Here is a 228,371-nt window from a genome sequence, read left to right as displayed (position 1 = left end):
AAACTAACAATAAAACTTTGATAAGTTCATTTTAATTACCCAAACCCAACATTAATGAAGAAGTATGGAGACATTTATTCTAAAAACTTTTAAAAAAAATGCTATGCTGATGAAAGCCAAGTATCATGGTCTACTCCCATGTGGATGCTCACAGAGATAATCCCAGGCTCCTGGCTGCTCTATTAAGAGATTTGGGGCCCCAAAGAGGAGGAATCACCTGCATTTCCAAATGTTGTCCAGGGTCTTCCATTGGAACAAAATACTTTCAATTCTATTTAGAAAGTTGAGCAACTATGGAGGATTACTTCCTGCTATGGTCTAAATATTTGTGCCTTCCCCAAGTTCACACGTTCCATCCTCCCAAAGCTGATGATATTAGGACCTGGGGCCTTTTGGGGTTAATTAGGTCATGAGAATAGGGTGGGGCCCTCATGAAGGGAATGGCTATTCTTACAAGAGACCTCAAAGAGATCCCTTACTCCTTCTACCGTGTGAGGATATTGAGAAATCACTGACCTTACCAGGAAGAGGGTCTCAGTAGAACTCAACCATGCTGGCAGCCTGATCTTGAACTTACCCACCTTCAGAACTGTGAGAGACATGCTTCTGTGGTTTATCAGCCACCCATTCTATGGTATTCTGTGATATAGCCTGAACAGACTTAGACCCTTCCTTTTTTGTCCACGTTGAAATCTTGAAAAGACATGCCTTTTCATGAGGACATACTCTATCTAAAGGGTCACACTGAAGTTTCACCAGGTGACTTCCTAATTTCAGTTTTAATGGCCCCTCCTTTCCCATTTCCTGCTTTAATTACAAGTTTCCAGTGGCACTACCATTTAGTTCTACCATTCCGTCAGTAAATGCATGAACTCTTCTCTGTTTCAGGCTGCTAAGTAAAAACGAAGTTATAAGCCCTTTGCAGGGACATGAAAAAGGAGGGTTAATATTAATTATCACATGAGCCTGAATGGCTACCTCCACAAGGATGTTCTGCATATAGATGATCTCACATTTCTATTAAAACGTGATCAAAACTACATTCAGAATCCCATGCTCCAGCCACTCCTCACATGCCCTTGAACATGGTCCCCTCATCTCTCATGGCTTGTCCTTTGAAATAGGGGCAGGGACACCTACCTTAATAACATAACTCGATTGTGGCATATTCTTTCTGATCCCTTATTTTTGCTGCCTGGGAACACGTCTCAAATGAACTCTCTGCACTGCATACAAATCTGTCTTAGGCTCCACTTTGTGGAAAACTCAAGTTAACACATATGAATATATACTTTATGTGTATGTATATATATATGAATATACCTTCGATTAATATGTGTTGTGTGTGCTGGGCTCAGTCACATCTGACTCTTTGTGACCGCTTGGTCTGTAGCCCACCAGGCTCCTCTGTCCATGGAATTTTCCAGGCAAGAATAGTGGAGTAGCTTACCATTTTCTCCTCCAGGGGATCTTCTCGACCCAGGTATTGAACCCATGTCTCCTGCATCTCCTGCATTGGCAGACAGATTCTTTACTATTGAGCCATGTGGGAAACCCTATATAAAATCTCAGGCTAGGGAAATAAAAAGAAATAGGATCCTCTATGACACACCTCCCAGAGTAATGGAAACAAAAACAAAAATAAACAAATGGGACCTAATTAAACTTAAAAGCTTTTGCATGACGAAGGAAACTATAAGCAAGGTGAAAAGACAGCCCTCATGATGGGAGAAAATAATAGCAAACAAAGCAAATGACAAAGAGTTAATCTCAAAAATATACAAGCAGCTCATGCAGAAAAATAAACGACCCAATCAAAAAATGGACCAAGGAACTAAACAGACATTTCTCGAAAGAAGACATACAGATGGCTAACAAACACATGAAATGATGCTCAACATCACTCATTATCAGAGAAATGCAAATCAAAACCACAATGAGGTACCATCTCATGCCAGTCAGAATGGCTAATATCAAAAAGTCTACAAAAAATAAATGCTGGAGAGGGTGGGGAGAAAAGGGAACCTTCTTACACTGTTGGTGGGAATGCAAACTAGTACAGCCACTATGGAGAACAGTGTGGAGATTCCTTAAAAAACTGGAAACAGAATGCCCATATGACCCAGCAATCCTACCGCTGGGCATATACACCAAGGAAATCAGAATTAGAGACACGTGTACCCCAGTGTTCATCATAGCACTGTTTACAATAGCTTGGACATGGAAGCAACCTGTATGTCCATCGGCAGGTGAATCGATAAGAAAGCTGTGGTACACATACACAATGGAATATTACTCAGCTATTAAAAAGAATGCATTTGAATCAGTTCTAATGAGGTGGGTGAAACTTCAGCCTAATATACAGAGTGAAGTAAGTCAGAAAGAAAAACACCAATACAGTATAACAATGCATATATATGGAATTTAGAAAGATGGTAACGATGAACCTATATGCGAGACAGCAAAAGAGACACAGAGAAAAAGAACAGACTTTTGGACTCTGTGGGAGAAGGCAAGGGTGGGATGATTGGAGAGAATAGCATTGAAACATGTATATTATCATATGCGAAACTGATTGCCAGTCCAGGTTCGACGCATGAGACTGGGTGCTCAGGGCTGGTGCACTGGGATGACCCTAAGGGATGGGATGAGGAGGGAGGTGGGAGTGGAGTTCAGGATGGAACACATGTATACCCATGGCTGATTCATGTCAATGTATGGCAAAAGCCACTACAATATTGTAAATTAATTAACCTCCAATTAAAATAATTTACAAAAAAAAGAAAAGAAATAGGGACCTCTTACTGGTATATTCCTCTTACTGTTCTTGATTTCAAAGGTTATAGATCTCCCACATCTGTACAGTTTTTTTTTTTTTAAGTGCATAAACTTGCCAGCTAACTTCAACCTTACCAAGCAATAATAAGGAGATAAACACTAGCCCCAAATGTCTGCAGATTTAGCTCAAGTGTCTATTATTTGCAAATACCATGTTTGGCTGTGGGCCCCAGCTGTCTAGAAGAGGACATGCCTTCCCTGGAAGCACACCTGCCATATTTAGAAGAACTGCCAGGTAGTGGTCCGCAGTTCTCAGCCCTCCTGTGGATTTTCAACTGCCTTCTTCATTCGCTTCAGTCCTCAGACGCCCAGCCTGCTAAGCTAAGCAGCAAGCTGCTAGCTAAGCTTCAAAATCACTGTATTAGTCCTGAAGAGTTAATGCATTCCAAAGTACTTAATTTTCTCCTAGCAAGTCATCTGCCCATTGGTGGGAGACAGATGAGTAAGCAATCGTTTTCAACCCCACGGGATAATTCTAGCACAGGGGAGCAAGTAATCCAGAGGCCACATGCATTGCAAAGCTTATTTATTGTGAAACCAAGGAGGCAGACGGCATTTTATTGACTCTTAGAGGACAAATCACACTGTGATTGGGGTCATATATTTCCCCTGAACAGGATAGGATTTCTTTTTTGGGTTTCATAGTAAATATTTCAGGCAAAAGTCTTAAGTAGTAGATTGAAATGTTATTTGACTTGACACGTCACTTAGAGCTTCTATGAATTAGGAAAAATATTATCTCTTCAACTACAATTATAAACACCTTGAATCAAAAGGGTGCTTTCATCTTAATTAAAATATAAATGAATAAATCAGTCAACATACATGTATTGAATATACCCTATAGAGAAGTGCTGTCCTAGGCAGAGTAGAGGATAGAAATGAGTGTCAGACATGATCCCTGACTTCACAGGTCTTAGAAAGTGATCGTTTTCTTCATATATTTAGCATTAGGCATGTTTCATAAATAACTAAATTAATAGTGGTTAAAGAATTCCAATTGCTAGTTAAGAATCATATTAAGAAAAATAGCAACTTTCCAGAAATCATTATTTAATACTCTTTCAAGTCTGAGACTATTAGCCTTTTTCAAAATAGAAGTTAAAGTATGTTGTCTTCACAGTGAATTTAATGTATGAAAAATTTCATTCAAATGACATTATTTCTATTTAAAGTTTTGATATAATAATGCAGGGTTCCCCAATCATGAATCAGTATTGGGCCCTGGCCTGTTAGGAACCAGTCCACACAGCAGGAGGTGAGTGGTGGGAGAAACTGAAAACTCCGCCTCCCCCACTGATCCGTGGAAAAATTGTCTTCCATGAAACAGGTGTCTGGTGTGAAAGAGGTTGGGGACTGCTGCAGTAATGTATGAAACCAATGCCAACTTCTGAAGAATACCTCTTTTTGGATCACTGAAACATTTTACCCTGTATTGGGGCCTCGATATCAGTGAGAGTGATGTCTGATTCTTCGTCTACACTTAAAATACCAAATACACATGCCACCCGGACATTGTCTTGAACTAAATACTAAAATAAAATTAAGTGACGTGTTCTTGTCAAATTCAGGTCTAGGTGCCACCAGGCTACTGGATGGGGGGGCAGTCATTCCTCCAGATGGCCCTGGCCCTCCAGCAGACATCATTTTCTTTGTTTAAACTGAATCCGGCATCGTCCTTCTGGCTGCTGGACACCCACCAAGTGGAGAGAACTCTAAAAGCAGAAATGCAGAAAGAGGATAGAAGTTAAGGGACGTAAGCCACCAGTGTGGACCTAAGGTTTAGTCAGTGTGATTGTTCCCGAAAGGCAGAGTTTAGGTTTGGAAGGCTGGACGGTTTTCCTTGATGAGTTCTCCATGGTGAGCATCAATTTTAGCCTTCTATTCAAGGGATGGATCTTTCCTGTAGCTCAGACAGTAAAGAATCTTCCTGCAATGTGGGAGACCCAGGTTCGATCCCTGGGTTGGGAAGATCCTCTAGAGTGGCGATGGAAATCCACACCAGTATTCTTACCTGGAGAATCCCATGGACAGAGGAGCCTGGCAGGCCACGGTCCATGGGGTCGCAAAGCCGGGCACAACTGAGCGATTAATACTACTATTCAAGGGACAGAAAAGGAGGCAATCCCTTACTCTTTTTTGGAAATTTATTTATTTTTAATTGGAGGATAATTGCTTTGCCATATCGTGTTGGTTTCTGCCATACATCAACATGAATTGGCCAGAGGTATACATATGTCCTCTCCCTCTTGAGCCTCTTTCACACCTCCAACCCCATCCCTCCCCTCTAGGCTGTCACAGAGCACCAGTCTGAGCTCCCTGGGTCATACAGCAAATTTCCATTGGCTGTCTATTTTACATATGGTAATGTACATGTTTCCATGCTACTCTCTCAATTTGTCCCACTCTCTCTTTTCCCCCGCTGTGTCCGCAAGTCTGATCTCTATGTCTGCATCTCCTTTGCTGCCCTGCAAATAGGTTCATCAGTACCAATCCCTTATTCTAATAGCAGCTTCTTCACAGCTTCACATATCCCAAGGCTATGAGCCTAGGACTCACCCTTCACTTTAGCTGGGTGAAGAGGATACCACAAATAAAGCTCTTTCAATACATTTCTGGCCCCCAATATCTGACACCTCATTTAAAATTGCTGAGTGAGACTTCTATGACACATGTTACTGATGTTCTTAAGACAACATGGTGTTAATGGTGCAAACCACTATTATAGTGAACCTAAGATCAAAACTGTCCAAAAGGATATTCTGTGGGTACCAAATGTTCTCATAGGTTCTGTTACATCTTAGTTATGAACAAGGGGTGAACAGATGTGGGGGTGATGGGAGGTCAGTTCATTGCAAATAAAGCAAAGAGATTGCTGAAGCTTAGGAGCTTGGATGAGACAACCAACCTGTTCTGTCAACTTTGAGTGTTGGAGGAAGAGGAGGGTCAAGGAAGGAGGAGGGTGATCCAACTTGGATGATGATTTTTTTTGTCATGAGTCTGAAAGCAATGGGGCAGTTTCTCAGCAAGCGGATTCTTAGGTCAGTTGATAGACTGAGTTGCAGAACTTGCACGGACTCTCTGAAATTGCATCTGTCCCATCATTTTGTGTGTATGAAGATGTGTGTACTTTTCTAGTAGGGGGATCCATAGATCTTGTGAGATTTTCTAAGAATCCATTCCCCTACTCCCAAAAACACAGCAGAAGAAAACCAGGCAGCCAGATAAAAACCTCACTGCGTTAGCAAAAAATGTGCTTGCTTTTGGGAAAGAACCGAAGTGGGTCTTCTTGTGAGTGCTTAAAATGAAATAGTTCCCATTGCCAGCGTTTGGACGCAACTGACCAATCACAGATCCTGGAAAGCTTTGCAGTTTCCTTATGGTTTGGTTCTTATTGGGAAAGAATTAAGATTAAATTATTTTCTTTAGAGTGAGGTAAAATAAAACTCTTACAAAAGTAAAATTGGAGATGGTAGCATTTGATTTGGGGTACCGTGGCAAGAAAATTCCTTTGGGGGAGCTGGTTTCCAAGCCCCATGATCTTCCTGCACTTGATGACTAAGGGTCTGGAGCATGCCCCGGTGACTCCCCCTTCCCCGCTGCAGCTCATCTGAGCCTGGTAATTGGAAGGTCACTGCCTCTAGTTTTTGATCACCTCCTTTCACAACTTAGTAAAATAAGTTCAACTATTAAATAATATTAATTGATCTTTCTAAAACAAGAACTGTGAAATGAAATGCCCTTTGAGACAAGGATTCTCTCAGACTTATACTTTTTACAAACTGAGGTCACATCTCTTTGAAAAATGTTCTTAGTAGGGTCAAAATAGAAATAGGATGTATTTTAAAACAAGCCAAAAAAAGGTATAAAAATACTAGAATTCTTAGCGGGGAAGAAAGTGCTGGAAAACACCCTGCCTAAGGATCTGGTCAAAATGACTGATCTCCAGTTTTATCTGTCACATGGCTTGACACCCTTCTGATGTGAAAAGGCATTCCTGTGTCTTCTGACTGGTGGGAAAATAGATGCTGAGTCAGTCCTGGGCAATATCGCAACATTTAACTTGGAAGATCAGAAACTAGTATTTGGTGCCTGTAAATCCTGGCCTGGATCTTCATTTTGCCAACAAAACTACTCAGCTGAAAACCTTTGTGAAGGGTGTTTTGATTTCCCTTTCATCATTGGATTTTGAGAGCTCTTTATCACTGTTGCTTGTACTCAAAATAGAAGTGCAAAAGAAATCAAGGCAAAGTGCTGAAATGTGCATATTTGTGAGCAATATAATATTTTCAGTGTCATTTATGCACTTACAGAATTTCTGTTGAAATGTCACCCAGGAGTTTTATTTATCTCTCCATATATTAGCCCTTAGTATGTCAAGAGTAAATCATAGCACAAAATGCTATGTGAATAGCCCTGAGATTGCAATTGTTAATTTCTGAGCTTCAGCCTCAGTTTAAATTAAATAGCACCTTTTATCCAGAGTTTTCAAAGGGACATCCAAACACCTGGAATTAAATTGGACTTCCCCCTGTTTTCTCGGACAGTGGTCCTCAAAGTGTGGCGGCAGCAGCACCCAGAACTTATCAGAAATACAAATTCTCAAGCCCTTTGCCAGATCTACTCATCAGGAGCTCTAGGGCTAGGACCAAGGATTCTGTGTTCTAACAAGCCCCCTCCATCTCAGCTAATTCTGATGCTCACACCAGTTTGAGGGCCATTGGTCCAAGAGAAGAGAACCACAGAAACACAAAGTTAAATGGTTGAGAGAGCCAAAGGTCAGAGGTGGGGAAAGGTCATGGTCTTCACATGGCGGTTCACTGTTTCTATTGTTGGGTTAATTTCCTTCTATGTCATTGCTACCAAGTGGACTAAGGGCTATGACTCGTGGCTCATGGGTCACTTTTGGACACATAGACATGCCTTTCTAGGGAAACAAGCCTGACATCAAGGCCATGTTTATTATACCCAGATAAAAGGGTTAAAATGGATAATTCATTGGGGATCTCCTAACACTAAGTGGTGAAAACACTATCATTAGATCCCAGTCTTGTGATAATGGGGAACACAGAACTGACTTAGAATTAAGGGAATGTTTCTCAGTCTGCAGAGACGAAGTGTTAAGATGAGCCTAAGTGAGGAGATCAGTTAGCTCATGTCCAGTAATTAAAATGAAGACTTTATCTCAGATTTGAAAGTCATGCTATTCAAAATTCTGAAGATTTACCTGTTTGGGCAATGGGTCCAGAAGACTACAGTCATAATAATAAAATATTAAAATAATACATATTTGAATCTCCAACAGAGCCAGCCACCTGAAAGAAAAAGAAAAGAAAATTAGTGCTTGGAAGATGCATACATATCTTCCAGTAAGGAGTATGGGCTTCCCTGATGGCTCAAATGGTAAAGAATCTGCCTGCAATGGAGAAGACCAGGATTTGATCCCTGGGTTGGGAAGATCCCCTGGAGGAGGGCATGGCAACCCACTCCAGAGAATCCCATGGACAGAAGAGCCTGACGGGCTACAGTCTATGGGGTCACAAAGAGTCAGACTCGACTGAGTGACTAACACTGAAGAATATCTATAACTACACATATTTCAGAGCAAATGTGCTCTTCCTTGCAATATAAACCTTCACTATTAAGAGGACAGAGTAAAGAAAAACTCAACTCTTTTCTTTTATAATACTGTCTACTCCATAAGGGAGTTGGGGTGATTACAGTGTTTTAAAATGTGTATAAAATGCTTAGCCAGTGGAAGCATTTAATGAATGAGATTCCAGGTCTCTCCTCTAAGTTTTAGATTTGTCCTTTCCAATATGGTAGCCATTAGCTACATGTGGCTATTTAAATAAATTTAAATTTATCAAAATTAAAAAGTTCAGCTCCTTAGTGGCATGAACCACATTTCAAGTGCTTAATGGCCATAAGTAGATACTGGCCACCATACTGAACAACACATATTTAGAACTTTTCTATGATCACAGAAAGTTCCATAGGACAGTCCTGTAGGAATTTCTGCCTAGATGTTCTGGACGCACTTTAAATTTCCCCTACCTGCCAATTTTTTTCTCTACTATAATCCTGCACTCAGGCTTCAAGTTTTTTGATCGTACATCTCTGATAAGAAAATACTATGCATACCCTATAATATATGAAGACTCATTTATTTATAAACTATAGGCACTTCCCCGGTGGTCCAGTGGCTAAGACTCTGCGTTCCCCATGCAGGTGGCCCAGGTTCGAATCCTGGTCAGGGAACTGGATCCCACATGCTACAACTAAGACCTAACACAGCCAAACAAATATTTTTTAAAGATTGTATATATATACCATTGTACTAGTTTACTGTCAACTCTGTATACACACACATATATATACACAGAAATTTAAAAACTGAGAAAAGTGTAAATGAAATTCTGCCACTTTTCCTGGCATTCCCACTGGGCTGTTTTGAGCTCTCCTTAGGGGAGGCAGACCATTTTAGAGGGAATGGCCTCTAATAAGTATGGTTAGTCCAACATCAGAAAACTGGATGCCATCGTAGAAACAACACTCTCCGTTACCCTCCCTGCACAGCAGGGCACCGAGGTTTCTGCTTTATCTTCCCAATGCTTCCCCAGTCCCTCTCCTTACCCGCTTCACTCTGGGCCCTGCACTGCCCCCCACTTAGGTCTTCACCATTTACTGATGTCCTGGATTCCTGAATCACCTGAGCTTTCAGAGTGGCTTCTCTGCTTTCAGTATCCCTTCTCTCCACTCTGTCCTTTGCCCTACTGCTGAAGAGAACTTTCTAAAACAGAAATGTATTGCCATTTCCTCATTTTACACATGTGTACTTAGTCACTCAGTCATGTCCGACTATCTGCAAGGCCATGGACTGTAGCCTGCCAGGCTCCTGTGTCCATGGGGATTCTCCAGGCAAGAACACTAGAATGGGTTGCCAAGCCCTTCTCCAGGAGATCTTCCCAACCCAGGGATTGAACCCAGGTCTCCCACACTGCAGGCAGATTCTTTGCCATCTGAGCCACCAGGGATGCCCAAGAATACTGGAGTGGATAGCCTATCCCTTCTCCAGGGAACCTTCCTGACCCAGGAATTGAACCGGGGTCTCTTGCATTGCAGGCAGATTCTTTACCAGCTGAGCTACCAGGGAAGCCCATTCCATTTGTCAATGCTTCTTATTTCCTTCTAAATGCCGCAGGAAACACTGCCAGCCATTGAAGACCTGTCTCCTACGTATTTCTCCAGCCTCCTTTCCCCCAGAGCTCCTCCTTAAAATCCATGCTCTTGCCACACTGTATACTTGAGGTTCTCTGAATGGCAATGCCATCTTTTGCAACCCTTCTCTTCCCTGAGGCTCAGTTTCCTCTGGAAGCATTCCCTGCCGGCTTGCTCCTGGGCTGAGGTGTCCTTCCTGCCCATTCCATGGCTCCCTGGGCACACTTTAGCCACTGCATCTACTGAACTGAATTGTGATTGTTTATTAGCTATCTCTCTCCTGGGATTATATTGCTGGGCCTTAGCACAGGGCATAGAGCTCTGCTAGTATCTAGCGTTGACTGATAAAATGAACAATGATGGAAGGAGATGCCTTCACAAAGCAGATTCAATTTCCTTATCTTTCCATCTTTTTCTATGTTTCTGTGGCACTTTTAACATCCCTCAATTAACACTATTATCCTACAATCCCACCCTATTACACTTAATCTTCTTCATGTCTGTCTCCCCTTAAAGACTACAACCTTCACAAAAATAGGAAGCAGGTCTTATCACTGAATCCTCAATGTTTGTTGACTGCATGAGTGGATGAATGAATATGAACAATCTGCTATTTGTATCAGATAATTAGATTTATTTCCCACTGGTATTCTTGAAACATCTTGCCTATATTTCTATTTCAAATGAAATCTGGAGTGCTCCAGGTATTGTTAGAACCTACCTGGATACATCAGTTCTTCACAAATATTTGTGTTGTAAATTTAATTCTACCTATGAGCCTGGTGTGCTACAGTCCATGGGGTTGCAAAGAGTCAGACACGACTTAGAGACTGAACAACAACAACTTAGAAATGCTAAAGATAATTCATTTCAATGGAATGTCAATGCCTATGAAACAGAACAATTCAATCTTTACTGATTTGGATCAAATTAAGCAGCAATTCCAAGAAAAAGCAATTTTGCTAATTTGCAGGTTCAGAATTCCTCACAATTAACTTTTTGTCAAGCTTCTAACAAATTAGATTGTCCATTTCTGGCTATGATGTTTGTCCTTGGGACATGAGCAGCCCATGATGGGCACACCATATCTTCTTAAGATATATCCATAATGTATAACTCTGAAATGCAGATAGCATAAATCATAAACACTGGGAACTGCAGCGGTGTTTAATTGTTGTTGATTATTACTGTATGTAACTATCAATAATAAATACTTTGCATTATGCTTTTTTTAGAAAGAGATATATCCAAATGTTTATTCTTCAGATTCTCTGCAGAATGACTGATTATCATCTTAAGTTTGTGGGCATGCTAAATACTTCATTTCTGTGAGACAAAAAGCCATTAGACAGTTTTGAACAAATGTGACTTACATTTTTAAAAAATTATTCTGGCTGCTACTTTGAGAATAAAATATAAGGTGATGGAAGAAGACTGATTTGGAAACAATTATAATCTTTCAGGCAACGGAAAAACTTGGACCTGAATGGGCCAGGATGATGGAAATAGTCATGAGTCATGGTTAGTATCTGGATATACTTTGCAGGATAGGCTGATGATTTGCATGACAGACGGGAAAGACTTAATAAAGGAGTCAAGGGGGATTCCAAGTTTTTGGCCTGAGGAAACACAAGGGTACAGCAATGGGGAAAGCTGAAGGAGGAGCAGGTTGAGGAGTTATCATTCAGAGTTCACTTTTGGACCTGTTCATTGCAGCTTGCTATTGACCAGTGCCTTGGAGACATCCAGTGGAGATGTTGAGTGATGACTAGGGACGAGCCTGGTGTTTGGGGGGAGTCAGGGATGGAGGTACAAGAGATATAAATAGAGTCATCACTATTTGGACAATTATATAAAGCCAAGCATCATCAAAAAAGCAAGAGTTCCAGAAAAACATCTATTTCTGCTTTATTGACCATGCCAAAGCCTTTGACTGTGTGGATCACAATAAACTGTGGAAAATTCCGAAAGAGATGGGAATACCAGACCACCTGACCTGCCTCTTAAGAAAGGCATATGCAGGTCAGGAAGCAACAGTTAGAACTGGACATGGAACAACAGACTGGTTCCAAATAGGAAAAGAAGTACGTCAAGGCTGTATATTGTCACCCTGCTTATTTAACTTCTATGCAGAGTACATCATGAGAAACGCTGAGCTGGAAGAAGCATAAGCTGGAATCAGGATTGCTGGGAGAAACATCTATAACCTCAGATATGCAGATGACACCACCCTTATGGCAGAAAGTGAAGAGGAGCTAAAAAGCCTCTTGATGAAAGTGAAAGAGGAGAGTGAAAAAGTTGGCTTAAAGCTCAACATTCAGAAAACGAATATCATGGCATCTGGTCCCATCACTTCATGGGAAATAGATGGGGAAACAGTGGAAACAGTGTCAGACTTTATTTTTCTGGGCTCCAAAATCACTGCAGATGGTGATTGCAGCCATGAAATTAAAACATGCTTACTCCTTGGAAGGAAAGTTATGACCAACCTAGATAGCATATTCAAAAGCAGAGACATTACTTTGCCAACAAAGGTCCATCTAGTCAAGGCTATGGTTTTCCAGTAGTCATGTATGGATGTGAGAGTTGGATTGTGAAGAAAGATGAGCGCCGAAGAATTGATGCTTTTGAACTGTGGTGTTGGAGAAGACTCTTGAGAGTCCCTTGGACTGCAAGGAGATCCAACCAGTCCATTCTGAAGGAGATCAACCCTGGGATTTCTTTGGAAGGAATGATGCTAAAGCTGAAACTCCAGTACTTTGGCCACCTCATGCGCAGAGTTGACTCATTGGAAAAGACTCTGATGCTGGGAGGGACTGGGGGCAGGAGGAGAAGGGGATGACCAAGGATAAGATGGCTGGATGGCATCACTGACTCGATGGACGTGAATCTGAATGAACTCCAGGAGTTGGTGATGGACAGGGAGGCCTGGCATGCTGTGATTCATGGGGTCGCAAAGAGTCAGACACGACTGAGCGACTGAGCTGAACTGAAGGGATAGGATGAAGTCACGTAGGGGATAGGTTAAACAGAAAAAAATAAGAAATCTGAGGAGACAGCTCTGGGGCAGTCCAAAATTTAGAGGTTAGAAAGGTAAGGATGACCAGCAAAGGAATCTAAGAAGTAGCCAGAGGAGTAGAATAGTGAAAAGAGTGATTATCTTCAAAGTCCAGGGAAGAAAGCATGTCATGGTGGCCTGAGCTCCTTCAGATCTAGTGGGAAAGGCTGACAATGAGCGCTGGCATGCGTGCTCACTTGCTCAGTCATATCAAACTCTTTGTGACTCCATGCACTTTAGCCTGCGAGGCTCCTCTGTCCATGGAATTTTCCAGGCAAGGATACTGGAGTGGAGCTGCCATTTCCTCCCCTGGGGGATCTTCCGGACCCAGGGATTGAACCCGTATCTCCAGTAGCTCCTGCATTGGCAAGTGGATTCTCTACCACTAAGCCACCTAGGAAGCCCATGGCAATGAGTACCCACGTGTGAAAAGAAATATTAAAGTTCCTGCTCACATAAAACAGCCAATTCTTCTCAGGCCTCAGCTCCCTCTCTAGAAGTGACTTAGATAACGATCACTACACTGTCATTTTGCGTTCAGTAGAATAAGCAGTGACTCCTCGATCTTTAGCAGCTGCCCAGCAGCACTAGAAAAAAATGCTCGTTAATTCTGCATTTGTGAATTATAAAAGTTTTATAGGTTCTCCTTTATCCAAACAAATCCCATTTTCTTAGAAGTCTGTTTTTAGCCCCTTTCTAAGTGTAGCTTGCTGGGACCAAAGCACTTCTCTGAATTCAGCCCCGTGGGGATAGAGTGCCTGGGACCCCTCCTCTCCAGTCCCTGGAGGAGAGGCACTGTGACAATCAAGACTGTGGACTATCTGATGGGGAGGTGGGGCTGTTGCAGGGAAGAAGGCCCTCAAGCTCCCTGCAGAAGGTGTGGTGATGAGCGACAGAGCTGGAAAAGCAGCAGGAACTGAGGAACAGGCTGCCGAGGGGCTGGAATGAGTCACGTGCCTGTGCTGGGTACTTTGACCCTGAAACTATAATAGACGTTGTGAAGAAACTGTACTGAGAAGTGATACTTCTATGTGGAAATGAAGGCTCTTTAAATATTATCACACGTAAGAGGCCTTCCACGAATACTTCCTCTATTATGCAAATATGTAAACAAGAAATAGTTCATATGCTATTTAAGAGAACAAATTGGACTATTTTAGAAACACTATGTATATTTTGATTAGAAATAGAACGAATGTTTATTAGTTCATTAAGATAGTTTTCCCCTGGAACCTGTAAGCATTTCCTGAACTAATTTTAGTCTCTGTGATGTTCTTAAAAATCATAAAACTGAATTTCCTTAGGGTAAAACTATAATTTAGGTTTTTGACCAACTGATACTGTGTGCATTACAAAGGCTTCAAAATTTTTCTTCTTTTGTTATTGAGGGGTAAGCTAGTTCAGTTATTAAATTAGTATTAGGTATTGAAATAGTATAAATATTAATATCATATTTGCCATCATTTCTAAACATTCTGGTATTCTAAAGAAAAAGATGAGTTAATAAAACAGGTAATAAGATAATATGTGCTAAAACTCTTATTTTCTCCAAATATTTGGATATTCTAGCAGAATTACTACCTCAGTTATTCACTAAAATGAAGTTAATGTTTTTTGAAATGGCAAAAAGCAATTTGTGTTTACAAGCCTTTACCCTGAATTTTGTTTTGATGTCTAAAATACTAGGGACTAACACACACATATCTGTGACATTAAAAGTTTTTGCTCCAAAGAAAGAGAGCTTCATAAATCCATATTTTTACAAAAGCTCTTCAGAAGCAAGTTGAGCTATGCTCATGCTAGGAATGTTTTCTTAATACTTCTAATGTCAAAACAGTGAAAGTAATGAGGCATATTATTTATAACAGATTTATTTTTTACACTTGCAAGAACAACATTACACATCTACAAATAAAGCTCATTAAAATATAAACATGTTGAAAATTCCTTGAATACCGAGTACTTGCATGTTTTCCCCATTTGTAAATAAATGCTCAAGGAGACCTACACCAACACTGAGCACACAAAGCTCTACAAAACCCAGACTCAACGATCACATTGCTAGTAATGCACGCAGAGAGATGGGAAAGGTGACAATGTGAGATAAAGGTGGAGACAAAAGGGCTATGGAGATCTGGAGGCTGGAACGAGCACCGTGGCCTGGAGTGATCAACTCCATGTGGAGGTGATGCATGAGCTAGTCCTGGAGAGAAGGACAGGCTTTGATAAGTACACATGTTGAGTGGGGCATTCCAGTCCCAGGAGAGAGCAAGAATCAGAGGAGGAACGGGCATGGTCAACAGGGGACAACTGGTAGACTGTCTAGGGTGGGCGTTCCTAGATGTTCAGAAAGATGTATTTGTGTCAGATTCTGAAGAGTCTGGAGTTCTAGGCTGATGGGTTTGGCCAGCAGGCAGTGATGCCCAGTTTCAAAAAGAAAGTAACAACTTAGAGATGATTATTTAAGGAAAATTCATCTGTATGTGGTGAGTAAGACAGATTGAAAGAAGAGATAATGGGGAGGAGGAGAAGAAAACCATGACATCTCCTGGGGCAAGATGACCTAGGATAGGAGGTGGGAGTGGACGCGTCAGACTGAAAAGAGAGAGGGGAGAAGGGTGACTCTAGGAGCTGAGCGTCTAGGAAATCAGTGATACACAGAAGAGGAACAAGGAGCACAGGAGGAAAGCCAGGGTCAGCAGTAAGTCATGATTTTCATTTTGGATGCCTTGATTTTGAGACTGAATCCCTCTCTTCCTTTTTAAAAGAAAATCTCTCTTTTTGTCCTACTAGAAGTCATTGTGGGCAGTGCCAGCATGGGCTGGAAAACTGCCACTGTTGCCAGGAGCAGGGGCTCTGAAGTATATTCCAAGTTGCTACCAGCTGCAGCTTATGAAAATAGAATGATCTTGCCCTGGAATTCAGAGAAGGCAGCATACAGACATACTTTCACAGGCATCCTTCATTGAAGCAGGGCTGGTCAAGTTAAAGGGGAAGTACTTTTCCCACACCCTCATTCCCTTTAAGAAATCTTATAGGAAAATGAAAACCATCTGGTGATAGGAGGAAAAATTATCTAGACCAGGGTTTCTCACACTTCAGCATGCATCGGAATCACATGGAAGGCTGTTCAAATCCACGTCACTGGACCCATCCCCCCATGTTTCTGACTTAGTATATCTGGGGATGGGTCACCCAATTTGTACTTTTTATAAGTTTCCACATAATGTTGCTACTAGTGGTATGGGGAACATATTCTAGAATCATTATCAGAGGAACATGATCAAGCAGAAAGGGGAAAATATGTTGAAAGCTGTAGTTTACCCTGGGGGATGGGATGGGAAGGGAGATAGGAGGGGGGTTCTGGATGGGCAACACATGTGCACCCGTGGCTGATTCATGTTGATGTCTGGCAAAAACCACTACAATATTGTAAAGTAATTAGCCTCTAATTAAAATTAATTAATTTTTTAAAAAGCTGTAGTCTATCAAATCTTTTAGTTTTAGCACATAAAATTAAAATGACCAAGCATACCTCAGCTACACAGAAAACATTATGCCTGTGGTACCAAACTTTTGATTGGGAATGATGGCGTGGGCAAAATCTGGAAGAGTGAGCAGACAGATGGTGATATTAAATAAGGCAAAATAAATCCAGAATAAAATGAGAAGAATCAGATTAGGGTAACCTGGAAGAGAAGGAAAAGAAGAAAACATGTGAAAAACAGAAGAGAAGGGAATGGGCCATATTTAAATGGGGGAAAGGAGGAGAGAAAGCAGAGGATCTCAGAGCTTCTTGACTTGAGACACTGTTTCATTGGGGAGATGAGAATCAGATCCTAGTGGGAGTACAGTCTCTGAGGCCACTGGTTTTCAGAGCTGCAGCCAGGATTATTTTAACAGTGATCTTCCTAGAAGAAAAACTCTTATATGTAGGAGCTGTGAGCTAGACATTTGATACCGCTTTCTAAATGTTCTTATTCAACAAAAGGGCAAAAGAATACTACTGACTTCATTAAGATGAACTATTCACCAAATAGAAATGATCTTGTGCTATAGCTTAAATTCCAGACCCTCCAGGAAAAAGTTAAGAAGTGACATTTGTTTTTATTTTCTTTAGTGATATACCCACCTTAAATGAAACTCAATCCTCTAAGAAGGCCAAGCTATTTAGAAAGCTACTAACTCATGTGGCTAGTATATGTTAATGATATGCCATGGAGTTAAATAGATCTTGAAAGAAAGCTTTTGCTCTTAAGGAAATTATACATTACTTAGAATGCTTTTAGAGCTTCTCTTGTGGCTGCAATGTGGGAGAATCTGCCTACAATGTGGGAGACCTGGGTTCAATCCCTGGGTTGGAAAGGCTACCCAATCCAGCATTCTGGCCTGGAGAATTCCACGGACTGTATGACAGTATGGTCCATGGGGTCGCAAAGAGTCAGACATGACCGAGTGACTTTCACTCACAGGATGCTTTTGGTTACAAGTGACAGAATAATCCACAACAGGCTGGTTTCTGTATGGAAGGGATTGTATCACTTTATGCACCTAAAAAATCTAGAGCTGGTGCTGGCCTCGGGCAGAGATCACTCTAACAGTTCAATGACGTAACCATGGCTCCAGTTCGCCTCTGCTGCCCTGCTCTATGGTACCAACTTCATCCTGCTTCTGCAGTTTCAAAATAGCTGCTGTCAGTTTCTGGGGCCAAGCGCTTCTTTATTCACATCCTACAGGGAATGATTATTTCTGACCCAGAAGTCTAATAGAAACTTTCACTTGGTAGCTAACTGTATCACTTAAAACACAAGGCAAGACTAAAATCAATCACTATGGGAGGGGAGGCAGGGCAAAGGGAAGGAATGTGAGGGTCGGTTTAGGGAACAGTGCTTCATTAGTACGGAACTGGGGGTGGAAAAAGCACCCCAGCATCCCATGAATCTAGGATGCTGGAAAATCTAGGAAAACTAGGGCAATTAGCAAGCGAGAAGGAGATAGTCAATGATGGGGAGATAAAGAATGGATATAAGTATAACTGAACCATTGTGCTGAAGCCTGAAATTAACACAACATCGTAAATCAAGCATACATCAATATAAAGTAAAAGTCAAATTAAAAAAAACCTCATGGGCAATATTGTGATATAGCATAGCTTTAATTCCAGTCCTCTTTTCCTAGGAATTAAAACTTCTTTCTGAACAAGAGAGTGACCAAACTTACTAAAGAGCAGCAGTTCAGTTTAATGAGGGGAGAAAGCCCACGGGGTAAAAAAAGTGATGGGGAGATATCCAGCCCCAGTGGCCTTTCATTCTTTCCAACAGATACAAATCCTATGCAGGTGTTCTGTGCACCACGGAGGGGCCAGCAATCTATTTGGTAAACAAAAGTAAAAGAGGTCCTTGCTGGCATTTTTGGAGCAGAAATGAACACATGAGCATGTTTTATTTTGGAAGCACTTTGGCTTAAGTATCAAAAATCACTCTGGCGTTTGCTGCTTCTGTTCTTGAGAGACTTAAATCTTAGCCGCATAGAACTGTCAGAATGAAACGGTTGGGGAAGTAATGACTGCAACTTTGCCAATGGTTTCTGTGTCCCTTCGAGTGAGTCAGTGCTCTTTAGTAAAGCAGGAAGGAGAGAGAGAGGCATGGCTGGAAGTTAATAAGGGACCTGGCTGCCTCGCTCAGTCTTGCAGGTAACCACATCTGCTCTTCCCACTCCCGGCCCTTTTCCCATCTCCTCCAGGACACATGCACAGACATAGTGAAAATGGAAACAAGCATGAAGTGAATCCAGCTCATTCAGTTCCATTTACCAGCTGGAGTGGAGAGGATGCATTTGTTTATGTAACAAATTCCCCAGAATGAGTTGAATTTGCAACTTCTTATGAAATCCAGAGCGACTGGGGTTCCCCACTCCTCAAAAGCAACTGGCTATCCTCTAAGAAGTCAAGAAGCAAGAGTTAGAACCAGATATGGAACAACGGACTGGTTCCAAATAGGGGAAGGAGTATATCAGCATCAAGGCTGTAGATTGTCACCCTGCTTATTTAACTTATATGCAGAGTACATCGTGAGAAACGCTGGGCTGGAAGAAGCACAAGCTGGAATCGAGATTGCCGGGAGAAATATCAATAACCTCAGATATGCAGATGACACCACCCCTATGCCAGAAAGCAAAGAGCAACTAAAGAGCCTCTTGATGGAAGTGAAAGAGGAGAGTGAAAAAGTTGGCTTAAAACTCAACATTCAGAAAACAAAGATCATGGCATCCGGTCCCATCACTTCATAGCAAATAGATGGGGAAACAATGAAAACAGTGACAGACTTTATTTTCTTGGGCTCCAAAATCACTGCAGATGGTGATTGCAGCCATGAAATTAAAAGACGCTTGCTCTTTGGAAGAAAAGTTATGACCAACCTAGACAGCATATTAAAAAGAGAGACATTACTGTGTCAACAAAGTCCATCTAGTCAAAGCTATGGTTTTCCAGCAGTCATGTATGGATGTGAGAGTTAGACTATAAAGAAAGCTAAGCACCAAAAAATTGATGTTTTTGAACTGGTGTTGGAGAATACTTTTGAGAGTCCCCTGGACTGCAAAGAGATCAAACCAGTCCATCCTACAGGAAATCAGTCCTGAATAGTCACTGAAAGCACTGATGCTGAAGCTGAAGCTCCAATATTTTGGCTACCTGATGTGAAGAGCTGACTCAATGAAAAAGACCCTGATGCTGGGTCTTTCTTTCACTTTCTGATGCTGGGAAAGATTAAAGGCAGAAGGGGATGACAGAGAACAAGATGGTTAGAAAGTGAAAGTGAAGTCACTCAGTCATGTCCGACTCTTTGAGACCCCATGGACAGTAGCCTACCAGGCTCCTCCTGTCCATGGGATTTTCCAGGCAAGAGTACTGGAGTGGGTTGTCATTTCCTTCTCCAGGGGATCTTCCCGACCCAGGGATAGAACCCCAGTCTCCCACATTGCAGGCAGACGCTTTACCCTCTAAGCCACCAGGGAAGTCCGAAATGGTTAGACAGCATCACCAATTCAATGGACATGAGTTTGAGCAAGCTCCAGGAGATGGTGAAGAACAGGGAAGCCTGGCCTGCTGCAATTCATGGGGCTGCAAAGAGTCGGACACGACTGAGTGATCGAACAAAAAAGGCATCCTCTAAGCATGAAAATTTGGAAAACTCAGCAGTGGCCACAGGACTGGAAAAGGTCAGTTTTCATTCCAATCCCAAAGAAAGGCAATGCCAAAGAATGCTGAAACTATTGCACAGTTGCACTCATCTCACATGCTAGTAAAGTAATGCTCAAAATTCTCCAAGCCAGGCTTCAGCAATATGTGAACCGTGAACTTCCAGATGTTCAAGCTGGTTTTAGAAAAGGCAGAGGAAACAGAGATCAAATTGCCAACATCCGCTGGATCATCGAAAAGTCAAGAGAGTTCCAGAAAAACATCTATTTCTGCTTTATTGACTATGCCAAAGCCTTTGACTGTGTGGATCACAATAAACTGTGGAAAATTCTGAGAGAGATGGGAATACCAGACCACCTGACCTGCCTCTTGAGAAATCTGTATGCAGGTCAGGAAGCAACAGTTAGAACTGGACATGGAACAACGGACTGGTTCCAAATAGGAAAAGAACTGCGTCAAGGCTGTATATTGTCACCCTGCTTATTTAACTTATATGCAGAGTACATCATGAGAAACGCTGGGCTGGAAGAAACACAAGCTGGAATCAAGATTGCCGGGAGAAATATCAATCACCTCACATATGCAGATGACACCACCCTTATGGCAGAAAGTGAAGAGGAACTAAAAAGCCTCTTGATGAAAGTGAAAGAGGAGAGTGAAAAAGTTAGCTTAAAGCTCAACATTCAGAAAACGAAGATCATGGCATCCTGTCCCATCACTTCATGGGAAATAGATGGGGAAACAGTGTCAGACTTTATTTTTTGCGCTTCAAAATCACTGCAGATGGTGACTGCAGCCATGAAATTAAAAGACACTTACTCCTTGGAAGAAAAGTTATGACCAACCTAGATAGCATATTCAAAAGCAGAGACATTACTTTGCTGACTAAGGTCCGTCTAGTCGAGGCTATGGTTTTTCCAGTGATCGTGTATGGATGTGAGAGTTGGACTGTGAAGAAGGCTGAGTTCTGAAGAATTGATGCTTTTGAACTGTGGTGTTGGAGAAGACTCTTGAGAGTCCCTTGGACTGCAAGGAGATCCAACCAGTCCATTCTGAAGGAGATCAGCCCTGGGATTTCTTTGGAAGGAATGATGCTAAAGCTGAAATTCCAGTACTTTGGCCACCTCATGCGCAGAGTTGACTCATTGGAAAAGACTCTGATGCTGGGAGGGATTGGGGGCAGGAGGAGAAGGGGATGACAGAGGATGAGATGGCTGGACAGCATCACTGACTTGATGGACGTGAGTCTGAGTGAACTCCAGGAGCTGGTGATGGACAGGGAGGCCTGGCGTGCTGCGATTCACGGGGTTGCAAAGAGCTGGACATGACTGAGCGAATGAACTGAACGGAACTGAACCATGAAAAGGGGGAAAGCTACTTATAGTGCTTCTCAAATGCAAGATTGCCCAAAGATATTTTACTGAATGAGGCAAAATTATTAAAATTACATTAAAGTGAAAGTCGCTTAGTCATATTGCAACCGCATGGACTATACTGTCCATGAAATTCTCCAGGCCAGAATACTAGAGTGGGTAGCCTTTCCCTTCTCCAGGGATTTTCCCAACCCAGGGATGGAACCCAGGTCTTCCACATCGCAGCTGGATTCTTTACCAACTGAGCTATCAGGGAAGTCCCCCACCACACACAAAAATTACATTATCATTAATATAATAAACACATAGAAACAACTGTACTCAGAGCTTCACAAACCACAAATAGAGAGCTGCCTTGCTACCACTAACTTGTAGGCACATTACATTCCTACAAGCGCTTAGCTTTTTTTTCCCCTCAGCATTTGATACCACTCCCTTTCAGGCAGGCATGCTTTCTTTTGTGCATTTTATTGATTATTCTCATCTAGTCCACAAAGCCTTTTTCAATGCTCCTTCCTCTGAACTCCTATGGCATTTAGGATATAGATGAATCACCTGGCATTTCTCTAATGCCATCTTATGCTGTTAAGTAAGTTTTCATGTTGCTATGGCTCATCTCTCCAACTGCATTATAAGCAATTTAGGAATGCTGTGTATCTTTGAATCTCTCTAGTGTCTTGAGGTGTCTTGAGTTAGACTATAAACTCCTTGAGAAAAGGGCCTTTGTCCATTATTTTGTTTTCCAAGGTAACTCCTGGAACTCTACCCAGACATATAGCATACAACTGATGACTATTTATTGAATGAAGGATAATCATATGAATACTAGGTGCCCAAGAGATAACAGCAATGTGCTCAGTCACTCAGTTGTGTCTGACTCTTTGCAATCCCATGAACTGTAGCCCCAGGCTCCTCTGTCCATGGGAATTCTCCAGGTAAGAATACTGGAGAGGGTTGCCATGCCCTCCTCCAGGGGATCTTCCCAACCCAGGGATCGAATCCAGGTCTCCTGCATTGCAGGTGGATTCTTTACTGTCTGAGCCACCAGGGAAGCCCAAGAATACTGAAGTGGGTTGCCTATCCCTTCTCCAGGGGAACGTCCCGACCCAGGAATCGAATCTACTATCAGCTGGACCTATGTTTGAATTAATTTTCCAATATTGATGAGATTTTCATTAGTAATTCAAGATAAATCCATGACTTTGTGACCTAGGACTGCCTGCCCTAGGATACATGAAAAACCCAAATACACACAAAAAGTAGAAATCACAATTTCTCTTCCTGAGAAGTCCATGCTTCATTTCCATGTCTCAAGTACTGCAGCCTTCCTCTTATTACACCCTTTCCTTATCCAAGCATGCCTTTGTAAGGGGGGGAGGGTATTCTTGCCAAAGATCAGAGCTAGTGTTTTACACTGGAATTTAACCCATATCAATTAGCACAATGACACAGCCCACTGGGATCCTCTTGCAGGGATGGGCACCAAGGGCAAACAGGACTGTTGGCTTTGATGTGCATTCCAAGGGGTGGGTATGGCAGGCACATCCCTTTCTGCTAAGATCATCGACTCTCAGAGACACCCACTTGACAGTGGAAATCCCCCATCCTACTCCTCCATCAAAATTCACAGTTCACTAGGAAAATGTCCATTCTTCATTTTGTAGGCTACTATGGCTGGTACAGTCCAGTAGTTCACGTGTTTCCTCCTGTTTGTGTTTCTGCAAAATCACTAGACTTCTCCAGCAGGAGATTTATTTGGGAAGAATTCCCTTCCGCTGCAGAAACGTGTCTCGCCAGGGGTTCATCCTCTAAATGTATTTTCTGAACTCCTGTCTTTCAAGGAGGAACTCTAGTTCTTCCATTCTGCTTTTTGGCTGGTGGCTGATGGCAGCATCAAGTTCTTACTCAGTGTTCACTTCGGAGAGGGGCTCTTCTGGCTTGGTGGCCTAAACACCAAGGGGTGACAGCTGCAAGCCCGCAGTGTTTCTTGACAAACTTTGATCATCAGCTGGTTCACAGGCAAATTTCTCTGACTCACTGAGTATTTGGTACATGAGAAAATAAACTGGCTCGAGGCATACAAACTAAGAATAGGTGCATTTTCTAGGGATTATACTAAGGTTTTGTGGGATTACATTTCTAGTGCAAAGATCTTTCTTAGCACACGCTGTCCAAATGAAGTCATTTGCCTTCATGAACAATTTTCTGGTTTTTGTTTGCCTTTTTTTTTTTTTAATGTTTTATGGGTTGGCTGTTTAAAATAAGTAACAGAAAAATTATGGCTATTAAAAATAGAAACTTAATAGAAAGCTAAATAAACTAAGTTGGTTTTTAAAAATTAAGTCATATTTATTCAACATTCATATTCAGCCTACAGATTTCAGTTATACGATACATAAGTTGCCACACTTTGCACTCAAAAGTTTTTGAAGGAAAACCTAATATCTTGTCCTCCAAACTGCTCCTGTTCCTAATTTCTCTACTTCTACCATCTCTTCCAGCCACATAGATTCAAAGCCACCATCCTCCTCAAATCCTCCCTCTCAGCTGATCACCATTTCTAATCATTTTCCAAATCTGATAGATTCCACCGCTTCACGTCTCTGAGATGGAATGTTAGCATGACCTTATAACATAAGGCATGCCCCACACGAGTCTGCTCTACCCAAATCTTTGTAATACATCATTGGACCAATGTTCTTTTTCAATCTGTCTTCTAGTCACTACTAGTCACTTCTAGTCACTACTGGCCCCAGTAACAGTAAAACCATAACCCCTAAGCCACATACCCTTGACCAAATGACCCTTCGCTTACTGCTTCTTCTGTCCAGAAGTTCATCTAACTCTTCAAAGGCTTTTCTCCCCAGAAAACTGTCTAAGATCACCCTGATCAGATACACCCTCCCTTGAATCTTCAGAGCGTGACGCTTGGCCATCTCTCATCCTGTGTTCCTTGAAGTTATTTGTGAACGTGAAATGATATTCTCCTCACCTTCTCCAGATGTCATCTCCTGAGGACTGAGAATATGTCTTACTCTTGCCCAAAGCTTCTGCAGTACCCACTGCAGAACATACAGTATGAGCTCAGTGCATTGAAAAACGTATATTTTCTGAATAAAAAATACAGTATTGATTGAGCTGAAATGTGATGGCCCCACTATTGGACCTATTGCTATCAAACTCAAGCAAACGTCTGCCAGCTTCAAAAGATATCACAGTAAGATTGTAATAGCCTCTCTTAGAAACCACAGTCATCAGTTAATCCTTGATCATCGGCCCACACTATAAGCTGCATGCAAAACATTTCAGTCCTTGGTTTAAACGACTTGTTGTTCAATTAAAGATGCTTATGATAAAATCTTTAGGCACAACTAGGAATATATATATATATGGGAGAAGGCAATGGCAACCCACTCCAGTACTCTTGCTTGGAAAATCCCACGGACAGAGGAGCCTGGTAGGCTGCAGTCCATGGGTTCTCAAAAAGTCAGACATGACTGAGCGACTTCACTTTCACTTTTCACTTTCATGCATTGGAGAAGGAAATGGCAACCCACTCCAGTGTTCTTGCCTGGAGAATCCCAGGGATGGGGGGAGCCTGGTGGGCTGCCGTCTATGGGGTTGGACACGACTGAAGCAACTTAGCAGCAGCAGCAGCAGGAATATATATAAAGAGACTGAAAAAAGCATTAGCCAATGTTTTTAAAAGACTTACTCTTACAACATTGATATTAGTAGACGACAAAAATAATAAATATGTTATTGGTTTAAGAACTGCTTTTCTAAAGTAAAACTAATATTAGAGGAAAGATGAGCTTCATGGAGGTATGTAGTTATTATTGTTTTTGTTTGTTATACTATCCCTTTACAGTATCTGACACTCAATTATAATGTTCAACTTTGGAGTTTCTTTGGTGGGCATGTGGGCATGCTTTCAGGTCTAACCAATGAAACCTCCAACTCAAACTGCCTTAAAAAACAGTGAACATTTATCACATATATATTACATGTAATATATATTATTTATAAAGATAAAAATATTTATTATCTATCACAACAGCAAGTAGAGTAGCTCCTCAATACCGATGATTCAGTGACACATGACATCTCACAGACCAGGCTTTTCCCATAATTCTCCTCTGTGTCCACACACTCCACACCATCCTAAAGCTTATTTCTCTTGAACTTGCTCTTATCAACAACTGGAGCTACCTGCTTGCTTGTTCACTTCTAGTGGGAGAGGACAGAGGGGGCCTCTCTCCTATGCATAGAAGAAAATCGTCTCTCCCTTCAGTCTGATTGACCAATTTAGGTTAAGGATGAACAGTTGTCTCCAGGGAAACACCAGGCACCAATCTACTTACCTACCCCTCAGCTTCTAGAACAATTTCTAGGAAGGAAGACAGAATTTCCATGGTTGGCCAAGGCTAATTATAACCATTTTGGTGGTGGTGGTGATGGTTTAGTTGCTAAGTTGTATCCAACTCTTGTGACCCATGGATTCTAGCCTGCCAGGCTCATCTGTCCATGAGATTCTCCAGGCACGAATACTGGAGTGGGTTGCCATTCCCTTCTCCAGGGAATCTTCCCTACCCAGGAATCAAACCCAGGTCTCCTGCATTGCAGGCAGATTCTTTACTGACTGAACTACAACAAAAAGCAAGTTGGTATTATAAAACATATAACAAAGGAGGAGTTGAATGGATCTGTTGAGCAAGTCATAATCACAAATACGGATTGGTTTAATTATGTTCAAACAATGAAGATGAGTGTCTTAAGTTAAAACTACAATATTTCGAATATAGAATTTTTAAAGGATTTGTATGTTCACTGAGTGAGATTTTGTTCTAAACAGGTATCTACATTTCTCCAATAGAACCATCTCCAATGAGGAAATGGTATGTATTCGATGTAGGCTGTATGTTTTCAAAGGTCAGGGACCATGTCTATCTTTCTTCATGCTCTATTCTTAACACTTAGCACAGGGCCTGCTACAGGTGAGATGTTCAAAAAGGCTTCTACTTAAATAAACAGTAAGTAACTTGCAGTAGAACAGGGCATCACATTGAACAGTCAGCCTGGGTACCATATTAATTTAACTCTAAAAGACATCGAAGGCAGGTTATTATAGAACCAAACTAAATCAATAAACAAAAACCACCTAATAAGTTGCTGTGATGCTCCAAGTTACAGATGCCCTCTAACCCCAGCAAATGTCCATCATAACACTATTATGGACATACCAAGAAATACTGATACTTCTATCATTATCTTTGGCTTCCCAGGTGGCTCAGTCATAAAGAATCTGCCTGCCAGTACAGAAGATGGGGGAGACTCGGTTCAATCCCTGGGGCAGGAAGATCCCCTGGAGAAGGAAATGCAACCTACTCTGGTATTCTTGCCTGGAAAAATTCATGGACAGAGGAACCCAGTGGGCTACAGTCCATGGGTCGCAAAGGGTTGGACACGACCGAGCACACACGCACACTATCTTTATCTTTAAAAAAGAAGTCAAAGCACTTCAAATCATCCTTATAGGAAAGCTGAGCATTTGAAACACAAACCCAGCTTTCATCTGGCAGCTGCAACTGTAATATTTAATTCTCATGAGGTCTCCTATCAGAAACCACTGAAGACATTCCCAGAAAGACATCACATAATACGATGGGCCAACCAAAGAGAATGTGGTCTCCTAGATTTCCTTTAGTTTCGATAATGAAGAAAAGAGGGAGTAAGCCAAAGCTTTCCCTCTCTGAGGCCTCATCTTTCTGCAGACTTTCTGGATAAATGTGACCCAGCTGTCACACTGACCTTCCAGGACACTGGTACTTCCCACTCCCAAATGCCATGAAGCAGTCCAAGAAAGCATGCTTCTCTAAATTTGCCTCTTTCCAGCGTTCCTGTGGGAAGAGAGCATTTTTTTTTCCAAATCAGTCTTATATAAATAAGCTTAACTTTATTTCTCTAGGCTAAAAATGATCTTGTACAGCTAATCCTTGCATATAAAGTTGCAGGGTTGTTGGTCATTTTTTCCAACCTGTTATTAATATCAGCCACCATTAAGTTTTTGGAACATGAACTAATAAATAAAAAGGCTTAAAAAAGAAATTTTGTTAAGTGGCAAATGTAAATAATAACGTAAATCAACCACAGAATTGACCTCAGAAGAGGAAGAATATTTATAATAAGGCCTCAGGCTCCATCATAAAATTGCCCTTGGTAATAAATTTAACAAGGAGACACTGACAGCCCTCCCAGTTGGAGAAAGCTTGGTGTGTAGAATGAATACATCTGGATGCCATTTTTGACAATTTCACCTGAAGGCAGAGAGTGGACTAAATGACCTCTTAAAATTCTATTTTGCACTGTAATTCCTCAATTCTAAGAAACAGCAGAACACAGTTTTAATTTGCTTCATTTTTATTTTTTGTACTCCATGGAAACCAATAACAGAAGCAATTGCCTGAAGAACATGAAATAAGGCTTCTATCAGAATCAAGCATATTTACTTTGCCATGTCCTGCTTGTTTCAGATAAAAATTTATTTTAAAGTGGGTGAAGCTTATTCCAAAAATTTCTCTGATTCGTAAATGTTATACCACGTATATTACAAATCTAATCTGTGCTTCATAGCTTTCGTTACTAGAGAGAAATATGATTTCCTAATGCTAATAGCCCTAATTAATTTATGAATTCATATTCTTAGCATAAAGGGGAACTCTAAGGACAATGTACATGGAAAGAGACAACTTACAGGCTTGAACAGGTCGGGTTCAGGAAAATACTTTGGATTTCGATGTAGCCAAAATGGAGACAACATCAATAAGTCACCAGAAGGAACAGTGTAATTCTACAACAGAAAAATCAGTTCCAAGTCATGTTTTGAAGTTTGCTTTAATGAGATCGTGAGTCATTAAAATTCATCCTACAACGATATTCGAGAGAAGACATATCCATGGTATAACTGATGGTGAGACAATCTCTTTCCTGGATGGCTCACTTCTATTTTCTAATGTAGGCAATTACTGATGTCTAATTCTGATGATTAGTTAACATACATATATCTTTGGTTACATGGGGGAAGATAGTAGATAAATGTGAAATTTTTAGTATTATATTTATTAGTTTAAGGCTGCTCTAATGTGAGATCTTCCTGGTGGCTCAGATGGTAAAGAATCCAGCTGCAGTGCAGGAGACCCAGGTTTGATTTCTGGGTCAGGAAGATCCCCTGGAGAAGGAAATGGCAACCCACTCCATTACACTTGCCTGGAGAGTCCCATGGACAGAGGAGCCTCGTGGGCTACAGTCCTTAGGGTTGCAAAGAGTCGGGCACAACTGAGCAACTAAGACACACTCTAATGCAGCTTTTGATGTTTGATATTGGGCTTCCCAGGTGGAGTTGGTGGTAAAGAATCTGCCTCACAATGCAGGAAACGTGGGTTTGATCCTTGGGTCAATACCCTGGAGGAGGGCATAGCAACCCACTCCAGTGTTCTTGCCTGGAGAATCTCATGGACAGGGGATCCGTGTGGGTTGCAGTCCATAGGGTTGCAAAGAGTCAGACACGAATGCAGTGACTTAGAATTCACGCACACCTTGGGGTTTGCAGCATGTGGCCTTGATGATGGACATCACAGTGGATTCTGAGGTTCTGGAGCAGAAAAGACTAACTCTGAGACAGGACATTGGCCATATTAACACTGAGAACACAGGGGCAGCGGGTGTCCTGTCATTGGGAGTGCTGATGACAGTGTCAGGGAAGGGGCAGAGAATTCTCTGTTTGTTTGACTCTAGCAGCAGCAGCAGTTGTTAGGGCAGAAAGAAGTCGAAGACAACCGATTAGGAAGACACAGGACAAAGAAAGTGCTGTGTGCTTATTGGGTTTGTTTCACGTTTGAGGTGGTTGTGAAACTGATGATAAATATTATGTTTCCCAAAGCAGCAGAGTGCATTATCCTTCTCCATTCACCTTATTATAATAGGTTTTCTTGATATATAACATGTGCACGCTTAGTTACTCAGTCATGGCTGACTCTTTGCAACTCTTTGGACTGTAGCCTGAGAACTAAAAACTGTTTCACAAAATCATCTTTATACGACTTCCCTGGTGGTCCAGTGATAAAGAATCTGCCTGCCAATGCAGGAGACACAGGTTTGATCCCTGACCCAAGATCCCATGTGCTGTGGGACAACTAAGCTCATGTACCACAACTACTCATCTGTGCTCCACGACAAGAGACGCTACCACAATGAGAAGCCAGTGCACGCAACTAGAGAAAGCCTGCACACAGCAATGAAGACCCCGCACAGCCAGAAATAATAAATAATAAAATAAAATGATAAAAATAATCATCTTTATATCACCTTGCTTAGGAGCCAGAGGACAAAGAGCTCCCACACAGTGTGAGATGGCTAGAGAGCCATCACCTCTACTGAGGTGAAGATATTTTATTAGTAACTCCCTGTGCCAAGTGGCAGAAGCTGCACCTGTTTAATCCTGCAGAGTTTTGAAGTCTTCTCAAGGTATTTGCAAAACACTTACTTGAAATCTACGTATTTAGAATAGTAGCATCTTACAATTGAAAACATCTCTTTTTATGGAAGCAGGGAGTGGAGAGGGGAGGGGAGGGGGCTGTCACTGTTTAACCCAAGAGACCCCTGTTGGTTCTCATGGGAGTTGAGTAGTACTTGACTCTGGTGATTTCGGTACCAGGATTGCTAGAGAGTTAGATCAAAATGAGGAGAGATGGAGGCATTTGCTTCTGTCCTCTTACCATCTTTAAAGTGGAAAGAGACCTGTGAGATCCCAGTCCCGTGTGTTCATTCTACTTCTGTTGGAACGGAGGATAGAAGCATCACAACTGGTTCTGAAGTCAGCAGGAGAGGGCCCTGATATGTTTAGGGGCCGCCCTGGGCCAGGTGTCCAGTCAGGGCAGCTGCCACCTTCCCCTCCGCACCCTCATAGCTCCCTCCAGTGGCTGCTGACCCAGCATCATGACATGTAGACGCTGACTGATGCAGCCCACAAAGCAGGCCGGCAGAGGAAGACTTCAGAAGGGGCCGCAGAAACAGCAGTCATTCTAGCAACAGGGAGGAGACTAGAAAGAAGTTCCTGTTGCAGCAGCAAATGCTAGGCGGACGAGGGAGTGAGGAGGAGGTGAGAAATGGGTGCATCAAAGGAACCGTCTGAGCAAATGGACATCACCATGTCCGGTCCAAACGGTCCTGTCCTTGCAACGTGGCAGATGAAGAAAAAGATCAAGAGAGAGACAAAACAGTCAGAGGACTGGGCACAGATCACGAGGAAGTGGAAGTCACAACTTCTCTGTGTTGCAATAATTGCACCTGTCAGGTAAACCGAAGTGATCTTGACCAGCCCACCCCATAGGGATGCCGTGAGGTCAGATGAACTTCATCTGCTAGTCCGGAGATGAGCTTTCTTGATGAGCAAAGAGAAGGAGTCTCTGCTGTAAATCAAGAAGGATGTCAACACCTAAAGTGGTGCAAGGAATGCAGACTCTACTTCAAGAAAAGAGGAGTCCTGTAAAGGCAAAGCATCCATCAGAGGAGCCCGACCCCAGAAAGCACACTCTTTCTCTCTAGCTCTTGGCCAGGAGCTTGGCTGGTGAGAGCTGCTTAAAAAAAAAGAAAAAGAAAAGGTACAAAAAAGTATTTTACAAAAGTGTATTCTTCTGTATAATAAAAAACTGCTCTCTAGAAACTTGGGAAAATTCAGGAAAATAGAAAAAATAGAAAGCAACCAGAGTTGTGGCAACGGAAGACAGCTATCAACTGGCTAGACTTCCCTCCAGTACTTTTAGCTAATAACAGCAGCTTAGGTTTTTGTTGTTTTTAAATATAGTTTATTGTTTATATATGTGTATGTGCTTAGTCGCTCAGTTGTGTCTGACTCTCTGTGGCCTCATGGTCTGTAGCCTGCCAGGCTCCTCTGTCCACAGAATTTTCTAGGCAAGAATACTGGAGCGGGTTGCCATTTCCTACCCCAGGGGATCTTTCCAATCCAGGGATGGAATACGCATTTCCTGTATTGGCAGACACATTCTTTAGCACTAGGGCCACCTGGGAAGTCCATTGTTTGTATATACTGATATGTATCATTTACAAATGCATAAATGAACCCAGCATACACATATTATTGTTTTTGTCCCTATTGAATAAATTTTGACTCTTACTTTGTTCACTGGATATTACAGTATATTATTTTTATATTATATATTCATATAAAATAATTTTCTTTCCAATGGATGCTTAACCATTTTCTACTATTATTTCTATAACAAATAATGCTATCACAAGTATCTTCTTTCACAAAGCACTGTTCATATAAAATCTTTTAACAAAGATGTTCAGAAGACATGAGAATATACATGTTCTATGTCTTCTGAATATCTAAGGTTATTCATACATATCGCTCAACTGTTCCCTCAAATTTTGTAGCAAGATATGTTTCTAACTGTAATGTATGAGAGTATCAATTTCACTGCCCTCTTATCTGCTAGCCTGACATTTTAAATAGGTTCTTTTTGATTGCTGTTCAAGAATTTATGTCTTTGCTGAGTATTTTTCATTTTAAGTTATTTTCTTCCATAAAATTTGTGTCATGTCCTACCCTCAGTAATCTATGTAATATTAGTGCTTTACTTATCGATCTGTGGTTCCTTAAATACTAAAATCATTTACACTTGCATTGTGCTTATACTGATATTTATTCTTAATTTTTTGGCTTACATTTAATTTATTTTCTACTTAATAGGACATGTTAAATTTTGATATGGTACAGTCTGTTCATCTGCATTGTGTTTCCACTGATTAATCCTAAACCTAAGAAGCCCTCTTCTCTCCAAAATGATATTCATGTGAAGTGAAGTGAAAGTCACTCGGTTGTGTCCAAGTCTTTGTAAGCCCATGGACTATACAGTCCATGGAATTCTCCAGGCCAGAATACTGGAGTGGGTAGCCTTTCCCTTCTCCAGGGGATCTTCTCAACCCAGGAATAGAACCAGGGTCTCCCACATAGCAGGCAGATTCTTCACCAGCTGAGCCACCAGGGAAGCCCAAGAAAACTGGAGTGGGTAGCCTATCCCTTCTCCAGTGAATCTTCCCAAGCCAGGAATCGAACTGGGGTCTCCTGAATTGCAGGCAGGTTCTTTACCAACTGAGCTATCAGGGAAGCCCTCTCTTCACAATCAGTTCAGTTCAGTTCAGTCACTCAGTCGTGTCCGACTCTTTGCGACCCCATGAATCGCAGCATGCCAGGCCTCCCTGTCCATCACCAACTCCTGGAGTTCACTCAGACTCACTTCCATCGAGTCCATGATGCCATCCAGCGATCTCATCCTCTCTAGTCCCCTTCTCCTCCTGCCCCCAATCCCTCCCAGCATCAGAGTCTTTTCCAATGAGTCAACTCTTCACATGAGGTGGCCAAAGTACTGGAGTTTCAGCTTTAGCATCATTCCTTCCAAAGAAATCCCAGGGTTGATCTCCTTCAGAATGGACTGGCTGGATCTCCTTGCAGTCCAAGGGACTCTCAAGAGTCTTCTCCAACACCACAGTTCAAAAGCATCAATTCTTCGGTGCTCAGCTTTCTTCACAGTCCAACTCTCACATCCATAAGTGACCATTGGAAAAACCATAGCCTTGACTAGATGGACCTTTGTTGGCAAAGTAATATCTCTGCTTTTGAATATGCTATCTAGGTTGGTCATAACTTTTCTTCCAAGGAGTAAGCATCTTTTAATTTCATGACTGCAGTCACCATCTGCAGTGATGGAGCCCCCCCCAAATAAAGTCTGACACTGTTTCCCCATCTATTTCCCATCTCTTCACAATAGTGGCTTTCAAAGGTGGGGTAGGTCTTCTGGGAGTCCCGAGACCTTTGCAGAGAATCAGCTAGATCAAAAATCATTCCTGAATAAAAGACTTATTCAAAGTATAGGATGGTGGAGGTGGTTCAGTCACTAAGTGGTGTCCAACTCTTACGACCCCATGGACTCCAGGCTTCTCTGTCCATGGAATTTTCCAAGCAAGAATACTAGAGTGGGTTTCTAGTTCCTTCTTCAGGGGATCTTACCGACTCAGGTACTGAACTCGGGTCTCCTGCCTTGCAATCAGTCTCCTGCATTGCAGATGGAATCTTTACTGAGGGAGCTACCAGGGAAGCATGACAGGCCAATGTATTTTAATGTAACTAAGTACAAAGAAAAAATTCATTGATAAAATTTCAGATTGCAACAAACTTAAAAAAGTATCTCTGTTGAGTTTTAGTGTAGAATCAAAGAATAGCCACAAAGATATCTGAAAAAGGCTAATAAAATACTCCTTCCTTTTTTGGTTACATGCCTGTGGGAAGCTGAATTTTTTTCATTTCCATCAGTAGAAAACAATATATCACAACAAACTGACAGCAGACACATATATGGGAATTCAGATATCTTTGCAACACTTGAAATGATGTTCTATTTTTTATGTGTTTTGAAAAACAGAGTCATGTTTCATAAAACCACATTATTATTTTAACATGTATTAGGTTTCTTATTTTTAAAATGAATTACTTGGTGACTGAACAACAACAACTAAATAAACTTTTAAATAATTTCTCAGCTTTATTTTCCAACATAGCAAATATTGATAGATATAACTCATATACACAAAAGCTCTTTGAGGATCTTAATAATTTTGTAAAGTAGAAAGGGGCCATAAGGTCAAAAAGTTTGAGAACTGTTATTCTAGAAGCTAAAAAAAAAAAAAAAAATTGTTAACGAATCATCCCAAACCATATATTAATGTCATTCTTCTTCAGGGATCTAAAAAGATTTATCTATCCAATATTACATATTCTGCATGGCTTGTGTCTTTGTTACTTATCTAGTCTGTTATATTGACCTATCAGGTCTGACACCAGTATCATGCCATTTTAATTACTGTAGCTTTGCTACATGTTTTAATACTTTGAGACTATAACTAATATTCCTTAATTATTCATATTTTCCAACACTTTTTTTGGTTAGTTTTTTCCTAGGTGGGGCTTCCCTGGTGGCTCAGAAGGTAAAGCGTCTTCTGCCTGCAATGCAGGAGACCTGGGTTCGATCCCTGGGTCGGGAAGATCGCCTGGAGAAGGAAATGGCAACCCACTCCAGTACTCTTGCCTGGAAATTTTGATGGACGGAGGAGCCTGGTAGGCTACAGTCCGTGGGGTCACAAAGAGTCGGACATGACTGAGCGACTTCACTTTCTTTTCTTTCACTTTGTTTCCTAGGTATTCTTGCAGATTAACCTGGTACTAAATATGAAACCTTGAATAGAGAGCACAAGTAGAGGCTTAAGAATTTTGGAAAGGTGGAATAATAAAGAGAACGAAGGAACAGAGCAAACCAAAGAAAGCAGATACAGTTTGTCCATCCTCACTTATTCATATATATATAAATATATAAAGAAGTAATTACGAGAGCAAAAATATATATCCCACTCAGACTCCATTAGGAAAGAGCAATGGAGAATACTTCTAGAATTCATAGCAAGGAAACTTGACCAGTTGTCCAACGGGTCAAGACATAGGTGATCCCATCTATGAATGTTTTTATGGTCCAAACTCCTGGGAACATGTTAATGTATTGAGCAAAGATATTCTACTTTGTTTCAGAGAATATTTGATGTTTAAAAGAACCAAGTTGTATTCATTTATACTAAGAAGATAATCAGTAATGTGAACAAATATTTAGCTATAGGAATGTTCACCTTTACATTGTTTATAATAGTGAGAGAATGGAAGCCACATACATATTCAAGAACAGAGAATTGAGTTAAAAATTTATCTGGTGTCCATATATTCAATATTAGATTATGCTGTAATTCAAAATGATATAAATGTCTTTTGTTGATTAAAAAAACTATTTTGGATCTATTATTAAATAAAATAAAAATAAGTTGTAAGAAAATTAGCTTGGTGTGACCTCAATTTATTTTTTAATGAACATACTACAGGACAAAATTCTAAAATTACAATAATATCAAAATGTTCACAGTGGTTATCTCTGACTTGTGAGATTCTAAGCAATTTGTAATTTCCTCTTTCAGCTTCTCTTTACGGTCTTTTTCTCCTCTAAACTCTGAAATAGCAGAAAAACTCAGGTATAGATCTAACAGAATTTGTATAGGATCGGTAGGCTTAAAATAACAATAAAAACAAACATCCACTTGTCTTTGTCAGACAATTAACTATTTTGCAATTCAGCTACTTATCTACTGGCCAGGATATAAATAAGGCTTAATAAAAATTCAATAACAATTATACTGAATAGTAATATTCAGAGTGATAAACACATTGTTCTACTTAACTGCATGAAGTTGTTTGACTATTTCCAATCAATATGTATATTTTTATTAATAAATAAATTTATATACATTTATTATACAAATTATATATATATATATTTAGATTTATAAATATTTATACAGGATGTTTCGGGCTGGTGCACTGGGATGAGCTGGAGGGAGGTGGGAGGGGGGTTCAGGATGGGGAACATGTGTACACCCATGGCGGATTCATGTTGATGTTTGGCAAAACCAATAAAATATTGTAAAGTACTTAGTCTCCAATTAAAATAAATTTAAATTTTAATATATATATAAATATTTAAATATATATTCATTTATATCCATAGTCTAATATAATTAATACTTTGATTATTTAAAAGCAAAAACTGTTAAAAATCCCTTTAAAACCAAATGCTGCAATTTGCATAAGATCAGTTAAATACACTACATTTCCTTTGTATTTAGCAAGTAGCAACTTGTATAAAATTTGGATTTTCTGTCTCTTTTGTGTTCTACTACCCCAAAATTTTCTTCATTTAAACCAGGCACTCTCAAGCTGTGTATAAACAAAGCTAATATAAATGGAGGGCTGACTAAATACAACCTATCTGGATAATTCAGGCCCCAAGTCAATCATCTAAAAAAGATTATTTTGTTCTGCCTGTATATGGAACTAAGCATCAGCCGTATGTACATACCTTTTCTGGTGCACTTGAGAAAATTCTCCCACTTGGCCCATAGAAAGGACCTCACTCTCTTTTTAATTCCTAACATCAGTTGCAGCTACCCGTGGCATTCCTGCTCTGTGTACCTGTAACTGTGATCTGGGGCCTGACTATCTTCTGGTTATCCCAAAGGACCTTCCTCATGCCCTCAACTCCCCAACCTATTCCAGCTGAGGAATAGGTTGGTCCAACAGAGAAGAGATTATTCAAATTGCTTGCTTGACTGAAATAGGATTATATTAATTCTGATACAGAACCACATAGCCAAATTGATTACAAAAGGGTTGTGTTTTAGCTGAAATATTTGCCAACAGATAAATACCTATATTAACAAAATGTTGCTGCACCATTTTTACTAGTAACCTGTTTCTGTGTCACTCAGTATTTAATGGGAATTAAGAAAGTATCTAACAAACAAATGGATAAAGTATCTACTTTTTTTCTAGAAGGTTCATTATTTTAAAACAAAATCAAAGCTCACCAAAATTTTAACTGGCTTCAGCACTTTTCGAGTGATGACACCAGGGGCTCTTAAACGAATGGTTTCCAAAATACACCATTTAATTAGAGGGAGTTTCTTCAAGTCATCCTCAGACACTTTAATCTTATCTTTACCTGCAAAGAGAATTGAAAAAAAAAAAAAGGACTTAAAGAGGCCAGAAAGTGATTTTATGCAAGCTCATCAGCATAGTTTAAGAACTGCCTCTGATATCAAGTGTCAATATTACTATTACCTTCGCATACCAAGTTTAGTCACTTATCTCTTTTTATCATTTTCCTCTTACCAAGATAAAATGGATGGCATGAAAAACTAAACCAGTGTTGACTACTGTAGTGTAATGGATTGGTATCCAACCTTGGTTCTTACAAGTCCTATGGCTACCAAATGTCTAAGATCGTTCCTGCCAGAAAAGAGTTCAAGTTTATTCATTTCATTATTTCTTGTCCAAATTCTCATTTCACTTAAGGAAAGAGCAATAAAAGACAGGTATCAAAAGTACAACGTAAGGGTCTTACTTCCCTAGTGGCACAATGGCTAAGGCTCTGCACTCCCACTGCAGGGGACCAGCCTTGATCCTTGGACAGGGATCTAGACCCCACAGGCCAGAACTAAAGAGCTTGCATGCCGTAACTAAGATTCCATATGCCACAACTAAAGACTCTGCAAGCAACAATGAAAGATCTCATGGGCTACAACTAAGGCCAGACACAGCCAAACAAATAAAATTTTTAAGAAAGTACAAAGTAAGAGATATGAGACGCCACCTGACTTTCTTCTCCTATCTCTTCCCTGCTGAACTGTTTTCGTTTTTGCTTTTGTTTTTTAATCATTTAATCATACATTTCAGAGGGTGCAAAGAGAATACTAAGAAAGGGGTGATGGCACATGTGTGTTTCATCTGGAATTATGAGCTTCCCAAACATAGCTGCATCAAACATTCCTACTGTAAGTTGTATAGCTGAACTAACATTTAGGTTGAAGGCACCTGAGTTGGTCTTTTTATGGACCAACATATGGCCAGGGTCTTTGATCAAATGAGGCAATTTAACTAATGGTCTTTTAAGTAAAATGCTTACACTTTGAAAATTACTTGAAACAACTCAGCTTTCCATTTTGACAGTGTATGCTGAATAAATTCAACAACATGGTAAGTTTGAATAAGTCAACTTTCACATCTGCCTCCCAACTGTACTGGGACCAGTGCCTGGGAGTGGAATGCGGGTCTCCAGACGCATCTGTCTGACTCTAGATAAGGCTTGTTCTCTAGTCAGCCCATCCTGCAGGAGAGGGCTGGGTGAGTGCTGCCTGGGAAACCTTTTCAGTCAGTACATGCAAAATTCCCACGGAGTCAGAAGCAAATGTTTTTGCTTAGCAGAGTCTGGGAACCAGGGTTTTTGTCTGAGCCCTGATTCTATTAATCCCCATAGGGGCCTCTATACACTCCACTAAACTTGACAGATTTTTGAGCACTGAGCAAGCCCCAGGAGTCGAGTCGGGCTCCACCAGGGTTACAGCCATGAAGGTATTCCTGCCATACACTCAGTCCAGGCCGTAAGAGAGGAGCACGGATAATTGGTTTCCATGCAGACAAGGAAACCATTTTGTGAGATGTAAGATGTTCGAAGGTAGTTAAAAGCAGGGAGGGTATTGAAATGCAGGATAACACACTTGAGAATATCGACGTAAAAATGTATGAGGGGATCTGAGATTCTTTCAGAATGTGCACATGTGCGCGCTCAGTTGCTTCAGTCCTGTCTGACTCTTTGTGACACTAAGGACCGCAGCCCGCCAGCCTCTTTGGGTTCAGAAAGAAAAAAAGAAAGAGAAGGGAAAAGAAAAGCACTGGCTAATGGCCTATATTAGAAGACTGACGTAGTCATCTGATAAATAGGAAACACAAGACGAAGGGAGTATCGGTGACTGTGCCAAAGAAGCCCAAGGGAACTGGGGCTGCTGGGGTCTCGAGAGAGTGAGACAGGGCTGGAGGGGCTTGGAGACAAGAGGGGACCCAGCTACCTGGCAGGTGACCGGCAACCTAGTAGAAGGCTAAGGAATGCTCTAGAGACACAGGTTCGATCCCTAGGTCAGGAAGATTCCCCTGGAGTAGGAAGTGGCAACGCGCTCCAGTATTCTTGCCTGGGAAATCCCATGGACAGAGTTGCCTGGTGGGCTACAGTCCATGAGGTTGCAAAGGGTCGGACACAACTGAGTGAGCATAAGCGCAAGCACTAGGAGAAAACTCACCATGGGAGAAATGCCGGATGAAACTTTCAAGAACAGAAAAGTCAACTTTATGTCATACACTCGCTTTTAAGCTGCTTCTGACTACTGTGCAATTATCCCTTTCCTTGTCCCATGTTTTTAATATTTTAATAAAGTCAGATAACACATACCATAAGTTAACACTTGGGGAAATAAAGACCTGGGTGTGTCCAGGAGGCAGTGGGATTCAGAAAAGAGGCAGAACATCCAGAAAGGAAAAGACAGTGGGAGGGGAGAAATTAGGAAGTGAGAGACTGAAAATCAAGAGAAGCTCTGAGAGGCACAGGCCTCCACTTTCAGCCACCTCCCCCACTTCTCCTTCCAGAGATTCCTAGAATTCTTGCAGGGGATTTAGAACAATTTCACCTTTATTTTGGAAACCAAGATGACCCCAGCAAGAAGGGTCCTTGACAAATGGACATTACAAATAGATCAGTGATAATCTACAATTCAGATTCTAAATTTTACTTAAAATATGACATTTCTCTTTAAGAATCTATTTAGAACCTGCCTGCCAATGCAGGAGACATATGAGATGCAGGTTTGATCCCTAGGTTGGGAAGATCCCCTGGAAGAGGGCAACCCACTCCAGTGATTTGGCCTGGAGAATTCCCATAGACAAAGGAGCCTGGCAGGCTACAGTCCACAGGGTCACAGAGTCAGACAAGACTGAAGCGACTTAGCACGCAATCTGCAATTCAGATTCTAAATCTTACTTAAAATAAGAGTTTTCTCTTGAAAAAATGTATCTAGAGCATCTACATTAGATAAATTCACTAAACAATCCCGCTAGTATTTTCTGTGTTTTATGTTACTGCAGCTATAGGATATAGAAAATGAAGATTTCTCTACTTAATCAAGAATAAATGACTGCCAAGGGTCAGAATTTGTGTTTGAAATCAGATCTGCGTGACTCCGAAGTGACTTACCTACTTTGAGACAGGTATAATTCTGGTCTTGAAAAAGTTTGGACTCCAGTAATAGTGAAGTTTCTGACTTTCTTTTGGAGAAAAGTTTTGTTTTCTTTTTTTCTTCTGAAGTATTCTTAGGGAGACTAATTGAATTATAAAGTGCAAAAAAATGTTTTGTATTATACAATAAACAAAAGCTTGCTCTGAATTGAAAATAATATTTAGGATCTATTATGACCTGCCATTGTAGGAGAGATGCAGACTACACTTGGAAAATAAATGTTTTAATAAGACATTTTTAGTTTCTCAAATCCCAGTGTGAGGTAGGAAAAATAAGGTAGGATTCTTAGACTAGACAAAGAAAAAGAAAGGGAGAGATGCTGTTTCCAAACAACACCTTTAGGTTAAAGATCTTTCTTATTATAACTCTTAGAAATAGCTCTGTACCCATACTGTGCATATTTCAATGCACATCTGTGGTTTGTTCTCCCAGTGTTTTGGCTCTAAAATTAGAAGGCTCCACTTGGAAGAAAGCCAAGGTAATCATCAGGAGGGCTAGTGCCTAATGGAGACCGGGACCAGTATAAAAGACTGCCAGGGAAGAAGCTATGGGTGATTTGGGGTAAAACGTAGAAGACATCTGTTTTGTTCTCGGCACAAATGCAATAGAAGTCAAACCAATAATAGGATACTGGAAACCAAATAAAAGAAAGGATAATTCTTGAGTTCAGAAATAGCGAAGAATGCTTCCAAACTGTTATGTATAGTTTTAGAATTACGCACACATGATGATAAGCATGTTAGAAGGCAGTAACTGTAATGTATATTTGTTAAGGATGTAGAATAGATCAAAATTCTATTACTTCAACCATTTATTCACTCAGTATAAATTTGCTTTGTATCTGTTACTTCCTCGCCCAAACACAGGTGCTGTAAGAGACAGGAAGAAATCATAGTAATTTTTGACTATCTAAGGTCACCAACATGCTGGACAGCTTCATTTATTCCTCATCACGATCTGCCATCTATGAAGTGATCGTGTGTTCAAGGAGAAGCTTGAAAGTGACAGGGCAGCCTTCAAACCTATGTCTGTCTACACTGAAAGCCCTTATACTTGTTCACTGTGTCCCATCACCTCCCTGAGACGAGAAACGAATGAGAAAGACACCGTCACTGTATTAAACGAGTTTGGACACAAAATAATATCTGGTTACAAATAACTACAACATAAGTTTCTTAAGAGTAAATTCGAGTGTCAGTGGCATTCATCCCTTCTTGCCTAGGGCTAAAGTTTCAGCTAGGCGTGGAAGGATGAGTAGCATGCAGCCAGGCAGAGAGAAAGGAAATTAAACTCCAAAATTAATTATAAAATATATGACTTCTTAGACTTAAAAAAGGAACACGAATCAAATGGAATCACTAAAGCAGGTCCTTCTCTGAGAGATGACTCCTCTGTCTCCTTTATATTTCAGGCTCATTCCCCCTTACACACACACATACATGCACACTCTCTCTCAATAAATAAATACATAAAATACAAAAATTCTGTTCCTATAGTCCTGAAGGACCATCACATCAAGATTTAACTAATCATTTGGGGAAAATAATACATGTTTTGAGAAAAAGGGAGAATGACAGGCATTTGCTGAGTCATTCAGATCTTTTGAGACATAATTCTGAGGCGACTGAATCAGAAGGTGGGATTGAACACCAACTGAGGGGGCTCTGTGCTTCCCCACAAATGAAAGGCACACAGAAAGATGAAGAGAGGCAAAGCATAAGGGATGTCCACTGAGGGATTTCCCTGGTGGTCCAGAGGTTAAGACTTTGCGTTTCCACTGCAGGGGGCCTGGGTTTGATGATCCCTGGTATAGGAACTAAGATCCGGAATGCCAAGCAGCTAAAACAACACAAAACAAAACTCCACTGAAATTTAAAGAGTGCATCCCTGCACATTCTACCACCTCTTTACTTTTGAAAGCAAGGATTCTCAGTTCTGACTGCTGTTCTATTTTGTGAGGTTGTTTTCCTTCACAGAGGTTGTCTTTCAACAGCTTGTTTAAAGTTAAAGTGTGTACAAAAGTTCATAGAACACATAAAGGAGGGTGAACTAGGATTAAAAAAAAATACATGAGATAAAGGTTGAAGAAAGTAAAGAATCTGATGTGATAACCTTAAGCGATGATGCCTACCAAATTTGGTCATGAAATGTGCTTCCCAAATTTTATAATAATTTCTTTAAAAAGCAATATCAAATAATAAAAATTATTGTTTTCTTTATACTGTTATTTGGGGAAACAATGTAACACCTTTGGAAAAAACCAGCATTTCTCTGACTTGTCTTAAAAAGTAATGAAGCAATGATATCAATTGGTGGCAGAGGTAGAAAACTAGTTTCCTAGCATATTTCTCAGCTCCTGAAAAAAATCCGGTTTTAGAGAAGAGACAAAGCTAAACAGTAAATAAAGAATTTACAGTATTCCAGAGTGGCACCCCACTCCAGTACTCTTGCCTGGAAAATCCCACGGATGGAGGAGCCTGGTAGGTTGCAGTCCATGGGGTCGCTGAGGGTCGGACACGACTGAGTGACTTCATTTTCACTTTTCACTCTCATGCATTGGAGAAGGAAATGGCAACCCACTCCAGTGTTCTTGCCTGGAGAATCCCAGGGACGGGGGAGCCTGGTGGGCTGCCATCTATGGGGTCGCACAGAGTCGGACATGACTGAAGTGACCTAGCAGCAGCAGCAGCAGCAGAGTAATACAAAGCAAGTATCTTATGCCCTATCCTTCATTTCAGGAATTTAAAAAAAAATGCAATATGATACATAATGTTCAAATATTGAATTTTAACAATTATACTTCTGTTCCAGGAATATTTTTCATAAATTTATAAAATTACTGTTTCCCTCGCAGAAGAAATCTGCATCCACTGGAAAAGGTTAGAACATCTCAGAAAGAGTAAGAAAGGATAAAATGTCCTGAAGTAGGTAACAGCATTTACAATAGGTTTTATACACCCAATGACCCTATAACATTGGTTATTTATAGGCAGTGAGAACATACTGGTTATAGATTTCTGGAAAATTTTAGTGAGATGAAGACTTTATTTGGTGACTTGTCTCCTAGAAAGTGAAAGTGAAGTTGCTCAGTGTGTCCTGCTCTTTGCAACCCGTGGACTGTAGCCCACCAAGCTCCTCCATCCATGGGATTCTCCAGGCAAGAATACTGGAGTGGGTTGCCATTTCCTTCTCCAGGGGATCTTCCTGACCCAGGGATTGAACCCAGGTCTCCCACATTGCAGGCAGACACTTTAACCTCTGCACCATCAGGGAAGCCCCAGAAGGGGATAGCAATAAACACTTTTCTGCACTTATTCTTATAAATGTAAAAAGAAATACTGCAAAACTTTTAAGACTCTCTCTGTTTTTAACTTTTGACATTTAATTATAATGTGTCTTGGTGTGGGTGTCTTTGATTCACCTTGTTTGGAACTCTGTGCGCTTCCTGGACTTGTCTGTTTCATTCGGCAGGATAGGGAAGTTTTCAGCCATTATTTCGTCAAATAGGTTTTCTATCCCTTTGTCTCTTCTCCTCTGGGACCTCTCTAATGTAAATGTTAGTATGCTTGTAGTTGTCCAAGCGAGTCTTAATCCTCATTGGTTTTTATTCATTTTTTCTTTTTGCTGTTCTCATGGGGTGATTTCCACTAACCTGTTTTCCAGATTGCTGATCCGTTCTTCTACAACCACTAATCTGCTGCTGATTTCCTCTACTGTGTTTTCTATTTCAGTTATTGAGTTCTTCAGTTCTGATTGGGTCTTTTTTTAATATATTCTGTCTTTGCAAGTTCTCACTGAGTCCATCCCTTCCTCCCCTAACTGTGGTGACCATTCTGATGACTATCATTTTGAACACTTTATCAGGTAAGTTTCTATCATGTCATTTAGTTCTTTTTCTGACATTTTTATCTTTTGCTTTGGTTTGTAAGAATTCCTTCCTCTTTTCATTTTGCCTGTGTGTCTGTCTGTATGCATTAGGTAGATCAGCTCCAGCTCCTGTTCTTGAAAGAGTAGGCTTATGTAGAAGGTGTCCTGTGGGGCAATTCCTCTTGGTCACCAGAGCCAGGTGCTCTGGGGTGTCCCATGTGTGTGCTGTACACATCCTCCTGCTGTGTTTGGACAACAACTGTGCCCTGGCTGGGGCTGCATGGCTCTACTTTGGCCGCTGTGGGCTCATGGTATGCAGGCAATGGCTCCCCAGAGGTGAAGCCACTTTGTACAGTTGCCCGTTCCAGCTAGGTCACATGTGAGGTGGGGCAGGGGCCACTTTGAAGGGGCTAACTAAGGGGGTAGTTGAGCAGGGTGGGTCCTCAGGGGAATGCTGGGGTGGAGCACATGGTGTTAGCTAGTTGATGGAGAGTGACAGAAATGTTGCTTACCAGTCCTGGGCCAGCTAGGTGAAGGAGAGGTTAAAAATAATGGCACCTGCCAATGCCTTCATCCCTGGAGAAAGTGTCCCAGCTCCCTACCCCTCCAGCACCACTCCCAAAATGACCAGTGAGCCTCCTTCAGGGTATGACCCAGGCGCCCTTCACATTCTCCTGCATCTGTGCTTGTACTCAGAGCAAGTGAGTCTACATGTGAACCTTTCAAAAACAGAGTCTCAGTTTACCACAGCCCTCCAGCTCTTCAAGTGCAAACCCCACTGGTCTTCAATGGCAAACGTTATGGGGCTCATCTTCCTTGTGCAGGTACCAAGGGGATCCCCAGGTGGGACTTGGACCCCTCACTCCATAAGGGGCACCTCCACAGTTGTGATATCTCTCCCGCTAGTGGGTCACGCACTCTGGGTATGGGTTCTGTCTAGACTGCATCTTTGACCCTCCTGCCCACCTTGACACGGCATTCTGTTTACATTCCAAGCTGCAGAAAATCTGCTGTGCTAGTCTTCAGGTCATTCCCAGAGATAATCATTGCACGTGTAGTTGTAGTCTTGGTGTGTCCACAGGAGGAGCTGAGCTCAGGATCTTCCTACTCTGCCTTCTTGATCTGGAACCACTAAATATTTGTTCAGTAGAGGAAAAAAGAGGTACTCTTTGGGTTTTATTCTTTATAAAATACTAGTTTCCTTCCTTTACTATTGTGCATGTTCGTTACCATACATGCCCATTATTATACATGTTCTGTGAGACAAAATCCTGTGAGAAAGATACAAGTTAAATTTATCTTTAAAAATCAAGAGAAAAACAGATGAGAGTAGATGAAAGATTACAAAAGTCTAGGCTAGGCTGTAGAGTTATATGCTTTTTAGTTCACTGCTCTTCCCTATAAACTGACTATAAATATAGTCTCTCTAATGACTGCAGGTCTGTAGAATATTAACTCATTGTAAATGCTGATAGTTTAAAAACTTTGACCTCAAGAATGTAAAACAATATAGAAAAATGACTTTTTTCTAATCATTTTTTTTAGTTTTGGAAGAAAAGAATCTGAATTTGCTTTTTATTGAGGCAAAAGGTTAGCAAACAAGGGCTACGATGACCAATTATTTGCCCTGTGGCAGTTGTATACTCTTCTTATAGCAGCTTTCTAATAAGTTTTAAAATCTGGTTGGGAAAATATGGCCTTACTAATTCATGCTAATAGTCTTTCTAATCATATTTCTTCTTCAAAAAATATTTAAGTCATTTCATTAATTTCCTCCCCCTCCAAACCACTGCAATTCTTTTTATAATTAATTAAATATAGATTATTTTGAAAAGTGTTGGCATTTTCATGATATTAAACCTTCCAATATAGGAACATAATATGTGTTTTTCTTTATTTAAATTGTTTTGTAAATATACATATATATGTATTTTTAATGTTATTAATAGTTTCCTCTCTAAGGGTCCTACCCTAAACCAAGAGCTTTATATAAGAAAAATACCAGTTAAATTAATAGGAACAACAGATGTAAAGTGGAAAGGGAGGCTTAAAAACAGCTTAAGCTGTTTGTGGTGGATATAGACTGGAAAAAGCAAACACAAAGCCTAGAGATTGCCCACGGATGATGAAAATGGGCATTAGGGCTTTAGGGATTGTAGCCAGAGCCTGGCAAGTCACAGCTCCTTCCATTCTCCCCCTCCAGCTACCACCTTCTTCCAGACACCTCGGTCATTCCTGAACTCCCAGGTCTGGTTCTTCTGACTTTTCCAGTGGGTGTGATTTTCGGCATTTGAAGGATTTAGGATAAATTCTTGTTATCAAAGACACAGATTCCTATTGCTGGGAAAGGTGGTCTCACGCTCAGTCTTTCAACCCCAACACAAAGGTGGGCCTTAAGCCTGGAACTGTTCTTCAACGAGACAGAAAGAGCCCACACAGCCTGTGCCAGGCTCATCACCTTGTGTGGGAATACCTTTCCTTGTTTCAGGGGCAGCAAACACTCTTTTGTGTCTGCTTAATCCAAGCGCAGAATGAGGCACCTGTCCAACCCCCCGTTACATCTGCCCCAAGAGGGACGAGGACAGGGCTCCTTTCACTGCGGTGTGAGAGGGGTTTGCAGAGGCCAACTCCTCTTCATTAGCTCCAGGGAGAGACACGCTGGCCACAGGGGACCCACACCCACTGCTGAAGCTGATCTCACTCTCTTTCTGCTCTATGTGAGTTTAGCATTGCTGCGGCCAGCGCCTGATAGCACTGTATGATCCTCGACAACTCTGATACCAGGATGCAGTGGGCAGAAGGGTTTAGAGTCCTCCCCTGGGGTTGCTAACTGGTGCACAGCACTCTGCTTGACACCCACTGAAAAATTATAAGCAATAACCTTTCAGAGGTAGATGCTAATCAGCAGCTTCAGTTGGATGTTCATAACTACAGACCAGGAATGAACGAAGCAGCGATAACAATGAACTGAGAAAGATGCCAAGGACAGCAGTGGTGCTTAGAACAGTTATTGAGACAGATGGAAGATAGAGTCAAGAATCAAAAGATTGATCCCGTCACTTCTTCCATTTATACACACACATATAAAAATATACCAAATCATTTAAAGAAAAGATTAATGCAACTATACCAAGACGACCACATAAGATTCTCTTCTGAAAAAAATAATATCCTATTTATCTTCAGAAATATTTCTTTCATATATTAAAAAGAGGTTATCAATTTCTCTATTTACTGGAATATACAATGAAGACTGCTTCATAATTATGACAGTCTTTTTCAAAGAATAAAGGACATGACCTAATTTATAATAAGTAAAAGGTAGAGGTTTTGACAAAACAAGACAACAATGGATAGATAATAAAAGATAAAAATCAATTTTGATCTAGGAATACCTTTCTTTATAAATCCTGCATAATTCTAAATTTCTGGATTGTGTTCTCTGGAGAGATGTTGACCTGGCTTGAATACCTTTATCTCATTTTCTAAAGAGGAAAAAAGGTTATCCAAATGCCTGAATAATTCTCTAAAGGAACACTCAGAGAAAAGAACTGTGTCCGAATGAAAAATGTAGAGGATAAACAAAGCAGATTTAACTGTGCTACACTGGAGTGAGATAGTGAAAGACCTAATAAAATGAGAAGGGCCAGAGTAGGACCTATCTCCAAGCCTGTAAATAATCTGCAGCCATCAGAGGTATCTCTTTCCGCCTACTGAGGCTAAGCAATAAATGAGGACAGAATGACTTCACACAAAATCTCCTGAGTTAGTGTCACAAGACACACTTCAGGCATTCAAAGCAGAAAATAGTGGAGGAAATCTAGCCTCCTGGGAAATCTCTCATGGGTCAGATATTATATGTGAAATTTCACCCTGGTCTTTGGACCTGAATGAGTGGATTGATAAGTAATGAGTTCTGAGCTCCAAAAATGATACCGTCTTAGTCTTTAAGTCCAAGGAGAAAAGAAGATAACAAGAAAAGAAGATAACAAAATTAAACATTTAGAGCAGGTTTCCAATGAAATCTCCTGCATTAATAAACATTTTCTTAGGTAATCTACATATGTTCTCTAAGATTGATGGATGAGAAGTAGTTTGTGAGCAGCTCTGTCATAATTTAATGTTTTCTGAGTTTATTCTAGGATTTTTAAAAGCTGGGCTAGCAAACGAAAAGGTGACTATGTAAAAAAATTCCTGTGTGATATGCTAGAGCTTCCAAAATGTCCATATCAGATTCATGTTGTCTGGCTAGCAGTTCTTGCCTGCAAAATCCCACAGACAGAGGAGCCTGGCGGGCTCCTGGGGTCACAAAGAGTTGGACATGACTGAGCAACTAACACTTTTTTTGTAAAGCTGTCATTGAAAACAAGAAACCTGTACTCACATCACAATGTAACCTTGAGAGGAGCCTGTTATTTTTACAAGGCAGGAGTAGGTGAAGCTGTTGAATTAAACTTAGTAATCATGTAAAAGATAAATGAATAAAATAACCTTTCTCCATTCATAACTCCACTGGAGTGGCCTTAACTTCTGCTACATGATCTCTTTCTTCAATATTTTGGTCGACGTGTGGCATAAAGGCCAAGACTATCATAGACACAGTCTTGGCTATCAGCCATTGAGTCCTGGCAGGCTGCAGAGCGGTGATGAGAATAAGCTTCTTCAGTTAGCTGGAGGGGCTCAGGTCTTTGATATACCATGATGGAATCCTCCAAGAATGTTGTTCTAGATTAGACAAGAAGACACTGGGACACATCCAGGCAGATGAAAATTGCACACATGTTATAGTGTGGGAAAGAGGTGACTGCAGAGAAGACCTCAAGAATAAATGTAAGTGTTTCAATGCTATGAGGTAAAATTGATGAATTAATTAAAATGATGTAAATGATATCAAATTTGCCCAGAACATCACCATCAGACCTGAGCCTCATTTATCCCTCTGCTAGTTTTTGTGCTTGTTTATAAATAGGAGAGAAAATCCTTTCTAACTAGTCCATGATGAGTGTGGCCACTGAGTCACTATCACCAGGTAATAGCATCTGGTCACTTAATAGCATTGGTCTGTTCCCAGGCAGAACTGCTGCTAAATCAGGACTCAGTGGTATCAAGAAATGTTATTGATTGGCTCTGAGTAACTTTTCTCTTTTATCCAAAGTCACATAATTACTAAGTGACAGGGTAGAAAGGCATGAATCAAATTTTCAGGCAAAAATTATAATCCAATGAAAATTTTGTAGTGTGTCTTCTATGATCCACAAATCATGATTTTTATGTAAGACAAAAAAACCAGTTCCTGATGTTTTATGGAATTATTTCTATGCAGATGCATTTCTATTAATTAACCTGATTTCTTTTAAATTAACAGAAAAAAGTTTACTATTTTTTCCCCTCAACTAAATGTGCATTGCAACTGAATGGCCACCAAGAACCAAAAACAAAGCACACAGGCCAAAAAAGAGTCACAAAAAACAAACCAGCGTGCAGTGTATGCTACCCTAAATCAAAACAAGTAGGTGAAAAGGGTCAAATGCAACCAGGTAGCAATTTAAATGCATTGTTATTTGTTACTGTTTGTTTTTAAGATGGAGTGACCTTCTGCTCCCTGGCAGACACTCACAGTGGGAATCCTAAATTAGAAAAGAAAACTGCTTGAAAACACAGTCTAATCAGGACCCAAAGTGAATGTCTGCAAGAATTTTGTGAGAATGCATTGAGGCCGCACCTGCAATATTTAACTCTAACAGGCTTCTCTTCCAGATATGTGCTAACTCCTAACCATTTTTAAGTCCTTGCTCAGATCTCACCTTTCCAGAAAGGTCAGCTCTGATCCAACTATGTAATGCTACCACCTCCTTCTGGGCTTCCCTGATAGTTCATTTGGTAAAGAATCTGCCTGCAATCTAGGAGACCCGGGGTTCCATTCCCGGGTTGGGAAGATCCACTGGAGAAGGGATAGGCTACCCACTCCAATATTCTTGGACTTTCCTTGTGGCTCAGCTGGTAAAGAATCTGCCTGCAATGCAGGAGACCTGGGTTAGATCCCTGGGTAAGGAAGATCCCCTGGAGAAGGGAAAGGCTGCCCACTCTAGTATTCTGGCCTGGAGAATTCCATGGACTGTATAGTCCATGGGGTCTCAAAGAGTCAGACAAACTGAGCCACTTTCACTTTTCTCCAGTTCTGGCACTCCTGATTGTCCCTAATCTGCTGTTTCCTTTTTCACATAGCATTTAACAACATCAAATATTTTTGGAGTTTACTTCTGTAAACAAACAAGGAAAAATAACAAGTGGCAATAAAAAAAAAGACTCTGAGCAGAGAGGAGAATCTGATTTCCAGGGTTACCACAGTATACTATTTAAAATGCCCAGTTTTCAACAAAAAATTGCAAGACACATGACAAAAATATGAAATGTGATATGTAACAAGAATATATAGACCATACAGGGAAAAAGCAATCAATCAGCAGAAACTGTTCCTGAAGAAACTCAAATATTGGACTTACTAAGGAAAGATATTAAATCTGATACTTTAAATATATTCAAAGAATTAAAGAAATCATGTCTAAAGAACTAAACAAAGAATATCAGTAAGGAGAGACAAAAGGTTAAATAACAAAGATTGAGATAGAAATAATGAAATAGAGAATAGAAAATCAATAGCAAAAATAAGATCAAATGAACAAAACCATCAGTTAGCTCTCTGAAAAAAAAAAAAATTGATGACCTTTTAGCTACATTGACCATGAAAAAAGAAAGAGGGCACAAATTACTAAAACCATGGATGAGGGAGATGTTTTCCTAGAGAACTTACAAATATAAAGAAGATTATGGGGAAAACCATGACCTATTGTATGCCAACAAGTTAAATAACCTACATGAAATAGACAAACTCCTAAGAAGACACAAACTCCAAGAAGAATTATACAGTTCTCACTTCAGCAACACATATACTAAAATTGAAAAGATACAGAGAAGATTAACATGGCTCCTGTCTAAGGACGACACTAAAATTTGCAAAGTACCACATATTGTTCTGTTGATGTAATGTACAGCATGGTAACTATAGTCAACAATACTGTATTATATATTTGATACTTACTTAAATTGGTCTTTAAAAGTTCTCATCATAAGAACATACATGTGGTCATGGAATTAACTAAATTTATTGTGCTAACCAATTCACTATATATATATATATATATATATATATATATATATATATATATATATATATATGGCTTCCCTTGTAGCTCAGTTGGTAAAGAATCTGCCTGCAGTGCAGGAGACCCGGTACAATCCCTGGGTCAGGGAGATCCCCTGGAGAGGGAAACGGTAACCTACTCCAGTATCCGTGGACAGAGGAGGCAGGTGGGCTGCAGTCCATGGGGTCACAAAGAGTTGGGCATGACTGAGCAACTGACTGAGTTAGGCATGACTGAGCAGTATGAAAAGGGAAAATGATAGGATACTGAAAGAGGAACTCCCCAGGTCAGTAGGTGCCCAATATGCTACTGGAGATCAGTAGGGAAATAACTCCAGAAAGAATGAAGGGATGGAGCCAAAGCAAAAACAATACCCAGCTGTGGATGTGACTGGTGATAGAAGCAAGGTCTGATGAAGTAAAGAGCTCTTTACTTACATTACAGGAAACTGGAATGTCAGGTCCATGAATCAAGGCAAATTGGAAGTGGTCAAATAGGAGATGGCAAGAGTAAAAATTGACATTCTAGGAATCAGCAAACTAAAATGGACTGGAATGGGTGAATTTAACTCAGATGACCATTATATCTACTACTGCAGGCAGGAATCCCTTAGAAGAAATGGAGTAGCCATGATGGTCAACAAAAGACTCCGAAATGCAGTACTTGGATACAATCTCAAAAATGACAGAATGATCTCTGTTGTTTCCAAGGCAAACCAATCAACATCACGGTAATCCAAGCCTATGTCCCAACCAGTAATGCTGAAGAGGCTGAAGTTGAACGGTTCTATGAAGACCTACAAGACCTTCTAGAAATAACGTCCAAAAAAGATGTCCTTTTCATTATAGGGGACTGGAATGCAAAAGTAGGAAGTCAAGAAACACCTGGGGTAACAGGCAAATTTGGCCTTGGAGCACGGAATGAAGCAGGGCAAAGGCTAATAGAGTTTTGCCAAGAGAACACACTGGTCATAGCAAACACCCTCTTCCAACAACACAAGAGAAGACTCTACAAATGGACATCACCAGATGGTCAACACCGAAATCAGATTGATTATATTCTTTGCAGCCAAAGATGGAGAAGCTCTATACAGTCAGCAAAAACAAGACCAGGAGCTGACTGTGGCTCAGATCATAAACTCCTTATTGGCAAATTCAGACTTAAATTGAAGAAAGTAGGGAAAACCACTAGACCATCCAGGTATGACCTAAATCAAATCCCTTATGATTATATAGTGGAAGTGAGAAATAGATTTAAGGGACTAGATCTGATAGACAGAGTGCCTGATGAACTATGGAATGAGGTTCATGTCATTGTACAGGAGACAGAGATCAAGACCATCCCCATGGAAAAGAAATGCAAAAAGCAAAATGGCTATCTGAGGAGGCCTTACAAATAGCTGTGAAAAGAAGAGAAGTGAAAAGCAAAGCAGAAAAGGAAAGATATAAGCATCTGAATGCAGAGTTCCAAAGAATAGCAAGACGAGATAAGAAAGCCTTCCTTAGCAATCAATGCAAAGAAATAGAGGAAAACAACAGAATGGGAAAGACTAGAGATCTCTTCCAGAAAATTAGAGATACCAAGGGAACATTTCATGCAAAGATGGGCTCGATAAAGGACAGAAATGGTCTGGACCTAACAGAAGCAGAAGATATTAAGAAGAGGTGGCAAGAATACACAGAAGAACTGTACAAAAAAGAACTTCATGACCCAGATAATCACGATGGTGTGATCACTCACCTAGAGCCAGACATCCTGGAATGTGAAGTCAAGTGGGCCTTAGAAAGCATCACTACGAACAAAGCTAGTGGAGGTGATGGAATTCCAGTTGAGCTATTTCAAATCCTGAAAGATGATGCTGTGAAAGTGCTGCATTCAATATGCCAGCAAATTTGGAAAACTCAGCAGTGGGCACAGGACTGGAAAAGGTCAGTTTTCATTCCAATCCCAAAGAAAGGCAATGCCAAAGAATCTCAAACTACTGCACAATTGCACTCATCTCACACGCTGGTAAAGTAATGCTCAAAATTCTCCAAGTCAGGCTTCAGCAGTACATGAACCATGAATTTCTAGATGTTCAAGCTGGTTTTAGAAAAGGCAGAGGAAACAGAGATCAAATTGCCTACATCCTCTGGATCATCGAAAAAGCAAGAGTTCCAGAAAAACATTGATTTCTGCTTTATAGACTATGCCAAAGCCTTTGACTGTGTAGATCACAAAAAACTGTGAAAAATTCTGAAAGAGATGGGAATACCAGACCACCTAACCTGCCTCTTGAGAAACCTATATGCAGGTCAGGAAGCAACAGTTAGAACTGGACATGGAACAACAGAGTGATTCCAAATAGGAAAAGGAGTACATCAAGGCTGTATATTGTCACCCTGCTTATTTAATTTATATGCAGAGTACATCATGAGAAATGCTGGACTGGAAGAAGCACAAGCTGGAACCAAGATTGCTGGGAGAAATATCAATAACCTCAGATATGCAGATGACACCACCCTTATGGCACAAAGTGAAGAGGAACTAAAAAGCCTCTTGATGAAAGTGAAAGAAGAGAGTGAAAAAGTTAGCTTAAAGCTCAACATTCAGAAAATGAAGATCATGGCATCTGGTCCCATCACTTCATGGTAAGTAGATGGGGAAACAATGGAAACAGTGTCAGACTTTATTTTCTTGGGCTCCAAAATCACTGCAGACGGTGATTGCTGCCATGAAATTAAAAGACACTTACTCCTTGGAAGAAAAGCTATGACAAAACTAGACAGCATATTAAAAAGCAGAGACATTACTTTGCCAACAAAGGTCCATCTAGTCAAGGCTCTGGTTTTTCCTGTAGTCATGTATGGATGTGAGAATTGGACTATAAAAAAAGCTGAGTGCCGAAGAATTGATGCTTTTGAACTGTGGTGTTGGAGAAGACTCTTGAGAGTCCCTTGGATTGCAAGGAGATCCAACCAGTCCATCCTAAAGGAAATCTTTCCTGAATATTCATTGGAAGGACTAATGCCTAAGCTGAAACTCCAATATTTTGGCCACCCAATGCGAACAACTGACTCACTGGAAAAGACCCTGATGCTGGGAAAGACTGAAGGCGGGAGGAGAAGGGGACGACACAGGATGAGATGGTTGGATGGCATCACCAACTTGATGGACGTGAGTTCGAGTAAGCTCCGGGAGTTGGTGATGGACAGGGAAGCCTGGCGTGCTGCAGTCCATTGGGTTGCAAAGAGTCAGACATAACTGAGTGACTTAACTGAACTGATTCTGATAGCAAACTAGACAAAGATATCACAAAAAAGAAAACTATAAATCAGTATATGTTATTAATAAAAGATGCAAAATTCCTCAACAAAATACTAACAGACTGAATCCAGCAACATATATAAAAATCATATGTTTTAACTGAATTATCTCAGTTAAAAGATGTATCTCAGGAATATAAGGGGGTTGAAACATGAAAATCAGCTAATCTAAAACATCATCATACAAAACATAACATTATATCAAATGAAAGAAGCCAGACATAAAGGACCAAGTATTTAATAGCAGCTTTACCCTAAGACTTATTGTATGAGAAAATTGGGGAAAATGTCTGAGATGGGCTCTAGTGGTGAGACTAGTGAGATTCTGAGGTGGAAATTCACTAAAGACATCTTCAAAGAAGGAAGAGGCAATCTTCTAATAGAAAAAAGCATAAAAATGGGAGAAATGGCATGCTGTGTCAGGTTACTTCATCCCTTTTAACATTCTTCCTTTGACAGGATCCTTTGTTTGGGCATATGGGTATCTCCCCTGATAGCAACTTCCAAAGATCTGTGGCTTCCTCTCCCATTATCTAAATTCTTGAACTGCTATATCATATTCATGAATTGACATGAACTGATTCTGTATAAGCATGGCAAAAAATGTTTGATACATTATAGACTAATTTTAATTCTACAAGAGTCTTTGTAAGACTCTTGAAGACTCTTTATCAACTTTTAGTTTATAACTGAAAGCACTGACACAATATAGCTAGCACACTGGTACCTATTTGAAGTTTTTTTTTTTTTTTTTCTGTTAGAGGGGGATGTGTTCATGCTAAGTTGCTTCAGTCTTGTCTGATTCTGTGTGACCGTATGGACTGTAGCCCACCAGGCTCAGCTGTCCATGGGTATTCTCCAGGCAAGAATACTGGAGTGGATTGCCATGCCCTGTTCCAGGGGATCTTCCCAACACAGGGATCAAACCTGCATCTCTTACATCTCCTACCCTGGCAGGAGGGTTCTTTACCACCAGCACCCCCTGGGAAGCCTGCTGCTGCTGCTAAGTCGCTTCAGTCGTGTCCGACTCGGTGCGACCCCATGGATGGTAGCCCACCAGGCTCCTCCGTCCCTGGGATTCTCCAGGCAAGAACACTGGAGTGGGTTGCCATGTCCTTCTCTAATGCATAAAAGTGAAGAGAGAAAGTGAAGTCGCTCAGTCGTGTTCGACTTTTAGCGACCCCATGGACTGCAGGAGAATAAAGTGAAGTGAAAGTGAAGTCGCTCAGTCATGTCCGACTCTTTGCAACCCCGTGGACTGTAGCCCACCAGGCTCCTCCGTCCATGGGATTCTCCAGGCAAGAATACTGGAGTGGCTTGCCATTTCCTTCTCCAGGGGATCTTCCCAACCCAGGGATCGAACCCAGGTCTCCCGCATCGCAGGCAGATGCTTTAACCTCTGAGCCACCAGGGAAGCACAGTCTCTAAAACAGGAATATAGAAAAAGACAAAAGATTTTGTCTTTCTCCTTTAGAATTGCGTTTTAGAGTTCAAGATTCAAACACAGTAAAAATTTTGATTAGTATTATGCTTCTATTGTAGGCTTTGGGTCAGGTAGGCTTCTTATATTATCCCAACCACCACCCTTACTACCTTTCTATTTCTGAAAGACCAGGAATTTGGAGAACACTGTGTCAGGAGAAGACTCTGGTAAGACAAAGGAGAGTATGTGATGATCAAGGATGCATTCCCTTTGTCATCTATAGACACGCAAGCACGCACATTTCCGTTAGACTTGCAGATACAAGCTCCATAAACACAAGTCATCTTGTCTTACATCCACCACTCTAATATCTCCAGAATCTAACTTGTTAGTGTTGGCGGGACTCAATGATTCTAATGCTCATCACTTCCATGAAATATGACCTAGCAGTGGCCGATTCACACTCAAATCTCAGAGGCAATACGGCTTCTATATCCATGTTGGCCAAGCCAATTTGATTTTTGGCTTAACTTGAAAGGAAGTAGTCAAAATAAGTTTAAAAATCCAAATAAAATATTTTCAGCAATAACAAAGGGGAGAAGGGAATAACTTAATTGTCATCACACCACTTTGCCCTGTTATTATTTTGTGTTCTTCCAAGAGTATCATGTCATTTATTGTTTCTTTTTCACATCAGAATATATAATTTGACATATTAAGGGTTTTTTTTTTTGTAAATCCACTCTCAAACAGGTAAAATAATGCTGAATAAACAAGGACTGGAATTTTCTCCATTCAAGCTTCTGTTTTTTTTTTTAAACAGATGACAAGTGAGGAGCTCAAATCTGATCTAAAATGGCAAAGTAGAAATCTCTACCTGCAGTTCAAAGCCACAAAACCTTTTAAAATTATAACATTTTAAAAGTTCCTTTGGAACTAACATCCATATCCCATTAGTACAGCTAAGTAGCATAAGGAATATGTACCATATTACTTTTATAAAATCTGGAAAATCCTGAATTCCAAAACTATGGACTTGGGGTTCAGTTGAGGCAATGGGCCAGGAGATTAGAAGAAAAGCCCTGTGTACTACACTTGTGTTTAAACAGGAAAGTTGGGCAAATTATAATCTCTCTGTTTCATTATTTGGAAACAAGGGAGTTGGTCCAGATGAATTCTAAAATCCTTGACAGTAATTAAATTCTAAGATTCTACCTGATCAACTTATTTTCGAAACATATAAATAATGTTCAATTTGGATTATTTTGAAATTCTATTAAATTATGGGCATTTAACTTTGCCCAGAATATGTGACAAGCATACATTATTAGATGTAACTGCAATTATGCAATTTAATTCAGTGTTAGTACCTGCTGTGCCAAATACAGACGATATGCCTTCCATAATGGTCCTGTGGATATTGGGATGAGAAAGGACAAATGCAAATGTCCAAAATGCAACCTTGAAAAGAAAAACACGTGTCAAAAAATATAACCTTCTTTGAATGTGAACAAAAGAATACATAGGATTAGCCACAAACAGTTAAAATATTGAAGTTAAACTTAAAAACATGTTAGTAAAGAGTATCTTTGAAAACAACTGGATGTTATGAACAAAGAGATGTTATATATCTCTGAGGGGTTAACTTTACAATTTTATTCTGCCACTTTACTATATTGTTTATACAGAGTAAACTATCTTCACTACAAAAATAATGGGAAAATCAGGATTTTTTATTTTACTTATATACAGTATAAAATATTACACCAGCACATATTAGAATTTTAGAAACAACAAGTTATGACACTTAAGCAAGTTAGTCCAAAACAAAGACATTTTTAAAGATTCAATCTCTTTGAAACACAAATAAATTAGCAAATCATATACTCTGCAAATGAAACACAGTAATTTTAAATAAGCCTCAGAAACTATATGTAAAACCTCATAAACTCAATACCAAAAATTAGGGTTCTTTCACACCCTATTGAGCAAGGATGCTTGCAAGTTTATAGAGTATTACTGAACACAGTATGTTTGCAAGTTCTCGCTCTAGGCCAAACAAAATTATTTCACATCTTTCCTCATTGTGGTATTATAAAATAGCACAACCAAGAAAATACTACCAACCAATAAAATTATACTGCTAAACATCAAAGACATACAGATGGCTAACAAGCACATGAACAAGAGGCTCAACATTACTAATTACTAGAGAAATGTAAATCAAAACTATAATGAAACATCCCCTCACACTGGTCAGAATGACTGTCATCAAAAAGTCTACAAATAGCAAATGCTGGAGAGGACGTGGAGGAAATGGAACCCTCGTACACTGCTGCTGCGAATGTAAACTGGTGCGGCCACTATGGAGAACAGTATGGAGGTTGCTTATAAAAATAAAACTAGAACTATCATAGGAGCCCAAAATTCCATTCCTGGGTATAGATCCAGAAAATATGAAAACACTAATTCAAAAAAACACATGTACCCCAATGTTGATAGCAGCATCATTTACTATAGCCAAGACATGGAAGCAACCCAGTCACCCATTAACAGATGATTGGATTAAGAAGATGTAGTACATATATAAAATAGAATATTACTCAGCCAAAAAAAAGAATGAAATACTACCATTTGCAGCAACATGGTCAGACCTAGAGAATATTGTGCTTAGTGAAATAAGACAGACAGGTATGATATCACCTGTATGTAGAATCTAAAAACAAAACAAAACAAAAAACAAATGAATGTACAGGAAAAACAAACATAGACATAGAAAGCAAAGAGAGAAGGCAGAGGATAACATACAAATTACTAAGATAGATAAACAACAGGATGTACTGGACAGCACATGAAATTATACCCATTATCTTGCAATAACACATCATGAAGTATATGCTGAAAAAATACTGAATCACTATGCTGTACACCTAAAACTATAACAATATAGTAAATAAACTACTGGAGTGGGTTGCCAAGACCTCCTCCAGGGGATCTTCCCGACCAGGGATTGAACCCACATTGCACTGCAGGCAATTTTCATCTATTGAAGGACCTGGGAAGCCCCAAATAGACTACAATTCAATTGAAAAACAAAAAAATTTTCCCTTAGCTCAGGTAGATGCTTTTGCTTCTATTTTAGATTACACATTAAAGAAAAAATATCAAATCATTAAAAGAAGCTTGCATTTCCCTTTCATCCTTTTTTTTTTTTTTTTTTGTAAACACAGATTGTGAAAGAATTTATCTAGGAAAACCAATCCTGAAAAGACTCGGATGTCTAACACTTTATGTCATTCAAGTTTTTTTGTCCATCCTGAGAATGCTAAGCATCTTTAAATGATCCCAGTGCTCCCCTCTGTGGTCAGAAGAGGAAGAGCAGCAACTGAAAGGAAGTGCTTGTGTTTAGTCACTCAGTCGCATCCAACTCTTTTCGAGCCCATGGACTGCAGCCTGCCAGGCTCCTCTGTCCATGAGGATTCTCCAGGCAAGAATACTGGAGTGGGTTGCCACGCCCTCCTCCAGAGGATCTTCCCAACCCAGGGATAGAACTTAGGCCTCCTGCATTGCAGGTGGATTCTTTACTGACTGAGCCACCAGGGCAGTGCTTGCTAACTGCTAAGTCGCTTCAGTCGTGTCCAACTCTGTGCGACCCCAGAGATGGCAGCCCACCAGGCTCCCCCGTCCCTGGGATTCTCCAGACAAGAACACTGGAGTGGGTTGCCATTCCCTTCTCCAATGCATGCAAGTGAAAAGTGAAAGGGAAGTCGCTCAGTCGTGTCTGACTCTTAGCGACCCCATGGACTGCAGCCTACCAGGCTCCTCTACCCAAGGGATTTTCCAGGCAAGAGTACTGGCGTGGGGGTGCCATTGGAAGTGCTTCAGTTCAGTTCAGTCGCTCAGTCGTGTTCGACTCTTTGCGATCCCACGAATCGCAGCACGCCAGGCCTCCCTGTCCATCACCAACTCCCAGAGTTCACTCAGACTCACGTCCATCAAGTCAGTGACGCCATCCAGCCATCTCATCCTCTGTCGTCCCTTTCTCCTCCTGCCCCCAATCCCTCCCAGCAGCAGAGTCTTTTCCAATCAGTCACCTATTCGCATGAGGTGGCCAAAGTACTGGAGTTTCAGCTTTACCATCATTCCCTCCAAAGAAATCCCAGGGCTGATCTCCTTCAGAATGGACTGGTTGGATCTCCTTGCAGTCCAAGGGACTCTCAAGAGTCTTCTCCAACACCACAGTTCAAAAGCATCAATTCTTCGGCACTCAGCCTTCTTCACAATACAAAACCAAATTCCATCCTACTCATTGCTGTCCCCTTTGTGACAGTAAACTGATACTGTGGGGATAAACACGGCACTGTTCACATAAGCAAAGTGAACGGAGAATTGAGGCCTCTACAAGCCCAAGACCCACTCACTTTGTGTGGTGTATTCGGATTAGGACACACTTACCCAAGATATCAACTAGTTCATTTTCAGAGGAAACATGCTCAGTGAGCTCTCATCACCTTCTCCCGACATGGGCCCTTTCTACATTATCTATAGGGGAAGTGCTGAATTACTGGAATTACTGGATTTAATTAATAGACACTCCATACTTAATCCATCTTTTTAAAAAATTTATTGTATTGAAGTAAAATCGATTTATAATGTTGAATTAATTTCTGCTGTACAGCAAAGTGATTTAGTTATATATATTTGTGTATATATATGTATACATGAGGGTGCGTGCATGGTCAGTTGCTGCAGTTGTGTCCGGCTCTTTGTGACTGCATGGACTGTAGCCCACCAGGCTCCTCTGTTCCTGGGATTCTCCAGGCAAGAATACTGGGGTGGGTTGCCATTTCCTCCTCCAGGGGATCTTCCCAACCCAGGGATTGAACCTGTGTCTCTTGTGTCTCCTGCTTGGCAGGTGAATTCTTTAACATTGATCAACGTGGGAAGCATGTATACATGTGTATGCAACTAAGCCACTTTGCTGCACAGCAGAAATTAATACAATATTACATATATTTTAATATTTCTTCCATTAAGGTTTATATAAGATATTGAATATAGTTCCCTATGCTATACAGCAGGACTTGTTAATTAAAGACTCAGAGTTCAAGTGGGGGAAAAATACATCTTAGTAATACTGCATAGATTTTCAGTTATACAAAAGAGGGGTTTAAAGTTTTATGTGGTTAATTACAGTTTTAGAGATTGACTAAAATTGGCTATTACTCATTTTTAAAGCAAACTCAAGGAATTCAGTTAAACTATAAATGGTTGTACAGTGGTGTTAGTTACTGTCTTTGATGCCTCTTTTCTTAACAGATTTTCTTCTAAAAATCTATACTATAGTCTGCATAAAATCTTTTAAATTTAAAAAATCACTCTTTTAAACAGAAAGGCACAGAGAAGAGCAACGGTGTATAACAAGTTTATACACACGACTGAGTTAACAAGAATATGTGACCCTGGGATTGTCATGCACCACATTTGGCAAAAGAGTTCAACACTTCTCCCAAAAGTACCAGGTCACGTTTTGTCAGAGGGGTCACATCCATGGTAAGGGCTGGGGAAAAAGAAGGACCACTGGACTCGCTGAGCTTCAGAAGCAGCCACCAAAATGCCTTTCCATCATCTTGAAAAGGTAAGAACATAGGAAAGAAGAGATGGGGAGGAAAGCTCTGCCTGTTGAGTCAGGGACAAGATGGACTGAGCGTGTTTTTCAGCCTCCTTTGTTCTTCCATTCAGAACTAGATTTACTAGGGGGCGTCCCCGCTTATCCAGTGGCTACGACTCTGAGCTCCCGAGGCAGCAGGCCCAGGTTGGATCCCTGGTCTGGGCATTAGCTCTCATATGCCACAGCTAAGAGTTCGCATGCTGCAACTAAGGATTCCACATGGCATGACCAAGAACGAAGATCCCACGTGCACAGCTAAGACCCAGCACAGCCAAATTAAAACAAACCAACCAACAGAGGAAACACTTAACAAATATTGGTGGAATCTCTACAACCGGCCAGATAGTCTTCCACCAACCACGGTAAACACAAAACTTACAGAAGGCATACTTCCTGCCCAAAGGACTTTCACGTCTGTTGAAAGTATGAGAGAGAAACACGAGAAAAAAATGAGCTAAGTATACAGGCAGCAGATAGTACAGACAATAAATGCTGTGGGAACTGAGTGGGGGATGGGGAGGGGTGGAGGATCGTCACCACTGAAAGTGTTTAGAAAGAGCTTCAGAGAAGCAGATTGAAAAGGTAAAACGCCAACTTTGAGACTGGTTTGGAACAACATTCCTGAAAAGTTTATTGGGTAGTCAGGAATTTCTTGGACTTTGGAATTGGGTTTCCTATGGAAATAATTTCATAAATTGTGGTTAATATCTTGGACCAGTCCACCAAAGTTCACCAAGACCTTGGTCTCATAAAAGAGCCTCCTGGTGCCCCGTACCAAGCCCATCTGATGCCTGAGCTCTGAGTTCCATGGACCTTGAGACACAGCAGAGAGTAGAATATGATCTAGGCACCAGGGAAGCACAGGCCCCATAATCCACACCTCTGGCAGGGCTTTTGGAGGCTCTCCAGGCCACTGCTGGGAACAGCAGTAGTTACTCCCACCCTAGGGCATCTGAGAGGTCAAGTTTTGGACGCCAAGGCAGTTCATTATTAGTGGGCCACTGAACAAAATGACTGATTGAAACAATGGTGTTGCTTTTTATAAGAAAAGAAAGTGAATGCTTTTCGAGCCAGTGACTATAAGGCACTTTCCACTCCTTAAAAACATAATGCTCACAATATCCTATGAGGCAGATAACATTCATCCTATCTTATAGATATGGACACTACGGCTCGCAGTTAAACAATTGGCCCACTGTCATATGGCGCTGGGATTTGGCATTGGTCTTGACTCGAAAGCCAGTTCAGGGTCTCTGCCTGCACGCCAGCTGCCTCTTGGAAGTGCCAACAAGAACCAGTAAAGACGGAACTTTCACTGATCGTCAGACACTTGCTTTCTGAAATTATTGATTTAAATTCTTTCACACCAGTGCCAGGAACAGATTCCAAAAAAACTGACTTCCCCTGGGTCAGATCAATGGGGCTTTGTGTCCCTTTCTTCCAGGGGGTCCTTTCTAATGAGATCTTGAAAATTAATCCTGTGACAGGAGTGACTGTTTTGTTGCTGCTTGGGGAGTTGCTTTTGATATCTGCCTTTTAGTTTTGCTATAGCTTAATCAGTTTCCAAAAGAACTGCGTAAGGAAAAGTCAGAGAATATTATTAGAGGTACGTAAAGAAAGGGAAAGGGTAGACTATTTTTACTTTCTCCTACCCTAGATGAAATATATACTTTAGTGACTGACACACACTTGAACAGAGAAGCCAGAATTTCTATTTCTGCTCTTTACAGAATCCACCTGCAATGCAGGAGACCCCAGCTTGATTCCTGGGTTGGGAAGATCCACTGGAGAAGGGATAGGCTACCCACTCCAGTATTCTTGGGCTTCCCTTGTGGTTCAGCTGGTAAAGAATCCACCTGCAATGTGGCAGACCCCAGCTTGATTCCTGGGTTGGGAAGATCTCCTGGAGAAGGGAACAGCTACCCACTTCAGTATTCTGGCCTAGAGAATCCATGGACTATATAGTCCATGGGCTTGCAAAGAATTGGACATGACTGAGCAACTTTCACTTTCTTTATAATGGGTTACAGGAAACCAAAATATTGATACTTAGAAAGCCTTCCACAACTTTTGCCTGAGGAAGGAGAAACAAATAATACTTAACACTTCTTATTTCTATTTGTTAGAAGAAAAAAAAAGAATACATTTAACATTATACATGGGTTAAAAGTTCCTGTTTAGTAGAAAACAAACACATAAAAAGTTTAACCTTTAAACTCTCAAATTATATAAGTGCAGCTTAAGCTAACATAAAATCCTCCTGACACAGGAAATGGTTGTGCATCAATCATCAAGTGTCAGACAAGTCTTGTAGCTTTATTCTAATTCATAACAGTTTTAAAAGGAAACAGTTCAAAAATCTCTGCTCTCATCCCCATCACCCGAACTTCTAAGAGGGGCTCAGTGCAACTACATTTTTGTGCAAACAACGAGGCTTATAGGGAATACCTGCTTTCCTTCTGAGAGTCTGGAATGTTGATGATGCTAGGCAGAGGGTGCTTTTGTGATCAACGCCCCCAAGAAAATCTTGGACACTGAGTCTCTAATGAGCTTCCCTGGTTCATAACACTTCCCAAAGTTTGTCACAACTTAATTGCTGGAGGAATGATATGTGTCTTGCATGACTCTGCGGGGAGAAGACTCTTGGAAGCCTGCACCTGGTTCTCTCTGGACTCCATCCCCCCCAACTCCCTTTTTTCCTTTGCTGATTTTGCTTTGTATCCTTCTGCTATAACAAATCTTATCTGTGACTGCAAAAGGAAAAAAAAAAACAAACACAACTCCTCTTTCTTTAGAAGTATGGTGAGTTCTAATGTCACCAGCTCCACTCATGACAAGCTTCAGGTCTACATCATCCCAACAGAAATGATACACGGAAGGAGAATGGGTTCAAGGGAAGACAAAGAACTCATGATCCCTGGGTAGCAGGTGGTTTATCTCCCTGAATCCTCACAATAATCTTGTAGAAAAATGAGAGTTACGGATTATTAAAAGGCTCAAATCTAGGACCATACTAGGAGTTTTACTATCCCTTTTTACCAATAAGAGAATGGAGGATCAGAGAGTCTGTTACCTCCATAAGATCCTATGCTGTGGCTAGGATACCTGGATTCAGCTCAATTTTAACTGAACTACCCATTTATCTACTCTCTCCCCAATAAAAGGTAGGGGTCAAGACTTACTCATCTTTGCAGCACTGATTTTTAAGCATGTTGCCCAACATGGGAAATACAGAAAGTGCTCCACACACAAGTGCTATCACATCTGACCCCGAAGTGCAAATTCTTCCCTTAGCCTCTTACATGCTGCCTTACAAAGAACAGAGTACACTTCAGGTCTCCCCTGTGCCTCCTCTGTGATCTTAACAGATTTCCTTAGGCACTTAGTTTTGTTTTCCTATCTCACAACCAAATCCATTACAGTCATTTTCCGCCCCATAACATGTGAAAAAAAATTTTTTTTTTAAATTTTAAATTCCCTAGTAAAGAATCTACCTGCCAATGCAGGGAGACACAGGTACCATCCCTGGTCCAGGAAGATCCCACAGGCCGTGGAGCAACGAAGCCCGTGCACCACAGCTCCTGAGCGAGTGCTCTAGAGTCTGGGAGCTGCTGAAGCCCATGCACCACAGCTCCTGAGCGAGTGCTCGAGTCTGGGAGCTGCTTAAGCCCTGCACCACAGCTCTTGAGCCGAGTGCTCGAGTCTGGGAGCTGCTGAAGCCTGCACACTAGAGTCTGTGTTCTGCAGCAGGAGAAGCCACCGCAATGAGAAGCCCACGCACAGCAACGAGAGAGTAGCTCCCGCTCTCTGCAACCAGAGAAAAGTCCGCACAGCGGCAAAGACCCGACACAGCCAAAAATACAGGGATAAATAAATAAATGATAAAAAAGGAAGAAAAATGAAGGGAAAAACTGAAAGCACAGTAGACAGAAATGCATGCCTGCCTTTACTAGTATACTTACAGGGACAGTATTGGACAGAGAAGCCCAAAGTAGTAAGAGCCCATAATTAGGACTCTTCTGTTCATTTGCTTCCATCTCTAGGAGGTCCAGTACAGCCTGCATTACTGTCTGTTTAAAAAGAAAAATATTGTCAAACCAGAGCTATGTGACCAAGACTGATATTAATAAAGATCATCTTCCTTTAATCTGAAAGATACGATTTTTGCTATTCTTAGGTTTGCGATTTCAGGCATGCTAAGGGATTTACATACTTACTGGTAGAATAGTAATTGGAAGTAGGGACTCCGGGGTTCAATACTTTTACCACATTGGTTCAAATCCTGGCTTAATTTTTTAAACACTTTATTTTTTAGAGGAGTTACAGGTTTACAATAAAATTGAGAGGAGAGTACAGAAATTTCTCATATAACCCTTACCCCCACATCTGCGTAGCTTCTCCACTGTTGTCAGCATCACTTACCAGAACTGTACTTTTTTTTTGTTTTACCAAAGATGAAACTAAATGGATATATGATAATCATCTAAAGTGTATAGCTTACCTTAGGATTCATTCTTGGTGTTGTAAACTCTATGGCTTTGGACAAATACATAATGACATCTATTATCATTACAGTATCACACAGAGTAGTTTCATGTCCCTAAAACATCCTCTAGGCTCTGTCTACTCATCTCTGCCCAGTCTCTAACAACCACTGATCTTTCTACTTTCTTCATAGTTTTGCCTTTTCCAAAATGTCACATAACTGGAATCAGACAGTACATAGCCTTCTCATATTAGCTTCTTTCACTTAGTAATATGCATTTATGGTCCCTCCATGTCTTTTCATGGCTTGATAGCTCATTTCTTTTTAGCATTAATATTCTATTCTCTGTAGGTAGCTTTATCCATTTATCCACTTACCCATTGAAGGCATCTTGGTTGTGTCTAAATCAGCATATTATAAATACTGCAATACTCTAGAACTATGCAGAGAACTGACATTTGACATGGACGGTGCCAGGTCAGATCAGGGCTACATCCAAGGCCACCTACTGTGGCTGTTCTCAGGTCATCACACAAATTCCATGAAAGCATTTCCTTCATTGGAAGGTTTCCCAGATTTGCCTCTGCCAGTGGTCATCTCCATCACCATGAAGAAACTCAGACATTGTAACATTGCCAGTAGACTTACTTGTGCACTGTGAATCTTAAATAGGCAATAGAAATAATAGTAGTCACTGCTTTGGAAGGCAAGTACTGTTTTAAGGGCTTCACAGGGATCAAAGTATTCAATGCTCACCCCAGCTCCAAGGAGTAGATCTGTTCTTTTCACTGTTTTACATTTGAGGAAATGAAGGTACAATTAAGTTGGGGAACTTTGTTAGAGACATACAGATTGTCACTGGTTGAGCTGGGATTGAATCCTGGGAGTCTGGCCCCTGGCTCCAGTGCCCATAATCTTAGCTACTAGGCTATCTGCCCTTTGAAAGTGAAAGTTGCTTAGTCATGTCTGACTCTTTGTGAGACTCCATGGACTATAGCCTGCCAGGCTCCTCTGTCCATGGAATTCTCCAGGCAAGAATACTGGAGTGGGTGTAGCCATTCCCTTCTCCAGGGGATCTTTCCAACCCAGGGATCAAACTCAGGTTTCCTGCATTGCAGGCAGATTCTTTTCTGTACTATCTGAGCCACCTTTAGGGACAATCTTAGCCACTAGGCCTATGCTGCCCCTTGGAGACTCAATCCTTAACTCATGGATTAGGGATTTGGAGAAGTGCACTACGCTAGAATGCAGTGGTTTTTCTTCAGATTCTATAATATGGAAAACACCAATTACATCACCATCAAAGTAAACACATGACTAGAGGCTGTTCCTATTACTTACAAAGAATGTAAAAGTGATTTCAAAAGTGATTTCAAAAGTGATTAACCCTGGCTTTCTGGTTTTAACAATCCCCTGTTTTCCAGGTATTGAAGTTGTTGTGAAAAATAAATGAGTAATGAATTTGTGAAATGTGTAATACTATGGCTGGGACACAGTAAGCACCTCATAAATGTCAGTGATGTCTTATTGTTTTTGTAACAATGGATTAGCAGGTTTGAAAATAATTTACATATAAATTTCATTTACTCCCGATTTCTATCAGATTTACAATGCAAGTTGTTATGGTACAAAGTTAATATTTCACTGAAAAATCCTGCAGATATATTTCATTCTCTTCATAGGCTATTCTGTGGCACAGTCTTTTTAAATAAAAACATTAGTTTAATATATATCTAGAATAACATGGGAGAAGTCATTCAAGTTAAAATATGATAAAATTATGATGTGATAAGAGTATGTATAATATTTAAAAAAAAATCTTCTTCTAGTCTTTTGCTTAACTAGGCCATTGAGGGACTTCCTCAGTGGTCCAGTGGCTAAGACTCTGTGCTCCCAATGCAGAGGCCCTGGGTTCAATACCTGGTCAAGGAACTGGAGCCCACATGCTGCCGCTAAGACTCAGTGCAGTAAAAAAAAAATTAAAAAAAAACCTAGGTCATTGAATCCACTTATACAGTAAAAGACAACAAAATCTTTTATTTCCTTCTTAGCCCATGTTTTTAAAAAAATTGTTGGTATAAAGACATAAACTCTGTGTGAACACTGCTGGAGGGAAACAGAAACAATTTTTTTTTTTTTTTGAAAAGTTAAAAATTCCCTAATTTTTTATTCCTGGTACCACTACCACAATTTACAGGGCAATATACCTGATGTAACAAAAAGAAAAAGACAAAGCTACAACAGATAAAAGATCTCAGGAATGTAACATCTAATTGACATTACACTGCATTTATCAATAGCTGCACTTTTTGCAAACTGTGGGTATAACAGTCCGGAACAGAAGGGTTTCCTGTTTAAGCTGCAGTAACTTTTCTGACTATGGATCATCGTTCCTTCTGTGGCAGATTTTTACAGTTTCTCTAACGCATTTGGGACGACTGTCTCAAAGTAACCCGCAGCTCTCCTGATAACTTCTCGCTCTCTCTCCTACTAAGAACTGTAGCCCTTTTCTTCTGAGTTTTTACAATTTTCTGCTACCATATCCACCACTTCCACCACCAGATCCATAACCGCCACCATAGGGACTGCCTGAGCTTCTTCCACCAAAACTGCCCCCTTTCATGGGTCCATAATTTGATTGCTGTTGTCCATTATAATTTCCAAAATCATTATAGTTTCCACCACCACCATAGTTACCTCCAAAATGTCCTCCTTCATCGTAACCATCATATCCTCCACCACGACCACCATATCCACCACCTTGGTTTCCATATCCTGGTCCACCACCGCCATAGCCTCCTCTACTACCATAAGCAGGACCACCGCCACAGGTGCCACCATCACCTCCAAATCCATTATATCCACCATCACCTCCTCCATAATTCCCTCTGCTGCCACCGCCTCCATCACCATAGCCTCCTTTTCCACCTAAGTTTCCACCACAGCCAAAGTTACGTCCACCACCTCCAAAGTTTCCTCCATGCCCCATAAAGTTGCCAGATCCACCTCCATAACCTCTTTGTCATCCAGCAGATTGCATCTCTTGTTTAGAAAGGGCCTTTTTAAAAAAATGAAGTCACACAGCTCATGAGTGTTCAAACTGAATTCGGTCCCATAAACACTGAATAAGCTTCACCAAAGTTCAAAATTTGTCTTTATTCAAAGGGGAAGCTCAAGTACTTATGATTAAAGTACTTCATTTCTTCAGAGTAAGAAAAATAAATGCTATTCTAGAATTACTGTCAGTGGGGAGTTTTAAGTGAAGTGAACTGAAAGTCATTCAGTCATGTCTGACTCTTTGAGAGCCCATGGACTATATGAAGTGAAGTGAAGTGAAAGTCACTCAGTCCTGTTCGACTCTTTGCTACCCCATGGACTATACAGTCCATGGAATTCTCCAGGCCAGAATACTGGAATGCATAGCCTTTCCTGTCTCCAGGAGATCTTCCCAATCCAGGGATCAAACCCAGGTCTCCCATATAGCAGGTGGATTATTTGCCAGCTGAGCCACAAGAGAATCCCGGGAAGTTTTAACTGGGGGATTAAAACCCCTGTTTTATAGGCTCCTACATTACAGATTTACTTGGGTCCAGCTTTTATACACATATGGTCTTGCCTCTAAATCCTGGAAAATAAGGCAAAGAAAAATGTGTCTAGATCTGTTTATAAAATAGAATTCTTAGCTGAGACAAAGTTTTTCAGTGAAGGGCATCCCAGTCTAACTTCCTTTCCTTTTGGCTGTTGACTGTTTAATTCTGAATAATGTGTATATGGTGATTATATATTTTTTGTACTTTACTGTATTATTATTTTTTTAATTTAAGAAATAAAAGGGGATGTGATTTCCCCCCTTTTCTGTCTTTTCAGAAATGCCTTGCAGAATATAATGACAGCTTATGATATACAGCAAAGATTGTTTGCATTAAATAATTTAATTCTCCAGCTGTCCTGGTACCCAATCTAACTTTCTATCCCATCTATTCAAGAGGGAGATCCCCAAACATTCACACATTCCCTTTTTTTTCCCTAAAGTGAACTTCCCCTCCAATTTAAGCAGAGTTGTTTAAAATAACACTTGCTATTGTTAACTAAAAGCAAATGAACAAAAATATTTGATATCATCTTTAAGTGCTAAAAGATAAGTGATTTCTTCAGTGATGATAACAATGATAAATTCTTTCATAGTGTTTACTCTCTTCCAAGTGCTTTCCAAATATTAACTCACTGGATCCCACAACTCTGTGAAGTAGGTGACAAAACTTGAGACCAAGAGGTTAGGCACCACATCCAAGGTCACAGAGCAGTGACTGGATTTGAGTCCAGGCAGTCCAGGCCAAAAGGAAGCCTAGCCTCCGAGGGTGAGTCTGGAGAATCGGGTAGTTTTCCAAAGCTTTCAAGGATTCTAATGAGCGGTCAGGACTGAGAACCATGCATTAGCAAGCATCAGAACCATCTGGAAGGTGCATTATACCACAGATGGCTTAGCTCCCAGGGTTTCTGCCTGAGTGGTTCCCAGGTGATGTTGGTACCATCGGTCTAGGGACCACACGCAGAGAATAGATGCAGGTCACTCAGAAGGGTGACTCCTGGCGCCTTGCTCTTTAAGTTTTATATCATACTACCTGGTTGCATTTGAGGAGAGAAACAATGAGTGGTGGTGAGCTCAGGGAAAAAAGTCAAGTCTGTCAAGCTTTATTATCTTTGCCTAACTGGCTGTAACTCCCACCGGAGACTGTTGACACAAACAGCTCTATAATCAATGGGTGTATGCTAAATCACTTCAATCATGTCCGACTCTTTGTGACCCTATGGACTGTAGCCTGCAAGCACCTCTGTCCATGGGATTCTCCAGGTAAGAATACCGGAGTGGGTTGCCATGCCCTCTTACAGGGGATCTTCCCAACCCAGAGACTGAACCGGCGTCTCTTACGTCTCCCTCATTGGCGGGCGGGTTCCTTACCACTGTGCCATCATAAATCAATTCAAAAAGAAACTCAGACTATTGCATTGTCTTGTTATCTGTAGTCTCAGTTTTTCCTTTACGGAAAATAGGGTTAAGTCCTCCCTCCCTGTTGTGAGGATGTAATAATAAAATAACGTATGTAAACATCCAACACAGTGGATGGCAAAATGGTATCTAACACATTTCATGATTTTTAGCAACAACAACAACCACAAAAAAAAGCTAAGGAATACTTACCAGGGAATTATCTTTTGCAGATTTGTATGTTTTTATATCTGGAATGTTTTTCTCAAAAAGCGCTAGAAGCCACTTTTTGGATTTTGACCAGTTTCTAGGTGAGAAAGAATACGTGTATAAATTAACTGAAAAGTACTCTAGGAGTAATAGATCACAGCAGAAAGGGACACTGTCTATGGAATCTTAATTCTCCAAATGTCTTCTTTTTCAGCAGAAACTTCATGAGAGGTCTTCCTTCAGATTTATCAGTACCCAAGGAAAACTGAGGGGGCAAGACAGCCACATTTTAGTGTCTTTTGCAAAGAAATGCTTGCATTCCTAGGGGACTGGAGCTGAATGAGAAAACAGGGCCTATGACCTGCTTAGCCTAAGTTTACTCTGGCTGTTGCCAGTCTCAGGAGGATGAAAAACTAGCGCAGCGACCTGTGATTAGGTTAAATGAGGTAAAGCAAACCGACCAAGAGCAAAATTTTTAATCTTTTCTGACCAGTCATCAGTGTAGACGAACTGCCAAGAAACTAAAAAAAAAAAAAAAAAAAAATCACATTACTTTCTAATCAAACCGTTTCATCAACTTTTATCTGAGCCAGTCGTGAGAAATACAGTTGACCACAACTACTGCTGCCTCAGGGGAGAATATGGACAAAGTCTGATTCTGACCCAAGTCACACATGATATTGCAGGAATGACTGGCAAGAGTAAGCTGGAAATGGCATAGCAGGGAAACGACACAGACAGTCTCAAAACAGACGCTTCATTTCGTTCTCATGTTCTCCCCTTACCCTCTTGTTTCTGTTCCCCAAAATGAGACTAAAGAAATGATCCATCACTCTTCTTCCGTTTCTCCCTCAATTCACACACACACACACCCCTAACTGGTCGTAAGAATTAGCTTCTGTCTCTTCCACGTAAACTGCTATCATATCCACTTAGAACAAAGAAAGGAGTGACAAATATTGATGGCTGAGGGGAACCTGGAAAGGGAATTAATACAGGAAACAGCTGTCTACCTCAGGAGGCATTCTGGCAACTGGGACCCATATTCGAAACCTTCATCGTAAGCTTGAAAGTGCTGATGAAACTCCCTGATTTTCCTCTCGTCTGTGGGAAACAGACCTTTTTTAAAGAGTATGTTCACTGTCACTGGGTAAAGCAGGTGCCTGCAAAGATAGAAACAGATAAAATGTCAGAGCCAATGACCAAAGGAGAAAGGCACGGGATACAAGAAGCTATTACTGAACAGCTATATACTAGGGGTAGACAGTCGAATGTGGAGCTGCCAAGGCTACAGTGGTAAAGAACCTGCCTACCAATGCAGGAGGCATCAGAGACGCCAATCCGATCCCTGGGTTGGGAAGATCCCCTAGAAGAGGAAACGGCAACCCACTCCAGTACTCTTGCCTAGAGAATTCCATGGACAGAGAAGCCTGGCGGGCTACAGTCCATGGGGTCGCAAAGAGTCGGATACGACTCAAAAGACTTAGCATACATGCATGCACGCAATCATATGTGATAAATTTAGTGGAGGGAAGTCACTCTCAAGAGCTTTTAATATTTGGTTACCGTGCTCAAGATAACTTGGGGGTAAAAGTGTGGTCTTATTTTTCTAAAGATTTTCAAATGCTTTCTAAGCAAGTATTGTTCGATCCTGATAAATGTGAGCTTAAAACTCTTAGGTGGTGTTTCAGGGGGGCTCTGAAGAGCTCTGGTACCATAATTCCTTACATTTCAGCACAGAAAGAATTCAGCGAGAGGCAGAGTGATAGATAAGGAGTGATTTATTAGGATAGGATGCTTGCGAGGCTTATGAGTAGCGGCTCAGAGGAGGCTACAACCCAAGAACTTACTGGGCTACAGTTTTACAATCAAAGGAAAAGTGGGGAAGCGGAGAAGACTTTCCGTTTTTTGAGCAGATGTCATGCTTCCATCATCAGTTCCTCCCGCTGGTTGGGCAGGGGAGTTTTCTTGTCCCTACATGGTCAAGCTACGTCCATAGATTATTGTTTTTCATGTGTACAGAGAGCATGTCCTAGCTTACTGAGCTCACTGAGCTGGGTGAGGGTCTCATGCTACTATTGTTATATTGTTTTGGGGCATGTCTTGTGCCTCTGCGCATGGGTTAGTTGCTAAGCAAGCCCGCCTGGTTTCATGGTTAAGTAAATCTGTTTTCTTGAGTAATCATTAACTTATAGGGGCCTCCCATGTTTTTTTCTACTTGCAATCCCCTAGTGGGATTAACTATTTAATTTTGTCCCTATACTCTGTCCTCATCAAGCTGATCCCCAGAAAAATTCAACACAATTTCAACAAGCATTTATTTTTAGCAAATAACAACAATAACCGAGATACTGCTCTTACCTTTAGATAGCAGCAAAACAAACAAACAAACAAAAAAACAAACAAACAAAGAATCAAGGGCAATATTAGTCACCAAATTCCTAATATCTCCCAGGAGCTTATGATTGAACCATACTGAAAATTCAAATGAAGTAGTGAGAAATGGAATATTTCCTGCCATATCAGTAAACAAAGGATGTCATAGTCATCAGCAACTATAGCCACCACTGATGGTGAGCTGGTGAGCCCGGAGGAAACTCAGGAAGGAAGAGAACACCTGCCATCTGGCAGCCCTCAGACTGTAGCCACTCCCTGCGGTGAGCCCCAGGAGCCTCGAGATGTGAAAACATGGGATATTAGCCCCAGAGAGCTGAGGTGCCTATCAAATGAACGATCTCAGTGAGCCCAGACTCTTGCATATTCCCAAACATAGAAACGTGCTAAATTCCTGAGATACGTGGTTTTCTTTGATTAATAAAAATCTTCTGATTGATGTTCAGACTACCTGTCCTTTGTTGCAAAACTTCTATATGACCCGGCTCCTGGTCTCACCTTTTCAGAGCAGTTCTCTCAGGGTAACTCGAGATGCTAAAGTTGAAGTTTTAGGGCTTGAAATCCTAAAAATTCCCACCAAACAAAACATAACTCTCAGCTTTTAGGTTGTGAATATTTCTGAAGTCTATGGTATCGGTCATCAGTAAAATTTCCCTCAAGTGAATAAAATTACTGTGGAATACTTATGCAAAAGAATATCAAAGATTATGTTCTAGGTTAGTAACACTAAGTGCTGTTTCTTCCATTTTTGTTTGCCATCTCTCCTTTACAGAAAATTCTCAGGATCTCCTTCTGTCACCATTAATTTGTTTTGTTTTGTTGTATATATTAGACATGTCAAAAGTTTGGTTGGTTGGTTGTTTTCATTCTTATTTTTTCTGTCTCTATTTCTAGACTTCTAACAAAATAGTAAATGTTGTTGTGCTTTCTGAGCCCGAACAGTTGAATCCTGCCTCCAGTATCAGGGCATCCCCCTGAGATGGAAAAGTGCCTCACTGGTAACTTCAATTTACCAAACCTCCCTGCACGTGGTGGGGATTTTTCACATGGCTCCCATGCTCAGCCCTGACATTTGTCAAAAAGCTCCGGAACAGAACTGAGCACTACTTGGCTCCCCATACTGTCCTTTCCTGTCTCACTGTCTCAGCATCTCTGCTCTCAGAGGACTCTGGGCTCAGTCCTGAGGCCCATGGTGGCTTTGTCTCAGCCACTTTGTGAAGTCTCACAAACATCTCCTGGAACCTTGCCCTCTACTTTGCAATTCTCTCCTCTCCCCTCTCCTCTCAATGTCCTCTTGTTCTAGTAATTACAAATTGCAGTGAATGCTTTATCAAAATTCTGATGGATACATGACAATTATATGAAGGAAACCCATGTAGAGCATATAAAATTGTAAGGAATGACTAAGAAGAAATTATTGTATATGTGCTAAAATGATTTTATTGGTTTGTTTTTACGTGCCTGCTAAGTTGCTTCAGTTGTGTCTGACTCTTTGTGACCCCATGGACTGTAACCTGCCAGGCTCCTCTGTCCATGGGATTCTCCAGGCAAGAATACTGGAGTGGGTTGCGATGCCCCCCTCCAGGGGGTCTTCCCAACCCAGGGATTGAACCCATCTCTTACATCTCCTGCACTGGCAGGAGGGTTCTTTACCACCAGCGCCGCCTGGGATCTATTGGTTTGTTTGCTTAACTTCAAATTGAAGTACTAAATGAAAACCGCCCATTAATTAGAATTTAAAAAATCAACAGAATTTTTTAATTGCTTAGTAAGGTAGATTTCATAATCCACCACATTGTATTTCAGGTCCAACATATAGGCTTCAAACTTTCTTATTCCAAAAACGGAAAACAAAACAAAAATAACAAGGCATCGATTTACCTCATAAACTTGTTCAGGTCTGTGGTCCCGTGAGTACCTAAATTCTGCAACTGTTCCTGTAATTCTTCAGTCAATTGTCCAGTGAATTTGTATAGGTTGAGAATCCCCATTTTCCCTTTCACCGTGATATAAAGTTTCTCGTGCAGTTTTAAAAAGATATTCTTTGCGATGGATGCTATAAACAGAGAAAACACTTTTCAAAAGAAGGAACCACTTCTTGAAGTAAACAGTCAACATGTCTTGATCAGCAGGAACTAGAGCCAAAGGTGAAGAGTCAACACAGACTGTGAGATGGCAAAAGCCTTAAAGTCTGCAAGGTCTTCTCCCCTCTTTGCAGCTCTCCAGTGGTATTTCCAGTGTCTTCGCCCTCCAAATATACATTCCAGGTAAAACACACTCTTTTTTACATCTCACCATCTTTATGAACTGTTCTATCTGCTCAGAAGGTTATCTATTTTTGACAACCAACCCTCACTTCCCTTGCACACCTATAAGATATACATTTCTCCTTCTGACTTTTCTGCTTTAAGTGTCTTAAATGTTGTCTTTACCAGCAGGATCTTCCTAACTCCATGAATAGCTTTGGCCCCACTGTTTCCTCCCCCTTTTTTGTTTTGGACTTTTTTTAAAAATGTGGATCATTTTTAGTCTCTATTGAATTTATGACAATATTGTTTTTGTTTCATGTTTTGGTTTTTTGGCCATGAGGCATGTGGGATATTAGCACCCAGACCAGGAATCGAACCTGCATCCCTCGGCTTGGAAGGTGAACACTTAACCACTGGACCCCAGGGAAGTCCCCACACTGTTCCATTGTTCCCTTTATCTTAGTGTTCATGCTCCTTTCATGACACATCTGGTCTGGTCTGGGTGTTAAACAGTATGAATTTTTGAACTCATTATTCCTTTATATTTTTCTTTAACCCTCTTTAATTATCTTTGAAGTAAGTTTTTTTTAAACTAATTTTTAATTTTATATTTCATCATCCTATTACATGTAGGTTACATTTCACATAAGTTAATGAAAAATAATTTGTAAATTTCTTGAATACGTATCATCTCTGTGGTAGAGGTATATTTAAAAGGAATGGGAAGCTGGCTCATGAGTAAATATGATGATATTTTATCTGTTAAATAGAAATATTTAAACATGAAAGTCCTCCAGGCAGGGCAGAGCTGAAAAAAAAAAAAAGTGATCATTTCAATATACCTCTGATAGGTAAGTTGGTATATTTTTCTGAAGGAATATGCAAATTTACAGATCAAGAATCTTCCAAGTATTTATATTTCTTTCATCTGGAATGCCAGAGTCTAAATATCAAGAAGCATTAAAGAGTCAAAAAATGAAATCAACATGTTGTGATTTTTCATGCAAGCAACAAAAAATAATAATCATGTTATTGATCACTAACAGCCTTGAACACAAACTTTCATGTCTTAATGGCAAGAAATGCATAAAAGCTATAGGAAAATGAACCTAAGAAAGAAGCAAAAAACGGAAGCCAAGAGAAAGAAAGATGTTAGAAGCAAGCACAGGCATTATGAAAGCAGAGGAAAGAATCAGGTGCAAAATCAACCAGCTCTGTGTCCCTGGGAAGACAAATGGCCTTAGCATGCATGTTCACCTCCTGGGGAGAAATAAAGGCAGACAGTCACACTGAAAGTATACTGGTTGAGTCCAGCAGTCTCTGAGGATGAAGAAAGAAAGGGCACCAATTATATGAAGCCAAGCCCCACTCACCTTGATAACCCTGTGGACTATGTCAGGAAATGCCATAGTAAAGAGCTTACTGGGGCTTCCTTGGTGGATCAGGGGTTAAGAATCTGCCTTCCAATGCACGGGATGTGGGTTTGATCCCTGGTCAGGGAACTAAGATCCCTCATACTGCGGTGTAACTAAAGGCACACACTGCAACTAGGGAGCCGATGCCACAAACAGAAGCTCTCCTGCACTGCGAAAAAGACGGAGCACAGCCAAAACAAAGGAGCGGGGCTCACTAAGTGGCGCAACACGAGATCAGACAAAGAGCGACAGCCTGTAAAACACATGCACAGCAGCATAACAGAGTCAGTGACATCTTGGGGGCTGTTAATAGGATATAAATTCCAGTAGGTGACCTTATCTTTTACACATGCCTTGTGGAGATCCTAATGAATGACACTGCCAACAATTCATTTTTAGGGCTTGGTTCAGATGGTAAAGAATCTACCTGCAATGCAGGAGACCTGCCTTTGACTCCTGGGGTGGGAAGATTCCCCTGGAGAAGGGAATGGCTACCACCTCAATATTCTTGCCTGGAAAAACCCATGAACAGAGGAGCCCGGCAGGCTACAGTCCATGGGGCCACAAAGAGTTGTCACAACTGAGCGACTAAGCACACAATTTGTTTTTCAAAGGCCAAACTCATCACAAACTCTCTTCTATCCCTACTCTAGAATAAAATAATGGGTCTGCCTCACTTTTGACAGAGGAGTGAAGAGGTGCTTGTTACCTAAAACTGCTCTTGGGATTCCACGTTGTATTTCAAACGGACTATCTGAAAATACTGTTTACCTGTATGATAGATGGGATTTTGCACTGCTAGTTCAAAATTTACTTCTTTGGATTTTAGAAACACATTAATTCCCTCTTCTTCAGTAACAAAGGTCATGCGGGTGCCCATAACAATGACTGTAAATACTGGTCCATACTGAAAGAAAACACATAAGTAGAGATCAGATTAGTAAGCATTTCTAATAGACAAGTTACTGGATATGGGTTATTCTTAAGACAGAGTTCCTCAAGAACCCCAACACTGAAATTACAGTCAAAATAAAAACTATTAAGATTACGTATAATGTATGTGTGTTCAGTTGCATCTGACTCTTTGCGACCCCATGGACTATAACCTGCCAGGCTCCTCTGTCCACGGAATTTTCCAGGCAAGAATAGTGGAGTGGCTTTCCATTTCCTAGTAATTAGTTATAAATTTTGATTGATGGAGTGAAATTTAATTGTATAAATCCTAATTTATTCTGTCATAATATTTAACCTTCCTTTTGATTGTATTTTTATTTGTTTGTACCTTCCATTCTGGTAGTAGGAAATAATACTTAGAAATAATTGTTAGCAATTAGGTTAAACACTGTGATACCCCAACACTATTTTCAAAAAATACCTGGAGGGTTATAAGCAACCTATGGCTGAACTTTGTTCACGAAAAAGATAAACGGCTGACTGATTTCACCGTCAATCCTTGGTCACTCAACAATGTCTACAATAGAAAGTTCTGTAGGGTTCATTTTCTCCCTTTCCAAAATGACTCACCCGTTCCCCCTGCCCAACCCTCTCCACTCTGAGTGTTCCTGCTTTGTAACTCACTGGGCAAAAATGAGCACTCTCAGCTTCTCACCACCAGGGCAAGGGATTGTACCCATTCGTACCCATTCTCCATGCTTCCCCGCCAGTTAACAGATGGAGGGTCCTGCCCCTGGGAAATGCCTACCCTCCTTCACTTGTGATACGGATTCCATAGTCTCTCTTTGTTCTTCATGGATACCTTCTCTCATACACCTTCAGCTGTGCCTTTTCTATCAGGTCACTCCTGCTGCTGCTGCTGCTGTTAAGCTGCTTCAGTGTGTCCGACTCTGTGCGACCCCATAGACGGCAGCCCACCAGGCTCCCCCATCCCTGGGATTCTCCACGCAAGAACACTGGAGTGGGCTGCCATTTCCTTCTCCAGTGGATGAAAGTGAAAAGTGAAAGTGAAGTCGCTCAGTCATGTCTGACTCTTCGTGACCCCATGGACTGCAGCCCACCAGGCTCCTCCATCCATGGAATTTTCCAGGCAAGAGTACTGGAGTGGGGTGCCATCGCCTTCTCCACAGATCACTCCTAGGAGCCTACAAACATCCTCTAGTGCAGAGTTTGGCTTCAGGGAGTCCACAACTTTACTGGGAGAAAAAGATATCATTATTTTCACTGGCCTCTAATTATAATTTAACATTTTCTTCAATTACGAATGGAGGCAATAAACTACAATCTTCCCCACAACTCTAACCTCAAAACAGCTTAACTGTTCCTATCGTACTTTTTTAGATTTGGTGTCTATTTGCCATCCATTCATCACAGGGTCAATTACATTAGCTACATTTTCTTTTTTCTTTTTCTATTCAAATGACGACTCTTAAATTCTCTTGAATGTTCTCTAGAATACATTTAAATAACCAGAGGTAAAATACAAAGGGTTGACTAAGATGTATTTTTATTTTCTTAGAATACTCAAAATGAACACATTTAAACACAAACCAATCTCATATTTCAAAAGAAAAGGACAGGCAGCACAAATGGAGAAGAGGAACCGTTACATTTAGAATATTTTAATTGTTTTTAAGCCATACAAGTCTTTCGATTTCCACTAACAAAAAAGCATTTTGTAGCTTCTACCCAAAATTTACAGAAGTCCCAAACTTATATGATTCTTTTGTCTTCCTGAGCTATGTTTTCTTATTCATGATGTTTAGCTTTGGAGGCCTCACATTGTTGTTGTTGAGTTGCTAAGTCAAGTCCAACTCTTTTGCAACCTCATGGACTGTATGTAGCCTGCCAGGCTCCTCTGTCCATGGGACTCTCCAGGCAAGAATACTGTAGTGGGTAGCCATTTCTTTCTCCAGGGGATCTTCCCGACCCAGGGATCGAACTGGCTTCTCCTGCATTGGCAGGCAGATTCCTTACCACTGAAACACCAGGGAAGCCCAGTGGCCTCACTACTGGGTAGAAATGGCCCTGTCAGAGCTAGCTGATAATTAGAGAGAGCAAAGGATTCAGCCAACTAGGAACATGCCTTTCATATGGAAGTCAACCCATCTTGAGTCTATATCACCAACCCCTGACACACCAAGCCAATATGATCCCTGCCCTAAATCATCCCAGAAAAAGTCACCAGGCATCTGGAGACCAACCCTAGAGCTCAAAGCCCCAAGAAACTCTTCAGGGTCGTCAGTCCTAAATTGTCTACCCTACCTTGCCTTGCTTTCCCGCGGAAATTCCAACAAATGCTGTGCATGGGGCTTTTTCTTGTTCCATCTTCTGCATCTTGACTGACAGAGTTTTTTCCGCTGTGGCCCTGCAGAGCACACAGTGACCCTGGCCTTGGACCCACGAGTATTATAACCTTCTTCCTTCAAAGCCTCATTCTCATTTCCTCCTGTGGCCACACTGACTTTCCCGCACCACATTCAACATGTCTATTTTTGGAACCACCACCCATACTTTTATATCCCATTATAGTAAATTGATGCTTTCAAATTGTGGTGCTGGATTAGACTCTTAAGAGTCCCTTGGACAGAAAGGAGGTCAAGCCAGTCAATACTTAAGGAAATCAACCCTGAATAGTCATTGGAAGGACTGAATCTGAAGCTGAAGCATCAATACTTTGGCCATCTGATGGGAAGAGACGACTCTTTGAAAAAGACCCTGATGCTGGGAAAGATGGGGTGGGAGAAGAAGGGGGCGACAGAGGATGAGATGGTTGGCTGGCACCACTGACTCAATGGACACGAGTGTGAGCAAACTCCGGGAGATAGTGAAGGACAGGGAAGCCTGGCATGCTGCAATTCATGAGGTGGCAAAATGTTGGACAAGACTTGGTGACTGAACAACAACAGTTACTATGAATATCTCAAAGTGCCATCAGGCTCATCAGCACTTCAATATGAGTCATTTCCAGATCTGCATGAAATGGTCTGTGATCATTCCTGAAACATACTGTTGGATGCTATTAGGCAACTATGGGCTAATAGCTGATACCCCAAAATAGTGAAGTCTCATATTTTTCCATTAGTGATGCAGACATCTACGTTGTTTCCCACGTTCCCTACCTTCAACGGTTTATTACTGAATACTTAGAAGAAGATGAATCATTTTCATTGTTGAAGGTTTGCTCAAGTGAGAATTCTTAAGTTTCCATCAGGAAAGTGGCCTTTGGCAACATGTACAGGCACTCTGGCCACATTAGAGGTAATACTGTCCATCTCACTTGATAGGAAGTCCAAGTTCTAGTTTCTCAAGCCCAACTTTTTAGAGTCACCTCCAACCCTTTTCATTCTTTCACACAGCACATTCCATTCACCAAGAAATCCTGCTGCTTCTACTTTAAGAGAGATCCAGTCACTTCTCAAACTCCCAACTGCTATCACCATGGTACGAGCCACCAGGGTCTCAAGCTTGAATTCTTGCCAAAACCTTCAGATTATCTTTTTTCTTCTAATTCTATGTTTTTATTTTTAACAGAGTGCCCAAAGTGACCGTTTAAAATTAAATCAGATCACATTACTCCTCGCTCAAAACACAGTTTCCCACTTCACTCTAAGTTACAACATTCTCTTAATAATCTGTAATGACCTATATGGGAAAAGAATTTGAAGAAGAATGAATATATGTATATGTATAACTGAATAACTCTGCTGTAACCTAAAACTAACACAACATCAGCTATACCCTAACGCATGCATGCGTGCTTCATTGCTTCAGTCTTGTTCAACTCTTTGCGACCCTACAGACCATAGCCCACCAGACTCCTCTGTCCATGGGATTCCCCAGGTAAGAATACTGGAGTGGGTTGCCATGTCCTCCTCCAGGGGATCTTCCTCACCCAGGGATCAAACCCTAGTGTCTTAAGTCTCCTGCACTGGGAGGTAGGTCCTTTCTTAACCACTAGCGTCACCTGGGAAACCCCATAATCTAATCTAAAATAAAAATTAAATTTAAAAAATACACTGACATTTTGAATCTGATCATTTACTCCACAGATATAATGGCACACATAGAAATGACATTTGTTGCTACATTATTTATAATAGTGAAATATGGAAAACAAACCATGTCAATCATTAGGTGACTATCTAAGTGAACTATGACTCAGGGAATATTCTGCAGCTTTTAAAACAAATTTAGATGCTTTTGTGTCTGTGTAGGATAAAAGAAAAGAGGGGTTGATTATAAAAATCATATTTTTAAAGGTATCAGTTGGGGAGAGTTGGGGAAACAATAAGATCTAAATGGACTAAGCTCAACAAGTGGGCCTTAGAAAGCATCACTACAAACAGCTAGAGGAGGTGATGGAACTCCACTTGAGCTATTTCAAATCCTGAAAGATGATGTTGTGAAAGTGCTGCATTCAATATGCCAGCAAATTTGGAAAACTCAGCAGTGGCCACAGGACTGGAAAAGGTCAGTTTTCATTCCAATTCCAAAGAAAGGCAATGCTAAAGAATGCTCAAACTACCGCACAATTGCACTCATCTCACACGCTAGTAAAGTAATGCTCAAATTTCTCCAAGCCAGGCTTCAGCAATACGTGAACCGTGAACTTCCTGATGTTCAAGCTGGTTTTAGAAAAGGCAGAGTGCTGGGGGCCAGCGTGAGGAACTCCGCCCATGGCAAAGGTCATGAGGAAGGAGGCTTGGCATACGCAAAGGCGTGATCAAGCCTCAGGAAACCCCCTGTTCCCGAGCATCTACCCCAAAACCAGAATCTGTTTTATGCTCTCACCTACACCTCGGACTTTACGGGGGGCTCTCCCCCATAACCATTTCTCTCGGAGGAGTTAACTTGCAGCTCCAAGTCAATAAAAATTCCTGGGCGTGACAAGAGTGTTTCAGCTTACGGACTCCTCTGAAGGTTATCTAGCCCACCTTTATAGGTTCTTCCGGCCACATGTGATTGTTTACAGCCTCCCAACCTGAGAGGCACGAGATGTTTTAGACTTCAGTTCAGTCGCTCAGTCGTGTCCGACTCTTTGCGACCCCATGAATCGCAGCATGCCAGGCCTCCCTGTCCATCACCATCTCCCGGAGTTCACTCAGACTCATGTCCATCGAGTTCGTGATGACATCTAGCCATCTCATCCTCAGTCGTCCCTTTCTCCTCCTGCCCCCAATCCCTCCCAGCATCAGAGTCTTTTCCAATCAGTCAACTCGTCTCATGAGGTGACCAAAGTACTGGAGTTTCAGCTTCAGCATCATTCCTTCCAAAGAAATCCCAGGGTTGATCTCCTTCAGAGTGCACTGGTTGGATCTCCTTGCAGTCCAAGGGACCCTCAAGAGTCTTCTCCAACACCACAGTTCAAAAGCATCAATTCTTCGGCACTCAGCCTTCTTCACAGTCCAACTCTTACATCCATACATGACCACAGGAAAAACCATAGCCTTGACTAGACGGACCTGTCGGCAAAGGAAAGTCTCTGCTTTTGAATATGCTATCTAGGTTGCTCATAACTTTTCTTCCAAGGAGTAAGCATCTTTTAATTTCATGGCTGCAGTCACCATCTGCAGTGATTTTGGAGCCCCCCATAATAAAGTCTGACACTGTTTCCACTGTTTCCCCGTCTATACTAAAGGCAAATTCTTTTGGAAATTATTAGTATAGTGGGTTGGTTAGGAATTATATTGGTGAAGGGTTTTTCATTTGTTGTGCCAATAATTGCTGCTAATTCCCTGCCCTGGGTGTGACAAGGGTGTCTCAGGTCAAACCTCTCTGCTGACAGACTAGCTTGTGTGACAGGATTATCCATACTCCTGCCACCACGCACATGATTGTTTACTACCTCTCAACCATAAACAGCACAGAGAGTTTTGGAGTATTTTGAAAGTCTTAATTAGCATAGGGCTTTTCTCATTGTTGAGTCAATGATTGCCGCCAGGCCTCCATATCCTTAGGCACCTGGGAATATATTAATCAATGTATTTGGAATATAGAAAAGGAAATATAGTAGTTTTTAAGGTTAGCAATACTAGACTTTTTGAGTTAACGAATTTTCTCTTTTGTAATAGATCACTGTACTTTGTTATAAATCACTGTATCCTTGCTATGTAAAAATGTAACTTTATCACTATCTTAAGACTAAACAGATCTTAAGGGGAGCATTGGTGAAAGGATTTTCATTTGTTGGGCTGATGTTTGCTGCTAAATCTCCATGTTCCCTGCCCTTATAATGAATATAACTAGCATATAGGAGAAATAAGCATTAACCTTTAAGATTAATCATGTTAACCTTGGGTTAAATAAATTCCTTTCTTGATTATAACTCACTACACCCTCATCCTATAGGAGTGCAACTTTATTTGGAGGGTGGTGCCTGGTTTAAGAAAAAACACCCTTGGAAAAAATAAGTTTTTGGTTATCAGAAAGAAAGGATCATAAAATGTCAGCAGGTCTCATGGCCAGATGATGATGTAAAGTCCCTAAGACCTTTTTATGTGAAGCACCTGATTTTGATAAAGGTCAGGATTGCTGACCCCCGCGTGACTCTGTATTCATCCCTATGTGTAACAAAAGGTATATAAGCAAACCCAAAAAATAAAGAAATGGATCAGTTTCCGGAAAGACTGATATCCCCATGTCGTTCTTTCTTGCTCCCCGTTTTTCTGGCTGAATTCCCATCTGGAGCATGGATGCTATTCCACGTAAACCAAGTTATTTAGCCTCTTTTTCTCAACTAATTTTCCTACTACACTATCCATTTCTAATCTCTCTATATATCTATAATTAAATATGTATTTTTCCAAGGATGCCAACTCCATCCCCACCTTCGAATCACCCTGGATCCACCAGGGCTGGACCCCGGCAGCAGAGGAACCAGAGATCAAATTGCCAACATCCACTGGATCATGGAAAAAGCAAGAGAGTTCCAGAAAAACATCTATTTCTGCTTTATTGACTATGCCAAAGCCTTTGACTGTGTGGATCACAACACACTGTGGAAAATTCTGAAAGAGATGGGAATACCAAACCACCTGACCTGTCTCTTGAGAAATCTGTATGCAGGTCAGGAAGCAACAGTTAGAACTGGACATGGAACAACAGACTGGTTCCAAATAGGAAAAGGAGTATGTCAAGGCTGTATATTGTCACCCTGCTTATTTAACTTATATGCAGAGTACATCATGAGAAACACTGGCCTGGAAGAAACACAAGCTGGAATGAAGATTGCCGGGAGAAATATCAATAACCTCAGCTATGCAGATGACACCACCCTTATGGCAGAAAGTGAAGAGGAGCTAAAAAGCCTCTTGATGAAAGTGAAAGTGGAGAGTGAAAAAGTTGGCTTAAAGCTCAACATTCAGAAAATGAAGATCATGGCATCCGGTCCCATCACTTCATGGCAAATAGATGCGGAAACAGTGGAAACAGACTTTATTTTTTGGGGCTCCCAAATCACTGCAGATGGTGACTGCAGCCATGAAATTAAAAGATGCTTACTCCTTGGAAGAAAAGTTATGAGCAACCTAGATAGCATATTCAAAAGCAGAGACATTACTTTGCCGACAAAGGTCTGTCTAGTCAAAGCTATGGTTTTTCCAGTAGTCAAGTACAGATGTGAGAGTTGGACCATAAAGAAAGCTGAGCACCCAAGAATTGATGCCTTTGAACTGTGGTGTTGGGGAGACTCTTGAGAGTCCCTTGGATTGCAAGGAGATCCAACCAGTCAATCCTACAGGAAATCAATCCTGAATATTGATGCTGAAGCTGAAACTCCAATACTTTGGCCACCTGTTGTAAGGAACTGACTCATCGGAAAAGACCCTGATGCTGGGAAAGATTAAAGGCAGGAAGAGAAGGGGACCACAGAGCATGAGATGGTTGGATAGCATCACCGACTCCATGGACATGAGTTTGAGCAAGCTCCGGGAGTCAGTCATGGACAGGGCAGCCTGGCACACTGCAGTCCATGGGGTCGCAAAGAATCGGACACCACTGAGCAACTGAACTGAACTGAACTGAATCTTGAATGCCACATCAAATGCCAAAATATTCAAAGAATTTTCACTACCTGTTTTAAAGATTTACTATAACTGTATTAGTTTTTATTTATTTACTGTATTTATTTACTGTATTAGTGTTAACAAAGGAGTGGGCATTTAATCAATGGAATAGGATAGAAAGGCTAGACATAGATCCACACATACACGTCAATTAATCTTCGAAATGCTGCAAAAGGCAATTCAGTGAGGAAAGAAAAGTCCTTCAAGAAATGATACTGAAACAACTGGACACAGAGATGGGAAAAAAGTAAAACTCATCCCTTCTGTACACGTTACAAAAAAATTAACTCTAAGTGGCTCTCGGACCTAAATGTAAAATAGAAAGCTATAAACCTTTTAGAAGAAAACAGAATAAACTTTGTGACCTTGCTTGAGCTTCTAAGACAAGCTTTCAGAAACATTCATAAGGATTTATTAAGATCATATATCTAAGGAAGGCTACAGAAGACCAAGATGTTTTTCTTTAAAAGGTAGTATTTTTCATCTATCAAACTGGCAAGAATTATGGTACCTAGGGTGGGCCAGGATATGAGAGTCAGGAAATCTCCTACACTCAAAGGAAAAGAAAAAGGATTCTTACATAATTCTTTAATCCTTACATAATCCTTAGGTGCAACACAATAATATAAACAATTTAATGTCCTTTAGGTAGTCTTACATTTAGGTGTTTATTCTGATGAGCTGTCTTGGTGGCTCAGAGGTTAAAGCGTCTGCCTGCAATGTGGGAGATCTGGATTCGATCCCTGGGTCGGGAAGATCCCCTGGAGAAGGAAATGGCAACCCACTCCAGTATTCTTGCCTGGAGCATCCCATGGACAGAGGAGCCTGGTAGGCTACAGTCCACGGGGTGCAAAGAGTCCGGCCGACTCTTTGAGCTACTTCACTTTCACTTTCTGATGAAACAATCAGGCAAGTGCAAAACAATCAGTAAGTGCAAAAACTACAAACAGTGCAAACACACGGGAACATACACACGAGACTGTTAATAAAGAAAAAAGTTAGCAGCAACCTATATACTCTTTTTCAAAGACATATTTAAAAGCGATTTTAAAGACAAAAACACGTACCACAATGATTACTAATATCCTTAGTGTGCAGTGAAAATGGACCTCACCATAATCAAATAACACCAGCAGAAAATACAGTGCCCACTGTATTTGTAAAGACCAAGTTTGCAAGCCATTTTTACAACTGCCTGGTGTTAATCTTGATTTGGATACTAATTTATTAAGTGTTTTCATAAGTCGAAATTAATTATATTACACTTCTGTCTTCCCAATCACTGAATTTAGTTAATATATATACACTTTAGATTTTTAATCTATGATGAAGTAACGAGCACTTTTAAATTAATTTCTACTTCCCAAAAGGCACTGACAAGCTGTCTTGTATTTCACAACTCATAAAAACCTATTTCTTTAGAAAAATCTTGCATAAGACAGTTGATTGTTAATTAACTTACTCATAAATGGCTAGATCGTTTAACTGCGGGCAGTAGGTAGGTTCCCCACGTTCTAACATTGCATTTGAGATGTAACGAAAGAAAATAAAAAAGAATACATTCTCTCTTCCGGAAACCCCATGTGCTCAGGCCACATACCTTGATTCTTGCTTTCTCTATAAATTCTAGAGGGGTTTTTCCAAACTCAAATCCAGCTCCAATCCAAGGAATCCAGCCCCTTATGCACGGGGGTCTACGCAAGTTCTTCCACTGAAGAAATAACAAAACAGCAACACAACCTAAGATTATAATCACTGTTGGGGAAATGAATTCCATGTTTTTGTCTAGCACCTTCCTGAGTCAGAGAAGGGAAAAGACTTGCTTCTTCGCCCTGGAACAGGGCACTCACTCGATCTCCCAACTTTTCCGTTGTGACTTTTGCAGCTTGTTCGACTTCTTAACTGTAGCCTCTTTTCCCCGCCCCAATTTTTAGGTAACTTTTGCAACATCTCTTCCTCCCACGTACACGAATTTTTAAAGTCCTGGCTATCCGGGACAGAATGCAGGGGTTGGTTCCAGCTGGGGCGAGTGCAGAGGGTGGAGAAGGGAGCCCTGTTACCATGGAGACCGGGGGAGTGGTTCAGGGGCAGCTGGCTTGCGACCAATCAGAAAACTCGGCCGAAGGGGGCGGAGCCACGCGGACTACATTTCCCAGAAGCCTCGGAGGCTTCGAGCTGTTTTCCGCTCCCCATACCCTGGGCTATTCCAGCCTGGGGCTGCCAGGGAGGCTGCGGGTTCGTTGGGCCCGCCTTGCCGAGCCAAGCTAGAGAAATGATCCCCGCCTCGCAGCGTGTCGTTTGAGAAGGGGCAGCCCTGGCTGGGTGGCAGGCCAGCCGCGGCGCGGGACGCGGGCCAGAAGGGGCGTATCGTCGTCCCTTGCTGCTGCTGAATGTCGACTCCAGACGATGCGGAGAGGCTCTCGCCGCTCGCCCAGAGATGGCCCCGCGCGAGCAAGTTCCTCCTGTCGGGCTGCGCGGCCACCGTGGCCGAGCTAGGTACCCGGCCGTCCAGCCTGGGCCTCCCCCGCTCGACCTCCAGGGGCCGCCCGAGGGTGGGGGGCCGGGCGGGTGGCTTCGTTTCCGAGTGGATGCAACCCTGTCGGTCCACACCTGTCCTCCTAGCAGGTGTGGCGGGGTGGGGGCCAGGCCAGTCTTGGGAGGAGGAGGAGGGAGTGGAGGTCACGAAGGTTTCTTCCTTCCAGTTTTGTCTCCGTCGGATGTGCTGTTGCACCTGAATGTGTCCTTTTAGAAGCTTCCTGAGCTGTTACTCTCCTATAGGCATCATTTTCCCTTTTGTGAGGATGCACCTTTTAAAAACACAATCCACTTTCCGTCTTTATTGAGGACATCTCTGTTTATATTTTTACCCAGCCTCACTATATCGTTGTGTTTTGGGTCCAAGTTGTGGACTCAACTTGTGGGACTTAAGTTCTTAACCCATTCCTTACCGAGCATCCATCCACTCAGCATCTGCCTGTTGACCTCTTTGAGCTGAGCTCAGCTACACTGTGTATACCTTGCGAGAGTCTGAGAGGTTAATATATAAACGCTAAATCCAAGGCAAGGCATCGATTGATCACGACATTATTATAATGACCACAGTGCAGGAGTCTGTGGAGATACGGTTAAAAAGACCTTCTTACAGGTTGGTGGGGAGACATGCAGAGACAGTTACATTATGCTACTTATTGTAATGGAGGTGTTATCATAAGGGCAGAGAGGATGAACAGTTACATCTGCGTGAGCAAGTCAGAGGGGCTACTTAGAGCGGAGTTATGATGCTCTTGGAAGAACAGGAGGTGCTTCTTGCAGGAATTTTATGAGCATAGTGCCCGTGTTTCACCTGTGAAGCCTTCCCTGTGCATTTTAACATGACGCTTTCATCTTCTTGCCCATTAAAAAAAAAAAAAAAAGAAAAAGCAGTAGCTCCAATGTGTTTTCATTTGTAAGTGTTAGTTTGCCCTGTTCTAAAACAAGTTTACTTTGTATTTCCAGCAGCGCCAAAACATGATTTTTTTTGCTCCTAGTGCTCATCCATTCTTTCTCTTTGAACCCTCCTTATATTTTTCTCTCTGTTCCCCTAAAGCTGAAGAATTATTATCCATTGTTTTCACTGAAATACAATTCATCAACTTAAAAAAATTTTAAAGCAGATTTCTAAATGATTAGCTATAGTCCCAGTTTCTTTTTTTTTTTTTTTTAACCCAATGTTTCACCTGTGACCAATGGCTTTTGTAAAGGAAACTTCCTCCTGTTAAAAACTTGTAGAAAATTGTGTCGGGGCGAGGAGTGAGAACCAGGGGAATCAAAATATGAGATAGTTTTGAGTATAAAACAATTTAGGATCAGAACCTGAAGCATTATTTAAGTAACCAGCAAGAAAGTCAAAATTATTTGAAGAGGCATAATTATGCTAATATAGAAGTGGCTATATCTTAAGATTTTGCAGGCTTCATATGTCAGTAAAGCACTGCTTAAATTCTCTGTATGCACACAACTTGTGTTTTAGGAAAACAATCAGCAAGATAATTAACTTTTCCAAAGACCAGTGGTACAGATTGACTATTCTCTTGGAAAAGGCACAGCTATAGTTTTGTATCAGATGGTGATCACTGGAAAGACATGCAGTGTCACTAATGTTTATGAACTTATCTGAATCGTTGTGTATATAAAGTTAAGAGCTTGATCTTCCTTATGTGAGCCAGTTAGCATCACTTGGCAAAAGGTCTACCTCTAATTCAAGATGTAATCATTAGGAAAAAAATTTCAAGTATAGTTAGTATTTTGTTAAGGAGGTTATGCAGAAAACTCTTCAGTGCTGGGGAAAAAAACAGTCAACACTACCTTTCTTGAAAGAATATTGAGCCTGCAACCCTTGGGTAGAAAAGAAATGATAAACTCTATGATGCATCTTCTATTTTTCAGATAGTCAGGCCAGTGATTCATCTACATGGGAGCATTAGCCACGAAATGACAGAATTCAGCTTCATCTGGCATTTATTAAGAACCTGCCATAATAGTACAGTATTCTAAAAGTCACGTTGGCTCTTAATCACGGTTGCAGACCCGGGCACATCTTAGACTATAGATACCTGAAATTATTCCCACTGGAAAGCAAAAATTGAGGACAAAAGTAGGTTTTAGATGAACATTTATGACTGAAAAGAACCCAAGGCTTGTCACTTTTTGTTTTCTTTCTGGTGCTCTGGGACAGTGATTCTCAAGTTTGGGAGTGTGTCAGAATCCACTGATGTCTTAACCCCATCTGCCTATTGAAATTCTATAGGCGTGGGGCTAGGAAATAATGTAATTTTTAACAATCTCCCTAGTTGATTCTAATGTATTCTGAAATTTGAGAATCACCCATCTTGTGGTGACTAAAATCTGGGTCCTGTGATTTTTCTAAAGAAAATTTTGTTCGCTTTTCTGAATGTTATGGGTTTCCCCCTCGTTTTGTTTTTTCTTGTCGTTGTTGTTCTCAGCAACCTTTCCCCTCGACCTCACAAAAACTCGACTTCAAATACAAGGAGAAGCCGCCCTTGCTCGGTTGGGAGATGGTGCAGCAGAGTCTGCTCCATACAGGGGCATGGTACGCACCGCCCTAGGGATTGTCCAGGAGGAAGGCTTTCTAAAGCTCTGGCAAGGAGTGACACCCGCCATTTACAGACACATAGGTATTTATCTTGATTCTAGTTTGTCATGATTTCTGTGTTTGTCTCCTCTGCTTTCCTGTTGAGTTGTGTTGAAAAGCCAGCTAGTTTCCTTTTACTAATGTGATAAATGAATATATAATCTCTTAACCACCAATGCTTATTAAGGAATTATAGCCTCAGGGCTTTGTAAATTCATACAAAAGTATTTAGGGATGAACTGTCATGATGTCATGCTATTTTCTAATGCACTCTGAAATGATTGAGGAAAAGAAAAAGCAAGTAAGGTGAAAATGATAGTAACTGATAAATCTCCATGATAGACATAGAGTATTATTTTTCTCTACTTTGCTGTATGCTTGAAAGGATTCCTAATGAAAAGGTTTTTTAATTTTAAGAAAGAAGAAGATGAATCACTGCGATTTTTATCAGCTTGAGGAACTTCTAAACACAAAATTTATTTATTTTTTTTACAGTCTTTGAAATTGAAAATATATTTGAATGCAGTGCCAGATCTTACCAGTCTCTATCCCTTGTGTCCAAGGCCAGGTTGATCTCAAATAGAGCAAGGGTGACTATCTAATCCAACCTTGGCAACAGAATAAAAGCAACACAGGTGATTTTTGCCTCAATTCCCAGGCTAAATATGTGGGCCTTTAGTCACTCTGAAAGGAAAACAGTTGAAATTATAATACTGCCAGTGAGAAACTTTTCTGCTCTGCTTCCAGTGGGGCACCAACAATAATAGAAGTTATTGAGTTTCTAGCTTGTGGATAGAACATAAACTTGCCTTCAAAAGGAGAAGGGATGGGTATGGCATTTTCCTTCTCTCTATATATTCTTAATTATTCCTCAAGTATGTAGGGACCTTTGATCAGAAAAGTGCCCAGTACCAATATTTACCAGCTTTGTATTTTTAAAGCTTCAGTTTTCCAGATGAGCACATTACAGTATATTAACTAGGAACTGTCCAGAAATATGATTGTTTTGGTACTTTGTATGATTTTGATATGTTTTATCCTAAAATCCTGCATCAAACTTCCTGAAATATCAAGAAAAGCTCTCTCTCTGAATACCGTGTATTGATTTTCATGATTTTTCTTTCTTATTCTTTTCTTTAATAGCTTCTTCTTGCTTCCCATTATCATTTTGAGTTTCACTTCTTTTCATTTGTATTTTGTTGACCACCATATGTGGTTTTATAGTTAAGATTCATTTCATATGTTTGAGATTGATTACCTTAACATAGTAAATTATCCAGTGAAGTTGCATGTGTTTATTGAATGAAAATGCCTGCTGTGTCCTAAGCTCTGTACTAGGGTGTATAGTGTAATGAAAACACACAAAATCTGCCTTGAAAGGCTCATGGTCTGCTGGAAAGATGAACAAGTAAACCAAGTCAGTTTCTAAGTGCAGTATTAGACACACACCTGGGGAGTTCTGGGGGATCACAGAAGTATGACAGGTGTGATGACGGCCTAGAACACTGGAGGCCAGGTCAGAGGGCACTTTCTGGAAAACATGTTCTTTGAGTGGAGTCTTGAGAGAGTAGGAGGAGTTAGCAATGATAATCCATTATTATAGATCCATTATTATAGAAGGGATAATCCATTCAAGATCAGGCAACATAAAAGGCCTGAGGCTTTACAAGACATGCACATTTGGAGAACCACTAAGGCCAGGTGTCAGAAGCCTAGGTTATATGAGAGAAAGACACGGCTAGGGAGATCAGCTAGGCTACATCAAAGCATCCTCTTACTTTATTAAAGGTAGGGCTGAATTCATCCTTTCAATGCTCTGTTTTGCACAGTGTATTCTGGAGGTCGAATGGTCACTTATGAACATCTCCGTGAAGTTGTATTTGGCAAAAGTGAAGATAAGCATTATCCCCTTTGGTAAGTTTTGCTTTGAAAATAATACACGGTATTATAGAGCCTAACCTTTACAAATTGTAAATCACTATATTGTACACCTACAATTTATTTAATATCATACATCCACTATATTTCAGTTTTTATAAAAAGAAAGGAGAAAGAGTCCAGGGGCAGAGTCTCTTCAAAGAGAGGAACGTTTTCAAAACCCTTTCATTTCGTAAAACTACAAAAACAGTAACCTATAAAATGTGGCTTACCAGCCTTTGTTAGACTGACTACATCAATGCTGTTTTTATTCCCCTGTGGTCAGAATTAAACTGCAGTTAAATTATATCTTTGAAGCAACTGTCCCTCCTTTGAATTTCAGGCCATTAAAGGGGCCTGAAACTTCAGATTTGAATTTTGACTCCTGGTCCCTGAGCCCTCCCATCAGTAGACAAACCATCTACTCTCCTCTGTGATTTGTGTGGGTTTGTTTTTTTTTTTCGCTTCACTTTGTCTTAAATCTCTTATGCAGGGGCTGTACCAGCATGGTATTGTTTCCTACAAAATGTGTGAAATTGATAACAACCTTTAGAAAAATGTATTTCCTTTTATAATTAGGAAATCAGTGATTGGAGGGATGATGGCTGGTGTTGTTGGCCAATTTTTAGCCAACCCCACTGACCTAGTGAAGGTTCAAATGCAAATGGAAGGAAAAAGGAAACTTGAAGGAAAACCACTGCGGTAGGTCCTCCACTAACAGGTACCTTTCCTTTCCCCTTTGACCTCTGCATTTTTGGGCCCCAACTTTCAGTAAAGGCATTCATTGTGACTCCTAGTTTGGAAGTGATACTCACTAAGAGGAGACCAGAGGGGGGCCTTCTCTTTAGCAGGTATGCTGTAGCTGTTCTCTACCAGACAGACTGCACGTCCATCACTCTGCTACTTTTCCAGCCAAGGCAGCTAGACTCGTCCCCTACTGCTGCTTGATAGAATCTGATCATTAACAGTTGCCCTGGCGTGAATTCCAATTCTGCCTTCGTAGCTTGGCCTTGAGGAAGTCCCTTAACATTTCTAGCCCCTGTTTCTTCCTCTTTTAGAGACACTATCTGAGATGGTTTCCATAACAGAAGGTCTGGCTCATCAGGTGCCAGAAAACCTGTTTTCTTTCCCTTTCTCCCTGCAGGAAGGGAAATAGCAAGGTAAACCTTATGAATTGTTCTACTTCCCTGTCTAATTTCTCTCTGCCTCTTTTCCCAAGTTTAAGGAAGTTTTTTTTTTTTTTAACTTCAATATTACTATACTGTTGTGATATAAAATCTTCTTATTGCACTATGCTGTATTGTCAAAATCTGCCTTTTTTCACACGGCCTCTCATTCAAGTTTATTCAGATACCACTTAGGCAGTTTCTTCTGGAAAAGAGGCAAATCTTGCACACAGACAGATAAGCCTCTGCCAGGAAATAGAGAAAATGTAGGCTGTCCCGAGCTGAGCACGCAGGGGTCTGCTCCTCTGAACACTATGGGTGTTTGGCTGAGCCAGAGGTAGAGGAGAGTTTGGGGTCTCCTTTGGTGGATTGCCACGACCACTGCCCTCTGCCCTGCTGCCCCTCCAGCTGCTGCTGCTAAGTCGCTTCAGTCGTGTCCGACCCTGTGCAACCCCATAGACAGCAGCCCACCAGGCTCCCCCGTCCCTGGGATTCTCCAGGCAAGAACACTGGAGTGGGTTGCCATTTTCTTCTCCAATGCATGAAAGTGAAAAGTTAAAGTGAAGTCACTCAGTCATGTCTGACTCTTTGCAACCCCATGGACTGCAGCCTACCAGGCTCCTCCATCCATGGGATTTTCCAGGCAAGAGTACTGGAGTGGGGTGCCATTGCCTTCTCCAGCCCCTCCAGCTGACTCAGTGCAAAGTGAGGGTGGGCTGTGGCAATCCAGACCCCCTTCCCAACAGGGACCTAAGTAACGTGGACCAGGGAGGAGAAAAGGGTACCACTCTGACTTAACCATATAGTTTATAGCATCCCAGGACCCATTTTGTCATCTTGTAACAACTTCTGATTATTATTAAAAAAAAATGTAAATGAAGTGAGTCATGTCCGACTCTTTGTGACCCCATGGACTGTAGCCTACCAGGCTCCTCTGTCCATGGGATTTTCCAGGCAGTAGTACTGGAATGGATTGCCATTTCCTTCTCCAGCAGATCTTCCCGACTCAGGGATCGAACCCGGGTCTCCCACATTGTAAACAGACGCTTCACCGTCTGAGCCACCAGGGAAGTCTGATTACTATGGAGCAGAGCAAAGTGATATCGCCTTGGTTGGCTACGTGTAGAAAAGGAACTGTTGGGGTCTAGAAATGTCTGCGTTTTCACTGATCAACTCAATATTTTTCCTTCTCTTTGTCTCTGATGTTAGACATTTTGGTTTTAATATAATAGTTTTAAAAAATTGCTGTAAAGAATATGAACCTTGGGATCAAGCAACCTGGGATTCAAATCCAGCCTTTACCACATTTTAGCTGTATAACCCTAGTCAAGTTCTTAACTTCCCTAAGCCTCTTTGTTCAGATGAGAATTGGAATAATAATAACATATTCCATAGAGTTTTTAGGAATGAAATGTATCATATATATATATATAAAATAAGCCTGGTGCTTAGTAAGTACATTAATAAGTAAATTCTATTAATAAATAAATTCTAGCTATGGTGACCATTATTCATGAGCATACTTCTTATGCAGCAGAATAGCAATTATGAATGCCCAGTAAACAGATCATATTATCTTTTTGGTGAGACTCAGAGAGTTTAATGCCTAAGTAAAGCCACACAGCTAGTAAGTGATAAGGTGGTATTTGACACCAGGTACTTCTGGCTATATACAACCTAGGTTTTTATTTTATATCAGAGGTCTTCCACTTTGGTTTACCAGCATCATTTTCATCTGTGTATAGAAAAATGTGCAAAATAAGGAAAAGATAAATTTTCATAAAGCTAAAAGTATTCAGTTTTAAGAACTCTCCTGAAATTCTTCATCCTAACTTTTGGTCTAAAATATCATTTCTTTCATGAAGTGATATGAGGATTAATCTTTTAATGTTGTCATTTGATAAAATTACAAAATTTGAAGGTCTCAAGTAATATGAGGAAAATGAACTTAGAGGTCTGATAGACACTGTTCCCTCCTATAATTAATATGTGCACAGATGATGTAAAATGTCAAGAAAGGAGTTTTAATCTATTTAATAATCTGAGAAGAGGATGGATGTTACAGTTTATGAAGATTTCCATAAAAATGTTTAAATAAAAAATTGGCCTTTTTTTCTAAAAAACTGTTAAGTTTATCTGGGAATTAGACGTACATGGGTTGCTTTACTTGTTAACAATTCTAGATAGTTAAGATATTATTGTACTCCAAATCATTAACAGTTACAGATGAAGCTTATGCAGTTGCATCCCATACACAGGAATGCATAGAGTTTTCACATTTTTTATTATTTCCCTTTAGATTTCGTGGTGTGCATCATGCCTTTGCAAAAATCTTAGCTGAAGGAGGAATTCGTGGGCTTTGGGCAGGCTGGGTACCCAATATACAAAGAGCAGCGCTGGTGAATATGGGAGGTAACGGAAACTTTATTGAGTTCTGAGAAGTCCTGATCACCTTAATTATTTTAACTATAAGCACTTACAATGAGGAAAATGAGAATTTTTATGTTATTATTTTTAATAATATGTACTGGCAACAGTCTTATTTTATGTTGTAATGTTGTAATTGAATATTTTCCCTAGAGTGGTTTCACTTTATTCTACAATGATGTATGAAAAGGATTTCCTAAAACTAGCAACTTGTGACAGTAAGGAGATAACACCAAACCATTACTAAGGGTTCTTCCCCACCCCATACCTTCCTCTAAGATTCAAACTGGCATATGTACCATATGTGATGGTCATTATGTCTAGACTACAGATCTTTCCCCCCAGTAATCCTGCTCCTCTTGCTATATAATCCATCTTGTACAGCTGGACACCTCAGGCTGGAAACCTCAATGTTTCCTTCACTCATTCCCATCTCTCACTTCCCATAGTCAGTCACTGATTTCTTCTGTCTTCTAAATATTTCTTAAAAGTGCCCCCCTCCAGCCTTATGCTAAGTGAAATAAGTCAGTCAGAGAAAGACAAGTACCAGATGATCTCACTTAAGGTAGGATCTAAAAAACAAAACAAAATGAAAACAGACTCATGGATACAGAGAACAAATGAGTGGTTGCTCAAGGGGAGAGGAGTAGGGAACCAAAGTAATTTTAAGGGATTAAGAGGTATGAACTTCCAGTTACAAAAATGAGCCACGGGGATGTTGTAATGTACAGCATAAGGAAGTATTCCAGTATATTGCGTACCTTTCTATGAGGACCAGTGATTACTAGGCTTGTTGTCATGGTGACCTTTTTATAATGCACGCACCTGTCAAATCACTGTGTAGTACACCTACATAATATTGAATGTCAACTATATTTCATTGAAAAAGGTTCCCCCATCCAGTAACTACTACCTTTGTATCCTTACAATGACCATTTTTACAGTGGTAACCATCAAAACACAACTAGACCCCTGCTACGGCATCTACCGATCTCTTCCACTGCCCTCAAATTTGGACCCGATATCCAGAGAGCTTTATCGAAAATACAGATCTCAACATGTTACTGGTATCCCTACAACCCCTAACTGGCTTCTCATCACTCACAGAACAAAGTGGAAATTTCATAACACAGAAGGTCTGCATAAATCAACCTGTGCCTTCTGGGTTTGAGCAGTTCATTGATTCTGGAGCACATAGTGAAGCAGAGCCATAAGTGAAAAGCTTCCACTGCCTACACACACCAAACTGCCTCAACGTCTGTACTGTGTGTCCTCTTCCCTCTTCTCTATTTAGTTACTTCTGCAGATTTTTTAATATGTTGCTAAGGTGTCTTCTCCATCATGCGCTTCACCTGAACCTCCCACAACCAGCCCTCTGAGGCCATGGTGTGCCGGATGCCCCTGTGTGTATTTCCGTAGTTGTCTGTGCTTAGCTCTGTTGCTGTTCTTACCTCATTTCATTGCTTTCTTCTATGCGTCTATTTCCTCCCCCTGGATTCTGAGCCCCCTGATGGCACGGACTGTATTTTATTCATTTATTTTCCCAGTCCCTCTTACCTTTCCCAGCCCCTCTGACATAATCAACAAATGTTTAATGGACTCCTTTCTAAGACCAAAATTATATGATTCTAAGAAACTGATAAATAGCAGTTTTGAGAGTTATGGTAACATACCACTTAACACCAAAGGAAGTAAGTCTGTTTTATTTTTGCTGTTTCAGTCCCTTGATGTCTCCTGCATCATATTAGTAGATATTCTGGTTTTCAGAAAACCTTTCAGATTATCATTCCTCAACTGATTGCTTCAATGTCTTTGCAGCCCAGGGTTCTCTTCCGAGCTCTAGCTGTCTACTCAGCATCTTCATTTGGTGTCTCAAATGTATATTACTTTGAATGTGTCCAAACCAAATCATTTACTGAATCACTTCCTTCTCTGTTCTTCCCAATCTCAAAATATGATATCATTGTATTTTTATGATGGCTTTTTAGTTGAACGACCCAGAAACCTAGGCATGATTTTGACCTCTTTGCTTTCACTTACTGCTTTCAGCCAACCAGTCACCAAATCCAGCCAGTTCTGTCTCCCAGAGAGGTCTCAAGTTCTTCCACTTCTCTTTACCCCTAGAGCTATGCCCTGGTCCAAAGTCCTATTAATCTCCTCCTCCTGGACCACTACAAATATATCCTAACTGGTCCCCCCACGCACATACACACATACATCCCACAGCCATTCTGCCCCACTATGCCTCTGAAATTGTTCTCATCAGGATCACCGGTGCCTGTCATTTTAAAACATTTAAATCAGTCCATTCTCATTTTCACATCGCTGTAAATGGCAGCTCTGTCCTTCCAGTTGTTCAAGGTCAAAGCCTTGTAGTCATCTTTGCTTCCTTTCTTTCCCTCCATATTTAGTCTGCTGGCTGATCTGTTGATTCTATCTTCAAAATACTCAGAATCTGACCAGTGCTCCACACCCCAGTATCCAAGCCACCACTCTCTCTTACCAGAAGAACCGTAGTTCTAATCTAATTAGTGGTCGTATCTAATGTGCCTTGTCTCCCGATAGTCTGAGTAGGCTATCGCAGTGATCTTGTAAATACTAGCCCAGGTCAGCCACTCCTCTGCCCCAGTCCCCTTCTCCGACTCTTGCCTCCTCTGTCCTGTTAAACCAGTGTTCTTGCCGTTCCTCTAACATACAAAGCTGACTTGCTGACTTTTTGCCTTTTGACCTACTGTGGTTCTGCCTACGACACTTTCTCATAAATATCTCCAAGTTTATTTCCTCAAACTTCCTGAAGGTCTCCACTCAAATATTATTTTGAGGTCATCTCCAGCTGTTCTATTTAAAATTCACACAAACCATCCTTCTCCACCCTTACACCCCCGCTGTCCCCTTTTCCTGCCTGATTTGTCTTCAGAGCAGTTACTGCCATCCGAAATGCCACGTGGCTTACTTACTTGTTTATTGTCTCCTCCTTCAACAGAGAATGGCGATTCTGTTCATTTTTGTCCATGGCTCTTTCCCCAGTGCGTAGAATAATGCCCACCACATGGTACGCTCTCAGATGTCCGGTGAATGATCAAATATATCTACCCATTCTTAGCTCTTTACAGTTCACTCCCCTATTCTTTGGTGTAGGTAATCTTTATAAAATTCCATGATTGTGATCTAGCCCTCCCTTGTTTAAAACCTTTCAACAGCTCTTCATTGTCATTAGAAAAAAAGTACAAAAAGCTTAATGTAGAATAATGGCCAGGATCTTTTGTTTAAAGTGATAGAATCTCAATTCAGCCTAGCTTAGGCTAAAAAAGGAATTCGTGAGCTCCAGCACTGAAGAGTGCAGGGGTTGAGCTGACTCTGAGCAAAGCTGGATTCAGATGTGCAGATGATATAATTGAGTGTCTGTCTCTCTTCCTTTTTTCCTCCCCCTCCCTCTGTCGCTCTGCTTTTCTCTGCTTGAGAACAAGAATGGGATCTTTCATCTTTGTATACATTCTTGTCCCACGCTTAGCACTTTCTTGACACAGAAGACATTCATTGTTGAGTGAATGACATTTAAACCTTCTTTCTCTGTGTATTGCCAGATTTAACCACTTATGACACAGTAAAACACTACTTGGTATTGAACACTCCACTTGAGGACAACATCGTGACTCACGGCTTATCAAGGTAAGTCTGTTTTAATTTGTCTCTTTCTATTTTTTCCTGTCTCACTCTTTCTTCCATATTTGGCATAAATTCTAACTTTCATCTCTTCTGATTGGGAACCTAGTGATAACACCCTTAAAGAAAGGCGATAGTACCTTTATAAAGAGCAGTTTTCTTAAAGTGCGTTGCAGTTAAAATGTGGAAGAGAGGGGCAGGATATTTCAGGTTAAATTTCCCCAAATATTTGCACTTTGGTAGGGCTATCCCAGGGTCAGATTCTGACAATTGATTATCCAACTCAATTCAGTGGGTACGGTTGAGCATTGTTTGCATTAACGACACTGTGCAAGGCCTGCAGTAGATACAAAAGGTAAACCACACTGCTTCCCAGGGAGTTTACCACGGGGAAAACCAAAACAAGTATAAAAACACTGCACAGTACGTGCTAAAAGAAAGGGACTAGTTACCATAGAGTTGGGCAGTGGGGAGGGAAGGGAGAAAAAAAGAACCACTTAGAAGGGCCTATAAAGGAGATAGGATTAGATAAGTGTTTTGAAGGGCTGTGGCTCTTGATTGATAGAGACATGATAAAGAAGTGCTTCCTAGGAAGGAGAAACAGCTTAAATTCTTTGCAACACAAGTTCAGATTCTCCATTAAGATGAGTTACTTTATAGATGTTGAGTGGCCTTATGATTCTGTTTAGCTTCTGATCTTATTTCCAAATTCTAGAACCCTTAATGCTATTTAGACAACCCCAAAACTGTATGAGAGGGCTTCCTAGGTAGCACAGCGGTAAAGAATCTGTCTCCCAATGCAGGAGACTTAAGAGACATGGGTTTGATCCCTGGGTTGGGAAGATCCCCTAGAGTAGGAAATGGCAACCCACTCCAGTATTTTTCCTGGGAAAATTCCCTGGACAGAGGAGCTTGGTGGGTTACAGTCCATGGGGTCGCAAGTAGTCAGACAGAACTGAGCGACTCAGCATGCACGCACGCAAAACTGTATAAGTAGTGCCAAGTCAGTGATATTTAGAGGTATAGCTCTAGATAGAAATGATTCTTAATTTTAGGTTCACTTTAACTTTATATTCTTAGTATAGTTTTTCTTCATTTGTCCTCTTAAAATAAGTGTTATCTTTCATGCTGCTAGGGCAATCATTCTGTCTGTCTGCTCACCTTTCATATTCCAAAATCTCATCCAGGTGTGTTCACAAGCAATAACGTATTTTCTGTAGCCAATAGCCCAACCGCCTCCTTCAAAGCAAACAGGATTTGGGGCCTCCATCCTATAAACATATGTATCATATCTGTACCCAACGTGACCTTCCCTTCACTGTCTCCGTTCATGCTGTTCTCTCTGCTCGTGAGACTTTCTTCCCCTGTTCTTCCTTGTCAAGTCATCCTGTGAAATAGTCTCAACTCTCAAGGGACTTTGCTGTTCCAGTGTTGCCATCTATTCTGGGAGCAGGATATTCAGTTCTGACAGCTCCACAGTGATGTTACCTTTGTTTCTTTTTCATTGTCTTTACCCAAATGATCTTTGAAATACCACCTCTAACCTGAGATTCAGGGATTTCCCAACAGATATAAATCTGCCTAATAGACACAGCCCCACTTAATGGATCTGCCTGTTTTGGAAAGACATAAGATTTCCCGTGACTATATTCAGCCCTAACTGAAATAAGTTTATCCTATGTTCTCTAATTCAGGTTTTGCAAATGATTGAGATCATTGGGTGCTGAGATGATTGGTACTTGGTTCTTTCTTAGCCCTACCCACTGGATCAGGTTTTTAAATGGGGTCAGGGGGAGTGTGTGTGGTCCGTGAGGCAGCTCAAAAGTTGCTGTCCATGAACTCACAAGCTGGGTAGGTAAACAGTGCTGTGTGATCCAGAAGTCCTAGACGCTGCATCACAGGGTAGAATGAGTGCTCACCGAGGTCTAAAGAGGGTTGCAGCTGTGCAATCGAGAGATTTATAGGAGCTATCAGCATCCGAGGGAAGGGAGTTTTATATGAAGAAGAGGAGTGAAAATAGTGCAGTCACGGAACTGGGTGCTTCAGAATGGTTAAGGGTAAACTGTATGTTATATGTATTTTACCGTAATTAAAAACAATGGTGTCTGTGCTCACTTGAGCAACACATCTAAAAGCAATGGTGTAGGTACGCTGAAGTTCTAGGGCAGGGAAGGAGCAGTAGAAGACGTGTGGCTAGGATTTTAGGGAGATGGTGAGGCAGGTGGCAAGGTATGTTAATATAGGAGGAAGTAGAAAGGAAATTACTCAGAACGGGAAAACCAGAGGAGTCCCCCTTTCCCTCTTTTTAAATCATGAGGCTGTTGAGAGGCGAAACTGGGCAAAAGATTAGCTTACACTGTATGAAGATCATATATGAGCATGGTGATTTAGTTGATGCGGAAGAGGATTGTTTATCCTGAAACCGTGCTTGTGGACTAATACAGACTAGCCTTGCACAGAGCCATCTGGTCTCCTGGAGAGAACAGAGGACGTACCCAATCATTCTCTGTCTATCATCACTTAAGAACATTCTGGGCTTCACTTGGCGGGTATTACTGGCAAGGAGTGATAAAGGTCAATAGCAAAAAGTAGCCATGTTCCTGTCAAGTATCTAAGCAAAATTGATGTAACTTTTACAGCTCTGTCTTATTTTGACTCTAGATACGACCTTACCTGAGGCCTCCTTAATGCAGTATTTGCTCTCTTAATATTTAAAGGAGCCTAGCCAGATCACACTACCCTCTGCAAACAATTTGATAAGACGAGGATGAGGCAGGCCACTGGCAGCTGACCCCCAAGGTGTCTGTGTGCTGAACAGGCCCACAGTTGCCAAAGGGGATCCTTGATGTGGTTATTATATAGGTTAAAAAAATCCTTTAATAAGTACATTAATTAATGACTACTAATGAATGAGGGCTGCCTATCTTTTAAAAGTAGAATTTATTAATAATATTAACAGTCTGGTAGAAGTAATCTCCACTCTTGAAACATACGTATAGCTGAGCCGGCACCCAGCCTCTCTGAAGCAAGTGAACCAGTGAAAACGTAGTGTTTCTTTCCAGTCTTTTGAGTCAAAAAGGGGAAATTGTGTATATTTTTCTGTCTTCTTTGTTTTTCTCATCTCTTGACTGGTCTTGCATGCTGTTTCTAGTAGACTCAAGTTTTAGAATGTAGGTGAATTTTGTAGTTGGTTGCCTGTTTCTATGTAAAAATAATGAAGGTATATTAAAATGAGGGCTTCCCTCATAGCTCAGTTGGTAAATAATTTGCCTGCAATGCAGGAGACCCTGGTTTGATTCCTGGGCTGGGAAGATCCACTGGAGAAGGGGTAGGCTACCCACTCCAGTATTCTTGGGCTTCCCTTGTGGCTCAGCTGGTAAAGAATCTGCCTGCAATATGGGAGACCTGGGTTCAGTCCCTGGGTTGGGAAGATCCCCTGGAGAAGGGAAAGGCTACCTACTCCAGTATTCTGGCCTGGGGAATTGTGATATTAAATCTTGACTTTCAGAGGATCTGAACAAATAGAAAAGAATTTTAAAAGAATGTTAAAAATGTTAAAAGAAAGAATGTTAAATATATCCCTCCCGGGATATACATGGTGAAACAGTAAGTTCTTTGCACATAGGCCTGTCGTGTGAACAGAGACCCAAGAAGAGTTATATACACAGTCGGGTCACTTGCTGGAAAATGTAAATGGGTTATATGGGTTCTTTCTCTTGAATTCAGGTATTCCTGAAGTATGTTTCTCCTTTGAGTGATCAATCCTGATCTGAAAGAGTCATAAAAGAACTTGGGTGCTTGCTGCTCCAGCAGTTCAAAGTAAGAGAGTGTGAAGATTCCTAATGCAATTTCAACCTCCCCACTACACAGCCTTCAGAAACTTCAAAGGCCTTGCTTCACCCGGAAGTCAGCGGTCCTTATCTCTGGGAGACACTTGATGTTCTGGGAAGAGATAAAAGTTGTCCACAGTCTTCGTTTCTAGCTTTCCATTAGCCCAAGATAAGACAATCTTCCCACCCCCCTGATTCCCGTCTCTGGACCCAGCTGCCAACTTCTGGGTCTCAGGCCTTCATTTCTCTTGATTCAGGATGACCACCCATCTTCTCGTCATCTGTTTCTCCTGGAAAAGTTTACAGCAGTTAATGGCTTCTCGGGTTATGGGATGTCAGTCATATTCCTGTATTGCCTTTCTCATGCCCATAATACATAATGAGCTGCTGGTGGCCTCTGAACTGTTGAGTCACTCATTTAAAAGAATCTTGATTTAGTCTGCAGTGGGTTGGCTGCATCCATTTTGTCTGTCTTGAATAACTGACCAGAAGCCTTTTTCAAAAAGGAGTGATTATGTGATTTCTGCCCCCCCACTTTAAGATCCTTTCCCTTTGCATTGAAAATAAAATCTCAGCCTTCTCGGCCTGCATCTTTAGTCTCTGATCTGGCTGGTGAGAAGGAACCATCTATGTCAAGACCTGCTCTCACCCAAGAGCCTTTTCATGACTGCCTCTCACTTGGTTAATCCCTATCACGTGATCTCATTTAATTTTTTTTTCCATAGCACTAAGCGTACCTGAAATTATTCATTTCTCCTCTGCCTCTCCCCAGTTAAGTACCTTGAGGACAGGATCTTATTTGTCTTGTTCACTGCCTAGAAAAGTGCCTGCCTCCAGCAGATGTTCAGTGTATATCTGTTGACTAGATATTGTTTTAATTTTTTTTAGCTCTTTAATGAATGAATTGATCATTGATTTTAAGCTAAAAGAGCATCAGTACGAAGAATATTATTGGACTAGGTTTAGTATTTCATTCTTTCCAAATATCAAATCCCCCTTCTTTAAAATTTGAAAGCTGCTACATACCACCTTTCAATTTCATTTATTTGTATCTACAGTTTATGCTCTGGACTGGTAGCTTCTATTCTGGGAACACCTGCTGATGTCATCAAAAGCCGAATAATGAATCAACCACGAGATAAACAAGGAAGGTAGATAGAAAGTCTTAGTCTGCGTGTATCTGAATGTCTATAATAACAATGTTCTTTAAAGACTCTTCCTCATATTTATTCTTGCTGGAAATGTATTTTTGTGTTTACATGTGTTCAACCAGGAAATTGTTTTTATGCAATTACCCACTTTGTGTCTGATGGAAAAGTACTGTGCATTTGGGGAAATAAGCTAATTTAACCATCATATTGTTTAGACACAAGGTGTTTATTGTGACTTTGTTGATTTCATAGAGTTTTTGAAAATATACTTTGTTAAGAATTTGTAGGGCATTTTTGCAGAAGCTCATGACTTATGAGTAACATGGGTAATTTGATTGGCTATAAAACAGTATGTTCTCTCTGAAGAGACTAGATGGAGTGAATTCTAAGTTATCAGACCAAGGGTGGGGTGAATCCCAAGAACCAACCTTGAAAAATATCTTTAAACTCAAAAGAGGTGTCCTATGTATACAGAAGCACAAATATTATTTGTTCTAAACTAGCAGAAGATAGTTAAATAAGTTTTCCTAGACTATTTTTTAAAATTTTATTTATACATCTATTTACATGTAGGAAATTTAACAAAATTGTCTTCTTTCCTTTTTAGGGGCCTTCTGTATAAATCATCTACTGACTGCTTGATTCAAGCTGTTCAAGGAGAAGGATTCCTGAGTCTCTATAAAGGATTTTTACCATCTTGGCTTCGAATGGTAAAGTTAGGTTTTCCTTGCCTTTGTTTTTGTGTTTATTGTACTTAAATTACTTTTCATCTATCAATATTTTCCCTTTTCACTTCTGGCTTCTGGCATGGTTCTGCCGCCAAATCATGGTTCTTTCTTTCTTTTCTCTTTTTGTTTTCTTTTACCTCCAACCCCTTTGGTAGATTAAGGTAAAATAATTCAGTTACATCAGAAATGAATAGGTTGATAGTCTGATGTTACAAAGCCAGTGGATAGATTGTTCTGAAATGTAAAGACTTTTGCTATTTAGCCAAAATATTGCAGTTTGAGACAGTATACAGATTTCATACTAGAGACCGTTGTTATGAAAATGTCACTATGTCAAACAAAATTAGTTACTTTGATGATAAATATTGGATTATCCACTGTGGCTCAGCAGTAAAGAATTCGCCTGCAATGCAGATCACCTGCAATATAGGAGACACGGGTTCAATCCCTGGGTCAGGAAGATCCCCTGGAGAAGGAAATGGCAACCTACTCCAGTATTCTTGCCTGGAGAATCCCATGGACAGAGGAGCCTGGCAGGCTGCAGTCCATGGGGTAGCAAGTCAGACATGACATAGCGACTAAACCACCACTACCACCCAATAATACCTGTCACCACAAAGCTCTGCTTAGGAAGAAGACATCATATCATTTTCACTTGGTTTGGATACTGTGTTTTTACTAAAGTGAATTAACATGTAGAGTTAGATAGACTTATCTAAATAACATAACAAATACAATAAAAACAAGGCACTCGAGTATTTTGTGAGTTAGAACATATTTGAAAAAATAGGAGTTACAGGTTTAGAAATTCAATCAATGCTTTACACAGTATAGAATAATCATATGAATTGAGCACCTGTTCCATACAAAGCCCTGTACTCAGTCCCTGACTTTAGGAGGAACCTCAGAGCTTCAGTCCCTACTCCAGTGCTAGAGCTTCCAGTCTAGGGCAAGACAATCCCTGAGTGAAGAGTTGGGAGGGGGCAAGGTGGAGGGTCATGGTGCCTTCAGAATAAGCAGCAAGTAAGGACCGCCTAAGCTAGGAGGTTAAGTAAACCTCATTGGAGAATGGATTTCTCACTGAGATTTGAAGAATGACTGGGACTTAACTAGGTTAAAAGGGAAGAAAAGAACACTCTGGGTGTAGGAACTAGCTGGAGTAGACAAAGGACATGATGCACTCAGAGAACTCAAGGAAAGCCAGCTGGCCAAGGCATGGAGATGTGGAGGAGAGAAGCCCAGGGTGAGGCCAGAGAGAGGCAGGGATGGGATTGGGAGGGCCTCACGGTCCCTGAGAGGGAGGGGCATTGGCCTGATGATGTGCGCTTTTAGGTAGATCATTCTGGCTGCTGTGTGGGTTGACGAAAGACCAGTTGTGACAGATGACAGATAATGATAACTCAGACTAGAATATGACAGTGGGGACAGAAGAAGATAGATTAAAAAAAAAAAAAAAAAAAAAGAGGGGTGGGATAGAAAGGAGATAAAAAAGAACACACCCGGATGGAGATGGGGAAATGGTTGGAGAAGGCAAAGAAAAATCGAGCTTCATTCCCAGATTCCTGCCCTGAGCAACTAGTGATGTAGTTTCCTAAAATGGGATCATTTGCAGGGAAGAAGATTTCATGGTGGAATCTCAAGTCTAGTTTGGATATGTTCAGTTTTGGATACTCATAGGACATCTAAGTAGAGAAGGCACCCCACTCCAGTACTCTTGCCTGGAAAATCCCATGGATGGAGGAGCCTGGTAGGCTCCAGTCCATGGGGTCGCGAAGAGTTGGACATGACTGAGTGACCTCACTTTCACTTTTCACTTTCATGCATTGGAGAAGGAAATGGCAATCCACTTCAGAGTTCTTGTCTGGAGAATCCCAGGGATGGGGGAGCCTGGTGGGCTGCCATCTATGGGGTCGCACAGAGTCGGACACAACTGAAGTGACTTAGCAGCAGCAGCAGCAGCAGCAGGACATCTAAGAAGAGATATATCTAGATGACTAGCTTCATATATTGGCCTGGATCTTAGAATCATGAGGATGGCGAATTAGACCTGAGCACCGTCTACACACAGATAATAACTGAAGCACTGGGGATAAATGACATCACCAAGGGTAGTAGGTATCTATCTATTAACATGAAACTAACAGCCAAAGCCCTTGGTGATATCTGATACAAAAGCACACCTAAGCTCTAAAAGATTATTTTCACTGTCTTGATTATACTTTGAAGTTATCGCAAATCTATGGATATTTAATGGAAAGGAAGGTTTTGACCTGGCCCGCATAAACCAGGTCCTATTATAAGTGCTGGTAACACAAAGGAATAAGATGTGTATGTTTTTGCTCTCATGGAGCGTACAATGTGATGGGAGAAGATAGACAAGTATGTAGTTAACATTACAGAGATGATAAAGCTAAGATTATGAAGTCACTTGCTATATGGCCAGTGCTGTGCCAATCATATTCATGGCTTAACTCATTGAGTTCTCCCAACAATCTATTTAGAAGGTTACTATCATATATTTCATTTATAGAGGAGAAAACTAAAGTGAAGTGTCTAAATAACTTGGCCAGGCTAGGTGGTTATTAACTACTGGCATCAGGGGCTCAAACCCGGGCAGTCTGGCTTCAGAGGACACAGATTACTAAAGAGGGTTGCCAGTGCTGTGAACAAAACATGGAAACACACATAGTGGAGAAAAATGGCTTGAACTCTTTGAGAAGTCCCAAAAGGCCTCCCAGAGGTGATCCCTGATCCGAGCTTTGAAGGATCAGTAGATGTTCGTCAAGAAAACCATGAGGAAGCAACATAAGCAAGTCACGGGCGACCCCAAAATGTCTGGTGAACTGCAGAAAATTCTGCGTGGCTAAACTGTAGGTCCTCAGAGGGCTGGTGATTGGAATAGCACATAGAAGAGTGTTCAGGCACCAGGCTGAGAAGGACCTGGGGGGCCAATTCAGTAGTTGAGGTGAAACTGCAGTGGCAAGCCCCTGTTTGAACCCAGGAGCCATGTGCTAATACTTGCTTGGGGACAAGTCTACGGTGGCCGCAATGTCGAAACTATCATGAAAGTTAGAATGCAAGAAGGGAGGTTTTGGCGGTGGTCTAGCCAGGAGATGATGGTAGAAATGGAGAGAAGGGGGATTTCAAGAACATTTGTGTTCGACTCCACAGGAGTCAAACTGATCAGACAGAGAAAGGGAAGGAGCGAGAGAAAGGAAATGAGACTTTGATGTTTCTGGTGGGGAAGACCATGAGGATGGGTGAGACCAGGGATGAAAAACGAAACCAAGAGGTGATGGAGAACAGCCCAGTATAAAGGAGCACTGAGACCACCTGATCTGACCCATTGTCTTTGTAACATGAGACTCAGGAAGTATAAGTGACCCCCCAAATGAATACCTAATGCATGACAAGCTTTGTGCTAAGCTCTTTACACACATAATTTTTTTAAGTCTTACAAGAACCTAACATTACAGGTAGTGTGATCCTCCTTTTTCAGACGAGAAAAACACAGCTCAAAGTATAAGAAACTTGCTCAAGTTCATGTAGCTGGGAATCTACTGCAGATTTGTTCAACTCCAACTAAACCCATGGTCCTAACTAAGATGGTATACTGAGTATCTCAAGGTCCTGCAGCTCCTTATGGAAGTTTTAAAACAGAGACAGGGCGTGGTGATGAAGAGAGGTTACCGGAGCAGACTGGCTAACCACCCAAGATCACCAGGGTGGCGTGGCTTTGTTGATTAGCCACAGCACAGGACCTGAGCATAGAAGCCTGTTGACTCATGAGCATTTCCAAGTAAATCGGCCTTTGCACATACAACTGCCTTTCAGCCAAACTCACTGAAACCGATGACTGGACCACAACATTGGCCCATCCATACTGAGAAATAGATCTGGCCAGTGATCTCAAAGCTGAAGTCCTCTGGATAGTTAAATTCAAACTAGAGGGGAGCCAAGTCATAATCAAAAGGTTGCCTGCTGAACGCAGAATAATAATAATAACAGGAAGAGCTGATCTGTAAACTTGATATTGAAAAAGATCAACCCAAGAGTCCCTGTGTGTTCAACCCCACAGTAAAAAGCACAGAGAAAAAAAATTTTTTTCCAGCAGTTACGATAACATGGCGTCATACACACTTGGATTCTTTTCAGTGGTACAACTATGCCAGTGAGGAAGAAACAAGTAAAAGAAGGTGCTGGCCATATGCCCTTCTGCAGAGGCTCAGTATATCCAGTCTATATCCTGCACATGCTATTTGGCTCTCCCTCTTTAACTCCTCTTCAAAACCCAGCTAAACCTAATCCCAGTTCCTTACACTAGTTAGAGAGAGCATGCCCTCGCTTTGCTCAATCCCTGATTAATATTTATTTCCTTCGCATATAGTTTGGTTGCTGTGAGGAAGAAGTGTGATAACCAGAGCCATCAGGAATAACTGCCTAGTCCATACTTAACTGAGACCCCTGCTTCTAGATCCAATTGCAGTCATATCCTTGGCTCACTTCATTTTTATTGTCACAAGACTGTGGTGTTGTCACAGCTTCTTTGTCTATGTCTTCATATACTTAACTTAGGAAAGGTGTATTCTCCTAAAGTCACTAGTGAATTCTCAGTTTACTAGTATAACTTGCTCAACATTTCTAAACACATATGACATAAATGTTGCTTTATAAACACTCTAAGCAAATACATTTTACATTCTAATTGCTTAGGTTTATTTCTCTATACTCTAGTGTGATTAGGGTTTCTCTCTGATCAATATTACCCATAACTTAGGAACCAAACCAGATAAGAACTGGTTCCAAGACATATTTTCTCTGATGATTACTTCCAGTGTTTCCTCTGTGATCTCCATCTGTGTCTTTAGCATTTTAATCTTCTGTTCTTGATTAACCCTCATCCCCTTATACGGAGAAGGCAATGGCACCCCACTCCAGTACTCTTGCCTGGAAAATCCCATGGACGGAGGAGCCTGCTAGGCTGCAGTCCATGGGGTCGCTAAGAGTCGGACACGACTGAGCGACTTCACTTTCACTTTTCACTTTCATACATTGGAGAAGGCAATGGCAACCCACTCCAGTGTTCTTGCCTGGAGAATCCCAGGGACAGAGGGGCCTGGTAGGAGGCCATCTATGGGGTCACACAGAGTCAGACACGACTGAAGCGACTTAGCAGCAACAGCAGCATCCCCTTATAATTCCTTTTGGCACAGTGACACCTTCATAGCCAGTTCTTTCTGCGGTGAAAGCCCTTTCCCCCACTTCATGTGCATTGTTATATTCATTATGTGATATACCAGGTGTTGGTTTTATGATCAAATTCTCAAAGGATAATCTTTCATCTCTACTTTCAAGTTCTTCAAGGCTTCCTTGTCATGCTCCATACATTACACAAACTACATGTAGAAGAAAAGAGCCCAGCCTAGAATTCAGGCATGCTGAATCCTAGCCTTTTATCCAGTAATGGTCAGTAAAAGGAACCCTAGAATGGAAGTCAGAAGCCCAAGGTCCAACTCCATCATGCTGGCAGGCATCTGATTGCTAAGCCTTAGTGCCCTCATCTGTAAAACAGGGGTAACAATACTTTTCCTTTCCATTGTAAATTGTTTGGAGAAATCTGTGACAAATCAGACCTGAAAATGCTTTGTAAATGATAAGGTGCTCTAGAAAGGTGAAATGCCAAAATATTTGTTTTCAGCCTAAGTGGATTCAAAATGAGTTCATCATTCAAAGATGTGTATGCATATGTGTAGAAGATTTATAATTGCTTTGAAATATGCACTAACTTCTTTGGTTAATCTTTCAGACCCCTTGGTCACTGGTGTTCTGGCTTACTTATGAAAAAATCAGAGAGATGAGTGGAGTCAGTCCATTTTAAGCCCTTAAAGATACAGTGTTCAGTATCATTGAAATGCGGGCATCTGCAACACACACCCCCTATTATTTCTACCTCTTTAGGAAGACACCTTACTCCACAGAGACTGTGATTTATAGGGGGCAGCACTTTATTTTTACCTGGAAACCCAAGTTCTCTTTGACTCCTCTTTTTGTTCACAAGCAATCTGATTGGATCACACAAGACAACCCAATGAGACCCCAGCACAGCATTTTCTAAGGAAGGATCAAATCCTGACCACTTAACTTGAGCGAGAAGATTCAAGCTTTGAGATGCTATGCTCTAGAGCCTGCTTAGAGGAGAAAGTGCCAGAAGGGAGACAGCATCTCAGACCTGAAGTGGACAGTAGGGATGTGGAAAAATACATCCGTACATAGGGACCAAGGAATATACTTAACGTGTTGTGTCAGTATTTACAACTGAAATCTGATAATTCACTTTTCTATTGTCATTAAAGTGCATATACTATAAACTGAAGGGAGGTGAATGAAGAAACATTTTGAGTTTCCCTAGTGTTGAAGGAGGTTGATGCACCTTTTCTTGCCAGGAGAGTGAAAAAAAAAAGTCTGGATCTCAAGGGAAGAAGCCTCATTCCCTCAGTGCCCTGTGATCTGTGCTCCTTGGTTAGGTCTCTGCCACATCGGCTAAAGACTTCCTGACAGCCACAGACCACATCTGAATGAAAACAGAAAAGAATGTCTGCTTTGTCACTAGCTCTCAAGAATCTCCATATATGAAAAACGGGGCTTATTTGATTAAAGCTCAGGTGGACAGGTCCTTTTAATAAAGAAACATCTGGTATCATCAGTCTCTCAGTGGCATTTAACAGCAAAGGTAACATGAGGTCAGCCGACATACAGCCTCTCTTAATCCCCCCTTCCCTAACTCTAAGGGCCTGAGAGAGAGGGAGGGAGAACTCAGAAATCACACGAAAGCTGTCTTACTCAGTCTGACAAAGCTTCCTGCCTAAAAAGTGATTGTATAAACTGCCTGTGGTACACAGTTATGTCTCCAGTCACTGAATCATATCCCATTTCTTAGAAAGGTGAGAGATTTCTTCACATTCACCTCCGTGGCACCTGTTCCCCCAGCCTCAGACACTGGGCATTTCTGGATGGATAGCTACAGTTATGGGAAAAGCCTGTAACTGTCAAAATAGGAAAACTCCAAAAGCTCAGACCCAAGAGAGACACTGGCGCTGACCAAACAGGATGTATCATGGGTATGAATGATGTTGAAGGGAAAAAAGTTTACAAGTGCTCTGTGGTTGCCCTAATGTATAATCACTGCCATTTAAGAGGGAACGTATACTTTAAAATATATTAATGTGATGTACTAATATGTAGTGGCTTATTTTTTTAATAGAATTTACAGAACGTGGAGTTTAATCTCTTAAAATCATTAGGCGGTCTACTTTTCCATTGTATTTGTCAACCTGTATGAACTGTTGTTAAATATACTTAAAATAATAATATGTACTTAAGTTCTCAAATTATCTGTATTGGAACCACTTTAGGAAACTTTGTTTTTTGTGTGTATTTTATCATTTTGTAAACCAAGTAAATATTAGATCAAAATAATTATATGCAAACTGGACCATGGAAAAATTTATTTAACTTTATTCTTTGAGGGGCTTGAGGTGAAAGCATTGCTTACATAGTGAGACTATTCCTTGATGTCTGGATTGGAATGATTGGATTTAAAAAAAAAAAACCTGAAATGACTCCTTGGGATGGTCTGGTTTAACTGTCTTATTTTCTATGTTAGGAGACTGAGGCCTGGAGAAGTAGAGTTGTTCATGCTCATAATTTATTCAGTAGCAGAATCAGGATAAAAATACAGATCTTCTAATTATCGTTACCACTGACAGTGTATAGTTGTTATACACTAATTAGGTACTGAGTAAATGTCTCATGGCATTTTTGTAACATCCCAGTCCAGGACTATTGAATCTTCCAAGAACAGGATTTTCTTTATGGCATTTTTTTTGTCATAGACATTTTAAATGAATTTGAATTGCCTTTGGCATACATTCTAGAATGGAGTCTAAAACACTTCAGCTAAAACATGAAGACCCCCAAGAATCTGACCAAATCCTGTAGATGACACGTATATCCTAGCACAGTCATGCTTTTCCAGTGAAATCATTTTCATTAATGTATCTTGGAACTTTGCTTTATTTTACCACCTTGAAATTGTCTTGTTCCTCTCCGGAATAACCCACAGTAAATAAAAAGAAAGAACTTCAGTAATTTTGTAACTTAACACTTAACACTTGAGTCTCACTTAACACTTCAGTCTCACTTTCTTGTAACATAACTGTGCTCGGTGTTTATCTTCAGCTCAGTATCAATAATACTTAACCTCTAAGTTTCTTTTGCTTAGCTTCCACTTTTTCCCCCTTCCCAAATGATTTTTTTCTCATTGAAAAAATATATGTGTTCTTATTTTTAATTATATACAGTTCTTTGTTCTTTATAAGTGAATTAGCATATATCTAAATAGAGAACATTTCTTAAATTTGCTTTCAGTGAGGAATAATGTATCTTCATCAAGTGCTCCAAATCCTATTTTAATTATAAGCCACTAGTGGTAGGGCTAGTAGCATTTATTTGCCATTAGGTACTCAACAAAATTTACAGATGGTATGAATCAAATAATTTTGTCTTCATTATTTGAAGATCTGTGACTGTCAAGAGACTAGTCTGAAATTTCTTTCATTGTGCTAAGAAAAAAGGAAGGAAACAAATTCAAGGAAGTCTTAAATGAGAAACTGATTTTCTGTCATCTTTAAATTTTTAGACATAACCACTTATGTATGAAAACAGATTCCCTTAGGACCTCTATTGGAAAAATCTTTCATTTGATACTTGTTGGTTAAAAAAATCTTTTAATACTTGGTGGTTACTTGAGGGTGAAAATATTTGATGCTCTTCTCCTCAGTTAAACCAGAACTCTTTTAAAAATGATTTCCCCAAAATACATATATTATTGAATGCCAGGAAATGTGGAGAAAAGGCTGAACTTGGATTCTCAAGACCTTTATCCTATTGGGTTGGTCAAAAAAGTTCATTTGGGTTTCTCCATAACGTGGTGTGGAAAAGCCCAAATGAACTTTTTGGCCAACCCAACATTTGGGGTTCTACTTCTGACAAAGTAGTATAATCAAGTCCCTTCATTTCTCTTGATGGTCCATTTCTTTTTAAGATGAAGTGGTTGAACTCTTGAATCTTGCACATATACTTGAAGAGGGTCATTATATTAATGTCATGTTAAAAAAAGAAAAGATTTTTAAAAATTATTGGGATTTTCTTTTTCCTGGATTTACTTAATTTCTCATGTTTTACGATGAGGAAAGTTTTATTCAGGACTTAGAGCAGAATACAAGCTTTTTATGTGGCTGGAAATCCTTCAACTAGCAGCAGACACATCATCCTTCAGGCAACAGTGGGCATGTCATCCCACCTTCTTATGTTCAGTTACTCCTTCACACACGCACAAGAAAAATTAAAATCTTTCATAGTGTACCCAGGCCCCTCTCAACCTGGCTTCAACCCATTTTTCCAACATTTGCATTTCACTGCACACCCACACTCAACCTCCTCACAAATGCATCGCCCCTGAAGACGTTCTTCATTTGGCAGCTTCCCAGGCAATGTTCATTTTGTGCTCTTTGCCTAACATTCTTGCCCACCACTACTACCCATTCGTCTTCACTTTAACATCTAGAATGATCTCTGAAGACCTGAAGACCTTCAACACCTCTGTTCCTATGGCTTCCCCTCCTGCGGATGTCTGTCTGTCTGCATGGACGTGAGTCTGCTTCCCCTCGATGAATGAACTCTTGCAAGCAAGGACTGTCTCTGTTTCTCTTTAAAACTTCAAATAGAAGTCAATTAGAAGGAATCCGTTGAATTCAGAGATTGGGTGGGGGTGGGTGGAGAGAAAAAAGCATGTACACGTGTAAGTCATATGCTGTATTCTTCCTACCTTATGGATAATTATATCAGGTCAGTAACACTCGATTTCATGCAGTTCCTTACCATATGCAGTGCTTAACTGCATTTTCAAAAGATCATGTGTCTTTAAATGGGTAATTTTAAAGAAGTAGTCATCAGTTTAATAGCTGTCCTACAAAAATCTAGAACTTGATAGTTTTAAATACAAAATATTTGGTTGGATGATGAGCAGTTAATAAATATGTGATATGTTTATATTATCCTTCCTTTTAGAGTGTGTATGAAAATTCTGTCACTATTTGTATGTACATTTTACCCATTCAAGTGTTTTATTATTTCTGAATTCTGAGGAGTATGTGATTATTTTTCTCTCCCCACACTTTACCCCTAGTGGGCTGCTGTGATTGTCAACAGCAGCAGGATCCACTTTGAAGGTTTGATAAAAGCAGATGAAGAGGCTTAAAGATGTCTGTTTGCTGAAAATATCTGGTAACAAACAGGAAAATATGTGAGTAAATATAGCGCATCATTCTGATTTTTAAAATAAATGCTTTAAAATGCCTAATGGGTTGTCAAGGGCTTTAGTTTTGTCCTCGTGTGATTTCATCCTGGTGCGTCTTTGAATTTCAAATAATAACAAATTTAGAGACGATTTTTAAAGCTTTATCTTTACTTTTCAAAATTGAAACAGAAAGTAGCTTAATTTAGGACGTCAGATTTGAAATGTTTCTATTAGCAAAAAGAACACATACTTTGTTGCTTAAAACTCAACATTCAGAAAACTAAGATCATGCCATCTGGTCCCATCACTTTGTGGCAAAGAGATGAGGAAACAGTGGAAACAGTGACAGTCTTTATTTTCTTGGGCTCCAAAATCACTGCAGATGGTGACTGCACCCATGAAATTAAAAGATACTTATTCCTTGGAAGAAAAGCTATGACAAACCTAGACAGCATATTAAAAAGCAGAGACATTACTTTGCCAATAAAGATCCATCTAGTCAGAGCTATAGTTTTCTCAGTAGTCATGTATAGATGTGAGAGTTGGACAATAAAGAGCCGAGCACTGAAGAATTGATGCTTTTGAACTGTGGTGCTGGAGAAGACTCTTGAGAGTCCCTTGGACTATAAGAGATCCAACCAGTCCATCCTAAAGGAAATCAGTCCTAAATATTCATTGGAAGGACTGATGCTGAAGCTGAAGTTCCAATACTTTGGCCACTTGATGTGAAGAACTGACTCATTGGAAAAGACCCTGATGCTAGGAAAGACTGAAGGTGGGAGGAGAAGGGGACGACAGACAATGAGACAGTTGGATGGCATCACTGATTCAAACATGAGTTTGAACAAGCTTCAGGAGTTGGTGATGGACAGGAAAGCCTGGCGTGCTGCAGTCCATCGGGTCACGAAGAGTCAGACACAACTGAGCGACTGAACGGATCAGTATTGACTGTTTCTTTGTTATCACATCCTTAAATTTTTGTTCTTCAATGTTCTGTTCCTGGCCTTCTCTCTCTCGGAGGACCTGTACATTTCTGTGACTTCAGCTAGTACACTTGGACTGGTAATTCCTAGAGTAACTGGCACTCAGTAGATGGTTGTTATTGTTTAGTCGCTTGGTCGTGTCTGACTCTTTGTGGCCCCATGAACTGCAGCACGCCAGGCTTCCCTGTCCTTCACCATCTCCCGGAATAGAAGTTACCTTTATCTGTGTTCCTGGTCCTTACTCATTCCTCCAGCTTTACTTATGTTTTCTCAACTTCGCCCTGTATATCTCCACCAGGATGGCCCATAGTCCTTGTGAGCTCAAAATTCACAATAATTAAATCAGTATTTTTAATTCCAATCCTTTCTCCCTGCCCTTTACAATCTACTCTTCTTCAAGAGTCTCTGTTGCACTACACACCTTGTACTACAACCAGGAAACCTTTAGGACATCCTTGACTTCTCATTTGTTTACTTACTGTCCAAAATAAATACTGTTCAAAATACATAAGATACTGCCCCAAATACTTAAATCCATTTATAAAAGGGAAACTACAGACCAATTTCTCTAATATACATAGACACGAAAAAATCCACGAGCACCACTTTACACCCATTAGGATGGCAATTATTTAAAAAACAAAACACTAAGAGTTGATAAAGATGTGGAGAAACTGGAACCCTTGTGCATTGCTAGTGAAAACAGAAAATGATGCAAGTGCTATACAAAATCATATGGGGTTGCCTCAAAAATTAAACACAGACTTATATGATCCAACAATTCCACTTCTAGGTATAACCCACAGATTGAGAGCAGGGACTTGAACAAATATTTATATACCAATGTTCATAGTAGCATTTTCACATAAGCAAAAGGTGGAAACAATCTAAATGTCCACTGACAGATGAGTGAATGGATAAACAAAATGTGGTATGTCCATACAATGAGATATTAGTCAGCTTTAACATAAGGACATTTTGAGACATATTATGACATGGATAAATCTTGAAACTGAATGAAATAAGCCAGACACAAACAGGCATATAGTATATGATTCTACTTGTATGAGATACCTAGAATAATCAAATTCATAGAAACAAATTGTAGATTAGTGGTTACCAGAGCTGGAATGGGGGAGAATCAGAAGTCAGTATTTAATCAGTACAGTGTTTCAGTCTGGAATGATGAAAAGCTCTGGAGATGGACAGAGGTGACTGTGCACAACAATGTGAATATAATTAATGTCATGTCACAGAACACTTACAAATGATTAAAATAGTAAGGATATTTATATTATGGATATTTTACTGCAACAGAAAAAAATCAATCTGAAAAAAGTTTAAAAATGAATATAGAGGTGAAAGATACTATCAGATTCAATTCAGCATTATAAAAAGGATAATACATCATCCCCAAGTGGGATATATCCCAAGAATACAAGGTTGGTTCAACATTCAAAAATCAATATAATTCAACTTACTAACAGACAATTTATCTCAATAGAATGTGAAATGGTATTTGATAAAACTCAATAACCTTTCATGATAAGAGCTCTCAACAATCTAGGAGCAGAATGAACTTCCTCAACTTCAAAAGGATCTAAGTGAAACCTATAGCTAATATCACACAGCTAATATCACGCTTTCTCCCTAAATCAGGAATAAGAAAAAATATCAATTCTCACCATGTCTAAACTGTACTGGATATCTTAATTATTATAATAAGGTAAGAGAGAGAAATAAAGAGTATAAAAATTAGAGAGATAGAACTACATTTATTATGTAGCCATATAATTGTGTAGAATTGTGCACATTCCCAAGAAATCTGTATTTTAAAAAAAGCTACTAGAATAAGTGAGTTTTCAAAAATCACAAGATATAAGTTCAATATATGTGTGTGCATGTGTGTGCTCAATCAGTGTGTCTGACTCTTTGTGATCCCATGGACTGTAGCCTGCCAGGTTCCTTTGTCCATGGAATTTTCCAGACAAGAATACTGGAATGGGTGGACATTTCCTCTTCCAGGGGATCTTCCTGATCCAGGGATCAAACTTGAATCTCCTACAGTGGCAGCTGGATTTTTTACCTGGGAGTCACAAAATTATAGTGCTATTTACTACCAGTGAAAATTGGAAGCTAAATTTTTTGGTCAATATCATTTACATAACAAAAAAACATGTAAAACTTAGGTATAAACCTAACAGACTACATGTAAGACTTGTTCACTGAAAATTATAAAACAGTGCTGAGACAAAGAAGGAATACTTCAGTTAACACAGAGAGAAACCATGTCCATGGACCGGAAAACTCAATATTGCTCAGATGTAATTTCTCAAATTGATCACTATCTTCAATACAATCCTAATAAAAAAAATCTCAAGATTATTTTCCCCCAGAAATGACAAGTGTATTCCACTGAATTAGCCAAAAAGTTTGTTACAGCTTTTCTGTAATATATGGAAAAACCTGAATGAATTTTTGGGCCAACTCAATCAAATACATTGGAAAAAGCAAAGACCTTAGATAGCCAAAAACCATTTTGAGGAAAAAGAATAAAGTTGAAAGGGTAGCACTACCTAATTTCAAAGCTGCAAAAATGTCCAGGAAATTTCCATTCACTTTTTACCCAGTCCTACCCAAATCTTGAACAACTGTAGTACACAATCAAAACCACCAAAATGGCACTGGAATAACTCACAAATTCAGATTTTTTTTCCCAGTTTTACAAGTGTGTATGGGTGTCTGGTTCTACAGTAGCTCCGTGCGTAAATGGAGACCAAACGCCTGCAAAGTGGGCAAACGAAACAGCAAAGAAACACACGGGGTAATCGTGGGGAAGAAAGCATTTAACAGTCTATGTAACCCTCATCATAACTCTATCCAGGCGATCCAACAAGTTCATAGACTTCAGAGACTATCAGCGACAGGCTCCGCGGCTACGTCGCTGAGAGCGCACAGCCCATGTCCGCCCCGGGGACGCCAGCGCCACCGCACGGTCCGCTCCGGGGAGCGCCCCGCGTCTCTCAGAGTTCTGGCCCAACTCCTCGAACGTGCCGTTCGCGCCTCCCTTTCTCCTTCGCGCTTCTTCAATGGCTCGCACCGTGCAGGGCTCGTCGGGCCCCGTCTGTCTCGGTCAGACGGCCGAGAAGGAGGTCCCCGCGAGGTCTGGGGCTTGCCAGCTCCCCGGACCGGGCCGAAGCGACTCGAAGGGACTCGGAGCAGCGACAGGCGGCCTCGGGATCCCGCCGCGTCTCGGCTCCGCGAGGCCCCTTCTGCGCCCGGAGCCTGCGTCCCCGCCGCCCCCGGGGGGCCCGGCTCCGCCCCGCCCGCCCACGCAGACCCGCCCGCCGCCCGCGGCCGGAAGCCAGGGCTCCTCGCGCTGCAAATGCCTGCGCGGCGGCGCGACCCTGGGCGGTTGGGCGGGCCGTCGGGTCTTACCAGTCGGCGCGAGCAGGTGAGGCCCAGCGGCGACGGCGGCGGCGTTGCGGCGTGGGCGCCGGGCCGGGTAGCCTTCCCTGTCCGTGTGTCGGGCGAGCCCGCGTCCGCGGGGCTCTCCTCCTAGCGGCTCCGGGATTTCGCGGCCCGGGCCGGGCAGCACGGCGGAGATGTGCTCGACGCCCGGGCTGCCGACGCCGGGGGCCTCCCTGGTGCTGCGGGTGTCCTTCGTGGACGTGCAGCCCGAGGTGATTCCCGTGCAGCTGTGGGGGCTGCTGGGCGAGCGGCGAGACGAGTACGTGCGGCTGAGCCGGGAGATCCAGGAAGCGGCGGCGGCTGCGCGTGGCCCGTGGATGCTGGGCGGTGCCTCGGCCTTGCCTGGCGAGCTGTGCCTGGTGCAGGTGGGGAGGCTGTGGCACCGCGGCCGCGTGGTCAGCCGGCAGGCGCAGGAGAGCCGGGTCTTCCTGCTGGACGAGGGCCGCACCATCGCGGCCGGGGCGGGCTCGCTGGCTCCCGGGCGCAGCGAGTTCTTCCACCTGCCGTCGGAGGTGCTGGGCTGCGTGCTGGCCGGCCTGGTGCCGGTGGGCGGCGGCGGCGCGGGCGGGGGCGAGCCCCAGCACTGGGCGGCCAGCGCTGTGGATTTCCTTAGGCACCTGCAGGGCAAGGAAGTGCACGGGCGCGTCCTGGACGTGCTGCTGCTCCACCGCCTGGTCCTCCTGGAGGTGCCCGAGCTGTCCCAGCAGATGCAGGAGCTCGGCCTGGCTCGGCAGGTGCCTGACGGCGTCTTCCGCTCCCTGCTAAAGCGCTACCTCTCGGCCGCAACGCCTATCCTGGGCCCCAGGGCCCCGGTGGTCCCGCGAGTCCCCCCTAAGCAGGAGCAGCCTGGCCTGGATTACTTCTACCCTCAGCTGCAGCTGGGCGTGACGGAGCCCGTGGTGGTTACCCAGGTGTGCCATCCCCACCGCATTCACTGCCAGCTCCGCAGCCTCTCGCAGGAGATCCACCGCCTCTCCGAAAGCATGGCTCAGGTATACCGGGGCTCCCCGGGGACTGGGGACGAGCACTCTACCAGTGCCCCCTGGGAGGAGAGAGAGGAGAGCCCAGACAAGCCTGGCTCTCCTTGCGCATCCTGCGGGTTGGATGGACTTTGGTACAGGGCGCTCTTGCTTGAGACTTTCCGGCCCCAGCGCTGTGCCCAGGTGCTTCACGTCGACTATGGAAGGAAGGAGTTAGTGAGTTGTAGTAGCCTCCGCTACTTGCTGCCTGAATATTTTCGGATGCCTGTGGTGACCTACCCTTGCGCACTGTACGGACTCTGGGATGGTGGGAGAGGTTGGTCTCGGTCACAGGTCGGTGACCTGAAGGCACTGATTCTGGGCCAGGCAGTGAACGCAAAGATTGAATTCTATTGTTCCTTCGAGCATGTGTATTACGTCACCTTATATGGCGAAGATGGGATTAATCTTAACTGTGTGTTCGGAGTACAGTCCTGTTGCTTGGCTGACCGGTTCCTTCAGAGCCAGGGTAGAGAAGAGGAGGAAGAGGAGGAAGAACCGGAAACAGCTTTTCAGTGTCAATCTTCTGCGGAAGAAATGGATGAAGAGATTTCACTCCCCACCTTACCATCTATCAGGTTAAAGATGAACACCTTCTATGACGCCCAGGTAGAGTTTGTGAAAAATCCTTCTGAGTTTTGGATTAGGTTGAGGAAACACAATGGCACCTTCAGCAAACTGATGAAGAAAATGTGCAGTTTCTATGCCTCCGCCAGTAAGCTGGATGGGGTCATCTTGAAACCCGAAGCCGATGATCTTTGCTGTGTCAAATGGAAAGAAAATGGCTACTTCCGGGCTATGGTCACCCGATTAGACGACCAGAATGTGGATGTGTTCTTAGTTGACCGGGGCAATTCAGAAAACGTGGACCGGTATGACGTGAGGATGCTGCTCCCTCAGTTTAGGCGGCTACCAGTATTGGCCCTGCAGTGCACCCTGGCCGATATTTGGCCTTTGGAAGAAAACTGGAGCCAAGAGGCAATTTCCTTTTTTAAAAAGACTGTGCTCCACAAAGAGTTAGTTATCCATGTCCTTGATAAGCAGGATAATCAGTATATTATTGAGATTCTTGATGAATCAAGAACGGGAGAGGAAAACATTAGTAAGGTGATGGCTCAAGCTGGATTTGCCAAGTACCAGGAATTTGAAACAAAGGACAGTCTTTCCGTAAGTGTCCACTCTCCAGGGCATGTTTCAAACCATTTTACCACAGACGGTAACAGAATATCTTCTGCCAAGAAGGAAGTAGAACAAAAAGCCGTGAGAGATGGTAAAACTACAGCTGTTCCAGAAGTAGTGACTGACACAGCAGTTATGACAAACGTTTCAGCTGGACTCGTGCAGGACAGTGAGAAAAGAGTGTCTGTTTACTCTCCTCTGGTACAGAATTTCTTGGGAATTGAGTCAGGCTCTTCTTGTAAAGGAGAGCTACAAGTTGGAACTACAGTCGAAGTCAGAGTATCTTACGTTGAAAATCCCGGCCATTTTTGGTGTCAGCTGACCAGGAACACCCAAAGATTTAAAGCGCTCATGGGTAGTATTCAGGACTATTGCAACAACGCAGCTCCTCCCCACCAGGGAACTACTCCTGCTTGTTTGGCAAAACGAACAGCAGATGGAAAATGGTCCAGAGCTCTAATTACCGGGGCACAATCTTCAGAGTATGTCAACATCATATTTGTAGATTATGGGGACAAAGAAATGATATCTGTGAAGAATATTTATTCAATTACTGAAGAGTTTCTGAAGGCTAAGGTTCAGGCTTTTAGGTGCAGCCTTTATAATTTAATTCAGCCAATGGGACAAAATCCTTTTCTTTGGGATGAAAAAGCAATCCAAGCTTTTATTGAATTTATAGATAATGCACGGGAAAACAATCTTGAATTAAAGTGCACAATATTTGCTCTGGCTTCCATTCATGATGAACTGTTTAATGTGGTGGATCTGCTAACACCTTTCCGGAGTGTATGCCATTTTTTGGTACAAAAGAGACTTGCAAGACCAGTAAAACTTCAGAAACCTCTAGAGTTCTCCGTTCAGCTCCATTCTTACTTCTATTCTACCTATGACATGAAAATCGGAAGTGAAGAATCAGTGTACGTAACACATGCTGATGACCCTTGGACATTTTATTGCCAGCTGGGAAGAAATGCAAGTATTTTAGAACAGCTGTCCCATCATATTACACAATTAAGTCAAGTTTTGCTGCATTTAAGAACATCTCACTTAGTCCCCGGCACATTGTGCCTTGCCAAGTATACTGATGGAAACTGGTGTAGGGGGGTAATCATAGAAAAAGAACCAAATAAAGTATTCTTTGTTGATTTTGGGAACATTCATGTGGTAACAAGTGATGATCTGTGCCCAGTGCCTAGTGATGCGCACAATGTCTTACTTTTGCCCATGCAAGCCATTAAATGTTCGTTATCTGATGTTCCCGATCATATACCGGAAGAAGTTACAGCGTGGTTTCGGGAGACTGTTTTAGATAAGTCATTGAAGGCTCTGGTCGTAGCGAAAGATCCAGATGGAAGACTGATTATTGAACTATACAATGATAGCATTCAAATTAATGCTACTATTAACGAGAAGTTAGGGCTCCGGGGTTACAAAGGTGGGACAAGGAGAAGAAAAAGCAAAGCACTCCTCTCTACAACTGAAACTCTTGAAGTGAAAAAGGAAGATGTGAAGTTGTCACCTACAGAATATTTAAGTAAATCAGAGAACAAACCAGATAGTATGGCACTCTTAGGAGAAACATACAAACCTAAGATCAGCTCAGCATGTAGGGAACTCAAATTTTTACAGAGTTCAACAAAGACAAACTTAGTCACTCCGCACCAGGACTCTGTGGGAAATAAAAATAATCAAGTGTCTCCATTAACAACAGACAAGAAATTAGAAAGTTCGGCGGAGCCCTCCTTGAAAGCCACAAAACTAGAAGCCTCTCTTTCAGAGAGAAAACTAAGAGATTCATGTGACAAAGGTTTGCCTCTAAAAATTTCTGAGTTCCCTAAAAAGGCCATAATGCCTGGATTTAAAACAACTGTGTATGTTTCTCATATAAATGACCTTTCAGACTTTTACGTTCAACTAACAGAAGATGAGGCTGAAATTGATCATCTTTCAGAGAGGTTAAATGATACTAGAACAAGGCCTGAATATTATGCAGGCCCACCTTTGCAAAGAGGAGATGTAATATGTGCTGTTTTCCCAGAAGACAATTTATGGTATCGTGCTGCGGTCAAGGAACCACAACCCAATGACCTTCTCTCTGTGCAGTTTATAGATTATGGCAATGTCTCTGTGGTTCACACAAACAAAATAGGCAAACTTGACCGTGTTAACTCGCTGTTACCAGGACTGTGCATTCCCTGTTCCTTAAAGGGATTTGGGGTTCCTGGGATTTTAAACCATAAGGAAGTGATGCATTACTTTTCCCGAAGGACAGATGAGGCTCCAATAAGATGCGAATTTGTTCAGTTTCAAGACAAATGGGAAGTTACTCTTGCTGATGAACATGGGATCATAGCCGAAGATATAGTGAGCAGATATGCATTCAGTGAAAAATCTCAACTAGAATTTTCTACCCAAATAGTTCAAGGGGCCTGTTCCACATCGGTCAGCAAAACAGACGTAGACACTTCTATGTTTCTTAACTGGTATAATCCAAAGATGAAGACGATTAGAGCTTATGCCACGGTGATCGATGGACCTGAATATTTTTGGTGTCAGTTTGCGGATACCAAGAAACTTCAGCATTTAGAAGTGGAAGTTCAGACTGCGGGAGAGCAGGCGACAGATCAGAGAAGTCGTATCCACTGCCCTCGTATTGGAGATCCTTGCATAGTGAGATACAGAGAAGATGGGCATTATTATAGGGCCCTTGTCACCAGCATTTGTGAAGATTATCTTGTGTCCATCAGGCTTGTGGACTTTGGAAACATTGAAGACTCTGTGGACCCAAAAGCACTCTGGAACATCCCTTCTGAGCTTTTGGCTGTGCCCATGCAAGCCTTTCCATGTTGCCTCTCAGGATTTAATATTTCACAGGGCGCATGCCCTCGTGAGGGATGTGACTACTTTTATGAAATAGTCACAGAAGATGTGTTGGAGATAACAATATTAGACATGAAAAGGGACGTTTGTGATATCCCTTTAGCCATCGTTGACTTGAAAAGCAAAGGTGAAAGCATTAGTGAGAAAATGAAGAAATATTCTAAGATTGGTGTGACTGGCAGTGATCTGAGATATGAAAAAAATGATGCAGAAATAAAGGGAGCTCTCGTGTTCCCCAGTCCTGATGTTGGACTTCAGAAATCAATCAATAAACTTGGACAAGAGAGAATACTCCATGTTGAATCCCAGACAGCTGAGCTCTTGGAAAGACTCAACAAAGACTTAAACATCCTTGAAACGCAACCAGGTAAATTCTGTGACCCCAAAACTGATAACATTTTTGAAGCTTTTGAAAACCCAGGCAAAGATAAGATTGGCACTGAGTTGCTGGAAGAAAAAATCAAGGGCCTATTTGGTGACAAAGCAAAGTTTGATGATAAGTCCCCAATGTCAGGATTTAACACATTCTTACCACATGCCACCGAAGCAAAGGAGGTCCTGGAACTAAATTCTCTCGAGGTACCACTTTCTCCTGACGACGAGTCCAAAGAGTTCCTGGAGCTGGAATCCATCGAGTTGCAGCATTCCCTGGTCGGGGATGAGGAGAAAGAAGATCTGGGCCTGGTGCCTCCAACCATTACTCTTCCCCAAGGCTGTGACCCAGAGGTCACCCTGCCACCATTGCCAGGGCAGCTGCCCCTCAACTGTGAAGATGAGAAACAGCCTGAACTAGAACTGCCTACAGCCCAGCTGTGTCTGGAGGACAGAATAAACCCTTTGTCTTTAACAGTTAGTCAGAAAGCCCAAGAATCCCTGTGCACTGAAGACGTGAGAGGATCCAGTTGTGCAGAAAGCTCTGATGAGGAGCGTAGGCTGCGCCTGCGCAGACAGACTTGTGATGCCAAGATGCAGATTGAAATGAGTATCTATAAAGAAGAATTCACAGAGTGTACAAACAGAGATGCCATGTCGTCACTGACCGCTCTGTTTTCTGAAGAAGAATACAGAGATGCAAGGAAACACAATTACACCTTACCAGATCATATCCCAGGTATGTGCCATTTTTGACCCCCCATTCACTTTTATTTAACTTAGGGGAAAACAGTTATTTATCTTAAAGAGAAGAGAATAATTCTTATTGAATTAAAAAAATAACTTGAGGGGAGTTGAAAACCTGAAAAGAGAATTAGATTTGGATTTTTATGAAGGGTATTTTAAACATGATGAAATTAATGTGAAATAATACTTTATATACTGTGCAAAATGCTGAATTATTTTTGCTTTTAAAAATAGAATGCTTAAAATTTATGTCTCTAAAAAGTAGTCCCATTTCAAATGTAAACAAATCATCTCTAGGTCAAGACATTATGTTTTTTGGTCAGTTTTAAAAAATATGTAGTGCTTCTTTGCCAAGCTTAATGTAGGCATGAATTTACATTGGGGATCACTTTAGCAGAGTTTTAAAACAACTGGTTTTCTTCATACATATACTTTGCCGTTTGTTTTGAAACACTTAAAAGAATAGAGTTAGGGAGCCTATATTAATCAAGAAAGTTAACAGCCACGAGTAAATATTGGAGAACACTTATTACCATTAACTTTTTAATAAGTTTTTTATAAATTATTTTTGCTGCTTTTTTCTTGCCTACGTAATAAGATTTGAAAGTTACACAAAACGGCTTATCTTTGAGGTTTTTTTAAAAAAATCAATGTTAGACTTTTAAATGTCAATTTTATGTATTAGATTGTTACATAATTACAATATTATTACACTGTACGAAATAGAGAAAACAGCAGACTAAGGAGAATGAAAATCAGCATGATTCCACCACCAAGCAGTGGCCACTGTGAATGCTGTGATGGTGCATATACTTCCTTCATCCGTCTCTCACCCTTTCTGTGTGTCCACATACATACGCTGGTAAAAACTAAATAGAGGTCATGTTAATTAGGGAGACAGGACACGTTGTACTGTGCCATGACATTGATGGTATGGGAGTAGTGAATGCGTGGTAGGGAAATGCTGTGCTTGCGTGTCTAACATTGAGAGATATGCTTTGACTCTCGCTGTGTTCAATCTGGCAGCTCAACCAGCGAACACGTACACTCTGAAAGGATTTACTGTTGGATCCAAATGTGTTGTGTGGTCAAGTCTCAGAAACACATGGTCTAAGTGTGAGATTTTGGAAATAGCTGAAGAGGGCACAAAGGTATGTAAAACTGCAGTGAAGTCCTTTGTCTCAAAATGTACTTGCAGATTGTTTAGGAAATTTTGCCTAACTTTACCAGATTAGAAAATCCCATTGAACAGATTAGTTACCCCTCATTCTCCCTGATAATTGATTGACGCAATGCAAAAACTATTTTAAAAGTTTATATTTAAGCATTCAGGGCTCTTTTGTCTCCCTGGAATCCTATCAGTCACTGAGTTGCATACTTTCCACTTCTTATCTCAGTTAAAACTTTTTATACCTAATGCCACTATTTTGGTTAAGTTTCTCATTTCACAGCTGTTGCTGTTAGTTGCTCAGTCTTGTCCGATTCTTTGCAATCCCATGTAGCCTGCCAGGCTCTTCTGTCCATGGAATTCTCCAGACAAGAAACTGGAGTGGATAGCCATTCCCTTCTCCGGGGGGTCTTCCCAACCCAAGGATTGAACCTGGGTCTCCTGCATTGCAGGCAGATTCTTAACCGTCTGAGCTAGGGAGCCAGCCCCGACTAGATTCCTCTAATACCCTTCTACTGGTTTTCCTCTGGTCTTCCATCAGTCGTTTCTCCACATTGCCAGTGTGCTGTTTGTCAAATGAGAATCTGACTGTATCATTCCCTTGTGTAAAATCTCCTGGAAACCTTCAGTAAATGGTGTTTTTCCGGTGGTTTGAAAAACCACCTGTGTCAGAATCCTTTGCCACATTTCCTAAATATTGATTCCTGGACTTTGCCCTCGCTGGCTGGCTAATGAAGAATTTCTAGGGGGAAGGTTTAGGAATGTGCAGACTTACACCATGAGAATTTGAGAACATCCGTCTTTGATGTTTAGGCATAGATACTCAAGATATGTTTTTTTGGACTGATGTACCATTGAGTTGAAATGTAATGTTGAAGTTTAATAAAATCATTGTAACTGCCTTTTAAAGTATTTCATTTGAAAAAAGATACTGTGTAACTAACATAAATCAGTGACAGTGTTGGAATTACCAGTTTTTATTACTTTTTTTCTCTTGTAGGTTTTGGACCTTTCAAATGGCATAGAGGAGGTAGTAAACCCTGAGAATGTCTGGAATGGTATACCCAAATTGGATAAGAGTCCATCTGAGGTATGAGTATATTTAAGCAGTTATTAGTGAGACTGTTGTTCATTTGGAAAGGTGACTTTGTTACTGAAAAGTGCAGGTCCCACGGCTCACCGCTTAGAAACCATTAAAGAGGCCAGGTTGGTGGAAAGGAAAGTTTGCTTTATTTTAGATCCCGGCATCTGGGTTGGGATGAGGGGAGGGCAGATGTCTGTCCAAAGGCCGACTCCCCCCACTGACAGTCAGTAGGCAAGAGCTTTTATAGACAGAAGGAGGGTGCTACGTGTAGAAACAACGCACTCATCTCTGGCAGTCATCCTGAAACTGGTCATCAGTGGTCTGACCAGAATTATCTTGGTTGTTTTAGGTACAGTTGATCTTCAGTTCTTGGGCCAGTTTGTTTCCATTTCTTTGAGGCCAGTTATGTCAGGTTATGTCATGGCTACAGTCTGACCATCATGTAGTTAATTTCTCTATGTGGTATTTCTGCAGCACAGCTCACAGGATATGGCTCAGCATATTATCTACAGCCCTTGAGAAGGTCCTTGACTATGCTTAATAATTACATTGTTATTATTTGGTCTCCTTTGACTGTTTTCCTTGATTTCTGCATTTTCTCACTTTTCTGATTGCATTGATTTTCAGACAAAAGGCAGGCTGAGGACACAGTGGGGCATGGACCATAGGGTCCTGCTCTGTTTCAACTTGAACTGCTTTCCAAGCATTTGTATTTAGGAATAATGGAAGAAAAAACACTTGCAATAACAGCCGTGGAAAACAGCAACAACACAATCAATGTTTCTGGATTTTATGCCCTGTATCTCTTTGGGAAAACTACTTATTAATGTTTTCCTCCTTGATTTTCATTTTGGGATAAAAAAAGGAAATTGTTTGTTTTTTGTGACCTTGATAAAATACACTTGATGCAGAAAATCTGGGAAAATGGTGAAGTAAAAAAGGATAAAGTAGCAATCACCTGTAAGACATCCATCCGAAGACAGATTAATCGGTTTGATTTTAAGAATTTTTGTTTATATGGGATATAAACAATATATTTTGAACATGGTTGATTTCATCGTACATACACACATAAATTGTGTTTTTCAGTTAAGATTATATGATAGGTGATTTCCTGGGCTATGTCTAGACACTTGATTTTATCCTATTTGGAGTTTGTTGAACTTCTTGCTTCAAAATCTGTATTGGATAATTCCAATATCTGGTCATGTCAGGGTTTGCATCTACTTAATCAGATACAGACGTTCAAGTGATCTTTGTTAAATAATCTCTTGGAATTTCTTTGGAGATTTCTTAGTTTATATGGTGATTGAGTTTGTTGGATGTTCCTGGTTAATGCATGATCTTTTTCATAAGAGGCACACTGGTTCTTAGAATTGAGGGTTCAGTTCAGTTCAGTTTAGTCACTGTCGTGCCCAACTCTTTGCGACCCCATGAACCGCAGCACGCCAGGCCTCCCTGTCCATCACCAACTCCTGGAATTCACCCAAACCTACGTCCATCGAGTCGGTGATGCCATCCAACCATCTCATCCTCTGTTGTCCCCTTCTCCTCCTGCCCTCAATCTTTCCCAGCATCAGGGTCTCTTCAAATGAGTCAGCCCTTTGCATCAGGTGGCCAAAGTATTGGAGTTTCAGCTTTAACATCAGTCCTTCCAGTGAACACCCAGGACTGATCGCCTTTAGCATGGATTGGTTGGATCTCCTTGCAGTCCAAGGGATTCTCAATATTGAGGCATGTGGAGAATGAAATCAGCTCTTGATGACTTTTGTGTTATGTGAAAGTATGCACTAATGAAAGAGAACAAAGAACTATTTGCCAACATCATCCTACTGCTGCTGCTGCTGCTGCTGCTGCCTCACTTCAGTCGTGTCTGACTCTGTGTGACCCCATAGATGGCAGCCCACCAGGCTCTGCCGTCCTTGGTATTCTCCAGGCAAGAACACTGGAGTGGGTTGCCATTTCCTTCTCCAATGCATGAAAGTGAAAGTGAAGTTGCTCAGTTGTGTCCAACTCTTAGCGACCGCATGGAATGCAGCCTACCAGGCTCCTCTGTCCATGGGATTTTCCAGGCAAGAGTACTGGAGTGGGTTGCCATTGCCTTCTCTGAACATCATCCTAGTAAAATATAAAATATGCCAATTTCATAATCTTTTAGAGAAACTTTGTATAATAATAGATATAGTGTGAGGATTAAAATATTTTTTTAAAAATCATATCTGTAGGAATAATTCCCTGTAGTAATTAGAATATGCATCTTTTCCCTCTCCCCATTTTTAAAGGACATGAATTTTGTCATGGTAGCACCGACGTAAATAATCTTTTTGGGCACTCCCTGGTGGTTCAGAGGTTAGGACTCCATGCTTCCCGCTGCAGGGGACATGGGTTCAGTCTTTGGTCAGGGAACTAAGATTCTGTAAGCCACAACACACTCTCCCCTACACCGTGGGCGCCCCCCCATTTTTTTTTCTTATTTTTACATTTCTTTCTCAACCTGAGGTTTTTCTCTTTTTGTTTCAGAAAAGAGGCCTGGAGATGATGGAGATTTAACTGTGGATCTATTAAGTCTGGTCAGTCAGTTCAAAGCTGCTCTGAAATAAGTGCCATCTCAACCAGACCAACAAAAATATTTGAGAAAATTGCGAGCTTGTAAATACAAGATATTGTCATTTTTGAAAACTTTGTGTTGAAAACAAAACAGATCTGAGACTGCCTGTGTGGTGTATTTATAGTGCTGTTTCTGTATATATGGAGTTGAGATGTTTCCTCTCCCTTTAAATGTGTTATCTTTCTAATCAGTTGGGAGGATTTATTTGGCTAAACAGTTGGGCTAACACATTACTCACATTGCAAAAAAAGGAGTATTTTGGTTTCTTCTGAATAATAGTTTAAAATAGAAAATTGTAGGTTTCTGACAAGCATAGTATATGATGCTACTTGGGGGGATGGCTTTGTTAGCAGTAACTCCTTCAAAATTTTTGTTTTGTTTCTGAAGCTTTGCTGTTCTGGTTTTGACTAATACTCTGTTTGAATTTAGAAGTATACTAATATGACACAAAATTTGAATAAAGTTTGTCCTTAAAAGTATAATTTCATTTCATTAAAAAGAAAACATCTGGGACTTCCTTGGCAGTTCAGTGGTTAAGACTCTGAGTTTCCACTGCAGGGGCAGGGGTTCAATTCCTGAGGACCTAAGGTGCAAAGAAGGAAAAAAAGAGGAAGTCTGTGGTCATGGAACAAACCACAGTTCTACAATTAGGGGATACATAGTAATGGTAAATGGTAGCGTTCGTGTGTTAGTCCCTCACTGTCCTTTCAATGCACTTTTTTCATGTAATCCTTGATTCTGAGGTGCATATTAATATTACCCATATTTTATAGGTGAGAAAGTTGAAGCTTTTCAGAGAAGATAAATAATTTGCCTGTCAAAGAGCTAGCAAATCTGAGAGGCTTGAGCAAACCTAGACCCATCTAACTTCAAAGCCCATGCTTTTAAAACAAGGCTTTGCATAGGTAGCAGCATGCAAACAGATCCTAACATTAGGAAATAGACCTTACCTGTACGCGGCTTACTAGATATGTGACCTGGGTAGGATATTATATTATTGTTCAGCCTTGATCTTCCTCAGCTGTAAAATGGGGATAATAAAACTTTTCTTGCAGTGTTTTTAAGATTAGAAATAACTTTTTGTGCCAGAAAAGGAGTAGGCATTTGATAACTACTTCCTTCTTTTCCCTGAAAGAGGCTCAGTATACACTATGGTAGGTTATATTTTTTTAAACTTCATTGGATCCTTTCACATCAGCCTGTGCCACAAACAGGATTTTAAAGAGCTGCTATTGAATTGGAACATCAGTTCTATTGAGCTGGTTGTCCATTTCTAAAAAGGTGTGTATGAAACGTTATGAGAACTCTGAAGCCTGATGAGAAGAGGGAGAATGAAAAACCTTAAAAGTTGGGTAAAATTTCAATAAGTAAAAAAAGGAGAGGGTTTTACATTACGTGTAATTGAAGTAGATTAGTATATTGCTTGTTCCTAGGATAATGAATGGACAAATTTGGCTCATTCATGTAGGAGTTGTAGCTGTGAATTAATTCCTGGGAGCAAAGTTCAGAGAAGATGTATGAAGGCCAGATTATAGAAAGCCATCTGTTTCATGATAAAGAATTTAACTCTTCATTTTAAAATATTTACTCTTAACAGTTATAGGAGAAATTATATTTCTCAAAATGAGTGATTTTGCACATTAAAACATTAAGGTAGGCCTGAGTGCCAAATCAGAAAATGCAGTCACTTATTAACAAGGCAAAAGGAATAGGCATAGAATAGTTAACCAGGCTTGCTTACTAAGTACTGGTTACCCTTGTTCTCACTGGCTTTCGTGAAAGTTAATCATGCAGAATTCATAGGAACAAGACCATTCTTAGACCCAAATACACTTGGCTGATGAGTGGCAGAAGTGTCTATACCGCTTGGGAAACAAAACACATTTTCCATGACTCCCAGAGGCGCAAGCGTACGCATCTTTCAGTGATCTTTTCACCTCCATTTATTGTGCTTTTCTCTTTTTACTACTCCACATAAAATTTAAAAGATCCATTAAATAAATCTCATGGAAAATGAAGCAGTAAAAATTATGGTCTTTTCTTTTTTAAGTTAGCAAAACTGGAATTTCTTCAAAGTTGAATCTTGATCTCTTTTTTTTTTTTCCACTTTCCCTGTTTTCATGTTTTTAATTTTTATTGGGGTACAGTGCTGTGTTAATTTCTACTGGACAGCAAAATGTGTCAGCCATACACACGCCTATATTCTCTCCCTTTATATCCTTCGCAGCCTAGGGTTGAATCAGTAACTTTATGTGTGATGGCTGGAATCGAGGGCCACTCATATGCACCTTTCTTTAGTAAACAGAATGTCTCTGAGGTAAACACAGTGAATGCAAGCAAATCACCAAGTTGCTTTAATCTGCTGCCTTTGTTTTGTCACCAGCCTCCATCCCCGTGTGGTTGTCTTATTGAAAGTGTGCCCTAGCGCTAATTCCACAGTAAAGCAGTGGCTTTATTATCCACCTGGTCTACCTTTTCTTACTGTGACCCAAGGTCAAGTGGAAGCGCTGCCACATCCTACATAGCAGACCATGATGCTAAAACTCAATGCTATAGCCTATAACAGAAAAAAAGAGGCAAGAAAATCTGTTTATTATATTTTTAGGAGTTGTAGGTCACTGTAACACATTTTCAGTGGCCTTGTGCCTGTTTTATTATATGTGTCTGTTGAACTAATGTAAAATCAGTTTTTTTTTTTTTACTGTGAAAAAGGATCACTTTAGTAAAACTAAAATTTAGGCTGCTATGATTTTCATATGTAGCCGTCTTTTTCTAAATTTAAAGGGAAAAAGAGTAATACAAGCTTCAGTCACTACTGTGGTATAGCCTACATTTTTTAATATGAGCTATTTGAGAAAATACATTAAAATCATATACCCCACACTTTTAGACAAGTTTGTAAACAAAACTTTTTAAAAAGCTCTTTTAATCTAAATTTGGTCTCTCTGTTCCTGTGGAGTTCTGCAGAGTGGCTTGGTGGTTGGTTGTGTTAATGTTGGTCCCTGGAATAAGATTGTCATCTTCGCCTTCAACCAAAGGATCCCACTGATCAAAATCTTTCTGAAGTCCTGCAATATAGAAATGTCATATTCAACTTTTGAGAGCATTAAACAGTTCAGTGCCTCTAGGGGGCATCCTAGCCTCACAAACCACACACACCACGTCAGGATTAAGGAGTCGACAAGCCCCCTGTGAACACGAGGTAGCTGCAACATCTGAATGAGAGGATTGAGGCCCGTGCTCCCCGCCTGGCTTCACTGAAACACTGAGCTCTAACAGGCAGGCTTGCTGCCTATGACACAAGTACACAAAACCACAAATTGTTTTCCAGCTGATTGACTGCAGTGTTACATTGTAAACCAACTGGGAACCATTAAAATAGGACTTAGGCTGTTAAGATAGGGCTTCCCAGGTGGCTCAGTGGTTAAAATAAAAAAACCCACCTGCCAATGCAAGAGACGCAAGTTTGGTCTTCTGGGTTGGGAAGATTCCCTGGAGGAGGGCATAGCAACCCACTCCAGGATTCTTGCCTGGAGAATCCCATGGACGGAGGAGCCTGGCGAGCTACAGTCCACAGGTTCACAAAAAGTCAGACACGACTGAGCACATGCGAGTGAGTTAAGATAAACAGTTTTGTCCTGAGAATCATCCGGTCTATGTCAGGAAAGAAGATGCCGTATCTTACCTAAATGTTTTTGTAAGAACGCTAAGGAAGCTTTGTTGCTGAGGCTGATGGCTACATTGGAATCGATGTCTCCTTTCAGTGTGAATAGGTAGCCAATTATTTTGCCAGTGGCAAAAGTGAAGTCAACAAAATTCTGATGGACGGAACCCCTGAAAGAGAAAGGAGTTATCTGCAAATCACTTTGTTAGACAATATTATTTTTGTAGTTAAGGTGCAGGAAAGATGCTGGCCAAAACCCAAGGAAACAAAACTTGTAAATCTGATCTCTCTAGATGTACTCAAGGGTCACAAGACTGCTCATTTAGGGGTATGAGAGGTGGTTCTAGTGGTAAAGAACCTGCCTGCCAATGCAGGAGACAGACGGGGGTTCAGTCCCTGGGTCTGGAAGATCCCCTGGAGGAGGGCTTGGCAACCCACTCCAGTATTCTCGCCTGGAGAATCCCATGGAGAGAGGAGCCTGGTGGGCTACAGTCCATGAGGGTGCAAAGAGTCAGATGTGACTGAGTGACTTAGTATGCACATACGAGTATGTAAGCATCCTTCCCTCCAGACAAATAAGGCAAAGATTCCTGTCTTGCTTGGCATCTTGGTTTTAGAAGAGATGATTCCTGCTTTGTAGGTCACGTCTGATTTGAGTAGATGGAATGTTTTTTATGTTGATGGTCTTTAAACCCAGAGCCAGAATCCTGCCCCCTTACCACCACACTTAACTGGATCTCTATTTGCTGTTGAGCAAAACACCTTGTATTTCAGCCTTGGATTAAGTAGATTAAAAAACAAGCAAAAGTTTGCCTTGTATTATTCAAACTGGAAAGCCCTTCATAAATATTGCTAATTGATGAACTTGTGGCTCAGCTGGTAAAGAATCTGCCCGCAATGCGGGAGACCTGGGTTCAATCCCTGGGTTGGAAAGATCCCCTGGAGAAGGAAAGGATACGCTCTCCAGTATTCCAGCCTGGAGAATTCCATGGACTGTATAGTCCATGGGGTTGCAAAGAGTCAGACACAACTGAGCGACTTTCACTTTCAAACATCAAATAGAACAGCCACTTCCAATGCACAGTTTTTACTATCTCTGGGCATTTGACATTTGATTTTCTTGCATTTTTCCCCACTTTATTTCCTTGACATCACATCTTTCCTCCTTTGCCTGAACTACTCTGTTCTTCACTGGCTCGTCCCCTAAATCCTCAAGATTCTATTTTCAGACCAATTCTTTTCTCACTTTGCAGTCTCAGCTCCTCCATAGATTTCATTGATAATACGTTGAATACAAATTCTGTACTTTTCCAATTTGTGACCAAACACATATATCTAAAGGTTAAAACACACCCGTTCCAGGGACTCCCCTGGTGGTCCAGTGGTTAAGGCACCCTGCTTCCAATGCAAGGGGCGTGAGTTTGACCCGGGAACTAAGATCCCACGTGTTCTGTGGTGCAGCCAAGAAAACGTAAAAGAACAGAACAGAACAAAAATTACCTTTCCAGCCCCACTCAATGTCATTCTTCCTCTTTACTTTGCTACTTTTAAGCAAACCCCTATTATTTCAGTTATCTCTACTCAGTATAGAGCCCAGAACTCTGCTCAGTGTTTCCCACATCCCAATCCAAACTTTGAGTCAAAAGTAGAGAGGAGGTAAACAGTCAGGGCCACGAGACAGCTGAAAGCAGAGCCCTGAATGCTGCCTGCAGTGGAGAGAGGGCCTGAAGAGAAGGAGCGCGTGGAGGAGAAAAGAAGGGAGCCGTCTGCAGGACATGAGAAGCGCAGGAGAATGGAGTCGTGGTACCCAAGGGAGGAGAAATGGGGGTAGTCCACAGGTGGCAGGGATGCAGAGACAAGGGCTGACGCTGCCAATAGCAACACAGCCATCTGTATCCTTAGTGGAGCCAGTTTCAGCTCACTGCCAAGGTCAGGAAGACAGACTGCAGAAGTCAGAGTAAACGGAAGTCAGGACAGGGAGGCAGAGAAGGGAAAAAACAGAGAGAGCGATAGCCTAATAAGGAAGGCTGAGTATTCTCTACTATTTCTGTTTTAGAATTAAACAGACTTGCATATACCAATAAGCTAAATTGACATCCTTACCTTAAATATCTGGGTCCTTTCTCACCATCTATCTAAAGCCTTTTGATTGTTTAAGACCCATTGTACCACCATTTCTTCTAAGCAGCCTTTTATGAGCACCTTACTTGGTGGCTCAAAGACTGTAAAGAATCTGCCTGCAAAGGGCAGATTCAGGTTTGATTCCTGGGTTGAGAAGATCCTCTGGAGAAGGGAACGGCTACCCACTCCAGTATTCGATCCTGGAGAACTCCATGGACAGAGGAGCCTGGTGATCTACAGTCCTTGCAGTCATAAGAGTCAGACACTATTGAGCGACTAACACCTTCACTTTCACTTAGAAAACAGCCCTCCATTCTGTCTCCAGAGTGTTTATTGCCTTTACAGTGTGTGTTTACTTCCTGGCGCCTCTTCTCTGCCCTTCTGAGTAAATCAGGTTCAGACAGAAGCAGAAGCCCAGTTTTTGTAACATCTCACTACAAGTTGAAAACCCTATGGGAATTCTTTTTTATCCACGATGTAAGTATATTGTCAATCCTCAAAGGGATCCCATTATAGCTTTGGGAATTAATAAATTCATATACTTACCAAATGAGTAAACACAGTACAGGTCTCAGCAGATCATCTTACTTAAAAAAAAAAAATGTTCTAAGCCAAGCCTAATGATGGAATACTTCCCCCTACCCCAGTCCTAGAAATGTGTAGGCTTGCTCTTATATTCAGATAGAAGTAGCATGCATCCTGATGCAAATTTTAATTATCAGCGTATGTACGATATATACGAACACTACTCAAAAAAAGTGCATTTTAAAAAGAGAAAGTCTAAATGCACTTGGAAACTGAGATTACCTAACAGTCTCCTTTATTCCAAGTCTAAACAACAAACTGAACAATTCTAGACTAGCTACTCAATGATATTCACTGACTGTGTATCTAAGTTTCAGGTTTCTGTTTCACATGACGTAATGTCACTTACTGATACTCACCTAATTGTAATCATTTTTCGTTCTCTATCAGGTAAGAAGCATTTTTTCATTCTTATGATATTAGAAGGGTATTGGAATCGTTCCGAGTTGATAAAAAAGAGGGGTTGAGGAATTCTGGAATATACTTCATCAGCCACGGGAAACATCCATGCATCCAGAGCGATGCCACACCTGATGGAAGAAGGCTGGTTAAATGCTGCCCACATGCAGGGATTTCTAATATCACAGGGATTCAGAGACAAACACCTCACCAGTTCGTTATGGGTGATCTCACTGAGCGGAAGAGGTATTACCCTTCAGTGTGGGAAGGGGATATCATTAGCTTTGCAAGGCAGCAAACTTGTAATTACATCACCATTTCCTTTAGGAGGCATTTAAGAATTACAACCCTTAGAAACATTTAAAATTTTTTTGTCATCCTGGAAGATCAATTTTAAAATAAGCAATTCTATAAAATTGTGGGGTGTCTGTCTGAAAAGATACAGTCTATGCACTATTGCCCCTGTCTTTCTAGTTCTTCTGGACCCTGCCATGTTCTCATTTTCATTATATCTTTCTGAGTAACAGTTAGACCCTTTCCTTTATGTGTAAAGATACTTCCCCTGGGAGAGTTGAAGAAAAGCATATGGAGTATATCATTTGAAAATGAAATTCATTCTCTTTTTTTAAAGTTAAGTTATTCAATGTTTCTTGGCCTTTTGGAGACTCTATTTTATGTGCTAAATGGATGAAAGAAGAGAATCTTCTTATGTTGAAATAGCTTTTAAGAAATGTGAGCTAAAGTTTCACGAATGATCCTGTCTACTTTCTACATGGTTGATTCTTCGTGATCTCATCAGTTTGGGATGAAACGGTTCAAGAAAGAAAATGTTCCTTCAAGTTAGAAGACTGGGGTCCTGACTTCCACTCCAGTAGCTATGTAATTTTAGCCCATGCTCAACCTTAAAGATGGAAAAATTAATAATTTAAAAATGCCCTGCCCATCTAACATAGAATTGGAATCAACTTCTGAGAGAAAAGGATGTCAAAGCTGAGATACAAAGAATAAAAGTTTGGAGGTGGGTGGTATGTTCTCAGTAAAAATTTCATGTATGAAAACCTGGAGCTGAGATAGTGCAAATGTGAGTTATGTAAAACAGTTTTTTTTTTTTTAATGTAAAACAGTGTTTTTTTTAAATGTCCTGCCAATTGGGGAATCTAGAAAATAGTATAAGATGACAACATTATTATTACAATCATTATGTCACAGATAATATGTATATATAAAGATAAATTTCCAAATGAAAATGATAAGCCCTTGAACAGATAAATAATAATGAGGAAAAACAGAGATGGGGAGAATTTTCAATAGCCAAAGTAGATGTTTCTGTTTAGGAAAATTCATGTGAAGGATTTTATGGAGGCAAAAGAATGGACTTGTGAACTCCAAAAGATCTCTTCCTCACTAAGAACTTGGATACATTCTATATCACATGTGTTATCACTTCCCCCTGTTCCAATAACCTAGCATTCTCTCTCTCAGCCTTATTCTCTTACCTGAATCTCTGGTCTTCACTAAGAGTCTGAATAACTGTGGATCCACCAAAAGAATGTCCAATAACTGCTATTTTATCCCTATCAATAGAGTCCTATGTGAAAAAAGCATGATATAAATGCATAAGTATCTCACAGGCTGTTCAGAGGATAGGCAGAGATTTTGTGAATCACAAGATTATTATTTCATAGGCATGGTTAAGTACCTTGATTCTTAGAGAAGAAATATATACACACTCACATGCACCCACACACCCACACACACCCACACGTGTACGTACACATACATGCCTATATATATGAACACTTCTATACAAAAACATGTTATATATATATATATACTTATAAAACATATCTATATATATAATTATAAAACACATGTATAAGTTTTATCTATATATATACAAAAACGTCTTTGGTTTCAGCACCAAAACAAAAACAAACAAAAACCTCAAATAAAGAAGTGAACTTCATGGCTTTCTTCATCACCCACACTGGCATCATCAATGTCATTGCTGATCGCTCCCTCTCCCGCACTCCACATTCATTAATTTGTCCATGCTCTGAGTATTTATTGAACACCTGCTCTGCGCCAGGCACTGCAGTTCATTTCCCACGAATTCCTAGTCTATTTGGGAAGGAGTTACAGATACACAATGCAGATGAGGTAAGGAGGTGCCAAGGAGCATGTGTGATAGATGGCTAGCCCAGTCCAGATGGGCAGTGGGGCCCAGGCAAGCTTCATGGATAAGGAGATGCCTGACTTAGGTTGATGATTAAGCAGGTCTGCGTCAGGAGGATGAGGCATCAGACCAAGGGGACCACATGTCCAAAGGAGCGGCTAGTTGAGTGGCATGAATGACTCACAGTCCAGAGGACAGACCATCATCTTAGTTTGTTCCCTTCCTTGTATTCCACACTCCCACACACTTCTGAGCCTTCAAGCACACTATCCACTGTGATGTGCTTCCACCCTACCCTAGCATTTTGTCTAAACCTTTTGACCAGCGTTTCAGGATCAAGCTCAAAAAGATGCAGGAGCTGCCCAAGAAATTACAATACTTCCACTGTTTATATTATATTGACCATACGGAATTACCATTTTTTTTTTTGTAGATCAAAGGTGGCTGGTGGCAATTGTACACATAGTTCAACCTAATGCCTTTCTCACTCTTGGAATACTTTCCCAGTAATCTTTTTTTTTTTTAAGCCCTTTATCATGTTGTACCTTGTATTATAGCAGTAAAACAGACAATAATAAGAGCAACAAAGAAGTTCAGGCCAAGGGAAAATGAATTTCTTTTAAGCTCACCTTCAGCTGTTTCACATCAAACTCTAAATCTAGTACATTCGTCACTGGCCTCCCGTGATCAATGTCCAGAATCAAACTGAGCGCTTGAGAACATTCCTTTGCTCGTTGCTGTAACTAAGAGGATGATTAGAAGTAGGACATGACAAAGTAAAGAGCTGTAACACGTAAAGCTTGTGTAGAGGGTGAAACACAGGACAAAAATTTGGTTGCCTATAGAACACAGCCTAGCATAATGAGCCAGGCACCAGCTTTGCAGGTACTTATCGCTTAGTCTAAATCCTGGCTCTGTTGCTTACCCACTGTGTGTCCTCAGATGATTTGCTTAACCTCTCTGAGCTTCCATTTACTGTATAATAATGTCCACCTCAGTGAAACGCAGGTGGGATTAAATGCAATAACACATGTAAAAGCACCCACTATAAAGTTTGGCTTGTTGTTTAGTCGCTCAGTTGTGTCCAACTCTTTTGTGACCCCATGGACTGTAGCCCACCAGGCTCCTCTGTCCATGGGGTTTCCCAGGCAAGAATACTGGAGTGGGCTGCCGTTTCCTCCTCCAGGGGATCTGCCCAACCCAGGGATCAAACCCGGGTCTCCTGCATTGCAGGTGGATTCTTTACCATTGAGCCACCTGGGAAGCCATGAAGCTTGGCACAGAGGTAGAAAATAACATGCTTTAATTCACTTGGTCTTCCTCAAAGCCTCATAAGAGATACTGTTAATGTTCATTATTTCATAACAGCTAAAACATGGAAACAAAACAAAAAGAATAAGTAACTTGTCCAAGATAAGCCCACTGCACCTGCAGAGTAATGGCATCAGGATTCAAACAAAGAAAGTTGCATTCTAAGGCCTAAACTCTTAATAATATTCTCTGTCACCTGTCTGAGAAGGCAATGGCACCCACTCCAGTACTCTTGCCTGGAAACTCCCATGGACGGAGGAGCCTGGTGGGCTGCAGTTCATGGGGTTGCTAAGAGTCGGACACGACTGAGCGACTTCACTTTCACTTTTCACTTTCATGCATTGCAGAAGGAAATGGCAACCCACTCCAGTGTTCTTGCCTGGAGAATCCCAGGGACGGGGGAGCCTGGTGGGCTCCCGTCTATGGGGTCGCACAGAGTCGGACACGACTAAAGTGACTTAGCATAGCGTAGCATAGCATCACCTCAGTAAAAAGTAGACTTTAGTTCTAACACAAAAGAATTCTGAATATTCAGTCATCTCCTAGGATTTTCATGTTGGTCTTTGTTTTTACTGTGACCCAGGTACTTCATTAAGGGAATTTGATTACTCAGGGAACCTTCTGACATATCTTTTGGGAATGGGAAGTAAGGAGACCTAGGGGCACAGTCTGCCCTATGTGAGATAATTAAATAAACAAATGTCATCATTTTGCCTACATCTTTTGGTCAGCACGCTACCTCTTCTCTTCCTCAACGTACCTGCTCATTTCGTAAAGGAAACTCCTCCTCTCCTCGCTTCAGGGTTCTGAGATAGAGCCAAGACTTGCTGCCTATTTCTACAGCAGACTGGTTCTTGAAATAGTATGTCGCAGACGCAGAGCCATCTCTACGATACAAACAGAATCAATGACTTATGTCACTCGTGTTCCTCTCGTGTTCCTCACCCCCATCCTTGATTCTTTCTGACTTCCCTTCTTCCACTCTACTTTTTTTTTTTTTTAATCAAAGAGGCCCCAAGGGAGTTCTAAGAAAAAGACATTGTTGCCTGTAAAGAAGGCACTCTGTCTTCATAATTCTGGGAGACCCTGGAGTTGAACACTCTCTCCCGAATCAGATCCCAGCACCACCACTTACTAGCTGTGTAGTTTGGGGCAAATTACCCTTCTTTCTTTGGAAGGAATGATGCTAAAGCTGAAACTCCAGTACTTTGGCCACCTCAACATTTTCCAATGTTGACTCATTGGAAAAGACTCTGATGCTGGGAGGGATTGGGGTCAGGAGGAGAAGGGGACAACAGAGGATGAGATGGCATCACTGACTCAATGGACGTGAGTCTGAATGAACTCCGGGAGTTGGTGATGGACAGGGAGGCCTGGCATGCTGTGATTCATGGGGTCGCAAAGAGCTGGACACAACTGAGCAACTGAACTGAACTGAACTGAACTGAACCCTTCCTCAGCTTCTTATTCAGCCTCCCTTGAAACAGTGATAGTAACATCTTAAAGGATTGTTAAGAAGATTAAATGAGATGGTATATGAACACAGCACTCAATGAACGCAATGATGAACCCAATGATAGTATATGAAAACGAGCTCGAGAAATGTTAGCTGTTTTTTTATATACATGACAACCTAATTCAGTCTCCTTTTTTTCTCAGTCATGGGTAATCATAGTTGACAATTCTACCAGTATTTTTTTTTTTTTTCCTGCTGAGTAGCACAGCTTATAGGATTTTAGTTCTCCACCCAGGGATTGAACACAGGTCCTTGACAGTGAGAATGAGTCCTAACCACTGCACCACCAAGGAATTCCCTCTAACAGTACTTTGTATAAACCTTTAAGAAAGGTAGAGCTCAGCCACGTACCAAGCGACATACCTGTGTTCTACAGCAGCAACTATAAACCCGTGGGATGCCAGATCAATGCCAACAGCAGAATAAATCGTCCTTCAAAACAAAAATGAGAGAAGCATCCAACTACCAGTCACAATCACAAGGGATCCACAGATAAAACCTGGGAATTGGGTGGCAGGACTCCCCCTGCAGGCGTGCCCTGGGGTAAAGCATAGGGCCGTGGTTCTCAAAGGGGGCTGATTTTAGTCCTCTGGGGATATTTGACAATGTCTGGAGGTATTTGCATTATCAGGAGTGGGGGGGGGCGTGTATATTACTGCCATCCAGTGGGTAGAGATACTGCTAAAACCATTCTGTGATGTACAGGACTACCTCCACAACAGGAAATGATCCAGTCCCAAGCATCCGGGGTACCAAGGCTGAGAAACACTGGTACAGTGATGGTAAATACTGCCTTTGAGAGTTCTGGGTTTAAATCTTGGCTCTGCCTGTTTCTAGTTATATGACTTTAAATACTTGCATTACTCCATTTCTATCCTCATCGGTGGGGACAGATAATAAAGTTTTGGCTTTAGAATAATTATAAGGGTTGTTTTTTTTTTTTTTTTCCATTTTTTGGCCACACCAAGTGGCATGGGGACTTTAGTTCCCTGGCCAGGGATTGAACTCATGTCCCTATTGGAAGCACAGAGTCTTAACCACTGGATCACCAGGGAAGTCCCAGTTACTAGGTCATGATAAGAAAATACGTAACATAGGCAGGTTGTACAATGTGATGCTTAAGACAACAGGACCTACACTCTGACCACTGCAGGTTATTGGATCCTGGCTCCTTCACTTATGAGCTGTCTACCTGGGATAAATCACTTATCTTCTCTCTACTTTGGTTCTTTACCCGCAGAAGGGCGATGTTATAACATCTGGGACCTGGTGGGATTATTATAAGGATTTAGTAAGTTAACGCATGTTCAGTGCTTATAACCATGTCTAAAACAGTGGAAATACCAAACACAAGTCAGCTGTTAGGTAAATGGCTAGACAAGGTGAGATGGTTCAAGAGTCATGTGCTAATAAGCAACTACATTTAGAATCTTTCCACATCTTGGTTTTGCACAATCTTCTTCTATCATGTATTCCTTTTTTTTTTTGACATGAACCATTTTTAAAGTCTTTATTGAATTCATTATAATATTGCCTCTGTTTTTTGTTTTGTTTTGTTTGGGTCACGAGGCATGTGGCATCCTAACTCCCTGACCAGGGATTGAACTTGCACCCCCAGGATTCAAAGGCAAAGTCTTAACCACTGGATTAAAAGGGAACTCCTGCCTATTATGTATTCCAGAGTAAATGGCCATTAAGAAAAAAAAGGAGGTAGGTGAGTATCATGCTTTCTTCTGATGATGGAAGGCCAACCCAGGAAGAAAAAATTGTCTAGTACAGGGATCAGCAAAACCTGTTCTGTAAAAAGCCAGAGAGTAATTGCCTCCAGCTCTGTGGGCCTTATGTTATTTGTCTCAGACTCAGTTCTGCCGCTGTAGCACAAGACTAGAAGAGACAATGGGGAAAGTAAATGCGTGTGGCTGGTGTTTTGATGAAAGCTTATACACAGATGCAGGAGCAGGCTGAATGTGGTCCTCGAAGTCTGAGATGCCAATCGTTGGTCTCATAGGAATCAAATAACTAGTTGGGCTACAATTAAACAAGTGAAAATTTCTCACTGCAGATGCTACCTGATTTTTTTTAACCAGCTAAAAGCCACTTTTTCTTTTCTAAAATTCTTATAAACCTGAGGCAGAAGACGGGAAGGGAGTTGAGAAAATGTAAAAAAAAAAAGTAGATGGGGTCGTAGCCATGAAAACGTGCTACCTGTCATGATCCAGAGACCATAGTTGACTAGAGCCCACCCAGCTCCTGCCCCAGTGGGTCCAAATAAAGCAAGGCTTCCTGTAGGTTGGTTCCAGTGACAGGGCATGGTGTGTGTTTACCATAGGTCCCTTCCTATGAGATGCAGAACTCTGATGAGCCAATCTTGGTCAAGCTCTCCCCCCATCAGTCTGGCCCAGTTTTTCTTAGAACTGTACCATATTCATACCCTTCATATCCAGTCCTTCTGTTTCCTATCTCCTTCTTAACTGTCCAGCCTGCATCACAGGCTGAAATCTCTCCCCATCTTCTCTGCTCCTTCCCTTCTATCCTTCATGGGCATTTCCCAATACATGCCTTTCACAGCTAATCTACTCATGGTGTCTATTTCTTGGAGAACCTGAACTAATACAGTGAATGATTTTGAGAGTGTAAATACTGTTATATAGAAAGACAACCACCCAAATTGCAACCGCCCCTCTCCTCTATTGTGAGGCTGGTCTCCATGGGCTGGAGGCAGGAAAAGACAGGGCTAAGGACTGATGAGCAGATCACAGCTAATCCTGAAGGAACTCTAAGTCCTCCCAGGACAAGGACCAGCCTGACACTCCAAAATCTGCTGTCTCTCTATTTTTTTTTTTTTTTTTTGAGGGGGAATGCATTCAATCATTGATCCCTGGAGGCTAAAATTGTTCAGCCTCTTGACACTTTACCTGAATGCTCCAAGACCATGAGAAAAAATAATTAGTGGGTATTTTTCCCCAGTCCTCAGAGGTGCATTCCAGGCTGCAGGAGTTGTCATTGAACCTAGAGAGCAGTGGGAGGTGATAATGAGTGTCTTTTTCTGACTTGAATATCGCTGGTTAATTTAACTTACATCTCCTGAGTATAAAAACCTGACCCATGGAATTTATTCTTTTATGCATCAATAATAAATTCATGTAAAAAAAGTCTCCTACTAGAAACTACCAAGCATGGGCATGAACCACTTGTTTTTTTCTTAAGACCATAGGATCATGAATTATCAGTTCTCACTGTCAGCTCTGAACTTGAGGTGAGACATTTCCTACTGAGAGGTGTGTTCAGGAAGGCTGCTCCTTATCATCAATCCCAGATCTTGGCAAAACTTCAAAGGGAATGTTCTGAAACCAAACAACCAGTAAACCTCAGGAGCATTATACTGAGATTCAGAATCTTCAAATGGGAAACTCCTCCCACTCTAATTTGATCAAGGTCAAGAGAAAGATGGAGAGACCTTAGACTTCACCCTCAGATGTGGCTTTGCATGAAGTTCTGCCACCGAGGAGCTGCTGACCTTGTGCAGGTCAAGAGAACTCGCTGAGCCGCAGAGTCTTCTTCAGTAAAATGAAGGAAAATAGAGCTCTCTCGTGGGGGGCTGGTGAGAATCATATTTAAGTGGGAATATACGTAGATGGGCTTCCCTGCCTGCAATGCAGGACACCTGGGTTTGATTCCTGGGTCGGGAAGATCCCCAGGAGAAGGAAATGGCAATCCACTCCAGCACTCTTGCCTGGAAAATCCCATGGACGGAGGAGCCTGATAGGCTACAGTCCACGGGGTCGCAAGGAGTCGGACACGACTGAGCGACTTCAGTTTCATACGTAGATAGCATCACTGACTCAACTGACATGAACTTGGGCAAACTCCAGGGCACAGTGGAGGACAGGGAAGCCTGGCGTGCTGCAGTCCATCGGGTTGCAAAGAGTCAGACACGACTTAGCGATTGAACCACAACAATATGTAAAGCATACCTATCCAGTCACATAGTAAAGGGCTCAAAATGGAGGCTATGGTCTTTTCCTCCACTTCCCACTTATTATGGTCATCATTATCATCAATTATTTGTGTTCCACTTTCTCATCAACACAATGGAGATGTGCCCACAGAAACCAAATGTAATGACTGCTATAGCAGTGACCTATTAACTATTCAGCATCATGAAGACGTGTAATTATGTCCATCATTTCTCATATAAAGTGGGCTATTAAGAAAACTCCAAGGAGACGTTTAAAACGAATGCCAAAAGGTGTAGGTAGTTTTGAGGGGGAAATTTGAAAATGTAGTTAACACCAGGTCAAGAGGGTGAGATAGATAAAGGACAAAAGCCAATATTAATGAATTGTAGACATACTAAGTGATGAATCCACATCGGATTGTCTTGGTGAGAGAGGCTGGCCCCTTGGGGGTGGTTATGGGAATGAGAGCGGAGTTTCCTCATTTATGATAAATAAGAAATTAGTTTTCACTCCTTGGTTTAGGATATGGGGAGGTATGGTGGCTTCTGCCTTCTTTGTCTCTTTGCCCAACTGTAAAACACACTTCAGCACATAGTGGAGAAAGGAGAGGTCACATCAGCCCAATTGCTGTCCTCATCGCATTATTGCCCCCACAGAGAATGGAAGAAGGAAAAATCCGACCACCCATAGGAAGATGTTGGAGCCTGTCTGAAAGTCTGATACCTTCACTCCCTCCACCCACCCTGTCATATTCAAAACAGACAAAACTAGAGCCCTTGATTCTCTGATAGTTACCTGGTCTTTTAAGAAATACTTGGTCATCTTAAGAGATGTTTAGACTGGAGACAATTTATTTTGATCTTTAACTGCCTGAAACTCTTGCTGTTTTCAAGCTTTCCGTGTAGTCTAGTGCTTACAAAGCAGGATCAACAGAAATCTTACCGAAGAATAAGCCCATAATTTTGCCCATAAGCCAGTGTGTTCCAAGAAATTTACTAAGACCCAAAAAATATTCTTTGTTTGGGATCCAGAGGGTGTCGGAGTGATCATCATCTTGAGACGGATAATACAAACGCAAGAAGGTGCCCTGTAGAGGAAGGAAGCGAATGTGCTTTTAGTCAAGTTGCTTCTCAAACCTATTCCAACAGCTGTTTTGCAGATTTAATTAGCCGGGACCCAAATACCTCTATTGTGGGTGAAGAGGTCCAGAGAGCTTTTTTGGATAAGTTGCCATGGTGATTGAATATAGTCAAAAGGAATAGAAAGAGAAAAATATGCTTTTTGAATGAAAAGAAAGTATGAGCAGCCTGGTTTCAGACATTAGAAAAGGGGGGAAAACTGAGTTTACAGATAAGTTAATCTGAAGACAGCAGTGACCTGAGGAATGGCTTCACCAGCCAAAGGCTTGCCATGAAATCATACCAATGACAAAATGAGTCATTCCCAGGTGAGAGCAGGGTCAGTTTTCAAAACCTTCTTATGGACTATAGCCACACTCAATATTAGAATATAAGGATAGATGGTATTAAAACATTACCTCAGTAGTGTAATCAAACATCAAGTCTGTACAACCGACGGAATAAGATCCATTTCCTCTGGGGATTTTAGATTGACCAATGTTTGCCGCAGCCATCAGAGCTTGTATCTTACTGACCCATGCTGGAAAACAGGTCAATATTATTTTGTTTGTCATCCATGACTCCCCAGACTTGATTATGCCAAGAAACTTGGAGGGAATCAAGTGACCACCCATAGTTTTTGGGCCTTCATTTCTTCACTAACTAGTAAAATACACAAATAGTTATTGAAGACCCTCTGTATGTGAAGAACTGGGTGAGGAAAAAGATGGCCGTCGACATCCCTCTTCTCCTAAGATGCTGAAGATCATCCTCACCTCCTAATCCTTGTATCTTTGCTCTTAGCTGCTACTCCTATCCAGAGCATATTAAAGACCACTTCCTAAATCTGTTTTCCCTAAATATGAACTTTACCTGGTATTTCAGATTTGGGCTCACACCTTCCCACTGGATATCTGCATCTGACAACTTTCCCACAGGAACAGCGAAGCCCATGGTCCAGAGTGAAATTACATGACTCTCTCCCAAATCCCCAGCTTCACCCTCCAACCATATAGCCTGCCACTCCAGAATTCCATAGCTTGGGGATCCCAGGTCAGAAACCTAGGAATCATGCTACTCTCCTAACTATTTCTCCCCTGCCATCTACATCCAACCAAGTTCCAATTTCTAACATTTGTTTTTGCTTAGCATCCTCTCTCCAGTTATGTCTCTGCTCTGCTAGTTCACCTGTCTCACTTACACCTTCAGTGCTTTTGATCCAACAGTCACCATCTCTCCTGAACATCCTGTTCACCTTGGATCCTGACCCCTTCAACAGTGTCCTTCACACAGTTTCTGGAAAGATTTAAAGTATGAATCTCACCAGGCAAGTCTTCAAATCCTTCAATGCCTTCCTTCCACCAGTTGTTTTCCCTTGAAGAGAGCATGTTTTGGAATCTTTCTGGAGGGCAGTTTGTAGGTTATATTTAAATCTACGATGCCTTCCAGCGTGGGGTGGCTTCTTTTCTCTACTGGGGGATTGAAACTCAGAGAGATTCATAGGTGTACAAGTTAAACCCCAAGTTCTGGGCACTGTGAGAAAAACCCTTGGTAATCTGAAGGTCCATTGCTTCCCTCTCTGATTCTTTTTCCCTGTGAGTTACCTCCTTTCTATGTGCTCCTGAGCAACACAGTGGGCTGTTGCTTGCATCTGTGCCTTAGTAAATGCTGTTCCCTGCATTTGAAATCCCTGGCAAACTCCTATTCAACCTTTAACATCTTGATTGGATGTCAGGTCTTCTCTGAAACCTTCTCTGATTCCCCAGACTTAATCATTTCACCCTCAGTATTAAATAAATTCCCTATATATATTTTTATCTTCCTTCCTATCACATTAGACTAAAATTATGTGTTACTACTCTGTCTCCTAAGAGTATCTCATAAGAGCTGCATCCATATCTTTGTGTCCTCGGATCTTTAACACAATGTCTGGCGCAATGACCGGAGTTCAATAAATATTTGTGAAAATGACCAGAACTAAACTTTACACTGTCACTGGGTCTCTTCTGTCTCTGTTAAGTGCTTTATGGCATATATTCTTTTATCCACCCATTCTGGAAATATTTTCTCTCTCTGGCGCCAAAACCCTTCAACACACCTGAAGTCTCACCTGTTCTCCTTTCTAACCCACAATCAAGTCCACATTTAATTTCAGCATGATGAGACCAAATATCAATGCATCTGACTCACTTTTCCAGATTCAACTAACCTGCTCCATTCCTTCTTCTGGACTGTGAGAGGTGATTCCTTTGCTGGACAGTCTTTCATGCTTTTCTATCACATTCTGCCTCTGCCGCGTAGACACGGCGAACTATGCTATGTATGGCATCTGACTTCATACGGCATCTCTCAGAAAGGTGTTGAGTTATGAGAAGAAGGTCATCTACATCCTCCACACTGGTGTGTGAAACACCTGCCAGTGATGAGCCTTTCAACTCATAAGGCCTTGCAACTTCAAGTTGGTCCATAGACCAGCATCACTGGCATCAAATGGAAGATTGGGAATGAGGCTCTTAGGCCTCATCTCAATCCTACTGAATCTGAAAAGTTGTGCCTTTTGTCAGAAGCACTGGGCTAAGGTACCAGACCACCTGGCCTGACACACAGTCAGCAATTCATGTTCGAATTGTAGGAGATAGCTCCAAGGAAGGCAGTGGTTGAGATGAATGGACCCTGGTGCTGGAGCCAAGTGATGCTATCTTGGGTTCCATTTGTACATCTTACAAGCTATGCTGCTCTGTCATTGGCACCTTACCCCCTTCTCTGATCCTCATTTGTAAAGTGGGGATACAGTCACTTGGCCAGCCATCAGGACAGCTCTAAGGATCAAGTGATCATATAAATCAAGGTAGCTTGACTTGACCAGTTCAGTTCAGTCACTCAGTCGTGTCTAACTCTTTGCAACCTCATGGACTGCAGCACGCCAGGCTTCCCTGTCTATCACCAACTCCCAGAACTCACTCAAACTCGTGTCCTGACTTGACTTACAGGTGTGTTATGACCACCACCTATAACAGGCAGACAACTGAGGTTATTTGTCCCTTCCCTAGAGTTAGCGAACTCTGGTTACCCAAACTCAAGCCCAAAGAGGAGTTTTAGCAGATCTACAACAGATCATGGGCTTCCCCGGTGCTGCGAGTAGTAAAGAACCTGCCTGCCACTGCGGAAGACATAAGAGATGCGGGTTCAATCCCTGGGTCAGGAAGACCCCCTGAAGGAGGCAGACGAGAAGCCCGTGGACAAAGGAGCCTGGAGGCTACAATCCATGGGGTCACAAAGAGTCAGACGCTAAGACTGAAGCAACTTGGCAGGCACGCACACTAGATCATACCATTTTTCTCTGTATAGTTACAAAATCCAAGGCATTTCCTCTGAAACAATTTTTTAAAAAGCTTTCCCTATAAGGCTAACATTTTAGGGTCTGTTTAGAATTACAAAAAGCTTTTTCTCTCCCATTTAAGACTGTCGGCTCAGTGGTCCTTCACGACGTAATAGCAAGACTTCAAGTCCGGAGGACAGAAGGGCAGGCCTGTGACGAGCAGCCTGGATTCTCCTGCAGCCCCCACCCACAGGAACCATGGTGTTGCCACAGGGACTCAAACCACAGTTTGGTGAGGAGCTCCAGAGAACCCACAGCTGCCTGGGAGGTACTACCTCTGGAATTGAGTGTTCAGTTCTAGAGCCATGGGGAGATTCCATGTTGCACAAGGTTCCTCTTATGAGATGTCAGTTCCACCCAGGCTCTGGGAACCTTTCCACTCACCTCAGAGTAACCTGGTCCTCTAAAACCTGCTCTACCAAAAAGCCTCATCCAGCATTCAGGAGCCCAGGTCAAGGGGACACTGCAAGGCTGCCAGTTCCAGGACGCCTGACCCCGGAGAAGGTCTCAGAAAACTTTGACCTGGGGTTTGAGTATAGGTCTCCAGGGCCCTGTGGCTGGAGGGCCGTGTGTGTGTGTGTGTGTGTGTGTGTGTGTGTGTAACTGATTCACTTTGCTGTATAGGAGAAATTAAATACAACATGTAAGTCAACTACATTTCAGTAAAGTTTTAAAAAAGAGAAAATGTTCAGCAGCCCATAGCTAATGGATAGGATTCTGGATTTCCCATTCTCTAGCCATCGATCAGCACACCTCATGGAAAAAAAGAGACAGGTAGGGGACTTGCCAGGTTGCGTGGCCACTCTCCAGATGATACTGTTTTATGGTTCAGAACTTTTAGATGTCACTTCCTATTTTTCTTCAACTTCATTTTAATAGGAGGCATTAGAATCTATGGTATGCTATTAATCTTAGTATACATTTTTGGTGATGTTCATTTATCAAATAGTCCCAATGTCTGTTTCTGGGGTTGGAGATGGATTGTACAAATGTGAGGAAAATGACCATCTCTTTATGGTTTTATGTCCTCCATTAACAAATGGGACATCTCTAGCCATGCTGATAAACCTTTTAGCTATATGACCATATTTTCTATGTATTCATTTAGTACAAACGATACCAATAATCATATATTACTTTCATCTTTTATTGAATAAACTATTTCTAATAATTTAAAACATATTCATGCATTCTTTTTTGAGTGTTTAGAATGAATGGGCTGGGATGACAGATGAATCAAGTTTCTGCTGGCTCAATAACAGCTTTCAAGTTTTTTTCAAACATGGGGGAATAGGGAACATGTTTTGAAATTCCCACCCTGTACCAGTATAAAGCACATGATGTAAAAGAATCTGCTCATCACGTAAGATGCCACCTGTCTCCAACCTACAGGTAAGGTAATGAGAGAATGAATATAATCAGGCTGCAGGCCTCTTGAACTTAATTATGAGTCCTCTGTGTTAGTCACCAAAGAGGTATGACTCATGCCTCACCTTTCTGGAAAGTATTGTTGCATGAATGGACCTGTGAGATAAGAGGCCATTTCTATGCAAACATAGAAGACCTAGTCTCTCTTCCGCTGTTGTGTTCATTTCCCCAGCTATGAAGCAGGGCCAGATTTGTAAGGCACTGTGTTATGAAAGATCTTTGGTGAATGTCACAGTCGGGAGTCACCCGTCAACACTGCACAGCTAGACCCAGAGAAGCCATGTCTCCCTAGGTGCACGGGTCAGTGGGTACAGAGAGTATGGTACCTTTCAGAGGCCACCAACACCGCTTACCTGAACAGACGAGAAAATTCCTGAGCCCAACTCTCTGGAATTAGCAAGAATTCTCAAGACTCCAGAAGGAATCACTTTGCAATCAAGGTCCTTTTAGGGGTCATAGATGTCCCTGTCTAGAGATGGCTGTCCCATTCTGGCCACCACTCTTGGGCTTGGCCAAGCCTCCGCCTCCTTTCTTTTGCCACTGTTGCTCAGTCGCTCAGTCGTGTCCGACTCTTTGTGACCCCAAGGACTGCAGTATGCCAGGCTTCCCTGTCCTTCACTATCTCCCAGAGCTTGCTCAAACTCATGTCCATTGAGGTGGTGATGCCATCCCACCATCTCATCCTCTGTCGCCTCCTCTCCTTCCCTCCCCACAAAAGGTAAGAAAGAGCAGGGATGCACATCCATTCTCATCTGGGACTCCAAGTGCCTGCTGGTCCCTGCTTTTCCCTGTCATTAGATAGAAAAGGTTGTCTCCCTCTGCATCCAAACTCTAAATCACCATCTTCTAACACCATCAACCAGGACTCCCCACCATCAACCAGGACTACACCTGTTGATCAAGACACCTGCCTCTTCTTCACCATCGTGGGGGCAGTTTTGGGGTTTCCTTGGAGGGCACTCCAGGGGAGATGTGTTACTGTACCCAGAGGGCATGGCAGTCATGTAGGAAAAAGGCAGCGTGGACCTTCTCCCCAGTGATTGCAAACTGAGCTTCCAGCTTGTTTGAAAAGGCCTCCTCTGAGCAGTCTTGCAGTCTTTTTCTTTTGGCCATGCTGCATGCGGGATCTTACTTCCCCAACCAGGGATCGAACGCATATCCCCTCACTAGAAGTGCAGAGTCTTAACCACTGGACTGCCAGGGAAGTCCCTGTCTTGCAGTCCTGATGTTGAAGAAGAAGGCACTTCTTTCTCTTGGTTCAGTAGGAAGAAGAAAGACTGAGGCCCCTCCATTCCCTCAGGAGAATTAAGGATCTCCATCAGCATCTTCTTAGACAACCCCACACATAACTTCCCTGGGGCCAGTTCGAATTTGGCAACAGGTGGATAGTTCAAGCCCTTGAACAAATATACCTCTTACCTGGGGATTCAATATAGGCAACTGGATTCAGGTCTTGCCAGTCAAAAGGATAAACCAATGCAAGGCAGGTGCAGAGGCAGAAAAGCACATGCAATTTGGACGGTAACATCTCCGAAGCTGAGCTGCCGTTTCAGCTTAACCTTCTTTAAGGCAAAGAATGACATGGAAAAACAGACATGCAATAAATAGGACTTAAACAGGCTGACCAATCAGTGAGATTAAGGGACTAGTAACATGATTCCATGGGTTATGAAGGGAGAAGACGTTTGGAAAAAAAATGGCACATGCATTTTCTATGATAGGTTTTGGGGAGGCACTAGGGTGTTAGGGGTCTTGGTCATGCTGGATTGCAGAGCCCAGAAATAACATTTTTAGGCTGGAATATTAGGTTGTTGGCCACTAGTTTCCTAATTTGCAGCAGTCTAGTCGGGTTATGAAGAAGAGCATCCAACTGTAATAATTATAACAATCACATATCATAACCATACACATGGGCTTGTCAAGCACATAGTAAATCCTCAATGTTTTGGCTAATGTTTCCCTATATTTGTAAAAACATCATATTGCAGAAGCTGAGGTCAGTGGAACCAGTAATGTCAGTGGAACATGGTAATAATAAATTACATTACTGTAAGACTCTTTGCTAACATCTTATCAGCAAGAAACTATCTTGGATCTGTGCCTCATCTGTCCCCTTGCACATTTTCCCCCTCAGCTTTTTGGGGTGATGGAAATGGTCCAAGCCACCACCATCTATCTCCTTCTTGAATTTTGCAGTAACTTCCAACTGGTTTTCCCCAAAGCCTATGGTCAATTCTCAATATAGCAGCTGGAGTGACAATGCCATTCCTCTTGCTCAAAGTCCCCAGCTGACTTCATATCACACAGAGCACAAGCCACAGGCCTTAAAGTAACATTAAGGGCTCTACAGCGTGTACCCGAGAGACTCCAGATCTGACCCCCTCCTCCAGCCCCTCCTGCACACTCACCCACATACCTGCTGTAGCCACACACCTCCTTTGCCATCCAGCAAACATTCCAGGCATCCAGGCACCCCTACTCTTCCTTGGGATCTGAACCTGTGTCCCTCTTCCAGGAAGGCTCTTTGCTCTGACACCCAAATAACTGGCTCCCTCACTCCTAGGTTTTGGCTTCCATGTTAGCTTCTCAATGAGATCTTCCCAGTTGACTACACAAAGCCATTACCAACCATCACCAAAGTTTCCCTGGGACAGGAAAGGAGGTGATCTCTGACCTGGTTCCTCCAGGGTGCAAAAGGAGAAGACACCTCCCAGCTCAGCGAGCAGAGCTCACCCATCTGGGCACAGCCAGGAGGCAGAGCCACTGGGAGCACAGAAGGCAGTAACCTCTTTGCCCAGCACATTCAGGCCATGCCTCCATCGGGGTACTATCTGTCCTCTACTGACTGGTAGGTTTCAGTGACTTCACTATCCAGTCCCACCCTCTGAGGCATGTGAGAAAAAAATAATCACTATATAGGCTCAATATGCACATTTATACATAAATAGGAAAAAAAAGTCTAGATGAATATAAAGCCAGAATATTCTCAATGGTTACATTTAAGGGGCAAGATTACAGGTGATTTTAGTTTTCCTTTTTCACATGCGCTTTTCTAATCTGTCGACAATGAACAAGCATCACTTGAGCAGGAAAGAAAAAAGAAAGGAAACCAAAAAAAAACCCTAGCTCTTTCCTTGAGCAACTAAATCTAAATCGACGGCTTCCTGCCAGAAATAAGCTACCCTCTTAGATACGTTGGGCTTCCCCAGTGGCTCAGACAGTAAAGAATCCGGGTTCAATCTCTGGGTCGGGAAGCTCACCTGGAGAAGGAATGGCAACCCACTCCAGTATTCTTGCCTGGAGAATTTCATGGACAGAGGAGCCTGGCGGGCTACAGTCCATGGGGTCGCAAAGATTCAGACATGACTGAGCAACTAATACTTCCACTTCCTTAGATATTTTAGGTCTAGTTTAGGGATAACGTTAGATTGAAGACTTTGCTTTAGAGCACTAATTTTAGGAGAAAGGTATGCTTTGGTTTCAGTTTCGAAAACTGGCGTAGGTTTCTCAAAATTTCAAGTTAGGACCCATGAGCCAGTCATTGTACTAGGCTTTTAAGGGAGTCCCAGTGTGTGGAAAAGAGTGTGTGTGTTCCTGAGTGGGTACGGAGTGGGGATGGGATGAAGCGTAGGACGACAAACAAAAGAGAAACATGCTTCAAAGAGTGCCCTGTTAAAAAAAAAATAGGGACTTCCCTGGTGGTCCAGTGGTTAAGAATCCATCTTCCATTGCAGGGGACTCGAGTTCGATCCCTGGTCATGGGACTAAGATCCCACATGTTGCGGAGCAACTAAGCCTGCACGCCACAACTAGGGAGACCATACATTGCAAAAAAGAGCCAAAAAAAAAAAAAGGGGGGGTGCCCAGTTTCGGACTTGCCCAGCGGTTCGGTGATTAAGACTCCGGGCTTCCCCTGCAGGGGACGCAGTTGCTACAATCCCTGGTCAGGGAACTAAGATCCCATCCCACATGCCTCACTGAACAGACAAAAATATAAATCATCTAAAAATTTAAAAAAGTGTGCCCAGTTTTGTGATCTAGATGATGATGGAGGTAATCTACTCTGGTTCAGATGAAGTTAGGAGACACTAATTAGTCCAATTCTGTTGTTTTATAAACAAAGAAACTGAGGCCCAGAGAAGGGAAGCAACTTGCAGGAACAACACAGTAAATTAGCGGCCACTTTAAGAGCAGAAGCTCTCATCCCCTGATCACCCAGTCATCAGATCTGCAGCAGCAGTGAGCCCTGCCCTGTAGGTGGGGAGTGAAGAATGTGGATCCTGTGGCGATCTGGACAGGAAATTCCCCTGGGCAATGGGAAAGTGAAAGCGAAGTCGCACAGTTGTGTCCGACCCCATGGACTATAGCCTACCAGGCTCCTCTGTCCATGGGATTTTTCCAGGCAATAGTCCTGGAGTGGATTGCCATTTCCTTCTCCAGGGGATCTTCCCAACTCAGGGACTGAACCGGGTCTCCCACATTGTAGACAGACGCTTTACCGTCTGAGCCACCAGGGAAGAGCTGGGCAATGGGAAGGGCCTGAGTTTGCAATCAGAAGGATCAACTCCAGGCCAGTCATTGGGTATCTGGAACCCAAATCACCTAATCATTGAAATGAAAGAAACAACTTTATCTTGTAGAGTTGATGAGGTGAGAAAATGCCAGCAAAGAGCCCAACCATCAAGCCGGCAGAGTGCCCTTTTCCCTTCTTCCCCAGAAACAAGATTAGCTCCACGGGAAGCAAAGTAGATTAGATTCTCGAGATTACCTTCTAAGAAAGACCCCAGTGATCCAAAAGCCGGTAACTGTGTCCTGCCCAGCTGTCAACACAGCATGAGTGCTGCAGGCTCCGGCTGCATCAGGTTTCTCACCCTCTGCATCGCTGACACTCGTGCGCGCATGCGTGCTCAGTCGCTTCAGTCGTGTTCAGCCCTTTGCAACCCTACCGACTGTAGCTGGCCAGGCTCTTCAGTACAAGGGATTCTCCAGGCAAGAATACTGGAGTGGGTTGCCACGCCCTCCCCCAGGGGATCTTCCCCGACCCAGGGGTTGAACTCAACGTTTCCTGAATTGCAGGCAGATTCTTTATCGCTGAGGCACTGGGAAGCCCATCATTGACACTTGGGACCAGGTAATTCCTGGGAATGGGGTCTGTTCTGTGTATCGTAGGGTGTTTAGCAGCATCCCTGACCTCTGCTCACCAGATGCCAGTGGTAGCGCCCCCTCCCTTGTGACAAATACAAATGTCTCCAAACATTGCTAAGTGACTTCTGCAGCAGGGAGGAACTGCCCCCAGTTGAGAACTCTGGGCCACATAATGGCAAGCATGCACAGGCATGGGTCTGCCTTATCTAGGAGATGAGACAAAACCATACGCTTAGAAACAGTGTGGAAAACCGTGTGTGTGTGTGTGTGCACGCACATGCATGCTCAGTCATGTCTGACTCTTTGTGACCCCTTGGACGGTAGCCCACCAGGCTCCTCTGTCCATGGAATTCTACAGGCAAGAATACTGGAGTGGGTTGCCATTCCCTTCTCCAGGGGATCTTTCTGACCCAGAAATTGAATCCGGCTCTCCAGCACTGCAGGCAGATTCTTTACCGTCTGAGCTACCAGGGAAGCCATCTACTTTAAGACAAATAACTATAACTCTGAGCTCTCTTGCTAAGCAGGCAGGTGTATCTAAGTATTCAGCGTATGTGCTGGTTTAGATTTACAAAGATACGTGAATTCTTCACCAGTGAATTCCATATGTGATATGTATGCGTCACTGCATTTGCTCTTCATCTTATTCTCCAGTTAATCTAGTTGGGGATCTTCCCATGATGCCCTTGCCCAGAAGCCCCACTCCTTCCCACAATGCCCACAGGACTGTGTGTTCACCTTTGACGGTGCTGACTTAACCACAACAGCCTATCCACCAGACCACTCATTCAACCATCCACCCATTCAAACATCTACAGAGCACCACGTGCTTAGTAGATGTACTAAGCAACCATAAGCACATGAAACCCCATGGAGGGGTTCTTGTCCATTTTCCCCCAAATGGAATGAAGCTGCTCCCACTAAAGGTCCAGTACCCTTCATCTTTTTAAATTTCTCATATTTCTATGTACTTGGTGGGGGAGGTCCTTAACAATGTTCCTCTGGTTTCTGATTCACTTCTCTAGCTTTATTTCTTAAAGTAAGCTGTTTCATTCTTTTATGTGATTTTATTATAAGAAGCCACCCATCTTCTGTGGAGGTGTCACACAATTTAGGTAAATATGACCAAAAGCTTCCCATGTTGCTAAAAGGAAAACAGTGCTTCTTGCTTTTCCAAACAAAGAACTACTGTAATTGGCTCTAAGTCACTGGTGTGCTGGGACACTGGCTTCTTTTATCTTCTGATGGTCATTAAGACCTTTGGGAGGATGACCATAAGGCTCTAGTATCTGAACACAGAGGAATAATTCATAAGAAGTCTTTCATTTCTCCGAGTCCTCTTTTCGCAGAAAAGTGCCTTTTTCTCAACTGTGGGATACAGCTTAGCTAGAAATGTATTTACATTGACCAACTAGGATCCTGAAAAGTCTAATATTGACTCTGGACATTTACAACAGGGAATCCAAAGTGACACACAGTCTTCACAATCACAATGTATGAAAATCTACTACCACCACCACCAGCCAATATTATCTTTTCTTTGAGAAAGATGTAACTGGACAGACAGCAATAACTAGTAAACAAAAAGCTGGGAACACAGGACTTATTTCTTCCTTAACAGTGCCAAATTTACCAAAGCAAAACCAGAGATTCTAATGGGGGTATAAAAGGCATCCTGATTATTGGATGGTAATCTGGCAAGACTTCAACTGTTCATATCCTTTGATCTTTTCACTACTTTTCTGAGATAGGCACAGCACACAAATATTATACACAGAGAAGTAAAATCCTAAAAATGGTATGCCCCTTCATTTATTCCAATTCTAGAAGAATCAACACACATGGAAGCCCTTCAGATGTCAAACAGTGAAGGAATACCATAGATGGGATTATATTCAGTTATTTTTCTATAAGTGACATTTTAAGCAACTATATCCTTGTTTGATGAAGAAAAATATTTACTCCATTCTGAAACAGGCTAAAGGCAGCTTGAACATCAGACTACAGCAGCAATCCTCAACCAGGGCAACTTTATTCCCCAGGGGACATTTGGCGATGTCTGGAGACATTTTTGGTTGTCAAAACTGAGAGGTGACTATTACTGGCATCTGGAGGGCAGAGACCAGGAATGATGCTAAACATCTTACAATATACAGGACAGACCCACAACACAGACATTTATAGCTCAAAATGCAAAGAATGCTGAGATAGAGAGACCTTGGTATAAAAGGATGTGGGTGAAACCGTATCCTTTAATAATAAACCATATTCTTTAACAATAAAGAATATTTATTCCATTCTGAAACAGGCTATAGGAAGGTAGATGCCTGGTCAATACAAGGAAGAACTTTTAACATAATCAAGTAATTTATGATGTATTCCTTACAATGTAGAGAGAGCTTGCTATCAAAAAAAGGATTCTACCAGAGCTAACTGGTCCCATACCGGGATGCTGAAAAAGGTAGGGGTCCTTGGGTGTAGCTGGACTCTGAGTTTTCACCTTTAGTAAAGATATACAATTCCATTTAAAAGCATCAGCAAACATTTCCTACTTTATACTTATTATTATTGAAACTAGGAAAGAGAAAACACAATACCTGCTCTACTAATTTGTTTTATTTCTACCATATTAGCTAATAGAATCAAAACTTAATATGGACATTATCACAAATGTATAATATGCAAGTCACTTCTGCAGAAAAGTCTAAAGCCTCTTATCCTGGGCACAGCTGATACAATTCTTGTGCAATCATTTCACAACCTAAGAAAAGAGATATGGCCAAAAAAAAAAAAAAGAAGCAGCAGTTCCCCATTGTGGAACCAATTTCGTGATTCTACTCATATTTAGAACACGGGAGCTCGTTTGCCTCCACTTTGCAAATATCCAGATGTCTGCTGCCCTCTGTGGTTTTCAAATCACAAACGGTTAAGTTATCTAAGATCTCTGGGCCCTTTGCAGCCATATTGGAAGCATTCTGGTACATTCCATGCCAGTTAAACCACATCTCATTGAACTAGTAGAGCTTTAAAGGCTTTGACAAATGAAAGTTTACTTAAAGGGACAATAACCCAGCAATAACCAGACAGATGAGGGAACAAGGCAACAAGTCACATGGGGAGCTGTTGAAGGAAATAGGGATGTTTACGCTGGGGGAAACCCAGATGGCACATGACAGCTACAGTTCTATGGAAAAGGGATGAGTCCTACGTGGACCCAGACTGTAGAACTCTGTTAGCTGGAGCTCTTCGACAAGTACCACATTCTCTCTATCACAGGAGCAGTTTAAGCACACAACTGCGGAACACCATCAAGCATGCTGGAGAAGGAATTCCTGCGCTGGATAAGGGTGAATGTGAATTGGACAGGCCAGACTAGATAACCCTAACCCTAGGGCTCCCAGTTAGGTAACTTAAGTGAGCTCAACGGACCCTGTGTAATAGAGAAAATAGTGGTGGGGGCTGCAGTAGATGGGGTCATCTGAAAGGGTCCAGGTGTATCCCAGTTGGCTGCTGTCAATGTGGGAATGACCTCTTCAAGTTACCAGATCTTCACTATTTTTTTTTTCAGTTAAAGCCAGAAAATCATATTTGTATGTAAAACCTATTGATTTTTAAAGAAGAGCACCTAATCCAATATTTCAAAGCACTATATAAGTTAAACAGAAGATGCTGTGGCCTCTGGGAGAAACTGTAACATCTTCCTTAAAGATGCCCTAACCACCCTCAACCCTAAGGAACTCTGATAGTAAATAACGCAGGAGAGAAAGCGTACAGATTCTAGAATTACAGTCACATCTTGTCTGCAATTTGAATCACCAGTCTGGCCACTTGAAGCTGATATTCAGATGAGCCGACCAATCAATAATTAATAAGGTCTGGCAAGGGGAAGCTAACTGGGGAACCACTAAGTCACTAAGAACTGCATTGCACAAGACGTAAATGAGGAAAGGCTTCTATTTCCCTCTGACAGACACCTTTTTTCTAGTATGCTGCGTGTCAAAATGAGGCAGGGAAGAGAAACAGATTTTCCCAACTGTCTGGCTGCTGAGAAGGTCAGGCCTACCGCAGCTGGTAAACAACTTTGAAACTCTTGCCTGGCCCCCAGAAACTGTGATCAACTAGGGAAAATTCAAGAGTTTCCTCTGAGAGAGGCCGCTTCGCTAAGGGAAATAATCCTATTCAGCCCTGACTCCCAGCCCCCTCCAGAAATTCTGCTGTCATGTAAAGGTTTTCAGTTGGCAACAGATCTTTGCACACAAACATATTTGTATCCAGCCATATCCAGCACAAAGATAAGTCTGCTAAATTAAAAAAAAGTTTCCATGTCTAGCTTCTATTCTGAATTTTATCTGATCACATTAAGGTTTTAAAAGTAAGCTGGCTAAAATAAAGTAACAGTACTCCAATAAAAAAATAATTAAATAAAAAAGTAAGCTGGCTATACAATACAGTATTTTTAACTATAGTCATCATGCTATATGTGATATCCCTAGGGCTTATATATTTTATAACTGGATGTTGGTGCTTTTTGACCATCATTGCTCATTTCTGAATTTTAGTTTATGCTGAATATCAGTTTAATAAACTACCTTTTATCCCACATTAAAATTTTTGATGGAATATGTTTAAAAAGCAAACTGGCTATCATGTTAGCATTAATTTCCCTGCCTTCTATGATGGTACGTTTCATTAGTAATTCTTGGTTTAGGTTTTTCAACACCCTGAGCAGAGCAAAATATTTTTTTATGTTTAGTAAATTATATTTATTGAAAAGAATAAAGAAAAAGACATTGAAACTGGTATAAAATTTTGGCAAATGAAGCACAAGGAATTCAAAGTAGCATAATATTAGCATATTAGAATAGTAACAAGATCTTACATTACTTCATTTTTAAATTCTTATTGGGGTACAACTGCTTTACAATGTTGTGTTAGTTCCTACTGTACAGCAAAATGAATCAGCCATACTATACACAGGTGCTTGTGCTTAGTCTCATCCAACTATTTGCAACCTTTTGGACTGTAACCCACCAGGCTAAAGCCCACCAGGCTCCTGTCCATGGGAAGAATACTGGAGTGGGTTGCCACTTTCTCCTTCAGGTGATCTTCCTGACCCAGGGATTGAATCCGCACCTCCTGTGTCTCCTGCATTGCAGGCAGATTTTTTACCTGCTGAGCCACCAGGGAAACCCACTTATACATATATTGTCTCCCTTTTGGACTTCCTTACCATTCAGGTCACCACAGTGGATTGAGCAGAGTCCCCTGTGCTCTACAGTAGGTGCGCATTAGTTATCTATTTTATATACAGTATCTATTTTATATCCATTTTATTCTATCTATTTTATATCAATAGTGTATAGTGTCAACTCCAATCTCCCAATTCCTCGCACTCGCCCCCTTACCTGCTTGGTATCCATACAGCTGTTATCTATGTCTGTGTCTCTATTTCTGCTTTGCAAATAGGACTGCTTTACTTTAAAGAACATATTCATTAGCTTATTTGTTTTTGCAAGATGAGTGGACCACACAGAGCAATGCCATCTCACTATGCAGATGGGAAATTTGAGACAGAAACATGAAGTGACTTCCCATACTGCCCCAAAACACAGACTGCTCCCACACTCTGGTAAATCTCCATAATAAATATACCTGGAGATAGTTTCATCACCTCTCCTCTTCTCCTCCTATTACCCATCCTCCACAGACTCCCAGAGGAACCCTTGAGAAAAATGTAAATCTACCAAGTCTTGCCTCCGCTCAAGGCTACCCACCGCACTTGAAACAAAGTCCAAACTGCTCACCTCAGCCTCCAAGTCTCTGCCCGACCTGGATTCAGCCTCATGCCTCTGCCACCCTCCTCCTTCCCTTCTGCAGACTCACTGCCCTCAGCTATGCCTGGACCAAATCAAGCTAGTTTCCAGCCCTGTGTGCCTGTGGTTCTCTCCACCAGAACTGCCTGTCCATCCCTGGAGGCTCATCCTAAAGCCATCTCTCAGGAAAGTCTCTTTAAAAAACCCAATCCAGAAGCCCATCACACATATATATACACACACACACACCAGTACTCTGTTACAGCATTTTTTTCCCATTTGCTTTAAAACATCTAGTCCTTTCCAAACTGACCTTGCTCATCCCTTGGTTCTAGAAAGTGAACTCCATGAGAAAAGAGACCGCACTGCTATACTCACTGCGCCTGACATGTTGTTGGTGCTCAGTAAAGATTTCTTGAGGTCAATGAAGGGATGAATGAAGTTTGTACTAGGAATCAACTAGCCCACTTAATTCAATTGATACCTATTTAGATAGCAGAGTTTTTCTTTCTCCTCAACTGCTATGTTTATTTATTTTTTAATTACAAGCTTATATATAGAGACTATTAGACTGTGTCTATTAGTGTGTTATGAGTCATCCCTGTAACGTGGAGCAAAGGACAGGACTCTGAACAGGTGCTTGGCTTCATAGAGAAAGGCAGTAAGAATCCACGGCCTGTCCCTTCAAACTACAAAGCTTTCTCAAAATTCTGGAAGTTCTGGTAAAAGGAAAGCCTACATTTTCTGCATGTTCACAACCGTTTCATAGCAGTTACTGCTGACTGTACTTACATTTATATGTTTTTAAACTAATTTCCTTACTGCTGAAAATACTGACAAATGGATATGATTAGCCTTTCTAAATAAGAAAAAGAGTTGCTTTCTTAGTGAAAGCAAAAAAAAAAAAAAAAAAAAGATCTAGAAATTCTGGAACAGTATGATTTTAGAGCTAAATGTTCCCTTCAGCTTTTCTTCACTCCTTACTTTGTCTTCAATGATCACGTTTATGGAAATTTCTCAATGTGTCAAGAAGTCTGGCCTCAGTTATCAAAAGGGTCTTGAAAAAAATTTCAGGCTGATCCTCCGAATGATCCTAAATAACCTCAGGATGGTCTTTGTTTTCAGGAAATATCCATTTTCTAAGATGTCAAGGTAAGGAATACAGACTCCTAACACCAGCTGGCATTCTCAGGGCCCACTCCAGTTGCCCAGGTACCTAGTTAGCTCTTTCCTTGATGCTTTACACGGAGAGCCTCAAAGACGGTGGTAAACTGTATTGGATCACAAAGCTAACTGGGTGATGGAACACGTGTTCCTCGCCACTGAAGTTTAAAAGGTACAGATACACAGTGGAGGAGAAATGAGGAACCAGTTGCCCAGGGTTCTGTCTGCTGGAAACTCCTCCAGATGCTGGGCAAACTCTTTCACACCTCAGCGATAATTTCTCAGCTGTAAACGGAGTGAAGTGAAAGTCGCTCAGTCAACTCTTAGAGATCCCATGGACTATAGAGTCCATGGAATTCTCCAGGCCAGAATACTGGAGTGGATAGCCTTTCCCTTCTCCAGGGGATCTTCCCAACCCAGGGACTGAACCCGGGTCTCCCGCATTGCCCCGGGGATTCTATACCAACTGAGCCACCAGGGAAGCCCGCGTAAAAGGAGTGGCTGAACCAAAGTAATCACTGCCCCCCTCAACTCCGCTAGTCCTTCACCCTCAACGGCTTGAGTAAGAAGGTCCATTTACACAAAAAGCATCATCACCTCAGCCGTGACAGGAGTTCTTGCACAAATGGCCGAGGATGGGGGTGATATTCAGCGCCGATATGCGACGAGTAGCAGAGAGGGCGAGAAAAGGCCAAGTACAGGGCTCTCTCACCAGCTTCAGCAGGTCCACCAGAAAGCCCTTCGCGAGGAAATCGGAGAATGCTGGCAGCTCACCAGTGCCTTCTGGTGGCCAGAAAGCCATCCCTTTCCCCTTTCCCTTCCCCTGCCCCTTCCCCTTCGTATGGTCCAGGCCAATACTTAATGCCCAGATCCCCGAGTTCGGTGTTATCCCAAGACCACGTACAGTGGCTTCCGTAACTATCAACACTTTGAAGCAGTTCCAGCTCCTACTCAAAGAGACCAACCTCCTGGCTCAGCATTCTTACTGGGGTCAAAGGTAATTTTTGCAAGACTGACCTGTTAACATAAACCCGTCTAGAACCTGATCAGCTAAGTCCTTCAAGGACAGCCACGCACCGCGCCCTCTTCCCTCCTCTCACCTCCGCAACCTTCCCGGGAAACACAGGTCTGAATGAAAGCCTGACCTTGTCGTTTTCAGAGATAGAAAGGTCTACGAGAGGCTCCAGGGGGTGAAGGGAAAGAGAATGTATTCCCTGCTTTCTAGTTCTGTTGACTTAAAAAAAAAAAAGCCTCTCCCTTATTCCGGGTATCGCAGCCTAGAACTCTTGAGTTGTCCCTAGTGTGTGAGGGAGTCGAGGCGGGACCGCTTTGTTTTTCTGATTCTGGTCTTACGCAGCTTCTCAGCACTGGGCTCCGGAAGGAGCAACACTCCCGCAGAGGGAGGGAGGGAGGGAGGGAGGGAGGGAGTGTGTGTGTGTGTGTGTGTGTGTGTGTGTGTGTGTGTGTGTGTGTGTGTGTGTGTGTGTGTATTCCCTCTCAGTTCCCGCAAAGATCCAGCGCTGCTAGGAGGGCGGCGGGGACCGAGAGTCCAGCTCCAGCTTGGGGGTGAGTGCGGGTTGAGTCCCAGTCCCCCAACCTCCAGCACCCACCTCGTCCCATCCCTATCTCCCCAGCGCACCAGCCTTCCCAGCACCCCCATTTTCCCATTCACCCCATCCTCCTATCCCCCAACATCCCAGCCACCCACCCTCACCCCACCCCCAGCCCGCGGCCGCACGGGGCTCCGGCCCGCCCGGGGGTCCCTCCTCACCCGGACGCCGCGGTGAACTGCCCCCGGGAACCGGGACAAGGCTTTGTGATCCCGCCTGCTGCCTGCTGGCTGCCAGCACTGCTGGCTCTGTCGCCCGCAGGCACCGCGTCACCGCGGCCGCGGGGCGCCGGGGCGGGGGGCTGCGCGCCGGCTTTGCGCACGTTCAGCTCCTGGCGGTCTGCTGGCCCCGACCCTGGCCTGCCCAGGCGCCGCGGGAGGAGGGACGGGGAGGAGCTGTGTGGCCGCCGGCCTCCCACCGATCGGGGCGCTGGGACCGGCGAGCTCCGCGCACACCGCACACCCCCAGGGCTTGGAGTCCGCAAGCTGGACCCACGGATTAATTTATCCCTCTACCCGCTACCCCCCGGGGACCTACCCCCACGTGTAGAGGGCGGGTGTTGCATCCCCACTTCCTATTCTCAGCCTCTATTCTGATCAGGCCTTTCCCAGTTTCATTAACTCCTTGTTTTGTTTATTTCACTGAATCCCTGGCTGCTCTTTCCATCTGCGATCCGCAATGCCCCGCGTATCCCGCTTTCCGCTCGGTAGTATTACCGTATTGGACGCCAACTCAGAAATTATGTGGAAGATGCTTCGGCTTGGAAGACCCGCCCCTGAGTTAGTTTCATTTCTCTGTGTAAATACAGTGAAGGGCAATCAGTAAGAGCTTTTATTGGGGGAAACGGTGTTAAAAGGAGCCATCCCAGTTCATGGGGTTTAACTGAAATCCCTTCCTTTCAATGCTTTCTCCTCAATCCACTTTCTAACTTAATACTATTCATTTAAAGCTTCAGTGAGAGACGCAGAGAAAATAATTTGAAATTCATGAGCAGTTAATTCTTTGTATTTTTTATTTTTGGCAAGGTTGACAGGTCTGTAGATGAAATTTATTTTATTTTTTATTTTAGGAGGACTCTGAATAAGATGGGTTCGGTCCCTGGATCGGGAAGATCCCCTGGAGAAAGAAACGGCAACCCACTCCAGTATTCTTACCTGAAAAATCCCATGGACAGAGGAGCCTGGCAGGCTACCATCCATAGTGTGGAAGAGTGGGACACGACTGAATTGATGTAGTACACACACACTGGATAAGAAGGCATGGATTATAGTTCCTTTCTCATGCTTATTAGTGGCCGTGAATTTCAGCATGTTCTTTATCCTATTTGCTTCTCAGTTTCCTCATCAGTAAAGTGGAGCTAATCAAAATACATTAGTCAGAGGCACCTTGTGAAAATGAAATGGAAATATACATGAAATACTTAGGACAGAACCTGGCATGGGAGAAGCATTCACACTGGTATTTAACAGTATTATCTTTAAAGAAGTTGTGACACTTAAATCTAACAATAGATGCAAATTTAAATTAACCTATCTCAGCCTAGTGACAATTTCCTGTACTTCCTGGAACAAACTCCTATGATACAAACTGCCCCAGAATATTAATCTAAAAGGGAACATGATACCCTACTCAAGAGGTCTCTCAGGACCTCCTCCCTTTGCCCTTAAGACTGGGTGAAGATTCAGAAGACAAAATCAGAAGATTCATCATCCCACCTAAAAAGGTGGTGGGCTTTGAAAGCAGGTCTTGAAGGCTAGTATGAAATAGTTTATTTCTTTGTTCAATGCCAGCTCTATGCCTTCTCTCATTGTAATCAGATCACACTCTCTGAGGATGTTAGAGTGGCTAGCATTTAGCAGGCTAACATCCTAAGAAGGTTTCCAATGTAGGGGTGCCAGATTCAGTAAATGAAACACAGGACACCCCGTTAAATTTGAATTTCAGACAAACCACAAAAAGGTTTTAGTATAAGTCGATTGCACGCAATATTTGAAACCTACTTATACTCAAAATTATGTGTTATTTGTTTGAAATTCAAATTTAACTAGGCTTCCTATACTTTTTCTGGCAACCCTAGTCCAGTGAAATGAATAAATAAGCCTCAGATTCCAAAAGGATGGCAAGTCAACATAGACATACAGATTATAAGGTGGGTCTGATAAGGGTTTTGTTTTTGTTTTTAATATAAGAGCTCAAAGAATTAAAAAAATAATTTTTTGGCCATGCTATGAGGCATGCAAGATCTTAGTTCCCTAACCCAGGATTGAACCCTCACCCCCTGCAGTGCACCAGCCCCTAGCCATGCCGTGCCATGCTAAGTCAGTAGTGTCCAACTCTGTGTGACCCTATGGACTACAGCCTTCCAGGATCCTTGTCCTTGGATTCTTCAGGTAAGAATACTAGAGTGGGTTGCTAGACCCCCAGGGAAGTCCCTTATTTTTGTTTTGATGTGGTGAAAAAAATTCACTTCTGTTTATAAATTGATTCTGTTTTGAGCTGTTTTGCCGTGTCTTACCTTTTCATTCTTACTTCCGTTTCTCATTAACATAGCTGCTGCTACTGCTGCTAAGTCGCTTCAGTCATGTCAGACTCTGTGCGACCCCACAGACGGCAGCCTGCCAGGCTCCCCTGTCCCTGGGATTCTCCAGGCAGGAACACTGGAGTGGGTTGCCATTTCCTTCTCCAATGCATGAAAGTGAAAAGTGAATGTGAAGTCGTTCGGTCATGTCTGACTCTTAGCGACCCCATGGACTGCAGCCCACCAGGCTCCTCCATGGGATTTTCCAGGCAAGAGTACTGGAGTGGGGTGCCATTGCCTTCTCCGCATTAACATAGCAGTGCTTCTTAACTCTGATGACTGTATCTTCAATCAAGAGATTGGAATAAATAGTAATAATGTACTCAGTAGTGTTTTCAAACAGTGCTTATTGAGGGCAAACTGTATATTAGGTACCATTTCAAGGATGACTAGCCCTGGAGGCTAAGGAAATGACACCATAGTGAGCCAGCCTATGTAGGTAAGTCCAGGACTGTGAGGTTTCTGAGAAGTAAGTTTTTAATTCTCCTTGGAAGGGGTGGGAAGTGAAAGGTATCCTTACTGCACAGGGTCCACGGAAAAGAGACTGTGATACAGATAAGCCGAGGAGGGAAGTCCCTGGGTGATGGCTGTGCCTTGGCCTAGAAACTAACCCATCCTGATTAAAGCAATGAAACTGGAGGGAACAATGGGATTCAATAAAACTTAAAGTGTATAACTGGAAACTTGGAAATCTTTGAGTCCCGTTGAAGATAACAGAATGTAGAAGAAAAAAAAAAAGTTAAATTACTTAAATTTAAAAGTAAAACTTATCCCTGCTGGAGAGAGTACACATTTTCCAACTCTGTCTGCAGTGATTTCACATGGATGGCTTGAAATCATCCCAGTGAGAACCTCATGTTATAGGAATTAGCCAACACTACAAAATGTGATCTTTGTCCCCTCTAGAGAGCCAGCACACCTCTGAGTGGCTAGCTATACTGGTCTGAAGCTCAACTGTAGAGACCTGGACAGAAATCGTTTATTAGGAGATAAAAGTACTGAGAATATGCATGGAATTGACACAGAGGGTTTACACAGAACAGAAGCAGAAGATAAAATTCCCAGTAACATCACATTCATGGAAGAAGATAGGAGGAAGAGAAGGTGGTGAATGAAAATGAGAGGTTGGTCAAAGTGAGGATAGAAAATGGGAAAGAGAAGCTTTGCAGACGTCAAGAGAAAAAGGAATTGTAAAAATATGATTGACATGGTTGATTAAACAGAACGGACTAAAGCAAGGGCTATGAGATTTTCCATTTAGGAAGGTCTTGTTAACCCTTAAATCAACTTGAATATAGTAGAGCAGTGAAGGCAGGGGGTCAGTAAGGTAAAGAGATGAGGATACGAAGATAATATGTGTAGACTTTTAAGACAGTTAATGGAAAACAAAAGAAAAGACATATGGCGACAGTGTGAGTGAAAGCAAAAACCAGGAGAGTGAAAATCTGGGGGATGGTCAGGAGATCTGCCCAAGGATGCTGGAAGTTTTCTGAGCCCTGAGGTGACTGGAATCCACTCCTTAGCCATGGAGTCAGTCTGTTGAACTTTCCGAAGGAAAGTTTGCCAGACTGGAAACTAGGCCAGAGAGGAGGATTACATGGTCCTGGACCTGGGAGAGCAAATTAGCCAGAGTCAGTGAAGAAAGGAAGGGATTGATGTTAATGGAGAAATACGGAATTTTTAGATAGAGATCTAAACAAAACAAAGGAGACAATATCAAATATGAGGGTTCCTTCATAACCCCAACCTCATTAGGTAATTATTTAACAATGTGGTGCATATTTTTCAGATATCTTTCCAGAGGTAAATGCAGTAATTAAGTGGGCTGTGTCAGACAGACCTGGGCTCCAATCAGTTCTACCTTTATTAGCTCTAAGGCCTAGGGCAATTTACAGACTTGTAACCCCTCTAACTGAGGGGTTAAATAATTGTTAAATAATTACCTAATGAGGTTGGGGTTATGAGGGAACCCTCATATTCGATATTTTCCCTTGTGGCTCAGCTGGTAAAGAAACTGCCTGTCATGCCGGAGACCTGGGTTCCATCCCTGGGTTGGGAAGATCCCATGGAGAAGGGAAAGGCTACCCACTCCAGTATTCTGGCCTGGAGAATTCCATGGATTGTATAGCCTATGGAGTTGCAAAGAGTTGGACACAACTGAGTGACTTTCGCTTCACTTTCACTTCCTAATCTGTGAAATACGAATAATAACAACATCTATATCACAGGAGTTCAATGACTATTAAAAGAGATAATGCATGTAAATTGCATTGAACAATATTTTGCAAGCATAGTGAGCACCTGATATTTAGATGTATGCCTAGATATCTATACATCTGTACACACATATGTATGTATACACATGCACCTAAGGGAAAGAGAATTCATATCTATATGACCACACTACACACACACACAAACACACATATACAGCTTTAGGAAAAAGAATTCATATCTGCATGTCTACACACATACCAGGAATAACATGGATAACCAGGAAAAACTGAAAACTATTGGTCATTTCAGTGGGTTGGAGGAACCTACCCTGAGGCAGAGTGACAGAAATGGGAAGCTAGAAGGTTGCAGTAAGAGAATGGAATTTGAAGCTCAGTACTTCAGAGGTGACGCACTTCCAGAAGACACCAGGTCTCAGACACCCATGCCTCTAAATTTCAAAAGTGGAGAGGAGACAAAGAATTTTTTATTCAGTATTTTAGCCAATTTCCAAAGTCATGATCCAATGCCAGCCTTAGCCATCCTTCCTCCTTGGCAGTGTCTTAATACCTTCTGTAGACTTGACTGATTTATGGACTCTTGGAACTATGGATGTTACAACTGACTTGTTTGTATCCACTCAGTAAATATACTCTTATTTGCCAAACCGGTCTCCAGGACTTTTTTGCTTGCTCCAGTCATTGATAACACCCCTACTAAACTCAGTCAAGATATAGGAGGCTTTGTACTAAGTCCAAGACACCTGGTTTCTCTCAGTGACACTATGATTCATAGTCACTTGACTCCCTTATCCAGCTGCCAAGTTATCTGATTCTGCACTTAACAGTGTCATCAATTTCTCCTTCCCATTTCCACAGCTACCACCCTAATCAAGTCCTTAAAATCTCTGTCCTTGGCAATTACAAAACGTCTCTTTTGTTTGCTTGAGTTATAGGCACTCATTCAACTAATCTAAATTCAATGTATATTCTTTTAAGCTTTTTGTCATAAAACAAATGATACATATAAACTACATTATTGGTCATTTTTGTAATATTCTATTTTAACTTAGCAGTATAATACTAGGTCTTCTCTGGTAGCTCAGTGGTAAAGAATCTGCCTTTCAATGCAGGAGATGTGGGTTCCATGGGTTGGAAGATCCCCTGAAGGAGGAAAAGACAACCCACTCCAGTACTCTTACCTGGGAAATCCCATGGACAGAGGAACCTGGTGGGCTACAGTCCATGGGGTCACAAAAGAGTCAGACATGACTTAGCAACTAAACAACAACAGTATAATACTAACTTTTTAGCAAGCTAATAAATACACATATACAATATCATTTAAAAAGGGTGTATATTATTTTGCCTTATAATGAAAATCTGGAAAGCTGTGTTTCAGTTCAGTTCAGTCGCTCAGTCGTGTCCGACTCTTTGCGACCCCATGAATCACAGCACGCCAAGCCTCCCTGTCCATCACCAACTCCCGGAGTTCACTCAGACTCACGTCCATCGAGTCAGTGATGCCATCCAGCCATCTCATCCTCTGTCATCCCCTTCTCCTCCTGCCCCCAATCCCTCCCAGCATCAAAGTCTTTTCCAATGAGTCAACTCTTCACATGAGGTGGCCAAAGTACTGGAGTTTCAGCTTTAGCATCATTCCTTCCAAAGAAATCCCAGGGCTGATCTCCTTCAGAATGGACTGGTTGGATCTCCCTGCAGTCCAAGGGACTCTCAAGAGTCTTCTCCAACACCTCAGTTTAATACCTTTTTATTAGAAAACTAGGTTATTTATAATTTATAGTTTTTGAAATAGCACTTCTGTGCACATTCTTAAAGTTAAATTTTGTACATGTTTTTAATGATTTCTTTGTGATGAATCCCTAGCAATACATTTTCTCAAAGTATATGCATTTTTAAAGCCTTCTAACTTTCTCCTTCTTCTATGGGTGCCCTCACCCCAGAAGACATTATACCACCTTGTGACAAAATTACTTCTCTAAAAATGTTGGACTTGTAATCATCTTACTTCCCCATTCAGAAACCGTCAATGGTTTCTATTGTGCACAGGGAGAAATGAGGTCCAGATGTCCTGATGTGGCGTTTGTGGCCTTCTAGGATCTGGCCTCAAACTCCTTTTCATTTAGGTCTTTCACTTTATACACAGTCATTCTGGCTTCCATGCTGGGGTATTGCTTTTACTTGTAGAATCTTGTCCTTCTGATCTGGATCCTGACAAGAAGTATGTATCATCCTCAAACTGGTTTATTTGATGGGTGTTTGATAAAGTGACTGTTTCTAAAAGTGAGAGCAGGGTTTAGGGAACCCGACAAGGCATCACGCAATGCCTCTTTAGACACCCTGGGCCTGAACGAGCAAATGGGAGAGACTTCCTTATGGGAATTGAGCCTGAGGCAGGCCTACAGGAGGTGACAGGGAAGATGAACTGTCTGGACAAAGGCTACTCAGTGGAAGTGAAGTCCATACAAAAGTCAGCATACGATGAAGCTACAAAGACCCACATACAAGCTGTGCAGAAACAGGAGAGGCTGAGAGCAGAACTACAGCTGTGTCTCTGAAGGTGCTCTCTGAAGGATACGCGATGGCAAATCAGCACCTTAGAGAAAGCAAAGCCGGTCTGCAAATCTTCTCTCCCTAGAACAAGCTTTCATAAATCTCACCCTGGATTGGCACTCGTTTCCAGCTTATGCTGATCAGCAGAAAAGCTGGAATCCTAGACCCAGCACATCCTTCTCTTCTTGATCCTAGGGATGGTCCCAGATGTCAACCAAGTTCCTGCTCCCTAACAAAGAGACCCCAGGAAAGCTCCCAGAATACATGTGTGTGCTTAATCACTCAGTCATGCTGACTCTTTTGTGACCCCATGGACTGCAGCTTGCCAGGCTCCTCTGTCCATGGAATTCCCCAGGCAAGAATCCTGGAGTAGGTTGCCATGCCCTCCTCCAGGGGATCTTCCTACCCTAAGGATCAAACCCAAGTCTCCTACATTGGCAGGCAGATTATTTAACCACTGCACCACTAGGGACAGCCATGAAAGCTCCTACAAGCTGGTTACAGGAGGAAGGGAACACGTGATCCAGAATTCACAAATGAACCCTGACTCTCACCCTCCCAGGCCTGAGTGCAAGGACCGCCAGAACTTCCCAGAGATCTAGATTCTGACAATAACACCACTAGGTACTGAGTCTGATTAATGTTCTCACACTCAGCTCCCAACAGGAAGTAGACAGACCTGGTCTAAGTAGGCTTAAGGTCTCTAAGCCTCAGTTTCCTTGCTTGGAAACTACCTATATTTCAGACTTGGCATTAGGATTAATAATATCCATAAAACTCCTAGAACAAGATCTGATGCACAAAAGCATTTAACAAAGAGTTAATTTCCTTCCTGCCACACCCAGCTCCCATATCACCATTCTATCTCCTGGTGTTGTCTCTTTCCCAATAGTGAGGTGGGGAAAGCTTAAGCTTCACTTGCTTTTGCAAGAAACTTTGATTTATCTTGGCAAGCGACTTTGATGCTTTCAAAATGCAGTGTTGGAGAGTGCCTTGGACAGCAAAGAGATCAAATCAGTCATTCCTAAAGGAAATCAGTCCTGAATATTCATTGCCAGAATAGATAAGAACATGGCTACTGCAGCCAAACTACTGAGTTGTCCAACGACTGGCTTTGTAACCTTAGGAGAGTTACTTGATTACTGTGGCCTCAGTTTGCTCTTCTGTAAAGTAGGAATCATAATTGTACCTGCTCCACATGATTAAACTTGTAAATAGACCCTAAAGCACTAAGAGTAAAATTTATATAAGCTTGTTATTATCTTCTTTCAAATTGGAGGGAGGTAGGAAAGGATCAAATCACAGCATCCTGAACTGGGGGTCACCCATAAGCAGTATATCTGTAAGAGAGTGGCAAACTGGCCAGCTCAAACTTGAAGTCAGTGTGCGTCTACTCTGTATGTTGAGCTTAGCTGGGGTGGGAGAATTGGTAAGAGATGAATTAAAACACAATAGCAGCAGCTGTATAGCACAGGGAACTCAGCTTGGTGCTCTGTGATGACCTAGAAGGGTGGGATAAGGGTGGCTCAAGAGGGAGGGGATATAAGTATACTTATAGCTGAGTCACATTGTTGTATGGCAGAAACCAGCACAACATTGTAAAGCAATTATCCAACAATTAAGCAAACAAACAAACAAAAAAACCAATAGCAGGGACTTCCCCTGTGGTCCAATGCAGGGGGCCTAGGTTCAATCCTTGGTCAAGGAACTAGATCCCACATGCCACAACTAAGACCCGAGGCAGCCAAATAAATAATAATTAAATTTAAGTAAATACTTCTTATTTTTTTAAAAGCACAATGGTAGTGTGCTGAAAACGAGGGGCACACATTGTTTTCATTGCTCCAAGCTGGCTACCAACAGCTTATCTCCTCCATGGTATCTTGGGAACTGGTGATCTTTTTGTTTGTTTTTTAATTTTCATGGTTTCTAATCAAATAGAGTTCCAAACAGCCTGTTAAAGACCTCGGTTGAACTACAGAAGCACACAGGAATGGCTGAATAGCATCAGTGCCAGTAGGCGGACAGTCTTCGCCCACCTAGTGAGGCTGACCTTGATTGGTGGGCTTTAATGAAGCAGGCGGAGTCAGTTTCCATGGTGTGAACACAACAAGACAGGCAGCGAGGACTTCCTGCCAAGCCTGAGCATCGCAGATTGCAAACAAGATAGTGAGTATTTTTACATTGCTTCTGTCTTCAGATCTTTACTGAAATTATTTCAGATCATTCTTATTTATTAGAACTTATATTTACTGACAACTTTTTGACATTGAGACGCCTGTCATGAGAAAGATGGAAATTCAAATGCACAATCAAATTTACAGGGATTCTAGTGCTGGAAATTTTGTTAAATTGTCACAGTTATGGTAGGCTTAGTGAATTGTTTCTGTTTTCTACAAATAATTTTTTGGCTTTTTGTAAGAAAGGCACTAATTAATAGTATCAATGAGTTTTAAACAGCTTTTTTGAGATACAATTCACATACCATAAAAATCTGCCTGCAATGCAGGAGACTCAGGTTTCCTGGGTCGGGAAGATTCCCTGGGGAAGGGAATGGCAACCCACTCCAGTATTCTTGCCTGGAGAATCCCATGGACAGAGGAGCTGGACAAGCTATAGTCCATGTGGTCGCAAGAGTCGGACTTAGTGACTAAACCACCACCACAACCACCGCAAAATTCATCTCTTTCAAGTACACAGTTCAGTGGTTTTTAATAAATTCAAAGTTGTAAAAGCATCACCCTCCACTACCTAATTTTAGGACATTTCATCACCCCAGAAAGAAATCCTATGCTCCTTGGCTTACTTTCCACCCCCAAATCATCCTAGTCCTAGGCCAACTATAATCTACGTTCCGTCTCTACAGATTTTCCTACTCTGGACATTTCACACACATGGAATCTTGTGACACGTGGTCTTTTGTGACTGGCTTCTTTCACTTAGCATGTTTTCAAGGTTCATGCAAATTGTAGCATGTAGCAAGTCCTCATTTTTAAATTGTCAAATACTATTCCAATAAAATAGGAGTATCCCATATTTTATTTCTGCATTCATCTGTTAGACATGTTTTCCCACTTTTTGAAGTATTCTGTATTGAAGAATACTGCTATAAACATTTGTGTACAAGTGTTTGTGTGGTCATATGGCTTCATTTCTTTTAGGTTTACTCCTAGACGAGGAGTTCTGGTCATATGAGAACTCCGTGTTTAGTTTCAGTCTTTTGAAGAATTACCAACTGCTTTCCGAAGTGACTGAATCATTTTATATTCCCATCACGAGGTATGACGATCCCAGTTTCTCCACATCCTCACACTTGTTATTATTTGCCTTTTAAATTATTTGTTATCCCAGTGGCTGCGAAATGGTGTCTCATTGTGGTTTTGATTTGCATTTACCTAATGACTAATGGGGCTTGCCCATTAGCTCAGCAGTAAAGAATCCACCCGCGATGCAGGCACAGGTTCAATCCCTGGGTTGGAATATCCCCTGGAAGAGGGCATGGCAACCCACTCCAGTATTCTTGCCTGGAGAATCCCATGGATAGAGGAACCTTGTGGGCTACATTTCATAGGGTAGCAAAGAGTTGAACATGACTGAAGTGCCTTAGCATGCACACGCAATAACTAATGATATTAAGCATCTTTTCATGTGCTTATTGGCTCTGTACATTTTTTTTAAATCTTCTACTTATATTCCACTGAAAACTTACACTTAAATTGCAACTTTCCCATGAGAAGCTGTGGAATATCCTTGGGATGAAATCAGTTGCAAACCAAATGGGGCTGATTTTTGCATAAACCTGCTTAAAGGTTTGTGAGAAGGGCAAAGAGGCTCCCAGACACAATGGTGTGACTTTTTGTGACACCTGCAAGTTGGAAATCCTCTAGTATTTCTGTTTCCCATTTCATTCTATCATTGAGCAAATGCTCCAGTGTCAAGTTTTTCTACTAAAAAATGCAAGCCAAAAAGATAAAACATAACCTGTGTCATCTTTGGTTACTCAGCATATGCACTTCCTGCAAAAGACGTGTCTTTGTCCTGCATGCTCAGAGATTTAGAACCACTTTGGGCTGACCCCCAAGTATCTATCCTTTTTTCAAAATTTATTTACTTTTGGCTGTGTTGGGTCTTAGTGGCAGCACATTGTGATACGTGGACTTTTCTCTAGTTGTAGTTTGCAGGCTTATTTACCCTGTGAGATCTTCCTGGACCAGGGATGGAACCCCTGCCCCTGCATTGGCAGGCAGATTCTTAACCACTGGACCACCAAGGAAGTCCTGATATAAATAATTTTTACTGCCTTAATTTCTTTCAAGAACTTAGTTTTTTGTTTGTTTGTTTGTTTTTTGTTTTTTCCACTCTGTGTGTACCATGGTGAAGAAAACCTTGACTGCTAGTTCGTGACACAGCTTTGCTTCACGCTAAGGTATCGGCAGTTTTCTACATCATTACTTTTGAACCATCAGGCCAAACATTAGCACGGTGAACAAGACCAATGACATTTTAATAGTATAATAAAAAAGAATTTTGACCCCATGGATCCCCAGAAAAATTCCCTGAAGTCCTGTCTACAGACTGTAATTTGAGAACTGAGGGTTTATCTCTTAATGTTGTAAACAATTTAGCCATTTTATTTGATTGTTTACCTTCCCGGTGGCTAGAGGTAAAGAATCTGCCTACAGTGCAGGAAACATAGGAGATGCGTGTTTGATCCCTCGGTCAGGAAGATCCCCTGGAGGAGGAAATGGCTATCCACTCCAGAATTCTTGCTGAAAAATTCCTCAGATGGAGAAGGCTGGTGGGCTCTTGTCCAAAGGGCTGCAAAGAGTCAGACATAGCTGAACAACCAGGCACACTCACCATCTCTTGAATTCGTGTAGCAACGATAGTTAATTACCTGGTCTGTGTCCAGTATAAACTGTTCGCATGAATTGTCCTTGTATCCTCACAAGACCCTGGCTAATTATACTCACTCTTTGGATGAGAAAGATGAGGTACAGAGTTACGCAACTAACTCAGGGTCACACTGCTATCACTTTGGAGTAGGAGTGGGAAGTAGCACTGGGAAGTGGTTTGAGGCCAATTAGCAAATGTCAGCCCTCGAGTTTAGCCTATAATCCTATAGGTGGAAAGGAACTGTTGAAAGGTTTTGGATGGGGCATCGGCAGGCACTAACCACATAGTAGCTAAGATCCAATACATCCTCAATAGGGCACACACATGAAGCAACCCTGGATGCAAATGTATGAAGTAAAAAAGAAAGTAAACAGTGGGAACCCTATGGAATCACTCACTAGAAATCAAGTGCTGTAGAGAATTTCCTAAGTAGCATGCTTTTCCCACAGTTGCTTTTCTTGATCATGGAATTGACCAAACTGTCCGACATGACAAAGCTCCACCAAGCTGTGGCTGCAGGGGACTACAATTCAGTGAAAAAGATTTTGAAGAAAGGTCTCTGTAACCCAAACTACAAGGACGTGGACTGGAATGACCGAACCCCACTTCACTGGGCTGCGATCAAGGGTGAGTGGGCAATGCCTATATATAGGTCCCTCCTTTCAAGACCACTGCTCATGAGGTTCCCAGTAGGCAGTCGGTGTGCGGTAGCAGACAGAACATTTCTTGGAAATCAGACACATGAATGACAACCATTTCAGTCCTGGCACCACCACTTAAACTAGTTGTAGCACCTTAGGCAACTTATTTAACATCTCTGAGTCTTGGTCTATTTACCTGCATAATGAGAGCAGTAATGCTGTTTTGCGGTGAAAATTCAGGAAGATAGCGAGTGTGCATTGCCTAGCACGTAGGGACTCCTAATTAATACTACCCCTCTGCCCTCTTAACCTCTAGCAGAAATGGAGCATCGTTCCTGCTCATAGGACAGGAACTTTGTCTTGTTCATGGCCAGGGGTACGCTAAACTAGTCTCGGTTATAGGACTGGAGAAGGAAAAGGCAGAAACTCCACCAAGGGGCCTGTGAAGACCTTCAGCCATAGAATACCGTTAAAGAATGTTAGGAAAGTGTGATAGTCAACTTTGCTTTTAAAAAATTTGTTTCGACTCCTGTACGGAGACTGGGCTGGCAGGAAGCAAGCCAAAGGAATCAGTTGGGAGAATTTTGCAGAAATTTAAGCACAGTGATGGGAGTTATACTAAAGCACCTGTCAGTGGAACATTTGCTGAATGCCGGTCTCTGTGCTATGTACTTTTTGCCTGTGATTTCATTTGTACTTCTGAAGAACTCAGTGAGATAAGTGATATTTTATACAAATAAGGAAACTAAACTTCAGCCGTTTGTTTCTCATCTGGTTGTTATGGTTAGCAAGCAGTATTTATTCTCAGGTATAAACCCACATCTATATGACTAGAAAGCATGAGCACTTAATCTGTGCTAGTTTTCACATGACTGGGACTTAAAGTATTTTTTATTGAGATGTAATTAACATACATTATTGTATCAGTTTTAGTGTCTAACATAATGATTCCATTTTTGTATAAATTGTCAAATACCACAATAACTTGGTTAACTTCTGTCACCATATATATATTTTTCCTTGTGATAACTTGTAAGATCTACCCTCTTAGCAACTTTCAAGTATGCAATGGAGTATTATTGATGATAGTCACCATAGTATATATTACATCCTATTGACATTTATAACTGGAAGTTTGTACCTTTTGACCACCTTCACCCATTTCACACCCACCCACACCCCAGGACTCTGTTCTCTGTAGCTATGAGCTCAGTTTTTTGTTTCTAGCTTCTGCCTATAGTGCGATCATATGATATTTGTCTTCCTCTGTCTGCCTTATTTCATTTAGGATCATGCCCTTCAAGGTCCATCCCTGTTGTTACAAAATATTTGGTTTTGCAATCAGCACTGGTACTGCTGAAAGCAGAGGGAAACGTATGGGTGCCAGCTCAGATGGGGAGATGGGGAGTGGATAGAGTAACTTAGGAGAAAAAGCAAATTCTTGGGTGGCATCTGCAAGAATGGACAAGAGAGGGGAGCATCCTGAAAGGAGCAGAGGGAGTCCTTCGAGGGCTCAGACCCGGAACAGGAGCAAAGGGGTTAAGGTGGGGCCCTGAGTCCCTGGTGAGAAGAGGGAGAACAGAGGAAGGGGTGATGCTAAGAAACTGGAGGGGCCTCAAGGGCAAATGTCTCCCCCTCTTCTGTGCCACCTAGGCTAGCTCTGGCCTCAGCCTGGCAGAGACTCTTTCATCTTAACCTCCTGTTTCTTCTGGGTTCATCTAAGGACACATGGAGGTGCTACAGCTCCTGATAGAACACGGAGCCCGGCCGTGCCTGGTAACTGATGTGGGCTGGACCCCCGCTCATTTTGCAGCTGAATCAGGCCATCTGAACGTGCTCAAAGCCCTCCATGCCTTGCATGCCGCCATCGACGCCCCCGACTTCTTTGGAGACACGCCAAAGAGGATCGCACAGATCTATGGGCAGAAAGCCTGTGTGGCATTCCTGGAAAAGTAAGTTTCCTTTGGTGCTGTGCTCCATGCTCAGTTGTGTCTGACTCTTTGTGACCCCACGGACTGTATTTACAGTAAAAAAGGGCAGAGAACCAGTGACCAAGGTCTTTACCAATTCAGTGGTCTCAGGCTGCTGAAAATGAAGTGACACAATCCAACCAATCGTTGTTTGAGTTTTTATTAATATTTCATTGAAATGACTAGTTTGGGGTGGAAATTATATTATTTTAGAATATTTAGATTATAATTAAATATAATATCAAAATCTATTGTTTGAGATTAGCAGACATTACTATATATAAACAGATAAACAACAAGGTCCTATTGTATGGCACAGGAAACTATATTCAATATATCTTGTAATATCTTGTAATAACCTATAACAGAAAAATATCTGAAAAAAGAATATATATATTCATATATGTATATGTAAAACAAAATCACCTTGCTGTATACCAGGTATTAACACAACTTTGTAAATCAACTATACTTCCATTTTTTAAAAAGTTATCATTACCTTACAGAAAATAAAAATTAGAAAGGCATGTCAGGCAGTTAATTAATTAAAAAATTATGTTTTTTTCTGGAAAAATCTATTGTTTTAAAATTATGCAACATTATAATTATAACTGTACATGATTATTACAATAATTTTAATAATATATAATAATTATCATTGTTATCTTAGACTATACATAAACTATCTGAGATAGGAGAAGTGGGACACAAATTTGAAAATGGGAGATAGTACAAGATTCTTGGACCCCCTTCAGATGCTTGAAAAGTCTTCAAACCAGCTTTGTCACCTTAGACAAATTGTCTCCTTCCTGGCCCTCAGTTTCCTCATATTTAAAATGAAGCAGGTGAATTAGGCTGCTATCATCCATAAGGGTCCTTCTACTTTTTAAAATGCCTAATTATCTGTGACTCTCCTACTTACACACTCACGAAAGTTAAGAACTTTTCTAGCACCCATTAATTGTTTTTTCTCTCAGCCAATCATTCAAATAGAATTAAGTATCAATTATGTACATGATTCGGAGAAGGCAATGGCACCCCACTCCAGTACTCTTGCCTGGAAAATCCCTAGGGCAGAGGAGCCTGGTGGGCTGCAGTCCATGGGGTTGCTATGAGTCAGACACAACTGAGCGACTTCCCTTTCATTTTTCACTTTCATGCATTGGAGAAGGAAACGGCAACCTGCTCCAGTGTTCTTGCCTGGAAAATCCCAGGGATGGGGGAGCCTGCTGGGCTGCCATCTATGGGGTTGCACAGAGTTGCACACAACTGCAGTGACTTAGCAGCATGTACATGATTGGACTTCCCTGGTGGCTCAGAGGGTAAAGAGTCTGCCTGCAATGCAGGAAACCTGGGTTCAATTCCTTGGAGATGGGAATGGCAACCCACTCCAGTATTCTTGTCTGGAGAATCCCCATGGACAGAGGAGCCTGGCGGGCTACAGCCCATGGGGTTGCGAAGAGTCGGACACGACTGAGCAGCTTCACTTTCATGTACATGAAGGTTCTAGCTCTGAGAGGGATGTTGATAAAATTGAAGAATGTATAATTTGGCTGCTTCTCTGGTGGCTGAGTAGTCAAGAATCCACCTGCAATGCAGGAGCTGTGGGTTCAATCCCTGGGTTGGGAAGATCTCCTGGAGAAGGAAATAAAACCCACTCCAGTGTTCTTGCCTGGTAAATCCCATGGACAGAAGAGCCTGGCAGGGTACAGTCCATGGGGTCGCAAAGAGTCAGACACGACTTAGCAACTAAACAACAGCATCAACATAATCTGGTTAGGTTAATAAGTAATTCATAGTTGAGACAGTAAAGGAGCAGAGTGAGGACAACATTGCTTGAAAACCAAAACGAAATCAAGAGTAAATCTAACCGTAGATTCGTTGGGGAACGAGGGTGATAGTGAAATGCCCGTCTCAGAAATACAGTCATCTTCAGAAAGTTAAACCAGTAAAATCTTTGCTTATGTTGAAAAGTGGTGTCCCATCTTAAAAATATTCAAAATAACCATTAAGGTGATTTGGGAAATACAGGCAGAACCTTGAGTCCTAACTTTAAGATTCTCTCTTCTCCCTGACCCTGCCGTCATCGCCTGCATTCAGTAATCTCCATCTGTTGCAGACCTCAACATCAGCAGCATTGTTTCCTGGACCCTCTAAGACTGTAACATACCACCCTGTGACCATGACTCCCTGTCTTCATTTTCCCAGTTTTTGAATCCTCATGCAGGTATCTTGCCTGGAAAATCCCATGGATAGAGGAGCTGGTAGGCTGCAGTCCATGGGGTCACTAATAGTCAGACACGTCTGAGCGACTTCCCTTTCGCTTTTCACTTTCATGCACTGGAGAAGGAAATGGCACCCCATTCCAGTACTCTTGCCTGGAAAATCCCATGGGCGGAGGAGCCTGGTAGGCTGCAGTCTATGGGGTTGCACAGAGTCGGACACGACTGAGCGACTTCACTTTCACTTTTCGCTTTCATGCATTGGAGAAGGAAATGGCAACCCACTCCAGTGTTCTTGCCTGGACAATCCCAGGGACAGGGGAGCCTGGTGGGCTGCTGTCTATGGGGTCGCACAGAGTCGGACACGACTGAAGTGACTTAGCAGCAGCAGCAGGTATCTGAGTCCCAGACCTCGTCTTATTCAAATTCTTTCCCTTCCATCCTCTCACCTCCCTGAAGGTTTTACTATCTTCCTTCTGTCTGCCAGTTGGACACTGTGGGCTAAAAGAAAAAAAGCACAACATGAGAGCTGTGAGTTCAGTTTTATTTGAGGTCTTACTGATGACTTTAGCTCAGGAGATAGCCTTTCAGTAGTTCTGAGAAACTGATCTCAAGAGGTGGGGGCAAGGCTAGTCTATATATGATTTTTTTGGTTAAAGGAATACGTGCAGTCAAAGATACATCTTGGTAAAAGATTACTGGTCGTCACAAAGAAGAGGTGTGATGATTATAGTGCTTTTCTATGTATGGGAAGATACAAGAATCTTTGGATTCATTACAATTCTTCCTGAGACACATCTAACTAAAGAACCGGCTTATCCAAAGCACAGAGCATCCTGTCATCATCTTTCATTTCCTGTCAGAAGCACAGAGTACTGAATGAAGTACCTCATCTCCTCAATCTCTTCTGTCTGAAGCACAGAGTGTACTGTGCACAGAGTGACTGCAGCAGGCTAACCTTTGTAGAATTGGACAGTGAGCAAAACACCCTTTTCTCTTGTTTGCTATGCCCTGATACACTGCTTCTTTCACTCTTTTTCCACTATTTTTAACTTCCCACCCCTTGGTCCTTCTATAGTATATACCCAGAATTCCTAGCCTTGGGTAGGTCTCTGTCTTCTCCATCCCTGTTCTTGTTCTTCTCGGGAAAAGACCACAAATAAGTCGAGCAGTATCACCAGAAATTCTAAGACTTCCGTCTCCAGCCAAGCCCTTAGTTACTCTGGCCATTGCTTCCTGTCCTTCTCAACTGTTGACAATTGCAAGTCCCCATCACATCTCAGCCTGTCCTTCAGAATGTATGCCTTCCACTTCATAAAGAATGTCAAAGTCATGGGTAAACGTTTTCAAACCTCTCAAACCAACATATTATATATATCTGTTCCTTCTTGCTTTCCCATCCATCCATCTGTGGCAAGTGTTATCCCTCCAAATAGATCCTTTACCCTAACCTTTATGTCTCCTGCAAGATCATCATTTCCTTGTTCTTTGTTTCATCTTTTGTATTTTTAAGTTTTCTCTATTCCTCCTCTTCCCTTCTCTTTGTCTTCTGAACATGCTCAGATAGCTTTTATTAAACAAACACACGAAGAGTTAGAGGTCCTTCTGTCTGCTGTGCCTTTCTTCTTCCCTACATTTCTAAGCTACTTGAAAGGTCCTCTATGCAATTGTCTCTACTTCTTCCCCGACTCTTCAGACTTCTTCCCCCATCGTACTGAATCAGCTCTCATTCATGGAGATCTCACTGCTAAATTAATAGCCTCCTTTCAGTGCACATCTTACCTCCACTTAATCTGGTATTTGGTTGCTCTTCCTTGTTTTATCTGCTGCTGCTGTCTTCTGGTTTTCCTACTCGAGGGCCATTTCTTATGATTTTTCTAAGTTCCTATTCTTGCATGCCTTTGAGATGCTGGAATTCCTCAGGGGCCTGTCCTTGGTTCTCCTCTACTGAATTTCTCTGAATAATCTCAGCCCCTCTGTAGTAACCGGTGGGTGAATGACTAGGATACCCGACTGCAGCGTAGCTGAAGTGGAGGAGGAGCGATTCTTCCATATAATGGGGAATGAGTGCTATTACCAGGAAAAGTGGGCAGGCAGCGCTGAGCAGACAAATACAACAAAGGGCAATCAACCACATCACGTGTAAGTCATTTCTACTTATCATCTCCTATGAGGAACTTTGCTGTGGCAGCTGGGGCTTAGAGCGAAGGAATTCTGGTTAAGGAGAAATTAATCTGGATCCTAAAAGCTAGCTAAGACTTGGTTAATGGAGGAGGGAGAAAGATTGCTGATTTGGAGTGAAGGTACCAAGTTGGAAATGCATGTAGGTTGTGTGTGGATGTGAGGAAGTGGAAAGACAAAGAAGGGATGAGTGGCTCTGGCAGAATAGAGCCTTCACAGTGGAGAGGAAAGGAGAATAAGGCTGGATGGGTGAGCAAGCAAGTGGATGTGAACTCATCAGAGGACTGGCAAGATGGAACAGAGGCTCTAGCTAAGTGACTCCTGTAGGGGAAAAGGTGGCAATGATGCTGTGCACGTTGGACTGAATGTACTTACCCTATAGGCAAGGAGATCACATAAGGAATCTTTTAATGCTTCATTTTGCAAGTAGGTGAGGTCATGGGCTAGGATGATGAAGGGAAAAAAAAATATAAAAGAATATCAAAAGAAGCTTAGACAGGATTTGATGGTTTTCAGAATATTCTAGGTATCCTAGTGGAACAAGCAACTTTCAATTCAGATTTTCACTTTTTTCTTTTTAAAAGTGCTAGTTTCCCCTTATAGTTATTTTAAGCTGATATGTTGTATTTTTGTTTTTATTCAATTCAATAAATTCTCTCTCTCTCTCTCTTTTTTTTTTTCTGGCCACACAGCAGGCAGGATTTGGTTCCCCTATCAAGGATGGAATCCATGTCCCCCACAGCAGAAGGGCTAGTCTCAGCCACTGGACTAGGGCTAGTCCTTGATTCAGCTTCTCTTAAGTTGTCAGTCTCTCATTCAACAAGTATTTCTTTCAGGAAAAATTAATACAACATTGTAAATCAACTCTACTTCAGTAAAATCTAAGAAAACAATTATTTTTGAACCCTACTATGTGCATGGCAGCAGGTCCCTGGTAGTTCAGACAGTTAAACAGGTTCTATCGCCGGGTTGGAAAGATCCCCTAGAGAAGGAAATGGCAACCCATTCCAGTATTCTTGCCTGAAGAATCCCATGGACAGAGCTACAATCCATAGGGTTTCAGAGTGAGACACGACTAGGGGCCTGACGCTTTCACTTTCATATGCATGCCATTGAACTAAATACTAAAAAGGATGTAATGATACAGCAAATACAATGCTGGGCAATAAGAAGCTCTCTGTCTCCGAGAAGAGAGAACTTGTTTATATAAATGACACTTTTATATAAATGACACTAACGCACGGTAGACAGTGACAGAGGTCAGACGAGCAGGCTGGAGGAGGGACACTGTGTGGTCTGAATATGGAGAGGTCACTTCCCTCTTGTTGGGGGCACAGGAGCTGGGGAACAAGCTGGTTTGCTATCCACTGAATGAATGGTGCATTTCATCATGCTTTGCATTTTAAATACTGTTTGCTCTGGCTATACGATCATCTATCCTCTCAAACTGCATTTGTCCTCATGCTGACTCAAATACTATCTCTGTGAACTGGCTTTCACCCGTGTCCTTAAAGAAGTCACACACTCCCCTTTGGCCTCATATACAAAACAGTATTTTTTGGGTGCTTCCCATTGCCTGTGCATGTCTGATGATTGGTTCATCTATTTTTCCATCACCGATTCTATGATTTATATATACATATATATATACATCTCATTTGTATATATATCATCTAACTATGCTTTACATAAATCTATCTATACATACAACATATACGTGACTGTAATTTTTATTTTCTTCTCTACATGTTTCTGTACTTTTAAATTTTCTACAATGAACAGACACAGCTTTTATAATCAGTGAAATATGCCATTAAAAAATAAACGACAGGACTTCTCGAGTGGTCCAGTGGTTAAGACTTCACCTTCCATTGCAGGCGATTCAAGCTAAGATCCCACATGCCTCACAGCCACAAAACCAAAACCTAAAACAGGAGCAATATTGTGCATGTGTGCTAAGCAGCTTTAGTCTTGAGTCACTCTTAGTGACCCCACGGACAGTAGCAAATTCAATAAAGACTTTAAAAATGGTCCTGCTGCTGCTGCTGCTGCTAAGTCGCTTCAGTCCTGGTCCATATTAAAAAAAAAAAAAATCTTTAAATAAAATAGATAAATGAAGGAAAACAGTCTTCTGATCTCAGAGAGAGAGCAGTGAGCTGTCCTGAAGCGAAATCTTAGTTCCCTGCCCAGGAATTAAACCTGGGTAACCTGGATGGAAACCAAGAGCCCTAGCCACTACTCACCAGGGGCTAGAGGCGAGAAGCAAAGTGGCCCTGGGCTCTTGCCCCTGTTTGAAAACGAGAATGTTTCAAGGAGGCAAAAGCTGTACAAAAAGGTACGAAGTTTACTATTAGAGACACAGAACAATGTATGGGGCGGGGGGAGTGGGGAGGCTTCCCTGGTGACTCAGCTGGTAAAGAATCCGCCTGCAATGTGGGAGACCTGGGTTCGATCCCTGGGTTTTGAAGATCCCCTGGAGAAGGGAATGGCTACCCGCTCCAGTATTCTGGCCTGGAGATCTCCATGGACTGTATAGTCCATGGGGTCGCAAAGAGTTGGACACGACTGAGTGACTTTCACTTTCACAATGTATGGGAGAGCACACAGGAAAACAGTTTGTTTATATGACTCAGAAGCAGGGCAGAGATATACACTCAGAGAGAAATGGTATGGACATCCTCTCTAACGAGGAGCACAGTAAGTCAGACAGTAGGCAGAGATACGCACCCAGAGAGGAGTGAGGTGTTCTGAGCAAGGCGGAGAGCAGTATGGAAATCACGTACATAGGCTAGTCCTTCCGGGTCTTTGTTTATCTTTGGCCAATTATCTTGTTTCTTTTTTTTACCCCTGATGGTCCATGAACCCTTCCCAAGAAGCACGAGCAACTTTTTTCTGAGATGGATCCCATCATACAGGCCTGTGGGTGCATGTCCACATTTACTATGGGATGGGGTCCCCTCCCTTTTCGACCATCAAGAAGCCTTCCTGCGTACGCACAAACAGGGCAGTCTCCCTTGACCTCTACTGATGTGAGCATTTTAAAAATGAGCAGGGCCTTCAAGCTAAGTGCTTGTCTTTGATTCTATGAACATTTGACCCAAGCACCCCAGTCTTCTCCACCTCAAAGTACTGATAGTTTCTTTAGTGTCTGAGACCTCTCTACGTGTACACTTGGAAATGCTTGAACTTGGCCTCATTTCTCCTTGAGTGGATGGCCTAGGTGCCCAGGCCACATGCAGAAGGCAGAGGAGAGGCCCCTCCACAGGCTGGACATGCTGTCTGATGCAGGGGTCAGGGGTTGAGAGCTGGCTTCCCTCTCCTAGGGCTGAACCCCAGTGCCGGGAATATCGCCAGGCCTCCAGGCGGATGGGGCTGCAACTCGATCAGCGAGATGAAGACTGGGATGCCAAGAAGAGGGAGCTGGAGCTGTCTCTTCCTTCCTGGAATAAAAACACTAATAAGAAAAAGAGCAAGAAAACTGGAGGCCCCAGCAGGCTCAGCAATACCAAGGAGAGGGGAGCATGAGAGGCCCGCCTCCCAGGGACTGTAGCTGTGTTACCTGGCGGGACACTTTCCATGTGCCGGACTAGGTGTTGTAAGGTATGTGTTGTCCTGGCGTGATTTTACTCCAAGATCCTCAGTTACCCACATGGCTTTGACTGGTAGCTCCTGATCTGTCATTGAATCCTTGAGTCTGGCCTGGGCACTCTATACATGGGCTGTTCCCTCCATGTCAATACCCATTGTCTCCAAGAGCTACCAAGAGAAGACAAATATCAGCTGCTTGCATTTTGTCATCAGTGATTTGCACTGTGAGCATCTCCTGAGCCTCTATATGCAATTACAGAGTTTCAGGGGCAAAGAAAACTTCTGCTAAGGAAAGTTAGTTGTTTCAATGGAAGAAAAAAAAAGCAACAACAAAATCTCAGACATCTCTAACATTCTCACGTCAGTTAATCTATGAAAAAAAAAAATTACTTGTTGTCATATAGACCAAGAAAAGAAGTGAAGAGATGTAGCTTTGAGTTTCCAGATATGTGTGTGTGTGTGTGTGTGTGTGTGTGTGTGTGTGTGTGTGTGTGTGTGTGTGTAGGTGGGGTACAAGCCCACAATCTAGCAGAAAAAATTTGGCCATAACATTAGCTCTGTGAAAAATTTAAAACCTTAATTTTATTCTGCTTATGAGAGCTGGGATAAAATCATGGAACTTGTAACTATAACTTTAGTTGATCAACTGTATATTTTAGGATATCTAAATATAGATCAGGTATTATATGCTATAAATGTGAAGTACAGATGGTAATTTTAAGACTTAGAATAAAAAATGTAAAATAGCTCATCAATAATATTAATTGCAGGTTGAAATATAATATTTTGAATATTGGGATTAAATAAAACATATTACTAACATGAATTTTGCCTTTCTCCTTTCAGTTTTTTAAAAATGTGGCTAGTAGAGTGTTTAAAATTGCATAGGTGGCTTGCTTTTGTTTCCTTCTGAAACAGTACTACAGTAGAAACAGACAATATTTAGAATCTCCACTAAGTAGCTGATCTGGTGCTCTTGAATTGTCTATCCCACATTCTAAGTTTATTAATTTTTCTGCCAAAATCAGTGTCTTGAGGCACCTGACATTGTGTTAATTATATGCTCCTCAATACTTATATAAATACAGGTTGAATTTTCTAAAATAAATAAATGCTTGAGCATCTTACAGGAAACCAGTGTAGCTGTGGAGGACACCCTGGCTAGTGTTCATCCCTCTGGAGCATCAATTTTCTTTCTCTCATCCCTGCAGTTTATAGACGTGGTTCCTGCTTGCCATCCTTGTATTGGTCCTCAACAAGCAGCAGCTCGAGCTGGACCACTGCGTCTTCTTCTGGGAGTGTGAATGGGGATACCCTGGGCTTGCTGGTTTTGAGAGGGTAACAGGCAGGAAGGACAGGAGTCTCCAAATGGAGGAAATAGGCTGCAAGTGCCAGACATTTTTTATCTCTCTCTTAAGCAGCAGGAGGAAGCAAATTACTAGCGTTATATTTTTTCCACTTCTCTATACAAATTTAAAAAGAGGTTTCTTTTAAAATTCTTTGTTGCCGCGACGACACCTGGTTCCACCTGAACTTAACTTTTCTCAAATCTTATGGAAATGTTTGTCTTAAGCTATGTTAATGAACAACATGCTTGCCCTAGACTCTGTCCTCAGAACAGAGGACAGAGCCTAAGACTCAGAACCGACTTGACAAACCAGCATGATTTACTTATGCAAATGTTCTCTTAAGCTATATTAATGAGACTGTATTTGCTTGGAAACCTGCCTTCCTTCAAGATTCATGTCAACCATTTTATGGCCCAGGACAACTCACCTCGTGCCAATGTTATCTCAAAATGTATGTTCTGGGTGAGGGACCTGGTGCCAGTTTCTGAGTTTTGAGACGTTTCCTTTCTCTAATTAGCAGACTGTTAGTAGCTATATAACATCTGGCTAAAGACTAGCAGGGGGACACTCTTTCTGTCTCCTTCTGATGTCTATGTGAGAAGCTTTCTCTATCTCTTTTATACTTTAATAAAACTTTATTACACAAAAGCTCTGAGCAATCAAGACTCGTCACTGGCCCCAGATTGAATTCTTCTCCTCCAGAGGCCAAGAATCCTGGCATCTTTCCTGGCTCAGCAACAACCTTTCAGTTCTAGAAGATGAGGCTAAAAACTCAGGGGACATGGAGGGGGGTGGTCTCCAACTTCTGTTCTGACCCCCCTCCACAGACACACAGACACACAGACACACACACACACACACACACACACACACACTGCCCTTGACCTCTGTGCAGTGTTTCCATCCTCTCTCCAAGTTCACACATTTCCTCCTCACCAATTGTAGCCTAAGCAGTGGCTTGTGAGCCAAGGGAGAAGGGAGAAGGAGGGAAGGGAGGGAGCGAGAGGGGTGAGGGGTGGAAGTGGGTGGAAAAGGGCCCAGGCTGCAACACTGAGACCCCAAAGTTGACAAAAAGAAAGTCCTATAGTTTTCCCCCCAATCACTTAAATTGAGCCCCATCTTTTCATAGGGCCCCTCACTGATGGACCCCTCCACTGGTAAGCCCCCTCCCTCACTGGGCACTCATTGCCCTCCCTGAGCCCCCTGCTGATTTAGAAACCTCAGTCTTCTCAGGAGCCTCCTTGTCATAACTTTCCCCCTACCCTTGGCCCTGGTCACACTCTCAGAAAGACCCCATTCAGGACCTTAGACACCAAGCTGGGCCCAGAGGGGAGGAAGCTGCAGGTTCTGGCCTTCCTATCCCAGCCAGGACCTTCCTGGGGTCCTTACTCCCTAAGCATCCTCAGGAGCAGGATGGTCTTCATGTCCACCCTCTCCCCTTATCATTGCCTTTGGCCCCTGAGTGACTCCCTAATGGCTCTTCCTCTAGGGCAATTTGTCCTTCTGGGCACTGGCCACCAGGTGCTGTGCTGACCAAATGGCATGGAAATCTTGCCCAGAGGTCAGGCCTGGAGGGTGGCAGATCCAGTCTGGCATTTTCAGAGGAATATTAATGATAGGAGCTTGTGGACAAGAAGCTGGGAGGTAATGTTAGGGGAAGCACACTGATTGACACCACCCACCCTGGCCAGGCACCATAGTAAATATTTGCAGAGTTGTTTTACGACAGGATTTGGGAAAGGTCAAAAGGAGACACTGCATGTCTGACCACCTCCCAGAATTCTTCTCTCTGCATCCATCTTGGCTGAACAAGGCGTGCACCATCAGGAAGGACTCTGAGTCAGAATGATTGGCTAAAGACAGTTCAGTTGAGTCGCTCAGTCGTGTCCGACTCTTTGCGACCCCATGAATCGCAGCACGCCAGGCCTCCCTCTCCATCACCAATTGCTGGAGTTCACTCAGACTCGCGTCCATCGAGTCAGTGATGCCATCCAGCCATCTCATCCTCTGTCGTCCCCTTTTCCTCCTGCCCCCAATCCCTCCCAGCATCAGAGTCTTTTCCAATGAGTCAACTCTTCACATGAGGTGGCCAAAGTACTGGAGTTTCAGCTTTAGCATCATTCCTTCCAAAGAAGTCCCAGGGCTGATCTCTTTGAAACAAATCCCATTACCATAAAACCCGAGACTGCAAGCCACGTGACAGAGCTGTTCTCCTGGGTTCCCTTACCCTACTGCTCGCCCCCGGGGGTCCTTTCCCAATAAAATCTCTTGCTTTGTCAGCACATGTGTCTTCTCGGACAATTCATTTCTGAGTGTTAGACAAGAGCCCAGTTTCAGGCCCTGGAAAGGGTCCCCTTTCCTGCAACAGTAAGGGCTAGGGCCATCTACCAGGCCTGCTCCCTCAGCCCAGGTGGGTTCCGTGGAGGAGAATTAATAGAGGCAGGAATAGTGAAAGGGAAGGTATTTTAAGACCCGTGCCTCCCAGGTGCACAGTGGTAAAGTATCTGCCTGCAATCCAGGAGACACAAGACCTGTGTGGTTCAATCCCTGAGTCAGGAAGGTCCCTTGGAAAAGGAAACGGCAACCCACTCCAGTGTTCTTGCCTGGTAAATTCCATGGACAGAGGAGTCTGGCAGGCTACTGTCCATGGGGTTGCAAAGGGTTGAACATAACTGAGCAACTGAGCACGCACATTTTAAGAGCCAGGACTCCTACAGTAAAATTGGCCGCCCTGAAGTGTCTAAACAGATGGGTAAGCACTCTCCAGGGGTTTTATAGATTCCTACCTAAGACTAGGCCGGACTCAGAAATTTCTGTGGCCCCCTCTTCAGCTTTCACACTCCACCTGGGTAATAAAATAAGAAAAAGGGGACTTCCCTGTCTTCCAGTGGCTGAGACTCCATGCTCCCAATGCAGGGGACAGGTTCGATTTCCGTCAGGGAGCTAGATCCCACATGCCCAACTAAACATCCTGCATACCACAACAAAGATCAAAGATCCAAGAGCTGCAACTAAAACCTCGTACAGCGAAAATAAATAAATATTTTTTTAAAGGAATGCATCCTAAATACTTTATTATCAATGATGTATTCACTTCTTTAACAAAAAAAGGAGAAGAAACAAAGAAAAAGAATTTTTAATAAAGAGTCTTCCCCTGGGAATGTGAAGTCTTCATGAGAACATGGACCAATAACATATAACCTCAGAAGAGTGAAGTAGCTAATTCTATGATGGGGCTGAGGAAGTGTAGAGGAGTGTTCTAGAAAAAGAAAGAAAAGATGGACAGAGACAGACAGCAAGCCAGTGAGTGAGCACGCTCACAGCCTTTCTAGTTTCCAGTTCTGGCTCCTTACTCAGGAAATCTGTGAAATACCACTTCCATAATGATATTTCCTCTTTTGCTTACAGTGCATTGAATTGATTGTTTTCTCCCTTACAACCAACGTTCTTCATAAGCACAGTATTTTAAGATCATGGGCATACGAGTCAAGCAGGCTTAGGTTTGTAACCTCCCCTAGGAAACAGGCAAAATGATCCTTACATCCTGGGGTTGCTCTGCAGATGAGATGATGTGTAAGATGCTGGCACTGGTGCTCTGTACCTGGCCCATGTAATGGCTAATTGTATTATTTATAGGAGTGAGCTCAGTTTTTCCCTGAGAATCCCAAAGAGATCCAGGAAGAATGCCTTTTATGGGTTGAGTGAGGCTCTCCATTGTTCAGTGCATAAATACCCCTTGCCTAGTTTCGTGGCACAGATAATAGCCCTCCTTCCATGGTTTGGACAAACTTGGACCAAACTGTGGTGTGTGTTCTTAAGGTCCTTCACTGGGTCCCTAACCCATGGCCTCCCAGTGTCCTTACTGAGTCCTCCTTTCATTGTTATCCTCATCAAGGCATCAGGAGAAGGAATATATTTTTGGTCCCACTCGAGTTTGTATACTTTATAATAACAACAGAAAGAGGACACCACAGTAGCTTCTTTGCATGATGAAGCTATTGCCGTGCAGATTCGTTTTTTTTTTTTTTTGCCATGCAGATTCTGTACTAAGCACTTTACGTGTATTATATCTACTCTCATGACACACCTGCAAGGCAGGTATCATCATCCCCCGTTGACATCACAAACTAAAATTCTGAGAGGCTGAGTGACTTGCCCTAGGCTGATCTTGGTGGCCTAGCTTTCAACAGCTTGGAGCAGGACTTGGGTTCCCAGCCAGAGATTAGGTTGGGTCAGAGCAGTTGAGAGCACCAGATCCTAGCCACTAGATCAGTGGTCAGTGACCAGGGCCCTGGCCCTTAGGCTTTGCAGAAAAGAATTCCCACAAAGATGGAAAGTAGTAAAACAAGTTAAATATTTTTTAAGAGAGAAAATACAATATATGTGGATAAACACGTGGGCAGACTCAGCGAGAGAGAGAGAGTCGCTGAGTCGCACTCTTGAGGCAGTTTGAATTACTTTTATGTGACATTTCTTCCAGATTTCCTTTGGTCAACCATTTTAATTTGCCTGGGTTCATAGTCCATATTTGGTTTATCTCAGGGTCTTCCCATGTGTGCACACGCATCTCTTAGCCAAGATGGATTCTACCGAAAAGGTGTCTGGGTAGAATATCTCTTGACATAATTCCTCCCTCTTTGCCCCCCGAGGAGACTTTCTGTGCCTGTGTGGTGGTGGAGGTCTCCTAACTTCAAGAAAAGAAATATGTGGTCTGAACAGGGCCCAGCCTCCTCTCTTTATTGTCCTGTTATTCTTATCTTGGAGTTTCAGTCCACAGGGAATGAAACCCCAGTTGCTTTACCCTGCGGGTGCCCATCTGCCTCCTGCCTCAAAGCCATCTGGCTGATGCTCATAAAATCTTGAAAACCTGCCTGGACTGAAAGGAACTCTAACCCTGCAAGCTGAAACCTCAGGCAGATTGCTTAACATCTATAGTTTTCTTTATTGTAACTTGGAGAGGACAGAATGTTTATACCATAGTGTTGTGGGGAGAATTAACTGAGATAACTCATGTTAAGCACTTGCTACAGTGCTTTCCACATTTAAGGGTCTTTAAATTACCTGGACATCTTTTCTTGGCCATGGAATTTTTTATATCTTATTTTTAAAAGCCATCATTTATTAACAGATTCTAAGAAATGTTTTATGGAACAGAGCACTCAGGGTGTGTCTTCCTGAAAATGCCAGGGAAAATGCAATCAACAGTTCTATTGTTTGGTGTTTATGATATCAAAGGAGTTTGTGGAATTTATTTTTTACAGCATGAATTATTTGGCATTGCTTGAGAAAGAGTCCCAAACAACTTGAGTTCAGCCAAAAACATTATTAAAGCTTTTTCTTACCAGCATTCTGACTTTCCTCTTTGAACTTATGAATTCAAGCCAACACTTTTTTTTCTGTTTCTGTCCTCTATACTCTGTTGGCAGGCAGTATTCACTTAAAAGCCCTGAAAAGAGAAAACTTCATGGGTGAAGACAAAAACACCCTACTGAAAAATGTTAACCAAATCCCATGTCTCACACAGGCTTCCCTCGTGGCTCAGATGGTAAAGAATCTGCCTGCAAAGCAGGGGATCTGGTTTCAATCCCTGGGTCAGGAAGATCCCCTGGAGGAGGGAATGGCAACCCACTCCAGAACTGAAGTGTATAATCTTATCTCACATCTGAATTCTTTTCCATCAAGACTGCCACTACCTGTCAAGCTGGGCTGCTCACTGCCTGGTGTTTTGCCAAAAGTTTTAATTTTGGTTTCAGGTTTGAAGGATTCGTTAATAAAAGAAACCACTAGTTAAACACAAATAAACACTTTCAATATTTAATAGAGAATTTTCTAATTTACTTTCAATATACAATCATAACCCACATACATCTCCTAATTGGGCTGACAGCATCCAGGGTCAAGTCAAACAGCAGTAGGAAATCCCCTGTAACAGCAGTCTGGAGTCCCCAGTGGGAATAGGTCCCAGGCAGCATAATCACTCCATGGGTGAAACTTCAAAATTGCTGTGTTTGTGTTCTCACTAATAATCCCAGGCTGCAAACTAATATCATCATCAGTTTGGGAGTGTCGACTAAAAGAAGATGTACAACTTGAGAGCTGTGAGTTAAGTTTTATTTGGGGCAAAATGAGGACTTCAGTCCAGGAGGCAGCATCTCCAATAGTTCTGAGAGACTGCTCCAAAGCAGCAGTGGGGGAAAGTCAATATATAAAGATTTTGGTGAAGGGGGAGTTCAATGCCATGAAGCGCTCATTTTACAAAAGGTTTTTGTTAGTCATGAGGATCTGATGTCACCATGAGGGGCTTTTAGTTCAGTTCAGTCGCTCAGTCGTGTCCGACTCTTTGCGACCCCATGAATCGCAGCACGCCAGGCCTCCCTCTCCATCACCAACTCCCGGAGTTCACTCAGATTCATGTCCATCGAGTCTGTGATGCCATCCAGCCATCTCATCCTCTGTCGTCCCCTTCTCCTCCTGCCCCCAATCCCTCCCAGCATCAGAGTCTTTTCCAATGAGTCAACTCTTGCTTCTCTAAATATGAGGAGAAGCAATCATTGAGATCATAAAATCTCAGAGGTCAGGGGCAGAAGCCGGGAGGACCCCATGCCCGAAGGGCGGCAGCCAAGAGGAGTTACCCCATGTCAGAGGTCAGGGGCAGCAGCCGAGAGTGCCAGGCTGCAACGGCGCAGGAACGGCCGAGAGGAGCTACCCAGCGTCGGAGGCCAGGGGCAACGGCCAGGAGGAGCCACATCCAAGGAGCGGTGGCTGTGGGGGTGCAGGAGGGCCTAGAGGAGCTATCCCACATTGAAGGTCAGGAAGGGCGGCAGTGAGGAGATACCCCTCATCCAAGGTAAGGAGCAGCAGCTGCGCTTTGCTGGAGCAGCCTTGAAGAGATATCCCACGCCCAAGGTAAGAGAAACCCAAGTAAGATGGTAGGTGTTGCAAGAGGGCATCAGAGGACAGACACGCTGAAACCATACTCACAGAAAACTAGTCAATCTAATCACACTAGGACCACAGCCTTGTCTAACTCAATGAAACTAAGCCATGCCTGCGGGGCAACCCAAGACGGGCGGGTCATGGTGGAGAGGTCTGACAGAATGTGGTCCACTGGAGAAGGGAATGGCAAGCCACTTCAGTATTCTTGCCTTGAGAACTCCATGAACAGTAGGAAAAGGCAAAATGATAGGATACTGAAAGAGGAACTCCCCAGGTCACTAGGTGCCCAATATGCTACTGGAGATCAGTGGAGAAATAACTCCAGAAAGAGTGAAGGGATGGAGCCAAAGCAAAAACAATACCCAGCTGTGGATGTGACTGGTGATAGAAGCAAGGTCCTATGCTGTAAAGAGCAATATTGCATAGGAACCTGGAATGTCAGGTCCATGAATCAAGGCAAATTGGAAGTGGTCAAACAAGAGATGGCAAGAGTGAATATCGACATTCTAGGAATCAGCAAACTAAAATGGACTGGAATGGGTGAATTTAACTCAGATGACCATTATATCTACTACTGCGGGCAGGAGTCCCTCAGAAGAAATGGAGTAGCCATCATGGTCAACAAAAGAGTCCAAAATGCGGTGAAGTGAAGTGAAGGCACTCAGTCGTGTCTGACTCTTTGCATCCCCATGGACTGTAGCCAACCAGGCTCCTCTGTCCATGGGATTTTCCAGGCAAGAATACTGGAGTGGATTGCTTCTCCAGGGGATCTTCCTGACCCAGGGATCGAACCCGGGTCTCCTGCATTGTAGACAGATGCTTTCCCGTCTGAGCCACCAGGGAAGTCCCTATTTGGATGCAATCTCAAAGACGACATAATGATCTCTGTTCATTTCCAAGGCAAACCATTCAATATCACGGTAATCCAAGTTTATGCCCCAACCAGTAACGCTGAAGAAGCTGAAGTTGAATGGTTCTATGAAGACCTACAAGACCTTTAAGAACTAACACCCAAAAAAGATGTCCTTTTCATTATAGGGGACTGGAATGCAAAAGTAGGAAGTCAAGAAACACCTGGAGTAACAGGCAAATTTGGCCTTGGAATGCAGAATGAAGCAGGGCAAAGACTAATAGAATTTTGCCAAGAAAATGCACTCATCATAGCAAACATCCTTTTCCAACAACACATGAGAAAACTCTACAAATGGACATCACCAGATGGTCAACACCAAAATCAGATTGATTATATTCTTTGCAGCCAAAGATGGAAAAGCTCTATACAGTCAACAAAAACAAGACCAGGAGCTGACTTTGGCTCAGATCATGAACTCCTTATTGCCAAATTCAGACTCAAATTGAAGAAAATAGGGACAACCACTAGACCATTCAGGTATGACCTAAATCAAATCCCTTATGATTATACAGTGGAAGTGAGAAATAGATTTAAGGGCCTAGATCTGATATATAGAGTGCCTGATGAACTATGGAATGAGGTTCTTGACATTGTACAAGAGATAGGAATCAAGACCATCCCCATGGAAAAGAAATGCAAAAAAGCAAAATGGCTGTCTGGGTTGGCCTTACAAATAGCTGTGAAAAGAAGAGAGGTGAAAAGCAAAGGAGAAAAGGAAAGATATAAGCATCTGAATGCAGAGTTCCAAAGAATAGCAAGAAGAGATAAGAAAGCCTTCTTCAGCGATCAATGCAAAGAAATAGAGGGAAACAACAGAATGGGAAAGACTAGAGATCTCTTCAAGAAAATTAGAGATACCAAGGGAACATTTCATGCAAAGATGGGCTCGATAAAGGACAGAAATGGTCTGGACCTAACAGAAGCAGAAGATATTAAGAAGAGGTGGCAAGAATACACAGAAGAACTGTACAAAAAAGATCTTCAAGACCAAGATAATCACGATGGTGTGATCACTCACCTAGAGCCAGACATCCTGGAATGTGAAGTCAAGTGGGCCTTAGAAAGCATCACTATGAACAAAGCTAGTGGAGATGATGGAATTCCAGTGGAGCTATTTCAAACCCTGAAAGATGATGCTGTGAAAGTGCTGCACTCAATATGTCAGCAAATTTGGAAAACTCAGCAGTGGGCACAGGACTGGAAAAGGTCAGTTTTCATTCCAATCCCAAAGAAAGGCAATGCCAAAGAATGCTCAAACTACCAAACATTTGCACTCATCTCACACGCTAGTAAAGTAATGCTCAAAATTCTCCAAGCCAGATTTCAACAATATGTGAACCGTGAACTCCCTGATGTTCAAGCTGGTTTTAGAAAAGGCAGAGGAACCAGAGATCAAATTGCCAACATCCGCTGGACCATGCAAAAAGGAAGAGAGTTCCAAAAAAACATCTATTTCTGCTTTATTGGCTATGCCAAAGCCTTTGACTGTGTGGATCACAATAAACTGTTGAAAATTCTGAAAGAGATGGGAACACCAGACCACCTGACCTGCCTCTTGAGAAATCTGTATACAGGTCAGGAAGCAACAGTTAGAGCTGGACATGGAACAACAGACTGGTTCCAAATAGGAAAAGGAGTATGCCAAGGCTGTATATTGTCACCCCGCTTATTTAACTTATATGCAGAGTACATCATGAGAAACCCTGGACTGGAAGAAGCACAAGCTTGAATCAAGATTGCCGGGAGAAATATCAATAAGCTCAGATATGCAGATGACACCACCTTTATGGCAGAAAGTGAAGAGGAACTAAAAAGCCTCTTGATGAAAGTGAAAGAGGAGAGTGAAAAAGTTGGCTTAAAGCTCAACATTCAGAAAACGAAGATCATGGCATCTGGTCCCATCACTTCATGGCAAATAGATGGGGAAACAGTGGAAACAGTGTCAGACTTTATTTTTTTGGGCTCCAAAATCACTGCAGATGGTGATTGCAGCCATGAAATTAAAAGACACTTACTCCTTGGAAGAAAAGTTATGACCAACCTAGATAGCATATTCAAAAGCAGAGACATTACTTTGCCCTCTAAGGTCCGTCTAGTCAAGGCTATGGTTTTTCCTGTGGTCATGTATGGATGTGAGAGTTGGACTGTGAAGAAGGCTGAGGGCCGAAGAATTGATGCTTTTGAACTGTGGTGTTGGAGAAGACTCTTGAGAGTCCCTTGGACTGCAAGGAGATCCAACCAGTCCATTCTGAAGGAGATCAGCCCTGGGATTTCTTTGGAAGGAATGATGCTAAAGCTGAAACTCCAATACTTTGTCCACCTCATGTGAAGAATTGACTCAGTGGAAAAGACTCTGATGCTGGGAGGGATTGGGGGCAGGAGGAGAAGGGGACGACAGAGGATGAGATGGCTGGATGGCATCATGGACTCGAAGGACGTGAGTCTGAGTGAACTCCGGGAGTTGGTGATGGAGAGGGAGGCCTGGCGTGCTGCGATTCATGGGATCGCAAAGAGTCGGACACGACTGGGCAACTGAACTGAACTGAACTGGAAAACATCCTAAAAATCTATTCCTAAAAAAGGTCTAAAGACCTGTGCCACCAGATTCTGTGGAGCACAGAGTGCCTCACTCCACCCTGAACTCCCTCAGGGGTTGTTGAAAGTCAACAGCTATAGCAGCACTGGGTTCAGTCTCCTAGAGGCAGATGGCAAACGCCTTTGTTGTTCAGTCATTAGCAATGCTCTTATGTGAAGTCACTCAGTTGTGTCCAACTCTTTGCAACCCCATGGACTGCAGCCTCCCAGGCTCCTCCGTCCATGGGATTTTCCAGGCAAGAGTACTGGAGTGGGTAGTTGACAGGAGCAAACTGTAGCTCTTTGGTTTTATGTTAATCTTTTTTTTTTTTTTTAACAATGTTGTTTTGTCTTGCAAACCATGGAATGTTGCTAAGCCTGGCGTTTGGTTGGTCAGACCCCCTCCAGGGGCTCAACTATTCCAAGATCTGCCCCCTGTTTTGGAGAAGGCAATGGCACCCCACTCTAGTACTCTTGCCTGGAAAATCCCATGGACGGAGGAGCCTGGTAGGCTGCAATCCATGGGGTCGCTGAGTCGGACACGACTGAGTGACTTCACTTTAACTTTTCACTTTCATGCATTGGAAAAGGAAATGGCAACCCACTCCAGTATTCTTGCCTAGACAATCCCAGGGACGGGGGAGCCTAGTGGGCTGCCATCTATGGGGTCACACAGAGTCAGACACGACTGAAGCATCTTAGCAGTAGCAGCCCCCTATTTTATCTATGGTGCCCTGGGCTTGCACTCACAGCAGGCACGTAGTCAGGGCAGTGTCCAGGGAGGTTGGAAACAAGGTCAGAGGCCTGCTCTGCTTTCTTGTCTCTGAAGCCCGAACAAGACTACTTCCATTTAATTTCCCTAACACCTGGCAATATTTACCAAGTGTGCTGGGCATGTTACTGTGTCCCAGTCAATAATTCTGTGAGGCAGATGTTATAAGAGAGCACACAGGGGTCGAGGGAAGTTAGGTAACTTTCCTGGGCCATACGAGTGGCAAAGGACAGAACTGGAAATTGGACTTATCCAGCTCCACAGCCTGGCCACGTGTCTACGGTACCACTGGACCTCTGCACACTGGGCCCTGGTTCCTGCTGCCTCTGGTAGATTCCCTACACATCTACAGATTGGCTATATTGTATACCTCATATAAATGGAATTGTGCCATATTTGTCCTTCTGTGATCTGTTTATTTTACAGAGCATATCACTCAAGCAGGTTGGCCAGGGAATTTGGCTCAGATGGTAAAGAATCTGCCGGCAATGCAGGAGACCCACATTCACTCCCTGGATCAGGACGATCCCCTGGAGGAGGACACGGCAACCCATTCCAGTATTCTTGCCTGGAGAATCCCATGGAGAAAGTAGCCTGGCAGACTACAGTTCATAGGGTCGCAAAGAGTCAGATATGACTGAGCGACTTTTTCTTCTTCTTCTTGAGCCAAGCTGATAGGTTGAGGATGATAAGCTTGGGTCTTGAGAGCCATGCTGAGTAATCTGAACAATCCCACGTCACACCAGTGCCAACACTTACTCTGGTGCCCCCTGATGAAACCTCTTCTATTTCAAGAGCAGGACAAGCAAAAGGAAAAGAAATTTAAAGGAAACAGTCAAGCTTGTGAACTGAGTTCAAAGGCATTGGTTTGTAAAAGCAACAACTATTACAGAATCCACAAGACAACACACACACTCACACACACAAACTGTAAATGTTAAGCTTTATGAGAGAAGGGCCATGTAATTTACTATTCGAAGATACTGTATCTGAATTTCTAATCATAACAGAGTGAATAAACCCTCAGTTGTTTTTGTTTTGCTTTGTTTGGCTATAAAAGATGTTAATTGCCTAGGGAGAAAATCCCTAAAGGAAATAAACAAAGATCGGCTCAAGATAAAGCATAATGCCTATGATGGGGAAATTGCCATGTCAAAAGACAGGAGGGCATAGGGCTAAGAGTCAAAGCTTTAACCCTAGAGAGGCTTGAGCTCCAGCGCTCCCCAGCTAAATGACAGTCAGACAGCTGTTAACTTTTATGAGCCTGTTTCTTCATCTGTAAGGCAGGATGAAGGAGACCTGGGTTTGATCCCTGGGTTGGGAAGATCCCCTGGAGAAGGCAATGGCAACCCACTCCAGTAGCCTTTCCTGGAGAATTCCATGGACAGAGGAGCCTGGTGGGCTGCTACAGTCCATGGAGTTGCAAAGAGTCGAACATGATTGAGCAACTCACACTAAGGCAGGATAAAGGAGCTCAGGGTCACATTGTCATGGGAATTCTAGTACTGAGTGTTTAAAAAGAGAAAGCTTTTTGACTTTGCTTGAAGACTAGCATGATGTGTGGAAATAAGAAGATGGGACTTCTCTGATGGTCCAGTAGATAAGATTCCACGCTTCCACTGCATTGGGGGTGGAGGCTCAATCCCTGCTTGGGGATTAAGATCCTGAGTGCCGCAAGGCCAAAAAAAGTGTTTTTAAAGAAGTAAGAAATAGGAAGATGATGTAGAGAGTAGACATTGTTTTCTCCAACTTCTGTTCCATTGGCTCTTGTAATGATTAAATGATATGTGACCAGGGAGAAAGAACTGAGGAAACCTGATGGGAGCAACCTTTCTCAAAGTTAATTAAAAACAAAGGATTCTACAAAAAATAAGATGGATTGATAGGGGAACAGAGGGATGGCTAGATGGCTGGATAGGTGTCAAAGCAAATAGAGCTAGTAACAAATAGTTATGACAGAGTCTCTGTAAAGTTCTTTTAATTTTCTGTATGTTAAAAGTTATAACTTAAAAGTTTCATACTGTTGGAGGAAAACAATCTAAAGGTTTTCTATAGCAGTGAGTAGCCTTTGAAAATGTTAATGGTGCCCCCAAGCCAGGGAATGAAGAACATCCTCTCACACTTTGCTGTGTAGCTGGAGTTCAGGACCCAGTGTAGACGATCTGGGTAAGTTCAAGCAATTTCATTTCCAAGCACTTTGAATGGCTCAGATGGTAAAGAATCTGTCTGCAATGCAGGAGACTTGGGTTCAGTTCCTGGGTTGGGAAGATTCTCTGGAGAAGGAAATGGAAACCCATTCCAGTATTCTTGCCTGGACTATCTCTTAGACAGAGGAACTTAGCAGGCTTGGACAGAGGAGCTTGGCAGGCTACAGCCCACGGGGTTGCAGAGTCAGACACAAGTTCAAGTGGATGATTAACATTTTCACTTGAACTTGAGCCATTCGGTTAGCCTGCCTTATCCTTAGTTTCCTTGTTTATAAGCAGTGAAAACTGTGCCTGCCTCGTAGGAATAAATGTGGATATTCCTGACACCAAGGTTAGGAAATTAGAGTCATTAATATTCTTAGTATCAAAGTCAAAAGGATCTTCAAATTCGTTTAACTCAGACGCCTCCATTTTACAGATGGACAATCAGATGCTCAGAGAGAAGGGATCTTCCCAGTGTCATACAGCTGATTGGTTATAACACTGGCCTTTGAATTCAGGTCTTCTGTATTCCAGCCCAGTCCTCTGGCCATTGAATCACTCTTCCTCCTGAAGCTTCCTTCCATCTTGTAAAATGCAGCAGACAAACTACATGGCCATCAGTTACCACCAATCTTTCTAGTGCAAGAGAGCAATAACCCAGCAAGAGGCAACTCAGGGTTGGAGCAGTGGAACTTTCTCTCTGCCACACTCCAGCAGTCTTAAATTCCATAAGATCAAGGGGCTTTGGGGCAGCTGGCCTTGAGCTTTCCAAGGACCTTTGGCCTGAGAAGTGCTATGGTTTTTGTTTGAGAACAAGAGCATGGTGTATAGCAACTTCATAGCTCCATTAGGTCCAGCTGCAGCCCCTTGCAGGCTATATCTTGCCGCCTCTCATTCAACCAGAACAGAGCAAAGAAGCAGCTCCCTCCTAGAATATGACTGGGGTCCCAGGCCCACTTGTTTTCACCTATGTCCGTCCATGTTAGCCTAGGAAACTTCAAACTCTTGCTGAATCTGTAGAAGAGAAAGGAGTGACCTTCTTCCCACTAGGAACCAAAGGACTGTTTAGCAACATTGCCCCAAAGGCTCAGAAATTGGAGATAACAGTTTCTGCTTTCTACATCATCATCCCGTTTCTATACATCATTCTAGTTTTCAGACAAACTAAGCCACAAAGATTTCTTTCTAAAAATTTAATTCACATGACCACATGACTCTGAAATTCTTTACCGGTTGCCATGAAACTTGATCACATACCCTGAAGAATCCAAAGTAGTGAATATCTTCCACTGAGAAGTTAAGGTTCCCTATGGAACAGTGAACTTTGATGTCTGAATATTATTGCTTTTACAAAAATGTTAAGCTACATACCATGTGGGAGTACCTTTCCCGCCATCAGAGAAATCTCTGGAACTGACTTGCAAACAGCTGACAGGCACTAGTTTGTTTTTTTTTTTAACAGTTTTATTGAGATATCATGTGCATTATACCTCAATATTATACATGTGTTTGACATGGATAATAACCTGTCAAAAGTGTTCTCACTGTAAGTGCAAAATTCAATGATTTTAAGAATTTTATAACATCATAGACCATTTTCATTACACCAAAGAGATCCCTTCTGCTTCATAGGCTGTACTCCCCACTCCCTCTCCCAGCAAACTTGATGCCGTTTCTCTGTAGATTGATCTTTTCTAGGCATTTCATAAAAAATAGATGGATGTGTCACAGTAGACAGCCATATCTTTACGACTCACAAATTGGATCCATCACTTACTGACAATCATGACCTAGGCACTGTGCATGCTGCTTGTCTTAAATGAGTGAAACAGACTAGATCCCATCCAGCTAGGAAGGCAAAAAGTTAAACAACCCAAAACAGTAACAGACGAAGATGGGCCGTGAAAAGGGTGGCCATGGGGTGGGGATGGGTGGGGGGTCCCAGGAGGGTAACATGAAGGCAACTCAGAGTTGGCATTAGGATGGCACTTAGATGGTATCAAGCAGCCTAGGAGGGACTTCCCGGTAGGGGAGGAGAGTGACATAGTGGCCGTGCAAACAGATTGGAGCAGGGCAAGAAACAGGTATGAAGACTCCCTGGGGAAGTGCTGGGGTAGCCCAGGGGAGAGGAGCCTCCAGAGGCAGTGTAGCCCAGGAAATGAAAGCTTGGATTCCCTGCCAGATGTATCTGTGAGGAGTTTAACTTTGGAAACTTCATGTCTCTAAACTTCTCGTCTGTGAGCTGAGGAGACTAATGGACTGTCTTAGAAAGACTGTCCCTGTGAGAATTAAGTGGAAAGAGGCACGTGCAGTATCTCACACAGGACCAGGCACGAAGGCTATGCTCAGCCACTGTGAGCTGGTGGGCCCGCTGAGGGGCCCCCCAGCCTCCCTCTGCTCAGTAAACACGAGCTGAGCTTCTGCACTGTTTTAAATTCTGTGACCAAAGAGGAAGCCCTCATTCCTGCCTTCAAGCCATTTTCCTTGAGCCGGGTAAGTTCTTAACCATTTAATACCCTGGACCCCTTTGGTTGTCTGGTGAAGCTTACAAACTTCTTCTCAAATTTGTATTTTAAAAGCACAAAATCAGATCTATAAAAGGCCCCTGTGGATTCTCATGAATGACGGAAGTGGGAGGACCACCACTCTAGATGTCTGGAGAGAAAGCCTTTTGTGTATTCTTGGATAGCCTTTGGAATAGACCAATTTTTTAGGCATTTACTGAACACCTACTGTGCGCTGGGCAGTAGAAATACAGCAGAGAATAAAATGAAGTTCCTGCCATCATGAACTTACACAAGGGGGGTTGGCAATAAACAAATAAACTCAGAATCATACAGCATATCAGCTGATGATAGGTGCTGTGGGAAAAATTAAGTATTTATGAAAATAAAAACCCACAAAAAACTGAGCCTCTAGAAGATCCCTCTCTCTCTCTCTCTCTCTCTGTCCCCAGACACGAGAATCCTCTCTTACCTGGAAGAGCATCAGCCTCTTGTTCTTTTCAGGCCTTCCCCTGATTGGATGCAGCCAACCCACATTAGGGAGGGCAAACTGCTTTACTCAAGAAGGGGACTTAAATGCCAATTTCATCCCCAACACCCTCACAGAAGGACCCAGAATAAAGCTGTAGAGAAGGATCATTTTGAGTGGAAAAGTGAAAGTGAATTTTGAGTGGAGGGAATGGCAAATATAAAACTCTGAGCTTGGGGCAAGCTCAAAATGTCAAAGCTACAGTAACAAGCCACTATGGCTGGAGCATAGATGGGGAGCAGGAGGAGGGCTCAGGGAGGGGAGGAGTCCCAGGGAAGGAGCTGTGGTTTGAGAGGTGGACAGCACCTGGTTCATGAAACCTTGGGATCAAGCTGAGACTCAGGCATTCTGTTCAAAGGATCATGGAAAGCCACTGGTGAGTGGGAGCCACATGTATCTGGCTACTGTGCTGAGAACAGGCTGCAGAGGGGCAGGGTGGAAGCTGGGACCCCATCACTGAGCTTGTTGTCATAATCAGACTAGAGAGGATGGTGGCTTTGGCAACAATGGATGCTGCAAAGGCCATGAGAAGCAGCCAGATTATGGACCTATTTTAGAGGGCCAGCAGTTCAGTTGAGTCACTCAGTCGTGTCCGACTCTTTGCGACCCCATGAATTGCAGCACGCCAGGCCTCCCTGTCCATCACCAACTCCCGGGGTTCACTTGGGCTCACGTCCATCGAGTCAGTGATGCCATCCAGCCAAGCAGAGGGCCCAGTTATTGGATGAACAGACAAATTAATAGACACTTTCATAGAAAAATACACACATTCTCAGGATGAGCACCATCAACCCTTTCAGAGGTCTCGATTATGCCTGCTGACAATTCAGCTGTCACAGAGGGAAGCCTCTGCTAGATGGCCTCTGTCAGCTGATTATTTTCTGAATGGCTATGCATGTGCCTGCCCTTCTGGAAAGTTGCTCTTGCTTTATTCATCACTATCTGCTTCTGTCTCTTTGCCAGAAAAGTTATCTCGACGTGTGTGACCTCCATTATATCTTGGTAGTCCTGCTTTGTTTTGTGAGCTTTCTGGGGCTAGTCAAATATTGGTCTTGTTTGTTTCGATTTGTTTTGTCTTTTTTCCCCAAAGTACGAAAATATTGTGTGTGTGCTCAGTCATGTCCTACTCTTTGTGACCCCATGGCTGTAGCCGGCCAGGCTCCTCTGTTTGTGAAATTTTCCAGGCAAGAATCCTAGAGTGGGTTGCCATTTCTTCCTCCAGGGGATCTTCCAACCCAGGGATTGAACTCGTGTCTCTTGTGTCTCTTGCGTTGGCAGGAGGATCTTTACCACTGTGCCACCTGGGAAGATTACTGAAGTAAATTTACAGACATCAGATGCACAAAGCTTACCAGAGCAGTTTAACGTGTATACTTGTGAAATGTCTACTCTAAACAGGATTAGAATACCCCTAAAGCCCAAGATAGTCCCCTTAGACTCCTTTCCAATCAATCTCTACCATCTCCTTCCCCCCCTAACCTCTGTTATGATTACTGCTTGCCATGAATTACTTTGACCTATTCTCAAACTTTATCTAAGAAAATAGTTACTATTCATTCCTTAGCATCTGGGTTCTTTCACTCACTACAGTGTGTTTGAGATGCATCTATGTTATTGATTGAGTCCATAGTTTGTACCCTAGATAAATATAGCACAAGTTTTTAAATTAATTCACCACTTGACGGACATTTGTGATGTTTCCAGTTTGAGGTCATTATGGCTAAAACTGCAGAGAAGTTTTATTCATAATAAACAAAGATATGGAAACGGTTGAACAGATAAAGAAAATGTAGTGGATACATACAGTGGAATATTAACCAGCCTTAGAAAGGAAGGGAATACTGTAATATACAACGACATGATGAAAATGAAGGATATTACCTGATGTGAAACAAATGAGTCTTGGAAGGACAAACACTGCATGATTGCACTTACAGGAAGGGGTATATTAAACAGCCAGACTCAGAAAAGTGGAAAGTGGGTTGGCAGTTGTCAGGATCTGGGAGATGAGAAGTTGCTATTTGGTGGAAATTCAATTTCATTTACGCAAGATGATGAAATTCTAGAGATCTAACTGTATAACATTACACTTGGTTAACAGTACTGCTTTGTGTACTTAAAATTTTGTCAAAAGGATAGACCTTAGGTTAAATGTTCTTATTGCAAAAAAAGAAAAAAAACTGCAATGAACATTTTATTTATATATTGTTTCATTTCTTTTTGGTAAACACCTAGGAGTGGAATTTCTTGGCCATAGAGTTGTACCTTATCAGTGTTTGTTTTGATTTGGTTTTCATGCATGGGAAGGCATACAAGCCATAACTAGGTACGTCTACTTCAAGACTTCCATCTTTAAGCCTTAGAAGAAAAACAATGATGATCATAATGACGATGAAGGGGAGGAAGGAGGATCCTAATGACGCTTTTGTAGTATTTACCACATGTGGGTTTCTCTGTATTACTTTATTGAATCCTTACAACAACACTGAGAGGCAGGTGTCATTAATCTCATTTTTCAATTGAAGAAACTCAGCCTCAGGGACGTTAATGCATGTTTTCAAAGCCACTCAAACCCATGTAGAAGAATTCCATGTTTTTTCTACCACTTCTATAACCTCATATAAGAAGTCCTTGTGGGCCTCCCTGGTGAGTCAGTGGTAAAGAGTCCGCCTGCCAATGCAGGAGTCACTGGGTGGATCCCTCATCCAGGAAGATCCCCCTGCCAAGGAGCAACTAAGGCTGTGTGCCACAGTAGGATCTGGAGCCACAGCTACTGAGCCCTGGTGCTGCAACTGCTGAAATCAGTGCCCTGGAGCCCGTGCCCCAGAACAAGAGAAGCCACCGCCATGAGAAGCTAGCACCCTACAGCTGGAGAGTGGCTCCCACTAGCTGCAACTAGAGGAAAACCCACACAGCAATGAAGACCAGAACAGCAAAAAAATAAATAGATAAATAACAATATTTTTTTTAAAGCCCGTTAAATGTCATCTCTCACATCTCGTAATGCCCTGATCAGCCTCCTGGGTGGCTGCTTTGCCTTTGATGAGACATTTTAAGTCCTTTGAATGTCTGGTTTTCTTGGCAGCTGCTTTCTGGTGGCTGAGGTCCTGACACCTCAGGTCCTAATGTCTGCCTGTCCACAGGGTCCCTTTGACTATTAATTTGTCCATCCTCCTTTCTTTTCCCTGGCCTTTTCCCTATCAATTTTCCCCTACCCAGTTCATAATTACCACTCTCCATCATCAAATCCCATTACGATTTACCTAAACCCCATAAATGAGCATCTTTGAATCAATTTCTCTGAACAGTCGGAAGAGTCTTCCTTCAAAACTGCTTCATCATTCTCCAAAATATTTTGCTGCTTTTGTAAGGAATTTTGCCTCAGGTAACTTTTATAAGGAGAGTGCTTGGCTCAATGGCTTTATTTTGATAATCACCATAAAAAGAATAAAATAGATGATGCTGTTGACTGCAAACATGCTACTTGTGTGAGCACCCTTCTTCCATTTTATGAAATTTCCAAGTATTTACATTTCAAGAAGAAAAACTGGATCTTTTATGATTTCATTTGACCTTTTTTTCCCTTGCGAGAAGTGAAAGTGTTAGCTGGTCAGTTGTGTCCAACTCTTTGACTTTCTAATTATATTTAAGATAATTTACACACATGCTGAGTTCTGATTATTCAGCAATAAACTCCTGTCTAAAAGCAGTATCCTATATTTCAGTACTTTTTCAAGTTATTTCCATACCAGTTCCATTCAGTTGCTCAGTCATGTCCTACTCTGCGACCCCATGGACTGCAGCACGCCAGGCCTCCCTGTCCGTCACCAACTCCCGGAGCTTACTCAAACTCATGTCCATTTACATCCAATCATCTCATCCTCTGTCGTCCCCTTCTCCTTCCCTCTTCAATCTTTCTCAGCATCAGGGTCTTTTCAAATGAGTCAGCTCTTCTCATGAGGTGGCCAAAGTATTGGAGTTTCAGCTTTAGCATCAGTCCTTCCAATGAATATTCAGGACTGATTTCCTTTAGGATGGACTGGTTCAATCTTCTTGCTGTCCAAGGGACTCTCAAGAGTCTTCTCTAACACCACAGTTCAAAAGCATCAATTCTTCAGTGCTCAGCTTTCTTTATAGTCCAACTCTCACATCCATACATGACTACTGGAAAAACCAGAGCTTTGGCTAGACGGACCATCGTTGGCAAAGTAATATCTCTGCTTTTTAATATGTTGTCTAGTTTGGTCATAACTTTTCTTCCAAGGAGTAAGCATCTTTTAATTTCATGGTTGTAGTCACCATCTGCAGTGATTTTGGAGTCCAAAAAAATAAAATCTCTCACTGTTTTCACTGTTTCTCCATTTATTTGCCATGAAGTGATGGGACCAGATGCCATGATCTTTGTTTTCTGAATGTTGAGCTTTAAGCCAACTTTTTCACTCTCCTCTTTCACTTTCATCAGGAGGCTCTTTAATTCTTCGTTTTCTGCCATAAGTGTGGTATCATCTGCATATCTGAGGTTATTGATATTTCTCCCACCAGTCTCAATTCCCAACTGTGCTTCTTCCAGTCCAGCGTTTCTCATGATGTACTCTGCATATAAGTTAAATAAGCAGGGTGACAATATACAGTCTTGATGTACTCCTTTCCTGATTTGGAACCAGTCTGTTGTTCCATGTCCAGTTCTAACTGTTGCTTCTTGACCTGCATACAGATTTCTCAGGAGGCAGGTCAGGTGGTCTGGTATTCCCATCTCTTTCAGAATTTTCCACAGTTTGTTGTCATCCACACAGTCAAAGGCTTTGGCATAGCCAATAAAGCAGAAATAGATGTTTTTCTGGAACTCTCTTGCTTTGTCTGTGATCCAGTGGATGTTGGTAATTTGATCTCTGGTTCCTCTGCCTTTTGCCTTTTCTAAAACCAGCTTGAACATCTGGAAGTTCACGGTTCACATATTGTTGAAGCCTGGCTTGGAGAATTTTGAGCATTACTTCGCTAGCCTGTGAGGTGAGTGCAATCGTGTATTAGTTTGAGCATTCTTTGGCATTGCCTTTCTTTGGGATTGGAATGAAAACTGACCTTTTCCAGTCCTGTGGCCACTGCTGAGTTTTCCAAATGTGCTGACATATTGAGTGAAGCACTTTAAAAGCAGCATCTTTCAGGATTTGAAATAGCTCCACTGGAATTCCGTCACCTCCACTAGCTTTGTTCGTAGTGATGCTTCTTAAGGCCCACTTGACTTTGCATTCTAAGATGTCTGGCTCTAGGTGAGTGATCATACCATCATGGTTATCTGGGTCATGGTGTTCTTTTTTGTATAGTTCTTCTGTGTATTCTTGCTACCTGTTCTTAATATCTTCTGCTTCTGTAGGTCCATACCATTTCTGCCCTTTACTGAGCCCATCTTTGCATGAAATGTTCCCTTGCTATGTCTAACTTTCTTGAAGAGATCTCTAGTCTTTCCCATTCTGTTGTTTTCCTCTATTTCTTTGCACTGATCACCGAGGAAGGCTTTCTTATTTCTCCTTGCTATTCTTTGGAACTCTGCATTCAAATGGGTATATCTTTCCTTTTCTCCTTTGCCTTTCGCTTCTCTTCTCTTCACAGCTATTTTTAAGGTCTCCTCAGGCAACCATTTTGCCTTTTTGCATTTGTTTTTCTTGGGGATGGCCCTGATCACTGCCTCCTGTACCATGTCATGAACCTCCATCCATAGTTCTTCAGGCACTCTGTCTATCAGATCTAATCCCTTGAATCTATTTCTCACTTCCACTGTATAATCGTAAGGGATTTGATTTAGGTCATACCTGAATGGTCTAGTGGTTTTCCCTACTTTCTTCAATTTAAGCCTGAATTTGGCAATAAGGACTTCATGATCTGAGCCGCAATCAGCTCCTGGTCTTGTTTTTGCTGACTTTATAGAGCTTCTCCATCTTTGGCTGCAAGGAGTATAATCAATCTGATTTCGGTGTTGACCATCTTCTGATGCCCACGTGTAGAGTCTTCTTTTGTGTTGTTGGAAGAGGGTGTTGGGTATGACCAGTTTTCCAGATACTTTGAGTTAATCTGCATAACAATCCTCTGAGGTAGAACAAACCAAAGTAACTAGTAAGCATGACCTGGTAAGTTAAGGAACTGGGGATTCTCTGTAGTGTTTACTAGAATGTCAAGTCTAGCGTCACACAAATTTTATGTATTTTATCACTCCAAAATCATGGATAAAGTCACAGATTCATTCCATTTGTGAGGACATTTGCTTTTTTAGTTGAAATTTATTTATACTAACAGTTATGGTTTGAAATATCTGAATAAATTACAAGTGCATTTTAAATTGACTAACATCTTGTGCTTGCTGAAATTTCTCTGAAATTTAAGAGAATGATTTCTGTGAAACCAAGGCTACAGGGACCTCCAATTTGCTGGAAAGTGGGCGCCCTCTTGTGGACCATGATGGCTATTCCATTTCCTCTAAGGGATTCCTGCCCACAGTAGTAGATAGAATGGTCATCTAAGTTAAATTCACCCATTCCAGTCAAGACATCACAGAACCTTAGAATTTGAGATGTTAATCATGAAGGTGTGATGTCATATTACAGATAAGAAAATCAAAGCGCCAACAAGTTAGCAACTTGCCTTCAAATCAAAAAGCATCACAAATCTGAGGTTGTGCTAAGAATTCAAGACCCTTTATGAAAACAGCATTAATATAAAAGACCACATAGAGATATATGTCAAGAGGAATGCATACTCATAGAATGGCAAGTTAAAAAACAAAACCAGCTTCTTGTAATGTCTTACTGTTCTGCATTCTTTAAACATTCTTGACGATTTTCACCATAGACTGAGTGAATTAATTGGTGAAGGAAGGGGGATCTACTTAGAAAGCTGATCCAGTTTCGAAGGGATGGGTGATGCTGACCTGTGATGGAGTGGGGATTATTAGGAAGAGTGTGAAGCAGATGGTTTTGAGAGTTGGTTATGAAGCTGAATCCACAGAACTTACTAAAATTGATTGCTACGAGGGGGAAGAGGCAAGGATAGTTCCTGAGTTTCTGCTTTGGAGTAGTTAGGTGGATGGTAACTGAGGTAGAGGCTTCTTCTTTTTTTAAACTTTTTGGCTGCACAGCAGGCAGGATGCTAGCTTCTGGACCAGGGGTGGAGCCCACTCCCCCTGCAGGGGAAGTGTGGAGTCTTAACGACTGGACCACCAGGAAAGCCCTGATAGGGGCTTCTTTGAGTAAAGATGGCTGCAAAAGTTAGTAGGTGAGTTGTCTACATGTTTTTTTAGGATCAGGACACACAGTCTGAAATCTTTTGTGAGTATGTACATCCACATGGATATTTAATTGACAACAAAGGCATTTGAGAAAGTCTGTGCCTGGCTTGCAAGTGTTAATGAGGCTCAAAAAAGAAAAAGCTGAGAACATAATGCAGACTTTGTTCTTTGTATTATTTTTGTTAGTAAACTTTCATTATGCCTGTAATTTCAAAAGAATTTTAAGACATCATTACAAGAATTAAGTAGCTCTCAATGATGTAATAATTACATTTAGCTTCAATGATGACCACTTATTGAGTCAAGCCTCCTGTTTGACGTTTGTTTGCCCATATAATTGCATTTGTGGGTAAACTGGTCAAGCCCAGTTGGTCTTCTTACTGAGTTTAGATAATTGGGCAGAAATTCTAAAGTTTCATGTGGGTTGTACCTTTGGAGAGGGGGGTGCATGTCAGATTCTTTGACTTAAAAATATTATTCTTAGGATTTCAGACCTTTACAAGAGGGGGACAAAATAGGAGACTTTGGGTTCTCCTCTGGGAAAGATGACACTGGGTTCTTTTTGGTTTGTTTTATTTTTTAAATTTTTAATTGGAGGATAATTGCTTTATAATATTGTGTTAATTTCTGCTGCTGCTACTGCTGCTAAGTTGCGTCAGTCATGTCCGACTCTGTGCAACCCCAGAGACGGCAGCCCACCAGGCTCCCCCGTCCCTGAGATTCTCCAGGCAAGAACACTGGAGTGGGTTGCCATTTCCTTCTGCAATGCATGAAAGTGAAAAGTGAAAGTGAAGTCGCTTAGTTGTGTCTGATTCTTAGCGACCCCATGGACTGCAGCCTACCGGGCTCCCCTGTCCATGGGATTTCCCAGGCAAGGGTACTGGAGTGGGTTGCCATTGCCTTCTCTGCCATACATCAAAATATGAATCAGCCATAGCTGTACATAAGGTCCCTCCCTCTTGAGTCTCCCTGCCACCTTCCACTCCCTCTGGCTTTTTAGAGGGAGAGACGGACGACTATGGACACTTTCGTGATTCTAAAATGACTGAATTGAGTGTCTCAAGTCACACTTGGAGAATAGTCACCAGTTTTTCCAACTGGAGAATCAAAGGGATAAAGCAGATGGAACATGGGCATCAGAGAGAGAGATGAATTTAAAAGGTGGTTACTGCTTACTGTGTGACCTTGTACACATTATTAATTTTTCTCACAGTTTTCTCATCTATAGCATAGGTGATGGTGATAGTCTTCATGGGGTACTAGCCTGCTTGGGCTGCTAGAGCAAAATACCACAGACTAGGTGGCTTAAGGAACAGAAATTCATTTTCTCACAGTCGTAGAGGCTGGAAAGCCTAAGATCATGGTTTCAGCAAATTTGGGTTCTGGTGAGTCCTCTCTTCCTGGCCTGTAGATGACTGCCTTCTTGCTGTCTCCTCATCTGGCCTTTCCTTAACGCATGCATATGAAGAGGAGAAAGTGAGCTTCGTGGTGCTCTTTTAATAAGATCAGGGCTCTACCCCTACCCCTAAGTCATTAACCTTAAAGACTTCTTTAGAGACTCCATCCTCAAATACTGCCACACTGTAAGTTAGAGCTTCAACAAGTGAAATTGACAGGGAGCCAGGCACATTAGGTCAGTAACATACATCAGAGGGCTTGAGTGAAGACTAAGCAATTTAATGATGCTAATGATTTAAAGTCATTCAATGATGCCCGTCTGTTCTGGCCGCAGCATACAGGTAACACAGGTGACTTTCGTTGCCCCTTAAGATTCTGCCATGTCTATTGTGCTCATAGCCATTGTCCCATGGGAAAGGTCTACTACTGGAAACATATTCTCTGTCTTGGTAAATGTATTATTGCATGCATCACAGCATTCAACAAAGAATAAGAATGGACATTGCTTTGTCCATATTATTGATCCTAATATTTCTCACTTTTGTGTTACCTTTTGTAAGTCTCCAAACGATCGTACAATTGCTTTCCTTCCCTCTTAAGGAGTTAACTTCTGCATTCTCAGGGTCTTTGGCTAAAGGAGTTCAAACCACCTTCATCTTTCTGTGACATGCTTTCAGAGCTTGGAAAAATTGGAGGTCTTTTTCATTATATTCCTTGAAAAACATGAAGTGACTCAGTATATTTTGACTCAGCAATTCTACTTATTGGAATTTGTTCTAAGGCAATAAACTGAAAGTGTGTACAATTGCAAGGGCAGGGATGTTTACTACAGCAGAGCCTGTGATAAGAGGAATCAACTGAAAACAACCTCCACACATAGCACAGGCTTGGCTAGTTACATCTGGCTCATCCATTCAGTGGAATTATATGGAGCCACTGAGAAGTATGATGCTGAGGAATAGCTACTGACATGAGGAAACATTTATAGCCCAGTTTATAAACCTCACGTAACTAACATTCTTATAAAGAAAAACAAGCATGGCGGAAAATCTAGAACATATACCAAAATGCTGCTGCTGCTGCTGCTGCTAAGTCACTTCAGTCGTATCCGACTCTGTGTGACCCCATAGACGGCAGCCCACCAGGCTCCCCCGTCCCTGGGATTCTCCAGGCAAGAACACTGGAGTGGGTTGCCATTTCCTTCTCCAATGTGTGAAAGTGAAAAGTGAAAGGGAAGTCACTCAGTCGTGTCCGACTCTTCGCAACCCCGTGGACCCGCAGCCCACCAGGCTCCCCCGTCCCTTGGGTTCTCCAGGCAAGAACACTGGAGTGGGGTGCCATTTCCTTCTCCTAGCAGTGGTTATTTTTGGTGGTGGGATTGAAGTTAGTGTTTTTGTATTGTGTCTTCCAACTTTTTGCATTGAATAAGTAGTAATGATGAATATAGGAAAACTTAATAGACATGATCCTTTAAAAAGTTCGAGGCTTCCCTGGTGGCTCAGATGGTAAAGAATTTGCCTGCAATGAAGGAGACATGGGTTCAATCCCTGGGTCAGGAAGATCCCCTGGAGAAGGGAATGGCTACCCACTTCAGTATTCTTGCTTGGAGAATTCCATGGACAGAGGAGCCTGGCGGGCTACAGTGCATGGGGTCACAAAGCTGGACGTAACTGAGTGGCTAGCACTTTAAAAAGCTGAAGCATCTAAGTATCCACTGTGTTTTTGACAAAACTCTGCATTGGTGGATATCTGTTGGGGAAAGATTGAGCACAAATGAACATTCTAAAGAAGGATAATATAGCCAAAATAGGTGTCAATGACTCCTTGAGAGCTCTGGTGGCCAACATTTAAGTGGATAAAGTTTTATATTATTATAAATATGCATATATAAATAATAAGAAACTGGGAGAAACAGACTATATGTCAAGAATATGATTGGTGGTGATTTTTTCTTTTTCATATTTTTTAATAGTTTATTAAATGTTTCAAAATGAACATCTTAACATGTTTTAACTGTTTTTGTTTTCTTTACCCACTAAACGAGGAGGATGAACTCTCAAAAAAGTTAGATTTAAAGCCCTTGAGAACAAGGAACATGCAATATTATTCCTGTTTTCTTCTCAGCATCAAGCATGGGACCAAGAGAATTTTGGTAACGGGATCGAATACCAGCTGGGTGGGTCATATGCCAAGCTGGATTTTCTGTGCTACTCATATTCCTTCCCAGTGTGAATAGTGTAAATACTGGTGCTTTATGCAACTGTAAACTAAATTAAATAAAAATTGGTGGTGTGAGAATTGCATTCAGAGTTGGAAAGAGTTTGTGCTTCTTCAAAAACAGCTCACACAAAAGAGATAAATTCCTGGATGAGGATCAAGGAGCTTTTCGGAACACACAGCCAACCGTCTATTCCTTGTTTTGCTCTGTGACCAGGCTCCATGGATCCACCCTTGGAATGTGTCTCTTATCCAGCTGGGCAGAGGACATGATTTGTTCATGATGTAGGGATCTGTGGCCATTGGCAAAGACCTTCAGAAGTTGTCCCTTTGGCTCAGTCGCCTGATGGTCCAAATCCAAAACAGATGGCTGGGTCTCCTCTGGAACACACTGACCTGGGACTCTGAAGCCCTGTCACAGCCTCTGAGGCTGCCCCTCTTACCAGAAGATCAAGGCCCCAAATGCTATGAAGCCTAAACAAATTAAATTCACTCTAGATCTCTGAGCACCTAGAATAGAATAGTCTCCAGTGAGGGAACGATAACAATGAAGTTCCATATTCACACGACATTCAGTATCCTGTAAAGCTTTTATCCTGCACATTTGAAATTCTCTTGCTTAGTAATAGAAGGGGCTTCCCTGGTGCCTCAGATGGTAAAAAATCTGCCTGCAGTGCAGAAGACCCAGGTTCGATCCCTGGAACGGGAAGATCCCCTCGAGGAAGGCATGCAATCCACTCCAGTATTCTTGCCTGGAGAACTCTATGGACAAAGGAGCCTGGCAGGCTACATACAGTCCCTGGGGTTGCAAAGAGTTGGATATGATTGAACAAACACATTCACTTTAGTAACAGAAGAGGCAGACCAGGTCTCATGAGTCCCATGTTACAAAAGAATAAATGAAAACATAGATTCAGTATTTCACCCAATGTCACCTGTATGTTAGTGAAAGGGGTGGGAAGTGGACCCCAGGTTTCTGATTGTTTTTAAGTCGGCTATACTGAGATGTAACTAACCTGCCATTAAATTCACCGGTTTTAGCAAACAATTCTTTGAGTGTTGACAAATGTACACAGTTGCATAGCCACCAACAAAATCAAGATATAGAACATTTCTTTTACCCCAGATCTTTTCGTTTGCCCTCCAGTCTCTCTCTGCTCCCAATATCTGGTCCCTGGCAACTGTTGATTTGGATTCTGACTATAGTTTTGCCTTTTTCAGTATTTTATATAAGTGAATTCCACAACATATGGTTCTTATCTGTCTTCTTTCTATTAGCATAATGCTTTGGAGATTTATTCATGTTTCTGTATGTACTAGCACACCAGTCATTTTTATTTTTAATTAGTTAATTTTTATTTTATTTATTTTTAAAAATTTTATACTGGAGTATAGCCAACTGACAATGTTGCAATAGTTCCAGGTGGACAGCAAAGGGACTCGGCCATAAGTACATGGGTATCCATTCTCCCCCACACTCTCCTCCCATTCAGGCTGCCACAAAACATTGAGCAGAGATCCCTATGCTATACACTAGGTCTTTGTTGTTTATTCATTTTAAATATAGCAGTGTAATATAACCCTTTTCACTTGTGCAGTAGCATTCCTTGTGACAGTATCCTCTTGTGATCTGTGAATACATCACCATTTGTTTATCTACTTACCTGTTGATCCATCTTTACTTGGGGATCTACTAAAATAGTGGTAAATGTTTTCCTCCCCATGATGTTCACCTCTGTCTAAGCTCTATGAAGGCAAGGACAGTGCCTGTCTGGTTCACAACTCTGTCCTCAATGCCTAACACAATGCCCAGCACAGAGGATGCACCTGATAATAACTCTATGGCTGAATGCATAGATAAACAAATGAATGAATGAACACAATACACTGGTAACTAAGTGACTGAGAATGGAGACTGCTCCAGAAAGGAAACACATCATTAAGCCAATTTCTCTCTTTTGATGTTTTTCAGGTTCTGGGTACTATATATAACCTTTCTGAGCTCAATCTTTTATAAATGAGGGCAATATTCTTACCATATGGAATTACTGCAAGAATGAAATGAAATAGCCTATGGAAAGCATTTTACACCATGCCTCAGTCAGTTCAGTTCAGTGGCTCAGTTGTGTCCAACTCTTTGCGACCCCACGGATGGCAGCACACCAGGCTTCCCTGTCCATCACCAACTCCCAGAGTGTACTCAAACTCATGTCCATTGAGTTGGTGATGCCATCAAACCATTTCATTCTCTGTCGTCCCCTTCTCTTTCTGCCTTCAATCTTTCCCAGCATCAGGGTCTTTTCAAATGAGTCAGTTCTTCACATCAGGTAGCCAAAATATTGGAGTTTCAGCTTCAGCATCAGTCCTTCCAATGAATATTCAGGACTGATTTCCTTTAGGATGGACTGGTTGGATCTCCTTGCAGTCCAAGGGACTCTCAAGAGTCTTCTCCAACATAACAGTTCAAAAGCATCAATTCTTCAGTGCTCAACTTTCTTTATAGTCCAACTCTCACATCCATACATGACTACTGGAAAAACCAGAGCTTTGACTAGACAATGCTTTGTTGGCAAAGTAATGTCTCTGCTTTTGAATATGCTGTCTAGGTTTGTCACAGCTTTTCTTCTAAAGAGCAAGCATCTTTTAATTTCATGGTTGCAGTCACCATCTGCAGTGATTTTGGAGCCCCCCAAAATAAAGTCTGTCACTGTTTCCACTGTTTCCCCATCTATTTCCCATGAAGTGATGGGACTGGAGACCATGATCTTAGTTTTCTGAATGTTGAGTTTTAAGCCAACTTTTTCACTCTCCTCTTTCACTTTCATCAAGAGGCTTTTTAGCTCCTCTTCACTTTCAGCCATAAGGGTGGTGTCATCTGCATATCTGAGGTTATTGATATTTCTCCTGGCAATCTTGATTCCAGCTTGTGTTTCTTCCAGTCCAGCCTTTCTCATGATGTGCTCGCATAGAAGTTAAATAAGCAGGGTGACAATATACAGCCTTGACGTACTCCTTTCCCTAATTGAAACCAGTCTGTTGTTCCATGTCCAGTTCTAACTGTTGCTCCTGACCTGCATACAGATTTCTCAGGAGGCAGGTCAGGTTGTCTGGTATTCCCATTTCTCTAAGAATTTTCCAGAGTTTGTTGTCACCATACCTGCCAGGTAATAAATGCCTAAAACGTCATCTGGTTGTTATCATAATCATTGCTATTATTTGAATAGCAAGAAATGCCATTCAAGGTAGGAAAACTTGTAGGGGGTTACAAACTGCTCTTCCCAGAAATTCAACTGGAAAATGAAGGGATGGCTAGTTTTCTTCCTTCCCTGGTGTGCCATCATGTAGCCCAGCAGTCCCTAATGTTTTTGGCACCAGGGACCCATTTCACGGAAGAGTTTTTCCAGACTAAGGAGGGGATGGTTTGGGGATGATTTGAGTGCATTACATTTTTGGTGCATTCTGTTTCTATTATTATCACAGTGTGGCATCTAATGAGATAATTACACAACTCACCATAAGGCAGACTCAATGGGAGCCCTGAGCTTGTTTTCCTGCAACTAGACAGTCTCATCTGAGGGTTATGGGAGAACAAGATGAGAAGTGGCTGTAAATATACGTTGAAGCTTAGCTCGCTTGCCCTTTGCTCACCTCCTGCTCTGCAGCCCAGTTCCGAACCAGGCTGTGGCCCCCGGGCTTGGGAACCCTAGATGTAGTCCATCTATTCACAGGGCATCAGTGACTGATGTTTCTGCTTGCCTGTGCGTGCAGAGCTGTTCTCATTAGTGAACATTGCTGTGAAAAGCGGCTGCCACTGCCATCTTCCCCACTGATAATGAGATCAACTTATTTTGAAAATTTTGATTCAACCTAGGAATGTAAACAGACCGGTTGCTAATTTAGGAAGCCTCCTGATTGACTTTGACCAATTATCCCTGAAACCTCCCATAATGCTCCCATGGAGGCCTTCCCCTTACCTTTCCCTGGTGCTAACTCAGATTCCGGTTCAAGTGGCAGATAATGTAATTGGTCTGAATGGACCTGCTGGCCCCTTGCATAGCAGAATTCACTGTACCAAAAACAATGTTGTGGTTTTCAAAGGGAAATGAGATGGCAATTCTCATTTGTTTTCTAAGAAGGCTGAGACTCTTGTTCTCTGGATCAAGTGAGACATCCGACTTACCATCATCTTGCTTCCATTAGATGACCTCAAAACTGAATGATTTCCCAGGACAAAGAAAAATCCCCAAGCAAGGCCCCACCTATTCCTTTTCCATCATCATCTCTTTCTGAAGAATTTCATCTGTTCACACTTGCCTCCCCCTCCAGCTGGCGGCTCTGGCATTATTCTCTGTGGCTAATGCTGTCTGACTCCTTGAAACACAGCAGGATCCAAGAATCCTCAGATGAACAGGAAGGGCTTTGCCTCCAACAACTGAGTGTCTTTTCTGAAATTTTAGCCTGTTTCTTTGTCTCCTGACTTCAGGGATAGTAGTGTTGAAATACATTTCTAGGCTCAGGATGGACCCACTGCTGCCCAGGGCAATACATCAGCCAAACAAAGCTTTCATTTTCTCGTGAATTCTCTGCTTGATGACAAACAGAAAATCTATTCGGGTCAGTCCCCAAATGCCAAGCCGACTCTGGGGTCAATGCTTGTTTCCTTGCTTCTTGATCTTTCTAAATTAGGTCAGATATGCAACCCCAGCCAGTTATGCCTTGGTTTCTGATCACTTCTTCAGATGCTCTGCGAAACGCTTGCCCCAAATCCCTCGGGAGACCTGTGACACCCTCTACTCCCCCAGGCCATCAATTGTTTCCCCTTAAAGGACATCAAATTCATTGCATTGTTTTCGTTTTATCCTTTGACAGTAGAAACTAGCTAGACCTCTTCCTCTTGAGAGTCATACTTCCTTTCAGAGAAAAGCCCATCCCAATTGTACCCTCCCTTTATTTTTAAAAAATTATTTATTGGAGTATAGTTGATTTACAATGTTCCATTACTTTCTGCTGTATAGCAAAGTGAATCAGTTATACATATATTCACTCTTTTTTCGGTTCCTTTTGCCTGTAGGTCATTCCAGAGTACTGAGTAGAGTTCCCTGTGCTGTTCATAGGTCCTTATTAGCTATTTATTTCATATATAATAGTGTGTATCTGTCAATCCCAATCTCCCAGTTTATTTCTCCCCCTCTTTTTATCTTCCCTTTAATCAACAATTCTCATGTATTTAGTCTCTCCTCCCACATGTCATGGTCCAACTTGACCTCTTGGAGAGTGATAACCCTTGTAATCAGCAGGAGTTAGAGACTTTTCCTAAAATCAGTGGGCAATCTTAGAGCTCTCAGCTGAGTCTGCTTCAATTTCAAGTATTGTATGAGGATTCAATAAATAGGAAGAGAATTGGGAAAAAATGAAGTAAGCTTCTTGTCTGTCTTCCTCACACTATAAAATGTGGGTGACAATATCTTCTTTAGATCCGATAGAGGAGGAAAAGCTGAAATCAAGATGAAAGCCTATGGAAAGCCCGCTTGGATGTGGAGAGCAGTGTGTATCTGTTAATCCCAAATGCTAATTTATCCCTCCCTCCCTTTTCCCTTTGGTAACCATTAAGTTTGCTTTCTATGTCTGGGAGTCTATTTCTGTCTTGTAAATAAGCTCATTTGTATCTCTATTTAGTTTCCCCATATAAGCAATCTCATGTGATATTTGTCTTTCTCTGTCTTTCTTACTGTACTTAATGTGATACTCTCTAGGTTCATCCTTGTTTCTGCAAATGGCATTATTTAATTCTATTTATGGCTGAGTAATATTCCATTGTATATGTATACAGTTTCTCAGTCTATAAAATGGGGATAGATAGTGCCTACTTCATAGAATTATTCTCAAGATTAAATGAATAGTGGCCCACCAAAACTATATTTTGATACAGGTCAATACTCGTCAGTTGCTGCTGCTGTTTTTTCTGTTATAACTGTTATCACCATCTCCATCTCCACCATGGAGTACGTCAAGGCTGTATATTGTCACCCTGCTTATTTAACTTATATGCAGAGTACATCATGAGAAACACTGGGCTGGAGGAAGCACAAGCTAGAATCAAGATTGCTTGGAGAAATATCAATAACCTCAGATACACAGATGACACCACCCTTTTGGCTGAAAGTGAAGAGGAACTAAAGAGCCTCTTGATGAAAGTGAAAGAGGAGAGTGAAAAAGTTGGCTTAAAGCTCAACGTTCAGAAAACTAAGATCATGGCCTCCAGTCCTATCACTTCATGGCAAGTAGATGGGGAAACAGTGGAAACAGTGACAGACTTTATTTTCTTGGGCTTCAAAATCATTGCAGATGGTGACTGCAGCCATGAAATTAAAAGATGCTTGCTCCTTGGAAGGAAAGTCATGACAAACCTAGACAGCATCTAAAAAGCAGAGACATTACTTTGCCAACAAAGGTGTGTCTAGTCAAGGCTATGGTTTTTCCAGTAGTCATGTATGGATGTGAGAGTTGGACTAGAAAGAAAGCTGAGCGCTGAAGAACTGATGCTTTTGAACTGTTATGTTGGAGAAGACTCTTGAGAGTCCCTTGGACTGCAAGGAGATCCAACCAGTCCGTCCTAAAGGAAATCAGTCCTGATATTCATTGGAAGGACTGATGCTGAAGCTGAAACTCCAATACTTTGGCCACCTGATGAGAATAACTGACTCATTTAAAAAGACCCTGATGCTGGGAAAAATTGAAGGCAGGAGGAGAAGGGGATGACAGAGGATGAGATGGTTAGATGGATGGCATCACCGACTCGATGGACATGAATTTGAGTAAACTCTGGGAGTTGGTGATGGACAGGGAAGCCTGGCGTGCTGCAGTCCATGGGTCGCAAAGTGTCGGACATGACTGAGCGACTGAACTGAGCTGCTCTCCACCATCTTGAGGAGTCAATTCTCTAAAACTCAGGGGTCAGTAAGTTATGTCCCTTTACATATTTTTGTCAACAAAGTTTTTTTGGGGACATGGCCACACTCACTCCTTTATGCTCAGGTCTTTGGCTGCCTTCCAGCTGCAAGAGCTGATTTGAATAGTTGCCACAGAGACTACAGGATCTGTACAGCCTGAAGTATTTACCCTTTGACCTTTTCAGAAAAAGATTTGCCAACTCTTCCTCTAAAAGCTTCTAATCCCCAGGGAACAGGCTGATTCCCTGAAGGTACAGCAAAGGCAGGTGTTTTGGAGATTACGCCGAGGGCAGAACTCTGTGGGTGAAGGAGAAGGACCAGGTGTCTCAGAAGAGAGCAGAAAGTGGAGGAAGCAGTGGGTAGAGGACACTCCTGAGAAGGAGACGGGGTGAGAGGATGTTGGCAGCCTCCAGTCTTAGTCCCGAGCAGGTCTGGCCTGGGCTTTCATGAAGCTAGAGCATGTCTGAAACACTTCAGGGAGTGCTGTCCCTCTTTCCACCTGCCGATGGCCTTCTTCTTTCAGTATGCACACTGCTTTCTCTACTGGTTGATTTGTAAAATGCCCTCACTGAACTCAGAGCATATCACTACATGTAAAACATTTTTTAAAAAATGGCATTTTTACTGTATTTCACTCAACATGATCACCAACAGCCTACTGTGTGCCAAACATCAGGGCAAGTACAGAAAATAAAACACGGACCTTGCCCCAAGGATTGCATAATCTGTCTTTTAACTGCAAAGGTACAGCCCCCTTCAAACCTAAGGCTTGAGGCTCCAGTCTTGCTCACTTGACACCCTGGGGCCAGAAGTGCCTGGGACTGCAAATAAATGGTAACTAATTAACACCTGCAATCGAGATCATAAAATGAAAATCACCAGGGAGAAGCTGTATCTGCTGAAGACATATGCTCCCACCCAGAGGTTCTGCTAAGCAAAGAGGACGCCTGTCCTTTGCCAGGAGGTGTGTACATGGATAAAAGTGTTATAGTTTACTGAGTGCTTCCTATGTTCCTGGTACTTGTGGTTTACATAGGTTGTCTCATTGAATCTCAACATTAGACCCATGAAATAGGTACCCCTCTTTTTTTTGACACATGGAAAGCAAATGCTCAAAATGCCACACCTGCCCAGTGGTAGATGTAAGATTCAATTTTTCTATCCATCTGATTTCAAGTTTACCACTAGAGTAAGTTGCGCAAATAAGTTTAAGAAGACAGGGAAAGATAAAATCTCATTTGGCTGATAGCAATCTAAATATCCATCAACAGAGGAACAGACAAAGAAGATGTGGCACAGATACACAATTACTCAGCCAGAACAAAGAATGAAACAACACTGCTCGGGGCCACATGGATGGACACAGATATTATCATACTAACTGCAATAAAGCAAATGGAGAAAGACAAATATCATATGATATCACTTATGTGGGGAATCAAAAAAAAAAGATATATTTAGTTTATTTTCAAAATGGAAAGAGACTCACAGACATAGGAAACAAACTATGGCTACCAAAGGGGAAAGGGGGAAGGAGGGAAAATTAGGAGGTTGAGACTAACATATCCACGTTACTATATATAAAATATAAAACACAGATAACCAACAAGGACCTACTGTATAGCACAGGAAACTCTACTCAATATTTTGTAATAAACTATACAGGAAAAGAATCTAAAATACGTGCATATATATATATATAAAACTGAATCACTGTGCTGTACACCCAAAACAGATACAACATTGTAAATCAACTATACTTCAATTAAATATTTTTAAAAAGATTTTTATTGAAATAACATTGTGTTTATAGACTAATATCAAACGAACGGCCATCTTTATTATACTGAGTCTTCCTGTCCATGAATATTTCATATAGTAAATAAATATATATGTGTGTGTATAGACAGCTCTTTATGT

General features: G+C 41.9%; 5 protein-coding genes across 9 annotated transcripts; 3 read left to right on the top strand and 2 right to left on the bottom strand.

Annotated features, from left to right (window-relative positions):
- Window positions 3,348–88,773, bottom strand: LOC102183469 (24-hydroxycholesterol 7-alpha-hydroxylase). 2 transcript variants are annotated; one of them, XM_005696368.3, is made up of 12 exons: window positions 88,313–88,773; window positions 78,464–78,599; window positions 75,910–76,084; window positions 72,648–72,797; window positions 71,638–71,731; window positions 65,914–66,021; window positions 57,651–57,741; window positions 37,229–37,362; window positions 28,443–28,538; window positions 27,500–27,588; window positions 8,066–8,153; window positions 3,348–4,553 (listed from the first exon to the last, which is right to left on the bottom strand). In XM_005696368.3, exons 1-12 carry the CDS (start codon window positions 88,487–88,489, stop codon window positions 4,482–4,484), a joined length of 1,410 nt encoding a protein of 469 aa, XP_005696425.2. In that variant the 5' UTR covers window positions 88,490–88,773; the 3' UTR covers window positions 3,348–4,481. The 2 variants fall into 2 exon arrangements, with proteins under 2 accessions (XP_005696425.2, XP_013829379.2); XM_013973925.2 differs by lacking the exon at window positions 78,464–78,599 and having other exon boundaries at window positions 88,313–88,425.
- Window positions 88,885–117,145, top strand: SLC25A27 (solute carrier family 25 member 27). Of its 2 annotated transcripts, none has more exons than XM_018039065.1 (9): window positions 88,885–89,208; window positions 91,695–91,886; window positions 93,673–93,757; window positions 94,340–94,462; window positions 97,226–97,338; window positions 100,938–101,022; window positions 105,905–105,997; window positions 106,605–106,707; window positions 112,784–117,145. In XM_018039065.1, the coding sequence occupies exons 1-9, from the start codon at window positions 89,103–89,105 to the stop codon at window positions 112,838–112,840; spliced, it is 957 nt and encodes a 318-aa protein (XP_017894554.1). In that variant the 5' UTR covers window positions 88,885–89,102; the 3' UTR covers window positions 112,841–117,145. The 2 variants fall into 2 exon arrangements, with proteins under 2 accessions (XP_017894554.1, XP_013829329.1); XM_013973875.2 differs by having other exon boundaries at window positions 112,532–117,145.
- Window positions 121,671–133,065, top strand: TDRD6 (tudor domain containing 6). Of its 2 annotated transcripts, XM_018039323.1 has the most exons (4): window positions 121,671–127,725; window positions 128,760–128,884; window positions 129,902–129,991; window positions 132,506–133,065. In XM_018039323.1, exons 1-4 carry the CDS (start codon window positions 121,671–121,673, stop codon window positions 132,533–132,535), a joined length of 6,300 nt encoding a protein of 2,099 aa, XP_017894812.1. In that variant the 3' UTR covers window positions 132,536–133,065. The 2 variants fall into 2 exon arrangements, with proteins under 2 accessions (XP_017894812.1, XP_017894813.1); XM_018039324.1 differs by lacking the exon at window positions 129,902–129,991 and having other exon boundaries at window positions 132,506–133,051.
- On the bottom strand, window positions 135,410–168,489 carry PLA2G7 (phospholipase A2 group VII). 2 transcript variants are annotated; one of them, XM_018039171.1, is made up of 12 exons: window positions 168,143–168,489; window positions 155,669–155,811; window positions 149,862–149,983; window positions 149,267–149,411; window positions 147,281–147,374; window positions 144,729–144,797; window positions 143,610–143,736; window positions 142,168–142,281; window positions 140,859–140,950; window positions 139,323–139,493; window positions 136,279–136,427; window positions 135,410–135,661 (listed from the first exon to the last, which is right to left on the bottom strand). In XM_018039171.1, the coding sequence occupies exons 2-12, from the start codon at window positions 155,775–155,777 to the stop codon at window positions 135,519–135,521; spliced, it is 1,335 nt and encodes a 444-aa protein (XP_017894660.1). In that variant the 5' UTR covers window positions 155,778–155,811; window positions 168,143–168,489; the 3' UTR covers window positions 135,410–135,518. The 2 variants fall into 2 exon arrangements, with proteins under 2 accessions (XP_017894660.1, XP_017894661.1); XM_018039172.1 differs by lacking the exons at window positions 155,669–155,811; window positions 168,143–168,489 and adding an exon at window positions 151,652–151,768.
- ANKRD66 (ankyrin repeat domain 66) lies at window positions 167,856–192,237 on the top strand. Its single transcript, XM_018039173.1, has 6 exons — window positions 167,856–167,937; window positions 177,288–177,515; window positions 178,508–178,625; window positions 180,692–180,869; window positions 182,607–182,835; window positions 190,580–192,237. Exons 4-6 carry the CDS (start codon window positions 180,707–180,709, stop codon window positions 190,779–190,781), a joined length of 594 nt encoding a protein of 197 aa, XP_017894662.1. The 5' UTR covers window positions 167,856–167,937; window positions 177,288–177,515; window positions 178,508–178,625; window positions 180,692–180,706; the 3' UTR covers window positions 190,782–192,237.

The sequence above is a fragment of the Capra hircus genome, chromosome 23, assembly GCF_001704415.2.
Source record: "Capra hircus breed San Clemente chromosome 23, ASM170441v1, whole genome shotgun sequence".
In the NCBI taxonomy this organism is placed as follows: domain Eukaryota; kingdom Metazoa; phylum Chordata; class Mammalia; order Artiodactyla; family Bovidae; genus Capra; species Capra hircus.
The sequence above is the reverse complement of the archived record's forward strand: the minus strand, read 5'-3'. Positions and strand labels throughout refer to the sequence as shown.

Bases quoted from the DNA above. Each gene is read 5' to 3' on its own strand.
- ANKRD66 (XM_018039173.1), top strand. From the start codon at position 180,707: ATGGAATTGACCAAACTGTCCGACATGACAAAGCTCCACCAAGCTGTG. The intron at 180,870-182,606 runs GTGAGTGGGCAA...GGTTCATCTAAG, and splicing joins TCACTGGGCTGCGATCAAGG to GACACATGGAGGTGCTACAG. The intron at 182,836-190,579 runs GTAAGTTTCCTT...TCCCTCTCCTAG, and splicing joins TGTGTGGCATTCCTGGAAAA to GGCTGAACCCCAGTGCCGGG.
- LOC102183469 (XM_005696368.3), bottom strand. From the start codon at position 88,489: ATGGAATTCATTTCCCCAACAGTGATTATAATCTTAGGTTGTGTTGCT. The intron at 72,798-75,909 runs GTAAATCGATGC...CTATCTTTGCAG, and splicing joins GACCTGAACAAGTTTATGAG to GCACCTGCTTTACCCAGTGA. The intron at 57,742-65,913 runs GTAAGTATACTA...TTTCTTTTCAAG, and splicing joins CTCTGTCCAATACTGTCCCT to GTTGCATTTTGGACATTTGC.
- TDRD6 (XM_018039323.1), top strand. From the start codon at position 121,671: ATGTGCTCGACGCCCGGGCTGCCGACGCCGGGGGCCTCCCTGGTGCTG. The intron at 127,726-128,759 runs GTATGTGCCATT...TCAATCTGGCAG, and splicing joins CTTACCAGATCATATCCCAG to CTCAACCAGCGAACACGTAC. The intron at 128,885-129,901 runs GTATGTAAAACT...TTTCTCTTGTAG, and splicing joins TAGCTGAAGAGGGCACAAAG to GTTTTGGACCTTTCAAATGG.
- PLA2G7 (XM_018039171.1), bottom strand. From the start codon at position 155,777: ATGTTACCGTCCAAATTGCATGTGCTTTTCTGCCTCTGCACCTGCCTT. The intron at 149,412-149,861 runs GTAATGTTTTAA...CTTCCTCTACAG, and splicing joins TGTTTGATTACACTACTGAG to GGCACCTTCTTGCGTTTGTA. The intron at 143,737-144,728 runs GTATGTCGCTTG...TTTGTATCGTAG, and splicing joins GTTGCTGCTGTAGAACACAG to AGATGGCTCTGCGTCTGCGA.
- SLC25A27 (XM_013973875.2), top strand. From the start codon at position 89,103: ATGTCGACTCCAGACGATGCGGAGAGGCTCTCGCCGCTCGCCCAGAGA. The intron at 93,758-94,339 runs GTAAGTTTTGCT...TTTTATAATTAG, and splicing joins GATAAGCATTATCCCCTTTG to GAAATCAGTGATTGGAGGGA. The intron at 97,339-100,937 runs GTAACGGAAACT...GTGTATTGCCAG, and splicing joins AGCGCTGGTGAATATGGGAG to ATTTAACCACTTATGACACA.